We start from the raw sequence: 288,358 nt of genomic DNA on the forward strand, positions 1-288,358 counted from the left end.
CCCATTACTAAACAATCATAGGCTACTATTTTGGTGGACAACCTCCCGGCGACACCTCCTTTTCTCTCTTAACCCATCATGATAACTTTTACATTCATACTATTGATCAGGATACCTTTTACATTCATACTATAGTGATGTTTAGTGTGTTGTTAGTGTGATATGTGTTGATATTAAACATTTATTTTATTTTGGATATTCATTCTCAGTCAAATAATACTATATTATGTCTTTAATTATATATACTGAGGATACTTGTATTGTACGGATCTGCCCCTACGAGGTCACGGTGAAGGGTTCAATGCTGTGTATTGCACAGGAGCCTGTGGATCTGGGACCAAGGCACACCTGCTCCTAAGATTGGGTCCTGTGACAACCTTTATACTGAATTATCTGAGGTACCAGGAGGGATATCCTTAAAAGACCACCTATCACATGCCCATGTACTAGGGCAACACGGTACGCTGATTATATATGTGTGTTGCATGTTGTTACCATCACTGTAATGATGTAACGATGTACACTATTGTGCGCTTGTTTCCACTCTTTTATTTCTTATATATATATATATATATATATTTATATATATATATTTATATAGTAGCGCAGTCCAATACATATATTATATAAAGTAAAAACGATATTACTGAAAACTTAGGTACTTAGCCAGCCTGGTTGAAAAACTGGAAAGAGGAAGATGTAGGCATGGCCATCGACCATCAATGATTAAAAATCATCGATGGTTTATGGTCGATGTCAAATAGTTTTAACATCGATCCAATGTTTTTTGCCATCGATGTACGAGTAGCAGGCGATACCTTTTTCCCTCTGGACAGGACGGAGCTTAGCCCCGCCCCCCGGCACCCACTAAGCCCTGCACCTTTTTTGATTGGCCTGCGGGACCTGTTCTCAACAGCAGCGGTGGCCATCGAGGGTTGCAAACCATCGATGGTTCACCATAGATGGTTTGTGTACCATTGATGGTAACCACTGATGGACCCATCGATGGCAATCATCAATGGACACCCCTCCAATGGCCATCCCTAGGAAGATGGCTCCTATCCCAGGCTATTTATAAGACTAGTAGAGGCCTAGCCCTTTACTAAACAACCATAGGCTGCTATTTTGATGGACAGTCTTCCAGCTATGCCCCCTTTTCTCCCTTACCCCATACTTGCCTACTTTTGATAAGGCATTTCAGGGAGATTGTGAAAGCAACATCTATGAGTGCGGCAAATAAGTGGACATGTGCTGCTACATCTGAGACGGGTGCCATAAAATTAACTTACATCTACATGTAAACAAGCCCCAAAGCAGTTAGTCAGAGCTGAAAACACAGTGGCAAACGCAGGATTTTGAAAGGGGGGTTTCCAAACTGATTATATATATATATATATATATATATATATATTAGGGATGAGTGGGTTCGGATTTCTGAAATCCGAACCCCCCCGAGCCCCCCCGATCCGAGTCGTATCCAAGTCAGGCTCGACTTTTCCCGCCTGACTCAGGTCTGAAATCGAGGCAAAACATCATCATGCCGCCTTCCGGATCTCGCGGGTTTTGGATCCTATAAAAGGTCCCCGCGTCAGCGCCATTTCTCACACCGGCTGTGGACAGTGAAGAAGGAGGGTGGGAGTTAGGGCTGACTGGGCTGTGTTGTGCTGCTGTTGTCCATAGGGGCTGGCTGGGCTGTGTTGTACTGCTGTCATAGGGGCTGGCTAGACTGTGTTGTGCTGCTGTTATAGGGGCTGGCTAGACTGTGTTGTACTGCTGTCATAGGGGCTGGCTAGACTGTGTTGTGCTGCTGTTATAGGGGCTGGCTGGGCTGTGTTGTGCAGTCAGTTGTCCATAGGGGCTGTGTCCACTCCAAAGTCTATAGGGGCTGGCTGGACTGTGTTGTGCAGTGTCCCATAAAGGCTGTAGTCCTAGAGGGGTGCTGTAGTGTTGTCCATGGGGTGAGCTGTGCATCAGGGGTGCTCCCCCAAAGTGCACTCCAAAAAAATTTTTTTTTTCCTGTGTTTGCGATATTGTGTGTGCTGTAGCCGCACGTGCATCAACAAAGTAGCGCCAAGCGTGCGCCTGTGTCATAAATCAAGGGCAGCCTGGCTTGTCCATTAAAGGGTGCTGTAACCCCCAAAGTGCAGTCCAAAAAAAATCAAAACATTTTTTTTTTAGTGTTTGTGAATTGTGTGCGCAGTAGCTGCACGTGCATCAACAAAGTAACTCCAAGCGTGCGCCTGTGTCATAAGTAAAGGGCCAGCTGGCTTGACCATTAAAGAGTGCTGTAACCCCCAAAGTGCACTCCAAACAAAATGAAAAATTATTTTCTGTGTTTGTGAATTGTGTGCACTGTGGCTGCACGTGCATCAACAAAGGAGCAGCTCCAAGCGTGCACCTGAGTCCCATAAGTAAAGGGCCAGCTGGCTTGTCCATTAAAGGGTGCTGTAACCCCCAAAGTGCACTCCAAACAAAATAAAAAAATATATTTTTTTGTGTTTGTGAATTGTGTGCACAGTAGCCGCACGTGCATCAACAGAGTAGCGTCAAGCGTGCATCTGTGTCATAAGTAAAGTGCCAGCTGGCTTGACCATTAAAGGGTGCTGTAACCCCCAAAGTGCACTCCAAACAAAATACAAAATTATTTTCTGTGTTTGTGAATTGTGTGCACTGTGGCTGCACGTGCATCAACAAAGGAGCAGCGCCAAGCGTGCGCCTGTGTCCCATAAGTAAAGGGCCAGCTGGCTCATATCTTAAAGGGTGGTGTAACCCCCAAAGTGCATTCCAACAAAAATAAAAAAATATTTTCTGTGTTTGTGAATTGTGTGCGCTGTAGCCGCACGTCCATCAACAAAGTAGCGCCAAGCATGCGCCTGTGTCATAAGTAAAGGGCCAGTTGGCTCGTCCATTAAAGGGTGCTGTAACCCCCAAAGTGCACTCCCAAAAATATTTTCTTTTCTGTGTTTGTGAATTGTATGCACTGTACGTGCATCCTCAAAGCAGCAGCGCCAAGCGTGCGTCTGTCCGTTAAAGGGTGGTGTAACCCCCAAAGTGCACTCCAACTAAAATAAAAAATTTTCTTCTGTGTTTGTGAATTGTGTGCATGGTACGTGTATCAACAAAGGAGCAGCGCCAAGCGTGCGCCTGTGTCCCATAAGTCTGTAAAAGGGTGGTGTAACCTCCAAAGTGCACTCCACAAAATATAAACTCTTAAATATAAATTCTTTTTTTTCTGTGTTTGTGTGCGAAATGTATGCGCAGTAGCCACACGTGCATCAACACAGTAGCAGCGCCAAGCGTGCGCCTGTGTCATAAGTCAAGGGCCGGTTTGGACATCTGGTCCAGACTGAAGGACGTGCCAACAATTTCTGACATGTCTACTGTCACTGCATATGATACTGTTACCATTGACAGAATGATGGAGGATTACATTGGTGACAGCATCCAAGTAGGGATGTCAGACAGTCCGTACCTGTACTGGCATGAAAAAGAGGCAATTTGGAGGGCCCTATACAAACTGGCTCTATTTTACCTGTGTTGCCCCCTCTCCAGTGTGTACGCCGAAAGAGTGTTTAGTGCAGCCGGGAACCTTGTCAGCGAAAGCCGTATGAGGTTGCTTCCACAAAATGTGGAGCAGATGATGTTCATCAAAATGAATTATCAACTCCTCTAGGGAGACCAGCCTCCAGACCGTACAGAGGGACCTGTGGTGGTGGATTCCAGCGGGGACGAATTAATACTCTGTGAGGATGAGGATGTACACACCACTGAAGATGGTGAAGAATCGGTGGATGAGGAGGATGAGGACGACATCTTGCCTCCGTAGAGCCAGTTTGTGCAGGGACAGATTAATTGCCAGCTTGTTTTGTGGGGGCCCAAACGAAAGAATAATTTCAGCCACAGTCGTGTGGCAGACCCTGTCGCTGAAATGATTGGTTTGTTAAAGTGTTCATGTCCTGTTTATACAACATAAGGATGGGTGGGAGGGCCCAAGGACAATTCCATCTTGCACCTCTTTTTTTTCTTTGCATTATGTACTGTTTGGAGCCTAGTTTTTCAAACTGCTATCCTGTCTGCCACTGCAGTTTCACTCCTAGATGGGCCACGTGTTTGTTCCGCCCACTCGTGTCGCTTAGCATAGTCATCCAGCTACCTCGGTGCAACCTTTTGGACTAAAAACAATATTGTGATGTGTGAGGTGTTCAGAATAGACTGGAAATGAGTGGAAATTAATGTTATTGAGGTTAATAATAGCATAGGAGCAGAAAAACCCACAAATTCTGTGATTTTAGCTGTTTTTATGCTTTTTTAAAAAAAAAATACAGATCCAAAACACAAAACCCAGAACCCAAAACATGGAAGGGTGGTTTTGGCAAAACCAATCCAGATCCAAAACACGAAGAAAGATCCAGATCCAATACCAAAACACAAAACACGAAAAGTGGCCGGTGCGCACCCCTAATATATATATATAGTACTTGTGTACTTTACGGACTCATTACCTTATTAAGTGTTCAGCATCATTCCCTACAATCCAAGTGGGCCCGCGAGGGGACACCTTTCACCGAAAGTTCTCTATAATAAGGTAATGAGTCCGTAAAGTACACAAGTACCATATATATATATATATATAGATATATAGATATATATATTAGGGGTGAGCGATTTCTGAAATCCGAACCCCCCCGAGCCCCAACGATCCGAGTCAGGCTCGGCTTTTCCCGCGTGACTCGGATCTGAAATTGAGGCAAAATGTCATCATCCCGCCTTCCGGGTCTCCAAACAAAATAAAAAAAAATACTTTTTTGTGTTTGTGAATTGTGTGCGCAGTAGCCGAACGTGCATCAACAAAGTAGTGCCAAGCATGCGCCTGTGTCCCTTAAGTAAAAAGCCAGCTGGATTGACCGCTAAAGGGTGCTGTAACCCCCAAAGGGCACTCCAAACAAAATAAAAAAATATTTTCTGTTTGTGAATTGTGTGCACAGTAGCCGCACGTGCATTAACAAAGTAGTGCCAAGCATGCGCCTGTGTCCCATAAGTAAAAGGCCGGATGGCTTGTCCATTAAAGGGTGCTGTAACCCCCAAAGGGCACTCCAAACAAAACAAAAAAATATATTTTTTTGTTTGTGAATTGTGTGCGCAGTAGCCGCACGTGCATCAACAAAGTAGTGCCAAGCGTGCGCCTGTGTCATAAGTAAAGGGCCAGCTGGCTTGTCCGTTAAAGGGTGCTGTAACCCCCAAAGTACACTCCAAACAAAATAAAAAAATATTTTCTGTGTTTGTGAATTGTGTGCGCAGTAGCCGCACGTGCATCAACAAAGTAGTGCCAAGCGTGCGCCTGTGTCCCATAAATAAAGTGCCGGCTGTATTGACCGCTAAAGGGTGCTGTAACCCCCAAAGTACACTCCAAACAAAATAAAAAAATATTTTCTGTGTTTGTGAATTGTGTGCGCAGTAGCCGCACGTGCATCAACAAAGTAGTGCCAAGCGTGCGTCTGTGTCATAAGTAAAGGGCCGGCAGGCTTGTCCATTAAAGGGTGCTGTAACCCCCAAAGTACACTCCAAACAAAATAAAAAAATATTTTCTGTGTTTGTGAATTGTGTGCACTGTGGCTGCACGTGCATCAACGAAGGAGCAGCGCCAAGCGTGCGCCTGTGTCCCATAAGTAAAAGGCCGGCTGGCTTGTCCGTTAAAGGGTGCTGTAACCCCCAAAGTACACTCCAAACAAAATAAAAAAATATTTTCTGTGTTTGTGAATTGTGTGCACTGTGGCTGCACGTGCATCAACGCAGGAGCAGCGCCAAGCGTGTGCCTGTGTCCCATAAGTAAAAGGCCGGCTGGCTTGTCCGTTAAAGGGTGCTGTAACCCCCAAAGTGCACTCCAAACAAAATAAAAATATATATTTTTCTGTGTTTGTGAATTGTGTGCACTGTGACTGCACGTGCATCAACGAAGTAGTGCCAAGCATGCGCCTGTGTCCCATAAATAAAGGGCCGGCTGGATTGACCGCTAAAGGGTGCTGTAATCCCCAAAGTACACTCCAAACAAAATAAAAAAATATTTTCTGTGTTTGTGAATTGTGTGCGCAGTAGCCGCACGTGCATCAACAAAGTAGTGCCAAGCGTGCGCCTGTGTCATAAGTAAAGGGCCGGCTGGCTTGTCCGTTAAAGGGTGCTGTAACCCCAAAAGTACACTCCAAACTAAATAAAAAAATATTTTCTGTGTTTGTGAATTGTGTGCACTGTGGCTGCACGTGCATCAACGAAGGAGCAGCACCAAGCGTGCGCCTGTGTCCCATAAGTAAAAGGCCGGCTGTCTTGTCCATTAAAGGGTGCTGTAACCCCCAAAGGGCACTCCAAGCAAATTAAAAAATATATATTTTTCTGTGTTTGTGAATTGTGTGCACTGTGGCTGCACGTGCATCAACGAAGTAGTGCCAAGCATGCGCCTGTGTCCCATAAATAAAGGGTCGGCTGGATTGACTGCTAAAGGGTACTGTAACCCCCAAAGTACACTCTAAACAAAATAAAAAAATATTTTTTGTGTTTGTGAATTGTGTGCGCAGTAGCCGTACGTGCATCAACAAAGTAGTGCCAAGCGTGCTCCTGTGTCCCATAAATAAAGGACCGGCTGGATTGACCGCTAAAGTGTGCTGTAACCCCCAAAGGGCACTCCTAGCAAAATAAAAAAATATATTTTTCTGTGTTTGTGAATTGTGTGCACTGTGGCTGCACGTGCATCAATGAAGGAGCAGCGCCAAGCGTGCGCCTGTGTCCCATAAGTAAAAGGCCGGCTGGCTTGTCCGTTAAAGGGTGCTGTAACCCCCAAAGGGCACTCCAAACAAAATAAAAATATATATTTTTCTGTGTTTGTGAATTGTGTGCACTGTGGCTGCACGTGCATCAATGAAGGAGCAGCGCCAAGCGTGCGCCTGTGTCCCATAAGTAAAAGGCCGGCTGGCTTGTCCGTTAAAGGGTGCTGTAACCCCCAAAGGGCACTCCAAACAAAATAAAAAAATATATTTTTCTGTGTTTGTGAATTGTGTGCACTGTGGCTGCACGTGCATCAATGAAGGAGCAGCGCCAAGCGTGTGCTTGTTTCCCATAAGTAAAAAGTTGGCTGGCTTGTCTGTTAAAGGGTGCTGTAACCCCCAAAGGGCACTCCAAACAAAATAAAAATATATATTTTTCTGTGTTTGTGAATTGTGTGCACTGCGGCTGCACGTGCATCAACGAAGGAGCAGTGCCAAGCGTGCGCCTGTGTCCCATAAGTAAAAGGCCGGCTGGCTTGTCCGTTAAAGGGTGCTGTAACCCCCAAAGGGCACTCCAAACAAAATTAAAAAATATATTTTTTTGTGTTTGTGAATTGTGTGCGCAGTAGCCGCATGTGCATCAACAAAGTAGTGCCAAGCGTGCTCCTGTGTCCCATAAATAAAGGGCCGGCTGGATTGACCACTAAAGGGTGCTGTAACCCCCAAAGGGCACTCCAAACAAAATAAAAAAATATATATTTCTGTGTTTGTGAATTGTGTGCACTGTGGCTGCACATGCATCAACGAAGGAGCAGCGCCAGGCGTGCACCTGTGTCCCATAAGTAAAAGACCGGCTGGCTTGTCTGTTAAAGGGTGCTGTAACCCCCAAAGGGCACTCCAAACAAAATAAAAAAATATATTTTTCTGTGTTTGTGAATTGTGTGCACTGTGGCTGCACGTGCATCAATGAAGGAGCAGCGCCAAGCGTGCGCCTGTGTCCCATAAGTAAAAGGCCGGCTGGCTTGTCCGTTAAAGGGTGCTGTAACCCCCAAAGGGCACTCCAAACAAAATAAAAATATATATTTTTCTGTGTTTGTGAATTGTGTGCACTGTGGCTGCACGTGCATCAATGAAGGAGCAGCGCCAAGCGTGCGCCTGTGTCCCATAAGTAAAAGGCCGGCTGGCTTGTCCGTTAAAGGGTGCTGTAACCCCCAAAGGGCACTCCAAACAAAATAAAAAAATATATTTTTCTGTGTTTGTGAATTGTGTGCACTGTGGCTGCACGTGCATCAATGAAGGAGCAGCGCCAAGCGTGTGCTTGTTTCCCATAAGTAAAAAGTTGGCTGGCTTGTCTGTTAAAGGGTGCTGTAACCCCCAAAGGGCACTCCAAACAAAATAAAAATATATATTTTTCTGTGTTTGTGAATTGTGTGCACTGCGGCTGCACGTGCATCAACGAAGGAGCAGTGCCAAGCGTGCGCCTGTGTCCCATAAGTAAAAGGCCGGCTGGCTTGTCCGTTAAAGGGTGCTGTAACCCCCAAAGGGCACTCCAAACAAAATTAAAAAATATATTTTTTTGTGTTTGTGAATTGTGTGCGCAGTAGCCGCATGTGCATCAACAAAGTAGTGCCAAGCGTGCTCCTGTGTCCCATAAATAAAGGGCCGGCTGGATTGACCACTAAAGGGTGCTGTAACCCCCAAAGGGCACTCCAAACAAAATAAAAAAATATATATTTCTGTGTTTGTGAATTGTGTGCACTGTGGCTGCACATGCATCAACGAAGGAGCAGCGCCAGGCGTGCACCTGTGTCCCATAAGTAAAAGACCGGCTGGCTTGTCTGTTAAAGGGTGCTGTAACCCCCAAAGGGCACTCCAAACAAAATAAAAAAATATATTTTTCTGTGTTTGTGAATTGTGTGCACTGTGGCTGCACGTGCATCAATGAAGGAGCAGCGCCAAGCGTGCGCCTGTGTCCCATAAGTAAAAGGCCGGCTGGCTTGTCCATTAAAGGGTGCTGTAACCCCCAAAGGGCACTCCAAACAAAATAAAAAAATATATTTTTCTGTGTTTGTGAATTGTGTGCACTGCGGCTGCACGTGCATCAACGAAGGAGCAGCGCCAAGCGTGCGCCTGTGTCCCATAAGTAAAAGGCCAGCTGGCTTGTCCGTTAAAGGGTGCTGTAACCCCCAAAGGGCACTCCAAACAAAATAAAAAAATATATTTTTTTGTGTTTGTGAATTGTGTGCGCAGTAGCCGCACGTGCATCAACAAAGTAGTGCCAAGCGTGTGCCTGTGTCCCATAAGTAAAAGGCCAGCTGGATTGACCGCTAAAGGGTGCTGTAACCCCCAAAGTGCAGTCCAAACAAAGTAAAAAATTTTTTTCTGTGTTTGTGAATTGTGTGCACTGTGGCTGCACGTGCATCAACAAAGGAGCAGCGCCAAGCGTGCGCCTGTGTCCCATAAGTAAAGGGCCGGCTGGCTCATTTCTTAAAGGGTGGTGTAACCCACAAAGTGCACTAGTCTCCAACAAAAATAAAAAATTATTTTCTGTGTTTGTATATATCAATATAACATAAATGGAGGACCAAACTTTCTCCGATAAAAATAAAATAGGGAAAGATCAAGAACCACTTCCTCCTAGTGCTGAAGCTGCTGCCACTAGTCATGACATAGACGATAACATGCCATCAACGTCGTCTGCCAAGGCCGATGCCCAATGTCATAGTAGAGGCCACATACAATCCCAAATGACAAAGTTCAGGAAATGACCTTGAAAAAAACATTTAAATCATCTGAAGAGAAACGTAAACTTGCCAATATGCCATTTACGACACGGAGTGGCAAGGAACGGCTAAGGTCTTTCCCTATGTTCATGACTAGTGGTTCAGCTTCACATGACAATGGAAGCCCTCCTCCCGCTAAAAAAATCAAATGAGTTAAGCTGGCAAAAGCACAGCGAAGAACTGTGCTTTCTAAGAAGATATCACAAATCCCCAAGGAGAGTCCAAGTGTGGTGGTGGTTGCGATGCCTGAACTTCCCAGCACTGGACAGGAAGAGGTGGCTCTTTCCACCATTTGCATGCCCCCTGCAAGTGCTGAAAGGAGCACCCACAGTTCACTTGCTGATATGCAAATTGAAGATGTCACTGTTGAAGTACAACAGGATGAGGATACTGGTGTAGCTGGCGCTGAGGAGGAAGTTGGCGAGGAGGATTCTGATGCTGATGTGGTTTGTTTAAATCAGTCTCCGGGGGAGACAGTTGTTGTCCGTGGGATGAAAAAGCCCATCACGGTCATGCCTGGGCAGAAGACCAAACATTCCACCTCTTTGTTCTGGCAATATTTCTATCCAAATCCGGACAACAACTGTCTTGCCATATGTACCATATGTAAAGGTGAAATAAGTAGGGGTAGGGACGTTAACCACCTAGGAACAGCCTCCCTTATATGGCACCTGCTGCGCGTTCATAAAAAGTTACTGTCAAGTTCAGAAACTTTGGCTAAGACCGTAAGCAGTCCAGGGACACCTAAATCCCTTTTTCCTGTTTTATCCAAGGAATCGGTGGATGAGGAGGATGAGGACAACATCTTGCCTCCGTAGAGCCAGTTTGTGCAGGGACACATTAATTGCCAGCTTGTTTTGTGGGGGCCCAAACGAACCAATCATTTCAGCCACAGTCATGTGGCAGACCCTGGCGCTGAAATGATTGGTTTGTTAAAGTGTGCATATCCTATTTATACAACATAAGGGTGGGTTGGAGGGCCCAAGGACAATTCCATCTTGCACCTCTTTTTTTTCTTTGCAGTATGTACTGTTTGGGGCCTAATTTTTCAAACTGCCATCCTGTCTGCCACTGCAGTGTCACTCCTAGATGGGCCACGTGTTTGTGCCGCCCACTCGTGTCGCTTAGCATAGTCATCCAGCTACCTTGGTGCAATCTTTTGGCCATAAAAACAATATTGTGAGGTGTGAGGTGTTCAGAATAGACTGGAAATTAGTGGAAATGAAGGTTATTGAGGTTAATAATTGCATAGGAGCAGAAAAACCCACAAATTCTGTGATTTAAGCTGTTTTTATGCTTTTTTAAAAAAAAATACAGATCCAAAACACAAAACCCAGAACCCAAAACACGGAAGGGTGGTTTTGGCAAAACCAATCCAGATCCAAAACACGAAGAAAGATCCAGATCCAAAACCAAAACTCAAAACATGAAAAGTGGCTGGTGCACACCCCTAATATATATATATATATATATATATATATATATATATATATATATACACACACACACACATTACCAGTCAAAAGTTTGGACACACCTTCTCATTCAATGGTTTTTGTTTATTTACATTATTTTCAACATAGTAGATGAATACTGAAGACATCAAAACTATGAAAGAACACATATGGAATAATATTGTAAACAAAGAAGTGTTAAAATATGTTTTACATTTTACATTCCTCAAAGTAACTCCTTCAAGACTGTTGGAAAACCATTCCATGAGACTGCCTCATGAAGCTGATTGAGAGAATGCAAAGCTGTCATCCAAGCAAAAGGGGGCTACTTTGAGGAATCTAAATTATAAAATATATTTTGATCTGTTTAACACTTTTTTGTTTACAACATAATTCCATATGTGTTCTTTCATAGTTTTGATGTCTTCAGTATTAATCTATTATGTTGAAAATAATTTAATAAACAAAAACCATTGACTGAGAAGGTGTGTCCAAACTTTTTGACTGGTACTATATATATATATATATATATATATATATATATATACACACACACACACAGATATACAGTATATACACACACACATACAGTCAGGTCCATAAATATTGGGACATTGACAGAATTTTCAGATTTTGGCCTCTATTCACCACCACAATGGTTTCGAAATGAAACATACAAGATGTGCTTTAACTGCAAACTTTCAGATTTAATTTGAGGGTAATTACATCCAAATCGGGTGAACGGTGTAGGAATTACAACAGTTTCAATATGGGCCAAAAGTAATGGGACTACTAATGGGACTATCAACTCAAAAGCTATTTCATGGACAGGTGTGGGCTGTTCTCTCATTATTTCATTATCAATTAAGCAGGTAAAAGGTCTGGAGTTGATTCTAGGTGTGACATTTGCATTTGGAATCAGTTGCTGTCAACTCTCAATATGAGATCCAAAGAGCTGTCACTATCAGTGAAGCAAGCCATCATTAGGCTGAAAAATCAAAACAAACCCATCAGAGAGATAGCATAAACATTAGGTGTGGCCAAATCAACTGTTTGGAACATTCTTAAAAAGAAAGAACGACCCGGAGAGCTCAGCAACACCAAAAGACCCGGAAGACCATGGAAAACAACTGTGGTGGATGACAAAATAATTATTTCCCTGGTGAAGAAAAACCCCATCATAACACTTGGCCAAATCAAGAACACTCTCCAGGAGGTAGATGTATATGTGTCAAGTCAACAATCAAGAGAAGACTTCACAAGAGTGAATATAGAGGGTTCACCACAAGATGCAAACCATTGGTGAGCTACAAAAACAGGAAGACCAGATTAGAGTTTGCCAAACAACATCTAAAAAAGCCATTAGAGTTCTGGAACAACATCCTATGGACAGATGAGACAAAGATCAACTTGTACCAGAGTGATGGGAAGAGAAGAGTATGGAGAAGGAAAGGAACTGCTCATGATCCCAAACATACCACCTCATCATTGAAGCATGTTGGTGGTAGTGTCATGGCGTGGGCGTTTATGGCTGCCAATGGAACTGGTTCCCTTTTATTTATTGATGATGTGAATTATGAAGTGTTTCGGGCAATATTATATGCTCATATTCATTCAAATGCTTCAGAACTCATTGGACAGTGCTTCACAGTGCAGATGGACAATGACCCGAAGCATACTGCAAAAGCAACCAAAGAGTTTTTTAAGGCTAAAAAGTGGAATGTTATGCAAAGGCCAAGTCAATCCCCTGACCTGAATCCGAATGAGCATGCATTTCACTTGATGAAGACAAAACTGAAGGGAAAATGCCCCAAGAACAAGCAGGAACTGAAGACATTTGCAGTAGAGGCCTGGCAGAACATCACTAGGGATGAAACCCAGTGTCTGGTGATGTCTATGCGTTCCAGACTTCAGGCTGTAATTGCCTGCAAAGGATTTGCAACAAAGTATTAAAAAGTGAAAGTTAGATTTAGGATTGTTTAGATTGTCCCATTACTTTTGGCCCCTTAAAAAGTGGGAGGCACATATAGAAAGCGTTGTAATTCCTACACCGTTCACCTGATTTGGATGTAATTACCCTCAAATTAAATCTGAAAGTCTGCAGTTAAATCACATCTTGTTTGTTTAATTTCAAAGCCATTGTGGTGGTGAATAGAGGATAAAATATGAAGATTCTGTCAATGTCCCAATATTTATGGACCTGACTGTATATATATAATTATATATATATATATATATATATATATATATATAGTTCACTCTTAGACAGGCAGCACACACCTGTAACTCCATCGTGAGGAGTGCCTGGCACATAAATGAAATCAATGTATATACAAAAAAGAGCCAGCACATCCGAATTAATGAAAAAATTGAAAAAATGTATTGTATAAGGTGCACAGGCATAAAGTGCATAGTCATACAAATAGCATCATGGCAGAACTTGGGAGGCTTTTAAGCATCACAAAAAGTCAGCATAAATTCCATAGTGAGATAATACTCATCATATCCATATGTCCATAAACGAATGCATGCCATCCCAGTAGTAACCAGCCCAGCTCAACAGCCATTTCGGGGGTAACAACCACCTTCGTCAGGAGCATGACTAGAAGTGGGACTGAAGCATACTTATATACCATACCCAATTAGTCTAAATCTAACTCACCTGAACACACGTAAATGCTCACACAGCTATCTAGCATCGCGCCACCAGCGCCGGAAGTGACACAACGGCAACCCCGCCGCAACCTCAAGCCTCCCAGGCTCTGCCATGATGCTATTTGTATTACTATGCACTTCATGTCTGTGCACCTTATACAATACATTTTTTTTTTATATATATATATATATATATATATATATATATATATATATATGTTATAGTCAGTTCAGCATTGCACAGACATGCACACACACTGACAAAGACTACATACTGACACACACAAACTGACAAAGACTACACAATGTCACACACACATATACTGACACACAAACACTGACACACACAACCTGACAGACTACACAATGTCACACACACATACTGACAGACTACATACTGACACACACAAACTGACAAAGACTACATACTGATACTGTCACACACACATACTGACACACACAAACTGACAAAGACTACACACTGTCACACACACATACTGACACACACAAACTGACAAAGACTACATACTGATACTGTCACAGATACATACTGACACACACAAACTGACAAAGACTACACACTGTCACACACACATACTGACACACACAAACTGACAAAGACTACACACTGTCACACATACTGACACACACAAACTGACAAAGACTACACACACACCTCATTCACTTAAAAATGTAATGTAGGCAAATAAATACAGCATCATTTATTAAAGATTCCCACCTCCCCCGCCAACAACCCCCGTCCCCTGACCCGGCAACCACCCTGCGCTGGCAACACACCACATACACAATCCCGCCGGCACCTCCTTTCCTCTGTCGCGCATCCTCATATGTAATACACACACCTGTGGGGCTTCGGGGGAAAGCGCCATGGATACAGTCAGCGAGTCACTGGGCTGCAGCTCATCATTCAGCCTCTCACGATGCACCATCCTCGGAATAGCCTGGGAGGAGCTGCGCGCTGCAGCTGCAGCTCCTCCTTCAATCAGCCAGCCCAGCCCAGCCCCAGCCAGTGTACAAAGTTGGCTGCTGTTGTTCAGCTGCATAGGCAAACGCAGGGGGGGTTTCCGTCTACCTGGAAACCCCCCTCCCCAGCACACACCATGACCACAATAGAAATAGTAATATAATAGAATGTTACTAGTGCTGCATGCTCTTCTCAGTATCACAAATGAAATTATTAGCACCACCTATAGATCTTTTAAAATGCGTCAGCCAGTAATAAATAAATATACCTGTGCACCAACTAGTGAGATGTGGAAAACATGCACTGTTGGGTTAATTATTAACACTGTATAATAATACACTATCCAGTACATAAGTAGACCGATATGTACATATAGTATATGTCCAGGGCAGTGTTAAGTTCTTCTGCTGCTCCCTCAGACTCCCGGTCTTGCTCCAGTGCTCAGGAATAGTGCCCACATCTGAAAAAAAACATTGTGCTCAGACAGGGTGGACCTACTTCCGCATCTAATGACTTACTGTGATTGCTGGTCATGTATATGGTGGGGTTATATGACACACAATACACTATGTATGACGCATATAATGGCATACTGTGATTGCTGGTCCTGTATATAGTGGGGTTATGACACACAATACACTATGTATGACAAATATAATGACTTACTGTGATTGCTGGTCATGTATATGGTGGGGTTATATGACACACAATACACTATGTATGACGCATATAATGGCATACTGTGATTGCTGGTCCTGTATATAGTGGGGTTATGACACACAATACACTATGTATGACAAATATAATGGGTTACTGTGATTGCTGGTCCTGTATATGCTGGAATTATGCAACACAATATACTTTGTATGTAAAATATTAAAGCTGGATAAGTGCTAATTATGCCCTCTTCATGGACAGACCACACTCACTCTAAAATCAAGCATTTGGAAACCCCCCTCTAGAAATACTGTGTTTGCCACTGAGCTGCCCGTTAATAGAGCGGCGGCCAGGGGGGGGTTCTAGGTACTCAGAAACCCCCCCTGCGTGCGCAGGTGAAACACACCGATACTTTTCAGAAAATGCATGTAGCCATAGGGATCATTGGGGTAGATGTATGAAGCCCAGAAACGGTATCAACGCACGTTAAGTGCGCTGATACCGTTTCTCCCCGATGTATGATCGGGGGTCTGGGCGGTAAATGACAGGGGCGCTATGCGCCCCTGTCATTATCGGCGCTGCTATCTACAAGATAGCAGCGCCGACAGCCTGGGCTATGTACGAACGGTCAGATCGTCTGACCGTTCGGCCGGCTGTAGCTGTCGTTATCGACAGCGCTGTCCCTGCTGTGGCGTCTACCGGCTCCAAGGCTGCACGCGGGGATCTCGCGATACTTGCGAGATCCCGCGCATGCTCATTGGAGCCGGCCGGGCCTGACACACATCGCATCAGCGCTAGGCTGATGCGATGTGGTCTGTAGCGGGTAGCGCCGGAGGGGGGAGTTAACGCTCCCCCTCTCCGGCCGGTGAGATGTGTGAACATCTCACCGGTAGTGCTTCCTGCTTCGCCTCGGTAAAGAGGCAAAGCAGGAAGAGTTATAGCGGCACTTAACGTGCCACTATAATACATCTACCCCATTGTGCCTTATAACCAATGCAGGGTAATGATACTAATGATCCCATTTGAATGTGTATATCTCTGTTTTTTTTTATATATACCAGCTTCATAATGTGGTAAGGTACGATCAGGGAGATCGCTAGACTCTTCAGGGAGTCAGGGAGATTGCTACTATTTCAGGGAGTCTCCCTGACAATCAGGAAGAGTTGGCAAGTAACCATTTAAATGAAAACTAGCAATATTCCATAATAAAAACTGGGTGCTTAACTTTCCTCAAACTTATGCAAGTATTCGGATGCCTATAAAAAAGAGAAGAAAATAATCCAAGTCACTGACTAGGAATGTTGGATGAAGTTGAAATGAAAATATGATGTTTCTTATTGAGCAAATAAACACATCCATCTTGACAGTTAAGGAAAAGGTAATAAATTCAATAAAGAACTTTTTATTACATTAGATAAAAAACTATTAGGATTATATTTAGATGTTTAAGACCTTTAAAACACTTAAAATAAACAATGATTAGACACATGGTGGCAGTATTGAGTAAAATGCCTACTGCATATTTTTCATGCTGATTAATTAAATGTTCATTTAAAAGTACCTAACTAATCTGTAAATCAGACCTTCCAACATGAGAGGTTCCACCTAGTACAAAATACTCTTCTCCCTGACATTTCACTTTACTACAGTATTTATTTTACTGTTACCGCTGTCTTGTTTGCATGAATTCACTGATGAGAGAAAGGTGTTTTTAAACATCATGTAATGGACGTTTATTTCTTCATGAAAGTTCATTTAAACTATACAGTAGCAATAAATTATGAAACTGTAAACTATAATAATACATAACCAATAAGCACACATTCTACATTCAGAATAATGATATGAAAAAGTCATGAGGACCTTCTGGATCATGCTGATCATGCTGAAATAACGCAAACACATTGGATGTCTATTTCAGTGTCACAATTGCAACTAAGATGCATATAGAGGCGAAAAAGATGCTCAAAGCAAGCAGAGTCACTCACGTCAGGCATCTTGCGCTGCATGGCGTATTGAGGCTAGGTTTATTTGGACACATCTATATAGCTGCTCTGCAGTTATGTTCTGATACTGTGATTTGGGTCTACAGCACATAAATTGTATTGGTCATCATAACACAGTGGGCCTGATTCAGACCCGCTCGCGAGCGCTGAGCACTAGCAAGCGGGTCGATGTTGGCCAACTGCGCATGAGGGAGCCGGCTCTATCGTGCGCATGCGCGAGACCCGCGTAGCGACAGGCAAGCCGTCGCTATGGGTCTCGCACCAAAGGAGGCGTGCTGTCGATGGTGAGTGACAGCACGCCCCCTTTGGTGGGCGTGCCGGGGGCGTGGCAGGCTACACGGAGGTGTTCCTATGGGAACGCCTACCGTCTGGGGCCGGCCCCACTTGACCATCACGACCATCATTTTGGCCGCTCGCTATAGCTGTGGGTGGTCACCCAGAAGGCCGCTCCAAAAAGAAGCAGGGACAGCCCTGATTCAGAGCGCGCGCTCTGTCAGAGCGTTCGGCTCTGAATCAGGGCCTTAGTACACAGAAGAATGGACTATTTTAGTATATTTTTTGTGTTTGAATGTCTTACAGCATTATATGTTTTTGTTTTGTACATCTATTATGTATTGGTCCAAACCATTTCTTTAACGCATTGTGAGAAAACATGTTACAGGACTGAGAGAAAATTACCATCTGCTATCATCAATATACTGTAGTACATTACTGATCACCACTCATTTTATTGCCAGTAATCTTAGAGCGATTTTGGGATAACTTTGTTGTGCTTATACTGAATACGATATCGTTTTTGGTAGATTGGTTCTAATTTTTGAGATGCAGAGACTAGAAACAAGAAAAACACAATAGACAAATGTCAACTTATTGCTGGTTGGGTGGCCAGAGGGGGTTATTCTAGAATAATAGTGGAGTGAACAGCTAGAATATTCATGTGTCTTACTGTACCTTCTAGAATGTTCCGATAGATTTCCATATGCAAGCGTTGTTCCCTATTACTTGAGCATATCCATTATCTTGAGAACTACAGCCAATTCATAAAAACTATGTTATTTTATTAATTCAGCAACTCCAAAATGCCCTAAATTTGTTCACGTATCCTTGGCAACTAAACCTTTTTTTTGTCGGTTATTATTGCACTCTTATGATCATGTATAGAATAGTAATGCCATGCATGGGGATGTAGTCAGCATGCCGACAGTCAGGATGCCGACGGTCACAATACTGCCAGCGGCATCCTGACGGTCAGAAACCTGACAGATTGCGGAAGTAAGTGTAAGGGTGGAAGAGGGTTAGGGGAAGGGCTAAGGTTAGGCAGTAAGGGGAGGGTTAGGCTGCGGGATGGGAAGGTTAGGGTTTGGCACTAGGGGAAGAGTTAGGATTAGGCTGTGGGAGGGGAGGGTTACGGTTAGGCTGTGGGATGGGAAGGTTACGGTTAGGCTGTCGGACGGGAGGGTTACGGTTACGGTTAGGCCGTGGGATGGGAGGGTCGGGGTTATGATGCTGGAGGGGTGGGGAAGGGGAAGGGTTAGGATTAGGCTGTGGGATGGCAGGGTCAGGTTTATGATGCTGGACGGGTGGGTTAGGGTTAGGGGGAGGGTTAGGGTAAGGGTTATAATACTTACAAAAGTCTGTCTGTACTCTGCCCGTCAGCATCCTGACCACCGGGATGTAGTAGCAGATTTAGCAATGTTATGCAAGCTCATAGCTCTCAATAATCCCAAATCTCTGACCTCAAAAAGAGGGTGGCCTATCATAAGGTAGGTGTAGCTTCACAGAAGTGTGGGCATAACTAGAAGAATCAGGACATGAACTAGTACTCTCTGTGACCATGCTGTAGCCCTCCTGTACTCTTGTTTAGATTATGGTACGCAGACTACACGCAGGCCCTCATTCAGAGGCGGTCGGAGGATGCAAGCGGTCGCTCAGAAACTAGGCGGCCGCTTTCATCCTGACCGGCCGCCTCTGTTTCGGTCGTTAGGCTGTGGGTTAACACCCACAGCTCTAACGACCGCTAGGGTGATGGTCGCGATGGTCATTGACCATCGCGACCATCGGGGCTTACGACGAGACCCTAGGGTAGGGTCTCACTTGTCGTAAGCCCCTGAGAGCTTCTGGCTCTGTCAGAGCCGGAAGCTCTCCACTGACATCACTAGTGATGTCAGTGGGGCCTCCCCCAAACGGCAGGCGTTCCCATGGGAACGCCTCCGCTTGGGCTGCCCCGGCCCGCCTTCCAAACGGGGTGAGCTGTCAATCAACATCGACAGCTCGCCCCCTTTGGAAAGAGACCCGCTACGACCGGCGCTGTCGGACGTAGCGGGTCTCACGCATTCGCATGAAGGAGCCGGCTCCCTCGTACGCATGCGCACTAGACAAACATCGAGGCGGCCGTGCGGTCGTAGACCGTGCGGCCGCCTCTGAATAAAGCCCACAGTGTGTACGCAGTCCTTTTCGAAAATGATTGACAGGAAGTGCCGTTCGTGGTGATGTCAGGCGAATGCAAGCATTATAATGCCGTTATAGGGGTGTGCATAATTAAGGCGGAATCGGTATTATACCACCGGACGCCAGCCCGGCGGATGAAATACAGACGCTGGAAGACCGGCAGCTGAAGATCATTGCCTTGGGGTGAGCTTAGACATGTGAGTTATTTAACATAGGACTATCCATATGCTATCCGGATTTATTTGCTTTATTGACTGACTTTTATATACTTACTGCAATTCATTTTTACCATCAACCATATACGTATCCATATAATCTATTGGTCTATCCTAACCAGGTTACCTTTTTGGAGCTTTACATCTTGTCAGCCATTTGGGAATAGATATTCTAACACATTCTTTCTCTATTGTTATTTTTGTATCATTTTTTATAGCTTTGTGATACATGAGTTGCTATAATATATCAATTGGCAACACACATATCCTGGTGCAGAGTGTTTATATATTAATCTATTATATTTTTACATGTTGATATTATTGTTTTCATTGATATCCAGTACTGTATTAATTACATTTCTAATAAACATTTTATGCAATTTCATTTATATTATGGTTTATATGTGATACTAGCGCCATCCCACCTTCTTCCTTTCTTTGCCGGTATTTAGACGCATTAGTCCCATGCCAGGATTTCACTGTTGGGAAGCCAGCGGTCAAAATGCCGACCGCCGGCTTCCTGACTACATACCATTAAGGCAGTACGGTGGCATACGCAGCCATACCGTAAGTTGTACACAGGAAGTGGCCAAAATCCTGCAGCAGGTCAGGTCAACCACTATTGTGCGTATGTGTCCGATGGTTCTCGATGTTACCGATGTTTGCGCTATCTTGCGTACTGATCAGGCTGAGTAAAGGGAGATGGGCGGCTTAATATGGGGCTGGGGGTCTGCATCTTGTGCTGCGGTCTCCATGCGTATGCATTGATTAGCATATTCTCGCACCGGACGGGTGCGTGCATCTGCTTGCATGCGTTCATTGCTGAATCAGGCCCTGTGTGCTGTTTGCTTGCACAGATCATGACACATTGACATTAGTGAGACCCCCCCCCATCCCTGTGAATATATCTTAAAATGTACGCCTGCAGTATGGGGCAGCCATGTATAACTTCTTTGAACTTAATTGTGTATGATGGTGTTAATATATTGTTAAAGTTGATTGTGGAACATCAATTTCCTGTTAGCAATATACTGTCACTCCCTTGTTTTCCATGCTTCTGATGGCCATAATATATCCTTCTCACACTCTGTTTATATTTCTTTCATATATAATTACAACAGAAAGTATCACTTTCTTAGTTTTTGGTTTATAAAGCAATACGCTTTATAAAATCTCTTTTATGGCTCAATACAAAATTGGAATATTCTCACATATTTGATCTGGTTACTGGAAAGTGCAGAGTCATTGGCCCTCATTCAGAGCCGCACGTTAACAACAGTACGCCCGTTGCGTTTCGATGTTGACTAACCGCGCATGCGTCGGTGTTACACTGCGCATGTGCGTACGGCAGATTGCGAGCTTTTTTTCTGTCGTTCCTAAAATAGCGTACAGGAAGTGACATGTCAAATGTGATTGACAGAACAGGGCGTTTTTGGGTGTTGACGGGGGTGGAGATGAAAAAACGCAGGCGTGGCGAGGCGTTTTTGGGGCGTACATACATTAGCAGATGCGAACGTCAAATGTGTTCGGACCGTCTCATACGTCACTGAAACATCCGCTTTCCCTTCAAAATGCTCGCACAGCTTAGGGTCAGGATTACTCGACCACATTGGCGATGGCCTTCTCCTCCGTCCCGGGACTCCACGATGGTGCAGCGATTAATCGCGGCTGGTCAGTAAAGTAATTAGTGTTGGATTGAAATCCGGCTTGGTATGTGTTTGGAAAGCAGTTTATTGGGATAGCACAAAAGCGTACGCAGGTGGAAATCAGAGCTGCTAATGTCATGATTACACAATCAATTAGCGTACATTTTTGGGGTTTTATTTTGGCCACAATTTTTTGGTTATGGCCTATTGTAACAATAATGACATCATCTTTTAATTAGCTCCCCTTTTTTTTGGTTTACTGTGGAATTTGCATCGCTATGTGATTTTTTAAACGTTCCTTAAAGAGGCCTTTTTTTTTTTTTAAGAGGGTCAGTTTTTGCCTTTAGGGCCAGGATTAAATGTAACCCATTTGTACAATAATGTCACAATACAATGTCAGTTTTTTGTTTTTAATTTATTGTTTAAACACAAACAAATTGGCCTAATATTTTGTTGCCTTTTTTTGTGGCCAAGATATTTGATCCAAAAAAAAAAAAAACATAACTGCTAACATAAGCGTAAATACAAAATTTAAAAACATTTCACAAGAAAGGAGAGGGAAGTTTTGACCAGAAAGGAATATGAGCCAAGCACAGAAGGAGTGTGGGAAAAGTCGCCATTGCTGTCACCGTTTTCTCGCCCGTTTGGCTGGGTGAGGGTGGGCGCCAGACCGGGTCCGGGATGCCATCGGGCTGGCCTGTCCAGAGGCAGATGTTGTGGCCTCTGGACTAGGCACAGGGCTAGGCACATTTGGAGGATTGCCTGATGTTGTGCCAGAGGTGGAGGATCCGGATGTTCCGGCAGGAAGGGAGGTCGGCTCCACCATGTGCTGGCGAACGAGCTGCTCCAGGGCATCGGCAATGCGGATGTTGGCCATGGTATTTTCCGCCAGGGCCTGAGCAATGGTCACGTTGGCCGCAGCATTTTGCTCCAGGGCCTCAGCCACCCGTATCAGACTGGCGTCCATCCTCTGCAGAATCTCCGTATGGCAATCCGATTTAAAATTGAGTTCTGTGAGGAGGCCCACTGCCTGCGAGGGGGCACGCTCTGGACTGGCTTCTGCAGGGTCCTCAGCCGGATGTACTGGTTCCTCCCCTGCAGAGCCAGCAGAAATTCTGCGGCCAAGGCTCCCCTCTGGAGCAGACTCATCCGCCTCTGTCTCTGTTAGGAAATTGGAGAAAAGACTCACATTAGAATCTACATATTGGCACAATAGCATTTCAGAGTTGGTGACATCACAAGACTTACCTTGGCCAACATGAGGAGCCGCAAAGTCTGGCATGTCCGTATCCATGTTGGACACGCCAAACACCTCCACAGCCTGCACACACCCCTGTGCCATCTCTTCTAAGTCTGTCAACTCCAATGACACAGGGGTGGGACCCCCACCTGTCCCCCTTGCATGCCTAGCCCTGTCGGCAAGTTTTTGTTTGAGACGATATTTGAAGTCTGCCCATCTGTGGAATTAATTTGGAACCATTATCCTTTTTTTTACAATGGGGTTTGTTTATAGGATGGGAAAGTGTTTACTTACCGCCGTTTGACATCCCGGGCTAGACGGACATAATCACCCACCCTATTTACAGCAACGGCGACCTCCTCCCACATTCTCCACTTTTGGCTTTGGCTCATATTCCTGGCTGCCTGGGGCAGGATGTCAACGCACTTCTGGATCAAAACCTCCATCTCCTTGCTTGTGAAATGTGGCTGCCTTTTTTTTTTGGCAGCTTTGGCGGGTTGACTGGGGCCAGCAGTCTCATCCATGTCATCCTCCTCACCTATTTGGGTAAATATTCCGATTTAGCCACTTCACAACTTGACCAATATATTTGTGTGAAAATAATCATGGAGACAAAATGCATGAAGGCCTTACCGCCGGATTTTTGGCCATTGTTTCCCTGGTCTGAAGCCATGTTTCTGCTTCCAGAATGAAAACAACCAGAAATTCAATGTGATTTCGTGACGTATTTATACATGCGTCCTTTGTTTGCGGCCGCATCATTGATTGTGCGTCTCTATGATTCATCCTTAATTTGTGCGGGAAAATAAACACTATTTATGGCTTGGTGTGTGTGGAGTCGAGGTGGGGTTGTTGGAGTGTTGTCGGTTAAGTTGTTTGGATTTGGTTTTTTGCGGTTGGAGGATTTGGCAGAGTTGGTTTTTTGTTTGTTTTTGCTACATTTCTTTTGTTTTTCCGTTCGCATTTTTTTCTTTTTTTCCACATCCTTTCCTGATTTGGTAAGTTTTGTGCAGTCAAATTTGTGGCCAATTGGTGTCTTCTTCTGTTTTGTGGTTAGTTAATTTTTTTAACACTCATTTCATCTTTTTTAGTTTTTTTTGGTTTTCGGACCCAAAGAAGTTTTATTGGGAAATCTTATATATTCGAGTTGGGTAAGTCCATTTTTTGTCTTGCATTTGCGAATTAATTACCGCATTTTTGACTGTTGGTGTAGTGACTTGCATTTGCGAATTAATTAACGCATTTTTGACTGTTGGTGTAGTGACTTGCATTTGCGAATTAATTACCGCATTTTTGACTGTTGGTGTAGTGACTTGCATTTGCGAATTAATTAACGCATTTTTGACTGTTGGTGTAGTGACTTGCATTTGCGAATTAATTACCGCATTTTTGACTGTTGGTGTAGTGACTTGCATTTGCGAATTAATTAACGCATTTTTGACTGTTGGTGTAGTGACTTGCATTTGCGAAATAATTAACGCATTTTTGGCGGCTTATTCATCATGTAATCCAGTTTTGCTTTTCCCTTTTCCATTTTTTGGGTCCATTTGAACCCTATTTGACGTACGGTGTGCAATGTCGTTTTCATCGATGGCCAAATGTGTGTTTCCGCTATTTTCTGTGTTGGCTTGCAACAATTTGAATAAAAAAAAAAACACCCTCTAAATTTTTGCAGTCTCATTGTTGGCTTTTTTACAGTTTATACGTATCATGACAATACCCCGGCATGTAAGCAGCTATGGATGGTATCAGAAAGCTAAGTTGTTTTTTGTTACTTTTGGGGTGGGTCAAAAGCCTTACATTGTAAACCTTGATTTTCAGGTAGATCTGGGGCGAATTGTTCTGGCCCTGCTCCCGGAAGACGACCAACCTCAAACTCGTCCCAGGCGTAGGCATCGTAGGCATGCAAGGCCCCAGATATTTCGAACACGTGTCACCCTTTTTGGAATGCCCGATGATGAGGTTTTAAGACGCTACCATCTACCTCCCAAAATCATCATAGACACTCTCTCATTAATAGAAAGTGATCTTGAGCGGCAAATTGACAGTCCAACAGCAATACCACCACTGACGCAATTTATGGCGGTGTTACATTTCTGTGCCTCAGGATCGTTTCAAACAATGGTGGGAATAGTGGCGGGCATCTCCCAATCCTCCTTTTCCAGGATCCTGAGGGCAGTGATGGAGGCACTTTTCAAGCACCTCCATCATTTTATTAAAATGCCTTTGGATATGGGTGCCCTTAGTGTGGCCAAGGCCAATTTTTACCAAATAGCTGGCTTCCCACACATCATAGGGGTTGTGGATGGTACTCACATACCACTTCAGCCTCCAGCACGGCTGAAGGCAATATTTAGAAACAGGAAACACTATCACTCCCTGAATGTAATGGTGGTATGTGATGCCTCCCTCCAGATCCTGTCCCTGAATGCTAAATTACCCGGAAGTGCTCATGACTCCTTCGTCATCCGGCAATCAGGGATATGGCAGAAATTAACCAACCTACAAGCTGGTGATGCGTGGCTTCTGGGTAAGTGGAGACCTTTAGTACATAACAATGTTAAGCTTGATACACAGTGTTCCTGATGTGGTCTATTTTTGTTCACAGGAGACAGTGGATACCCTTGCATGTCCTGGCTGCTCACTCCTTATTTGGCTCCCACACCAGGGCCACAAAGTGCGTATAATTCCGCACTTACAGCCACCAGGCAAGTGGTGGAGCGCTGTATCGGCCTTTTAAAAGGCCGATTCAGATGCCTCCACCGCTCTGGTGGCGAGCTCATGTATGTGCCGGATATGGTGTCGAAAATTGTGGTCCTGTGTGGGATATTTCACAACATTGCCATAAGGAGTGGTGTCCCAATGCAGCCAGAGGATGCCTTACCTGAGGATGGCCCCCCCGAGGTTGGTCGAAGGTCAGTATGTGGGGGGGCCATACGCGATGATGTGGTGGCCAGATTTTTTAGGTAAGTTTGAACAAAACTCCAGTGTTTATACCTAATGTGTTTGTGTTTTTTGGCGAACATCTAATTTATTTTTATTTTTCTCACCATCTTCTGTTTGTTCACATAATCTTTGGCACTCCAACGCTCACTACTTCCTGCTACCCTTACCAAACCTGGATCTGGTCCTTTTGGGCATATATTCTGGAACCCATATCGCAACACCATGTTTGTGGAATCATGTTGGCATGGTCCTTCGTCAACCAGTTCTTGATTTTGTGTTTTTATTTAATTATTTCTGGGTATGTGTTGTATTTGAATTTATCACTGTGTATTTTTTTTGGGAGTGACCACTTTGTTTTCTCTGTTATGTTGTGAATAAATGTTTGAAGAGTGAAATGGTCTTCCTTTTTTGGTACGTTAACAGCAAGTGTAACCAGGTTAACACAAGTTACATTTGACTAAGGGGTAAACCAGTACTGACGCCATTTGAGCTAAACTGAAATATGTTTTCAGCTTCCCAATCCACACCAAAAGGAAGCCGGGCCCAACCTTGGGATTTGTAAGATTGGCCTAAGCAGCTTGCGCACCAAGTAGGAACCTGGAAAATGTAGAAATATGTAATTGACACTACACCCAAAAAGGGAAATGACATTGTTACTGTTATGTGTTTCTTGTGTCTGTTTGACATACAAAGACAAAACACAATCTAACTTTTAAAAAAGGGAAATCCTTGCAGGAACAGTCTACTTATGTCAGGCTAAACTATCTTGGTTTTGGTTTTTAAAAATGAGCCACAACGTATATTTGTCTTAATAAATTTAATTGTAAAATAGAACAAAAATAAAAAAACTAATGCCGAAGGAGGCCAGACAGCCGGTCGAGGGCCACCAGAATGCCGATGACATGTTGGCGCATCTGCCCCACAACATCCGCCACCTGTTGCCGACGCCTCTGTTCCTCTGTGGGTGAGAAAAGTGTGTGGGTTAATACAACAATAGGGAATCCACAGAAAAATTATAAAAAACAACCAAATCACTCCTAAACCCAAAAACAAAAATAAAAAGGGTGGGCTGGCAAAAATACAAGGCCTAGGCACAAATTCCCACAGGTATGATATGTGTATGTTTAAATCACCAGGAAGAGGTAAAGGCAAACCTTCACAATCAACAAAAGTCAAGCCACAAAAACACGAAGAAAGGCACGACACATGATTACATACAAACAGTTTGTGCTTTAAAAAACAAACAAAAAAAACATACCGGGAGACAAAACGGGAGCTCCGGGCAAACCTCCATGATCCTCCTCGGAGGATCCGTCATTCCCCAAAGAATGGGGCGGAGTTATGCTGGACTCCGGGGAGGGGGTAATTGGAAGAGGGGTGGGTGGAGGAGAGGGGGAAGTGGGACGGAGGGGAAGGAGGCCCGACATTTCCGGGAGAGGGTCTTGGAAGGATGGGGAGGAGTGGGGAATAGGGGAAAGATTTGGGGTGGAGTGTTGGCTGGGGGTTGGGGATAGTGGGCGGGGACGCCGTCTGGACGGACGGTGACGGCGGAGTCTTGGCTGTCCCCCTAAAATATGTCAAAGAAATTGCGTTTAGTTTATGGACAAATCCGGGCAACCAAACTAAAAAAAAAAACAAAACAAAACAAAAAAAAACAAATAGCAGTAGAATTAAAAAATCAGAAATAGAGGGGAAACATGCAGACGCAGATATGAGTACAAATAATAAATAGAACAGACAGGAAAACATGCAGACGCAGATATGAGTACAAATAATAAATAGAACAGACAGGAAAACATGCAGACGCAGATATGAGTACAAATAATAAATAGAACAGACAGGAAAACATGCAGACGCAGATATGAGTACAAATAATAAATAGAACAGACAGGAAAACATGCAGACGCAGATATGAGTACAAATAATAAATAGAACAGACAGGAAAACATGCAGACGCAGATATGAGTACAAATAATAAATAGAACAGACAGGAAAACATGCACACGCAGATATGAGTACAAATAATAAATAGAACAGACAGGAAAACATGCAGACGCAGATATGAGTACAAATAATAAATAGAACAGACAGGAAAACATGCAGACGCAGATATGAGTACAAATAATAAATAGAACAGACAGGAAAACATGCACACGCAGATATGAGTACAAATAATAAATAGAACAGACAGGAAAACATGCAGACGCAGATATGAGTACAAATAATAAATAGAACAGACAGGAAAACATGCAGACGCAGATATGAGTACAAATAATAAATAGAACAGACAGGAAAACATGCAGACGCAGATATGAGTACAAATAATAAATAGAAGAGACAGGAAAACATGCACACGCAGTTTGCCCCACAAACACAAACATTAAAACCACAATACATAACACTTACTTGCCAGGATCTGCATGCGAAAGCATGCCAGCAAGCGGGGCGTTCGCCGTTGCAGGTCGGACCACCTGCGCTCCAGCTGCCCGATGTTGCAGCGTGAGCCGAAGGACCGCAGGCGGGACCGTACCTCCGCATACGCGGAGCGCTTCTGCCGGTTGGTCATGGGTTGAGGCTGGCTGGTGATCCGGCGATCCATGACCTCCGTAAGCACCAGCAGCTCGCGCCTGGTGAATGCGGAGGCTCTCATGATGGCAATGGTGTTTTTCTTAAAAATCATTTTTGATAAAGTGTGTAAAAATTTTCTGATTGGCTAATGTATTTTGGAAATTAACAGGAGCAATTTTATTGGTTAGTGTATGAGTCATGTGTTCGACAGGGCCAGAAATCTCTGGAGAGTTAGGATAGGCTTGATGCAGTGACATGCGTAAGCAAATTTAAATAAAGAAATGAACCCAGGGAAATATGCGGGGATCCACAGCAATAGTACAATTGTTTAATTGTGGTTCACATGTTTTTTGAACAATAAAAGCGAATGTTTCATCCGTACGTATTCTGCGGGTAAACACAAACACGGACAAGAGTAAAGTTTCTTGCATTGTGTTGAAAAAAACAAACAATTAAGCTAATTGATACATTGATTGGCATGATACGATTGATGGAGGTAGGCAGAATAAAGGAGCAGGTAATCGACATCTGACAAGGCCACTTCCTGTTTATACTTGTGCGTGCGTTCCTTTCAAGCCATTTCGGGGATGTACGCTCGCTATTTTGTACGCTCGTTAGTTAGAGGAGGGGTCGTCAGAGTTTGGGGAGGAATTTTAGATGCGAACGAAAATACGAGCGAGCCATTGAATTTAAATATTTTTGTACGTACGCCTAACGTACGTGCGCCCGCTTGCGAGTGGGTCTGAATGAGGGCCATTGTTCCATGGGCAAATTTAAATGAGGAAATGTTGAGAATGTAGAAATTTATTGCACATTACTTAAATGTGATGTGGAAGAGACATAATATATAAATATCTACGTTTGGAAAGAGGGAAGATTTCTGTAGTAGTTCCAATCTGTGGTTGGATTTTAAAACTAGTGCTGATTAGTTTTCTATATATACAGTAAATCTGACATAAACTCTTGTCTAAGGGCCTGTGTCAGAGATGGACACAATGTCAATATTTACATAGTTGAGCGATTATCATTAAACTGCGCATGCGTCTAAGTTGCACAGCACGTGTGTAAAGGTACATTACCATAGTCGCTCGCAACGACTTTTTACTTGCAGTGTGATTGACAGTCAGGGAGCGGTTGTGGGAGGTAATGGGGAGTGGCGGCAAAGAACACAGGAGCGTAACAACTGTTTTCAGGGCATGTCACAGTTTGTGTCTGCGACTTCGTACTCAGTGGAAGTGTCTCCTGTGTTACAGTACACGCAGCCATTCTGTGTGACCATAGGACTGCGCAGTTGCTTCCTGCGTTACCTTTAAAATGAATAGCCCTGACACTTACTTTACACAAAAGTATGTGAAAATTTTAATTTTCACCAGGTTTTGCAAAAATTAAGTGATGATGAGTGGACCCCTAAGGGAGATATGTATCAAAGTAGAGTTGTGGTAAATCTTCTGAAAACTGCTGTATTCGAAGAATTACCACATTTTTTGTCAGTGTATGGGGACCAGAACCCACTATCTTGAGGCTGCTGGTCTCATAAACCAACTTAGCAGAATAGCGGTAGCGAAGATGTGCAGCAGACTGACACTGGGTAGAATTAAGGTTATGTATATATGTATATAGTCCGATTCGACAACTTGGGTCAGAGTATATAAGGTGTAAAATGTGTTGCACAGTAGTTTGGTGCTTAGTGGTGGTTAGTTCACACATGGTAAAGCTAAACCTGGTCTTAGGTTTATTGAACCAGGTAGAACAACAAGTAGCATAAGACAGAGGGATACAAAAGTTTAACAAATAGTAGTATTTATGCCCCCTGGAGCATTAGGTTATCACTGGGCGTTGTAGTGCGTGGGGCATCAGAGTGGTAAAAACACAGGTGGATAGTAGCACTATGCCTCTCTAATGTAGTGGTGGTGATATAGTGTACTTGTGATACTATGTGGTCTCAGCAGCACTGGTAGATCTGCTGGAGTCTCAGAGGTGCATCCATACACTAGGAACACCAGGGAGGAAGGTTGCGTGAACAAGGCGCACATGTGCAGTAGCGCATGTCATAGGTCAGGCCTGCTGCTGAGCTCTGACAGGTCCTAGAGACTGCCAACTCAGTTAACTACTGCACTGAGGATGGAGGCAGCGCACGAGCGCTCCTCAACCAACATGTAGCAGATATAGGAGATATCTCTAGTTTCTTTCAGTAAAGCAGTCTGCATTGGTTTCTTTGGGGACTGTGATTTCACTAAAATTAAAATATAAATATAACACTTGTGTGTTTAAAAAATATAATGACTTTAGTGTGCCACCATTACTAGGAGCACTGTAAAGCACTGTGTTGTGTGTTTAGGCACTGTTATAAAAAAGTTAAATTATAAAACTTGTGTGTTAAAAAATATAACGTAATTTGGTGCCACCCTTATACTAGGAGCACTGTGAGTCGATATGGAACAATCGATAGAAGAGCAGAAACAGCAACCCAGTACTAGTGCTGTGGGTGCTACCAGCAAACATAATAGTACTCGAACATTAACTAAAGGTGGCCCAAGGGAAATAAAGTTTAAGAAAAAGCACCTGAAATATAAACAATATGTCACAGTTTTAAAGAAAACATCACCTCTAATAACAAAGGGAGAATTTACTGCAGAAAAATTTTATATTGCCAACATTCCATACACCACATGCAAGGAAAGGCTCAGGCCATGGCCTTCATTTATGACTGGTGGTCCTGCTGCTGATCTTTTCTGCACTAGAATAACTATTGCAGAAGCTGGTGTCACGCACAAGCCCTTAAAAATCACTTTCTTACCTCTCCCGTGTCTGTCCAGATGTCCGCTCACACTGCACATTGCTCTTGGCTGGTGCTGAGGTCTGTCTGTGCTGATCCTGCCCCATCTGCTCAATGTCCTGTCATGGAGATGGCTCTTTGCAGCCCCTTGCTCACAGCATGTGTTCCCAGCATGATGGCACACAAGTTGCATGCCAGAGTTCCCTCCTAAACCACAGTATGGGTGCAGCCATGTTGGACTCTGTCACCTGTCTCCACTCAGAGCGCTGCTCCCAGACCAGCTGATCACAGTATCCAAACCCTGGGGATCATACCCTATAAATTCCATTTCCTGACTGGCCTCTGTTGCCAGTACAATGTCACTTCTGCTGAAGTTACAGTTCTGTGCTGAGCTCCCAGGTACTCTGTATCTGAATGGTTCCAGTCCGTTCCTTCCAGTTCCAAGTCTATTCATAATATTCCAGTCTGGTTTTACTACAGAGAATTGTTAATATCAACCTTTATCGGTTCCAGCCGACACCTCTAACCATTTTTTCCATCCAATACTTCCATCATTGGTCCCAAACCAATCCAGTACTGCAATTCATCATCATCGATCCGAAACCGATTCAGGGCCTGATTCAGAGCCGGACGCTGTGACAGAGCACTCGCTCTGAATCAGGGCCGTCCTTCTTGTTTTTCAGAGCGGCCTCCTGGCCGCTCACATAGCTGTGGGTGACCACCCACAGCTATAGCGAGCAGCCAGGAATATGGTCGCAATGGTCAAGACCATCATGACCATCAGGCTTGCGACGAGACCCTTGTGGTAAGGTCTCGTTGCCGCAAGCCCTAGAGTGCTTTTCGGTTCTACCATGGGAACGCCTCCGTCTGGGCAGCCACATACCCGGCCCGCCCACCAAAGGGGGCGTGCTGTCACTCAACATCAACAGCACGCCCCCTTTGGTACGAGACCCGGAGCGACGGTTTGCCCGTCGCTATCCGGGTCTCGCTCCATCGTGCGCACTGGGCCACCATCGACCCGCTTGCGAGTACTTAGAGCTCGCGAGCGGGTCTGAATCAGGCCCTCAGTACTGCAATTCATCTTCATCAGTTCCAAACTGACCCAATACTGCAATTCATCATCATCATCGGACCCAAACTGATCATGTACTGCGATTCATCATCATCGGTCCCAAACAATCTAGTTCTTCAATTCATCAACATCGATCTCAAACCGATCAAGTTCTTCAATTCATCAACATCGGTCTCAAACTGATCAAGTTCTTCAATTAATCAACATCAGTCTCAAATTGATCAAGTTCTTCAATCATCAACATTGGTCTCAAACCGATCAAGATCTTCAATTCATCAATATCGGCCTCAAACCAATCAAGTTCTTCAAACCATCCACAACGCTTAAACCAATTAAGTTCTTCAATTCATCAACATCGGTCTTAAACCATTGAAAAAACAATAATGTAAAAAAAACAGCTTTTAATAAAGCAAGCTTCAGTAGATTACTGCTTTAAATCCAGACTCCTTCTTGATTTTGAAACAATGTATCTCTATAGTAAACACACTGAATCGAGACTTACATAATCATTCTGTCTTAAATACACATCAAGGTATCTTTTCTTCAAATGGGTATCTTTTCTTCAATGAGAACCTATCCTGTGTTTCAGGATCTTTGACGGAAGACCCGGGAGGATTGCACTGTTGTGTGCTGACAAGTAGATCGTGTGTGTATTAGTTTCAACTTACATGGACCTTTCCTTGCTGCCTTTGAGGACTGCAGCTTCACGGCGCAAGTGTTGTTTGGATTGCGGTTTCTGCACAAATTTCAACACCTCTGGTAGTTCCAGGACTTTTACTTTTTTATGTATTCATTCTCTATACGGGCTTTTGTTTGTTATGGAATATTCTGTGAATAAATCACCTTTTCCCTACATTTGGATCTGGCCCTGACTGAGATAACAACAAACAAGATCAAAGAAACCTTGATAAGAATGCGGGACAAAATGCTTATGTACTGTAAGTGTTTCTGTTTTTATATCTTGTTGTTTCCTACCCATTTGAAGAAAAGATACCTTGGTGTGTATTCGAGATAGTAAGATTATGTAAGTCTCGATTCAGTGTGTTTACTACAGAGATACATTGTTTCAAAATCAAGAAGGAGTCTGAATTTAAAGCAGTAATCTACTGAAGCTTGCTTTATTAAGCGTTGTTTTTTTCATGTATGTATCAGTGGGGCAATTTAGGTTGTGCCCAGCTTACTTTTGAATTAACTAGCTGCTGAATAGAGGGCGCAGTTTTAACCATCTATTTTAGTGTGATCGGTCTCAAACCAATCCAGCTCTCAATCCAGCATCATCGGTTCCTATCTGATTCTGTCCATCTCCTCAGTATTATACATCCAGTTCCCATTCCCACCTGCTGCTCAATAAAGACTTTTACTTTACTGTCCTCGCCTTCAGGCCCATCATCCTCTAAAGTTTACATTACTCATCAAGCCACTAAGTTTTATCCATGCCTCCCAAGTCTCTTCAGCCTCCCACGCCTGTTCCGACCAACTCCTAACCTCAGGCATGACACTGATAAAGGTGAGGAGGATGTGAATGATAATGACATCTTTCTTGTGTAGAGGTGATTCCCAACAGTGTTAGCCACCTTAAGCCCATTGGTAGCTTTTTTTCTGAGGGCCCAAACAAATCAAGCACTTCTGCCACAAAGTGGAAGTCCCTGTCGCTGAAATGTTTGGTTTGTTAAACTGTGCTTGTCCTTTTTAATATACAACAAAAGTGTGGGTGGGTGAGTGTTCCCAAGAACAATTCCATCTTGCATCATTTTACTTTTCATTATGTGATGCATTTTTGGGGGGCATTGGTGACTGTCTTTTTTGCATAGACAAACATTTGGTATTTATTATTTCTCTAATATGTTACTAATTTTTAGATGTAGTAAATCAACAACTGTCCTGTGTCTACCCGCCATTTTTGAGGGGCCAACCAATCAGACTGCACCATAGTTGATATAAAGTTTGCACACTGTAATATTTGTCATTGCCATCATGAGATCCGCTAGTTTTAGCAGGTGGGAGCTCCGGGTCCTTATAGACGTGATGGACCAGCATCTGGGGCCCGTGGGCCCACATGTGCCAAATAAAATTAAAATGCGGGCCTACGCGGAGGTGAGGAGGAGGCTCTGCCGCATGGGCTTCCGCCGTACAGTCGTGCAATTGGAGAGGGGGTGGACGGATCTCTGGAGGTGGACCCCGGCCCTCCTTGATCAATTGCGGCCGTTTAACCGCCAAAGTAAGTAATGCGTTGTATATGCTTTGCGTGGTGTATGCTTTGTGTTGTGTATGCCTTTCTCTGTGTGTGTGTGTGTGTATGTATGTAACATGTATTGATTTAATGGCCTGTTTGTTTATTTAATGTTAAGGTCTGCAGCCATTATGTTTTTTAAAAAGGGCTGTTACCAATTTGATTGTACAAAATAAACTGCTGTGATTTAAAAAGTAGCTTAACTGTTATAGACATTAGGTGTGTGTGTGTGTGTGTATGTGATTTGTTTTATTCCTCGTGGTCTTTTTCAGATCTGTTTTTATTTAGATGATGCCTCAGTATTTCAATGTCAGGCTACAGTTTTCCACAGTGTCTCTGCATTAATTAAACAGATGTCTGTATGTAATCATCAGCCTTCAAATTCAAAATTCAGATCTGGACCTTGCACATGCCTTTGCTCAACTAAACCTGGGAGTTCTGGATATGATGTGTCAAAAATCATGTTGAATTCTGCACACCCTGAGTCAGGATTTAGATGTGAAATTAAAAAAAACAATGATAGACAAATATAGTCACACACCATTCAGACATGCATACTTATTAATGTCAACTTTGTTAACAAATAATTAATTTTTTAATATTTATTTTACAATATCTAATAGGATTAACGTAGAGAAAGGCCACGGCGTGGTGAAACCCCACCCACCCCTGAATCCGCCTCACCCCAACCTTCCTCCCCACCCACCCCTGAAGCCACCTCACCCCAACCTTCCTCCCCAACCACCCCTGAAGCCACCTCACCCCAACCTTCCTCCCCAACCACCCCTGAAGCCACCTCACCCCAACCTTCCTCCCCAACCACCCCTGAAGCCACCTCACCCCAACCTTCCTCCCCAACCACCCCTGAAGACACCTCACCCCAACCTTCCTCCCCAACCTCCCTTGAAGCCACCTCACCCCACCACTCCTCTGGGAGCTCAAATTGAGCAGCTTCATCCCAAGACGGGCCAGGCCCAGTAGAGAATCAACCTGTGGCTGAAGGTACATATACTATACACTATTTCAGCTATAATGTGTTACAATAAAATGGTGAGTGGTGCTCACAGGCGCCTAGCACAATGATCTGCTGCAGATGTATTATCAAAATGGTATAACCCTTTAATACCTGAGCATATGTATAATAGTGATTTATGATAAACACAAGTGCGCACGGTGCTATAAGTGGATAAAAAAACTATTATAATACTTCCCAATTCTGTATATGGGGGTTCCAGTAAACAATGATCTGCAGTTGATAGTATTCACATTTACATGTAAGACATAAATATATCAAACATAGTGTGATATTGTAAAAACAAATTTATTAAACATCAATACTCAAAATATTTGCCCCTTTGTTTCCAGTGAAAGATAATGGGGAATTACCAGAAGTCCTTAGCATATGGGCCTGTAGTGATATCGATGGTGACCTCCTCTCAAATCCTTTCAGGCGGCTTACTGTAAGTATTTTCTTTTCAATAAGTAGTCCTGTCACATGTACCAACGCGTTTCAGGAGCTTAGCTCCCTTCCTCATAGCCATTATCTTTCACTGGAAACAAAGGGGCAATAGCCCATGTATATGAATATATATATTTTATGATTTTTATTTTTGTGTCATATACACGGCCTAGGATACATCTCTTGGATGCACATGATTAAGTGCGTTGTAAGGAACATACCAATTTGAATTTTTTTTTTGAATTTTTTTAGAGTATTGATGTTTAATAAATTTGTTTTTACAATATCACACTATGTTTGATATATTTATGTCTTACATGTAAATGTGAATACTATCAACTGCAGATCATCATTTACTGGAACCCCCATATACAGAAATGGGAAGTATTATAATAGTTTTTTTTATCCACTTATAGCACCGTGCGCACTTGTGTTTATTATAAATCACTATTATACATATTTCAGCAATAATACCTGCTCTGATCACACATATGTTTGTATGGTGTAAGCATTGAAGCCAAATGTCCCAACTAATGCCATGTGATAGCAGCATTAACCACAGTAGCCTATGTGCTACACTGTGCACTATTAGCCGGCAAAGGGATACACCCAAAATATTCATGGCTATGGTGGGTGGGTAATGTTTTAAACTGTTATGATTGACTAACAAATACATCAAAAACTAAATTTATTTTATTATTTACATTTCAGTTGAACAAGAGGGGACATGGCGGGTATATAAGGTGTAAAATGTGTTGCACAGTAGTTTGGTGCTTAGTGGTGGTTAGTTCACACATGGTAAAGCTAAACCTGGTCTTAGGTTTATTGAACCAGGTAGAACAACAAGTAGCATAAGACAGAGGGATACAAAAGTTTAACAAATAGTAGTATTTATGCCCCCTGGAGCATTAGGTTATCACTGGGCGTTGTAGTGCGTGGGGCATCAGAGTGGTAAAAACACAGGTGGATAGTAGCACTATGCCTCTCTAATGTAGTGGTGGTGATATAGTGTACTTGTGATACTATGTGGTCTCAGCAGCACTGGTAGATCTGCTGGAGTCTCAGAGGTGCATCCATACACTAGGAACACCAGGGAGGAAGGTTGCGTGAACAAGGCGCACATGTGCAGTAGCGCATGTCATAGGTCAGGCCTGCTGCTGAGCTCTGACAGGTCCTAGAGACTGCCAACTCAGTTAACTACTGCACTGAGGATGGAGGCAGCGCACGAGCGCTCCTCAACCAACATGTAGCAGATATAGGAGATATCTCTAGTTTCTTTCAGTAAAGCAGTCTGCATTGGTTTCTTTGGGGACTGTGATTTCACTAAAATTAAAATATAAATATAACACTTGTGTGTTTAAAAAATATAATGACTTTAGTGTGCCACCATTACTAGGAGCACTGTAAAGCACTGTGTTGTGTGTTTAGGCACTGTTATAAAAAAGTTAAATTATAAAACTTGTGTGTTAAAAAATATAACGTAATTTGGTGCCACCCTTATACTAGGAGCACTGTGAGTCGATATGGAACAATCGATAGAAGAGCAGAAACAGCAACCCAGTACTAGTGCTGTGGGTGCTACCAGCAAACATAATAGTACTCGAACATTAACTAAAGGTGGCCCAAGGGAAATAAAGTTTAAGAAAAAGCACCTGAAATATAAACAATATGTCACAGTTTTAAAGAAAACATCACCTCTAATAACAAAGGGAGAATTTACTGCAGAAAAATTTTATATTGCCAACATTCCATACACCACATGCAAGGAAAGGCTCAGGCCATGGCCTTCATTTATGACTGGTGGTCCTGCTGCTGATCTTTTCTGCACTAGAATAACTATTGCAGAAGCTGGTGTCACGCACAAGCCCTTAAAAATCACTTTCTTACCTCTCCCGTGTCTGTCCAGATGTCCGCTCACACTGCACATTGCTCTTGGCTGGTGCTGAGGTCTGTCTGTGCTGATCCTGCCCCATCTGCTCAATGTCCTGTCATGGAGATGGCTCTTTGCAGCCCCTTGCTCACAGCATGTGTTCCCAGCATGATGGCACACAAGTTGCATGCCAGAGTTCCCTCCTAAACCACAGTATGGGTGCAGCCATGTTGGACTCTGTCACCTGTCTCCACTCAGAGCGCTGCTCCCAGACCAGCTGATCACAGTATCCAAACCCTGGGGATCATACCCTATAAATTCCATTTCCTGACTGGCCTCTGTTGCCAGTACAATGTCACTTCTGCTGAAGTTACAGTTCTGTGCTGAGCTCCCAGGTACTCTGTATCTGAATGGTTCCAGTCCGTTCCTTCCAGTTCCAAGTCTATTCATAATATTCCAGTCTGGTTTTACTACAGAGAATTGTTAATATCAACCTTTATCGGTTCCAGCCGACACCTCTAACCATTTTTTCCATCCAATACTTCCATCATTGGTCCCAAACCAATCCAGTACTGCAATTCATCATCATCGATCCGAAACCGATTCAGGGCCTGATTCAGAGCCGGACGCTGTGACAGAGCACTCGCTCTGAATCAGGGCCGTCCTTCTTGTTTTTCAGAGCGGCCTCCTGGCCGCTCACATAGCTGTGGGTGACCACCCACAGCTATAGCGAGCAGCCAGGAATATGGTCGCAATGGTCAAGACCATCATGACCATCAGGCTTGCGACGAGACCCTTGTGGTAAGGTCTCGTTGCCGCAAGCCCTAGAGTGCTTTTTGGTTCTACCATGGGAACGCCTCCGTCTGGGCAGCCACATACCCGGCCCGCCCACCAAAGGGGGCGTGCTGTCACTCAACATCAACAGCACGCCCCCTTTGGTACGAGACCCGGAGCGACGGTTTGCCCGTCGCTATCCGGGTCTCGCTCCATCGTGCGCACTGGGCCACCATCGACCCGCTTGCGAGTACTTAGAGCTCGCGAGCGGGTCTGAATCAGGCCCTCAGTACTGCAATTCATCTTCATCAGTTCCAAACTGACCCAATACTGCAATTCATCATCATCATCGGACCCAAACTGATCATGTACTGCGATTCATCATCATCGGTCCCAAACAATCTAGTTCTTCAATTCATCAACATCGATCTCAAACCGATCAAGTTCTTCAATTCATCAACATCGGTCTCAAACTGATCAAGTTCTTCAATTAATCAACATCAGTCTCAAATTGATCAAGTTCTTCAATCATCAACATTGGTCTCAAACCGATCAAGATCTTCAATTCATCAATATCGGCCTCAAACCAATCAAGTTCTTCAAACCATCCACAACGCTTAAACCAATTAAGTTCTTCAATTCATCAACATCGGTCTTAAACCATTGAAAAAACAATAATGTAAAAAAAACAGCTTTTAATAAAGCAAGCTTCAGTAGATTACTGCTTTAAATCCAGACTCCTTCTTGATTTTGAAACAATGTATCTCTATAGTAAACACACTGAATCGAGACTTACATAATCATTCTGTCTTAAATACACATCAAGGTATCTTTTCTTCAAATGGGTATCTTTTCTTCAATGAGAACCTATCCTGTGTTTCAGGATCTTTGACGGAAGACCCGGGAGGATTGCACTGTTGTGTGCTGACAAGTAGATCGTGTGTGTATTAGTTTCAACTTACATGGACCTTTCCTTGCTGCCTTTGAGGACTGCAGCTTCACGGCGCAAGTGTTGTTTGGATTGCGGTTTCTGCACAAATTTCAACACCTCTGGTAGTTCCAGGACTTTTACTTTTTTATGTATTCATTCTCTATACGGGCTTTTGTTTGTTATGGAATATTCTGTGAATAAATCACCTTTTCCCTACATTTGGATCTGGCCCTGACTGAGATAACAACAAACAAGATCAAAGAAACCTTGATAAGAATGCGGGACAAAATGCTTATGTACTGTAAGTGTTTCTGTTTTTATATCTTGTTGTTTCCTACCCATTTGAAGAAAAGATACCTTGGTGTGTATTCGAGATAGTAAGATTATGTAAGTCTCGATTCAGTGTGTTTACTACAGAGATACATTGTTTCAAAATCAAGAAGGAGTCTGAATTTAAAGCAGTAATCTACTGAAGCTTGCTTTATTAAGCGTTGTTTTTTTCATGTATGTATCAGTGGGGCAATTTAGGTTGTGCCCAGCTTACTTTTGAATTAACTAGCTGCTGAATAGAGGGCGCAGTTTTAACCATCTATTTTAGTGTGATCGGTCTCAAACCAATCCAGCTCTCAATCCAGCATCATCGGTTCCTATCTGATTCTGTCCATCTCCTCAGTATTATACATCCAGTTCCCATTCCCACCTGCTGCTCAATAAAGACTTTTACTTTACTGTCCTCGCCTTCAGGCCCATCATCCTCTAAAGTTTACATTACTCATCAAGCCACTAAGTTTTATCCATGCCTCCCAAGTCTCTTCAGCCTCCCACGCCTGTTCCGACCAACTCCTAACCTCAGGCATGACACTGATAAAGGTGAGGAGGATGTGAATGATAATGACATCTTTCTTGTGTAGAGGTGATTCCCAACAGTGTTAGCCACCTTAAGCCCATTGGTAGCTTTTTTTCTGAGGGCCCAAACAAATCAAGCACTTCTGCCACAAAGTGGAAGTCCCTGTCGCTGAAATGTTTGGTTTGTTAAACTGTGCTTGTCCTTTTTAATATACAACAAAAGTGTGGGTGGGTGAGTGTTCCCAAGAACAATTCCATCTTGCATCATTTTACTTTTCATTATGTGATGCATTTTTGGGGGGCATTGGTGACTGTCTTTTTTGCATAGACAAACATTTGGTATTTATTATTTCTCTAATATGTTACTAATTTTTAGATGTAGTAAATCAACAACTGTCCTGTGTCTACCCGCCATTTTTGAGGGGCCAACCAATCAGACTGCACCATAGTTGATATAAAGTTTGCACACTGTAATATTTGTCATTGCCATCATGAGATCCGCTAGTTTTAGCAGGTGGGAGCTCCGGGTCCTTATAGACGTGATGGACCAGCATCTGGGGCCCGTGGGCCCACATGTGCCAAATAAAATTAAAATGCGGGCCTACGCGGAGGTGAGGAGGAGGCTCTGCCGCATGGGCTTCCGCCGTACAGTCGTGCAATTGGAGAGGGGGTGGACGGATCTCTGGAGGTGGACCCCGGCCCTCCTTGATCAATTGCGGCCGTTTAACCGCCAAAGTAAGTAATGCGTTGTATATGCTTTGCGTGGTGTATGCTTTGTGTTGTGTATGCCTTTCTCTGTGTGTGTGTGTGTGTGTGTATGTATGTAACATGTATTGATTTAATGGCCTGTTTGTTTATTTAATGTTAAGGTCTGCAGCCATTATGTTTTTTAAAAAGGGCTGTTACCAATTTGATTGTACAAAATAAACTGCTGTGATTTAAAAAGTAGCTTAACTGTTATAGACATTAGGTGTGTGTGTGTGTGTGTATGTGATTTGTTTTATTCCTCGTGGTCTTTTTCAGATCTGTTTTTATTTAGATGATGCCTCAGTATTTCAATGTCAGGCTACAGTTTTCCACAGTGTCTCTGCATTAATTAAACAGATGTCTGTATGTAATCATCAGCCTTCAAATTCAAAATTCAGATCTGGACCTTGCACATGCCTTTGCTCAACTAAACCTGGGAGTTCTGGATATGATGTGTCAAAAATCATGTTGAATTCTGCACACCCTGAGTCAGGATTTAGATGTGAAATTAAAAAAAACAATGATAGACAAATATAGTCACACACCATTCAGACATGCATACTTATTAATGTCAACTTTGTTAACAAATAATTAATTTTTTAATATTTATTTTACAATATCTAATAGGATTAACGTAGAGAAAGGCCACGGCGTGGTGAAACCCCACCCACCCCTGAATCCGCCTCACCCCAACCTTCCTCCCCACCCACCCCTGAAGCCACCTCACCCCAACCTTCCTCCCCAACCACCCCTGAAGCCACCTCACCCCAACCTTCCTCCCCAACCACCCCTGAAGCCACCTCACCCCAACCTTCCTCCCCAACCACCCCTGAAGCCACCTCACCCCAACCTTCCTCCCCAACCACCCCTGAAGACACCTCACCCCAACCTTCCTCCCCAACCTCCCTTGAAGCCACCTCACCCCACCACTCCTCTGGGAGCTCAAATTGAGCAGCTTCATCCCAAGACGGGCCAGGCCCAGTAGAGAATCAACCTGTGGCTGAAGGTACATATACTATACACTATTTCAGCTATAATGTGTTACAATAAAATGGTGAGTGGTGCTCACAGGCGCCTAGCACAATGATCTGCTGCAGATGTATTATCAAAATGGTATAACCCTTTAATACCTGAGCATATGTATAATAGTGATTTATGATAAACACAAGTGCGCACGGTGCTATAAGTGGATAAAAAAACTATTATAATACTTCCCAATTCTGTATATGGGGGTTCCAGTAAACAATGATCTGCAGTTGATAGTATTCACATTTACATGTAAGACATAAATATATCAAACATAGTGTGATATTGTAAAAACAAATTTATTAAACATCAATACTCAAAATATTTGCCCCTTTGTTTCCAGTGAAAGATAATGGGGAATTACCAGAAGTCCTTAGCATATGGGCCTGTAGTGATATCGATGGTGACCTCCTCTCAAATCCTTTCAGGCGGCTTACTGTAAGTATTTTCTTTTCAATAAGTAGTCCTGTCACATGTACCAACGCGTTTCAGGAGCTTAGCTCCCTTCCTCATAGCCATTATCTTTCACTGGAAACAAAGGGGCAATAGCCCATGTATATGAATATATATATTTTATGATTTTTATTTTTGTGTCATATACACGGCCTAGGATACATCTCTTGGATGCACATGATTAAGTGCGTTGTAAGGAACATACCAATTTGAATTTTTTTTTTGAATTTTTTTAGAGTATTGATGTTTAATAAATTTGTTTTTACAATATCACACTATGTTTGATATATTTATGTCTTACATGTAAATGTGAATACTATCAACTGCAGATCATCATTTACTGGAACCCCCATATACAGAAATGGGAAGTATTATAATAGTTTTTTTTATCCACTTATAGCACCGTGCGCACTTGTGTTTATTATAAATCACTATTATACATATTTCAGCAATAATACCTGCTCTGATCACACATATGTTTGTATGGTGTAAGCATTGAAGCCAAATGTCCCAACTAATGCCATGTGATAGCAGCATTAACCACAGTAGCCTATGTGCTACACTGTGCACTATTAGCCGGCAAAGGGATACACCCAAAATATTCATGGCTATGGTGGGTGGGTAATGTTTTAAACTGTTATGATTGACTAACAAATACATCAAAAACTAAATTTATTTTATTATTTACATTTCAGTTGAACATGAGGGGACATGGCGGGATTTGCTCTGGAGAGAGCTCACAGTCATAGGCACAGCTGTGCAAAACCTTTCGGAGGCCATCAGCCGGATCGAAAGGGCCCTTTAAAAAAAATGTTACATTTAAAAAAAAAAAAGATAAAAGCATGTGTTGAGTTTTTATTATATGTTAAGATATTCCATTAGTTAAATTGAAATAAAAAAATAAAAAATAAAAATCTATCTATCTATCTATCTATCTATCTATCTATCTATCTATCTATCTATCTATCTATCTATCTGTCTGTCTGTCTGTCTGTCTGTCTGTCTGTCTGTCTGTCTGTCTGTCTGTCTGTCTGTCTATCTATCTATCTGTTCCTCTACCCTCTTGTGCTTCTCTTTACTTTATTTTCTTCTACCTCTTACTCACCACTAGGACACCTAACACTTGGTGCTTATGCTCTTTTGCTTAATTGGGTGTTATGGCCACCAATGTATCAATGTATATTATCCATGTCCTTGTCATTCATTGTATTGTATTTTACTGTAAGTCACTTTTTTGGTTATGTACCTTGTAAGGCGCTGTGGAACACTTGTGGTGCCATATAAATAAACGATAATAATAATTAAAATTTAACATATAAATATATATATATATATATATACATACATATATATGCATACATATATATATATATGTGTGTATGTATGTATGTATATATATATATAGATATATATATATATAGATATATATATATATATATATATACGGACATATATTGATATTATATACTTATACACATATATATGTATATATATATATATATGTATATATATATATATATATAGATATATATATTTATATATATATATATATAGATATTATGTACTTTTACATATAAAGTGCGTGTGTGTGTGTTTAGAAAATTAGCCATTTACTATATCAGTAAATAAAAAAAACAGTAAACACATCAAAGGTGCAGTTATATAATGATTGCAATCGCATCATAAGCATTTAAAAAAGGAACATCGAAAGATCAGATTAGAACACACGACTCTGGCAAGTAATCACCATGGCCGCGCAGGGTGACAGCTGCGTCCGTCAGACTACTGCATGTGTACTGGTCGCTCATTCTGTTACGTGGTCCAGTAGTGTGTTTTACTTGGGATGGGTGTTTACCTGTTTGCACTGTGCATTGCTAGCGATCGCTCGTTTTGCATTTAGTCGCTCATAGCATCTGCGAGCAATCGCGCCTTAGCGACCGGCTCTAAATCAGGTCCAGAGTTTTGAAAATGTGTGAGTATAGAGCTATGTTCGCACCTTTTTAGAATTCACCCTTTGTAATAGGGTTTGAGAACATGCAAACTTGCATGTTTCTCACACCCCCGCAACTCACAATGGAAAAACACGCATCCAATGTTTTGCCATTGTGAAGATACAACCCGGACTATGTAATAGAGTGCGAGTGTTTCACTCACACATTATTACTGACTTAAAACTCATAAAAATACAGACCTGCTTCAGGCTGGTGAGTATAGCCTGAGCAGGTTCGAGTTATACAGAAACATGCACAGATCCTTGAACTCTGTGCATGCTTCTGTGTTTAAAAAAATATTAAAATGTAAACAATAGTAAAAGAGAGACGTGGGGTTCTCCCCTAAAAGCACAACCATCATCTGGCCTGCCCTGGTTGTAAAAATACAGGGGAAAAAAATAGTGTTCTCCTGTATTTTCAACAACCAGCATCAGGCTCAGTGAGCCAATCCGGGTTCTCAAAATACAGGAGACAAAATAAGTAGGGGTAGGGGACTCTAGACTCTAGAAAGAGTCTGGTGCTGGTTATGGAAAATACAGGAGGTATTTTCTATAACCAGCACCAGACTCTTTCTAGAGGAGGTGTAATGCCACAGCCAGGAAACCCTTTCACCGGGTGCCTGAGGAGGTGGGGACCCCAACAATAAAGGGATTCTCCCTCTCCAGGGCACCCCAGGCCTGGGTTGATAGCTTGGGGCTATGCCTGGCACCCCTGGTCAGTGGGTGCCGGGTTGATTGTGTACAAAAAATAGATCTAGAGGTCCCAGCAAGCCTCCCCTGCATGCTGGTACTTGGAGAACCACAAGTACCAGCATGCGGGGCATTAAAGGCCCACTGGTACCTCTAGTTCACCTGCAAAAGAAATATTAAAATAAACACAGAACACACACACTGTAATAGTTTCATTTTATTAAAACATATATGCACACTCACATTCACACTCACGCATACTTACCTATAATCCCTGTAGCCATTCACATTAACTTGTCCAGAAGCATCCACGGCAACTCAAAAAAAATTCATACTCACCTACTCCTTGGTTCCAGTCCTCTTCGATCCATGTAGGCAACCATGTCTTCGGGAAAACAAAAAAATAAAAATCTAGAGTCCTTGGACAGGTACTGTCCTCTACAGACGGCACCTCATGAATGAGGGCTCAGCCATGGCATATCCCATAGAAATGCATAGGCTGAGCATTAATTGGCTGAGAGAGACAAGCATCTGCCTCTCTCAGTTAATGAGTGGTTCCCACCATTGACTTCAATGGTGGGAACCGCTAGGTAACTTCTGCACCAAAGGAGGTTTCTGTCCTTCCTGAGCTCACCTCAGGACATCTGTGCTATGGTTTGATAGATGTACCACCCCAGTCCAACTTCCCACCTGACACTGTCCCGGAGTGGATTAGAGTTAGGCACTGGAGGGGGGGTTAGGAGGGTTAAGGTTAGGCTGCAGGGGGGGTTAGGGTTCAGTTGCCGGAGGGGAGGGTTAGGGCTGCGGTAAAGGTGGGTTAGGGTTTGGATACTTACCTAATTCTGTTGGTATTCTGAGTTTCGGGATGCCGCTGTCAGTCTTCTGACCGCAGGCATCGACCGTCAGGATCCTGTTCCCAACCCCAATATTTCTGGGGCTTTCAAATACAGTCCAACAATAAATTTATCAGTCCTAAATATTGAGACATTTTTTGTACTATTGTATTGCTTATGATGCTTTTGAATACTATATGTATTGATTTTATACGAGTCTACCTTTTATGGCGAATAAAACGTTTTTTTTAAGGATTGCAGTCTAGTGCTTTTATTCACCAGCGCATTCTTTTATCAGTTTGTTCGTTTTTTTGTGGGGTTAACAAATTACCTCTTTAATAGAATTGCTGCAGGTGAATAAACTATTATAGATCTCTTGGGTAAATTGGTTCACTAGCTCTGGGTGTTTTCACCTTATCCACTAATAATGAGTCAATTTTGATTTTCATATCAGAAAGTATTGGACATGTCAGCTACGTACACTGGAGGCAGCCATTTTGTGAGCTGAATTAATTAATTTATGTCACAATTGGTGTCTGGGAGTTACCTGACTCAGGTGATGAACTGGATTCAGCGGAAACCGGCTTGACTGCAATCATGGATGACGTTAATAGCTCTATTGCATAAGAATTGTGTAGCAGTGAGAACTGCCTTTGGTAATAAATGACAGGAACTAGAAACTTGAAACATTGGAGTGGTACCAGTAGGAAACTTGAAAGAACCGGACTGGGACCGGCAGGAAGGCTCACTGAGCTGGACAGGGTACCAGTTGGTAGACTTGGTGCGGCTGGGTAGCCATATGATGAGTGGTGGTAGCACGGAAGCTACTTGGAACGGCTAGGGAGCCGTAAAATGATTGATGGTAGCACAGAAGCTACTTGGAGCGGCTGGATAGCCGTAAGGTGATTGATGGTAGCCCGGAAGCTCCTTGGAGCGGCTGGATAGCCGTAAGACGAGTGGTGGTAACACGGAAGCTACTTGGTGCGGCTAGGGAGCCATAAGGTGATTGGTGGTAGCACGGAAGCTACTTAATGCGGCTGGGAAGTCGTATGGAGAATGGGTAGATAACTGGACTCCAGGTATAATGGAGGATGACTGTAACTCCGGTTAGGAATGGAGGGTAACTGGACTCCAGGTATAAAGGAGGACAGCTGTAACTCTGGTTAGGACCAGAGGGTAACTGGACTCCAGGTATAAAGGAGGATGACTATAACTCCGGTTAGGACCTGAGGGTAACTGGACTCCAGTTATAATGGAGGATGACTGTAACTCCAGTTAGGACCGGAGGGTAACTGGATTCCAGGTATAATGGAGGACAACTGTAACTCTGGTTAGGATCAGAGGGTAACTGGACTCCAGGTATAATGGACAACTATAACTCCGGTTAGGACCGGTGGGTAATTGGACTCCAGGTATAATGGAGGATGACTCTAACTCCGGTTAGGATTGTAGGGTATCTGGACTCCAGGTATAATGGAGGACAGCTGTAACTCCAGTTAGGACTGGAGGGTAACTGAACTCCAGGTATAATGGAGGATGACTTCTGGGTATGCCAGGTATTGCTGTAAGCAGGATTTCTGGATTTGCCAGGTATTGCTGATAGCAGGATGACTGGTCTGAGAACCAGCAGGTTTTCGAGATACACCAGGGGTTGCTTCCAGCAGGAACCTGGGATACACTAGTACACAGAGAAACAGATATAGCACAATCTGTACACCACATGAAGTAACAAGATGTTCAGGCCCTGAATGCTATCAGAGGAGGATCTTTATACTCTGGGTCTAGCAGGAATTGGTGGATTGAGTCAGGTGGTCTGGCAGTAGCATTCTGAGTGGTGGAGGGCACAACATGCAGAGAGAGCAAACATATCTGCAGCACTGAGAGTCAGAACTATACCTGCAATTCCAATTCCAAGCTTAGCAGTGTTCACAGACAGAGGAGAGCCCAGATGAATAATCAATGTGGAAAGGAGATCTCAGTCCAAATGCAATCACAGAAGTGTTACAGCAAGCATGATTCAGAGCAGATCTCCCAGGCAAATTGCACATACAGATCTACAGAGCAGCTGGCAGAGACAAGCCTCAAGGCAAAAGGTAAAAACTAGCCAGGTTTGTGACAATTTACTAGAAACAAAGCCGCCATGACAAATTATTGGACTTTTATTGCAAAGCATGTAGTGGCATGAAAACACCTTGAAGTGAATATTGGTCCCCCTGCAGATGCCACTAAAGGGATCATGGCCACAGCTTCTTGTGGCACGAGTGTGACCCTTGGTATGCTGGGTGCTTTGAACCCGCTTCCCCCCTCCACCCCAATGCATTCCTGCCTAGGAGCCAGTGACAGCACAGACTCTGAATGATCTACATTTGGCCTGCTTTATATTCATGAAGCAGTGCTTCCAAATGAATTGATATTAGATTTGCCCATTTAATGTCTCCCCTATTGGAGGTCATCATGAATTTTTATTTTTAAAGAAAAAACATAGAGATCTAGTTAAAACACATGTAATAACTTATTTCTGCAGCATCTGTTGATGAAAATAATTCTAAAGTGCACAGTTATATTTCCGCTAAGGACTAAGAATACTGAGCTGATATTATGTTACTGCCGGCTGGAACTTATAGTTTTGGAATGACAGTGGAAAATATTACATATACATGTATGTTTGGTTAGTGCCTTGTAAAAATTAGATCTTGATTTCAGGTTTGCCAAACATTAGTCAGTAAGGTAGCGCCTGAGAGAGTTATAACTTGTTATTATAGTAACTCAACAAGTGAAACAGTGGTGTAGCTGTCAGAAAATCACAGTGGTGAAAAGAGGTCAAAATTGCCATCCTCTGCTGTCAGAAAGTTCCTACAGTTTTTTCCAATGTATTCACAGTTGCCAGCAGTTGCTAATTATAAAGGACAGTTCCACTCTTTAAGGATATATCATCGGGTGTTATACCAGATAATGGACAATGATTCTGATTCAGAGCTGGACGCAAAGGCGATTACGCATGCAGATCGAACGATTGTTTGCCATCACGCATGCATATAAGCCGCACTGCATATGCACAGCGATTGCATTGCAACTACAGACACACAGAGGAATCCATCGCAGAATGAGTGACAAGCTGTCAGTGTTTGGGGGCTGGTTTGAAAAACGCAGATGTCTGTCCACTTGAACGCTGTTTTATGGGTGCACATAAATTAGCCACTGCGATTACATATGCAGCTCTGTGTGTCAGAAGAGCTCCCAAGGCTGCGGCAGGTCAGACCTGCAGCAAGGGCTAGATGGCTGTTCGATGTGTGTCAGTGTGACTGATATTTACACAGGTAAGCACCATCATACAAAGATGAGAATACAGCAGTGGGCATCTTTATGCTCGGATTCTATATTGAATGAAATAGAAAAAAGTATATAAAACTCCAAAATTTCAAATGGTATGAGATAGTATGTTATAGTCAACACATGCTTTGTGCTGCATAGGTATAAAGTAACAATTCGCAATAGTACATACTAGTAGAAAATCATCACTGTGTAATTGCATAATTCAAAGTGCACAAAAATTGTGAAAAAATAAATAAATCCAAACCTCAATGATTGTGAGGGATACACAATTAAACCAAACAGTAAGTTTTGTTGCCGTAGTATAATTATTATTATTTGTTACTCATAAGTTGGTATGGCATAATCAGAAAATCATGTGGTACAGATGTCTCTGTATCACTAAAAAAATTAAAATAATTTGTTAAACGTGGTCTGGATAGATAAAGAAAAAGAGATTTGTATAGACAAGGTCAGGGTTCCTAGTACTGAATGTGTGCCATAAGCACTTTTTTAGAGAGGAAACAGTTATTCACCTATAAAAATCAGAATTGATACAGTGTACTAGATCCAGGTATAGGGAAAAGAAACAGAGAAGAACAAGGGGAAGAAGAGGGGGATACAAGAAATCCTGCCAAACACTTAAGGCACAATTGAGGAATAATGGTATATTTAATCTATCCTCTAGGGAATATACGGTTCTGAGTAAGGGCTGAAATTTGCTCCCTCCTTCAGACCTGATCTCTTTGAACTGTTTGTTGACAGTTTCACAAGGGATCTGTGCAGAAAGTGATACTTTGCAACAAAGCTTCTTAAAAAGAATAACATTGAAGGGAGTCCAATAATATTGGATAATACATAGAGATGGTCTAGATATGCTTAATGACTTATTAAGTGAGAATAATCCTGAGGGTACTTGAGCCCAACAGATCTTTGATGTTAAAAACTATAGCAAAGTAAATGAATTCTCTAGAAAATCATATATCTATCCCCTACAACACAGGAGTCCCTTTACTGAGGCCTTCTACAATACAGTACAACACTAGAGGACTCCAGAAAACTTTGTGTAGGTAGTAGGAACACTAAATATACAATAAACAGAATTTAGGCAAACAAGAGAAGCAGGCCTCATATAGTCTGATGAATGATGAGACTATTATAATCAAAAGTGCAGATAAGGGAAGGGGTACAGGAATACAGAATAGAGAGGATTATCTCTTGGAAGCATTCAGGCAATTATCAAATTCTAAATTCTATATGAGATTGATGACTAATCCTACTCAAAATATTTGCTGGATTTAAAAGAGATGCTAGATCTAGCACTCCAGAAAGAGGCAATATCTAAGAAGGAGTCTCAATTTTTATTTAATATGTATCCAATTATTCCAACATATTATCATCTCCCTAAGATCCATACATTGCTTAATTCACCACCTGGGAGCCCCATTATATCGGACATAGGGTCTATAACTACAAATCTATCAGAGTTTGTTGATTCATTCCTACAAGTCCATGTCACTTCTCTTCAATCTTACATTAGAGATACTAAACAATTTTTGAATATGATTAAAGACATCAGATGGTGTGATGATTACCATCTAGTTACCTGTGATGTTGAATCACTGTATATGAATATCCAACACCACAGTGGTATAGAAGCAGCCAGATATTATTTACTGCAAAATTCAAATTTAGAAGAGACAAGATGTGACTTTATTTTGAACTCTATGGGTTTTATTTTGTCACACAATTATTTTTTGTTTGATTCTCAGTTTTATTTACAGCTACATGGGACTGCCATGGGCACTAAGTTTGCCCCCAGTTTTGCAAACCTATATATCAGACGTTTTGCAGATCTAATGATCTGGAATAGTCCATTTGGGGCAAACTTGGTGCTCTATGGCAGGTATATAGATGACTTATTTTTTATTTGGAAGGGTGATGGGAGTTTGATTATTGATTTTGTTAGTCATCTTAATTTTAATTCATTTGGTCTGTAGTTCACGAGCACTGTGAATAACAAAGAGATTACCTTCTTGGATATTGCCCTTTCTGTTGAAGTTGGTCTTATACATACCAGAAAGAGGTGGATACATATAATTTTTTGAACTTCTCAAGTTGCCATCACAATAAGTGGAAAGTAAACATCCCTAAGGGACAATATATAAGAATTAAGATAAATTGTTCAGATAACACTATCAAAAACAATCAGATTAGTTGACAATGGCATTCTTGGATCAGGGTTATCCTAAAGGGTTACTGCATAAATGTAGAAAAGAGGTGGATCAATTGGATAGAGAGACCTTACTCAGGTCAAATAAGAACCACACAGATAGGGATATAGATAGTCCTATCCTGCCCTTTGTGACTGAATACAATATACAGTCAGGTCCATAAATATTGGGACATTGACAGAATTTTCAGATTTTGGCCTCTATTCACCACCACAATGGTTTTGAAATGAAACAAACAAGATGTGCTTTAACTGCAGACTTTCAGATTTAATTTGAGGGTAATTACATCCAAATCAGGTGAACGGTGTAGGAATTACAACAGTTTCAATATGTGCCTCCCACTTTTTAAGGGGCCAAAAGTAATGGGACTATCAACTCAAAAGCTATTTCATGGACAGGTGTGGGCTATTCCCTTGTTATTTCATTATCAATTAAGCAGGTAAAAGGTCTGGAGTTGATTTTAGGTGTGACATTAGCATTTGGAATCAGTTGCTGTCCACTCTCAATATGAGATCCAAATAGTTGTCACTATCAGTGAAGCAAGCCATCATTAGGCTGAAAAATCAAAACAAACCCATCAGAGAAATAGCAAAAACATTAGGTGTGGCCAAATCAACTGTTTGGAACATTCTTAAAAAGAAAGAATGCACCGGAGAGCTCAGCAACACCAAAAGACCCGGAAGACCACGTAAAAACAACTGTGGTGGATGACAGAAGAATTATTTCCCTGGTGAAGAAAAACCCCTTCACAACAGTTGACCAAATCAAGAACACTCTCCAGGAGGTAGGTGTATATGTGTCAAAGTCAACAATCAAGAGAAGACTTCACAAGAGTGAATATAGAGGGTTCACCACAAGATGCAAACCATTGGTGAGCCACAAAAACAGGAAGACCAGATTAGAGTTTTCCAAACAACATCTAAAAAAGCCATTACAGTTCTGGAACAACATCCTATGGGCAGATGAGACAAAGATCAACTTGTACCAGAGTGATGGGAAGAGAAGAGTATGGAGAAGGAAAGGAACTGCTCATGATCCAAAACATACCACCTCATCATTGAAGCATGGTGGTGGTAGTGTCATGGCGTGGGCATGTATGGCTGCCAATGGAACTGGTTCCCTTGTATTTATTGATGATGTGACTGCTGACAAAAGCAGCAGAATGAATTCTGAAGTGTTTCGGGCAATATTATATGCTCATATTCAGTCAAATGCTTCAGAACTCATTGGACGGCGCTTCACAGTGCAGATGGACAATGACCCGAAGCATACTGCAAAAGCAACCAAAGAGTTTTTTAAGGCTAAAAAGTGGAATGTTATGCAATGGCCAAGTCAATCCCCTGATCTGAATCCAATTGAGCATGCATTTCACTTGATGAAGACAAAACTGAAGGGAAAATGCCCCAAGAACAAGCAGGAACTGAAGACATTTGCAGTAGAGGCCTGGCAGAGCATCACCAGGGATGAAACCCAGCGTCTGGTGATGTCTATGCGTTCCAGACTTCAGGCTGTAATTGCCTGCAAAGGATTTGCAACAAAGTATTAAAAAGTGAAAGTTAGATTTAGGATTGTTTAGTTTGTCCCATTACTTTTGGCCCCTTAAAAAGTGGGAGGCACATATAGAAACCGTTGTAATTCCTACACCGTTCACCTGATTTGGATGTAATTACCCTCAAATTAAATCTGAAAGTCTGCAATTAAATCACATCTTGTTTGTTTCATTTCAAAGCCATTGGGGTGGTGAATAGAGGCCAAAATATGAAAATTCTGTCAATGTCCCAATATTTATGGACCTAACTATATGTAGTGAGAAGATTCATAAGATTATATATAATTTTTCCCTTCTCAAACACGACAAGATACTATTGCCATATTTAGAACCCCCAAGCCAAAATAGTGTTTAGAAAGACAAAAAATCTTAAGAACAAATTAGCCCCAAGTTTTTTCCAAAATAAGAATTTAAATAAAAACAGAAGTAAGAATGTAGGAATTGGAACAAGGCAGTCCAGTGGTATATGGTTATCCACATGTTTGAAAGGTTGTTTCAAATGTGGGAAGAACAAATGCATTACTTGTAACTATATCTGCCATAACAAACAGACCTTTTCTTCGTACTCAATGAATGAAGAGTTCAATATTGAGCATTTAATGACTTGCTCATCTACCTATGTAATCTATTAGATAACATGTACCTGTGGAATCCAGTACACGATTCGCACCACATGGAGTCTCAACACCCAGTTTTTGGAGCATAGGAGGAATGTTTTAAAAGGTGTTACAACACATAGCCTCTCTAGACATGTGTGGAATGAATATAGAGGTGAGGATAAGGTTTTAACCATTACTGGAATTGAACATATACCAGCTACAAAGAGAGGAGATAGGTACGGAAAACTCTGCAAACGCGAGGCATACTGGATTTTTGCTCTTATTTATTTATTAACAGTTTCTTATATAGCGCAGCATATTCCGTTGCGCTTTACAATTGGAAACATTGATAGAATAAAACAGGGTAATAACTGACAGACATAGAGGTAAGAGGGCCCTGCTTGCAAGCTTACAATCTATAGGGAAATAGGCATTGATACACAAGGATAGGTGCTATATATATTGCAATTTGGTCCGGCCAGAATGCAGAGTTCCTTGGTTGGCTGCATGATCCAGTCACACAGGAATGTCGGCAAAATGTCAGGAGTATGTGAAAGAAAGACAATATGTGAGGTTATGTGTGGACTGTAATAAGACATGGAAGCTATGTGGTCAGTTCTGGAATCTGATAAGCTTGTCTGAAGAGGTGAGTTTTCAGGGAACGCTTGAAGGATTGAAGAGTAGAGGTAAGTCTTATTGTGTGTGGTAAGGCTTTCCATAGAGTGGGTGCAGCCCGAAGAAAGTCCTGTAACTCTTGGGACCCTTTTTCCCCAGGGGCTGAATGAAACTATAGAATTAAACAGTTTTTGAAATTAAGTAGACTGTACCTCTCCCCTAGGTTAAAGATAAAGCAGACTGTCTCTCTTTTCTAGGTACAAGATAATATGAGCTGTTACAGTTATTAGTCTTGCACATGACTGTATAATACAGTCACGATGAATGGTTAGAGTTTTATACATATACACCCCGAATAAAAGTTTAGGTTATCATCACATTAGTCATTCAATCTCAAGTAGGGTATTTATGGTGGATAATAGATAAATAGATAATTAGATTGATATTACTACTATAATTAATGCTAATATTCTGTGACTTTTTACCTTAGTCATGGAATTGTCTCTGAATTTATATATAATGAGGTGAGATTATATGTAATCATATTCAGCTAAAGTAAAGGTTTTTATTAAAGGTATATTACATGTCTACATGCTGCAAGACCACCATATGGAGTAAAAGAGTTTCTAATTTAATTTAATTAAAATTACTGCGGAAGCAATAAAATAAAATAAAAATATAATCACAATAAAATTAATTTAAATGATCACTTAGATCCTAGTGGGGTTTGAACCTGAGTCTGTACAGTGAGATGGGTGTCTTACCTCTGAGCTACCCCTCAGGCATTCTTTTTCATATTGAAAAATGCAACTAACATGAGGTTGTTATTTCTAAATGTAGCTAATTAATTCTATATTTAATTATGGTATTAACTAAGATGTCTATCTAAGATGAACGGTGCCGAAATAGATATGTACCTATTGTTATTTTTATAAGTAAAACAAGAGTGTTATTAAAAATATATATTTTTTATATCGATGATTCATTCCACAGACACACATTCACACAGATGATCCAGATGTACAAATTAATGAATTAACACTGGACAACCATTGTTGGATCAAAGTTTAAAAGCATCTATAGGATCACTGGGAGACTTACCCTCTGACAAAACTGCTTTGCTATACACCAGAGAAGCGTGTAAGGGTCTCCCCTTATCTCTCATGCTGGTTACCTGCTCCATTATCAACTATGCTCTGGCTGCAAAACGGGTGCATTTTGAAATAGAGACTGCGGTATGAAGGAACACCACAAAATCCTCCTGCGGTAATCATGTCCAAAGTCAACTAACTAACAGGTTGCTGCACGCTCCCACCAGCTGGCTGGTGGTAAGATACATTCACCCTGATATTGGTTGGGAACTATGACCATGTTTACATATGGACAATGAGTTCAAACTACCAGGGCTGAAACATGCATTGTTGATCTGATGCTACAAACTGTCTAATTATGCTAAAAAAAATAAAAATATCTGATATATACTAGAGAATATGGACCTCATTCAGAGTCGGTCGTTGCGGCCGCGCGGTCGTACGCCACCGATGTTCGCTATACTGCGCATGTGTAAAGTTCGCAATGCGCGTGCGCAAACTAGCTGCTACGATCAGAAATTTCTCTTTCCTTGAACACAGCAGGTCGGTTGTTTGAGTGACAGATTGAGGCGTTTCTGGGTGGTAACAGGGGAAGGTGCTTGAAAACGGGGGAGTGGAGATCCGAACGCAGGCGTGCCTAATTATGCGAACAGCGTTTTATGGGAGTGCATACGGTTTTATGGGAGTGCATAATTAACAAAGTAGCGTCATGGCACATGTGACATGGGAGGTTTTTACACTGACATGATCGTAGAGCTTAAGAGAGGGTATGGTCAACCTTAAGCTCTACGACCATTTCCGATGGATCCCGATGGTCTCAATTAATCCTTATATGCCCGGAGATGATGTGCAATGCGTACGAGAAGGGGCTGCATTTTTTTGAATTCCGGCCGCTTCCTCCCCTTGGTCGGCCAGCTACCGGTCCGAACTTAGGGACGCAACTTGCAAGGGAATCATTAGCACATCCGGACCCTTTTCCCGTACGACTGTGCGGCCGCTTCGACCGACTCTGAATGAGGTCCTAAGAGTGAATACACGGATATCATGTTCCAGCTCAAGCATTAACATAAATTATTCTAGTGTGAAAGCTTCATTCATTTTTTATTTTTATTTTTTTATATTTTTTTTTTTGGCACCTAGATATATATCTCAGCAATAAGTATAAAGGACTTAATAGAGATTGCAAAACTATTCATCTCTTTGCCAAAAGTGTTGGAGCACAGGTTGTTTAACACTGACACATACTTGAGACACCTACTGTAGAGGTGTATCCATCATTTGGATTGTGTTTTAACCCATATGAGAGCAATTACTACTCATATTACCAGCTAAATTTTATTTTGTGTGTGTATATCTTTTATATACTGTTTATATGAATGTATTTTTATTTTTCTTGTTTTATTGTTAATTAATGTGTAATAAATTGTTGAATATTTGTATATTGTAATCTATGAGACATTTGAATCTAAACTATTGGTAACTCCAGATCATTTTACTTTTATGGGAAGGTGGGATATAAGATGAGACCACATCTTAAGATGGGCAGCACAGACGGTGTAATGGTTAGCATTACTGCCTCACAGCACTGAAGTCATGGGTTCGATTCCCACCACAGCCCTAACTGTGTAGAGTGTACATATTCTCCCTGTGCTTGCATGGGTTTCCTCTGGGTGCTCCGGTTTCCTCCCACACTCCAAAAATATACTGGTAGGTTAATTGGCTTCCAACACAAATTAACCCTAGTGTGTATGTGTGTGCACATGTGATAGGGAATATAGTGTAAGCTCCACTGGGCCAGGGACTGATGTTAATGGTAAAATATTCTCTATAAAGCACTACGGAATATGTGTGCGCTACATAAAAAAGGTACCATTATAGCACAAATCATCATTGTACCTAAACTGTATATGGTAACATATTTTTAGGCAGTTTAAAGGGTCAGACACATGGCAATATAAATGGTAGAAGAAAGAGAGGTCACCTCTGGTCTCTGTATAGCAGTTAACCAGTGAGGTCCCTGATAACAAGTATTGCAGGGTACCTCTGTCGGACCAGATGAGAGGATGACTAGTTAGAAAAAGAGAAATACCTATATAGAGTTGGGTTAGCGGTAACCGCATAGCTTCTCCAAAATGCCACAGAGGATGAGTTCCCATCAGCGCCTATGGGAAAAATCTGGACGGCCATTTTACCCTTAGTCAGCAGGGCTTGTTCACCAGAAATCTGCCTAATTTGCTAGTGTCTTAGTCAAGGCTGAAATAGCGATACTGAGCCAAACAGATTAGATGTTTCAATGAGTGGCAGTACAAACAGTCAATAACAAAGTCATGCTGAAAAAGCACAATTGAGCCTATCATGTTGTGTGTTTCAATGATTGGCAAGTTAAATAGCGAATAACAATATCATACCTATAGCCCAATAGTGTTGTTAACGTAGAAGAGCAAAAAGGAAAAAATTATACAAAATAACATAGTAGAGGGTTGGATATATCTCTATCGGTATGATCTTTGATAGATCATCCACTATACCCTCATTCTTTAAGGTTGTGGGTTAGTTCCTGGCTCTTGGTCTTATATACTACTTCATCAGAGCAATTCCTCCTGAGTCAGAGGAATTCCACTTTCAGAATGTTTTGTAGTGTAGGGGGGAAGTGTGAGCTTTAAAAGTGTAGAAGACTATTGGTAACCATTTCCTTTTTGTAGAGAGATGTTTCAATCCTATTTTCATTGCCTCTATAAATGAGAAGATCCAAGTATGATATATTGTCCTTGTTGATATCAAAGGTAAGCTTAAGATTGATATTATTGTCATTTAGGGTCTTTACAAAGTCCTTAAAATAATTCTCATCACCTTCCTATATCAAAAAACATCATCTATGAATCTAAGCCAGGTAATTAGTTTTTTTGCATGGTGTTCATTCTGATTGCAAAACACATATTCCCTCTCACACCAACCTAAAAAGAGGTTAGCATATGTGGGTGCGCAGGTACTACCCATTGCTGTGCCCTGGCATTGTACATAAAATGTATCATCAAAAGGTGAAATAATTGAAAAGTAGAGCACAGTGTAATAGCTCCAAAAGGAACTCATGAAAATTGTTAAAGTCCTCCATGGATGAAAACTATTTGATGGCCCTATTGTCTTGGTTGTGGTCGATACTGGTGTATAATGCTTCCACATCTAAGCTCACCTGGAACTGGTTGTCTTCAAGTTTGACATTATGTATCTTCCTTAAGACATCAGCAGTATATTGTATGTATGATGGTAATTCCAGTACATGTTGTCTAAGGTGTACATCCAAAAAGTTGCTAGTGTTTTCTAAGAGTCCTCCCATCCCACACACAATAGGTCTGCCAGGTGGATCAAGCATGTTTTTGTCCATTTTTGGGAATAGATAAAAGGTCGGCATTTTAGGATTATTGACTTTCAAGAAGTCATATTCTGATTGATTAATAACACCATCCTTAAGTCCCTTATCGATGATTCTGGTGTAGTAAATCACAAAGTTGTCAGTAGGGTTAAATAGGACTCTCTTGTAGCAACTACTATTGTCTAATTGCTTGTATGCCTCCTTAGTGTAAAGATCTTTAGGCCAGAAAATGATGTTCTCTCCCTTATTTGAGGGTTTGAGGACCACATCCTCCCAGTTTCTGATTTCATCCAGGGCCTTTCTCTCTTTATCATTCAAATTTCCTCTGCTGTAGGACTTTTTTTGGTTCTTGATCTGTAATTGATCTAAATCTTTTGCCACCAAGTTCATAAAGACCCGGACCTCTGGGCACATGTTATCCTGTTGGAAGAATTTGGATTTTTTCTTGCAGATAGGTCTTTGTCCTTTATTTCTGGAAGGATTCATAGTTTCCTCCTCTAAATCTTCCAATTTGGATAAAGCATCAAGGTCCTCATCAGAAAACAGGAATGGTGGCATTGTTAGTAGGTAAGTTGGTACTGTTGAAAGAAAGGGTCAGATCATTCATTGAGGTCATTAAAGTCGAGTTTACCACTTGTTTTTATTTATTTGCATGATATTTGATTAGGAGTCATTTTCTCCCAAATATTCGTAAGTTCTTTTCCCAGCTAAACCTGTTGAAATCTTTGGTAGGGGAGAAGGAAAGGCCTTTAGAGAGGACTCCGATTTGATCATCTGTAAGAATATGTGTGGAGAGGTTCACTATTTTGAGAGTGAAAGCCATGTTATTTATCTCCTTGTTGTTCTTGTTTTGTACCTCAATAGAGATGGGGATTCCCATCTTGCATAATCCTTTCCTCTTTTTGAGGCTCCACCTCATCTTCCTCTTGGAGGTCTTCTCTTGTCCCTGGGCGGCTCTCTAAAAAATTTAAGTTATCTCTTCTATAGCCATCCGGATGTAAGTTGGGTCTAGTAGAATCAGTATTATACTAAGTACTTGAGGATTCAATTTCCATTGATCTCAGGAATCTCTCGTTGTTTCCTTTTTGTTGAATCTGCTCCATTTGAAGATACGGCCTGTTGAGAAATCCTGTTTATCCCTTAGGAATTTAGATTTTTTTTTTCAACCATTATTTGTAAACAAGGTTGGTGGTCATAGGTGTATAATATATTTGTATTTTTTTTTATCACTTGTATTTATAGGTGTGAGTTTCTGCAAACAATGTTCACTGGGCCAAATGGGTCTAAACTTATTTAATTTTAATTTTTATATATATTAAAAGTTATGGTTTAATAACTATTATTTCCACATACAATTTTTGTATGTTTTTGAAGTTGTGCCCCCACAAAGTGTTCTTCCTTTCTTATGTCCTTACAGGGTTCTTAACTTAGTTTTCCTGTAAGGGATATCCCAAGTGTATCTGTGTACATTGCAGTTAACCTTGGGGAGCACCACCAACCAGTACTTTTGTGGGACCTGTGTCCATATATTTAATCAATAGTTGGTTCTTTAAATTCTGACTATCCAGATGAAAGATTTCTGATATAATCCTGTGCAGGATAACCTTTTTTCTTCTTAGCATAATTTTGCAGCTGCAATACGTACGAAATCACAGCTGCAATCACATTAGCATTCGTCTCTGAATCAGGCCCAATATTTTATTGTGCTTATATTAAAGATTGTTATTCTGTTCTTAATCTGTGTAAATTAAGTAAAGCAATTAAGTTTTAAAAAAGGAAGTAATCTAAATCTGTTTCATCACAAAAAATGCAGAGGAGCCAAAATAATGGGGATATTAATTTTATCCAATGTCACATCTGTCGTTGACTCTTGGATAAAGACTGATCACAAAAATTACCCCTTTAACTGTGAGTGCAACATATTTCAGTGACGATTTCATATTAGATCAGTGGAGAAATACACTGGGAACTTTTAGGGATGTAGTCTAGGGTGCAAGCCCTGAAACATGCTAAGTATACTTGGGATGGGAGAATGGGCCGTGTTCTAATGATGAATAAAATGAAAAGAAGATCTGGAATTCATTTGAAAGAATCTCAACTGTATCAGTGGGTGATCAAGGAAAAAACAAATGTGTGCAGAGTGTGTTTGCTTTAAAATCCCTCCATTTACATTTTAGTTGGGTTATTTTACTAATGTCCCTTTTCCACCAAAATCCTGTGTCTGTCCTGGGATTTGGAACACGGTTCCAAGCCGGGTCAGACTCAGGATTTACCCCATTCCCACTGTAGTGCCAACCCTGGAATAACCCAGGTCGGCGTCATTCACACTGCACACAGGTGGCACTTGGAGATAATGTAATCGCCCAGCACTGGAAACTCCAGCTCTCCCGTGAACGCCAGTGTGGAGCGGGCCAGTGACCAGGGAATGGGGTCCTACCGGGGGTGGGGAGGGGGGGGTTGGTGTCCTTTCGGGACGCTGTGTGATATCACAGCTGTCACCCGGGGAGATGGGCAGGGAGAGATTACAGCCTCCCTGTATGAAGCAGGGATGGGGTAAGAACCAGAATGGCTTGGACCATATGGGTTACCCATTTCCACTGAGCCTAATCAGGGTTTTTGGCAAGTGGAAAAGGGGTATTAGTGAATGGAGAAAACCAGAGCCAGATTAAGAGGGGAGGGGGGCATATGATGCAAGTTTCCCCGGGTTCCCCTCTCTGAGGGGAGCTCCCAAGTTTGATTATAGCTACAGAGCAAATTACAAAAGTGCACCGCAAGCTGTAGAAATTTAAAAGGAGATGGAGGATGGAGACTGAGAGGGGGGCAGGGTTACACAGCACTGTGCAGCCTGTCAGTGCTAGCAGCAGCAGCACTGGAGAGAAGATAGCACAAGGCAGGAGCAGTTGCAGACTGTGGGTCTCATTCAGACCCGGTCGTTAGATGAAAGCGGTCACTCTGATTGAGGGCGGATGCTGGTATCTTGAAGTGTGGCCTCCAGGTCGCTAGCTAAGCTGTGGGTTACCACCCACAGCTTAGCGAACGACCAGGGTGATGGTCACGATGGTCAGGACCATCGCGACCATAAGGGCTTGCGACCAGACCATAAGGTTGGGTCTCAGCACTCGCAAGCCCCAGGGAGCTTCCTGCTCTGATCGAGCAGGAAGCTCCCCACTGACATCATTGCTGATGTCAGTGGGGCCACCCCCAAATGGCAAGCGTTCCGTCGGGAATGCCTCCATTTGGCCGCCCACCTCCCCCGGCCTGCCTTCCAAATGGGGCGAGCTGTCAATTAACATCGACAGCTCGCCCCCTTTGGTGCGATGCCCGGAGCGACCGTCGCTAGCTGGGTCTCGCGCATGCGCACGTCGGAGCCGGCTCCAATGTGCGCATGCTCAGTAGGCAAACATCGACCCGGTTGTGAGCACTCAGCGCTTGTGACCGGGTCTGAATGAGGCCCTGTGTGCCAAGTGATTATGTAAGATTATAAGATAAGAGGGAGGAGGAGGGACACTCTCTATATGTATATGTGTATAAGTGTGCAACTGTATGTGTGTGTGACTGTATGTGTGTGTATGCTTATGACTATGTGTGTGACAGTATATAAGTATATAAGTGTGTGTGGCTGGATGTATGTATGTATGTATGTATGTGTATGTGATAGTATGTATGTACTGTATGTGTGTGACTGTATGTATGTGTGTATGACTGCACATATGTACTGTATGCGTATATGTGTGTGACTGTATGTATGTGTATAAGTGTGTGACTATGTACGTATGTGTGTGACAGTATATATGTAAATGTGTGAGACTGTATGTATGTGTATATGCGTGTCACTATGTATGTATGCATATCCCCCCAACCATCACAATTTTGGTGGGACTCTGTTTATTGAGTACGGTCCAACCTGTGGGCTGGAGGAAAGGTATGGAGGGAACACTCCATCTGCTATGCATGTGAGGCTGGGTGCAGCACGATCTGTACGCTTACGGTCTATGACCCAATCCCTGTATCCCAAATGTTGGTCTTTAGGGTCCAGGTCCCCCAAAGCCGTAATCCAGCTGTGAGAAAGACCCTTTTCTTGGTCCTTATTTTAAAAACACAGGGCCTGATTCCGATATTTGCAGATATGAGCAATTTTTTGTACTGCGCATGCATATTAGACACACTGCGCATGCGCCCAGTTAGATTACCAATGGCAGTCACCGCGTGGACTTGTACACAGTGTGCTTGACAGTCAGGGAGTATCTGGGGGAGGTCACGGAAAAGGGAGTAGCGAGGCAAACACAGGCATATTGAGACCGTGTCTCAGCCTGCAAATGCAAAGGTTCCGGCAGCTTACTTGCGACGGACATTCCATAGGGTTGTTCAGAAGATCGATGGTATGACAGATGTGTAACTATGACTAATAGTCTGTCTTTGAGCGCAAACGCAGATTTGAGACAGCACTAATGGGCAGCTCAGTACAAATTCCTGCAGATGAGACATTTGCATATTTTTGCACATCTGTTGAGTACAGAATCACAGCCACAACAGGATTTATGTGCACCTCTAAATCTAAATCTGAAAAGCAGAGACTTTCAATGTGTCTTAAACCTAAAAATCATGACCAGGTTTGAAACAATCATTTTAAATTTGAATTTATCTAGAAAATACGTTAATCTCCTGTTTCTGACTAAATCTGTAGCAATGAATAATATGATTCTCTTTCTGTAATTCTAGCTTTACAGAAAGTAGAACCTTTTGTCTTGTTTTATTGCTTCTGTCATGGACACATGTGCAATGACAACACTCCAACACATGAGAAGCTGCTATTTATAGTCATATAAGTCTGAAAACCCCTCGGCAAACAGAAGCCTCACTATTTAACGGCACCGCAGACAATGCAGTCACTGCTAAATGGCCAAGATTCTATTCATTTTCACTTTCCAACATTCCGAGGGAAAGCATATCAGCTGTCCATGCATGGTTGATGCCTGTGCTGAGGTGAAATAAGAGAATAACTGAATTAATAATTCACTAAAATTAAAAATAAATGTTTCCCAAAAAATGGTAAGAATTCCAACTATTATAATTATACAGATATTATGTATGTATTTATTTATTTTTGTTATTATTATTTTATCATCGTACATTTGTTAATTGCAAGGAGCAGCTTAGATGGGTTGATTAATCTTTACATTGTATCTTTACATTGTATATATGATTGCATTTTAAGATTATGACAACACAAACAATGTTGAATGTCTGATGGAATTCTTTTTTCATTGCAGCAAGAGGGACTGGTGAGGGAATACCACTGCGTAAGGCTCATGTCCCATACAAGGGGGAGTCAAGGCAGCTTATACTGCGATAAATCCGCCCAAGCATGCGTATGGTGGGTATGCAGTCGGGAAGCCGGCGGACCTAATCCCGACAGCCGGCTTCCCGACTGCTTAATCCCAACGAGGGTCAAATGACAGATGCCTGTCATTTTACTGACGCCGGGAGACCGGCGCCCGGCATCCCGATCAAAGTGATGCCGGGCGCCGAGCGCGGAAAGCCACAGGAGGGGTAGGGTTAGGTTTAGGGCTTCCGGAGGGGACTTAGGGTTAGGCATCCCCCTGGGAGGTTAGGGCTAGGGGGAGGGGAGGGGTTAGGTTTAGGCAGCGGGGGAGGGGGGGTTAGGTTTAGGCACTTAGAGGGGGGATTAGGGTTAGGCACTGGGGTGGAAGGTTGGCGTTAGGCACCCCTAAGGAAGGGTTACGGTTAGGGGGTAGAATTAGGTTAGTGAATACTTACCTAGGGACGATCGGGATTTTCATCCTTGTCGGGCTGCTGCTGTCGGGATTTGAACCGCCGGCCAGGGGTCCGGCGGTAAATCATACCAACAGTAATGCATCCTGAGACCATTCATGTGTGGGGTTGCTTCTCAGCCAAGGGAGTGGGATCACTCACAATTTTGCCTAAGAGCACAGCCACAAATAAAGAAAGGTACCAAAACATCCTCCAAGAGCAACTTCTCCCAATCATCCTAGAACAGTTTGGTGACGAATAATGCCTTTTGCAGCATGATGGAGCTCCTTGCCATAAGGCAAAAGTGATAACTAAGTGACTCGGGGTGCAAAACATCAAAATTTGCAGTCCATGGCCAGGAAACTCTCCAGACATTAATCCCATTGGGAACTTGTGATCAATCCTCAAGAGACGGGTGAATAAACAAAAACCCACAAAGTCTAACAAACTCCAAGCATTAATTAGGCAAAAATGGGCGGCCATCAGTCAGTATGTGGCCCAGAAGTTGATTGACAGCATGCCAGGGAGAATTGCAGAGGTCTTGAAAAAGAAGGGTCAAGACTGCAAATATTCACTTTTAGCATAAACTTAATGTCATTGTCAATAGCCTTTGACACTTATGAAATGCTTGTAATTTTAGGGGTCTATTTACTAAGCCTTTGACAGTCAGGAGCTGATTGGCTGGTACTTTATCTCCGTTCACTTTATCTCTATCCAAGGCTTAGTAAATAGACCCCATAGATAGAGTGGTATAACCTCTATAATATAAAAATGGTTTAGACATTACTTCAATTACACTTCTAAACTACATCATTTTGGAAACTTTACTTACTTACTACTCAGCTTCTCACTCACAGTATGGAGACCAGATATATTCAGCTCCATTACATTGCTGGAAGTGCTACAGCCATTGTTACAACCACACAGAAGGAAATGGCCTGTGGGCATTCTTATGTAGGTTTTATATAGATTTATAAAGTGTTCTAATAGGCCACTTATGTGTGCCCCTTACTAATATGCAATAAAATCCAAATGCTTGCTGGAAGATACAGCCAAAAAATACCTGTCCACTGCTGTGAATTGCTCTCCAATAATTCCTGTGCATTTTAGTAATTACATGGCTCTTCTGTTTATCACAAGAGCTTTTTTACTTTTCAAATGCTATTTTCTTAAATATGATTGTGCCTTAAAAGATATACATAAGTGCAATGACAGCTGTGTTACGTGGATATTTAGGGAAATGTCGACCGTATTCATGGTATAATTTCTTGTCATGAAATGAATGTGCTGTACTTTGTGTATACAAACTGGAGGCAAAGCATCATTGTATATACAAGTTTCTTTAATGACAACACCTGGTTCATGTAATGTTTAGCCCCTAAGCGAGGGGGCTGAAATATTTTTCCTAAGTAAATAAAGAACTCTATTCTTTAGGTTGGGTTACATTCCCAATAAAGTTATGATGTCATTTCTAAATATATCCCACTCAATACACCGTCAACTTGAGAACACATGGTCAGATCATACCAAATAATTAAAGGGAGGGAAAAGCATGTGTATGGTAGGAATACAAATGTCTGCGTTGCTACTGCAAGGAAATAAACAAGGTTATGAGAAACAGATGTAGGATTATAAATTCAGTACTAGAGTAAGTCAAGAAATGAGCTCTGTAGGCTCCTAAAACACCCACATGACAATCAACAGTGTAGAAACATTATTTTCACAGATTTGTCTTTTCCCAGTATACAGATACGTAAACAGGAACATAAAACTGTTATTATTGTAGACAAGGGAAAAACATACTGGAATACTGTGTTGGAACAATATCATATATAAATCAACATTAAGGTGATTCATTAAATAAACACATTTTCCATAAGTTTAAGGCTCATCACCATGTAACCCAAAATGTTCTCAGATCACAGATTATTTTTCATAGTCCCAAAAGTAGTAAAAAAAAGTGACACAAGTCTATTCCTAACTATTGTTTCACTTTGCAGACCAACACTCAAAAGTCTGTAAACATAAATGGGAAACAACTGGAACAGATGAAAGGTCTAGCTTATAAGTACCTGTCACCTATACACTTTGAAGATCATTTGCAAAGTAAAAAAAGTTACTCAACAGTGAAAAATCAGGTTAAGACTCAACTTGTGCCTTAATTTGCTCACATACAGTTACATTTTTAATGAGGCGTAAAGGTTTGCACACTAAGGTTGCCAGAAAAACAACTGTTACTGTAGAACAGGCAGTGGTCAGGTGTTGGGCATAGTCAGTGGCGGTTCTAGGTGCGGGCTAACAGGGCCGTCGCCCGGAGCGCCGACACCTAGAGGGCGCCACTGAGTCCCCCCCCACCGAAAAAAAAAACCAGAAGGGAAAGAAAAAGAAATGCACTGGTCCCATCCCCCCCCAGCCGCCGCCGCTGGGGGGCTGCATTTGCCGGGTGCCCGCTGATATTTGTTATCAGCAGGCACCCAGCTCCCTCCCTGCAGCGGCAGCCGAAAGCCGGAGCTCACTCCTGAGCTCCGGCTTCTGGCAGAGAGAGAGTACTATGGGAGGGACATCATGATGTCATGACGTCTCCCCATAGATCCGAGGAGCCGCCGTCGGACCAGAAGGCAGCGGCAGCAGAAGCAGGAGCGCGGCTAAAGGTAAGTATTGTGTTTTTTTTTGTTTTTCTTACAGTCGGAAGCACCAGCACTGGGGGGCATTACTACTGGGGGATGACTATAGGGGGCATTACTACTAGTGGGCACAACTACAGGGGGCATTATTTCTGGGGATGTTACTATAGTGGGCACTTCTATAGGGGGCATTACTAATGGGGCAGTACTACTGGGGAGCATTACTAATGGGGGCATTACTAATGGGGGAATTACTACTGGGGAGCATTACTAATGGGGGCAGTACTACTGGAGGGATTACTAATGGGGGCATTACTAATGGGGGCATTACTACTGGGGAGCATTACTAATGGGGGCAGGACTACTGGGGAGCATTACTAATGGGGGCATTACTAATGGGGGGATTACTAATGGGGGGCATTACTACTGGGGGGCAGTACTACTGGGGAGCATTACTAATGGGGGGATTACTAATGGGGGGCATTACTAATGGGGGCATTACTACTGGGGAGCATTACTACTGGGGAGCATTACTAATGGGGGCATTACTACTGGGGAGCATTACTAATGGGGGGATTACTAATGGGGGGATTACTACTAGGGAGCATTACTAATGGGGACAGTACTACTGGGGAGCATTACTAATGGGGGGGATTACTAATGGGGGCATTACTACTGGGGAGCATTACTAATGGGGGCAGTACTACTGGGGAGCATTACTAATGGGGGCATTACTAATGGGGGGATTACTAATGGGGGGCATTACTACTGGGGGAAATACAATAAGGGACATTACTACTGGCATTACTACTGTGGGCACTAGTAATGGGGGCATTACTACTGTGGGCACTACTATAGGGGACATTACTACTGTGGGCACTACTATAGGGGGCATTACTAATTGGGGAATTACTACTTTGGAGCTTTACTACTGGGGGAACTACTATAGGTGGCAATACCACTGGGGGTACTACTAATGGGGGCACTGCGTGGGGGGCACCACTGCTGTGGGCATTGTATAAGGGGCACTACTATTATGGGCATTGTATTAGGGGCACTATTACTGTGGGCCTTGTGTATAAGATACACAAATTTTGGCATTATGTAAAAGGGGCACCACTTTGTGTCATAACATAAGGGACTACTGTGTGGTGTATTTTGAATTGGGGATAATGTATTATAAAGGTAATTACTGTGTGTGGCACAATGTATTATACAGGTTATTACTGCATATAGCATAATGTGTTATACAGGGCATTACTGTGTGTCGCATAATGTGTTATAAAGGGCATTACTGCGTGTGGTATAATGTGTTATAAAGGGCATTACTGCGTGTGGTATAATGTATTATAAAGGGCATTACTGCGTGTGGCATAGTGTGTTATTACTGCGTGTGGTATAATGTGTTATGAAGGGCATTACTGCGTGTGGCATCGTGTGTTATAAAGGGCATTACTGCATGTGGCATAATGTTTTATAAAGGCCATTACTGCATGTGGCTTAATGTGTTATTACTGCGTGTGGTATAATGTGTTATAAAGGGCATTACTGCGCGTGGCATCGTGTGTTATAAGGGGCATTACTGCATGTGGCATAATGTTTTATAAAGGCCATTACTGTGTGTGGCATAATGTTATGTTATCTAAAAAAAAAGTTCTTTCTTTCTATTTTTTCGTTTTTTTTGGGGGGGGGGGGGCGCAACTGGGAACTTTCGCCCTGAGCTCCACAATGTCTAGAACCGGCCCTGGGCATAGTAGAAGCATTCCTAGTAAAATATAGAGTAAACTTGTGATATACCATAAATTTAATAAGTGCCAATGGACACTGTAATGTGGGAGGCTGCAATAGGTGGAGCCACAGAGCGCCAGAAAGGAGCAGGCTGACAAAAGAAAGGTATTTGTGGTGTAAATATGCACAGTGAAGTGAGGCAGACCAAGAGGAGTAAGAAACTACACAACTGGCACTCACCCTTGAGTAGCTGGCCCAGGTGCAACAACCTAAAAAAATCAATAATTCAACCGCAGGGAAGGCACTCTGGGACTTGTAGTATAATACACAGATCAGCACATACTTGCAATGTTTCTGCTTTAATCACAAACCATCATTATTATTATTACCAGTTATTTATATAGCGCACACATATTCCGCAGCGCTTTACAGAGAAGATCTGGACATTCACATCAGTCCCTGCCCCAGTGGAGCTTACAATCTATATTCCCTACCACATGTACACACACACACACACATACACACTAGGGTAATTTGTGTTGGGAGCCAATTAACCTACCAGTATATTTTTGGAGTGTGGGAGGAAACCGGAGTACCCGGAGGAAACCCACGCAAGCACAGGGAGAATATACAAACTCCACACAGGTAGGGCCATGGTGGGAATCAAACCCATGAACTCAGTGCTGTGAGGCAGTAACGCTAACCATTACACCGTCTGTGCTGCCCATCATCACTGATGACGGTTTGTGATTAAAGCCGAAACGTTGCAAATATGTGCTGATCTGTGTTTTGTACTGCAAGTCCCAGAGTGGCTTCCCTGCAGTTGGATTATATACTGTATATATATATATATATATATATATAAAAAATTATATATATAAATATATATATATATATATATAAAATCTCCTACGGCACTCCTGCGGCACTCCAAGCTGACCAACAAATTCACGCTTAGGCTTGGTAATATCAAAGTTGCAAAGCCTGTATTTATGGCATTTTCATCAGGACATAAACAAACATATAAATGTTCTCACCTTATATGCAAACACCCAAGTGAACAGGCTGCCACGCCGGAGCGGGACCTCCCACCCGTCTGTCGGCGCACACTAATGATGTCAGTGCGTCACAACGTGAACTACCATCACCATAGAAACATGACAACATCACAGCTCAGCGCTAGGACACCATGGAAACACAGATACATATACTGTAATAGACACATATTGCAATCGCTAGGTACTAGGTCACTGATAATATGAATAGACTGTTGTCTGCATAACAGAACCAATAAAACAGCGGATGCATAGGAAAATCACATAGATACCGTGGTCAGACAACGATCTACCTCAAACACTATACACCTACTTATGTACAGCAATATGCTTGACTACACCAATTGTGCTATACTAAGAATATATATTGGATACCTTATGTGTACTGTCTTATATTACAAAACCACTCCAAGTCCCAGCTGCTCATTTAGTCCCCTTGGTGCCATAGTACATAGCCTATGGATTCAATGGACCTAATTTTGCATGAGTTTACGGGACCTGTCGCCACCCCTAATAGAAAGGGGGATATGATCTATCATTCTGTATTTGATGGAAGACAGGGAGTGTCTGGCAATGGCAAAATGTCTTGCCACCGGCTGTTCACTATTACCCAGGTTAATGGCTGCTCTAAAGGCACTTCTATGTGCTGCCATATGCTCCTTAAATGACCTCTCTGTTTTTCCTATGTAGGATAACCCACATGGACAAAATATTTGATATATAACAAAAGAGGAATTGCATGTAAGTTTATGACGTATCAAATATTTGTGCCCTGATAAGGGATGATAAAAGCTATCCCCTGGTATAAGGTATCTGCACGTGACGCATGTGCATCTAATGCATCCCATTTTACCAATACTGGCAGTATCTGCTCTGGGAACAGAGCTTGATATGTCAGTCCTGACTAAAATGTCCCGGATGCTCCGTCCTCTTTATAGCAAGACATGATGCGTGTATCTTGGAGTTTTAATTCATTGTCACTTTGGACAATAGGCCATAACTTCTTAGAAATGTTGTTAATATGTTACTATGTTGGTTATAATTATTAACCCAAGGCAACATATTGGTGTGTTTGTGCCTTTGCTTTCTTTCAAAATTGTTGCCCGATCCATGTATATGTTTGTTTATGTCCTGATGAAAATGCCATAAATACAGGCATTGAAACGTTGATATTATCAAGCCTAAGCGTGAATTTGTTGGTCAGCTTAGAGTGCCGCATGTTGGAGATGATACAAGATCAATCATGTGCAGGCAACCAGCCAAGTAACTATTCTATAGGGAGTGCCAAACCACTTGTCTATATAAATATATATATATATATATATCAGCATGCAGTCAGCGGCACTCGGATAATAATCTCACTCAGGAGCCAACGTTTCGATGGTTACTTTATTCCATCATCATCATGCACTCACCTTAAATACCCCACCACCATGTGTAGCGTGCTCTGCTTCCTGCGCGGGAACCGGGACACCCACTGATGATGTCACGGACCTGTGCCTATTGCCAGGACAACTGCACATAATACAGTCCAAGGTGGTCATTCAGACCATGAGGCGTTAAGGTGTTCAATATATGAATCCACCTTGATTCACATTTCAGCAACATTAATGATCAATCACCACCTCGTAGATACGGTGGAATGTGATCGATGATAGTGAAGCTAAACTGTGTCCCAATTGCATAAAATGCTGGGATACTGGCTGATCACTTTGACCAGAGGCCATGGCAGCTCTTATACTAGAACGATGCCCTGCCATCCATTCTCTAAGTGTCCTGTCAGTCTTGCCTATGTAATCTTTACCACAAGGGCACATGATGAGATATACAATAAACTTAGTGGTACAAGATAAACTATGTTTAATTAGATAACTTTTCCCACTCATGGGATGACAAAAGCTGTTACTAACAGTAAGGTATCTACAGGTCAGGCAATTAATGCATCTAAAGCAACCCAATTTGCGGGACAAAAATCCTTCTGATGCATTAATACCCAGTCCTGTAACATCCACCTTCACCACCATATCACGAATATTCCTCCCACGTGAATAGCAAGACATAATACGCGTATCATTTAAATTCCAATCCATATCCGATTCTATCATAGGCCATAAGTATCTAGACACCTGTCTGATATCATTACTAACAAAATTATTGTGATTAAACCAAGGCATTACTTTTTTCGAACCATTCTTCATTTTTGATCTAGTTAACAACTGTTCCGTTGGCATTGATAGTGCTTTTAATTTAGCCTTTGCGAAGACTATGAACATGATAACCCATACTGATAAATGTACTCATCATACGGTAAATTCTGTCTCAATCTGGCCCTCATTCAGATGAGGGTAGGGGGAGTAAGGTGTGCTCCTCCTGCTAGTGGTGGTGATGGTGATGACTTGTGTATGTGAGTGGTGTTAATTGGAATGTTTCTTATGGTGGTGGTGGTGTTTTGGGAGTGGGAGGGGGAGTGTGTGATTGGGTATGGAGTGTAGTTTGCAGTAATGTGAAAAGGGAATGAGATAGGATAGAAATGAGGCCAGCCAAACACAATAATTGGGGCAAATCTTTTATTGAGTAGTCACAATGCTGCTCTGTTGAGATCCCGGGCAGGTGAGTGAGGTTCAGTGTGAGTGGTGATGAGACTGGGGAGGTAGGTGGACCCTTTCAGGGGGCTACTTCCCATGCAGTTCAATGACCTTGCACGTCACCCCTTCTGGACCTATGGTCGACAGTCTAGGAAGTGTCAGGGGGTGGGGGGAATTGCAGAGTGGGTAGGAATACCTGTGCGGAGTCCCACGTGTAGGTATGAGTCCTGGCAGTACTTACCTACCGGTAGGTTTTGTATTATAGTGGTGGAGGTCGCCGCTGCAGCCGTTGCAGAAAGGTTGGGAACAGGCTGGGGGGGGAGGAGAGGAAGGTGTGACTGGGGTGGAGAAGGTCACACCTCCTTGAAGAAGGCTACTGTGCCAAAACACGTTGGAGACCCTCACATTAAACTCAACACCAATCCAGGGTGACCCCCACTGACGCTCCCCATCCCCACCAGGGACCACCAGTGCAGTCAACTCTCAGCCCACTTGTCCGCACCGCTCACACCTCCAGTGACTGGCTCCACCCGGGACCAGCCTCCCAACCCCCCCTCCCTGGCGTGCTCAAGATCTGACTCCTGGACAGGGCTGACTCCACCGTCGATCCCCATTTCCACCAGGGACCGTCGGTGCAGTGAGCACCCCGCACACCCGGCCTTCGTCCACAGCCAACATCACTGGTGACCAGCTTTCCTCTCCCCCCCGGCCTGTTTCCAACAGAATCCCGGGCAGACCACCCCCCTCCCAGGGGTGGTCCCATGACTCCTGCCGCAACCCAGCCTCCCAGCGCTCACCCATCCACTCCTCTGGCTCTGCAACACCAGCAGCACAACCAATAGCTTACCTCAGCTGCACACACCGGTCGCTGACCTCCGCAGACCAAACAGCACAGCCGTGCACCTGCAGCATACCAGCAACATGCTGACCCAGCTCACCAACGAACCTGCAGCATCCAACCTTTCTGCAACAGCTGCAACCTCGATCTCCACCACCATAACACAAAACCTACCAGTAGGTAAGTACTGCCAAGACTCGTACCTACACGCGGGATGCCGCACAGGTATTCCTACCCACTCTGCAATTCCCCTCACCCCCTGAGACTTCCTAGACTGTCGACCATAGGTCCAGCAGGGGTGACGTGCAAGGTCATTGAACCGCACGGGAAGGAGCCCCCTGAAGGGTCCACCTACCTCCCCAGTCTCATAATCACTCACACTGAACCTCACCCACCTGCCCGGGATCTCAACAGAGCAGCATTGTGACTACTCAATAAAAGATTTTCCCCAATTATTGTGTTTGGCTGGCCTCATTTCTATCCTATCTCATTCCCTTTTCACATTACTGCAAACTACACTCCATACCCAATCACACCCCCCCTCCCACTCCCAAAACACCACCACCACCATAAGAAACATTCCAATTAATACCACTTACATACACAAGTCATCACCATCACCACCACTAGCAGGGAGAGCGCACCTTACCCCCCTACCCTCATATGAATCAGTGCGGGAACGGTACTCCAACACAAAGGTGCAGCACCCCGACACCACAACACACCACCCCCTGGTCAATAAGAGTGCAGTTCCACCACCCATCTTCACATGACCCTCATTCATGTTAATCCTAACGTCCAAAAACGTAACTGCAGCTGCGTTAATTACATAGGAAAACTTGATAGGATTGTCAATAGCATTATGTTTCTCAATGACTTCAACAAACTGTTCTCTAGATCCACTCCACACCATAAACAGATAATCTATATACCGAGCATAAAACTTAATCATGCCCGATATATAGCCATCTCAGAAAAATATCCTTCTCCACTGAAAACATGTAAGAATTTGCATACGATGGGGCCACATTGTACCCCATCGCACACCCAGATGTCTGCACAAAAAATTTACCATCATACAAAAAATTGTTTCTGCTCAAAATCATCTCTAATAAACCCTAACCAGCCCAGTATCTGGGCCTGAGTACAAGGGATTATCAGTGATTAAACTGCATACAGCCTGCACACCATCCTTAGGAATAACAGTGTACAGATTGTTAACATTGATACTGCATAGAAAACTGCCAATGGAAATATTTTCAATCTTATGCAAACGGTTCAAAAAAGAAGTTGTGTCCAATATAAAGTCAGGATTGTCATGGCCAGGGTATTTCAGCATGGCGCTAGGTGAGTGTTACCTGTGAGGTCGTTGTGGCGCGGGCTGTCTGGTGGCGGAGCTGGTGTCTGGCGGGGGGTTTTGGCTGCGCGCGTTGTTGTGTGGGCCTGTTGTCACTCTGCGCTGGTAAGGCCTGGCGGCATCTCCGTTCCATTTGGCATGGGTGCCGCCATCTTGCCTTCTGGCCATGTGATGCGGCTGGTCAATCCTGGTGAGTCACATGTCCCCTCCGGCCAGTAACAGCACGGCATGGGGTATTTAGGAAGGGTCAGTGCCTTCCTTCTTTGCCAGTGCAACGTGTATCTCAGCCAAGCTGAGAAGGAGTTCTCTGTGCCTATTCTGTTCCTGTGAATTCGCTGTCTGACAGTCTGCCTGTCAGCTCCTATTTTCCGCTGGACTACCCCGCTTCCTCCATCACCCTTGCCCATACCTGAGTGCCTGAGCCTGCTGACATCCTGCTCATTTGCCTTAGTTCACTACCTGCATACCTGGCTTATTATTTCCTGCATCACTACCTGCATACCTGCTTGATTATTTTCAGTCTCACTACCTGCACACCTGGACAGATCTAATTGTTTCTACTTGGACATTAACCCATTACTCCCACCACAGAACTCTTGTGCACATTTATATATTCCTGGACTTTTATTTACTGCCATATTTTATGTCTACTCAAGCACTTATTAAAAAACCTATTTTTTTATTCAAACCCGCTTCTGTGATCGCTCCTGCTGCCACCCCGGGTCCACAAATAACCCAGAACATAACAGTTTGCACTGGCCCCATGGAGCCGGCCACAGATCAGGAGTCAGGAGTGGATTTGTTCCGGTGCATTTCTGGTCGTTTAGAAAATCTGGAAAACATGCAGCATCAGATGGCTCAATTTCTGCAAGAGATGTCCAAGCAACAGGATAGTTTGCAAACTTCCTTTTCTACCCCTGTAGTACCAGCATCTACATCCGCATCAGCATCTGGGAATACAGGAGGCAGATCATCTCCCCGCTTACATCTTCCTTTACCAAGTAAATTTGACGGCAACCCTAAACTCTGCCGAGGATTCCTAAATCAGTGTGACATACATTTTACCCTGCAGCCTGACAACTTTCTAACTGCAAGAACTAAAGTGGCTTATATAGTCTCTCTGTTATCCGGCCAGGCCTTAGAATGGGCTTCCCCACTCTGGGAGCGGTCAGATCCGCTGCTGGATAATTACGCAGGCTTTGTGTCGTCTTTCAGGAGGATTTTCGATGAACCTGGGCGTACTGTATCAGCATCATCAAACATCATGACACTGAGACAAGGGGTCCGTCCTGTCAGTCAATATGCCATGCAATTTAAAATTTTAGCATCAGAGCTCAAATGGAATGAGGAAGCCCTCACCTCGGCCTTCTGGCATGGGTTGTCAGATCGACTAAAGGATGATCTAGTCACTCGAGAGCTTCCCACTAATCTGAACGACATGATTTCGTTGTGTATCAAAGTTGACCTATGCTTCAGGGAACGTCAGGCTGAAAAAGACAGAACTGACCGGCAAAGGTCATTTGCCCCCTCCATTTCTACCCGTCCCATTCCTTCTCCTACTGAAGAGGAGCCTATGCAGGTGAATCATACACACCTCTCCAAAGAAGAACGTCAGAGAAGAATGCAAAAGAACCTCTGTCTGTACTGCGGAGAGTCCGGTCACCTGCTGATCTCCTGCCCCCGTAAACCGGGAAATGCCAAATCCTAACTGACCCTGGAGACATCAAGTTAGGAGTTATGAGCCCGTCTCCAAAAATTAAAGATTTCACGATTACCCTAGCGTTGGATCTTAAACCCAAACCTGTCTTTGCTACTGCTCTACTTGACTCGGGAGCAGCCGGAAATTTCATAACATCTAGTTTCATAGATAAATTTCAGATTCTTTGTTCGTCTCTCAACCATACCATCTCTCTGACCTCTATAGACGGACGCCCTCTAACTAATGGGATTGTCACCAAGGAGACTCAACCAGTATTGGTCCGAATTGGGGCACTTCATTCTGTCCTTAAAATTTCTGGTGATATTAGAGGCCTCTCAAGAAATTGTTCTTGGTCTACCCTGGTTGTGTCAACATAATCCCAGGATTGATTGGAGTTCTATGCAGATTCTGTCATGGGGTATGGACTGTCAGAAATCCTGTCTTCCAAAAATTTGACCTGTAAGAAAGACAGTTCCATTAGTTTCTTCTGCCATTCCCAAGGAATATCAGATGTTCGCCGGCGTGTTCTCTGAGCAGCGAGCAAATACCTTACCTCCTCATAGGGAATGGGACTGTCCAATTGAATTGATATCTGATAAGACACCACCTCGTGGTCGTACCTATCCGCTGTCCTTGCCTGAGACTCAACCCATGACCGAGTACATCCGGGACAACCTGGCAAAAGGGTTCATTCACCCCTCTACTTCACCTGCTGGAGCTGGATTTTTCTTCGTTGGCAAGAAGGACGGTGGTCTAAGACCATGTATCGATTATCGAGGCCTTAATGACATTACTGTAAAGAATCGTTACCCTCTTCCCCTGATTACTGAGTTGTTTGATAGGGTCAAGGGCTCTGTCATTTTTTCTAAATTAGATCTGAGAGGGGTTTACAACCTCATTCGTATCCGAGCTGGCGATGAATGGAAGACCGCTTTTAATACCAGAGATGGACATTTCGAATATTTAGTAATGCCTTTTGGATTGTGCAATGCCCATGCTGTCTTTCAGAGTTTTGTTAATGAGATTTTCCGGGATCTGTTATATGTTTCGGTTGTTGTCTATCTGGATGACATACTGATTTTTTCACCTTCTGTGGCTAAACATCAAGAACATGTTAAAGAAGTTTTGACCCGTTTGAGAGAAAACCACCTTTACTGCAAACTGGAGAAGTGCGTCTTCGGTGTGCCCAGTGTGCCTTTTCTCGTCTACGTTATTTCTGGCTCCAGTTTGGAAATGGACCCCAAGAAGGTACAAGCAATTCTGGATTGGACCCGACCTCAGACACTGAAAGCCATCCAGAGATTGTTGGGCTTCGCCAATTATTATAGACGCTTCATTAAGGGATTTTCTACATTGCTGGCTCCCATTACAGCCTTGACCCGCAAAGGTGCTAATCCTTCCCAATGGTCACCTGAGTCAGAGTCTGCCTTTCATCTTCTAAAACAGGCCTTTATCACAGCACCAGTTCTTTGACAACCAGATCTGGACAGGCCTTTTTTGTTGGAAGTAGACGCATCATCTGAAGCTGTGGGAGCAGTCTTGTCTCAACGTTATGAGGACAACCGAGTCCATCCTTGTGGGTTCTTATCTAAAAAATTCTCACCTGCAAAAGTAACTACGCCATAGGTGAGCAAGAGCTACTAGCCGTTAAGTTGGCGATGAAGGAATGGAGATATTTACTAGAAGGTGCTAAGTTTCCATTTACTGTATTTATGGACCATAGAAATCTCCTATTTCTCAAAAACCTTCAATGTGTGAGTCCTCGTTTAGCCCGCTGGGCAATATTCTTTGCCAGGTTTCAGTTCACCCTGACCTTCCGGTCTGGAGCACTTAATCAGAAGGCTGATGCCCTATCAAGATCTCTCCTCTGTGATGATCAATCTGAAAATCAAAGCAATACCCCTGTCTTGGAATCAAGAGTTTTTGCCGCATTACAGCTTCAGCCTCCTACGGGAAAATCATTTGTGGCCCCTGAAGTAAGGAAGCGGCTTCTCACTTGGGCACATTCCTCTCACTTCGCAGGGCACTCAGGCACTCAGAAGACCTTGGAGTTCTTTAAAAGACACTATTGGTGGCCTTCTATGAAGGCAGATAGAATGGAGTTCATCTCTTCCTGCTCCTCCTGTGCCCAGCATAAATCATCACGACAAGCTCCAGCTGGGGAATTGCTTCCACTACCTACTCCATCACGTCCATGGACACATCTCTCCATGGATTTCGTCACAGACCTGCCAGTCTCTCAAGGCTTCAACACTATCTGGGTTGTAATAGACCAATTCTCTAAGATGGTCCACTATATATAGTTGAAGAAATTACCTTCTGCCCCTGACCTGGCACAGTTGTTTGTCCAACACATATTTCGTCTACATGGCCTTCCAGCTGAAATTGTCTCTGACCATGGTGTGCAGTTTACAGCAAAATTCGGGAGGGCTTTGTGTTCTATTCTTCAAGTGAAGTTAAACTTTTCCACGGCCTACCATCTGCAAAGCAACGGCTCCACCAAGAGAGTTAATCAAGATCTAGAGACTTTCTTAAGAATTTTTATGTCATCTTCCCAGGACAATTGGGCTGTCTTGTTGCCGTGGGCCGAGTTTGCACATAATGCTTCCTACCACTCGTCAACTAACCAAACGCCATTTCAGGTTGTTTATGGCCTTCATCCTCGTGTTCCCGAATTCCGAAGCCTGCCTGTTTTTGATGTTCCGGCCGTGGAGGACACGGTGCGGAATTTTGCTGCCATCTGGACTCAAGTACGGTCTGATTTGTTGAAGGCATCCTCTCGCTATAAGACCCAGGCCGATAAGAAGAGTAGAATAGTTCCACGCATGCAAGTAGGAAATCAGGTCTGGTTGTCTACCCGGAACCTTCATCTAAGAGTTCCTTCAATGAAATTTGCACCCCGCTTCATTGGTCCCTTCACCATTACAGAAGTCATTAATCCAGTGGCCTACCGTTTACAGTTACCCCATACCTAAAAATTCCTAATTCCTTCCATGTTTCCTTATTAAAGCCCCTGGTCCTGAATAAGTTCCATAATGCTCTACCTGCTTCTCCTCGAGTCCAGACAGAGAGAGGAGTTGAGTTTGAGGTCGCCCAGATCTTGGAATCTCGTCTATGCAGAGGTCATCTACAGTATTTGCTGGACTGGAAAGGTTACGGTCCAGAGGAACGTTGCTGGACAGATGCTCATGATGTCCACGCTCCCACGCTCATCAGGAGATTCCATTCTGCCCATCCGGAGAAGCCTGGTGAGTGTCCTGAGGCCACCCCAAAAGGGGGGGTACTGTCACGGCCAGGGTATTTCAGCATGGCGCTAGGCGAGTGTTACCTGTGAGGTCGTTGTGGCGCGGGCTGTCTGGTGGCGGAGCTGGTGTCTGGTGGGGGGCTTTGGCTGCGTGCATTGTTGTGCGGGCCTGTTGTCACTCTGCACTGGTAAGGTCTGGCAGCGTCTCCGTTCCATTTGGCATGGGTGCTGCCATCTTGCCTTCTGGCCATATGATGCGGCTGGCCAATCCTGGTGAGTCACATGTCCCCTCCGGCTAGTAACAGCACGGCATGGGGTATTTAGGAAGGGTGAGTGCCTTCCTTCTTTGCCAGTGCAATGTGTATCTCAGCCTAGCTGAGAGGGAGTTCTCTGTGCTTATCCTGTTCCTGTGAACTCGCTGTCTGCCTGTCAGCTCCTAGCTTCCACTGGACTACCCCGCTTCCTCCATCACCCTTGCCCATACCTGAGTGCCTGAGCCTGCTGACATCCTGCTCATTTGCCTTAGTTCATTACCTGCATACCTGGCTTATTATTTCCTGCATCACTACCTGCATACCTGCTTGATTATTTTCAGTCTCACTACCTGCACACCTGGACAGCTCTAATTGTTTCTACTTGGACATTAACCCATTACTCCCACCACAGAACTCTTGTGCACATTTATATATTCCTGGACTTTTATTTACTGCCATATTTTATGTCTACTCAAGCACTTATTAAAAAAACTAGTTTTTTATTCAAACCCGCTTCTGTGATCGCTCCTGCTCCCACCCCGGGTCCACAAATAACCCAGAACTTAACAAGGATGCCCTACCACACCTGGTTGAAGGACAGAATCAAGAAAAATAGATACAGGCTGAAAGAGAGCGCCTCTGGATGAGATGATAGGTCTGCCAGGCGGATTTTGTGGATTTTTGGTAATGTATATAATAATGATCTTATAGGATGATCCACAGTCAACAAGTCACATAATTTCAGTGAAATGATTTTCTCTTACACCGCCTGGCACAACCTATCACCTAGATCTTTTTTAAACACCCTAGTCAGGTCATCCGGTAGTAATCTATAGACATTCTCATCATTTAGCTGACGATCAATCTACTGGTTGTATGTTACCAGGTCTTGAATCACGATTGCTCCGCACTTATCTGCGGGGCAGATCATGATATCTGGGTATGCAGCTAAATCTTTCAAAGCTTGGAATTCACACTTAGTTAAGTTATTACAATCTTTATTACGTTTAGGGATCAAAGGCAAAACAGAATGCTTAACCTCATGTTCCAATAACCGAGAAAAAGTCTTAATAGTAGCATTACTGTTCACTGGTTCGAATACTATGTAATTTATACAATTCCTTAGGGACATCATCGCTTAATGTAGGTATTACAGGTTGTGATTTAATTCCATTAAAATGTTCATGAAGCCTTAATTGCCTATTAAGGCGATGTTTCTCCACCTCCCAATGCATACTGTCAAATCTCGTGGTGGGTACAAATGAGAGTCTACAACTCAGGACACTTGCTTCCAAATCAGTCAGGGGGTGAGCAGATAAATTAATTATTGTTTCCTCCTGGAGATCGGTGGTCTACAGTGGGCACCGGAGCATTTTTTTTCATTGATACATGAGTGCCATCCCTCATTCTGGAACATCCGATGATTCCAGTATTTTATTTAATACCTAAATTACATAAGGATATTCTAAATCCACCAGGACGGCCCATCATAGCCGCAAGAAATTCTCTGTATTACACAGTAGCAGAATTTTTAGATTTTTATCTGCAACCAGTGGTACAAGTGTTGCCTACCTTTTTAAAGGATACTACAAACTGTTTGATCAAGTTACAATCCTTATCTCCATTGCCAGAAAATGCAGTAATGTGTACCATCAATGTAATAAATCTATATACCAGCATCCCGCACACGAGGGGTTTGCAGGCAGTATGCAGAGTATTAACCAATAACAACAATTATAAAGGTCCAGACATCTCCTTGTTCTTGAAACTATTGGAGATCACTCTGACTAGAAATTATTTCATGTTCAATTCAGAGATATACAGACAAAAATCTGGCTGTGCTATGGGGTCTTGTGTGGCCCCTAGCTTTGCCAATATCTTTATGGCTGAAGTTGAGCACGATTTATTCTTCACTAATTCAGAGGTAGCAAAATCTATCATTTGGTATTGTCGATACATAGACGACATCTATCTCATTTGGACAGATAATGAAGACAAATTTGATCAATTTATGCACACCAGTAATACACTGGATCCTAACATCAAATTTACGTGGAATTACAGTCAAACTAGGATTAATTATCTAGATGTAGAAGTGTCTCTTAATGAACAAAGGGACATTAGAACAACACTGTTCTCAAAACCCACCGATCGCAATACTTTACTACACGGAACAAGTCATCATCCAGAAGCGGCCAGAAATGGATTACCGCTTTCACAATTTATTCGTGGTTTACGCATATGCAGTGACCGTACAGATGCAGAAATGCAGATTAACAAAATGATGGATAAATTTCTTATATGAGGTTATGATCCAATCAAATTAAAAAAATCTAAAACAAAAGCTCTTGGACTAACAAGATCAGAGGTCCTTATACCTCATCTACAAAAGAAGCAATTATTTAAACAAATTCCCTGGACACAAGAATATACACCCATTAGCAAGCAAATTGTACAGAAAGGCAGACATATATTGCCTATTATTACATCGGATCATCAAGTACTGAGCATTTTTTAACACGCAAACCAGGCAACTATAGGTGCTTAGGATGCGTCACTTGCAGCTATCTCGAAACCGGCAATACCTTTGCCCATCCACATTCGGGCAGGATTTTTAAAATCAAATATCCCTTAACCTGTAGCAGTAAGTTTGTAGTTTACTACATACGATGCCCATGCGGTCATTTATACATAGGGAAAACTTCCAGACAACTAAAGGAAAGAATGGCTCTACATAGGTCCAATATTCGGGCTGCATTAGAAGGTAAACCTTCCGAGCATCCTGTAGCTAGACATTTTTACAAACATAAACATAATTTGTCCACCATCCGCTACAAAATGATCGACTGGATCCCACCTAACCCAAGAGGGGGAGACTGCAATCGAGCACTTTTACAAAGAGAAGCCTGGTGGATACACAGTCTACAGACTGTTAACCCACATGGACTAAATGAGATTCTCTCATTTAGTAGTTTTCTATAATTCCACGGGGTTTTGATGGAGATAACAGTGTCTAGATGAGTCAGTATCAGTTTGACCTTCCCTTATGTTCATTTAACATGGTTTTTGCTTTCTGGGACATCATTGGTTTCTTCTGTTATAGTCTATTATTTTCTAGCATATAGTCATGCTTGCTCTATTATTATCGGTTATAATTTGCATTTACATTAATTATGTCTGACTGTTTAGGAGTTTAGTAACTCATTTTTAGACATTTGCAATTCATCTTCTTGAAGTCTATGCGTGCGCAATAATTTTGTATTACATACGGATAGCACCGCCATAATATCGTTATATATTAGCTCTATGCTGCTTTCTATTATAATCGTATTGTGATGTAGTCACATGATCTGTCTATAGTAGAACGTTCCCTTTTATTAATGTTTTTAACAGTCACTATGGTGATGGCACATGTCACAATAGCCACGCCCCCTGGAGACGCCCAGACGCCGGCACCATACATGACGTCATCGGGTCTCCGCCAGGATTCGTGGCAGCAGGAAGAAACGACACGAGGTGAGCACTATTAATAGTCATATTAGGTATGACTTTTTCATTGTACATCTGTCTTGATAAAGGGGTTTGCGCCCTGAAACGTTGACCTACACTCCAGGCTCTGGGGGATTCTTTCCAGCACATACGAGACCTAGAGTGCCATCCATTTCATGTGGACATATATATAAATATATATATATATATATATATATACTGTATATATACTACAGTGTGATATATTTGCTGATTGAGCTACCATTGATCCTGTGGACTAAGTCTATTAGTATAAAGAGAGGAAGCCATTTTGTGACAAAGTTTGATATACGAGCTGATTAAGAGTGCATCTGGGACTGAGCTACTGATACTACTGAGTGCGGAAGATAACTGCCACTGTATTCATTCTGCTTTATAATTGCAAAGTGGAAGCTATTGTTCTCTGGAAGCAAGAAATACCAGCATTAGATGCTAATTCTGTTACCTTTGCCTATTGTGGATTACAAGTATATGCATGTAATAGGACAGTGACCACCTAGCAAGAGAGTACTCCAATGAAAGAACTTTGTGTTCACGTTAAAGTAATTGACTAATCCATCTGGGGTTATGTTAGTCTGTTGAGTAATAACCTGTTTTGCTATTTCTACATATCTGTGTTGTTGAGAATGTTATTGCATGTTTAAAGTATATAGCGTGTTGAAGTAATTGAGAAACTGGATCTTTCATAGATAGTTATAGCCAAATAGGTGCTCCAGCAATTAGGATAAAGAAGCCTATTTAACTATTAGAAATAATTATTGCCTATTTACTATTGTATTGCTAACTACTGTCATATTTGTGTTGAATTGACTGGGTGATTATTATTTTCTTCATATTGGCCTCCCTGGACACACATCCTTTTCCTTCCCCCTTTAATAAATCTATTAGATTATTATTTTTATCAAGGCTGTCACGTCCAGTCATTTTACTGTGTGTATGGGGCTATCCTCTCTGTTACAGCCTGAAAAGAGTAAACTTGTGGAATTGTTGTCAGAGCAGATTCATTGGAGCTGCTGTTTCAGCTGTGAGGTACCACCTACTGATCTGTGCCAACCCATCAATGCTCATTGTTTATTGAGCCTGGCAGAAAAAATAATTTATTTGTTATGGAGCAAGGTAATTGTAAATGAGATAAAAGTGTGGAGTACATTTGCCTCAGCTCAGGGACAGTGATTTGGGGTCTCATCATATACTTTATATATTTTTTTTCCTACATAGAAATTTTATTAAACTTTTTCAAATGCAATTTGCAAGGCAGATAAGAACACAGAAAGCAAAATAAGGAGACGGGAGAGGGGGAATAAGCTCATCACTTGCAATCATTGTGCAATCTTTAAAGATAAATTAAATAACGAAGTAGTAACAAAGCAATGTAAAAAAAATTAGACAATTAAGTTTTATATTACATGTCATAGTAACGTTTAATGGAAATCTGACATTTGAGTAAGGATGCTGGATGAGAATAAGAGGAGAAGAATGGTTAGTATAGGAAAGGCAATGATGTGCACCAAGTATATGACCAATGAGTTATGCTGTATGGGAAGTACAGTATAAGGGGATGCATACGAGTGAGCAGTGAGTAGGGGATATATAAGTGAAAATTTTAGAAAATGGAGATGTTGCCCATAGCAACCATCAAATTCTACTTAACATATATCTAGCACCTTCCAAAAGATAATAGCTAGAATCTGATTGGTCGCTATGGGCAATATCTCCACTTCTAAAAATTCTCACTTTAGTAAATATATCCCCTACTCACTGCTCACTTGTACAATCTCACCACATGTTAGAGATTGCACTCTGCAGATTGCAACCTTTCCAGCATTGGTCTGAAAAGCTCTTAAAGTTGTGCAATGGGACAAAATATCAATGATAGAGCAGATTGTTAGCACCTTCTGAAGTTTTTACAAAGGTTGAGGCTTTTGAAGTCTTTTATTGGATATTTTTCCATTCCTACTGGTCAAGGACCTCCCTTATTTCCTCTTCCCAACCCAGTTTATGTTAATTTTTAGCTTTCTGTTATGTATAAGTAGGACATGGTGAGTGTAGAAGGGAGGCCTGTATCAAGGCAGTGAAATAGAGCCATAAACTCATCAGAGAACAGATGCCTCTGCCGAGTGAGACCAGCACTAAAAGCTTTTTTGTCACCATTTGAGGAGATAAAGGGGAAATCTGGAGCCTCCTTGGACTTCCAGCTTTTTGGACCCTAGTTACTTCCTCCATCTGGTATGAGACTAACTTTCACATTCTATATTTATTTTATATCTTGTCAATAAATACATTGATTTTAAGATGAATGCACTATTGTGAGACTTTATTAATCATGTTATGATTAAAGATTTATGCTTTGGCATATTTTCCTTATTTATGTGCCTACACTACCCGAGAATTTCCTAATCTGATTGAATAACAATTATAGAAAGAAAATGTGTTCTGTGATTACATTTTTTTCTCACAGCTCCAGCTCCAGGTGTTCAACCCAATTCCTACCACTTGTTTACTGACTTAGGGTTTCACACAGGCTGATATTTCCTATATTATTTTCTTTGTGTTGCTGTCTTTTGCCCTACTTTTATTTCAGTGCCGGTCGGGATCCTCACCAACTCTTTCATTCACTTGTAGACTTACATAAAAAAACTAGCTTGTTTTTTATTAAGATTTTTTAGATAGTACAAACAATCTCTGCAGTGCTTTACTGTTTCCAGAGTGGGATCGGACCATTAGTCCCTTTTCTTTCCCTTAGTTGTGCTCTGAATTCTTGTACACTAAAATATTCGAATGCTTGATTAAGCTTGAGTATAAGCACACTGTTTTTTATTGAGTACAGTACTAGTTAGAGCTGGTTTTGTTGACAGTTTGTAATTGGTGGAGGTCAGTTGGCAATCATTATCTGGTTAGCCTATTAGCTGCCCCGTTGAGGCGGGTTTAGCACTTGCATTTAAGGCTGGAGGAGGAGCCAACTGCCTCCTTCCATTTTGAGATCCAGAGTGATAAGTACTCAGTAGCTGTAGTGTGCAGTTTATTCTTCACATAAACATTTTCATATCTTTTTATTTCTTTAATTCTGTTCCTTTTCACATAGCCTTACTCTCTATCACCCTATTTCTCTCTTCTTCCTTTCCTGTCTATTTCTTTTCCTCTATCTCCTGTTATCCCAAACCCCCCACCCCCGTTTGCAGCACGATGCCCCGTCCCCGCAGAAATGCCCCCCTCCCCGCCGCCTTGCAGAGGCCGCTAGACCATTAGCGGTCGCCACGGCCTCTCCTCTTGTCCGGGGTGTGCGCCTGTCCACAGCGTGCGCGGGCCCTCTCCTCCCACCCACCGCTGTGGCCACAGCGGCCGGCACCTCTGCCGTCCCGCTCCCGCCGGCCCCTTCGCCATCCGGCCTCCGGGCTTGGTTGGCCAGGGGTGCGGGGAGCGCACCCAGCACCCCCCGGCTGTTTCCCCCGCCGGACGTTAGCGGGGCTGCCCGCCCGGCTTCCCCGGCAGCCCCGCACAGTAACATCACCCCGGCGGCCATTTTGGACCGTGCGGGGCCCCAGCTCCTGCCTGCCGCTGCGACTGCAGCTGCAGGCAGCGCCAGCATTATAAACCCGCCAGGTCCGCCGGTCGCTCTAGGAACCCCCCCCAAAATATTTTGGCCCAGGGGGTTAGGGGGATTGCAGGCAAGGCGTCCCCGGCTGCTAGCCACGCTCCCTCGCCTCCGGTGGCCATTTTAGATGAGGAGGAGGTTTTCACCTCCTGTGACTCCCCCCTCTCTGCCCTAGGGACAGGAGGACTGGGGTTTGCCACAGCGCCTAGGGCGCAGGCCTATCATAGGAGTCAAGCTAGCATGCCTGCAGATACTTTGCACCAACCCCCTTTTATCCATTTCACTAGGCCATTTGCGCAGCAAGATAGAGCAACCCCTTATGGTTCTTGGCCCAGGTTGCTAGCTCCAGTGTCGACCCCCCCACCTGCTGTGGCCTACGTAAATGCGGGGCAGCAGTTCTTGCATTATCGGCCTGGCCCCGCCCCCAATCCTCCATTTGGTTTCTCACCTTACTTTAGCCAGGGTTCATACCAGCAGTCATTTGCAAACCCGTTCATGGGTGCAAGCCAGCAATTTTATCCCAACTCGTACGCACAAGCGCCTGGGTTTTTTCCCCAGCAGTTCTTTTCTGCCCCAGGCAATTTTGCACCCATGCACCAACAGGTTCAGTTAATTCCTGGGCAGCACACACGCCAGCAGCTGGTGTGCCAACCCACCCTTCCACAATCCCCTCCCCCGCCCTTGCTATCAAACACAGCAGTCTTCCCCTACACCAGCCCCTCCCCTACCACTTTCTTCTGCACTCCCCCCTTCCCCTCCTACAAGTTCCCCATTAACTTCCCCGGCGCAGTGCCCCCCCTTCGCCTATTGCTACTTGTCCTCCATCTGCTCCAATTACTAATCCAAATGTCTCGAGCTCGCAGGTTTCATTAGTTCAGCCCTTGGCATCCGTGTCAACTTCAAGGGAGGTCGTCACTGATGTAAGCACGATGGGCGTGCCGCACATCGTTGGTCAAGCCTCCTCCTCTAGGGATACGCTCGAGGTCCCATCGGCATCTGGATCAGGTGAGATGAGTGTTACAGTGCCTTCAATTGTGCAGCTATCACATTCTGATGAGTCTTCGGACTCCTCTAGTTCTGGGGAAAGGCCGCGCAAGCTCATGAAATACTTTGTGCAACAGTTGAAGGTTAAAGGCAAGAGTCCAAAAAGAGCGGGTAGTATAGCGGCCAGCTCGGCTCCAGACACTTCGGGTGATGCGGTCCATTGCTCCAACATGGCAATATTAAGAGGAGTTAGGTCCAAAATCAGAGAGCGAATTCGTAAAGGTCATTATGTCGACATGTTCGCCATTACTCATGACGCTAAGAAGGCATTAGACACAGCAAAAAAGGGGGAAGTAGCAGCAGAGGAGGCCAGGAGAAGTTATCAGAATTGGCTGACTGGTATGTACGTGTTTGCTGCCTGTTATATCGAAACACGCCCAGCTTAATTTCTGAATGTGCTGAAGTACCTGCATTTAGTCCAGGGTATGCAGGTTGCAGCTGGGCATAATGTTTGGAGACAGTATGATGAACTTTTTAGGAAAAAACAGGATGGCCAGAAAATTTTTAGTTTTGGGTTTAAGTATGTGGAGGTGTGGCTGGAAGTTACGCAGCAAGCCGATCAGCTGTCGAGCCTACGGTGGGGCGTAAACATCCCTTTCCAGCCTGCCCCGGATTTAATATGGGAGGCAAGGGGGAGCCAGTTGCCGCTACCAGCACGTGTGCATGCTATGTGGGGGAAAATAAAGCTGCGTTGCCAATAAGAGTGGAAGTATTAGAGCGCTGGTTGAGGCGTTATCCTCTTAAGGAGGAAGCGGCCTTCCTATTACAGGGTTTTAAGGAGGGTTTCAGGTTACCGTTGGTTCGTCCAGTTATGGTTGTAGCTAAAAGAAATCTTAAGTCAGCTAGGGATTTTCCAGAGGTGGTCGAGGTCGAGCTGAGTTTGGGGCGTATGTGTGGCCCTTTTACCTCTCCACCTCTGGAAAATCTTTGCATTTCCCCATTAGGCGTGGTCCCAAAAAAGGAGCAAGGAAAGTTCCGGTTAATTTAGCACTTGTCTTAACCGGAAGGAGGGTCAGTTAATGACGCTTTAGATCCGATCGATTGCAGTGTCACATACCAGTCATTTGAGGATGCACTTGGCATTGTGCAGGATTTTGGTAAAGGGGCTCTGTTAGCAAAGATCGATGTTGAATCGGCCTTCAGGTTGCTCCCTTTGCATCCCGAATCATTTAAGTACATGGGTTTTCGGATTGGTGATTCAATTTACATAGACAAGTGTCTGCCCATGGGCTGTTGTATTTCTTGTTCCTTTGTTAGTGTTTTAGCACCTTTTTGCAGTGGTGTCTACAAGTTGGCACTGGCCATGCAGGCGTCGCTCATTATCTTGATGATTTTCTTTTAGTAGGGCCGGCCAATAGCGAAGTCTGTAGTGACCTGCTTTTTTCGATCAAGGCGCTTTTTGGTTCAATGGGGGTTCCCATTGTTTACTGACTTAGGGTTTCACACAGGCTGATATTTCCTATATTATTTTCTTTGTGTTGCTGTCTTTTGCCCTACTTTTATTTCAGTGCCGGTTGGGATCCTCACCAACTCTTTCATTCACTTGTAGACTTACATAAAAAAACTAGCTTGTTTTTTATTAAGATTTTTTAGATAGTACAAACAATCTCTGCAGTGCTTTACTGTTTCCAGAGTGGGATCGGACCATTAGTCCCTTTTCTTTCCCTTAGTTGTGCTCTGAATTCTTGTACACTAAAATATTCGAATGCTTGATTAAGCTTGAGTATAAGCACACTGTTTTTTATTGAGTACAGTACTAGTTAGAGCTGGTTTTGTTGACAGTTTGTAATTGGTGGAGGTCAGTTGGCAATCATTATCTGGTTAGCCTATTAGCTGCCCCGTTGAGGCGGGGTTTAGCACTTGCATTTAAGGCTGGAGGAGGAGCCAACTGCCTCCTTCCATTTTGAGATCCAGAGTGATAAGTACTCAGTAGCTATAGTGTGCAGTTTATTCTTCACATAAACATTTTCATATCTTTTTATTTCTTTAATTCTGTTCCTTTTCACATAGCCTTACTCTCTATCACCCTATTTCTCTCTTCTTCCTTTCCTGTCTATTTCTTTTCCTCTATCTCCTGTTATCCCAAACCCCCCACCCCCGTTTGCAGCACGATGCCCCGTCCCCGCAGAAATGCCCCCCTCCCCGCCGCCTTGCAGAGGCCGCTAGACCATTAGCGGTCGCCACGGCCTCTCCTCTTGTCCGGGGTGTGCGCCTGTCCACAGCGTGCGTGGGCCCTCTCCTCCCACCCACCGCTGTGGCCACAGCGGCCGGCACCTCTGCCGCCCCGCTCCCGCCGGCCCCTTCGCCATCCGGCGAAAAGGAGCAAGGAAAGGCCTTCAGGTTGCTCCCTTTGCATCCCGAATCATTTAAGTACATGGGTTTTCGGATTGGTGATTCAATTTACATAGACAAGTGTCTGCCCATGGGCTGTTGTATTTCTTGTTCCTTTGTTAGTGTTTTAGCACCTTTTTGCAGTGGTGTCTACAAGTTGGCACTGGCCATGCAGGCGTCGCTCATTATCTTGATGATTTTCTTTTAGTAGGGCCAGCCAATAGCGCAGTCTGTAGTGACCTGCTTTTTTCGATCAAGGCGCTTTTTGGTTCAATGGGGGTTCCCATTGCACACAAAAAAACGGAGAGCCCCGTTACTAGTTTATCTTACCTCGGTATTGAAATCGACACTGATTTGGGTTTAAGCAGGCTCCCCTGTGATAAGGTGCAGAGGATCAGCGAGTTGTTATTGTATTTTACATCAGTTCAGAACTCTGAAGCAACTGCAGTCGCTTTTAGGTTTGCTGAATTTTGCTTGTTGCGTCATTCCCATGGTAGGGTTTTTTGTCGCATGCTGGAGAGTGCCGGCGTTAAAAAAGCTTGCCAAATGGTCTGCCTTTCAGCGGACATGAAGGAAGACTTTAAGGTTTGGTTAAGATTCCTACGGGAGTTTAAAGGGGTTTGCATTTGGCTCGCTTTGTCTGTAGCCAATCACGAACTTCAATTGTTCACAGACGCATCAGGGTCATTAGGTTTTGGAGTGGTTCAAGTCATTAACAACCAGAGGTCAGTCTGCCCCCAAGTGCTCAGACTGCTTAGGCATTTAGTTTTTGTTTGTCTGTTGAGAAACATTGATTTTAGGGCCAGGCACGTTCCTGGTGTGGAGAATGGGATAGCTGATGCCTTGTCTCGGTTCCAGTGGGTGAGGTTTAGGTCGTTGGCCCCGGCTGCCAGGATTCATGGTTTCCCTTGTCCTGATTTTGTTTGGCAGATCATAAATCCGGCTTGGAAGGACTCGCTTTGAATGCACTCGCGCCATGTACATTGAGGTCTTATTCCACAGCTTGGAATGAATGGCAAGTTTTTCTAGCAAACTCTGAGCCGGGTAAGGAGCTGCAGGTCAGCATGTCTGAATTTGTGTGGCAGGGGCATGAAAGTGGACGTTCAAAAACTTCGATGTCTGGCGTCTTAGCTGGCATTTCTTATTTCTCTCGAATGTACGGTTTAAATGATCCTACGAAGTCTCTCATCATTACTAAAGCAATGAAAGGCTGGGCGAGGGAGCGGGCGGCTCCGGCCGATTCCCGTAGGCCAATAGATGTGGGTATGTTGAAGCATTTAGTGTTGGCAGTTTCAGGAGTAGCCAAAGGTGAATTTGAAGCGAATTTGTTTAGTTTGGCTTTTGTGCTCGCATTTTTTGGCGCATTACAGGTTGGGGAGTTAGTGGCTAAAAATAAAGCATCAGTCAACTCAGGGTTGCTTTTGTGTAATGTTGTAGTTAAAGAAAGTGCCATATTGTTAAAAATACACAAGTCAAAAATGGATCAGATTGGTCGGGGGCGTTGGATTTCTGTTCCCTCGCACCCTGAGCTGAGCATCTGCCCGGTCACTCTAGCTGACAAGTATGATCAGCAGCGTCCTAGAGGTGAAGCTCAATGGCTTATTCATGAAGATCTTTCCCCTCTATCTAAGTTCCAGTTTGCAAGCATTTTCGATAGATGCCTGATAGCTTTGGATTTGCCAACTGAGTAGTACGGCACCCATTCGTTTAGAATTGGGGCAGCAACTTGCGCTGCAGCATCAGGTTCTTCCACGGAGTCAATTAAGCACTTGGGTAGATGGAAGTCTTCAGCTTACAAGGGTTATATAAGGGGTGATAAAGTTCCAGAAGTAGTGGCGCCCCTGGCGAGTTTGTTATTTAGGAAACCCAATGCCTTATGCTATCTACCGCTAGGGGGGATTGGAGTTCTTTTCACCTTTGCCCTCAAAGAAAGAGGTTTGGTGTTGTTCACCTCCATCTGGGTCGCTTAAACAACTCAAGTTTCCCCTTCCATGTTTTTGTTCCGTTTTCAAGTTTTTGTTCAGCAGTTATTTAAAAATTATTAACGTTATGTTATACGTTTTTTTCCATCACAGGTTTTTTGAAGAAAGATGGCCGGGTGTGGATTGTTGGGCATTCTTTTGTTTATTGGGCTAGTAGGCATCAGGTGGCCAGTTTAACCCCTTTTAAGGTCCGTTGGATAGGGTTGAGAGGTTTTAGGTGGAGCGGCCTTTTGGACCTGCTATGGCAGTCAGAGAGCAAGTGGGGGACACCTGATTGTCTGGTCGTTCACATCGGTGGTAATGACCTGGGCACGTGTAAAGGAGTTGAATTGATCATTGCTATTAAGCGAGATTTGAAATTAGTAGCAGAACGTTGGCCGCTGGTTAAACTTTGTTGGTCTGAGATGATTCCAAGGAGATTCTGGCGAGGTACACAAGGTGGGGCAGCCCTAGACAGAGTAAGAAGGAAGCTGAATGCTGCAGTGTCTAGGTTTGTGGTTGGCTTAGGTGGGCGTGCTATCAAACACCCTCTTCTTCGTTATGAGGAGGTGCATTTATATAGGCCGGATGGAGTGCACCTCACTGAGGATGGTTTAGGGTTTTTTGTCGCTGATATCCTAGCCTCATTGGAATAGTTAGTAAGGGCTGGGTTTTTTCTTTGGTGGCGTTACGTGGCCATTCTTCTTGTCCATGTTGTTGGTGGAAAGCAATGCTCCTTAGCGGCTCAATTTAGCGCAGCAAAGCTTGGCTAGCATTTCCCCTTTGAGAAAGGCAAGTTGGTTACTAACTTAAGGGAGAACCAGGTCTTCATCCTAGGGAGGAGCCAGCACTATGCTAGTTAAGGGGAGGTGGTTCTACCCAGGATAGCTTGCGCAGGGCGTGGTGAAAACTCCACCCCATTTTTAGTAAAGCGATCAATTAATTATGATTAGACCAAGGTAGCACTGCTTTTTCGCCACCAGGACTAATTAACAATTCTAATTTCATATAATAAATTTGGCTGTGACCTATTTTACCAATTCTATACAGTTGTCTGTGTCTTATTTATTAGTTAGTAAAAGCCTAAGAGTGTTGTGTAAAATAATAAAACTATGGGTGACTTAAAATATTTGAATGCTTGATTAAGCTTGAGAAGATATAAACACACTGTTTTTTATTGAGTACAGTACTAGTTAGAGCTGGGTTTGTTGCTAGTTTGTAATTGGTGGAAGTCAGTTGCCAATCATTATCTGGTTAGTCTATTAGCTGCCCTGTAGAGGCGGGGTTTAGCACTTGCATTTAAGGCTGGAGGAGGAGTCAACTGCCTCCTTCCATTTTGAGATCCCTCCCACCCACCCGCCACATTGAGGAATTGGTTTGTACCAATATTTATTCATGGTGAGAAATTGGTTTGTACCAATAGTTATTAGTTGAGATAATTGGTGTGTACCAATGCGTTTCTCTTTGGAATTTGCTATGTTTCTTGTTCCAACAGCTGAGGCGCAGCAGGCGGAAAGCAGTGCTCCTCGGCGGCTCAATTTAGCGCAGCAAAGCTTGGCTAGCATTTCCCCTTTGAGAAAGGAGAGTCAGTTACTACCTTAAGGGAGAACCAGGTCTTCATCCTAGGGAGGGGCCAGCACTATGCTAGTTAATAAAGCGATCAATTAATTATGAGCTGTAGACCTAGTTAGCACTGCTTTTTTGCCACCAGGACTAATTAACAATTCTAATTTCATATAATAAATTTGGCTGTGACCTCTTTTACCAATTCTATACAGTTGTCTGTGTCTTATTTATTAGTTAGTTAAAGCTTAAGAGTGTTGTGTAAAATAATAAAACTATGGGTGACTTAATGTTTTCTACAGTTTTGTTCTACAAGTATCAAATTTCTTCTGTCTCTCATGTACAAATAAACATTAGTATCCATTATCCATTATCTTACTCAGAAGGGAAAGCATTATAAGTATTATCACTGGGATCACGTGTGTGGTGTTTACTGGGTTGCTCTCTGTACTGTAATGTAGTCACTGGTATGCTGTTTTTACTGTATGGCAATCACTAGGATGCTGTGTGTCTTGTATGGTGGTCAGTGGGATGATTTGTGTACTGTATGATAGTTACTAAGATGCTGTGTGAACTGTATAAAAGTCACTGGGATGCTCTTTGTACTGTATGACAGTCAATGAAATGCTGGGCCAAATGTAACAAGCCCACAATTTTCAGGAGCTGGCACTTTTCCGGCAAGGTAGTCTCTAGATTTAAAGCGGCAATCAGTTTAAGGCAAAACCTGATTGTTTCTGCTTTTAAACTATTTTCCACTTTACTTCCATTGGCTATCTTGCCGGAATCATGCTGGCACTTGCAAATTGCGGACTTTTATATTTGGCCCACTGTGTGTACTGTATTGCAGTCACTGGGAAGCTCTATGTACTGTATGCCAGTATACAAGTTTTAAAATTTTATTAGTAGGGGCATTCACAATTTAGTTGCCTTGGGGCCTCCACAAACCTTTATCCAGCCCTGGCCTGGCACTTGGTCTGCACTGATCATTATTGATATACATTTCTGTGCCTGCGGATCATTCACTTGGCAGAGACTGCTGCCTGCCTCTTACATCATCACTTACCTGACTCTTGCCAGGCTCTCTTATTACACCCAGGGGAGGTACAGAGAGCATGTATATAAAGAGAAGAATGTCTGCATAGAGAGATGTAAGATATGTGATGACTGAGACATCTGTAAAGATAATTTTGTCTACCTTTGTGGGAGTGTATAACCAAGTGCACACACAGATATGGATCCACCATCACAAACAATAATATAATTTTAGTTGCAGCATGTCCCCAGGACAAATGCAGTTGCCCCACTGCACATGTCACAGCACTGGAGACTAATGTCAGGTCAAAGGTTCAGACAAGATGACTGGAGTCTCAAGAGCTCATCAAAGAGGCAGTGTGGGGGGGAGGAGAGAGAGAGAGAGAGAGAGAGAGAGAGTTGATTGGAGAAAACAGGGAAATAGGGGAGGAAGAGAAAGCAGAAAGAAACCATGCAGAGAAACGGGTAAGGTGACAGAATGAAGGGGAAAGAGGTTAACCAAAAGAGGTTAACCAAAGCTACTTAATATTGCTAGTTCCCTACCACTACCCCCAAATAGTTGGACGTGCAGGCAACAGATTGAAAACACTGCAGCAAATTAGCAAGGAATATATTTTTGAACTACTCACTAAACTTTATGTGAAACTAAATTAGTCACATCCTACTCTGGGCACATCCTACCTGCCAGGACCAATATTATAGGCCTATCAACTACCACACTGAAATGGATAATTGGGGACCTGGGCACAGGCCTCCCTTTCTCACTGCCCCAATAGTGCAGCGGGACAGAACCACTATGGGGAATTGACTGCTGGAAAATTTGTAAGGTTTTTGGCAGGAAAATGGAGGAGTTCTCAGGCCTAATGCCTTGAAAAGGCATGGTCACGATCTAATACCTTGTTCGATTTTTGGTATGGGTCTAACACCCATAGTAACTATTTTATACACAGGACCAATATCCAAAATATTTAAGTAAGCCCAAGGAAGTACTGCCTGAGCTACCTAAATCAGGAATGGGGCTAGTCCCTGACTTAACAACTGGTGGCTATGGGCATAATGCAGACTTAACTGCTGATATCCATGGGTCTAATGCCTAAATCTCTTGTGCTCTAGGGAGGAATTAAAGAAGGGTGGTTATTGCCCAAGGAAGTCTACCTATGGTAGGTAAGCAGAATGTTACCAATCCTCTCCATTGGTTAAAGTGGATCCCCAACTTGACCAGCACTGTCTACTTGCCTTCCGCCATGTTGGTTGTGATGTCTACAATTTTCCGATGTCCTCCAGTGCCTCTGCATTTCATCTCCTCTGGTCTGTGGTTTTCTGTCTTTGCCATTGGACTAACTTTTTCCTGCTTGCAGCGGCTAATGCAAGCCACAGCAAAGGGGCATAGTCATGAAATGATGGTCTACGATTGGCCAGCCATCTTTTAGCCATGATTATCTTGTACCTAGTGGCAATTTTGGACCACCACTTTCCAATTGGCCAGACTTGAATCTGTGAAGATTCAAGTTTGACAAGCAGTAGGGATTCTCCAGATTGGATAAAGGTGGTGGCTACTGCATTGCTGGAAAAATCCATGCTTCTCCTGGCTGAATGAGTACTTCCAACCGACACTGAAGGCAGTCCTCCTTGATCAGTCCTCTCTGGATTCAGCACTGTATGTTATCCCTAGTTCCAGTGCTGACCTCAGTGTCCCACATTGGTCATTGGTTTGGAAAGGAGCACCTTTCCACACATCTGTGAGGGTTGCCTTTCCACATACCTTACATTATTTAATTGTAATACTTAATAGTTAATTTTATACTTTCATTGGGATGAGTTTTGAGCCTTCAAGTTGCACTTTGGTGGAGATGAATATTAGGTGAGGAGGTATTTTACAAGAGCAGAGCATTTGATGTGCACTGGGTGGACCACTCAAGAACACTAGAGCAAAACCAAGACACAATATGGTGAGCATTAGGTGCACTTCATAGGTGAAGGCAGCTATACAGCTATCCAATAAAAAAAATCAATATTCAGAATTAGAGATGTGCAGGTTCAGATTCCTGGCTTGGGCTTTCCCACTAACTTTGGATTCCAAAATGAGGTAAATTGTCATCTTCTCAGCTCCAGATCTCACGTGTTTTGAATTGCGGCATCTTCCCATCTTCGAATTTTGCGTTTTTTAATTGCATATAAAGTCCCTCCCTTGTGATCAGGTGCCATTTCACACAGAGGATCAGGGTGTGGACTGTGGGCTGCAGCACTGTGAGTCACTTTCAGGGACTAAAAAACACCATTAGGGGAACTGTTTTAAAGGGGCACTACTTGATTTAAAAAAAATAATGCCACTGTGTTATTAAAAAAAATGCAAATGAGCACTGTGAGGCACTGTGTTGTGTGTTCAGGACTCCAGGTACTGTGTTAAAAACAGTGTGTTGTGTGTTCAGGGCTTAAGGCATACACTGTGTTAAAAAAAGCAATTAGGAGCACTGTGTTAAAGGGTCACTGTGTTATTTAAAAAAAATAAAATATAAACTCCAAACAGTGCCACTGCCATAGAAGCACTGCAAGGCCTCTGAGCTAGTTTGTGATTAATTAAAACATTCAATAGCTCAGCATTGTATAGTTTAAAGCAGGGGTGGGGAACCTTTTTTCTGCCAGGGGCCATTTTGATATATATAACATTATTTGCGGGCCCGATGCAGGCCACGCCCTGTCCATGAGACATCACTCGGGGGCGGGGTCACAATCGCCGGTGATTACAGCAATGCCCGGAGCATCCTGAGGATGCTCTGGGGTGTGACCGTCTGAAGCATCCTAAGACACTCTGGGCAGCAAAGCTGCATAGATTCTGGCTGCAGTGTGCCATTATAGGAACCCTGCTAGCCAGATGAGGCTAGCAGAAAAAAGCTTCAAGGGCCAGACCAAATGTTTCTGAGGGCCTTATACGGCCCCCAGGTAGGAGGTTCCCCATCCCTGGTTTAAGGCAATGGGCCATACATCATCAGGGATCTGATAGGACCACCTGATTTTCAGCAAACTCTGAAAACTTTATGTTTTCATAGTTTGCCTGTGAGAACAAACGCCGCTTGTTATCGAAGCCCCGCTCCTTCCTGTGGGGATGCGAAGAGGGATCCATACAGATCTCTCTGCTGCCTTCTCACTGCCTCCTCAGAGGCTTTGCACATGCATGACCACAGGTCACATATGCGCAGAAACAGGCAATGGGACAGGTAAGTAATGCTGCTGCAGAAGTAGTAGTATTACTGATCGCGGGAACAACTGCTTATTGGAGCATCTGTCTCCACACCGAAGTAATGCAGAATTGCTCCAGTGATAAGTATATCTTGCGGTGAGGTGGATACTTACTGTAAGTATGGCCCCCAATGATGAATAGACCCCTTACAAAAGTACAAAGCTCTATGCAATTAATGTTTTGTGACATTGTAAAGGCATCCCCTGCACTGGAAAAAGATCATACTTATTTACAGGAGGACTGCTGTTTGGAGACTCGTCAGGGAGTCTGGAAAGATTCAGGCATTTCAATATTGGTAGCAACGCTTGGATAGATAAATTACATAATAACAATAGATTGTTCTGCAAAATAGCTCAATATTTAATAAAGATTAGTATATATAAATAATAAAACAAATATAGTGTATATAAAATTATTTAAGTTCAATTCATCACATAAGCTACATGGTACAAAAAACAATTTATAGAATAATGGCCCTCATTCAGAGCCGCTCGTTAGCGGCAGTACGCTCGTTCCGAGCGATGTTTGCACATCTGCGCATGCGTACGGTTTTTAGTACGCATGCGCGAACCAGTCAGTGCGGCCAAAAATCGTTTGTATGCTATATAGCGAGTGCCTGCTATTTTGAGTGACAGAATGAGGCGTATGTGGGTGGTAACAGGGGAAGGTGCTTGAAAATGGGGAGTGGAGATCCGAACGCAGGCGTGCTTAAAGGTCAAAACGGGCGTATTATGGGTGTGCATAATTAATACAGCAGCGTCATTGACCACGTCACTTGGTTATTTTATAGCCAGAACTGCTCGCAAATTTGTGGTAGCAAACACCAACCACAAGAATAGCGAGCAGTTCATACGCTGCTCGATGTACTCGATTAATCTAATAAATAGCGGACATGACGTATGGTGCGAGCGGCCAGGGGGCGTTTTTAACAAATAAACGAGCGTATGTTTTGCTCGCTCGTTCAGACTTAGAGGTGTGAACAGACTGCAATTTGCGAACGGATCATTTGAATAGCCACCCCTTGTTTTTGAACGAACGACCGCAAATAGCGAACGGCTCTGAATGAGGGCCAATGCTTTTTTGCATTCAATGGCTGGACTAATCAATACTTAAGTACTCCTTCTGTGTGAGGGCATAGTCCACATAATTGGTAGTTACCATAGATTCACCAATGGAGGGAAAGTCCCGTGCTGGTAGTAGTGGTAATGATCCACAAGGGTAAGTCCTTACCAAATGTGCGGTGTCTTTAGTGGAGCCTCATCCACAGGTGTATAGGAATTTGTCAATGTCCAAAAGGTCCAAGCTTAAATGGTGAATAGTCCAGTACTGGTTCAAGCTCTCCACAATAATAAAGTGGTTCTTGAAAGTAGGTAGGGGTGAACAGCTGATGCATTTCGTTGCTGTCCTGTGTACCTTTATCATGCTACATTTCAATATTGGTGCAGCTGGTGAGTATATCACAGCTTGAGCTGGCCATTATAAGTCAATTGCAGATTGCCACTTCAAAGACCTGCCCCTTTTAGTGGTTTACATTAGACACTGCAATCAGGAAGATAGCAGCCTGGCAGTGGAGGGGAAGTGAAAACATGTTCCTGAAGGTACAGTAGAAGACGCCTCATTGAAGGGCAGAAGAAGCACTGCTGAAAAGATAGAAGATGGTGGCTCAAGTCCAGAAGAGGATAAAGTCTTGCATGCTAAGGGGCTCTTAAGTAAAAATGCTGATGCTTGCCACCTTGCTGTTTGGGTGAAGGCTTCAGAATCAACACGCCACAAGTGCTGAGAGTATAGAGAGGACATGCTGTCTGTCAAGTTTAGGATCCTTCAGGAGTGTTGCAGACCCCTTTATGGAAGGGCTGGCATGCATGGTCACCCAATGCAATAGAGCCATCCATTGAAAAACAGCTATTCTGAGGTGATGAGTATTACTGATTTTTGTATATGTACTTGATGGACAGGTTAAGTCTGAAGTGCGTGGGTGGTAAGTCCGACCATGTATTTCTACATATACTACATGCAGTTTAGTGAGCACCCTATAGGAGAAAATAGGTAGCCGAGGTGATTGCACCAGCATGTATGTGTTTATTGTTCCAGGTCCTAATGGTCTCTTCACTTCTTAATGTCATTAGGTTTGCATTCCAGGACTCTGTGGATCCATCAGTGTCCTAAATGTGAGAACGAGTGAAGCAGGTAAGTGCTACATTTCACCATCACCCACACATCTCACATCATGTGCAAATGCACCCATTTTAAATGGTACATACAAGGATGTATCTGCCAGGATGGTAGTGTCGGTGGGTGAAAAAATTAAGGGGTAGGTGGGTGGATTGAAGATACACTGTTAGATTAGTTCACATGCTGAAAATACATATTAGGGAAAATTCCCTTTGTGGAATACTGCAACTAAAAACAAATGTGATATTGTACACTGCTGAATGGACAATTGATGGCAGCAACCAAGTCAGCTGGATTGACAACTGTAGAATTAATATTGTGCATACTTTCAAACTTCCCCAAGTTCGAGACCTGCCACTAGTCACGGCAATAGATCCTAAATCACAAAAACCTGGGCATTTGAACCCCAAAGTTTCATCACTTGGGTTGGATACAGTTATCATTTACTGAAAAATAAACATATTATTTTTACTGTGGTTTATTATTTATATATATATATATATATATATATATACTGCATATGTATATACACTGCTCAAAAAAATAAAGGGAAGACTAAAATAACACATCCTAGATCTGAATGAATGAAATATTCTTATTAAATATTTTGGGCCTGATTCAGAGCCGGACGCTCTGACCAGAGCGCTCGCTCTGAATCAGGGCCCTCCTACATGAAAATGTAGCGGCCTCTTGGACGCTCGCATAGCTGTGGGTAACCACCCACAGCTATAGCAAGCGTCCATGATGATGGTCGCGATGGTCAAGACCATCGCGACCATCGGGCTTGCGACGGAGACCCTGCGGTAGGGTCTCGTCTGCCGCAAGCCCTGGAGTGATTTTGGCTCTATCAGAGCCAAAATCACTCCCACTGACATCACTAGTGATGTCAGTGGGGCCGGCTTCAGACGGTAGGTGTTCCCATGGGAACGCCTCCGTCTGGCAGCCACGCCCCCGGCACGCCCACCAAAGGGGGTGTGCTGTCAATCAACATTGACAGCACACCCCCGTTGGTGAGAGACCCGGAGCGACGGCTACCCCGTCGCTAGCCGGGTCTCGTGCATGCGCATGACGGAGCTCCCTCCGTCGTGCGCATGCGCAGTAGGGCACCATCGACCCGCTTGCGAGCGTCCTGCGCTCGTGAGCGGGTCTGAATCAGACCCTTTGTTCTTTACATAGTTGAATGAGCTGACAACAAAATCACACAAAAATTATCATTGGAAATCAAATTTATTAACCCATGAAGGTCTGGTTTTGGAGCCACACTCAAAATTAAAGTGGAAAAACACACTACAGGCTGCTCCAACTTTGATGTAAGTCCTTAAAACAAGTCAAACTGAGGCTCAGTAGTGTGTGTGGCCTCCACGTGCCTGTATGACCTCCCTACAACACCTGGGCATGCTCCTGATGAGGTGACGGATGGACTCCTGAGGGATCTCCTCCCAGACCTGGACTAAAGCATCTGCCAACTCCTGGACAGTCTGTGGTGCAACGTGGCATTGGTGGATGGAGCAAGACATGACGTCCCAGATGTGCTCAATTGGATTCAGGTCTGGGGAACGGGTGGGCCAGTCCATAGCATCAATGCCTTCGTCTTGCAGGAATTGCTCACACACTCGAGCCACATGAGGTCTAGCATTGTCTTGCATTAGGAGGAACCCAGGGCCAACCGCACCAGCATATGGTCTCACAAGGGGTCTGAGGATCTCATCTCGGTACCTAATGGCAGTCAGGCTACCTCTAGCAAGCACATGGAGGGCTGTGGGGCCCCCCAAAGAAATGCCACCCCACACCATTACTGACCCACTGCCAAACTGGTCATGCTGGAGGATGTTGCAGGCAGCAGAATGTTCTACTTGACGTCTCCAGACTCTGTCACGTCTGTCACATGTGCTCAGTGTGAACCTGCTTTCATCTGTGAAGAGCACAGGGTGCCAGTGGTGAATTTGCCAATCTTGGTGTTCTCTGGCAAATGCCAAACATCCTACGCGGTGTTGGGCTGTAAGCACAACCCCCACCTGTGGACGTCGGGCCCTCATACCACCCTCATGGAGTCTGTTTCTGACTGTTTGAGCAGACACATGCACATTTGTGGCCTGCTGGAGGACATTTTATTTGCAGGGCTCTGGCAGTGCTCCTCCTGTTCCTCCTTGCACAAAGGCGGAGGTATTGGTCCTGCTGCTGGGTTGTTGCCCTACTACGGCCTCCTCCACATCTCCTGATGTACTGGCCTGTCTCTTGGTAGCACCTCCAAGCTCTGGACACTACGCTGACAGACACAGCAAACCTTCTTGCCACAGCTCCCATTGATGTGCCATCCTGGATGAGTTGCACAACCTGAGCCACTTGTGTGGGTTGTAGATTCCATCTCATGCTACCACTAGAGTGAAAGCACTGCCAGCATTCAAAAGTGACCAAAACATCAGCCAAAAAGCATAGGAACTGAGAAGTGGTCTGTGGGGGTGGGGGTGTCTTGCTAATTGCCTATAATTTCCACCTGTTGTCTATTCCATTTGCACAACAGCATGTGAAATTGATTGTCAATCAAAGCTGCTTCCTAAGCGGACAGTTTGATTTCACAGAAGTGTGAATGACTTGGAGTTACATTGTGTTGTTTAAGTGTTCCCTGGATTTTTTTGAGCAGTGTACATATATATATATATATATATATATATATATATATATTAGGGATGTGCAGGCTCGGATTAGTCAGGATTTTCCTGCCAAATTCAGATTTTTCCCGCCAAAATCGGGTCTCAGAAAGAGGCAAAACGTCATCTTTCATGGACAAACATCATCATTCCTGGACAAAAGTCTATGAAAGATGATGTTTGTCCATGAAAGATGACATTTTGGCTCTTTCTGAGACCCGATTTTGGCGGGAAAAATCCAAATTTGGCGGGAAAATACGAACTAATCCGATACCGCACATTCCTAATATATAGATATATGTGTGTGTTTGTGTGTGTGCGTGTGTGTGTGGTGTGTTGTTTGTGTGTAGATATGTCAGTTCTTTTTTTGTTTTTCAAAATATCATAGAATAAGTAAAGTACATTTTTGTAACTGAAAGGAAAACAGCATAAGAATTATGTGTATATGTTATATCTTGGAATTAATCCATGAGCTGTCATATAGAAAATGCTGTCTGCAAGAACACTTAATTTAGAGCTTGGTAGTTTTCAAATAGCAAATTCTCAGCATGAAAACCGAACTTTAAGTGTGTTAAACCTCTGTGTATTTATCTATACTGAAATATTTCAGAGGATCACGTAAAAGAACACAAAATATTTGGAACACGTCAATAGGCTGCTATAAGTGTATGTAGTATTTTCTAAAGTCAAATGCTATATAAAACACATATTATGATTTTGTTTGGGAGATACTAATTTTAATTATATACATGTCTTATTTAGAACATTTCAAAAATATATATGTATATAAAAATGATCAGAATTAGCAGATGTTCTTCTTTGGCTACACCCACTCTCTTGAGGAAATCCAACTAAAGAAACATATTTAAGGTAGTCAAACATTTTTTAACCATTTAGTTTACAGCTAAAAATTCCACGATATTTGCATGTAAGTTGGATATATCTATGTATATGAGGTTGGGTATGAAATACCAGCAGCGGCATCCCAATGGATGAAGATACCGACAGGGGAGGTTAGTACCCTAAACCCCCTCTCCCTCCCTAACCCTAACCCTCCCTTAGTGGTGCATAAACCTAACCTCCCTGTGGGGTGCCTATCCCTAACCACCCCCCTGTGGTGCCCACTGCCTAACCCTAAACCCACCTGCCCACACCCGAAACCTAACCCTCCCCGGGTAGTGCCTAACCCTAACTTCCCCTTGGTGGTGCCTAACCCTATGCCCCCTCTCTGTACCCTAACCCTCCCCGGGGAGATGCCTTATTTTAATCTCACCCCGGGGGTCCCTAAACCTAACCCTCCCCCCAGAAGCTAAGACCTAACAGGCACAGCTTACCTTCATTCGGGATGGCGGCTGTCGGGATTTCGGCATTAGGATCAAGATAGGCATCCAGATTTCGATGTCTATCTTTAGTCCTGGGTCAGGCTTCTGACGGCCGGCATCCCGGCTGCCGGTAATATAATTACATCCCATTTATATGTCTGATAATGTATATTTTGTTGTACACCTTGGGATCCCCTTCTTATCATTCAGAGACATTTCTCCAATTTTCAGCATTTCCACAAGCTTCTTCAATATTCAGATTTTACAAATGACACATAGAAGTTCAGAATCTGATAAGGTGATCAGCATGATAAAATTGTTGAATACAGCACTGATTAACTTACTTCTGCAAATAATTCACGCAATTATTTTTTAAAAAAGGTAATAAATCTGGGGTTAATAATGATGCAAATCAAGTACTTTTTACACAGATACAACAACAATTCTAACAGCTACACCATAAACAACTTCAGGAGTCAGCATATGCAATTATATATATAAAAAATAAATAATTAAAAAGTAAAACATTAAACTTTTCTGAATCCAGCATCAATTGCTGCTGCTATAATGAAAGAGCTTCTAACAACATTTTAATAAAATTGATAAACATGATTGAAAGTAAAGTAGGAAATCTTAAAACACCTTTTATACTATCATAATGAATCCTTGTATTTTTCTCTAATATTTTTGTGGTTAGCTAAGATGTTCTGTAATAGGTAAAACATGATGGGTACACACCTGACAGATATATCTGCAGATCGAGTGATCTGCAGATATATCTGCAGATGATCGTCGTTCATACACACTAAACGACCATCATACGCATGTTGCAGCAGCTCAGGCCAGACTCGCGGCAGGCAGGGAGCGTGGCCTAATCACGGAAGGCATGGCCATGCCCCCTTCTGGAAAAAAACACACATTTGCGACGCGGCGCTGTGTGCTGGGGAGTGGGGTGCTGTGTGCCCCTCAGCACGGCGCAGAGCCAATGGGGGGCGTGATCAGCGTGATTGCTCCTTCCTTTGGCATAGGAGATTGCTTGGACTGCTGCTTTAGCAGCCTCGGACAGTTTCCCAGTGTGCTGGGCTGCTGTGGAGATGGGGAGCTGTGCCGGACCTGGGTAAGTAGTACCCGCTCGCGGCTCCCCCCCTCTCTGCACCCCTGTGTACGGACTTGCTGATGGACAGATATATCTGCAGACATATCTGTTCATTGGCTGTGCAGCACAGTCAATGCGATATGTCTGTGAACAACGTTGTTCACAGACATATCGTCTGTACACACTGGCCGACGGAGGCATGATATACTGGCCGATCAATTGATCGGCCAATATATCGGCCAGTGTGTACCCAGCATAAGCCTCATAGAAAGTTTATTGTCTTAACTATTTTTGTAAGGCCCTTAAATTGTCATTATCTGAGAGACAATGTTACCTTAAAGTATTTTAGAGAATACATCTTAATCAAAGAGAGAATTTTAAATTAATTAGATCTTGGCTGGGATTTTTTTTATTCCAGGCTATCATGAAAAAGTGTTGTACTGCAATATTTAGCCATAAAAAAATAAAAAATGTTAATGTAATATCTAATTCAATGGCTAACAAGTGAATGTTTTTCAAATTTTAAATGTTATATGAGAACAAAGCCCCATACACACCGGTCGATAATTGTGAACGATATGAATGATAATGACATTTTTGATCGATATATCATTCAAATCGTCCAGTGTGTATGCAATAAGTGATGAACAATGCACGCTCCCACGGGTCCTTACTGATATCCCCAGTCGTCTGTGCATGCAGCTCAATCTGGGGATATCGTTAACAAAGACATGCTGCCAAATGCAGCATGGCCCCGCTCCCCCCCACCACCCTCATTTGTCATTGCCAGCATTGGCTAATGTGTATGCACTTACCGATACCCGACCCACCGGGCCCTCTGCTACCTATATCGCTCAAAACACACATCACCCAGGGGCTTAATACTTTTCATATTGTTACTGTTTATGACTCTTTTTATAAAAGTGTTTCTCATATTAATTCTGGGAGAGGGACACAAATGATGTAAAGGATATAGATTTATACAGGCAGAATACTAAAATACTTTTTCTCACCAGACTTTTTGTTTTAATTATTAAATATTTTTATCAGGCATCATTAACAAAATAATTTATTCAGAAATATGACAATATATTCAATATATTCAAAGAAAAGCCAAACTACTTATTCTGATCATGCTTCAATTATATTGAATTTTTTGGTCCAAAAAGTGAGACCTTGTTTTTCATGGATAGACATTCACAGAGAGCATCTAAGTTACCAGAATTTAAAATTCTAAGTTTAAAATAGTTTAAAACTTCTAAGGTTGCATTTAAAAGGTAAATTATTGCATTGTTGAAAATTTTTTATAAAGCATTTACTTAAGAATTAACTTATAGTATGAAATAAAGAAAGAAACATACTTATCTGGAATACCAGAATTGTTCTACCCAATTAAAAAATATTGGTTTAAGCTTAAAGAAAACTATTATAATACATTATTATAAACCCTTCTTATTTATCAAATATATTTTGGAAACTATGATCTAAGCTCTGAAAAGGTTTTTCCGTACATGATAATACCATAAACAATTATTCGGATAGTAACATATCTTAAACTTCTGATAAAAATGTATTTGAAGGAATATATAAACTTATATCAGACAAGCCAGATCTAGGCAATGTTTTCTTCAATGTTAGTCTTACAAATGAGAGCTTAATTTAGTGTGTACACCGTAAATGTTAATGTTTTATGTCACTACATGCTGATATGGTTATTTAATATTCTGATGATTATCAAATCATTATATGTCCCTTTAATGTGAGCATTTTTCTACGTAAGTTTCACTAGTAGTACAATTAATTATTTATTGCTATTAGCCATTTGCCATTTTAGTTGATTTAATGCAACATGTTGGGAATTTTAAAAATAAAGATGTAAATAATAAATGCAATGTTGTACTATTAAAAGTATTTACATGTTAATATTTTCATAATAGCTGTATGTTTTAGAATTCATGACAATTTCCTATTTTCTATATTTATAAGACATTTACAAGACTTTACGAGACATTTTCTACTTGATTACTCTACTGGGATCCTCTTGTTAATAAAATGCTATCTATTCTAAAGACAAAAAGTTAACATACTCACTCCAACTATAACCAAACAGAACTATGTTAGTCTTGGTGCTTCTTTATGTTCAAGTTATCATAAATCCTAAATTATATATGAAAAATAATATATATAAAATGGTGTGGTATATTAAAACAAATGCCACACTAGATCACATGACCATGCATTTAGCTTCTACAGTATATGGAAGCTTAAGCACTTTAATAAAACTTCCTTATAAAAGCGAAACATGTACTGTATGAAAACAGCTGGTGGAAAGGGGTGTCAGCCCCAATATAATATAAAGAAAATGACTAGGGTACCAGTGCTAGAACTAATTCGTAAATAATATTAAAAATGGTAGTAAAATGGACGGTTTCTCAATATATAAAAAAACAAATTTATTACAATTTAAACATATAGCATGTTCTAAAAGGACATGGAATATAGATATAATGGTTAAATGAATAATAAAATAGACCAATGGGTGTGGGCTGAGATCGCATAGGACAACCATATAAAGAACTGTTAAGTCTCAGAATTGTTCAATTTGTATCCTTGGTAATGGTTAAGACTCATGGAGCAGCACAATATTACCGGTTCTGGATTACCAGATGTTCATTCAGTCCTTAGCAGGATAACCGCAATGGTGTAGGCTGAAATGGGTCCTCCGGATGTTAGTAAATTGCTGCAATCACTGATATAAATCAGTCCAGAGTCAGAGTAAATATCCAAGTAAATAAGGTATGGTAAGTCCAAAATAGCAATCAAATGTAGCGCTCAACGCATTTCACTGGAAGTATTTGGAGTTCAGTTTCCTCAGGAGAATGTATAAGTGTGATTCCAAATGTTCATTTTATACCTGGTTCATGTCCACTAATCACTCACATCTGTGTACAATTTATACTCACACAAAAGAAACGTCCATTAAAACTAAAATGATCCATCTAAAAGTAGACAATCCTACTTAATCATAATACATTTAAGCTGTAACATTTAAAATAATAAATAGCCAAATGTGTTACCTTAAAAGTAAAAAGGTTCCATAAAGGAAATTGATAGAGTCCGGTCATGTGATCCCTTCCAATCACATGACTCAGTGACATCACATTCATTAGAGGCAAAATAGAAGACACAGTAAAGTCAGTCACAGAGTCACATGATCGCGATGATGTGATAGCTCCCGTTCACGTGACCCGGATGTGCCGTATTCAGTTAGAGAGACCCTCACGATTTAGATCAGCAGTCAGATCTAAACAATTCCATGATAAAGATGCTTTAGATTATGCATCTTTTTAGGGGCACGTCCAAAACAGATCAGGAATATACATGTGACACCCAAAAGAACAAGGGATTTAAGCCCAGAGGATGGAGGGGAGGGAAATGCAATAAAGAAAAACATAAGAAGGTTAGATATTTAGATCCAGAGATGTCCTCTATAAAGAATGTTTTTAATATCTCATCTAAAAAATTAGATGTCACAAATATCCCCCACAAGTGAACTTAATATTTTTGATTTATATGTTGACCTGAATAGATATGTGCGTACTCTATGCTGTAAAATATTTTTTGCATATAAATATCTCCAGAAACAGGGAGATTCATCCTTACCTATCATACTTGATAGTATGGATGATATTTTGCTTTCCACTTTAGAAGAATTATGGGAAAAAAGCAATGGGACTGAATCTAGTAGTCTTGCATTTGGAGAAATTAAAACAGATAAGATTTTTTACCTCAAAAGAGATATCAATATTTTTAAGAAGAAGTCAGAATTCTTTCCTATCTGTGCTAAGAGCAGAATATTGAATCCTTTAATAAAATTACATTGGAAGACATTAAGACCCTCTGTATAAAAAAACAAGGAAGCACTAGATACGTTTCCAACCTGTCAAGACAGGAGAAAAGGGCACTTAAAACTCTTACAAATCAATTATTATTAAAGAGGCTGATAAAGGGGGGGTCTAGTAGTTATGGACCGTACCCTTTATATCGCAGAAGCAGAGAGTCAACTCCATGACACTAGATTTTACACTATTTTATCTAGAGATCCTACCAGTTCATACACCATAGAACTTAAATCACTACTTGATTCTGCAGTTGACTCGGGGGTCATATCCAGGGAAGCATACAGATTTCTGTTTCCTTCATTTCCTACTTTCCCCATATTTTATTTTATTCCCAAAATTCACAAATCCCTCACTTCACCTCCTGGGTGCCCTATAATTTAAGGTATTCATTCTTTAACTTCTAATCTGTCTTTTTACCTTGATTCTCTTTTACAACCTCGAGTTTGCACCCTGAGGTCACATTTGAAAGACACCACCCATTTTCTCAAACAGATTCAATCACTAGATAGAAAGGCTCATATGCTTTTCTCACTCTTGATGTAACTGCTTTGTATACCAACATTCCTCATTCTAAAGGATTAGAAATTATTTATAAAAGACTTCTCAAAGATGATGACCTCTCAGTGCAACACAGACAATTTATTTTGGATTCTATCTGGTTTATTCTTTTTAGCAACTATTTTTTTTTCTCTGGCACATTTTTTCTACAGGTGATGGGAACAGCCATGGGTACCAGGTTCACAGACAGTTACACAAACCTATACATGGGCACCTTTGAGGATGAACATGTGTGGGGGGGCCCTGGGAGGCAAGCCTGGTCTTCTATGGCCATTATATAGGTGATCTTTTTATTATTTGGGATGGGGACCCTCACTCTGCTTCCTCTTTTGTTGATTATCTCAATTCCAATCTATATAATCTTACTTTCACTCACACCTACAACAGGAGTTGGTTTGATTTTCTGGATGTGACCCTTGAGACAGATGGGAAGGCTATCATTACTTCCAACTTTACCCAGTCTGTCAATACCAATGCATATTTACACTTTAAGAGTGCACACTATGCCCCATGGAAAACAAATATACCAAAAGGACAACTGATGCATCTCCGTAGAAACTGTACGGATATAGAGACTTTCTCCCAACAAACTAGATATGATAAATGCTTTTGTCAAATGGGGTTATCCAGACAAATTATTGAAAGAGTCCTATAAAGAAGTTTTGTCAATGGATAGGATATGTCTGTTGGAGAAATCTGGGAAACAGAGAGGTTGTCCCAACCAACAAGATGATATGGGGAATACTAGGGAAATGGCCTTTGTATGCAAATACAATATAGCTCCCATTAAATTAAAAATATTATTTCAAGATAATTTGTTACAAAGTATTCTCCCTACTAAACCACAAGTGACTTTTCGGAAGAATAGATCTCTCAAAACTATTTTGGCACCCAGCTACTTTAAGTGTATTAAAGTAGAAGAAACACCAAATAGTTTCAGTTGATTGACCATCATACCTTGTGGCTTCTACAGGTGCGGCAAATCATGGTGCACCATGTGTTCTCACATGTCCAGATGGATTACAGAGGTACAGATCCCTGCACTCTCTGAAACCTATAAACTGACCTTTTTTATAAATTGTGATTCCAAATTTATAATATATTTACTGAGCTGTGCATGTAATCTATATTACATAGGGAGAACAACCAGATCATTACGAACTAGATTCATGGAGCACCATAGGAACATCGTCAACCAGAATAAACTACATAGTGTCTCCAGACATTTTATGAATAAACATGATAGTAATCCAATAAGTTTATCAATTATAGGTTTGGAATCCATCCCCTCTATAGAACGTGGTGGTAACAGATTTAATAAATTATATTGCAGGGAGGTATTTTGGATGCTGAAATTTAATTCCCTTCATCCGGATGGTTTAAACTAAACAATAGAATTAAATTCAGTCATCTAACATTAAATTTGAGTATGACTATTTGAGTATAGGACCATTTCTATCATTTCAGATTCTTTATGTGGGCCACACTGAGATCTGATTTATTATATTTAGAGATTATTCTGCTCTATATTAATCTATATTTTATTATTTTTGTTTATTTATAAATGTCTGTATTGGGCTTCTCTGAGTATATTTCAATTTTTATGGTATGTAGACCTCAATATAGTATACATTTGGGGGATGATTCTTTTTGAGTTGTATAAACTATTGTTACTGTTTATAGATTTACATGTATTGATTGGGTTAATTTATTAACTAGGGATATACATATATATCAATTTTATATTTATTATTTATTAGTGCAGTATGCACATTTGTTTATGTAAATTGCTAGACTTGCCCATTATGTTACACATGACCTCATTCGTTAGGTTAATTATATTTCACTTTGCTTTTCTTATGATCCATAGGGACATTTGGGTAACGTTGTTATACATTGGTATGTGACAGCATCCATGTCATTAACTCCTGTCCATGTTTTGAAATACTTGCCTTGCTTAACTGCACTATATATTTATTAGACTAGCGATGCATGAGATTCATGTGATCTATGATCACATGATTTGTGATCACATGAATTTATGTAATTCACATCTATGTTCCTTGATCTGCTTTTAATGAATATGGCACATCCGGATCACGTGATCGGGAGCTATCACATCACCGCGATCATGTGACACTGTGACTCACTTTACTGTGTCTTCTATTTTGCAGCTAATGAATGTGATGTCACCGGGTCATGTGATTGGGAGGGATCACATGACCGGACTCTATCAATTTCCTTTATGGAACCTTTTTACTTTTAAGGTAACACATTTGGCTGTTTATTATTTTAAATGTTACAGCTTAAATGTATTATGATTAAATAGAATTGCCTTCATTTTAGATAGAACATTTTAGTTTTAATGGACTTTTTTGTGTGAGTATAAATTGTACACAGATGTGAGTGATTAATGGACATGAACCAGGTATAAAAAGACCATTTGGAAACACATTTATACATGCTCCTGAGGAAGCTGGACTCCAAATACTTCCAGTGAAATGCGTTGAGCGCTACATTTGATTGCTATTTTGGACTTACCATACCTTATTTACTTGGATATTTACTCTGACTCTGGACTAAATTATATCAGCGATTGCAGCAGTTTACTAACATCCGTAGGACCCATTTCAGCCTACACCATTGCGGTTATCCTGCTAAGGACTGAATTAACATCTGGTTTTCCAGAACCGGTAATATTGTGCTGCTCCATGAGTTGTAACCATTACCAAGGATACAAATTGAACAATTCTGAGACTTAACAGTTCTTTATATGGTTGTCCTATACGATCTCAGCCCACACCCATTTGTCTATTTTATTATTCATTTAACCATTATACCTATATTCCATGTCCTTTTAGAACATGCTATATGTTTAAATTATAATAAATTTGTTTTTTTTAATATATTGAGAAACCATCCATTTTAATACCATTTTTAATATTATTTAGTAATTAGTTCTAGCGCTGGTACCCTAGAGATTGTGATTCAGCTGCTATTATTTTTCCTGCATCTCTTGGATTGTCCTGGCAAGTATAACCTGTGCATTCTGCAGCAACACGGGACAGAGTGATCACCATCTGATGGTGTCAGTGGCCACATAGGCACATTGGGGGAGATGTATTATAGAGAGAGAGACCAGAGAGAGTGAGAGAGAGACCTGAGAGATATCATAAATGCTGTACAAAAAGTGCTGTTTTTTGTGAGTTGGACACTACAGTATGTTCTTCCACCTAGAGAGAGATAACTGTATGTTAGTTAGAGCTGGGGAATCGATATGATATCCCAGCTGCCGCATGGCCGGGAGTTCGAATCCCGGCAGCGGCAGCACGACAAAACAGCAGAGCCCAGCAGTGGAAGCCCAACAGCACTGGAAATCCCGATCGTGGTAAGGTAAGTATCAACTAATATAACCTGACCCCCCTAACCCTTCTTAGGGGTGCCTAACCCTAATCTCCCCCCCCCGTGGCTAACCCTAATCCCCCCTCTAAGTGCCTAAGCCTAGCCCCCCTTCCCCGCTGCCTAAACCTAAGTTCCCTGGGGGGGTGCCTAACCCTGTCCACCCCGGGGGTGCCTAACCCTAACCCTCCCTCTCCCTAGCCTAACCCTAACCCTCCTGGGGGGGTGCCCTAAACCTAACCCTTCACCCTACGGCTGTCCGCTCACGGTGTCCAGTCTCCCAGCATCTGGGAAATGACAGGCGTCTAGATAGAGATGCTGGTCATTTATCCCATGCCAGGATAAAGCAGTCGGGAAGCCGGCTGTTAGGATTCCAGCAGCCGGCTTCCCGATTGTATACCAGAGCTGGACAGGCTAGGATTTATTTTTGTTTTGTTTATTGTGTGCTGCTAAATAAACCTCTCTGTGGATCAGTGTGCAGGCCTCTTGGCATGTTCTTGTCAAGACAACTGCTAAAAGCGTATTTTGACTTGAGCCTTATTTATGCCTTGAACTATGACAAACTCAAAACTAAAATTTTAACTAATTTGGGTGTCACAATGTCTTCTAAAGCACAATGAGTTAATAGCTGGGAATTCCAAGTGGATAAACCTCCCCCTTGTCAAATGCATGACTTCATCCATCTAACCAAGAAGTAGCTACAACCAGAGACTCTGACAGGGCCACAGTTCATGGAAAGGGTCATTATGGACCAATATCTATGAACCCTGCCTGCCATTTTGTGCAAGTGGGTGAGTCATAGGAAACCTAAAATAGCGGATTAGCTTGTGGAAATTGTGGAGAGGTATGTGGTGGCAAAGGAACTATTGAGTGTACCCCACCAGCCCCTAGTCCACAACAGCAATCTCCAGTGACTTCTGGTTAGACTTAACTTAACTGTCCAGAGACTGTAGGCTTGGAACAAGAAGATTGGCCAGGAAGGTTCCAACCTCGTATAAGACGTGATAAAAAATGGATCAGATGTGTTAGATATGGTTTGGGCCATGTTGCAGCTAATTCTCCATTTTCTTCTAAAGCTATGCAATCTGATACTGCTTATGTAAATTGCAGAGTATCTTTATTTGCTCTGCTAGCCTGCACTGCAGACCGACAAGCTAAGCCAGATAAATACATGTTTATAATTACTGTAGAAGGCAAATGGGTAGACAATATAGTGTAATAATGTCACTGTATTATGTAGCCACCCGGAGATGTGAATATGAGAAAATATGGTGATCTATGAAGATCTTCACCTGGCATAGTATGGTCCCAACTGTAAGAATCACCCAGATGTGAATGAGGATAAGTCTTGTGTGGAGTTTCTTACATGTTATGCTTACTTGTAAGGGCAAAGGTATCTTTATTTTCAGAAACCTCAATCTGTGGTCCTTAATAGAGATGAGCGGGTTCTGATCCCTGAGACCCAAACCCACCCAAACATAAAGGATCTGAGTCAGATCCGAGTCGACTCAGGTTTTCCCGTCTGACTCGGCAAAACGTCAACATCCTGCTGTCGGATTCTCAAGGGTTTTGGATTCTATAAAGGTCCCGCGATCACCGCCATTTTTCATTCCGGCTGTGGAGAGTGAAGAGAAAGGGAGCTAGGAGCTGTGCTGCTGTGCATAGGGGCTGGCTACAGTTGTGTTGCTTAATGTCCATAGGGGCTGGCTGTTGTGTATATAAGGGCTGGCTGGCTGTTGTTGTGTCTGAGGTTGTCCTGTACATCCATAGGGACTGGCTGTCTGTTGTCCATATATAGGGGCTGGCTGGCTGTTGTCCTGTCCATATGGGTTGGCTGTAGACCATAGGGGCTGGCTGGCTGTTGTCCATAGGGGCTGGCTGTTCTGCTGTGTTGTCCAGGGGGTGCTCTGTCCATAAGTGGTGCTCTTCTCCCCCAGTGTAACAAAAAAAAAAATTTCTGTGTGTGTGTGTTAGCCACTCTTGTCAGCAACGTAGGTGTATAGGAGTGCTGTGCTGCTGTCCTTCAAGGGGCTGCTGCCTCTTTGAGAGGTGCTCTTCACCCCCACTGTGAAAAAACTAAACAATTTTTTCTGTGTGCATGTTAGCCACGCCTGTCATCAACGTAGGTGCTCAGGGGTGCTGTGCTGCTGTCTATCAAGATTCTGATGCCTCTTTCACGGGTGCTGTTCACCCCCAGTGTGAAAAAAACAAAAGTATTTTTTTTCTGTGTGTGGTTGTGTGCATTATTCCCAACTTAGCTGCGCTATAATTGCTTGGTGACACTGCTGTAGAACCGCAGTGAATGTGGAGGACAGTCACATGACCGGGGAGCAGGATCCACATACCATTCTTGTTGCTGATGACAGAGGTGTGCAGGAGATGCTGTCGTTGGCCCAAAATATTTCTGGACATTTTCGACATTCAGCAACTGCGTTTCGAAGATTGCAGCACCAGCAAGAACTGTTGAATTTGCCCTGCCATCAGCTGAAACAAGAGGTAGTAACTAGGTTGAATTCTACCCTCTATATGCTTCAGCGGATGGAGGAGCAGAAAAAGGCCACCCAAGGCTACACTACAGCCTATGACATAGGGAAAGGAGCAGGTATGCACCTTAGTCAAACGCAATGGAGAATAATTTCCATGTTGTGCAAGGTTCTCAAACTCTTTGAACTTGCCACATGTGAAGTTAGTTCAGACACTGCCAGCTTGAGTCAAGTCATTCCCCTAATCTGACTTTTGGGAAAGCAGCTGGAGAAACTGAAGGAGGAGCTGAAACGGAGTGATTCCGCTAAGTATGTGGGACTTGTAGATCAAGCCCTTCATTCACTTTCACAGGATCCAAGGGTCATCAATCTCTTGAAATCAGATCACTATATTTTGGTGACCATACTTGATCCTAGGTTTAAGTCATAACTTGTGTCTTTCTTAAATCTGAAAAGATGCAAAGAGCTGGTGGTGAAAAAATTGTCAGCTCAAGTGCAACCTGACATAGCAGCATCTCCTCCTTCAGTTAATATGGTTGCCAGGAAAAAACTAAATTTTCCTAAGAAACCCACTGCTGGTGGTGATGCAGATCAAACAGCAAAATCTAATGACATCTGGTTGGGTCTGAAAGAACTGCCTACAATGAGTGACATTTCTATAGTGACTTTGACTGATATGGTCACCATTCAGAGAATGGTGGATGACTATTTTAGGGATAGCATCCAGATAGGCATGTCAGACAGTCCGTTTCACTACTGGCAGGAAAAAGAGGCAATTTGGAGTCCCTTACACAAACTGGCTTTACTGTACTTAAGTTGCTCACAATTCAATGTGTAATCTGAAAAAGTTTTCAGTGCAGCCGGGAACCTTGTCAGTGATCCTCGTAGGTTACTTCCCCAAAATATGGAAAAGATGATGTTCATCAAACTGAATTACAAATTCCACAAGGAAGACCTTTACCAGCACTTTAGACCAAAAAATACAGAGGCGTCTGTAATGGTGGATTCCAGCAGAGACGAAATCATATTGTGTGAAGTTTGTGTATGGTATCATGGCCACCAATGTCCACTGCACATTGGCAGCTTGTTTTGTGGGGGGTCCAAACAAACCAATCATTTCAGCAACAAGTGGCAGTCCCTGTTGCTGAAGTGATTGGTTTGTTAAACTGTGAATGTCCTGTTTCATATATACAAAATAAGGGTGGGTTGGCGTGCCCAAGGACAATTCCATCTTGCACCTTTTTCCTTTCCATTATGTGCTGGTTGGGGCATTGCTGCCTGACATTTTTAAAGTTATGGTTTAGGAATGTCCAGAAATTGTAATTACCACAGACAGCATCTCCTGCATGCCCCTTTCATTTTTTTTAAAGAAAATTCTGAACCAATTGCTGCTTGTTGTGTCAACCCAATGGCACAAGTCGCACAATAGTGACATTCAGCCAAGGGTTCTCAGCCCTTAAGGTTGCTACACAGCCCAAAGGCCGCAACCTTCTTCATGGCCCAAAGGCCACCTGTCGTCACTCCTCACCAGCCCTCAAGGCTGCAATAACCGCAACTTGCCAAGAATTCCAGTCCTCAAGGCTGTTGCTGGACTAGTCCCTTCCTAATCATAACTCTGTATTCCACTACTACTCAGCCCGAAGGCTGCATCAATAATTAACTATCAACTATCAATTCTTCAGCCAGGGGCTGCACCAATTATCAATTCTTCTGCCAGGGGCTGCACCAATAATCAATTCTTCAGCCAGGGGCTGCACCAATTATCAATTCTTCAACCAGAGACAGTGCCAATTATCAATTCATCAGCCATGGGCTACACCAATTATCAATTCTTCAGCCAGGGGCTGCACCAAATTATCAAATCTTCAGGCAGGGGCTGCACTAATTATCAATTATTCAGCCAGGGGCTGCACCAATTTATCAATATCAATTCTTCTTACTTCAGCCAGTGGCTGCACCAATTATCAATATCAACTTTTCTTACTTCAACTAGTGGCTGCGCCAACTATCAAATCTTCAGCCAGGGGCTGCACCAATTTATCAAGTATCAACTCTTCTTACTTCAGCCAGTGGCTGCACCAATTATCAATTCTTCAGCCAGGGTCTGCACCAATTTCCAAGTACCAACTATCAACTATTGAATCTTACTTCAGCCAGTGATTGTATCAATTATCAACTATCAATTCTTCAATGCTCAAGGGGTACCCCAACCATCATCTTTGCACAGTCCTCAACTCTAGTTTTGAGCCAGCTAGCTGGTCCTTAACTAGATGAAAAAAAATCAACATTATGAGCTGTGAGATGGTCAAAATTGACTGGAAACGAGTGGAAATAAATGTTATTGAGGTTAATAATACTGTAGGAACAAAAAAAGACCAATTTTATGTGATTTTAGCTGTTTTTATGATTTTTTTAGAAAAACTCCAGATCCAAAATCAAAACTGAAAAACAAAACACGGAGGTGAGATTTTGCAAAACCAATCCAGATCCAAAACCAGGGGAGATCCGGATCCAAAACCAAAACACGGGGGTCAGCGCACATCTCTAGTCCTTAACGGAATTTGGGGACTTTGAAGTTGTGATAGGACAAGGTAAAAAAAAGACCGTCATCCAGTACCATGAAAAACAGCTATTTATTATAAGTAAAAACAAATAAAAAATGCAGCAGTAAGGCTGTCATCAGGAGGCACAGCATTATAAGCAGAAACAATATTCACCACGCAAAACCCAGCAGCACAGTTTAATAATGTTACTGATACATTGGCAGTAGGAGTGCTATCCAAGTCTAAAGTGTTCCTTTTTTCAAGCATGATCGGGGAGTCAGAAATTGACAAGAGCAGCATTGAGGCACAGAATTATGTACCTCCTACTGAAGTAGAAAATGTTGTTGAACAAGTTGATGGTACTGTATGCCTGATCTTAAAGTAAAAATAGAGATCTTTTCCTCAGAACTGTTACAAAATCCTACTTTGATAGAGGCTAGAGAGAATGTAAAAGTGGTTGATGGAAACCCAGTGTAGCCTAATAGAAGGTTGGCATTCCCTCACATGGCAGTAAGTCAAGATTTGTTGTATCAAGTGTCCAAGAAAGTAGAAGAATGAAACAAATGATAGTACCCAAGGCATATAGAAGAACAGTGTTAGACCTGGCTCATGGTCACATAACTGCAGGACATCTAGGGGTCAAAAAAACCTCTCAGAGAATTTTGCAGGGGTCTATAATGATGTATCTGACTACTGTACTTCCTGCCCTGAGTGTCAGTACCATGCTCCCAGGCCACATTATAGAAGTGTGCTTGTCATTTTACCCATTACTCAGGTCCTGTTTGAGAGAATATCTAAGGATTTGTTTGGGCCTTTATTAAAGACTACTGGGGGTTATCAGTATATACTAATGGTAATGGATTATGCTACCAGATATGTGGAAGCGATACCATTTCTCAATACATCAACAAAGACAATTGCTAAGGAACTCGTGCCAAAGAAACGACAGCTTTTTCTGCACTGGAAGATCCACAGACAGTATGCTGTTGCTTATCTTGATGATGTAGTCATCTATAGTCCTGATTGGCAGTCTCACTTACCCAGGGTACAAACAGTCTTGGCCTCCATCTGGGAGGCAGGAATGACTGCCAACCCAAAAAAGTCTTGCTTAGGGATGGAAAAGGTGAAGTATTGCGAATACAGAATAAACAGAGGTTTTAGCTCCAACTTAATAAAATTGATGCAATGCAAAATTGTCCACAACCCCTAAATACGTAGCATGTGAGAGCTTTCCTAGGAATAACAAGTAGAGTATTAATTTGCAGAACTGAGGACTTATACAGGACTTACACAGATGGAAAACAGAAGGACATCATTCAACCTAACATCTCTGAAACTATGGAACTACCAGCAAATCCAACCTACCTTTCACCCTCATGCAAATTCATCTGTGTGAGATGTGCGGGTTCGGTTTTACATGGTTCATTTCGCCAAAATTATCGCAAGTTTGGATTTATTTTATTGGCTATCCAAAACACGTGATAGCCAATAGCCAATAAGATGCCATTTTTGAGATCCAAACATATCCGAGTAAAACCAAACCAGCACATCTCTAATTTAAACGTATGTGATTTCATGACTTGCTTGAAATTGTTATTACTTATGTGAGAGATGTTGTTCAGTGAAGCATAGTTGTTGTTTACTGTCTGGTGTTTACTCAAACACAGTACAAATTGCTCTTCTTGCGCAGTTAACCAACTGGCTCAGATATGGGCCCGTGTATAAATCAGACTTACAATAACTTAACTTCAGTCTGACTGGGGGTGCAGCTGTTATGGTAATTACAAAATGAATATTCATATTTGGAACAGTACATCAAACATTGAACAACATCTGATACTACAGTAGGTAATTTCAACATAAAAATTTAAATTTTCTTATGTACTGACCTAAGTTTCTGAGCATGGCTAGGAATAGGAGATGCACAAAAAAACTGTTATAGCTATGGGCCTGATTCAGACCCGCTTTCGAGCGTGCAATGCTCGCAAACGGGTCGATGGTCCCCGACTGCGCATGTGCCGCCTCTGGCGTGCGCATGTACGTGACCCATACTGCGACGGCAGCTCAGTCGCAACGGTTCTCGCTACAAGACGGGGTGGCTGTCGATGTTGATTGACAGCTCGCCCCTTTTTGTAGGCGGGGAGCATAGGCAAACGCAGGGGGGGTTTCCATCTGCCTGGAAACCCCCCTCCCCAGCACATACCATGACCACAATAGAAATAGTAATACAATAGAATGTTACTAGTGCTGCGTGTTCTTCTCAGTATCACAAATGAAATGATTAGCACCACCTGTGGATCTTTTAAAATGTGTCAGCCAGTAATAAATATACCTGTGCACCAACTAGGAGATGTGGAAAACATGCACTGTTAGGGGTGCACTGCTATAAACCATCAATAGGGTTAATAATTAATACTGTATAATAATACACTATCCAGTACATAAGGAGACCGATATGTACATATATGTCCAGGGCAGTGCTAGGTTCTTCTGCTGCTCACTCAGACTCCTGGACTTGCTCCAATGCTCTGGAATGGAGCCCACATCTGAAGAAAAGCATTCTGCTCAGACAGGATGGACCTACTGCCGCATCTAATGGCTTACTGTGATTGCTGGTACTGCATATGCTGGAATTATGCAACACAATATACTTTGTATGTAACATATTAAAGCTGGATAAGTGCTAATTATGCCCTCTTCATGGACAGGCCACACTCACTCTAAAATCAAGCATTTGGAAACCCCTCTCTAGAAATCCTGCGTTTGCCACTGGGGAGGGGGGGTGGCTGCACAAACACAGGTGTTCCCTTAGGAACGCCTGGCATTTGTGGGAGGTCCTACTGACATCACTCGTGATGTCAGTAGTGGACTTCCTGGTCTATCAGAGCAGGAAGTCCACTCAGGCTTGCAAGTGCTGAGACCCTACCACAGGGTCTTCCTGCAAGCCCGATGGTCGCGATAATCGAAAAGTAGACGAAAAACCCCGCCCTGATTCAGAGTGAGCGCTCGCAAACAGCGAGCGCCTCTGAATCAGGCCCTATGTGTATAAATGCTAGGAGCTTGGGAGATACAATTCCAGAATTAATTGCAATAGTGACAAGGGATGATTTGGACATTGTGGCAATTATGGAGTCTTGATACAATGAAAAACACTCTTAGACTGGGACACTGCTATAATGGGTTACACTTTATAAGAAAGGACAGAATGGGAAAGATTGGAGGAGGGGTAGCAATGTGTGTGAAAAAGAGCATAAATGCTACTTTAATACAAAATATTGACAAAAAAACAGAGGCCCTTTGGGTGACCAAAGTAAAGGGGGAAAAGGACAGAATACGCACTGAAGTGATCTATAGACCACCAGGCCAGGGGGAGGAAGTGGAGGGGAAACTGTTGTGGGACATCACTAAAAATGACTTTAAAGGGGGAGATAATAATCATGGGAAATCTTTATCTACCTGATGTAAACTGGGAAGGGGTTCCACTAGAAGTGAGTACTTTCTACATTTCTTGCAGGGAGCATCCTTCAAACTAATAGTGAGGAAACCCACCCACATAGATGCAATATTAGACATAATGCTCACAAATGGCGTCAGAATTTCAGACATAAATGTGGGAGGAAACCTAGGATTCATTGACAATCAAGCAGTATGGTTTACTATAAAGACAGGAACCAAATCATATCTCAGGGACAGGAACCAACCTGATATCTCTATCTATTGATAACTCAACAATCAAGTCCACCCTACAAGCCCACTGCCTTGGTGTCATCCTTGACTCTGAACTGTCCTTTGTTCCCCACATTCCATCTGTATAAAAATCATGTTACATACATCTTAAAAACATATCCAAAGTTTGACCATATCTTACACAAGACACTGCTAAAACTCTAATCCAGGCACTCATTATGTCCCGCATTGACTATTGCAATAGTCTCCATACTGGTCTTCCGAAAAACATACTCTTGCCACTACAATCCATTTAGAATGTAGCTGTGAGGCTGATCTTCTCTGCCAAATGTTCATCGTCTGACGATCTGCTCTGTTAGCCCCTGATTGGTTACCGTTTTTTTACTGTGTTCAGTATAAAATACTCTTACTTACACATAAGGCTATTAACCAAACCACACCAACAGTCATCTCTTCATTTATCTCAAAATATCTCCCAAACTGACCTCTCCATTCTGCACAAGATCTGCTTCTCTCATTCACATGCATTGCCTGCTCCCAATCACAGTTACAGGGCTCTGTGGAATGCTTTCGCACGCTAACTTCAAGCATTCCCTGAAAACTCATTTCTTCAGACAAGCTTATCAGATTACAGAACCGCCTACATAACCTTCATAGCTTCCCTATATAATTACATTCCTTCTTACAGTCCACACATAACCGCACATATTTTCTCTTTCCTCACTTTTACATCTCCCTAACTCTAGGCCAACATTCCTGTGTGATGAATCATCCAGCCCACAAAGAACCTCTGCAATTCGGCTGGACCTTAGATTGCGAGAAGGGCTCTCTTATCTCAACGCCTGTCTGTTATTACCCAGTTTTGTTCTATTAATGTTGTTTCCAATTGTAAAGCCCATCGGAACATGCTGCGCTATATATACGAACCTGTTAATAAATAAATAATAAATAAACTCATGCCAAAAAATAACAAAGCAATTCATTGGCAGATTGGAGGAACTTGGACGGAGTGCAGGAGAGGTGAGAAAATTAAAAAGTGCAATACTAAAAGCAACAGACCTTTGTATCAAAAGGTTTCGGAAAACCAAAAGGAAAAGGAAGCCAGTGCGGTGTACAAAAGAGGTATCATCTTCGGCGCCACATAATGACCCAACTTTAGGTATGCAATTTCTTGAGAAAGCTGGCCTACCGGTTTTGACTGATGACAAGAGAGAGCTTCTAAGAGAACTGGTGATGGAACCAGAACCTCTTTCTTAAATCACTAAAAAAGAGTAAATCCCCTGGCCTGATGGGTTTGGAGCAGAATATTATCAATTGTGGGCTCCTCACCTAACGCCTCACTTGTTAACTTAACTCATTGATGGAGGGACGCCCTTCACCTCCTGGCTTTAATGAAGCTAGAATTGTAGTTTTTCCAAAGCCAGGAGAATACCCTACTCTTGTACAATCCTATAGGCCTATATCACTGTTGAATCCAGATTTGAAACTGTTCACCGGATTGATTGCTCAACGTCTTGTATTTTGCTATGTGTTCTTCACCTTGTCAAAACTGGGTTTGTACGGGCCGATTTTCGGTGCACAATGTTCGTACTTTAAGGTTTATGTATCAAGCAGTGAAAAGCATGGATGAGTGGACCAGTGGAGAAGTTACCCATAGCAACCAATCAGCTCCTACCTATTATTTTACAGACTGTACTTGATAAATGCTACGTCAAAGCTAATTGGATGCTATGGGCAACTTCTCCCCTGGTTCACTTCTCCATGCTTTTCACTGCTTAATACAGTACATCAACCTGTTTACATGCAGCTATGCTCCACTCGCAGTGTTTGGTTAGTCATGAGGCTATTATTGTCAGTTGTGATGCAGATAAGGCCTTTGAGTTCTCCATATCCAAGAGTTTGGCCTGGAATTTATCTAGATATTTCAAAAGCTCTATGCTCAGCCTAAGGCTTTCCTCACAATTAATGGTGTGAACAACCCATCTTTTTTGTTACATAGGGGTACCCACCAGTGGTGTCTCCTCTCTCCATGTTTGTTCAACATAGCCCTGGAACTGTTGATCTGCACTTTCATCCGTGAAGTTTCATGGAAGGGGATTAAAGTTTCCACTTTTGCGGATGATCTCTCATTATATTTTAGTGAGCCTCGGGCGGTGCTTCCATCACTATTGAGTATGTTACGTGACTTCAATTTATTGTCTGGGTTTCTGATTAATTTTACTAAAACTGAAACATTGGCCTTACATGTGGAGGCCAGAAGGTGGTGGGGAGATTACTTCCCTTGTAAGTGGGATCAAGACCACTTGAAATATCTAGCAGTGTATATTAACCTATTTATCCAGTGAAATATGTTTTTGGTATATATCTGATTGTCGTCACTAGTTCATGATTCCACCCTCCATTGTAGAGATTTGCATATGGAAGGGTACAAGCTGTCCCCATAGCTGCCCCACAACCTGAAAAAAAACCAATATAAATTCTTATGCCATAACTCTTAAACATTCCAACATAAAAAAAATAGTGGAAGTCCCTATTACTGTTTATTCTTAGAAAGTGTTTAACTGCATGTATACCAGTATTGTGATTTACACTGGTATATAAGAATTCCACATAACACATTATACAGTAAGATTAGTTTTGGCATTTACTATGCCCCTAAAAGTTCTTTTAGAACATCCAATGTATTTTTAATATATGAGGGTAGAGCAGTTAGATAGAGATGCTTGTCATTTATTAGCACTGCTATTCTTGGAGGAATGGTGTTTTTTTTAATACATTTTGGGAATCATGTAAAATGTGGCAATTTCTTGTTTCTTCACCAACAAATTTTTTTCAGTCTTTATGATAATAATTTTTGTGTGCATGCTCTTTAATGTCTGATTTCGATTTGTTAATTGTGTTTTGGATTAAAATTTCTCAATTTTTTTAAAACATTTTATATCTTCAGGGTGCCTTACTGCTTTCATGAGATATGCCATGTTGGACAAGACGGCAATGTTTGTCAGAGGGTTTGATAATTATGTCATTCCAATTTTTAATTTCTTTTAGGGTTTCTATTTCTAGTATAATAAAATTTATTTTTCTGCTGTTGTAATGGTGACTTTAATAATTCTCTAGATACCATATTGCTACATCTGTAAAGATCATGTTTTTACAGTTTACAGGCCTTTGGAGATGTTGCCCATGGCAACCAATCAGATTCTACTTAACACTTATCTAGCACCTTCTAGAAGAGAATAGCTAGAATCTGATTGGTTGCTATGGGCAACATCTCCACTGCTAAAAACTAGGGGTGTGCACCGGCCACTTTTCGTGTTTTGTGTTTTGGTTTTGGATCTGGATCTTTCTTCGTGTTTTGGATCTGGATTGGTTTTGCCAAAACCACCCTTCCGTGTTTTGGGTTCTGGGTTTTGTGTTTTGGATCTGTATTTTTTTTTTAAAAAGCATAAAAACAGCTAAAATCACAGAATTTGTTGGTTTCTCTGCTCCTATGCTATTATTAACCTCAATAACCTTAATTTCCACTCATTTCCAGTCTATTCTGAACACCTCACACCTCACAATAGTGTTTTCATGTCCAAAAGGTTGCACCGAGGTAGCTGGATGACTATGCTAAGCGACACGAGTGGGCGGCACAAACACGTGACCCATCTAGGAGTGACACTGCAGTGGCAGACAGGATGGCAGTTTGAAAAACTAGGCCCCAAACTGTACATAATGCAAAGAAAAAAAAGAAGTGCAAGATGGAATTGTCCTTGGGCCCTCCCACCCACCCTTATGTTGTATAAACAGGACATGCACACTTTAACAAATCAATCATTTCAGTGCCAGGGTCTGCCACACAACTGTGGCTGAAATGATTGGTTCGTTTGGGCCCCCACAAAACAAGCTGGCAATTAATGTGTCCCTGCACAAACTGGCTCTACGGAGGCAAGATGTCATCCTCATCCTCCTCATCCACCGATTCCTCACCCTCTTCAGTGTGTACATCCTCATCCTCACAAAGTATTAACTCGTCCCCACTTGAATCCACCACCACAGGTCCCTCTGTACCTTCTGGAGGCTGGTCTCCCTGGAAGAGCTGATAATTCATTTTGATGAACATCATCTTCTCCACATTCTGTGGAAGCAACCTCCTACGCCTTTCGCTGACAAGGTTCCCGGCTGCACTAAACACTCTTTCGGAGTACACACTGGAGGGGGGGCAACTCAGGTAAAATAGAGCCAGCTTGTACAGGGGCCTCCAAATTGCCTCTTTTTCCTGCCAGTACAGGTATGGACTGTCTGACATGCCTACTTGGATGCTGTCACCGATGTAATCCTCCACCATTCTGTCAATGGTGACAGTATCATATGCAGTGACAGTAGACATGTCAGAAATTGTTGCCAGGTCCTTCAGTCCGGACCAGATGTCCAAACTTGGTCCTGCCTGCCCTGCATCACCGCCAGCGGGTTGCTTAGGATACCTAAGTTTTTTCCTGGCAGCCCCAGTTGCGGGAGAAAATGAAGAAGGAGCCGTTGACGTGTCACGTTCCGCTTCAGCTGACAGTGTGTTCACCAGCAGGTCTTTGCACCTCTGCAGGCTTGTGTCGGCCGGAAAGAGAGACACCACATAGGCTTTAAACCTAGGATCAAGCACGGTGGCCAAAATGTAGTGGTCTGATTTCAACAGATTGACCACCCTGGAATCCTGGCAAAGCGAATGAAGGGCTTCATCCACAAGTCCCACATGCCGAGCGGAATCGCTCCGTCTTAGCTCCTCCTTCACTTTCTCCAGCTGCTTCTGCAAAAGCCTGATGAGGGGAATGACCTGACTCAAGCTGGCTGTGTCTGAACTGACTTCACGTGTGGCAAGTTCGAAGGGCTGGAGAACCTTGCACAACACGGAAATCATTCTCCACTGCGCTTGAGTCAGGTGCATACCCCCTCCTTTGCCTATGTCATAGGTGGATGTATAGGCTTGTATGGCCTTTTGCTGCTCCTCCATCCTCTGAAGCATATAGAGGGTTGAGTTCCACCGCGTCACAACCTCTTGCTTCAGGTGATGGCGGGGCAGGTTCAAGAGTGTTTGCTGGCGCTCCAGTCTTCGGCACGCAGTCGCTGAATGGCGAAAGTGGCCAGAAATTTTTCGGGCCACCCAAAGCGTCTCCTGCACGCCCCTGTCGCTTTTCAGAAAATTCTGCACCACCAAGTTTATTGTGTGAGCAAAACATGGGACGTGCTGGAATTTGCCCAGATGTAATGCCCGCACAATATTGGTGGCGTTGTCAGATATCACAAATCCCCAGGAGAGTCTAAGTGGGGTAAGCCACTGGGCGATGATTTCCCTCAGTTTCTCTAAGAGGTTGTCGGCGGTGTGCCTCTTACTGAAACCGGTGATACACAGCGTAGCCTGCCTTGCAACGAGCTGGCGTTTCTGAGATGCTGCTACTGGTGACGCTGCTGCTGTTGCTGCGTAAGGTGATACATCTACCCAGTGGGCTGTCACAGTCATATAGTCCTTAGTCTGCCCTGTTCCACTTGTCCACATGTCCGTGGTTAAGTGGACATTGTGTACAATGGCATTTTTCAGGACACTGAGGACACTTTTTCTGACGTTTCTGTACAGTCTCGGTATCGCCTGCCTAGTGAAGTGGAATCTAGACGGGATTTGGAACCGGGGACACACTACCTCCATCAATTGTCTAAATCCCACTGCACTAATGGCGGATACCGGATGCACGTCTAACACCAACATAGCAGTCAAGGCCTCAGTTATACGTTTTGCTTCAGGATGACTGCTGTCGTACTTCATCCTCCTCGCTAAGGACTGTTGGAGGGTCAATTGTTTAGTAAAAGTAGTGGTGTTCCTACTTCCTCTCTGGGATGATGAACGACTCCCAGCAGCAGCAACAGCAGCAGCGGCAGCAGTAGGCGTAGCAATGCAGGATCCTCCAGAGGAATCCCGGATAGGAGAGTCAGTCATGCCAGTGACATGGCCTGCAGGACTACTTCCGATCCTGACTAAGGAGGAAATTGACGAGGAGGGAGTTGACGGTGTGGTTTGCAGGCGCTTGGATACAACAGGACAACGGGATTTAGGTGTCCCTGGACTGCTTACGGTCTTAGCCAAAGTTTCTGAACTTGACAGTAACTTTTTATGAACGCGCTGCAGGTGCCGTATAAGGGAGGATGTTCCTAGGTGGTTGACGTCCCTACCCCTACTTATTTCACCTTTACATATGGTACATATGGCAAGACAGTTGTTGTCCGGATTTGGATAGAAATATTGCCAGACCAAAGAGGTGGAATGTTTGGTCTTCTGCCCAGGCATGACCGTGATGGGCTTTTTCATCCCACGGACAACAACTGTCTCCCCCGGAGCCTGATTTAAACAAACCACATCACCATCAGAATCCTCCTCGCCAACTTCCTCCTCAGCGCCAGCTACACCAGTATCCTCATCCTGTTGTACTTCAACAGTGACATCTTCAATTTGCATATCAGCAAGTGGACTGTGGGTGCTCCTTTCAGCACTTGCAGGGGGCGTGCAAATGGTGGAAAGAGCCACCTCTTCCCGTCCAGTGCTGGGAAGGTCAGGCATCGCAACCACCACCACACTTGGACTCTCCTTGGGGATTTGTGATATCTTCTTAGAAAGCACAGTTCTTCGCTGTGCTTTTGCCAGCTTAACTCTTTTGATTTTTTTAGTGGGAGGAGGGCTTCCATCGTCATGTGAAGCTGAACCACTAGTCATGAACATACTAGGGATCGACCTTAGCCGTTCCTTGCCACTCCGTGTCGTAAATGGCATATTGGCAAGTTTACGTTTCTCTTCAGCTGATTTAAATGTCTTTTTCAAGGTCATTTTCCTGAACTTTGCCATTTGGGATTGTATGTGCCCTCTACTATGACATTGGGCATCGGCCTTGGCAGACGACGTTGATGGCATGTTATCGTCTATGTCATGACTAGTGGCAGCAGCTTCAGCACTAGGAGGAAGTGGTTCTTGATCTTTCTCTATTTTATTTTTATCGGAGAAAGTTTGGTCCTCCATTTATGTTATATCGATTTGATATATACGTGCGGCTAAACACAGAAAATAATTTTTTTTTTGGTTTGGACTGGAGTGTACTTTGGGGGTTACAGCACCCTTTAACGGTCAAGCCAGCCGGCCCTTATGACACAGGCGCACTCTTGGCACTACTTTGTTGATGCACGTGCGGCTACTGCGCACACAATTCACAAACACAGAAAATAATTTTTTTTTTGGTTTGGACTGGAGTGTACTTTTGGGGGTTACAGCACCCTTAACGGTCAAGCCAGCCGGCCCTTTACTTATGACACAGGCGCACGCTTGGCACTACTTTGTTGATGCACGTGCGGCTACTGCGCACACAATTCACAAACACAGAAAATAATTTTTTTTTTGGTTTGGACTGGAGTGTACTCTCGGGGGTTACAGCACCCTTTAACGGTCAAGCCAGCCGGCCCTTTACTTATGACACAGGCGCACGCTTGGCACTACTTTGTTGATGCACGTGCGGCTACTGCGCACACAATTCACAAACACAGAAAATAATTTTTTTTTGGTTTGGACTGGAGTGTACTTTCGGGGGGTTACAGCACCCTTTAACGGTCAAGGCAGCCGGCCCTTTACTTATGACACAGGCGCACGCTTGGCACTACTTTGTTGATGCACGTGCGGCTACTGCGCACACAATTCACAAACACAGAAAATAATTTTTTTTTTGGTTTGGACTGGAGTGTACTTTGGGGGTTACAGCACCCTTTAACGGTCAAGCCAGCCGGCCCTTTACTTATGACACAGGCGCACGCTTGGCACTACTTTGTTGATGCACGTGCGGCTACTGCGCACACAATTCACAAACACAGAAAATAATTTTTTTTTTGGTTTGGACTGGAGTGTACTTTCGGGGGTTACAGTACCCTTAACGGTCAAGCCAGCCGGCCCTTTACTTATGACACAGGCGCACGCTTGGCACTACTTTGTTGATGCACGTGCGGCTACTGCGCACACAATTCACAAACACAGAAAATAATTTTTTTTTTGGTTTGGACTGGAGTGTACTCTCGGGGGTTACAGCACCCTTAACGGTCAAGCCAGCCGGCCCTTTACTTATGACACAGGCGCACGCTTGGCACTACTTTGTTGATGCACGTGCGGCTACTGCGCACACAATTCACAAACACAGAAAATAATTTTTTTTTGGTTTGGACTGGAGTGTACTTTCGGGGGTTACAGCACCCTTTAACGGTCAAGCCAGCCGGCCCTTTACTTATGACACAGGCGCACGCTTGGCACTACTTTGTTGATGCACGTGCGGCTACTGCGCACACAATTCACAAACACAGAAAATAATTTTTTTTTTGGTTTGGACTGGAGTGTACTTTGGGGGTTACAGCACCCTTTAACGGTCAAGCCAGCCGGCCCTTTACTTATGACACAGGCGCACGCTTGGCACTACTTTGTTGATGCACGTGCGGCTACTGCGCACACAATTCACAAACACAGAAAATAATTTTTTTTTTGGTTTGGACTGGAGTGTACTTTCGGGGGTTACAGCACCCTTAACGGTCAAGCCAGCTGGCCCTTTACTTATGACACAGGTGCACGCTTGGCACTACTTTGTTGATGCACGTGCGGCTACTGCGCACACAATTCACAAACACAGAAAATAATATTTTTTTTGGTTTGGACTGGAGTGTACTTTCGGGGGTTACAGCACCCTTAACGGTCAAGCCAGCCGGCCCTTTACTTATGACACAGGCGCACGCTTGGCACTACTTTGTTGATGCACGTGCGGCTACTGCGCACACAATTCACAAACACAGAAAATAATTTTTTTTTTGGTTTGGACTGGAGTGTACTTTCGGGGGTTACAGCACCCTTAACGGTCAAGCCAGCCGGCCCTTTACTTATGACACAGGCGCACGCTTGGCCCTACTTTGTTGATGCACGTGCGGCTACTGCGCACACAATTCACAAACACAGAAAATAATTTTTTTTTTGGTTTGGACTGGAGTGTACTTTGGGGGTTACAGCACCCTTTAACGGTCAAGCCAGCCGGCCCTTTACTTATGACACAGGCGCACGCTTGGCACTACTTTGTTGATGCACGTGCGGCTACTGCGCACACAATTCACAAACACAGAAAATAATTTTTTTTTTGGTTTGGACTGGAGTGTACTTTCGGGGGTTACAGCACCCTTAACGGTCAAGCCAGCCGGCCCTTTACTTATGACACAGGTGCACGCTTGGCACTACTTTGTTGATGCACGTGCGGCTACTGCGCACACAATTCACAAACACAGAAAATAATTTTTTTTTTGGTTTGGACTGGAGTGTACTTTCGGGGGTTACAGCACCCTTAACGGTCAAGCCAGCCGGCCCTTTACTTATGACACAGGCGCACGCTTGGCACTACTTTGTTGATGCACGTGCGGCTACTGCGCACACAATTCACAAACACAGAAAATAATTTTTTTTTTGGTTTGGACTGGAGTGTACTTTCGGGGGTTACAGCACCCTTAACGGTCAAGCCAGCCGGCCCTTTACTTATGACACAGGCGCACGCTTGGCACTACTTTGTTGATGCACGTGCGGCTACTGCGCACACAATTCACAAACACAGAAAATAATTTTTTTTTGGTTTGGACTGGAGTGTACTTTCGGGGGTTACAGCACCCTTTAACGGTCAAGCCAGCCGGCCCTTTACTTATGACACAGGCGCACGCTTGGCACTACTTTGTTGATGCACGTGCGGCTACTGCGCACACAATTCACAAACACAGAAAATATATTATTTTTTTAGCACTTGGGGGGAGCACCCCTGATGGACAGAGCACCCCCTGGACAACACTACAGCACTCCTTTAGGACTGGGACACTGCACAGGACTTTGGAGTGGACACAGCCCCTATGGAGAACTGACTGCACAACACAGTCCAGCCAGCCCCTATGGACTTTGAAGTAGTGGACACAGCCCCTATTAACAACAGCAGCACAGCACAACACAGCCAGCCCCTATGGACTTTGAAGTAGTGGACAACAGCAGCACTACACTACACTACACTACACTACACTTCACAGCCCTAACTCCCACCCTCCCTCTTCACTGTCCACAGCCGAGTGAGAAAATGGCGCCGACGCGGGTACCTTATATAGGATCCAAAACCCGCGAGACTCGGAAGGCGGGATGATGACGTTTTGCCTCGATTTCAGATCCGAGTCAGGCGGGAAAAGTCGAGCCTGACTCGGATCGGACTCGGATCGGGGGGGCTCGGGGGGGTTCGGATTTCAGAAATCCGAACCCGCTCACCCCTACTAAAAACCCACACTTTAGTAAATATACCCCAAAGATGGTAAAATTAAAAAAAGAACCAGAACACTCACAAGCTTCAGGAAAGACTATATTAACAAGTCAAAATTACCGACATATAACAGCTTAAAACAACAAAAATGAAACTGTTCCAAAGAAAAACTCATTCCTCAGAAGCAAAATAATAATTAATTTTATATATTTATATTTTCCTCCTTATGTGGCTTTTTAGTACATGCTGAAGCTCCTAGCACCATAATCTTCAGACTGAGATTTATTTGTTAACAGATATTTAAATAGCACGCACATATTGCACAGAGCTTACAGAGAATAATTAGTCATTCACATTAGTCCATGCCCCAGAGGAGCTTACAACCTATATTCCCTACCACATGTATACACAAACAGAATTCAGAATTTGCCAGAATCCAATTAACCTACCAGTACTGTATGTTTTTGGATTGTGGGAGTAAACCAGAGCCCCCAGAGGAAATCCACGGACAGAGCATACAAACTCCACACAGATAGGGCCTTGGTGGGAATCAAACCCAAACCAAGATCTCAGTGCTGCGAGGCGAGGCAGTAATGCTAGCCACTATGGCAACCATGCTGCCATGAAACTATTTTTGAAGTAGTGTAATACTGGGAGCCTCTTTCTTTTCTTTGAGTCCTATCTGATCTTGCTCCAGGTCTACTAGCACTCTATGCGAGAAAGTTTGGACCCCCTCCAGATCCAACTTTATCCATAATTAATAGTTTTAATAACCGAAAAGAAAAATCTACTTTTCAATTAAGCAAATTATTCCACAAAAGTGAAACAAAGAAATATCAAGGAGTCCAGTCCCCACAGGGAAACAAAACACAGTCATTGGCCCCGACAGGGGTAAAACACACACACATTGTCCCTGACAGGGAAAAAATACATGCACACATTGCACCTCATTCAGAGCCGGTCGCACAGAGCGTGCAGTCGGTCTGAATGAGGGGAGGACGTCTTGAATTTTCAAGACGTCCTCCTTTGCAGTGGTAAGGCTGTGGGTTAACACCCACAGCCTTACGACCGCCTAAGGTGATGGTCGCGATGGTCAAGACCATCGCGACCATCGGGGCTTACGACGAGACCCTGGGGTAGGGTCTCCCTTGTCGTAAGCCCCGGAGAGCTTTCGGCTCTGTCACTAGTGATGTCAGTGGGGCCGCCCCCAAACGGTAGGCGTTCCCATGGGAACGCCCCCGTTTGGGCTGCCACCCCCCCGGCCTGTCTTCCAAACGGGGCGAGCTGTCAATCAACATCGACAGATTGCCCCCTTTGGATCGAGACCCGCTACGACCGGGCTGTCGGTCGTAGCGGGTCTCACGCATGCGCACGACGGCACCGGCGCTGTCGTGCGCATGCTCTGTGGGGGGCCATTGACCCGGTCCGAGTGCATCGGCGCTAACGACCGGGTCTGAATGACCCCCATTGTCCTTGACCGGGAAAAAAACCAAACACATTGCCCCTGAAAGGGAGAAAAAACACACACATTTTCCCGGACAGGGAAAAAAACCACACACACACATTGGGCCCCACAGGAAAATAACACACTTTGGTCTACACGGAAAAATTAAACACATACAGATGTGTCCTGCTATGTCTTTGCTGCGTATGCAGCAAATCGCGCCATGCATGGTGCGAGGCGTTTGCCCATGAGCGTATATGCGCACTGCGTTCACACCCGCACCACCATAGGAATGCATGTTTCGATCGAAGTGTACGCCATAGTAAAGCATAGCATATGCTGCTGTGGGTAATCATATGGTGTGATGCGGGCGCACGTTTGTAGCGCGATCGGCAAAGATTATTTATTTATTATTAATTAACAGTTTCTTATATAGTGCAAAATATTCCGTTGCCCTTCACAATTGTAGACATTATTAGAACAAAACTGGGTAATAACAGACAGACATAGAGATAGGAAGGCCCTGCACGCAAGCTTACAATCTATAGGGAAATAGGCATTGATAGGTGCTATATATTGCATTTGGTCCAGCCAGATTGCAGAGAATGTTGGCCAAAGGTAAGGAAGATGAGAAAGAAAGACTATGGGGCATAATCAATTGGGTGCGAGAATAGCAAAAACCCACAACTGCGAGTTCTTTCCTGCAGGTGCGGGTTTTTTGCTATTCAAATAGGTGCAGATTTTTTTTTTACGTGCAGGGAGGTTTTATTTCTCACACCTCCAGAGCAAGTGTAATATTTCCTAAAATCGTTATTCATAGGAAAAATCAGCGGGACTTGCTCTGGCACCCTGGCGGAAACCTTTCCCCCCCCCCGAGGACTAATTAAGAAATTGGAAGTTTCCAATTAGCTTAATTAGTCAGTAATTACTCACCTTCCAAAGTGCTTTCTTCTTCATCTAGCGTTGGGTCCCGGACTACTGCAGCAGCGGTGAGTATGTCAGTGTGTTTGAGTGTGTATGAGTGAGTGTGTGTATGTGCATGAGTGTGTGTGTGTGACCCCCGGTGTATGTGTGTCCCCCCAGTGTCAATGTGGCCCCCCCATCTTCCAGCAGCCCTTGCCCCTCCCACCAGCTCCTGGAGCCTCCCAGCAGCCCGCGGCACTCCCTGCAGCCCCCTCTCCAGTGAGAAGATAGAAGGGAGGCCACCGGGTGCCGCGGAAACTATCGGAGACCACCGGGCAGGTAGGTGCAGAAGTCTTTTTTTTTTCTACGCGGTGCAGGGTTTTCAGAGCTGAAAACCCTGCAACCACTTTCCAAAAATTGGGCACGAGGGGCGTGAGGTCTTTTACTTTGCTAAACCTCGTGCCCAATTGAATATGCCCCTATGTGTGAGGTTATGTGTGGACTGTGAAAGGGGATGTAATTATATGTGGAAGTTATGAAGGTTATGTGGGCGATTCTGTAATCTGATAATCTTGTCTGAAGAGGTGAGTTTTCAGGGAACGATTGAAGGTTATGAGACTAGAGGAAAGTCTTATTGTGCATGGGAGGGCATTCCACAGAGTGGGTGCAGCCCAAAAAAAGTCCTGTGAATGGGAGCAAGTAATGCATGGGGATGAGAGATGCAGATCTTGTGCTGAGCGGAGAAGTTGGGTTAGGAGATATTTTGAGATAAGTGAAGAGATAGATCTATGTTGGTGTGGTTTGGTTAATAGCCTTATGTGTAAGTAAAAGTAGTTTGTATTGAATATGGTAGAAAACCGGTAACCAATGGAGTGATTGACGGAGCGGAGAAGCAGACAAAGAACATTTGGTGAGGAATATCTGCCTCGTAGCTGCATTCATAATGGATTGTAGTGGCGAGAGCCTGTTTTTGGGTAGACCAGTAAGGAGACTAATGCAATAGTTAATGTGGGAAATAATGAGTGCATTGATTAGAGTTTTTGCAGTATCTTGTGTAAGATATGGTCAAATTTTGGATATGTTTTTTAGATGTATGTAAAATGACTTTGAGACAGATTGAATATGGGGAACAAAGGACAATTCAGAGTCAAGGATGACACCTAGGCAGCAAGCTTGTGGGGCAGGGTGGATTGTCGAGTTATCAAGAGTGTTAGAGAGATCAGGTTGGTAACGGTTATTGGCCTGATTTAGAAATATTAAGTTTGAGGTGGAGAGATGACATCCAAGATGAAATGGCAGATATACATTCAGTGACACGGACCAATAAAGATGGTGACAAATATGGAGAGGATAGGTAGATTTGAGTATCATCCGCGTACAGATGGTACGGAAATCCAAAAGAGAGATGATTAGTTTGCCAAGAGAGGTGGTACAGATTGAGAAAAGCAGAGGACCTAAGACTGAGCCTTGTGGTACTCCAACTGATAGAGGTAGCGAAGAGGCGGCACAATAGAAAAACAAACAGTGACAGAGCGATTAGATAGGTAGGATAACCAAGAAAGGGCTGTGTCCCTAAGACCTAGGGACTGTAGTGTTTGTATGAGAAGCGAGTGGTCAACAGTGTCAAAAGCAGCAGAGAGATCTAGAAGAATTAGAAGTGAGTAATGGCCTTTAGCCTTGGCAGTGACCAGAACTCAGGCGTAGCCAACCTCGGTCCTTGAGAGCTACTAACATTTCAGATTTTCCAGACCATCTAGCTGGTGCACAGGTGTATTCATTACTCACTAACATATTTGAAAAGATCCACAGGTGGAGCTAATTATTTCACTTGCAATTCTGTGAAATGTGCCTAGAGCTGGCCCTGCTGCCAGGGGTAGAGATACTAGAGCTTCTATAACAGACGATAACAGACAAGTGGTGGTGGTGTTGTCCATAGCAACCAGATTCTAGCTATTATTTCTATATCCCAAAAAATTATAGACATTGAGCCTGACTCAGATTTGAGAATAGAGTAAGATAGAGCCAGTAACTGTGTACCTGGACAAACCATGTTGCAATGTAAGGGGTGCAAATTAGGGATGAGCGGGTTCGGTTCCCTGAGAACCGAACCCACCCGAACTTCGGGGATCCGGGGCGATCCGAGCCCAAGCTCGGATCTCCCTGTCTACCCCGGATCCCTCTCCCGAGGCAAAACCTCGAGATCTGCTGTCGGATCTCGAGGTTTTGCCTCGAGCGGCCATTTAAAAAAAAATGCCTTTGCCTTTAATGGGCAAAGTGCTGATTGGCTGACAGAGCCGTCTGTCACGGCTCTCAGCCAATCAGCATTATGGTGCTCATTTGCATGTAGCACGGACTCGTGAGATCCGTGCTACATGCATCTGTGTGATTGACAGTGACACAGAGCACAGATGGGTCAGTGAGACCCGTCTGTGCTGCTGTGTATTTCAATGACACAGATGCACGCACGGACCAGGAGATCCGTGCTACTTGCATCTGTGTCATTGACACAGAGCACTAACGGGTCCGTGAGACCCGTCTGTGCTGCTGTGGTAAATAAAAAAAAAAAAACCTGTGTAAAAAGAGAAAAAAATGGCGTCCTCCCCCCCAAAAAAAGAGCAACCAGCCCCGGGCATTAGTGACCCAGTGCTGGGTGTGCTTAAATACAGGGGACAAACGACATAGGGGTCCCCTGTACTTAAACACAACCAGCACCGGGCTAGTCAGAACCAGAGCTGGTTGCCAAAATACGGGGGACAAACGACGTAGGGGTCCCCCGTATTCTGCGCAACCAGCTCTGGGCTCTGATCCGGTCCTGGTTCTGGAAATACAGGGGAAAAAAATGAGTAGGGTTCCCCTGTATGTTCCAGAACCAGCACTGGACTTTTTCTAGCGGGGGGCTGATGCCACAGCCAGGGGAGCCCTTTCACCGGGCCCCCCAGCCGCAGCATCAGCCCTGACCGCTAGTCAGCCCAGGCCGGGGATCCCTGGAGAGCTGGGGACCCCCCCAATAAAGGGGTCACCCTCTCCAGGGCACCCCAGGCCCAGGCTGATAGCCCGGGGCTATCCCCGCCACCCCTGGTGGCGGTGGGTGGCGGGTTGATTGTGTGGTGTGGTGTAAATAAAGAATATCAAACATTGTCTTTACAAGTAGAACTGCAAGTCCCAGCAAGCCTGCCCCGCATGCTGGTACTTGGAGAACCACAAGTACCAGCATGCAGGGCATTAAGGGCCCACTAGTACCTGTAGTTCACCTGTAAAAAAATGTTTAAAAAAAACACAGGACACACACACCGTGACAGTATAAGTTTATTAAACATACATACACACACACACATGTACACATACTCACCTATGTAACCCTGTAGCATCGGTCCACTTGTCCGGTAAAGTATCCATAGGGGACCTGTGAAAAAAAACATACTCACCATCTCCTATGCGAGGTTCTGTCCTCTTCGTTCCAAAGTAGGCATCCCCGGACTTGGCAAAAAAAAAAAAACGAAAACGCGATCCACGAACTTAGTACCGTTCTATAGAACGGTACTTCCCGAATGAGAGCTTAGCGGCGGGGTATCACCATGGAAACCCCGCTGCTAAGCGTTCATTGGCTGAGAGAGGCCATCTCCCGTCTCTCTCAGCCAATGAACGGCTCCCTCCATTGTAGTCAATGCTGGGAGCCGCAAGGTTATTAAAGTTTACCCTGCGGTTCCCACCATTGACTACAATGGAGGGAGCCGTTCATTGGCTGAGAGACGGGAGATGACCTCTCTCAGCCAATGAACGCTTAGCAGCGGGGTTTCCATGGTGATACCCCGCCGCTAAGCTCTCATTCGGGAAGTACCGTTCTATAGAACGGTACTAAGTTCGTGGATCGTGTTTTCGTTTTTTTTTTTTGCCAAGTCCGGGGATGCCTACTTTGGAACGAAGAGGACAGAACCTCGCATAGGAGATGGTGAGTATGTTTTTTTTCACAGGTCCCCTAGGGATACTTTACCGGACAAGTGGACCGATGCTACAGGTTACATAGGTGAGTATGTGTACATGTGTGTGTGTGTATGTATGTTTAATAAACTTATACTGTCACGGTGTGTGTGTCCTGTGTTTTTTTAAACATTTTTTTTACAGGTGAACTACAGGTACTAGTGGGCCCTTAATGCCCTGCATGCTGGTACTTGTGGTTCTCCAAGTACCAGCATGCGGGGCAGGCTAGCTGGGACTTGCAGTTCTACTTGTAAAGACAATGTTTGATATTCTTTATTTACACCACACCACACAATCAACCCGCCACCCACCGCCACCAGGGGTGGCGGGGATAGCCCCGGGCTATCAGCCTGGGCCTGGGGTGCCCTGGAGAGGGTGACCCCTTTATTGGGGGGGTCCCCAGCTCTCCAGGGATCCCCGGCCTGGGCTGACTAGCGGTCAGGGTTGATGCTGCGGCTGGGGGGCCCGGTGAAAGGGCTCCCCTGGCTGTGGCATCAGCCCCCCGCTTGAAAAAGTCCAGTGCTGGTTCTGGAACATACAGGGGAACCCTACTCATTTTTTGTCCCCTATATTTCCAGAACCAGGACCGGATCAGAGCCCAGAGCTGGTTGCGCAGAATACAGGGGACCCCTACGTCGTTTGTCCCCCGTATTTTGGCAACCAGCGCTGGTTCTGACTAGCCCGGTGCTGGTTGTGCTTAAGTACAGGGGACCCCTACGTCGTTTGTCCCCTGTATTTAAGCACACCCAGCACTGGGTTACTAATGCCCGGGGCTGGTTGCTCTTTTTTGGGGGGGTGCACGCCATTTTTTTCTTTTTTTACACAGGTTTTTTTTTTTTTTTTTTACCACAGCAGCACAGACGGGTCTCACGGACCTGTCATTGCTCTGTGCCAATCACACAGATGCATGTAGCACGGATCTCCCGGGTTCGTGCTACATGCAAATGGGCACCATAACGCTGATTGGCTTCCTGTCTGCCACTGCAGTGCCACTCCTAGATGGGCCACGTGTTTGTGCCGCCCCCTTGTGTCGCTTAGCATAGTCATCCAGCTTCCTCGGTACAACCTTTTGGCCTAAAAACAATATTGTGAGGTGTGAGGTGTTCAGAATAGAGTGGAAATGAGTGGAAATTAATGTTATTGGGGTTATTAATAGCGTAGGAACAAAAAAAGGCCCATTTATGTGATTTTAGCGGGTTTTTTTTATTTTTTAAGAAAAAATCCAGATCCAAAACACAAAACCCAGAACCCAAAACACGGAAGGGTGGTTTTGGCAAAACCAATCCAGATCCAAAACACGAAGAAAGATCCAGATCCAAAACCAAAACACAAAACACGAAAAGTGTCCGGTGCACACCCCTAGTGCAAATACATACTTTTTTTTGCATGTGGGTTAAATACTGGCTGCTTTTGCATATAGGGCCTGATCCAGCAAGGATCATACTTGCTAATACGCACGCAATCGGGCGATTGTTGCGTACTGCACATGCGTATACATCGTGGTACGCGTGTGCAAACTACCCACTGTGATTGGGACTGCAATCGCAGAGGCTACGCAGACCCATCACACAGTGATTGACAGGAAGTGCTGTTTGTGGGTGGTGACAAGGGGGTGGTCGGGGAAACGCAGACGTGCCAGTGCATTTGCACACCGTTTTAGGGGCGTACATAATTTAAGTAGAACCAGTACTGTACTTTCTGTGGTAGCACTCCCTAATACATACGATTATTTAACACACATATAAGTTGATAATTAGGGGTTCCTTTTGTAAATCAATAAATATTAAAAGTTCCTGTGCAGGACCGTAGCTAGGGTAGTGTGGACGGTGCCATCACACAGGGCACCACAGGTCAAGGGGTTCTGTTTGGGCCTGTCAAATTTCTGTTTATTATCATTCTTGCTTGTAGCTTCCTCTTTTTCATCCCCAGCATCTCCTGGCCTCTCCACTCTATTCCCTGGCCCTTCCCCATGAAGCCATGGCCCTTTCTTGGGTGCATTATGTCCCTTTGAAAAATGAGGGGGGAGCCAATGCTCTTTCTGGCACAGGGCACCAAAAAGTCTAGTTATGGCTCTGTTCCTGTGCAATAGACCCTTTCATCCTATGCGTGCATAATTTAGCCATTGCGATAGCTTATGCAGTCTGAGGTCTCATAGCGTGCGTGGTTGTTAGCAATTTCTGAGTAAGGTCAGGGCTTGTGCAAGTGTGTGTGAGACTGTGATTATACTCAATTGTACCAATGGTTTTGCAGTCTTGCTAAACATTACGGATGTGTGCTAAGTAAAGTGGGCGTCCTTGTGTAGTGCTGTGAAGGAATTGCGATCGCAATGTATTAGCAATGTATTAGCATACTATCACAGTTGAACTGTGTGCATAATCGCTATTGCATACGCAGTTGCGATCGGTAATGAATCAGGCCCTTTGTTCATCTAACATTTTTTCATATTAAACATTTAGGTTAAAATAAGCATACCTTACATTGTGAGATGTCAAATCAGCATGTACAGTTGATGAATGACAGTTTTTTTATAAAGCGGTGACCTTTTTACCAAAGCTGAGTAATATTACAAAGGCTCTTTATGATGTAACTTGTCACATGGTCAGTATACTGAGGTGAAAAATCACTTCCTATATGCATTTTGCCATTTCTATCTATCTATTTATAATTTATTTACAATCCATCTAATGTATTTATCATTTAGGGCTAAATAAGCTTACACTACACAGTCAGTAAGCCTATTAACAAATATAGATGATAACTAACAGTTCTATAACAATTCACATGATCAACCTATTGAGGTTATAAATCACATCCTGCAGTACCCGCATTTCACCGATCTCTCTATCTCTCTATCTATCTCTCTATCTATCTATCTATCTATCTATCTATCTATCTATCTATCTATCTATCTATCTATCTATCTATCTATCTATCTATTATTTTCATATAAGATTTAGGTGAAAATAAGCATACCTTACATTGTGATATGTTTTTTCAACAGTTGATAACTGAGAGTTCACTACACAATGGTGAACATTCTACCCAAGCTGAGTGACATCACAAAGGCTGTTTATGATGTAAGCAGGTCACATGGTCAGCAAACTGAGGTGCATCACATTTTCAATGCATTTTACTATTGCTATCTATTTAAAATATATTTATTTATCTATTTATCATTTAGTTTAAATTAAGCTTACACTACAAGGTCAGTAGACATATTAACAGATATAGGAGGAATGAAATTAGCCGAGATAAGCCGCTTTTTCGTGAAAAACGGCTTACGGTGTGAATTTGTACTTATCGTGCAATCCTATTAGCAGCGACTTTTCGTGGGTGTGAATTCTGTATACCATTTGCCGCAAAAAGTTTTCACCACCTCCTTAGTACTGTAGGTGAAAAGTTGTGCAAAACCCTTATTTTTGACTAAAAATGCGGGACTTGGTTCAGAACTACTGGGACACTCCACTTAATGACTAATTAGGTAACAATAAGTTTTTAATTAGCCTAATTTGGTAAATAATGACATGTCATTTGTGGGGTAAAAAAGTACAAAGTGCTGAAAAATGGGTTGATTGATGTGGGACAGGTATATGGGGGTGCTATATGAGTGGGACAAGTGTTCTTAAGATTGCAGGCGGGTTTTAGAGGCATATTTTGAAGGATTTTTGTTATTTTAAAGTATCTATCTATCTATCTATCTATCTATCTATCTATCTATCTATCTATCTACACACACATCTATCTATCTATCTATCTATCTATCTATCTATCTATCTATCTATCTATCTATCTATCTATCTATCTATCTATCTACACACACCTCTATCTATCTATCTATCTATCTATCTATCTATCTATCTATCTATCTATCTATCTATCTATCTATCTATCGACACACACATCTATCTATCTATCTATCTATCTATCTATCTATCTATCTATCTATCTATCTATCTACAGTATCTATCTATCTATCTACACACACATCTATCTATCTATCTATCTATCTATCTATCTATCTATCTATCTATCTATCTATCTATCTATCTCATATCTATCTATCATCTATCTATTGACACACACATCTATCTATCTATCTATCTATCTATCTATCTATCTATCTATCTATCTACGGTGTCTATCTATCTACACACACATCTATCTATCTATCTACACTTCACATCTATCTATCTATCTATCTATCTATCTATCTATCTATCTATCTATCTATCTATCTATCTATCTATCTACACACACATTTATCTATCTACACATCTATCTATCTATCTATCTATCTATCTATCTATCTATCTATCTATCTATCTATCTATCTATCTATCTATCTATCTATCTATCTATCTATCTAACATTATTTTAATTTATAACATTTAAGTGAAAGTAAGCATACCTTACATTGGGCCTGATTCAGCAAGGATCACAACTGGGATTATGCACACAATCGGACAATTGTTGAGATCTGTGCATGCGTATTCATCGCAGTGCGCAAATTAGCCACTGTGATTGGGACTGCGATCGCAGTGACTACACAGACCCATCGCAAAGTGATTGACAGGAAGTGCCATTTGTGGGTGGTGATGGGTGGGGGTTGGTTGGTGAAACGCAGGTGTGCCAGTGTGTTTGAACGAAGTTACAGGGGCGTGCATAAATTATCCACTGCAATGCCGTATGCAGCTTGCGCACTCCTTGCGTGTGATGAAGTTAGCAAATCTGAGTAAGGTCAGAGCTTGTGCAAGTGTGTGTGAGGCTGCGATGGTACTCGATGTTACTGATGGGTTTGCAGTCTTGTTAAGTATTACAGATGTGAGTACAGGGAAGTGGGTTTTTTATGTTTTGCTAAGACTGCATTGCGATCACAGAGATTAGCATATCTTCGCAGTTGAACTGCCACGATTGCAGTTGCGATTCGTAGAGAATCAGGCCCATTGTGAGATGTCATATCAGCAGATACAGTTGATAACTGATAGTTCTCTACAAAATGGTCAGAGCCAGTTTAACAATGGTGCAATGGAGCTCCCGGCCTCCACATAAAATAGGCCCATCATCAGCATGATGATGACCAGCTGCCTAGCTACAGTAGTCACATAGTTTTCTCACAAAATCATGTATTTTTTCTATTTTTATTTAGGGAGACAGTCAGGAGCGTCTTTAGAGTGAACGGGACCCGTGTGCATTCCCCGTCACGGGCCCCCTCCCCTCACCCCGGCAGCTGACAGCCAACTGACGCGGGTGGCCGGCCACCACAGAATCAGTAGAGTTTGGGCACTAGAGTGAGCGCAGAGTCTACTGCGCATGCGCAGATCGCCGGGGAAACGGCGGATTTGGGAGCAGGGGCATAGGAATGGCAGTTCCAGTGGAGGGCAAGCTCCAGGCACCAAACTACAGGGGCACTACTATAAAGGGCAGAACTACAGGGGCAGTACAGTAAGGGGCAGAACTACAAGGACACTAATTTAAGGGGCACAACTAAAGTGGCACTACTTTAAGGGGCACAACTACAGGGGCACTACTTTAAGGGGCACAACTACTGGGGGCACTGCATATGGGCACCTATATAGGGGGCACTGCATATGGGCACCACTACAGGGGGCACTGCATATGGGCACAACTACAGGGGTAATGCATAATGGCATGTACTCACTGTGGCTTCAGTTGGCCTACCAAGATGGCTGGCCAGTGCGGGTGGTTGCAGTGGTGGGAAAGAAGCATCCATTAGCTGCAGCCGGGACCGGTGGGGTAGCCGTCGTTAGCAGCTGCAGTGTGGTCCGCGGTGAGGACTGTGGGATCTGGGAGATCCGTGATACCTGCATCTGTGTGTGTTAAAAATAAACACAAATGCCTTGACGGGATCAGTGAGATCTGTCTGTACTGCTGTGTTTAAAAATAATGAAAGTGTAAAATAAAAAAATAAAGAAATGGCGTGCTCCCCAAATGAACAACCAGCACCGGTCTTTGCAGACCCAGTCCAGGTGGTGCTAAATACAGGGAGCAAACGATGTAAGGGTCCTCCGTATTAAGCACAACCAGCACTGGGCTATTCAGAACCAGTCCTGGTTGCCAAAATACAGGGAGCAAACAACTCATGGGTCCCCCGTATTCAGCGCAACCAGCACTGGGCTCTGATCTGGTTCTGAAAATACAGCGGAGAAAAATGTGTAGCATCCCCCTGTATTCTCCAGAGCCAGAACCAGACTTTTTCTAGTGGGGGCTAATGCCACAGCCAGGAGAGCCCTTTCACTGGATTCCCCAGCCGAAACACCAACCATGACTGCTAGTCAGCCCAGGCCGGGGATCCCTGGGGAGCTGGGGACCCCCTATAAAAGGGTCCCCCTCTCTAGGGCACCCCAGGATGATAGCCCTGGATGATTGGTGTCGTGTTGATTGTGAATAGTGTGGTCAGTGGCGGTTCTAGGTGCAGGCTAGCAGGGCCATTGCCCAAAGCGCCGACACCTAGAGGGCACCACTGAGTCCCCCCACCGAAAAAAAAACCAGAAGGGAAAAAAACAAAAAAATGTGGCGGTCCCATCCCCCCCCAGCCGCCGCCGGGAGGCGGCATTTGCCGGGCGCCCGCTGATATTTGTTATCAGCAGGCACCCAGCTCCCTCCCTGTAGCGGCAGCCGAAAGCCGGAGCTCACTCCTGAGCTCCGGCTTCCGGCAGAGAGAGAGTACTATGGGAGGGACGTCATGATGTCATGACGTCTCCCCATAGATCCGAGGAGCCGCCGTCAGACCAGGCGGCAGCGGCAGCAGGAGCAGGAGCGCGGCTAAAGGTAAGTATTGTGGGTTTTTTGTTTTTCTTACAGTCAGAAGCACCAGCACTGGGGGGCATTACTACTGGGGGACAACTATAGGGGGCATTACTACTAGTGGGCACAACTACAGGGGGCATTATTTCTGGGGACATTACTACAGTGGGCACTACTATAGGGGGCATTACTAATGGGGGCAGTACTACTTGGGAGCATTACTAATGTGGGCAGTACTACTGGGGAGCATTACTAATGGGGGGATTACTAATGGGGGCATTACTACTGGGGAGCATTACTAATGGGGGAAGTACTACTGGGGAGCATTACTAATGGGGGCAGTACTACTGGGGAGCATTACTAATGGGGAGCATTACTAATGGAGGGATTACTAATGGGGCATTACTACTGGGGAGCATTACTAATGGGGGCAGTACTACTGGGGAGCATTGCTAATGGGGGCAGTACTACTGGGGAGCATTACTAATGGGGGCAGGACTACTGGGGAGCATTACTAAAGAGGGCATTACTAATGGAGGGATTACTAATGGGGGGCATTACTACTGAGGGAACTACAATAAGGGACATTACTACTGGCATTACTACTGTGGGCACTACTAATGGGGGCATTACTACTGTGGGCACTGCTATAGGGAGCATTACTACTGTGGGCACTACTATAGGGGGCATTACTACTGTGGGCACTACTATAGGGGACATTACTAATTGGGGAATTACTACTGTGGAGCTTTACTACTGGGGGAACTACTATAGGTGGCATTACCACTGGGGGTACTACTAATGGGGGCACTGCATGTGGAGCACCACTACTGGGGCCATTGTGTAAGGGGCACCACTGCTGTGGGCACTGTATTAGGGGCACTACTATTGTGGGCATTGTATTAGGGGCACTACTACTGTGGGCCTTGTGTATAAGATATACAAATTTTTGCATTATGTAAAAGGGGCACCACTTTGTGTCATAACATAAGGGACTACTGTGTGGTGTAATTTGAATTGGGGATAATGTATTATAAAGGTAATTACTGTGTGTGGCACAATGTATAATACAGGTTATTACTGCATATAGCATAATGAGATATACAGGGCATTACTGTGTGTCGCATAAAGGCCATTACTGCGTGTGGCATAATGTTATGTTATCTAAAAAAAGTTCTTTCTTTCTTTTTTTTTTTCTTTTGCGGGGGGGGGGGGGGGGGGGGGGCGCAACTGGGAACTTTCGCCCTGAGCTCCACAATGTCTAGAACCGGCCCTGAGTGTGGTGCATTTGTTGATAGTAAAAGTATTGTCTTATGCTGTGGAACTGCAGGACCCAGCAAGCCTCCCACGCATGTTGGTACTTAGAGAACCACAAGTGCCAGCATGGGGGGGCATTACGGGCCCGCTGGTACCTGTAGTTCCACAGCAAAAGAAAAAATAAAATAAACACAAGACACACACACTGTTGAAAGTAAAATGTTATTAAAACATACATGCACAAACACATGCACACACTATCTCACATACTTACCTATATATCCCTGAAGCCTATCATGTCCACTTGTTCAAGTAGATAATCCATAGGGTACCTGTAATAAAAAAATCCATACTCACCTCCTCCTATGCGTGGAACAGGTCCTCTTCGTTCCATGTAACATCCCCAAGCTTGGGGAAAAAAACCTGTACGCGGACCAGTGGACTTTAGTAGTGTTCTCTAAGGACAGTACTACCCGAAAGACGGCTTTGCAGTGGAATTTCACTATAGAACTCCTGGTGCGGAGTGCTCATTGGCTTAGAGAGGTGAGCCTTCCGCCACTCAGCCAGTGAGCGGTGATCGTTTTTCACCATTGACTTCAATGGTGAGAACCGCAAAAATAATGAAAAGTTACTTCCATGCCCATTTAAAAAATGGCGCCTCAGCGCCACTTTTGAAACTTAAAGATGGCCTCCGCATGCCACCTCAGCTGGCTTATATAATCCAGCGCGAGGCAATGGCATGGCAGTCCATCATCAGGGAAGACCTGCCGAAGAAAGAAGATGCCGGGGAAGTCCTGCAAGGGCGGTGCCCTCCAGGTGTAGATGCCATGGAAGTCCTGGGGGAGGCGGCAGCTATGTAAAAGTGCTTAAAGGCTGCCACCCCCCAGGTGAAGGTGCAGGAAAATAAATTGTTAAAACAAAAGGTGTACTATTTTTATTTAAATAGTTCTTTTACAGGGGTACTATAGGTAACAGTGGGCCCTTAATGCCCCGCTTGTTGGTACTTGTGGTTGTCCAAGAACCAGCATGCTGGGGTACGCTTGCTGGGACCTGTAGTTGACCTTGCAAAAGACAATATTTAAACTCTGATATGCACCACATTATACACAATCAATCCGGCACCAAGGGCCTTTAGTGCCCTGGAGAGGGGGACCACTTTATTTATTTTATCCCCAGCTCCCCATGGATCTCGGGGCCTGGGCTGACTAGCGGTCAGGGGTAATGCTATGACTAGGGGACTCGGTGAAAGGGCTCCCTAGACTGTGGCATTACCCCTTCCACTAGACACAGTAGAGTGCTGGTTCAGGTAAATACAGGAGAACCCTACCTATTGTTCCCTGTATTTCCAGAATCAGGACCGTCTCAGGGCCCAGTGCTTGTTGCGTTTAATACAGGGGACCCCTACATTATTTGTCCCCTGTATTTTGGCAACCAGGACTGGTTCTGAAAAGCCCGGTGCTGGCTGTGCTTCATACAGGGGACCCCTACGCCATTTGTGCATTGTATTTAGCACAACCAGTACTGGGTCTCCAAAGCCTAGGGGGGAAGGGGTTTTCAACATTTTTTTTCAATACCTTTATTCTTTTGTTTTAACACAGCTGCACAGATGGATCTCACTGATCCGTGCTGCATCTGTGTCTTTTACCACATATGCTTGCCGCATGGATCACACTAATCCGTGTGGGCATCTGTGTTTTGATGCATGCAGGGATACTAGGTGAGTATTTGATATAGTGAGTGTGCATGTATGTGTTAATAAACTTGTACTTTCATGGTGTGTGTACTTTCACGGTGTGTGTATAATGTCTTTTTTTAATATTCCTTTTGCAGTGGATCTACAGGTACCAGTGGGCCCATCATGCCCTGCATGCTGGTACTTGTGTTTCTCCAAGTACCAGCATGCTGGGGAGGCTTACTGGGACCTGTAGTTCCACAGCAAAAGACAATATTTTTGATATTATCAAATGCACCACACTATTCACAACTGGTTGTGCTAAATACAGGGGACCTCTATGTCGTTTGTCCCCTGTATTTTCACAACCAGGACCGGCTGTGCAAATCCTGGGGCTGGTTGTGCTTTAGGGAGGAGGGGGTAAACATAACATTTAAAAAACAAATTTCACTTGTTTTAATTTTTTTAACACAGATGCATGGACGTCTCATTGATTCGTCCATGCATCTGTGTCTTATTGATTTTTTTTCCTCAAATGTAAGCCGCAAGGATAGCACTGATCCGTGCGTGCATTTATGAATCATTTATTTTACACAGATGCCTGCATCATGGATCTCACTGATCTGTGCATGCAGTCAGCTATCTTTAGAACTTGCACGATAGTTCTTATGTCAAAATGTGCTGTTTAAGCACCATATCGTGTCCTGGAGTGCCGGGGAGTGTGGAAGGGAAATCGTTCACGATATCGCATCGTGAGCACATCGTTCCGTGTATAGGGGCCTTAAGAAGCAGTTCAGGGCTGGGACCAAACCCCAAACCATGGCTCTCCCCAAACCATGTCACTCTGTTCCCCCCTACCTGCACTACTGTTTTCCACCCATCTGCATCACTTTGTTCTTCCCCCCTATTCACACCACTGTTTCCACCCATGTGCATCACTTTGGCTCTCCCCCCCTCTGTACTGCTTAATCTTCCACCATCTACACGTCTTTCTGTCTCACCCATTCACACTGCTCTGTCTTCTCCCATCCACCCCACTCTTATCTCATCTGTGCAGCTCTATCTTCTGCTCCTCAGTTGCATAGATTGCATGTGTGTATTCCAATGAGCACACAATTCTGTGGATTAGCAGCTCCACCATTTTGCAATCTTACTCTGAGAGTGCTGAATCTGCAGTTAACCACAGGGTGTGATGGCATACCATATCTGTATTGCGTAAGGAACACGTCCATTAAGGATTCAGCCTTAATGATTGGAATTTCATTGCTTTTTTAAGTTTGAGTGGCAGAAATTCAGTAGGTTTTATGAAATTTCAGATAATGTCTAAGAAGCCTTAATGGCACATGTGAAACCATAAGTTTTTTTGTCTATGGAACATAAATATAAATAAATGTAAGAAATATACTTGGTTTTGAGAAAATCATACAGAAACTGCTTTTTCTGGTCCGAATAGCTTGATAAATAGGCTCGTATATCTCCTGTGATTGAAGATAGCAGGGATAGAACAAATCTTTTGCAATCAAATCATCAGACTGCTCACAGCAATAAAGTATTTTCTTTAAAACAATTATTAGGGTTGTGCCAGTACCAAGTACTGATACCAACACCGCTACACCCATTACTTGATTATTGTGGTGTTGGCTATTTACTGGATGAGAGAATATCAGTTATTTGGTGTTTAGTATCAGGGGCCTGCAGCCCTCGGAACCTTCAACTATGGCAGCGTTTCCCAAACTCCGCCATTACAGTCCAGGTTTTAAGATATCCATGCTTGAGTCCAGATGGTAAACTCAAATTGACTGAGGTACTAATTAAGTGTAAGCTGTGCTCAAGCAGGGAAATTCTTAAAACCTGGACTGTAAAGGTGGATTTTGGGAAACTCTGAACTACAGCCTTCAGCTCTTTCCTAATTTATAGTTACATTTGTTTTTTTTATAGATTGTAAGACTTGTTTACAATGTCTGCTGATGTGTGATTATTGCTGTTAGGTGTCTATTTCTTTAAATATATGTATTGTTTTAACTTAATGTATTACTGAGAATAAAGGTAATTTGTGACTGTTTGAAGCTCAGAAGACAGCCCAATGTGGCCCGTGAAGTTCATTCAGTTGCCGATCATTGATCCATATTTTGCATATTTATTCTATACAATTCCAGAAACTATCCAACATTGGCATTGCTTTACTTGTATGTTTGTTTCTGAGTATTTTGGTTCTTTTACATTAAACAGTAGCTGATCAATTTATTATCATCACAGATTATTTTTATAATATTACCTGTAGGTTCATGTGCTTCTTACTTTGCGACACCCACTTTCTTTTTTTTCTTTGATCAAACTACACATATACATTGTATTTCATCAGAATAAATAATTCAAAAAAATATACTGTTTCTGAAAAACACATGTAAGCAGCATAAAGAAAGCTCATTTCATTCTGCTGGAAATGGAACCCCGGGCTATCCATTTACCACTATGAAGTATATTTGTAAAGTTTCATGTCTAAAATCTTTTTAGGTTAGAGTGTTTTGCCTTATGTTAGAAATAGAAAATTTAATTATTATCTCTCTCTGTATATATACATATATATATATACATATATATATATATATATATATATATATTTCTGATCCTGATTGTCGAAAGAAATGCACTTTAAAATATATAGTTTTTTTTATTGAATATAGTTTAATTATTCTTTGTCTATTGCCAATTCCATGACCTAAAATACTGTTAACTGTCAATTTATGAGCTGTAAGCCAACAAATTAACTAACCTTACTTTCTATCGCTAATCTGTACCTCAAATGAAAATATTTATTTTGGAATGTAATGGAAAGTTTATCCCCACCTGGGACAAAGGCACCTCTAGAGGTCTACCGGCTTATAAAGGAGCAGTAAAATAAAATTGGCTACTTATATTATATGTGTCAGTCATATTTGGACAGTGCCCTACTTATGAATTTACTGCCATATAACTGCAGTCATGTTCATTTCTTAGCTGCACCAGTACAAGCCTACAGAAGCCTAAAGTCAATTGCAGCTTTTATTCCAGGAATATATTTTGGAAATGTACCTATAGTAACAGTAAAACACAGAGCTGGTGGTTACACACCTGGGTCTCTGTATATACACACATATATATATATATATATATATATATTATATATATATATATTTTATTTTTTTTTCATTTATTTTTTTTTCCCAGCGGGGTTGGGGCCCCATGGAAATCTTCCCCAGGCACCCTCCTGTCTTAAAATGCCTCTGTATATGTAAAATTTGTGTATAAAAATATGTATAAGTAATATATAAAATAAAAACATTTAATAAGATAGTTGGATAAATGAAGCTGCTTGAATCACTGAATACAGCAATGTTTAAATTCGTTGTCTGTATTGTCGGAGATATTTATGTTCATGTACAACTGCATTATCTCATCTTGTGGTTTCTCTCCATACTGGAAATACAAGGAATGAATGCAGTTAACATTTTAATTGAAATGACTAAAGCATGAACAACATAAACAGAGGATGAATTAAAAAGGTTTTTTTATTACAGTTTCAATGTGTGTTCTGGAGATATCACAAATGAACAATGTGTTACAGTCAGGAACATTTTATTACAACAGTATCATAAAACTACTTGTCACATTTTTCACAGTTCAAGTATTAAGTCATAAATACAGTAAGAAACTTTCCAACAACAATCAAATGAATTGAAAACCATAAATTTCAGGAAGCTGAATCAGGCAATAGAATTAGTTTGTGGAACTCAATGTATGCTGTCAGTGTGCTAACGTTCTGGAGTTACAGTAACTGAACCATTCAATGAATTCATTCAGTAAAAATCAATAGATAGTGATTAATTTGCATTAAACTTTAGTTCACTTTACACATTGTCCATTGTATGAAAACCTTCTTGTCCTCTGAATCTTCTATTTTGTTTCTGAATAAAATTGTGATTATAGTCAAAGATGGCTGGTCTGCTGGAAATAGATTTTTAAGTGCCACAACTGTTTCAAAGCTTTAAATTGTTTAAAGGAGAATTTTTTACCAGACACCTAAAATGTAATGTTCTTCATTCTTACCGTGGCCACATACAGCATAAAAACAAAATATGAAAACATAAAATAAAAAATAAAAATATGAAAACAAATAGCATAAAAAGCAGAGCTAAGCCATTTACTAAAAGTTGAAAGAGCAGAGAAAAGAGCTTGATCTCATAGCTAAAGTTATAAGAGGTTATTATATTACCCTCACCACCACTCTGTTTCAAGGCAATTTTTTCTTGCCACTTAAAAACCATCATACCTTTGTACCAACTAATTTATTATCCTATATATTTGCCCTCCCGGGTTTTTAGGTTCATCATCCTAACTTGCTGCTACATCTTCCTTCCTCCCCGCCTACCCCATTTGTGTCATTCCTGTTGTCTGCCCCTCCCTTAAAGAATGTAAGCTTCATCGAGCAGGGCCCTCTACCCTCTTCGCCCTACTCCCTAAATTCATTTATCTCTTACTCCCCACTATGGCAACTAACACTTGGCTGCTTATGTGAGTGTCAAGGTTGTTAATATAACAATGTTTATTATCCATGTACCTGTCCTGCTTTGTATTGTATTGTATTGTATTGTAAGTCGCTGGTTACTTCTTTGTTTATGTACTTTGTAAGGTGCTGCGGAACACTTGTGGCGCCATATAAATAAATGATAATAATAATGTTTTCTGATTTTCTTGCAGGGTTTCAATATGCATAATGGGGTCTATGCTAAGTGGGAAGCTGGTCTATGTTTTTTAGAGCTACTGGCAGGTGGTACAGTATGCATACTTGCAGGTTGCCAAGGTGATGCACGAAACCATATCACTGCTGCGCTCCCTGTCTCTCTCACTTATGAATTCAGCATCTCTACTCTATAGCCAGGTAAGATTATGTTTTTTGTTTGATATGAAAGTTTGAACGATTGTGTACAAAACTGAAGTATTGGATTTAAATATGATGGTCTCCATAGGTAGTGCCTGGTGTGTACTGTGGGCCTAATTCAGACCCACTCGTGAGCGCTGAGCCGGCTCCGTCGTGCTCATGCGCGAGACTTGGATAGCAATGGCCAAGCCGTCGTTATGGTTCTCGCTACAAAGGAGGCGTGCTGTCGATGGTGAGTGACAGCACGCCCCCTTTGGTGGGCGTGCCGGGGGCTTTGCTGCCCAGACGGAGGCGTTCCCATGGGAACGCCTACCATCTGGGGCCGGCCCCACTGACATCACAAGTGATGTCAGTGGGAGTGCTTTCGGCTCTGATAGAGCCAAAAGCGCTCCAGGGCTTGCGGCAACGAGACCCTACCACAAGGGTCTCATTGCAAGTCCGATGGTCGCGATGGTCTTGACCATCGCGACCATCTTTTTGGCCGCTCGCTATAGCTGTGGGTGGTCACCCACAGCTATGCGAGCGGCCAGGAGGCCACTCTAATCAGGGCCTGTGTTGGATGCAATCATCATTTTCAACAAAATGAATGATACCACTGGCATTCTGCTGACAGTGTCAATGAATAAGTCAATCAGCAACTCTTTGCATCCTAATTATCTCTGGCTCCGGAGAAGCTAAGGACTGAGCAGTGCAGTGAGTTGTACATGTACTGTTTTAAAATACCACCCTGCGGGTACTACTTTTTGTCATAGTATGAATTGGGGTCACTACTATATGACTGCTGTGCTCATTTTTCCATAAGGGGATCTTCCAATCCTCTTATGTTTTCAGCAAATTTGAGGGATGTGGTTGAAGGTAATATAAAGTTTTTCACTTCTCTGAAAGAGGTCACAAATTGGTTGGATGGAAGATCATCAATTTTGAACTATACACATTTGTCTTAATTTTTAATTAGACACTTTTATTTAAAAAAACAAAGTTTGTTTAATTGTATATTTTGCATTGTTAGCATGTGCACTGTATAGTCAACTGTAAAGCACAACAGATGCCGGCACTATATATAAAACTGTTAATAAATAAATGAAATAAAAATAATAAGGCTTTCATGGCTTAAGCAATGAGGGTGAGACAGGTTTAAGTGGTGGTCAACTGCTAGGTTTCACCAATAGCTAGTGTTAGCGATGTGGTTTGATAATCTTATTTAAAACTAACTTCAGGGTTGAGGCCTTATTCCCTGAAGAAAGTTGACCTCCCTCCATCCCTATTTCTTTGTGGCTGCAGTTGTTAGTTACTGTTGTGTCCGCGTTCATCTTTACCGTCACTGCGACTTTCCGCGGCACGTATGCAGCAAGTCGCACACCTGCTAATGGGAGCGCATGTCTTGTTTGCTCCAGTGATCTATGGATCGCATGGTGCGAATGCTGCAGTGGCCTGGCGTACTCTGGCCTATGCATGCGTGGGAAATAGCATGCCTCGATGCGTGCGCACATTTGCCTCATCTGCGTCAAAGATGAGCGTAAACACATCTGTATTTTGGATTAAAGTACAGCTAATCATCAGCCTTAGTGAAGTTGACATGTATTTCATGGGGATCGTTTGGGAAGTCTGGACCACCTTCACTGGGCAGCAAATCCACCTCTCTGGGTGAAATAGTTATGGAAGGTTGAATACCATAGTTTTTGTTTTAAGGGCCCCCATAGAGTAGAAACCACCCACTATGCAGTACAGTTGTTGTTTGGTTTGAATTGTCGAGCTGCGCTGATTGGGGGATGTCCATTGTATGCCAATGGTTTATTATGTATAGATAGCTGACATTTTTAGTTCCCAATGCTTGCCTCCGTGTGTTTATTTCTTAATTAATTAAGTTTATTTAGAGGTGAACACACACACACAGACTCACCTCAGCCATTAGTAGGATTAATACATTATTCTTTATTATAGATCTAAGATATTGTGAATACATAGTAGATTATCCAACCAGATCCCAATGTGCGTGGTAGAAAGTACAGATTGCGGCAAAAGGAACAGTTCGGAGGTCTTTGTATTCATTGCACAAGGCATGATCTTGGTAGAATGACTATTGTTGCACAACTTAACTCAATAATTTATGAGATAGGACAAATGAAACAACATGTGCATGGTTGAAAGCACTCAGGAGATTGGATACCTATGTGCATGATAGCAAGCACTTTGTCAATTGTACAGCCGTATAACCGTGTCCATGGTGGGAAGCACTTCATAGATTGTTCAACCGCATCCCTATGTGCATGGTGGAAAGCACTTTTGTAGATTATACAGCTGGATCCCCTTGTGAATAGTGGAATGCATTTAGAAGATTTTACAGCAGGATTCCCATGTGCGCGGAGGAAAGCACTTTGTGGGCTGTGCGTCTGGCTCCCTCTGTGCTTTGTGTACTATACAGGTGGATCCCAACTGACGTAGTGGAAAGTACAGGATGCAAATGTAGCCAGCTGACAAGGTGTGACTGCACCGCCCCTCTGTGTTTATGAAGAGGAAATTTGTTCTACACATGTAGACTGACTCCCTGAACTCTCCTGCAGACCTGGCATTTCTGACCAGTTTTGCTGGAATAGATTGTACAGTTGGATCCCCAAATGCATGGTGGAATGTGCTTATGAGATAGGACGGCCGTATCTCCATGTGCGCGGTGGAAAGCACGGTCTATGGCACAAGAGACATTGGGGATTCTTTGAATCCACTGTGCAAGTTTAGATCGATGGCATACATGGGTGCAGGGCAGCACAGAGACATGGTCCCCATTTTCATAAACCACGATAGATAAAACACAGAAGTTTGGTGTTTCATTCTCTGCATAATGGTGACAAGACAGTCTGTTTATTTGAGTTATCAGCATAAGGGCTGGGACATGATATCTATTTGCAGCTGGTTTCTGAGGGAGAGGTTGACTTGGAACTGTGATGGAACTCGGTCTTGCTTTCACTATACAGTATTGTCAGACTTCTGTACAGGACGTATTGGACTCCTGGAGGGAATTCTCTCCTCTTTTTCTCTCTGTGCCATTCATGTCCTATGTCACAGGGTCTCTTCTATATTCCCTATTCTGTGTTCTTATCTCATTCTCTACTCAAATGCCATCTGATCAGATTCATCTGAAAATATATGTTATATTGTAGCTGTAATAATTACTCATAGAACAAGACCTCTTCAACCGGTGCGGCCGAATGGCATGCCAAGACCTAAGGCACACCACACACCACACTGATACAGCACACAGAGGTGCACCCAGCAGAGAGGTCATATGGTCAAAGTAACAGACAGTGGGAGCGATTTCCTGTTCCCAACCCTTGACCTAATGAATGCAAACCAGCTTGGTCTCCAGCTATGCTATACGGGCTTCCTGCTTGTAAGGCAGAAATATGACATCATAATGCCGTGTCATGCCTCTTATAATGTGTGTGAAGAGCAGCCACGTGAATTCCTATCATCATGGCTGAACACTTTGCCTCTAATATCGGGGGGAAGTGATAGTCATAAACGGCCACAAAGATTACAATATAGCAGCACCTTACTCACCTAAAGAATGTGGATGGCATTGGCTGCACCTTTGGGAGTTATTACCCCTAAATATAGCTAATGGTCAAATATTTCAGTTATTTTGGCCGCTAGACTAATTAATTAAAAAATAATATTTACCTCACTGATTGGTATTCAGACCGATTTGTATATAGAGAAATGTGGAAGCAATTGTACATTACTTTCTCATGCTATGTTTTATTAAGTGTGTCCAAAGACCTATTTCAACTCATGATTTGGGTTCACTGATTGAATTTACGAGCAGGGTTGTTGGTGTAATGGCTATAATTGGTGTTTTTTAGCTTCATTGTTATATATTGTATTGAAATGTTTGAATATTAGTAAAATTGTTTTTTATCAGTACACCTGAGCCTGTGTTTGACTTAATAGAGAGTAGAATTTGTGTTGATCTCTGATTTTCAGTTTGCTCAGCGCAGTGATTTTTTGCCGTTTTTTCTTGCTGTTACATTGTTTTGAATTTTAGCACAACTTTGTCCTAACTTGCTGCAAGTAAGCACAGCACCAGGAGTCTAAGGGATCTATTTACTAAGGGGAGAAAATGGGGGAAAATGCTAAAGGCAGAGAAAATCCCTGTACATACCGCTTCTCAGGGAATCGGTATGATTTACCGCCAGGGTTGGAATCCCGACAGCGGCTGCCCGACATGGGTGAAAATCCCGATCGTCCCTAAGGTTAGTATAGACTAACCTAATTCCCTCCCCTAACCCTACCTTAGGGGTGCCTAACCCTAACCTTCCCCCCAGTGCCTAACCCTAATCCCCCCTCTAAGTGCCTAAACCTAACCCCCCCTTCCCTGCCACCTAAACCTAAATCCCCAGGGGGGTGCCTAACCCTAAATCCCCCCCAGGCGTGCCTAACCCTAACCCTCCCTCCCACTAGCCTAACCCTAACCTCTCAGGGGGGTGCCTAACCTTAAGTTTCCCCCGGGAGCCCTAAACCTAACCCTCCCTCTCGCGGCTGTCCGCGCCCGGCGCCCGGCATTCCTTCGATCGGGATTGCGGTCTCCCGGCGTCAGTAAAATGACAGGATGCCTGTCATTTAACCCTCGCCGGGATTAAGCAGTCGGGAAGCCGCCTGTCGGGATTAGGTCTATCGGCTTCCCGACTGCATACCCTTCTCAGTATGTACTAATAGGGATTTTCTCTGCCTGCAGCCTGCCAATGCTAAGTGCAGCCTACAATATCGCACTGCACCTGGGGCACTTAGCGCTGCCATAGACACCTATGGCAGCACTAAGTGTCCCAGGTATTACTAAGGGGAGAGGGCACTTACCATCGGGTGTCTTCTCCAGCGCTGATACCGCCTCCTGTAGCTGCCGGTATCTGCTTATCCTCACTGGAAAAGCAGGACTTGAGCTGCGTCAGTTTGGCCGCTTGTTAGTAAGGTTTGTTAAAAAAAAAAGTCACTGCTGCTGCTGGCGGCCAGAGATGGTGAGTCACACACAGGGCTGTCAGGAGAAAGGAGTCTCAGCTGTTACCGCCAAGGGGGTGACTTATCGTTCACCCTCCTCGGCAGGTCTATTTTTAGTAACAGTTGCATTAGCCAGCTCCTGCTTCACTGCGGTAGCAGGCAAAGCAGGAGTGGCATTAACTCCACGATATGTGGAGTCTTAGTAAATAGACCCCTAAGTAGTGATCTCTATCATCTACGTTTTGTAAGGATGAAGAGAAGCGGAGCCAAGCCGTTAAGTGCTAGTTCAGAAAGACACAGAGGGGCCTATTCATCATAACTAAAAAATCGATGGAGGTAATTAGGTTTAGAACTCGCATAGAGTTCTACCTAATTACCGGAGGAATTCATCATTACTCCTCTCCATAACTATCTATTCCGAAAAGCTGTCATTTTTGCAATGACAGCTTTTCAGAAAATAGATACTTTTCCCTATCTGCTCTAACTTACCGCAGCTGTGATCAGTGCTGCGACACCCGCCATTACGTTCACAAAAGCAGCGCATGCGCAGCACTGATTACAGCTGTGATAATTCTGTGTCCGTCCGACACCCACAACCCCCCACCCCTCCCTCCTCTCCCTTCTCCCATCTACCTGGCCGCCTGGTACACAGGCTGCAGCCGCGGACCCGGACCTCCCAGACCCGCGGACCCGGACCTGAAGATTTTTTATTGTGTGTTGTTTTTTTTTTAAACAACGAACACAGTCTGTGTCAGAGGAGGAGGGACCAGGGAGCCACAGAGGGAGCCAAGGCGGACCTGCTCACGCTGAATGCAGGTAAGTATAACCTGCTATATGCCACCTGAGATTGGTGTATAGTGTCACTATACAGTGTAGTGTGGAATCACCCCATTCCTAAACCCTTCCCACCTGCCTCTTCTGTCCTACTGGCCATTTCCAACCCCTCCCATAGTTGCTGTTCCACTGTAGCTTACTTTCCCAAGTCTTGAACTACCTGTATACTTGCTGTTCCAAAGATCTCTCCCTCCCTCCATCAAAATGTTTTGTCTGTTGGGAAGGACTGTGCTCCAGTGTTGTCCACTGTTGTCTCCTCTCTGTTCCTTCACTGAAGCAGCCCAGTGTCCTTTACAAAGATGGCCACCATGGTTGTCACTGCACTTGCGTAGCCGCGCCATCTTTACTGTGATGAGCATTGCACTGCTACATGGACCTGTAGCACTTAGATCCAGGTGTGGGTACCTACAAATATCTGTATTACCACTATATTACATGACCGCTTGGTCTGCCACTTATTTCTGCTGTTACCAGTTATACCGCTGTTACAACCATTACTGTCTGTACTGATACAGAAGAGTCTTTTCAGAGGTTAAAGGGGAGTTACAGTATATAAACATTACCGGAATCACTGTTGTCCTCCGATATCTCGGGCTCCATAACAATGATATAATTGGCTTTACTTAACTACAGTACTGTGACTTCACAGTAATACTGTATTTACTACGCACAATTCGCTACTTCTGCCTTTGTAGATTTTGAGGGTCTCTTCTAACAAGATCACTCTATCGCCTCTGAAGTGATCGAATTGATCATTCCCGGCCTACTTGGTCCAGGATATCGCGCCAGAGCTTTTCTATTATATTCAGCAGCGGCTGATCCCGTCACTGAATGAGGTTCTGCAGCTCCCTCCTTGTGTAAGGATGCTGCCTCGCTGCCATTTTGTACTGTATACTGTACACTATAAACAGAGCAGCACGCAGGATGCACAACACCGGATATCAATGCATTGGAGCGTACACATGCACAGGCCATATTTTACTTAGTGCAACAGTGCTGCATGTATGCGGCAGTTTGTAATCCAGAGACACCTCTTTCTAGGCTGAGACTTCTAGTTCAGTGATGGTTTTATATGGTGCCCTTGAAACCAAACAGTTCAGTTCTATGGCATGTTATCACTGTGTGAGTGCCGCACATCCCTGCATGGACTGGCACTGACTTTTCTAAAATTAGGTGTTATCTTGCTGATGCATGTATCAAGCATAATATACTGTAATAATGATGGCAAAAAACATTTATATATTGTTTATAAAAGTGTACTCAGGACACACACACAGGATTATTTAATACTTTATTACACACTCATTTACTAGTGGTGACATGACAACTATAGTGTACCTATTGACAGGTTCAGTCAGCAAATCAGCGGCGGTACTACAGACATTGTATTGTCTTTTTTTACGCATGCGCAGTGCAGTATATTAAAAGCGACATCTGGTGGACATAAAGTTGTATTACACTCTCTGGCTTTTCCAATGCTTCAGTATGTTATGATGCGACTCAATACGCCACAGCATAGTGTGACTAGCATGGTGCGCTACATGACATATGGAGCAAAGATGTAGCAGGACACATCTGTATGTTCTAATACTTACTCTACTGGATTGCTGCCCTTGTCCACAACTACAGTGCTGACAGGCGGTGCCAATCCCTCTCTTTCCACATTATATTCATACTCCTATTCCCTGCCATAGTCCCAGGCTTCCCTGCCCTGTGCCTCCCCTTTACAGTATTCCCTGCCATGTGCCCCCCTAGTGCAGCATTCTCTGCCCTGTGCCCCCCCAACCTTCCCTGCCCTGTGCCCTCCCCCAGGTCCAGCCTTCTCTGCCCTGTGGCCTCCCAGTCCAGTATTCCCTGCCATGTGCCCTCCCAGGTCCAGCATTCCCTGCCTTGTGCCCCCCACCATGTCTAGCCATCCATTTGCCCCCAATAGGTCCAACCCACTCTGTCCTGCACTTCCTCTTAATCTAGCCCTGTGGATGTGGATCTGTTTTTTTTTTTAATGTATTTTGCAGTATACAGATCAGGTTTTTTCAATGTATATTATGTGGATATGTTTTTTTCAAAGTTATTTATGTGGATCTGACTTTTTCAATATCAATATGGATCTTGCTTTTCTTCTATATGTATTGTTGTGGCTTGATGTGACTTGCCCTATATATTTAGTATGGATTCTGGTTTTCAGTGGGTGTGTGAATTTCCAGCAGTTTTCTTTCCAAACACTTTTAATAACAGCTTGTTTGCCTAGCGCAATGATATGCCTTTGGTTGCTTGGTGATGGGATTTTTGTTTATGGTCACGTGGTGTGCGCGAAGCCTGGACTATGGGATGACATCAGCACTATGCGCCAGATACGTCACCCGTGGACACGAGGGACAGGACGCCAAGCTGTGGGATGATTCCCGTGGTGATTGGTGATAGTATATTAAGGTAGGATATGTTATTTGTCTTTTATATTTCTTGAAAACAGTTTGGAATATAAACTGAAACGTTGATTGCTGCCTGTCTGGATCTCGCGAACGGGTCTCTGAATCAGGCCCACAGCCCCATGTCAAGGCACCCTATACAAATTCTGTGTACATTGATTTTACTATTCCGGATTGCTATCATCTAATTCAAGTTATTGCTGGGCTGTTACTATTCCATATTACAGACTGGAGTACCTGAAAGAAAGTACTGTATATATATTTTTTGTGGACGCAATAAGAATTGTTTTTAATGCACTATGGCTGAATTACTTTCAGATGATGCTGAGTTATTATTTAATCCAACTAATTATCCGGTGGGGGATGTCTTCACTTATTCAGAGTCAGAGGCGGATGAAATTATTTATAAGAAAGTTCTTGATGATGAAATTGAATCATTGTCTACTGAAATTCTGTACAGAGATTTACTGCATTTGAAGAAAAAAGCAGTAGATTTCAAATTACATGGTATTTCTCTTAGTGATTACTTTAAAACTAAAAAAATCCCTAGGGGCTTCAGGATAAGAAATTGCCCTACTATCAGTCACTATGATCCTGCATTTTGTAAAAAATGGATCGCGATTTTAAATAACTGTTCATATGATCTCCTCTTGCTTGTAATTGAACAATCTAAGAAAGAATTATTTAAGATTGGGGAAAAAATTTAGAAATTTGAAGCAACCCATTTACCCCTTCTTCAAGCAGATAAAGAAGTAAACTGGTTAGAAAAATTAAATAACCAAATTAGCATATATAAACGTGACATTATAAGGTTCAAAAAGGAAAAACTAAAGAAAGTGGAAATGGACTATGAAAAACACCAGGTATACCGTTGGTTATCCAGTGGACAGAATGATACTGGGAGAAGAAGACCATTCTTCAGAAGGAACCAAACTAAGGTCACTATAGATACGGATTCATCACAAGACATCTATAGTACTAGCGACACTGATGCCTCCAAATCACACTCTAGAAGACTACCATCTGGCCCTTTAGGGGTACTTACACGCACCCGAAACCCTCGGGCTCTCGACATTATACCCGACGAGGTGGTCAAAACAAAAGGAGCAAAACGTGGCACAAATGCTCCTATTCCCAGGAGGAAGTAATATTCAATTTGTCTTCTCATACCCTCACGAACAGTGAAATCAGTCTATTAAATAAAGGACTCTCATTTGTACCATCCAACACGTTTGATGACTTCAAGTGGCAAACAGAGAGGTATAATTTATATAGACGATTAAAACTAAAAGAATCCTTTAATAAAAGCACTCAAATAACGGTAAAAACAGAAGAAATTCCTGATAAGCTTAAAAAATTAAGGAGTAAATCAACATTTGATCCTCAATCGTTTAACCCCTCGACCAAAACTTTGCTTCGGATGCTTGACAAAGAGGTGGCCCAGAAAATGAAGGATAAGACACCAGCACATCCCAATTTATCCAAGCTGGAAAGACAAGCCTTGAAGAATTTGCCCAAAAATACAAGTATAACCATCCGTCCGGCCGATAAAGGAGGGAGTATTGTGCTACAAGACACAATTGATTATGTACAGGAAATCCATCGCCAATTAGGCCATACAAAGGTGTACCGGAAACTAAGTGGGGACCCCACACAGACTTTTAAAAGAGAGTTATTAGATACATTAACATTGGCAAAAGATGCAGGTTTAATAAATTAAGAACTATTCTCTATTCTACTGCCGAGTAATCTGATCACTCCAATTATGTATACGGTACCTAAGGTACATAAGGGCATTAATCCCCCTCCTGGCCATCCTATAATCTCAGTTGAAGGATCATTATTTCAACCCACCTCCATTTTAATTGATTCCATTCTACAGCCTCTTATTCAGAAATAAAATCACAATTTCTTTTGGATACAACCATGTTGTTAAATAAGTTGCGGAACATTAAAATTGATCTTACAGAAGTATGGTTAATAACTGCAGATGTATCCAGTTTATATTAGGGATGTGCAGGCTCGGATAGGTTCGAGTTTGCACGCCGAGTTCGCATTTTTCCCTCCAAAAAAACGGAACTCAGAAAGAGGCAAAACGTCATCTTACATGGACAAACATCATCATTCTTGGACTTTGTCCAGGAATGATGATGTTTGTCCAGGCAAGATGACGTTTTGCCTCTTTCTGAGTTCCATTTTTTTGGAGGGGAAAATCCGAACTCGGCGTGCAAACTCGAACCTATCCGAGCCTGCACATCCCTAGTTTATATACAGTTATTCCCCATAATGAAGGGTTACATGCAGTTAGAAATCTTTTGTCGGAAGATGGTTTACTGGATCCATGTTATGTTGAAATATATGTTCAGTTGCTTGAGCTCGTCCTTACGAGAAATTTCTTCCTCTTCGATGGTGTTTACTATCAATAGATGACCGGTTGTGCAATGGGATCATCCATGGCACCGACATATGCAAACACCTATATGTTTCAAATCGAGGAGGAAGTATTCTTCAGTAGGGATGAAATCAATTGCAATATTGTGTTTTTTGTACGCTTTATTGATGATCTCTTGATCTTATGGAAAGGCCCACAGCAGATGTTTATTGATATGATGAATTCTCATAATTTAACTAATTGTCCTGTAAAATTCACGTATGTAATGAGTCAGGAAAACATCGATTTTCTCGATGTAAGAATTGGTAAAGAGAATAACATACTCACCACCACACTCTTTTCTAAAATCACAGACAGGAATACTATGCTGCAACACCAAAGTTGCCATCCTGTAAGCTTAAAATTGGGATTACCTTACTCGCAGATGATCCGGGTACTTCGGATAAACAGCAATTATGATAATGCTATCATTCAAATATGATTCAGAAATTCAAAAATTGAGGTTATAATAGACAACATCTGGAGAATACTAAACAACGAGTTTTAAAACTGAACAGGGAGGAATTATTAGTGAAAAAGAAAAGTAATTTAAAGAAGGAGAAATTCCCATGGACATCTGAATATAACACACTATCTCCAGAAATCAATAGAACCTCAAAAAAATTATGGCCTTTAATCTCGTCAAACGCAGATTTGGCACTGGGTGGCACTGAGCTGATGTCATGTTATTCAAGGGCAAAGAATCTTCTAAATATATTGGTAAAAACCAATTACAGTTCTAAGGACACATCAGGACAGAAAATTTTTTTAACATCTAAACCTAACGGTTGTTATAAATGTGGATGTGTTACATGTAAATTCCTAATTCAAGGAACTTCATTTAACCACCCCCATGCGGGCAAGAGATTCATGATATGTTATCATTTGACTTGCAATCATAGTTATGTAATTTATCAAATTATCTGCCCTTGTGGTTTAACATATGTCGGAAAAACAAAAAGAAAATTCAAGGAAAGAATGGCGGCCCATAGGTCGTCGATTAAGTTATCCTTATTGAATAACACAAGCGATCAACCAGTGGCCCACCATTTCTTAGAATATAATCACCCTTTGCCCATTTTAATATATAGAATGATTTGTCGAAGCTGGATTATTGGCTGAGACAAGATCAGTTTAAAATTGAATCGCAGCGACACCATCTTGCGACTGGCCGCAAGACGCCATCTTGGAAATGAAATCGCAAGACGCCATTTTGTGAATGGCCGCCCAAGCGCCATTTTAGATAAACTCACACTTTAGTACATGTGGCGATATTACTATCAGCATCATGCGATTGCATCTTACACCATTTCTCATACACACATTAATACGCACAATTGCGTGGTTAACTAGTCGCATATTAGCGAATGCATAAGATCCTGTATGAAAATGCCGAATATTAGCTTCATGCACACGCATCTGCCCCAAGTTAACTAGCGTCTTTACATCAAACCCCACATACTCACACATTGCATATTCACATACAAGGTTCCATAAGCTTTTAGGTATAAGATTGAAGTATGCACATTTACTATAATTGCTATGAAATAAAGATTATTTTGTAACTGAGGTTTTATATGTGATAAGTAAGCCATGTTTGGTATTGTACTGATGCGTACTCTCTCAACAGTATTCTGGTAACATCTATGTAGAGATCGCAACAGGCATTCTTAACTTATGGACCGCAGAGACTTCAAACAACAAAATGTACATTATATGACCAACTGTTAGGATTTGCATGAGGCGGGAAACCAGAGACCACCAGTTGTTAGAGGCTGGACTGTGTCTATTTGAACCAACCTGTTAGATGCCTTGTAACATATGCCCTCTCCTTTAGGACCAATGGTATTAGCAACAAACTTCTCTATTGTGTTGTCTATTTCTGGGGGGTATAAATATGTGTGCTCTGACCCTGGGTTTCTAGTCTTCATGCTGAATGCTGATTGACAGGGGTTTCTTGCTGATGCCTACATCTGGTCCAGAAAGTGCTGCGTATGTATACTGTACTTGGGTCTGTATAATTCCTTTGCACTAAAATTGTATTTAAGATCATAGCGTGTAACTGACTGTACTTTTACTTGAATAATACTTTGTGCTTTGAAACTACAGGTTCTAGGTCTGGAGTCTTTATTTACTGTATGACTGCATACGAAAAATAGCGTCATCCTTAGAGCTTTATAGGCAGGATATCAGAAGGTATAGGCAGGGGTGTATAGAGGTTCAAAGACAGTATTGTTAGTTGGGGGCTTGTAGTGAAGTCACTTACCCACTCATACGGCACATACGGTTATCGATATCTCACCAAAGGGTGGAGTGGCCACATGCAGGGTTTACCTGCAACCACTCGGTGCTGAGAAATCGCTACCCATTTTCGTGTGAGCCAGGGATGCTGACTAGAATCCAGGGACAAGAGAGGAAAAAGTTTGTTTTCCTTTGTTGATAGAACCTAACATTTAAAGGGGTGCCGCAGTATTGAACACGCGGCTGAGTCGCAGTTTTGCGCACAGTAAAGATGCACTTTTGTGTACGCAGCTAAAGGTTGTGATACGGTTGTGTGTTAGTCGCATAATTGTGTATGCAACTGGTCGCACAATAGCGTATACATACTTCTGGTTGTGCTGCCACATGTTTAAACAAAGCCATTGAGTTTACATTATCAATTGTTGCTAAATATCTGGGTTAACGTGTATTTTTCTGGACAGGAAAAAAGTGTGTAACTGTGAGTGTTTGTTTAGGGTGTAACACGGGACCTAAATGTTAAGGGTATCGTAGGATCCTTAAGTGCTAGGCGCAGGAGTTGGCCTAGTGACTCGGTAGCAGCTTACCATTTACTTTACACAGAGCAGGTGTATGGTTTGTTATTTTTGTTAGGGTTCGGCCCCCAGCGTGATTATAGCATTCAGTAATCAATGTGTGTGATCTGTTATTTGAACACTATAATTGAACCACATAATCTTGGCTAGATTGTGATTGTGAGCTGGTGGGAGAGTGGACGAAATCAACTGAAACACAAAGGGTACTTTGCTGCCCCCTAGCAGTTGAAAAGTAGTCAAAAAGGGATTGCTGAGCGGAAGCGGCCTTTACTTCCATAGGTGAGTGGAAGCGTCTAGAAGTCCTCCATAAGGTTTGCGAATACGCCTTTTTTCCAAGACGTTAACAGGTAAGTGAAAGTATCTTGACTGTCTTTCACCAGTTTAAATCTTTATTGAAAAATGTAGGAGTTGTCTCAGAATGGGAGCCACGCAAACAATAGAGATGTTAGACAATGGTGTGTTGCTAATGGAAGCGCCGATTGGATCGGCGCGTCGTATTATGCATACTAAGTACGGTACTTATGCAATAAGGTATTGTGATGTATGGTTTAAAATGACGATGAAGAGTGTTAGACCGTTTCCCAGAATTGGTAGTTTTGATAAAGATGTATTAGATAATGTCCAGGATCACATCAGTCTGATGCACTCCCGAGAGAAAAAGGTCAAATATTATGAATGTTTAAAGTTGTGGCAGCATGAAGGGGATGCGTGGCTTAAAAATGCGCAAGCGACGCAAACTAGCGTTTCGAGCGCATTGCCAGAGAATACATCCACAACGCTGAATTGCAATATGGGCGAGCTGCAAAATGGCGCGCACGTGCAGCAAGGTAGCATTGCGGAAGGTATTGGCAGCAGTTCACGCGCAACACGCCCACCTTATGTGGATGGAGGTGCAAGTACAGTTATCAAAAATACCCATAAAACTGTAACAAGCAATTTGTACCCTCTTTTAAGCAACTATAAAGAAAATGTTCATGATGTGGATGATGAGCCTATTGTAATGGCTGCCATTTCTCATGCTGTACAAATGATAGATGCTATGCCACGACAATCACGAGTGGTTCCACCATCTCTATCGGTAACAGCAAGGGAAGTGCTAACACCCTCTGCACCTGTAGAGAAAGTTGTTAATACCATACGTAGCAGCAACAGATTAAACCCCCAGCCAGGTAATAAGGTCAAAGGTAGCAGCGCTACCGGTCTGCATCCCATTCGAACAATAACTGTTCCGAATGGAAATACAGATACGAATGTTGTAGTGCCCACAAGGGAAGTGGTAATGCATTGTCCTTGGACAAGAGCAGAACTAAATTCCATCATAAATGATTTACGCGATCCCAAAAAGGAACTAGCCAAACGTCAGAGATTTTTGAGGAATTTGGGTAGTTCTCATGAGCCAACTAATAAAGATTGGCGTGTGGTGTTAAGGGCTTGTCTACCACGCAATACCGATGTGACAAAATTTATCACGGATTGTGTATTGGATGGTGACGTTCCCTTAACAGACCAAGTAAACCAAGGTAACATTTCTCGCATTGTAACTCAATTGGGTATATATTTTCCGGTAGTAGTTAACTGGAACAAAATTTTCACCATAAACAAAAGGAGAGTCAATCTGCAGAAGAGTATTGCGACCGGACTCTGCAGGCTATCACCTAGTACACTGGGATAGAAGATATTAAAGATAGCACTCACCACAGGGGAATGATAGTCACGGTACTCATGGACGGTCTTAAGGAAAACTTAAAGACTCGGGTTCAGACCTCACAACCTTGCCGGAGGGGTGTCACAATAGATACACTCATAGAATCTGCCATAGAACATGATAAGAACATCTCAAAGAAGAGAGAGACCCAGAGCGAAAAACTAATGGCTGTCAGTATTCAAGCTCTGGAAGGAATGACGGTAATATCACAGCCAACAGACACACTTACATCTACACACACACCTACACCTGAACAGTTATATGCCCTCACTAATCCCACGCAACAGCAAACACAGCTCTATTCTACTAAACCTACACAACCACAGGTCCCACACTACTCACAAACTTCATATCCCCCACAATACCCTTATCCTCCATTTCCCTACCCCCTGCTCAAACCGCACAACAACCCGTGTCTTCATCCGATCCACGAATATGTTTTAATTGTAACCAGCCAGAACATTTAATTAAAAACTGCAGAGTAAAAAGGGTAGGACCCCAAACCAGAGAGTTCCTGGATATCCCCATAAGGGATATGCACAGAGAACAGCAAATGTCCAGCAGACACCAGCCCCAATTGTGGCCATTAATGCTTTATTGGAGAATGGTAGCCAACGCTAGGGGTCAGGACATACCTGTAGTCTACAGATAGTCAGGTTAACGGGAAGTACTAGGGAAGAACCGGTCATGATGGTTGATGTAGCTTGTACTGAATATCCTTTTCTTGTAGACACAGGGGCAACCAGGTCAGTGATAAAATCTCCCGTTAATTTACAAGTGATCAACGAGACAGTAGCAACAATGGGTGTAACAGGTAAAGTGGAACATTATCCTTTAACAAAGTCCACAGAGGTTACTATTGGGCCGTTGCATACCAGGCATTCTTTTCTTTTGGGTGCTGTGGCTCCTTCTAACCTGCTGGACAGAGACTTGTTATGTAAGATGGGATGTGTTATATATTGCACCCCTGATGGTGTATTTTTAGATATCCCAGAGAGAGTTGTGCATGAGGTGCGGGATATGTTGGACACTCCCCAAAGGATAATGTATCACTCTACTAGTTTAAATGAAAATCCGTCCCAGGTAGATCAAATGTTGTCCCAAATTCCAGACTCCCTTTGGACTAAGGATGGCAGGACACTGGATTAATGACAAATGTAAGCCCCGTAATGGTAAATTTAAAAAGCGGTAGACAAGCTCCAAAAATTCCCCAGTACCCACTAAAACAGGAGGTAGAATTAGGGGTTTTTCCAATAATTGAGCAACTATTGCAACAGGTAATTTTAGTCCGTACAGCTAGTGTAGCCAACAGTCCCATCTTTCCGGTGAAAAAGAGTGGTGGGAGGGGTTATAGGCTGGTACAAGACCTTAGAGGTGTTAATAAGGTCGTAGAGAGCCAAGTCCCCGTAGTGCCAAATCCAGCTGTCATCCTGATGCAGATCCCACCAAATGCAACCCATTTCACTGTTATTTACCTCTGTTCTGCTTTATTCTCTGTGCCTCTCCACCCTTACTGTCAGCATCTATTCACATTTACATACAGAGGTGTGCAATATACATGGACACGGTTGCCCCAAGGTTTCATAGACAGCCCCAGTGTCTTTTTCCAGGCATTGCACGACTGTTTACAATCTTTTCAACCTGCCAATGGATCTGTTCTAATTCAATATGTGGACGATTTATTGCTGTGTTCTGATTCGTTTATGTCATGTTTGAATGATACTAAACTTTCGTTGCTTCATCTCTCGCATACAGGACACAAGGTGGCTAAGGACAAACTGCAGCTGTGCCAATCCAGAGTAAAATATTTGGGACCCTGCCTAACCCAAGGGTTAAGACATCTCACAAATTATAGAACCCAGGTCATACAGAACATGACACTGCTGCGGAATCAACAGCAAATTCGTACCTTCTTGGGTATGTGTGGATACTGTAGAATGTGGATCCCAGGTTTTTCTATTTTGGCCTTGCCTTTACAGGACTTAATCTCTTCCTCAAAGCCCGATCGTGTCATACACACAGAGGAATCAGAGCAGGCTTTCCTTAATCTTAAGGATAGTCTGACAAAAGCACCTGCATTGGGAATACCTGATTATGAAAAACCTTTTGATTTGTATTGTACGGAAGCCGATGGTTGTGCTGCAGGTGTCCTCACACAAAAACATGGTGATGCCAGTAGGCCCCTAGCATACTACAGTGCCCAATTGGACACTGTGATGAGATCACTCCCCACCTGTTTGAGAAGTGTAGCAGCTACCGCTCTATTGGTGAGTAAAAGTGAGGACATAGTATTGGGCCATGATATGATTGTATACACTCCCCACGCTGTATCTGCTCTGCTGAATTCTGCTCAAACCAGACAAGTCTCTTCGGCTAGGCTTACCAAATGGGAACTAGCTCTAATCACACCTGCAAACATCACTGTTAAACGTTGCAGCATGCTGAATCCAGCAAAGTATTTACCATATGTACAACATTATGTACAAAGGGTGGAAGAAGACGAGTTGCTGGTGGGGGGGTGAGTTCAGCGGACATAATGATATACACGATTGTATGGAATATCTGAGTCAGACCTTTACTGCTAGACTTGACATACACACCACACCTTTAGAGAATGTAGATGTGACTTTTTACATGGATGGGAGTTGTCATAGACAAACAGACACAGGCGAATTATGTACAGGTTATGCTGTTGTAAATGACGCAGACATCATAGAAGCTAAACCTCTTTGTCCTCCTCACTCAGCCCAGGTGGCAGAGTTAGTAGCACTAACTAGAGCATGTGAACTGGCAGCAGGCAAATCTGCTAACATTTACACTGACTCGAGGTACGCGTTTGGGGTGGTGCACGATTTCGGGGCTCTATGGCATCTGAGAAATTTTATGACAGCAGCAGGCACAGAAGTTGCACATTCCCGACACATAAAACATCTTTTAGAAGCAATCCAACTGCCCAAAGCCGTGGCAGTAATCAAGTGTAAAGCCCATACATGTGAGGATGACCTGGTGTCACTGGGCAACAACAGAGCTGATGAAGCTGCAAAATGGGCAGCAGGGTTAAAAATGTTTTCTCCCACTGAAAAAATTAAGTCTTTCCAAACAATTGATATGCTGAAATTAATTGAGATGCAAAATTTGTGTTCAATTCAGGAAAAGTCCATTTGGAAGCAAAGGGATGTGGGCAAGAGTCCTCCGGGCTCTGGAGGGACAGACAAGGTAAGCCAGTAGCCCCCAAGGCATATTACCCCAGCCTGGCTGAGGCAGCACATGGTCTGACTCATCTGGGAAAGCAAGGTATGTGCAATTTGGAGAGAGCATACTGATGCACACCAGGTTTTTCTTCACAAGCAGAAAAGATAGCAATGTCCTGTCTGATCTGCTTGAGGAAGAACATAGGGAAAGCGATCCCTACTGAACCATCCCACATTCCACCGACTGATGGACCTTTCCAGATGATACAAATTGATTTCATCCAATTACCACCCTGCAGGAATCTTAAGTATGTATTGGTGTGCACTGACGTATTTTCTAATTGGGTTGAGGCTTACCCAGCGGCCACTAATACTGCTGCGTTTACTGCCAAGAAAATTGTTCAGGAATTTGTATGCAGGTACGGTATCCCTAAAATCATTGAGAGTGACAGGGATACTCATTTCGCAGGTGATGTTTTTCAAAATATGTGTAGGCTGATGGGTATTAATAGTCGACTTCACACCCCCTACCGACCGCAAGCCAGTGCCAAGGTAGAGAGGATGAACAGGACTATTAAAAATAAGCTAAATAAAATCATGGCAGAGACTGGACTAGGATGGCCAGAAGCATTACCTTTGGTCCTACATAGAATAAGGACCACTCCTAGACCCCCTCTAAATCTGTCCCCATTTGAAATACTGTTCAGTAGACAACCTCATTTGATTATAATTCCACAGGAAGACTTGAAGGGTAACAACGAAGTAACTGTAAAGTATCTTATATCAATGAGTAAGCAGTTAAAACAACAGCAGTAGAAACTGAAGTTGTTGTCCAATGATATGCCTGAAACTAACTGTCATGATGTTGCACCAGGAGAATATGTTATGATCAGAAATTTCTTGCGTTCAGGTTGTTTGACTGATCAGTGGGAAGGTCCGTACCAGGTGCTGCTGACAAGTACTACATCTTTGAAGGTGGCTGAGAGAGATACCTGGGTCCATTCCACTCACTGCAAAAGGTCAACCAACCGGTGGAGAAACGAGTCGGAGACAAGGCTGATAGCGTGGACCTGTCGCTCGTGAGCTTGTTCCGGGATGATTGAATAGGTCGTAGTGAGATACCTGAACTAAAAGAAATCTGCAGGTTTTGTTGTGGCAATGGATGGGCTTGCTGTGTTCATTTTCATGTTCTCTTTTAGAGTGTTCATCATCCTGGTCGGTTCGGGAATGTCCGGTTTCTGTGAAGGGGGACCGATTGTGGAGAGGGGAGTTGATGGCAGTGCTGATGGAGTGGAGTCAGAAGGAGTGCAATGCCAATCAGGGGAGTGTCTGATCAATCTTAGTACTGTTATTGTTAAGAGAGCTGTTATTCCGGATACTTGGGGACAGTGTGGAGGTTTATCGTCTAAAGATTCCTGTATTTGTGAGCTTTGTGGGTCCCTAGTTGATGAGAACTGTATCCAATGGTGCCAGCCTAAATATAACCCGTACTGGGGTGGGTATCCTTTAGAGTATTATCATAGCATGGTAGGCAAAGTGTTAAATCAAAGTGATTGCTGGGCGTGTTCACATGTGCCACAGGGACAGCATAATGTAGGGTTGGTGCCATTTCCACTGAATATCACGGAAATTTTAGAATTACAAAAAGGGAAAACGTTGGATGGAAATTCCTCTCATCCAAACCACCTAATTTCAAACTCTATCAATTCCAAGTAGATAGATCACTTTTGTGTTTAAACATAACCAACCCCAATAAACCCGGGAGTTGGGAAGTGACAGGGAATAATCAGACGATGACCTTCTCACAAAGAGCTGATAATGAGTCCATAAACCAGGATCTGCTATGCTCAATTAAATCTAGTGGGAGACATTTTAGGTACCGGTATATATTGAGTTCCACCAAAGAAATTATTGGTAAGGTGCCAGATGGTTATTGTGCTAAAATAATACAGCCAGAGACTTGCATGTACCAGATGGAAGACCCAGAAATAGGATTGTTTGCAAGGGAAATGTGCTTAATGATAATGATGCATACCATTCCTTATGTTCTCCCTGATAATGTATATTTTATATGTGGAAGAAAAGCATATAAGTGGTTCTCCCCGAGTTCTGAAGGTTTGTGTTACCTGGGAAGAGTAGTCCCAGAAGTTATGACCCTCACACATGTTGAAATGCTTGGTATACATAAAAACACACCATCACCATATCTTCACATGCAATATGAACACAGAGGCAAATGAAATATGATACCTGGTGACGTGCATAAAGCAACTCAGTTAATTAGTGAGACAACTGGCTTTCAAGTTTTAGTCGCATTGGATCCCACCAGGATCGCTCGGGGTACATTAAACTTTAGATATATTCAGGAACTTGCTAAATTGATAGATAATATCACCGATATGTATGATGACACATTCTGGTATACAGGGAGAGAATTGCAAGCGTACAAGAAAGAACTGGTGCAACACAGGCTAGTGTTAAATTATTTAACTGCTGTTACTGGAGGGTATTGAGTAACGTTGGCCACCCAATTTGGAGTAAAATGTTGCACCTATGTCACCAATAATACCAGCAACCCCAAGGAGGTGATAGACCGAAAGATGGATGAAATTCTGCAGCTAAAATGGGAATTTCGTAAGAACCATAATGCTTCAGTGGCTGAAGTAGGGGAGAAGATAGGAGGATGGGTTTCATGGCTGAACCCAGTGAAATGGTTCTCAGGTCTACGGGAATGGGTTCAGGAAGTGATCGCCAGCATAGGCAAATTCTTAATCCTTATACTGATTGTCATCATAATAATTGGCATATGTGTCCGGTGTGTTCCTATTGTGTTGAAGTGTGGAAAATGTAAAAATAGAGTAAAACAAAAGAACTAAATTATGAAGGTGGTCATTATAAATACCGAGGTAAATACAGAACTGCATTACAACCCTGAACTAGTAAATACCATCATTTAATGTATTATATTTAGACCTGTATAGACTGTATTATTGAAATGTTATTTTTAAAAATACCTCAGATAATGTAAAGTCTCAAATATCCTCTTCAAGACTGCCTTTATAGGACTGGTATATCCCCACACCTTTCACATGATCTTCCAAGATCTGCGGTGTGCGTATAATAGTAGTTTTATGTCCCCACTCAGAGACACTTTATTGATGGATTAAGAACCACCTTGTGCCATCCCATAATAAAACTAAATAGTATATAAATGTAAGCCTAAAGATTATATTTTAAAATCGGATTGTGATAGCATGTTGTTCGCTATCAAAGGGTGGACTGTCGAAGCTGGATTATTGGCTGAGACAAGATCAGTTTAAAATTGCATCGCAGAGACGCCATCTTGCGACTGGCCGCAAGACGCCATCTTGGAAATGAAATCGCAAGACGCCATTTTGCGAATGGCCGCCCAAGCGCCATTTTAGATAAACTCACACTTTTGTACATGTGGCGATATTACTATTAGCATTATGCGATTGCATCTTACACCATTTCTCATACACACATTAATACGCACAATTGCGTGGTTAACTAGTCGCATATTAGCGAATGCATAAGATCCTGTATGAAAATGCCGAATATTAGCTTCATGCACACGCATCTGCTCCAAGTTAACTAGCGTCTTTACATCAAACCTCACATACTCACACATTGCATATTCACATACAAGGTTCCATAAGCTTTAAGGTATAAGATTCAAGTATGCACATTTACTATAATTGCTATGAAATAAAGATTATTTTGTAACTAAGGTTTTATATGTGATAAGTAAGCCATGTTTGGTATTGTACTGATGCATACTCTCTCAACAGTATTCCGGTAACATCGATGTAGAGATCGCAACAGGCATTCTCAACTCATGGACTGCAGAGACTTCAAGCAACAAAATGTACATTATATGACCAACTGTTAGGATTTGCATGAGGCGGGAAACCAGAGACCACCAGTTGTTAGAGGCTGGACTGTGTCTATTTGAACCAACCTGTTAGATGCCTTATAACATATGCCCTCTCCTTTAGGACCAATGGCATTAGCAACAAACTTCTATTGTGTTGTCTATTTCTGGGGGGTATAAATATGTGTGCTCTGACCCTGGGTTTCTAGTCTTCGTGCTGAATGCTGATTGACTGGGGATTCTTGCTGATGCCTACATCTGGTCCAGAAAGTGCTGCGTATGTATACTGTACTTGGGTCTGTATAATTCCTTTGCACTAAAATTGTATTTAAGATCATAGCGTGCAACTGACTGTACTTTTACTTGAATAATACTTTGTGCTTTGGAACCACAGGTTCTAGGTCTGGAGTCTTTATTTACTGTATGACTGCGTACGAAAAATAGCGTCATCCTTAGAGGTTTATAGGCAGGATATCAGAAGCTATATGCAGGGGTGTATAGAGGTTCAAAGGCAGTATCGTTAGATTGACCACATACCACCATCTATACGGGGCGGAGATCGGGATAGGATCCTATTGCAACATGAGGCATTTTGGTTTCATAAGTTAGATGCATTATCACCCCGGGGTTTAAATGACAACATGCCATTTCTATGTTTATATGAGTCAACAGAAGTATATTTAGTCGTTTAATGGTTAGATCAGAGATCCCTTTGGATAACTATTATTGATATAAGTATATATATATATATATATATATTATATAGGCTGTGATTATATCATTCAAATGGGTATTAGTTAGTAAATAATGTAATGACGTGAAGGGTTTATATTAACGGAGATTGTATATTTGGTTCTTAAGGTTTTATTAATATAAGAGCTCCTGGTCCTCAAGGGGTTAAATTAACAACTGTATAATTAGCTTGTGTAATATCAACTTTTATACAAATGCATGTTTATTTCTTTAGTGAGATTTAACATCTGATTGTAACAAACACTTATATATCTTTTAATAACAGCTTGTTTGCCTAGCGCAATGATATGCCTTTGGTTGCTTGGTGATGGGATTTTTGTTTATGGTTATGTGGTGTGTGCGAAGCCTGGACTATGGGATGATGTCAGCGCTATGTGCCAGATACGTCACCCGTGGACACGAGGGACAGGACGCCAAGCTGCGGGATGATTCACGTGGTGATTGGTGACAGTATATTAAGGTAGGATATGTTATTTGTCTTTTATATGTCTTGAAAACAGTTTGGAATATAAACTGAAATGTTGATTGCTGCCACTCTCTCTTTCTGGATTTTGTTGAGTACCGTGAGTGCCGCACCTTGGAGGGATATGTGAATGTTGACTTGTGGGGGCACCAGGTCAGGATATTATCTATTTTAGTGAGTGCCGGACCTTTGGAGTATATATATATATATATATATATATATAAATATATATTATTCCTTACTCATATTTTTAAAACTATAATGCAAGGTGTTACAAGCAGCTAGGTTCACTTTCAAGCAGGGTGGAGATCTCCAGCTGATTGTCGTTGCCACTGCGTCTGATAAGCAAAACCTCTGACCATTGTTAATTCAGACAAATTCAATTGTGCATATCAATGTCTGGGTTATATTTCAATTGCCACAGCCATACTTGTCTATATGCGGGGCTTCCCAATTTATATGTAAAACACTCACAGTATGCTGGTGTATTGTTTTTTTAATTACTCTTCTCAGACATGTATACAGAAGCTGTTTCTTGTTACTAACTAAACCCTGCATGAATTTTGTGTTTGTCAGTGTGAGAGTGTTGTATATTATTCACTATTTAGTGTTGTGCGAATGTGTGGATACGTGCGCACACTGGGTGCGTGCGCACGCAATGTTACATTGTGGATTGTACCAACATAAATCGGGCAGCGGATGACCAAATCGTCCTATAACAGTTGAATTGCAGTCGCATGCAATTATTCGACTTCGACAGTCCACCCTTTGATAGCCAGTCAAATGCAATCACAACCTGTTTTGAATCTGCTTAGCCATGCATGAGAATATACCATTTAATGTTATTATAGTATGACACAGTTTGGTCATTTGAACCATTAGATAATGCATCTCAAGGAGGGTGAAACAAACCTTATACGCCATCTGCGGATCCTTAAGGGACCATGGGCAGGATGTGGTAACTCATCTAACCTATAAAGGAAGTTTGGGAAGGGGGATTGGGACTGCATTACCTAAGATGACTTAAAATAACATCCACGATATATTTATGCACAACCACACAAATCCAGATCACATTATTATAGGGTACATTCTAATTCAGGGTTGTAATACAGTTCTACATTTACCTCAGTATTCATATTGTCACTACTTACCACCATCATAATTTCATTCTTCCGGTTTACCTTATTTTTACATTTTCCACACTTCAACACAGTATGAACACACCAGACACATATGCCAATTACTATGATGACAACCAGTATGAGGATCAGGAGTTTACAAATGCTTACAATCATTTCCTGGACCCATTCTCCTAGACTTGAGAACCATGTCACTGGGTTCAACCATGAAACCCATTCCTCTACCTTCTCCTCTACTTCAGCCACTGAAGAATTATGGTTCTTCTGAAATTCCCATTTTAGCTGCAGAATTTCATCCATCTTGCCGTCTATCACCTCCTTGGGGTCACTGGTATCATTTGTGACGAAAGTGCAACTCTTTACTCCAAATTGGGTGGCCAAAGTTACGCAATACCCTCCAGTGACAGCTGTTAAATAATTTAACACTAGTCTATGTTGCACCAGTTCTTTCTTGTACGCTTGCGACTCCCTACCTGTATACCTGAATGTGTCATCATACATCTCGGTGATATTATCTATTAATTTAGCAAGATCTTGGATATATCTAAAATTTAGTGTACCCTGAGTGATCCTGGTGGGATCCAGTGCTACTAAAACTTGAAAGCCAGTTGTCTCACTAATTAACTGTGTGGCTTTATGCACATCACCAGGTATCATATTTCTTTTGTCTCTGTGTTCATACTGTGTGTGAAGATACAGTGATGGTGTGTTTTTATGAATACCAAGCATTTCAACATGTGATGGTCATAACCTCTGGGACTACTCTTCCCAGATAACACAAACCTTCGGAACTAGGAGAGAGCCACTTATATGCTTTCCTTCCACATATAAAATATACATCATTGGGGAGAACATAAGGAATAGTATGCATCATGATCATCAAACACATTTCCCTCACAAATAATCCTATCTCAGCAAATACATATTTCTGGTTGTATAATCTTAGCTTAGTACTCTTCTGGTGCTCTACCAACCATTTCTTTGGAGGAACTCAGTGTATATTTATACCGGAAGTGTTTTCCATGTGACCTAATTTTGCGTAACAGTTCATAATTCATAGGCTCACGGTCAGCTCTTAGTGAGAAGGTCATCGTCTGATTATTCCCAGTCACCTCCCAACTTCCTGGTTCATTGGAGTTGGTGATGTTTAAACATAAAAGTGATTTATCTACTTGATACTGGTGGAGTCTAAAATGGGGTGGTTTGGTATAAAGAAATTTTCCGTCCAGTGTCTTCCCTTTTTGCAATTCTAGAATTTCAGAGATATTTAACAGGAAGGGCACTAATCCTAAATTATGCTGTCCTTGTGGCACATGAGAGCACACCCAACAGTCGGTTGGTTAAAAATTTTGCCCACCATGGTATGATAATCCTTTAAAGGATACCCACCCCAATACTGATTACACTTGGGTTGACACCGTTGGATGCATCTCTCATCAATTACGGACCCACAGAACTCACACATACAATAATCCTCAGACGATAGACCTTCACACTGTCTCCAAGTATCCAAAATAGCAGATCTCTTAACAATTACAGTACTAAGATCGGTCAAACACTCCCCTGATTGGCATAGCACTCCTCCTTTTGACTCTAGTCCATCAATTCTGCCATCAGCTCCCATCTCCTCTATCTGTCCCCTTCACAGAAACCAGAAATCCCCGAACAAACCAGGATGATGGAAACTCTGGAAGAGAATATAAAAATGAACACAGCAAACCAGTCCATCGCCGCAGCAAGGACCTGCAAATTTCTTTAGCTCAGGTATCTCACTATAACCTTTTAATCCTCCCGGAACAAGCTCGCGATCGACAGGTCCATGTTATCAGCCTCGTCTCCGCCTTGTTTCTCCACCAGTTGGTTGACTTTTTTGCAGTGAGTGGAATGGACCCAGGTATCTCTCTCGGCCACATTCAAATATGTGGTACTCATCAGCAACACCTGATACGGACCCTCCCAATGATCAGTCAAACAACCTGAACGAAATAAATTTCTGATAATAACATATTCTCCAGGTTCAACATCATGACAGGTTGTTTCAGGCATATCATGGGACAACAATTTCAGTTTCTGCTGTTGCTGTTTTAACTGTTTACTCATTGATATAAGATACTTTACAGTTACTTCGTTGTTACCTTTTAAATCTTCCTGCGGGCTTATAATCAAATGAGGTTGTCTGCCAAACAGTATTTCAACGGGGGACAGATTTCGAGGGGGTCTAGGAGTGGTCCTTATGCTATGTAGGACCAACGGTAATGCTTCTGGCCATCCTAGTCCAGTCTCTGCCATGATTTTACTTAGTTTGTTTTAACAGTTCCGTTCATCCTCTCCACCTTGGCACTGGCTTGCGGTCAGAAGGGGGTGTGAAGTCGACTATTAATACCCATCAGCTTGCACATATTTTGAAAAATCACCTGTGAAATGAGTACCCCTATCACTCTCGATAATTTTACGGATACCGTATCTGCACACAAACTCCTGAACAATTTTCTTGGCAGTAAATGCAGCAGTATTAGTGGCAGCTAGGTATGCCTCAACCCAATTGGAAAACACATCAGTGCACACTAATACATACTTGAGTTTCCTGCAGGGTGGTAATTGGATGAAATCAATTTGTACAGATCTGCCCAGCTATTTTGTTGCTCATGGCGTGGCGTGAGTCGCGCCATGGACTTGTGGCGTGACGTGCAGGCCTCTGAGTCGCGCCATGGACTTGTGGAATACCGTGGTATTCCTCAACGAAGGATATGCTACGGCATGTAATACCGTGCTTAACCGCTGGGTGGCGAGTGCTCCACTTTTGTAATTGCATGTAATATAGTGCTTAACCGCTGGGTGGCGAGTGCTCCACTGTACTGAATGTCTATCATATTCACAGCATTTGCATGAACGCACAACCCATACTGTATTTTTAATGTCGCATAATATACATATACAGTATATACTGTAGTACTGTACCGTACTGTACGTAACATCTTATAACAGGATGCAAATCACTGCACATACTGTATTGTACATACGGTACGGTGCAGTAACTGAATAGTAGAGAAGTTGCCGGAGTTGTTGTCACGGTATAACCGATACTGTAGAATAATTAGATGCACGCACAGCTTTCACTGATATGGGATGCATTACAGTATGACAATTTTTTTTTCTATTTTTTTTAATTAAAAAACAGCAGCGGGAGGAGTGCACAAGGATGAGGCCACTCTCTGTGGTTCACTGTAGCTGTCGTGTGGGCTAGTGGTTAGGTGATCACTTTGGTAGAATTATGGTCCGGGGTTCGATCCCTGGAAAAGAATATACCGTACTGTATATTTTTTTTTTGTCACTGTCTGCTCTGGACACAATAGTGAAACTAAAAGGCTATAGTGTTGTTGTTTAAAAGGCTGCTTAAAAGTAAGACATTACAAACAGATTGTGTGTTTCAATAGTGCAAAACTTTCGTCAATGTCTGCGCTTTCGTCAATTGGATTTCATGCGCATGCCCAGTGGAGGGTTTACAATGGGATCTGTAGTGTATTTCACTGAATAGTGATTTCATACTGTGGCTATGGTGGCTGACAGGGCTCTGCATCTGCAAACTGACGGTGCCGTACAATTTAGCACCACAGAATAGTGATTTCATACAGTAACTGCAGAAACTGTTAGTGAATCTACTGCCTCTGCATCACATACTGTGCACCCAGAAACCGCAAAACACAAACATGCGACAACGCGGTCTCAGCCTTGTGCACTATGGCTACGTCCCTTGGACTGTGTCTGAGAGTGGTTTCCGTCTGTGAGAGAGCGCTCTGTGTTCAAAGCTGACTGTGCGTTTGATGCGCAAAATAGCGTTGCATCGCAAACTGATGACATTGGTGATGCTGCTCCTACCTTGCACACTAAGTACGGTAGTAGTGGGATCTGTATGAGAGAGAGCTCTCTGTATTACACGGTTGGCGCTATGGTGGCTGTCAGCCATCTGCGATGGATTAGAAATGGAGGGGGGTACAATGGGATCTGTGGCGCCAAGCCATACGCCATGTAGCGCTATGCTATCACTGAGCATGCGCAGTTGGCTGTATTACTGCAGTCGGTACAGAATTTGTACTCTACTGTAATGCTGTTGCATTTCCATCTCTGGTGGGCGCATGCCCAGTAGGAGGACACCGTGCGTCGTGCATCGTGTGAAGTACGATGTGCGTCACTGGCTAGTCAAAATGGCTTCTATGAGGGCAAGACGCTACTCGTCCGGCGAGCTCTTTGTGTTGGTTAAGTGGCGGGACCAAGCGTTCACCACTAACCAAGACAAAGAGCTCGCCTACAGAAGTGCAAGCCGTGAGATACACAGGCTATACGGCCTGTGCCGCAACGTTCGCTCACTGCAGCGCAGGTTGTCGGACCTGCTAAGGAGGGATAGGCCTCGCCTACAGCGCATCCGGAGGCGTATAAGGTGAAGTAAGTGCAATATTGCTGTATAATCACATGAATTACAGTATACTGTACAATAACGAATACAGTACAATGCACGACTCTGACATACTCGACATTACTGTACACTGCACTGTAGGGTGTTGGATAGTACAGTATCTGACGATGGCTGATAGTTGTTAACACATACTGACATGACTGGCAGACATTTGATTGACAGGCTGATTAAATCTACAGTACTGTACATGGACTAAAGGGTTACACACTATTGGTCGACATGGCTTGTTTGATTAATAAACCTACAGTAACAAAAGGCAAGTTGATTGATCCACCATTCTAATCTCTTTCGACCAAATCTATGTTAACCTACAGTACTGTACACACTATTTTTCTGTGCTGGCCCTGCCCCCTTTAAGTCTGACATTATTACTGTACGTCATGGACAGATTCAGGGGTCTCCAATCAGCTCCCAACTGTCATCTCACAGGCTGTGTTTGAAAAATGAAATTTGGGAGCTGATTGGCTGGTATCTTTTCACTTCTCACTCTGTGCCCCATTTACAAACGAACGGAAATACCAGGGGGAAATTTTGTTTGGTATCACTGTGATACAAACGAAAATTCCACTGGTACTGTATTTATTCATACCGTACGTACCCCTACGGCGAGGTCTCGCAAAGTCCTCAGCGGGGTCCTCCGCTGGGTTCGGGCTCCAGTGTCATGCGCATGTGCCATCTTGTACAGCTCGTGGGGTGGCGACAGTGCCACCCACATAGCCTACAGTATGTGTGACGTTGCACCACTTGGTCATACAGTACTTTACTGGACTGTATATTTTTTTATATACAGGACAATACAGTACCATACTGTTTTATGTTGGGCCCAATCCCAGCTTCACAGACTACAGTAGTTTTTGTACTACAGTATACTGTATTGGTTTGTATTTTAATCAATAGCTAATTCCCTAAGGCCATCTACAGTACTGTACCGTAATCCCTCTCCAATTTGGAATAGAGGTCTGAACTCTTTTCAAATTCTCCTTAATGACGACATGTATTTTTCCCCACAGGGCGAGAAGCCCCCCCTGCCCTGGCAGCGCCACCACCGCCGACACCACCACCACCACTGGCAGCATCCGGGCCCAGTGGGGTGAATTTTCAGAGTAAGTACAGTACACACTACTCTACACTGTTCTCTCTCTCTCTCTCTCTCTCTCTCTGTCTCTCATTTGTGTGTTTGTTTTTGGTGTTATGGAGACTCTGGACAAAATTTGTACAGTTTATTTGTTTAAAAATGGTTTTGAGGGAAACTGACAGTACAGTGTTCTTTTTCCACAGTCCTACCTCCACGACCACCAGCACCACCACCTTCTGCAGCCTCCTGAAATGACAGTGGTAATGATTACAACAGTTACAGTATGGACACAATAGTGTCATGCTACTGCCTTTTTGATTTTTTGTATAATATTTTTTTTCTTATACTATACACACAGACAGACTCGTCATTGATGAGGAGGCTGCAGGAAGCCCCCTGCCCTGTAAGTACAGTACACCACATTGTTTTCTACAGCACTGCAGATCTCTCCTTTTCTTCCCTTGTCAGTCTCTCTCTACCTACGGTATCTCTTTCTCTCTCTCTCTTTATCTCTCTCTCTCTTTCTCGGTGTCTCTCTTTTCTGTACTAATGTAATAGTAACATTATTTTTTTTCAACAGTATCACCAACGGAAGCATTCATTCCTGGCCCCAGTGGCCTCATCTGGCCTCGTAAGTACACTACACCACATTTTTTTCTACAGTACTGTATCTCTCTCTCTCTCTCTTTATTATTATTATTATTATTATTATTAGCATTTATTTATATGGCGCCACAAGTGTTCCGCAGCGCCTTACAAAGTACAAAAACAAATTGTATACAAGTGACTTACAGAACAATACAATACAGGACATGTATAATATATATTGCTACATTAGTGACCATATCACCCAGATAAGCAACAGAGCATAAGCAACCAAGTGTTAGGTGCCCTAGTGGTGAGTAAGAAGTAAATGACACTATAGTAAGGAGAAGCACAAGAGGGTAGATGGCCCTGCTCGTGAGAGCTTACATTCTAAAAAGGTGGGGGAAGACAAACTGGATTGACACAGATGGGGTAGATGGGGATGAATGAGCATGTAGCAAGGAGTTAGAATGATAGCTGGAAGGCTTTGATGAAGTAGTGGGTCTTGAGAGCCCGTTTGAAGGATTGCAAACAGGTGGAGAGTCTGATGCGGAGTGGGAGAGACTTCCAGAGGTGGGGAGCAGTGCGGACAAAATCTTGGAGGCGGGAGTGGGAGGAAGTAATCAGCTGGCATGAAAGGCGGCGTGCATTAGTTGAGCGAAGAGGGCGGAGAGGAGCGTGAAGGGAGATGAGATCAGAGATGTATATGGGAGAAGATTGGGTGAGGGCTTTGTGAGCGAGCGTGAGAACCTTTATCTCTCTTTCTCTCCCTCTCTTTTTCTCTCTTTCTTTTTCTCTCTCTCTCTCTCTTTATCTCTCTCTCTCTGTTTCTCTCTCTCCCTCTTTCTTTCTCTTTATCTTTCTCTCTCTTTAATTTTCCTCTCTCTCTTTTTCGCTTTCTTTCCCTGTTTTTCTCTCTTTCTTTTTCTCTCTCTCTCTTTCTCTCCCTGTCTCTGTTTCTCTCTCTCTCTCTCTCTCTCTCTTAAAGCATCTCCAACGTCTTCTCCTTACACAATAACTGTTTCTGTCCTTGTGTATTTTAGTTGAAGACATTGAACTGCCTCAGCTCTCCCCAGGGCAAGAGGAGGACCCAGACTCCCCTCCCCAGCCAAGTAAGTACTGTATACAGTTTTATACTATAGGACATTTTGTATTAATACTGTAATACAGTACAGTATATACTGTTGTAATGTTACAGTTGAGTATGTATCTCTCTCTCTGTCTCTCTCTCCTGTTTCTCTCTCTTTCTTTCTCTCCCTCCCTCTCTCTCCCCCCCTCTCCCCCCTCTCTCTCTCTCTTTTTCTCTATCTTTTTTTCTCTCTATTTCTCTCTCTCTCTCTTTCTCTCCCTCCCTCTCTTTCTTTCTTTCCCTCCCTCTCTTTCTCTCATTCTCTCTCCATTTCTCTCTTTCTCTATCCCTCTCTCCCCCTCTATCTTTCTCTTTCTCTCTCTCCCTCTCCTTTCTCTCTCTCTCTCTCTCTCTCTCTCTCTTTTTCTCTCTCTGTCTCTTTCTCTCTTTTTTTTCCTCTCTCTCTCTTTTTCTCTCTCCCTTTCTTTATCTTTCTCTCTTTCTCTATCCCTCTCTCCCCCTCTATCTTTCTCTCTCTCTCTCTCTCTCTCTCTCTCTCTCTCCCTCTCCTTTGTTTCTCTCTCTTTCTTTCTCTCCCTCCCTCTCCCCCCCTCTCTCTCTATTTTTCTCTATCTTTTTTTCTCTCTCTTTCTCTCTCTCTTTCTCTCCCTCCCTCTCTTTCTTTCTCTCCCTCTCTTTCTTTCTCTCCCTTTCTCTCTTTCTCTCTCCCTTTCTCTATCCCTCTCTCCCCCTCTATCTTTCTCTCTCTCTCTCTCTCCCTCTCCTTTGTTTCTCTCTCTCTCTCTTTTTTTCACTCTTTCTCTCTCTCTTTCTCCCTCTCTCTTTCTTTCTCTCCCTCCCTCTCTTTCTTTCTCTCCCTCCCTCTCCCTCTCTCTCTGTCTCTCTCTCTCTCTCTCCCTCTCTTTCTATCTCTCTTTCTCTCTCCCTCTGTCTTTCTCTCTCCCCCTCTCCCCCTATCTCTCTCTCTTTCTCTGTCTCCCTGTCTCCCTCTGTTTCTCTCTCTCTCTTTAAACATCTCCAACGTCTTCTCTCTTTACTGTAACATACTGTAATTTTTTTCAACAGCATCACCAACCAGTGGCCTCACAATGCCATGTAAGTACAGTACTGTATCTCTCTGCTTTATTTACCTAGTCTCTCTCTCTTTCTCTCCCTAGTCTCTCTCTCTTTCTCTCGCCCTCTCTCTCTCTCTTTCTCTCTCCCCCTCTATCTCTCTTTCCCTCCCTCTTTCTCTGTATCCCTGTTGCCCAGCACAGTGATTTCACAGCTGCCTGGCACTTACAGTAGAATACAGTACAGTAGACATACAGTACTGTATACACTGAGGGACGTTTTCAATTTTGGGGTGGTCTATTTACTGTTTTTAGCCGGTCTAGTCTTTTCACTCCAAGGGGGTCTATTTACTGTACTAAGCAGTGTTAGACAGTGAGAAGTGATAAAAAAGTTATAAGGTGTCAGTCAATCAGCTCCCAACTGTCATTTTTCAAACACAGCCTGTGAGATGACAGTTGGGAGAACATTGGTTGGCACTTTTTCACCCATTGGAGCAAAAACACGGGATTGGCTAAAAACAGTTTGGGAGATTACGTCATTTTGCCAGGCGTGAAATTATCGCTGTATTCAATTTGAAAGCTTTTCTGCCTACTGTAGGCGGGAAGTCAATGCAATGTACAGTAAGACAGTATGTAAAAAAGTTTTGCCTACTGTATGAATAGCAGGCGGAAAAATTTGGTGAATTGGGGTGCAATGTTGCGGGAAGCCTTCAACGTCCCCTAAAGGTACTGTAAACTGCGTAACTTTTTTAAAAAAAAGTCAGAACACACTAAAAATTCACTTTCATTTTGGGGGGCGGAAGAAAAAAAATTGGGTGGAAAAAGTGAAACTTGTAGGGGTAAATTTACTAAGATGGGAGTTCTATTTAAGAAGTTACTGTACTGTATGTTGCCCATAGCATCCAATCAGATTCTGCAGTACTTAGCATTTATCTACAGTAGCACCTTCTAGAAGATACTGTACAGTAATGCCTGGAATCGGATTGGTTGCTATGGGCAACATCACTTAATAGCACTACCATCTTAGTACATTTACCCCCTAATATATAAAATGTACTGAGTTTAGTAAAAAAAAAGAAAAAGTGCTAAATGGGTATACAGTAGATCTGGGCATGCGCCTGAGATACGATGATGTACAGTATTGTAGGAAACACTCAAGCCAGGTGCAAACTTGGTATTGCAGGCGGCTGTAGTGTAATGGTAAATAATCAAACCAATACATTACGCTGCCTGTACAACCCTTTTGCGGGTTCGAAGCTTGAAAGGTTACACTTTTTATTTTTTATTAACAAGGTTAGACTTTTTGGTCAAAGTACTGTGGCATAGAAATACCAGAATTTCTGGATAATGTACTGTATTAGTGAAGATTTAAAACAAAATAAAATTACCGTATACAGTATGTACTTTAAAGGTCTCGAACCAGCGGGACAAGAAAATGGTAGATGCAGTACGGCTAGGCATTAGCCCCCTAGACTACTGCATCTACTGTACTGTAGTTCCTAGAGTCAGGGAATCACTACAATGTCTACCGTATTGTACTTACAACTACAGTTATAAGTACCGTATAATACAGACAACTGGGCATGCGCAGTGCTATGAGACTCAATACGCCACAGTGTAGCGTGCAACAATGCGGTATACTGTATGGCGTACTGTATGGAGCAACAAACTACAGTACTGTAGCTGGGCACATATACAGTACAATAGATTGATTTTTGTAAGGGTTGGATAACAAGACTGAACTACAGTACTATAGTGAACATTAAAAAAATAAATTAAATTATAAAGGTCTCGAACATATGGAGAGAAGTGTAAGCAAGACGGATCACCTAAGCCCTTGCTCACAAGTCTCTCCTAGTCCTCTACAGTACTTTATGTGACATCTACAGTACCATACGATGAAGTACAGTACTCAGGCGTCTGTAGTGTAGAGGTAAGAAATCGAACTTCTACATTGCAGACATCTGTACAACCCGGGGTCGAAACCAGGAAGCTTAATAATGAAGCTTTTCATTATTATTAGACAGTCAAGGTTACACTTTTTATTTTTAATATTATTATTACACAGTCAGTGTAATAATAACACACTTTCACTGTGTGTGAATCATGACCTGGTACTGTACAGTATGATATTCCATACTGTACGCCATGGCGTACAGTACATAGCCATAGCGCTACAAGGGTATGGCTATGGCGCAGCACCACTGGCAATGCATTGCAACCCCGCCACTGGGCACGCGCCAGAGATCCTATTTGTACCGTAACCCATCAGAACTGGCTATAAGTTACCACAACGCAAACTGTGCTGACATTGACGCAATTTTGCAGTTTAAACGCCGAGTCAGTTTGTACTATAGAGACCCCTCTCTTATACACAGTCAACTATCAGTTACTAAACATATTAAATTACTAATGTTACCAAGTCTAAGACAGCATTTTCATTGACGCAAGTTTGCGCTCTGCATCTGCCCTTCAAACTGCTGTTAGTCCACTACTGTAGCACCTTATGTAGTAATGAATTTACTATTGTGTATACTGTGCGGTACTGTAAGTCCCGGACAGTGCAGAATGGCACTAGTGTGAAAATTCAACAGTACTGTTAGCAATACAGACAACTGGGCATGCGCCATAAAATAGCGCTACTTAATGTATGGCTTGGCTCCACTGGACATGGGGCACACCTTCCATTGTGATTAAAATCCGACCACTGGGCATGCGCAGACATTGACGCAATTTTGCGGTTTAAACGCGCAGTCAGTTTGATATACAGAAACCAGTCTCTTTAACAGGGCCCATTGCCACTTGATGGTCATAATAAATCACTATAATGTCCGCGTTCATGTCAGCGCTGGCATTGACGCAAGTTTGCGTTCTAAGGTACAGTACTGTATGTTTGACTCCCGAAGCACTGGGCAGACATGCGCTCCACATGTACTGTATTGAATACTGAATATTTGAAGTGAAGATTTTAAAAATAAATTAAAAAAACATACTGTATTTTCAAGGTCTCGAACCCACGGAACAAGAAGAGAGGAGAAGCAGTGAGACTAGGCATTAGACCGCTAGGCCACACGCTTCACCCATTACTAGAGTTCTGTAGTTTGTAAAGTCTAATGTCTAAGCTTCTGTCAAACAATCATCGGCCGGTGATACAGAACATACCGTACGGTACATTGGAAAGTGACACCTGGTGGGCAAAATGTTGTATTACACGTAATGAAATCAGACGCATGCGCTATGTAGTTTAGGAAAAGTGACACCTGGTGGGCAAAATGTTGTATTACACTTAATGAAATCAGACGCATGCGCTATGTAGTTTAGGAAAAGTGACATCTGGTGGGCAAAATGTTGTATTACACGTAATGACTTTTTTCACTAATAAACTTTCTTTGTGGCGCGACTCATTGACAGCTCGCCCCCTTTGGAAAGAGACCTGCTACGACTGGCGCTGTCGGTTGTAGCGGGTCTCACGAATGCACACGAAGGAGCCGGCTCCCTCGTGCACATGCGCACTGGACAAACATCAAGGTGGCCATGCGGTTGTAGACCGTACGGCTGCCTCTGAATTAAGCCCTATGTCCTGTAATGGCAAGGCCAAAATAGGAAAACCTGGGATCCATGTGTCATGTTCAGTATGGCCTGGATTCTGTCGTTTGTGAGATGTCATAACCCTTGAGTTAGGCAGCGTCCCAAATATTTAACCCTGGACTGGCATGGTTGTAGTTTGTCCTTGGCAACCTTGTGTCCTGTTTGCAAGAGATGAAGCAACAAAAGTTTAGTATCATTTAAACATGACATAAACGAATCAGAACATAACAACAAATTGTCCACATATTGTATTAGAACAGATCCATTGGCAGGTTGAAAAGATTGTAAAGAGTCATGTAAGGCCTGGGAAAAGATACTCGCGCTGTCTATGAAACCTTGGGGCAATGGTGTCCATGTGTATTGTACACCCCTGTATGTAAAGGCGAATAGGTACCGACAGTCAGGATGAAGAGGCACAGAGAAGAAAGCAGAACAGAGGTCAATGACAGTGAAATGGGTTGCATTTGGTGGGATCTGCATGATAATGACAGCTGGATTTGGCACTACAGGAAATGCCACCTTATTAAACCCTCTAAGGTCTTGTACCAGCCTATAACCCCTCCCACCACTCTCCTTTACCGGAAAGATGGCACTGTTGGCTACACTAGTTGTATGAACTAAAATTTCCTGCTGTAACAATTGCTCAATTATTGGAAAAACCCCTAATTCTACCTCCTGTTTTAATGGGTACTGGGGAATTTTTGGAGCTTGCCTACCGCTTTTTAAATTTACCATTACGGGACTTACGTTTGCCATTAATCCAGTGTCCTGTCCATCCTTGGTCGAAAGTGAGTCTGGAATTTGAGACAACATTTGATCTACCTGAGATGGATTCTCATTTAAACTGGTAGAGTGATACGTTATCCTTTGGGGAGTGTCCAGCATATCCCTCACGTCATGCGCAACTCTCTATGGGATATCTAAAAATACACCATCAGAGGTACAATATATGACACATCCCATCTTACATAACAAATCCCTTCACAGTAGGTTAGTAGGAGCCGCTGCTGCCAGGAGAAAAGAATGTCTGGTATGCAATGGCCCAATAGTGACCTCTGTGGATTTTGTTAAAGGATAATGTTGCACTTTACCCGTTACGCACATTGCTGGTACTGTCTCATTGGTTACCTATAAATTAACGGGAGATTTTATCAGTGACCTGGTCACCCCTGTGTCTACAAGAAAAGTATATTTAGTAACAGCTACATCAACCATCATTACCGGTTCTACCCTAGTACTTCCTGTTAACCTGACTATCTGTAGACTACAGGTATGACCTGACCCCTAGCATTGACTTCCACTCTTCAATAAAGCATTAACGGCCACAATTTGAGCTGGTGCCTGTTGGACATTTGCTGATCTCTGTGTATATCCCTTATGGGGATATCCAGGTACTCCCTGGTTAGGGGGTCCTACCCTCTTCGCTGTACAGTTCCTACTCACATGTCCTGGTTGGTTGCAATTAAAGCACTTTTGTGAGTGGGGTGGATGAAAGGATTGCTGTGTGGGTTGAGCAGGAGGGAAAGGTGGTGGGTATGGGTAAGGATATTGAGGGAGATATGGTGGTTGTGGATAGTATGGAAATTGTGGTTGTGTGTGATAATTGGGGTAGGGCTGTGTTTGCGGTGGTGTAGGATTAGTGAGGACATGTAGCTGTGCAGGTGCAGGTGTGGGTGCAGGTGTGTCTGTTGGCTGTGATGTTACAGTCATTCCTTCTAGAGCTTGGATACTAACAGCCATTAATTTCTCGCTCTGGGTCTCTCTCTTTTTAGAGATGTTCTTATCATGTTTAATAGCGGATTCTATGAGGGTATCTACAGTGACTCCCCTCCAGCCAGGCTGTGAGGTCTGAACTCGGGTCTTTAGGTTCTCTTTTAGACCATCCATAAGTACAGTGACAATCATTCCCCTGTGGTGAGTGCTATCTTTAATATCTTCTAACCCAGTGTACTGGGCGATAGCCTGCAGAGCTCGTTTACAATAATCCTCTGCAGATTCACTCTTTTTTTGTTTATTGGTGAAAATTTTGCTCCAGTTACCGTAACTACTACTGGAAAATATACACCCAATTGAGTTATAATGTGGGAAATGTTACCTTGGTTAACTTCGTCTGTTAAGGGAACATCTCCATCCAATACACAATCCGTGATAAATTTTGTCACATCGGTATTGCATGGAATACAAGCCCTTAGCACCACTCGCCAATCTTTGTTGGTTGGCTCGTGAGAACTACCCAAATTTTTCAAAAATCATAGACATTTGGCTAATTCCTTTTTAGGATTGGGGAAATCATTCATTATGGAGTTTAGCTCCGTTCTTGTCCAAGGACAATGCATTGCTACCTCCCTGGTGGGCACTACACCGTTCGCATCCACATTCCCATTCGGAACAGTTATTGTCCAGATAGGACGCAGACCGGCCGCACTGCTACTTTTGACCTTATTACCTGGCTAAGAGGTTAGTCTATTACTGCTACAGGTAGGGTTAACAACTTCCTCTACGGGCGCAGTGGATGTTAACACTTCCTGTACTATTACTGATGGAAATGGCGGCACCATTTGTACTTGTCATGGTGGAGCATCTAACATGTGTTCAGCATGAGAAATGGCAGACATAACAATAGGCTCATCATCCGTATCATAAACATTTTCCTTATGATTACTTAAGAGAGGGTACAAATTACTTGTTAAATTTTTATGGGTTTTTTCAACAACTGTACTTGCACCCCCATCCGCATAGGGTGGCAGTGGGGCACGTGAACCACTGGCAATACCCTCCACAATGCTACCTTGCTGCACATGCACGCTATCACGTGGCACGCACGCACCACAGTTTAGCGTTGCGGGTGTACTTTCCGGTATCATGTTCGCGATGCTAGTTTGCGTCGCTTGCACACCTTTAAGCCACGCATCTCCCTCATGCTGCCATAATTTTAAACATTCGTTATATTTAACCTTTTTCACTTGATAACGCACCAGACTGATGTGATCTCGGACATTGTTCAATACATCCTTATCAAAGCTACCAATTCTGGGAAACGGTCTAACACTCTTCATCGTCATCTTAAACCATATATCACAGTACCTAATTGCATAAGCACCATACTTAGTATGCATAATACGGCATGCCGACCCAAGCGCCGCTTCCATTAGCAGCACATCATTGTCTAACATCTCTACTGTTTGCGTGGCTCCCATCCTGGGACAACCTTTACGTTCTTCAATAAAGATTTAAACTGGTGAAAGACACTCAAGACACTTTAACTTACCTGTGGATGTCTTTTAAACAGGGCGTATCCACAAATCCTATGGAAGACCTCTAGACGCCTCCACTCACCTATGGAAGAAGCTGCTTGCACGCAGAAATTCCTTTTTGACTGCCTTTCAAATGGTAGGGGGTAATACTTACCCTTTGTTTTCCAGTTGATTTCGTCCACCCTCTCATCACTTCACAATCACAGTTTAGCCAAAACTATGCGGTTCAATTACAGTGCTCAAATAAGCCTAACCGATTACTGAATACTGTAATCACACTGAGAGCCGAACCCTAACAAAAATAACAACCCATACACCTGCTTTGTGTATAGTAAACGGTAAGCTGCTACCGAGTCACTAGGCCGCTCCTTACGACTAGCACTTAAGGGTCCTACAATACCCTTAACATTTAGGAACCGTGTTACACCCTAAACCAACAAATGCTCACTGTTACACACTTTTTTCCTGTGCAGAAAAATAAACGTTCTCCCAGAGTATGGCAACACTGATCGAGATACTTACAACAATGTTAACTATCAATAACACAATGCAATTTCAACAGCTTTGTTCAAAACACGTGGCAGCACTACCGGAAATACGTGTACGCTATTGTGCGACTGGTCGCATACACAATAATGCGACTTCCCCTTTTAAACATACAATTCTATCAACGTGGGAAAACAAACTTTTTCCTTCCTTGTCCCTGGATTCTAATCAGCACTCCTTTTACACAATAACCGCCAGTGCGCTCTCAGCAACAAAATGGTAACAGGCGACGGCTAAATGTGTTTCCTGTTATGGCACCTCCATCCTTTTGCTGAGAGACAACTGACCGAGTGTTACCGTGTATCAGATAGCGTGATTACACTGCGAGCCCCCAACTGTTATATCCTGATTAAACCTTGGTAGAATCCTGCCTATAAACCTCTAGACAATCCTGCCTATAAACCTCAAGACAATCCTGCCTATAAACCTCTAAACATAGATGGCACTAAGTAGCGCTATGACCAGTCGCACACCCCAATTAATGCTCTCAGACTTTGGCACTTGTGGTCCAATGCACAAAATGTATTATTCAAGAAAAGTACAGATAGTTACACGCTGTGATCTAATATAATAAGCACAAATAAATCATACAGACCCAAGGTACAGTTGTTATATACGCACGCGCTCTGGGCCCAGATACCGGCATCAACATTAGAAACCTCCGTCAACAGCACAGCAAGAAGACTCAAGACTGGGGTCAGAGAGCGAACATATATACTCTTTCAGGAACAGGCAATACAATGGACATGAGCTGGTATTGTTTCATTGGTACTTCTTTGGTCTTCTGTTACGACATAGTTCATTGGTCTGTTTGTACTTGAGAAGTTCAGCCTCCAAGTGGCTCTTTGTGTATTTTTTCCTGCCGCATAACTAAGCAATGAACACTTCATGCATTGTACATTCTATCACATAATTCCCTATAGTTCATAACTTGCAGATGCTTGTAGCGATTTCTCCACCGATAGTACCGGAGATCTACAAATACACAGCGGATCAGAATGGCACCAAACATGATCTACTTATTATGTACTAAACCATAAATATCATATAGCATGCACTTCACATCATTGCAAATATAGATAACACTTTGGGTAATAACCTTTATTACTGTGGAACCTTTTTATGTAATTTGTGTATGTGTAAGTGTAAGAGAATATTGCATAAAGTTGCTAATATGCGTGGTGCATTTATTTGTAGAGTGAAACAGCGCAACTGTGCGTAATGTACAGTGTTTATGCATGTGAGTCTATGTGTGTGTGTGTTTTATGCATGTAAGTCTATTTATGATGGATTTAATATATATATATATATATATATATATATAAAAAAAAATATATATATATATATAATATATATATATATATATATATATATATTTATCCCTTACTAACATATTTTTAAAACTATAATGCAAGGTGTTACAAGCAGCTAGGTTCACTTTCAAGCAGGATGGGGACCCCCAGCTGATTGTCGTTGCCACTGCGTCTGGTAAGCAAAACCTCTGACCATTGTTAATTCAGACAAATTCAATTGTGCATATCAATGTCCGGGTTATATTTCAATTGCCACAGCAATACTTGTCTATATGCGGGGCTTCCCAATTTATATGTAAAACACTCACAGTATGCTGGTGTATTGTTTTTTTAATTACTTTTCTCAGACATGTATACAGAAGCTGTTTCTTGTTACTAACTAAACCCTGCATGAATATTGTGTTTGTCAGTGTGAGAGTGTTGTATATTATTCACTATTTAGTGTTGTGCAAATGTGTGGATACGTGCGCACACTGGGTGCGTGCGCACGCAATGTTACATCGTGGATTGTACTAACATAAATTGGGCAGCGGATGATAACAGTTGAATTGCAGTCGCATGCAATTATTCGACTTCGACACATGCATGCTAGCAAGCCCACACTTCATAGGCTCTTTTTTTCTGGGACTGTCCCTTCTTATATGACCTGGCTCTCTGCACTCATAGCAAATGACCCTGGCATCTCCAATGGCTTTTCCTTGAGGAGGGGTGACAGTCGAGGTCACAGTCCAAATTGGGTACCATCTTAACGGGTTGCTCATTGCCTGTTTTTTTTCTGGTATTTTTGTTATATTTCCTGTGGTCTCCTATCGCTCCAACACTACTTAATTCCTCTAGATTTTGAGGATAGGCGTGTATGTCCCAGCACTGCCTATTCCGCCCTATGGTTCTTATACACTGGTCAACATCTACCGTCTCTACAATCTGAGTGGCAGTGTGATTTTCTGGCTGGAGCCAACTCCGCCCCTGTCTGGCAAGTTCTGCAACCTGCTTCTGAATAGCGACCCCTGGTAATAGGGCCCATTCATGGAAGTGCTGCGCTTTCCCAAAGGAGTAAGACCTGACCTGGCCAGAATAGCACTTTTGACTAGGTCATATTTCTCTGCATCAGCAGACAAATCAGCATAGGCTTTCTGAGCCTCACCAGTGAGATAGGTGGCAAGTCTATCAGCTCAAGTATCTGCTGGTCTTTTGAAACACTGTGCCACCCTCGCAAATATCAGCAAATATCAGCAAATACCTCTGGGTCATCTGAGGCAGACATTTTCTTCAGATGCCCTGCACCTGTTGTGCCCATTGACTGAGTCACTAACTGTAACATTTGTTGCCATCTCTTCCTGGATGTCCCAGTGATTTCAATTGATGGCACAACTATCTCTTCTAGCCCCAAAGTGCGCTGTCTTGGAGTTATCCTGGACTCCTCCCTCTCCTTCAAACCACATATCCAGAATCTCTCGCAGTCCTGTCATTTTTATCTTAAAAATATTTCCAAAATTAGACCCTTTCTCACCCAGGATACCACTAAATCCCTCATACACTCATTGGTCATCACCAGATTGGACTACTGTAACCTCCTCCTATCTTTCCTCCCCAACTCCCTTCTATACCCTCTCCAGTCTATCCTCAATGCTGCTGCTTGGCTCATCTTCCTCTCAAAATGCTCTGCATCTGCCTCCCCTCTCCTACAAGCTCTCCACTGGCTCCCCTTCCCCCTCACCCATTCCTCTCCCACTTACATCTCGGACCTCATCTCCATTCACTCTCCTGTCCGCCCTCTTCATAAATGCTCGCCGCCTCTCATGCCAATTGATTACTTCCTCCCCATTCCCGCTGCCAAGATTTTGCCCGTACTGCTCCCCACCTTTGGAACTCTCTGCCTCTTCGCATCAGACTCTCCAACTCTCTACAATCCTTCAAACAGGCTCTCAAGACCCACTATTTCATCAAAGCCTTCCAGCTCTCATTTTAACTTGCTGCTACATGCTCCTTCCTCCCTGTCTACCCCAGCTGTGTGACACCTGTTTGTCTGCCCCTCCCCTTTAGAATGTAAGCCCTTTAAATTGTGCGGACGAAGGGCTCGGGAACAGATACAGAGAATTTATACTCATCATGGGGCAAAGGTATCCGACCCTGTCGAGATAGCTAACGCTTTTGCTACCTATTACGCACAACTATATAATCTTAAAGACGACCCCAATATTACCCTACCAACTGCTGCTCTTATTGAGCAGTTTTTGAGTAGGCTCTCCCTCCCGGTGTTGTCCTCTGAGGCCTGTCTGTCCCTTAGCTCTCCTTGGACTCTGGATGAAATAGATGTAGCAATTGGCAATATGCAATTGGATAAGGCTCCGGGCCCAGACGGCTATCCTGCAAATTTCTACAAATCTTTTAAAACTGATCTGGCTCCAATTTTGTTGTCGGTGTTTAGTGAAGCAACTGAATCTAAGCAATTCCCTAAAGAAATGTTGGAGGCACGAATAGTTGCCATACCGAAACTCGATAAAGACCCTTATGTTGTAGCCAACTACCGCCCTATTGCATTATTGAACACCGATGTCAAGTTGTTTGCTAAATTGGTTGCTAATCGTTTATCTCGTTTATTGCCAACTCTCATTAAACCGGATCAGGTTGGATTTGTGATGGACAGACAGGCCCCAGACAATACACATAGAGTTATTAATATAATAGAGCATTATGATTTCCTTTCAGAGCCCTTGCTGATTTTGTCGCTTGATGCCAAGAAGGCATTTGACCGCTTACATTGGGGATATTTGATGGAGGTTTTACACCGTTTCGGTTTCCAGGGGAGAATTTTAGACTCCAACTCGGCTCTATATACCTGCCCTTCCGCGAAAGTGTTTGTCAATGGCTGCCTATCTGACAGATTTGACATATCAAACGGCACACGTCAGGGATGTCCCCTTTCGCCACTCATCTTTGCGCTTGCCATTGAGCCTCTGGCTGAGACGATTAGATCCCTAAATAGCATACACGGCCCTTTTCTTGGGGGCTCCTCCCATAAGATAAGTTTATTTGCAGACGATATTTTATTATGTTTACTTCATCCAGAAGAATCTCTTCCAGCACTACATGCTGTTTTAGATCAATATACAGCAGTGTCGTATTACAAACTAAACACCACTAAGACAGAGGCCCTTCCCTTTAACATTTCGAATGCACTTTTGGAAAAGTTGAAGGAGACCTACAGATATATATGGAAATCTAAGTCACTTAAATACCTGGGAGTGCATTTAGCTAGAGATCATGATCTCATTGAATGTAATTTTGGGCCATTATTGAAAGCCTATGAAACGTTAACTAAGGAATGGATGCTACATGAGGTATCCTGGCTGGGACGGATTGCGGCTGCAAAAATGGTGCTCCTCCCGAAACTTATGTACTTATTTCGTACTATCCCTAGACCCCTATCTAAATCTATATGTAATACATTTTATCAAATAATTACTAAATATATCTGGAAAGGTAATAGACCCAAAATAGCAAGAAGCACTCTCACCCTCTCCAAAGCGGCTGGAGGAGTAGCCTTCCCAGACTTGGAACGCTATCATTCAGCTTGTATTCTTAGTCAGGCCAGAGATTGGTTCATAATTGACTGCCCCAAACCGTGGGTACTTATTGAAAGGGAATTTATGCTTCCCTTCCCTCTTTCTGATTTATTCTGGTTGCCCCCCTCTGAAATTTCCTTCAGACCGGGATTTTGTAAAGCAGTTCGGACTACAATAATGTGCTGGCATGCATATGTTTCCTTAGATGAAGAAATTTCCTTGCCTTCTCCTAATCTGTCTCTCCAATCGATAGCTAATTTGATTCCAGATTTGTATTTAGGTTCATGGGTTGGGGCGGGCCTTTCTTCCCTGAGTGACGTATTTACAGAAAATGGTCTTGCCCCATTTGTGTTTCTTCAAACTCAATTTGGACTAATGAAGCAGGACTTTTATAAATACTTACAGTTGAGACATTGGTTGCAAAGCCACCTCCCTTCTCCAATTAAGAAACCTGCCTTCCCAGCGTTGCTGTTGCTTCGTTTCCAATCTCCTAATCAAAAAGGAGGTATCTCTATTATTTTTTGTTCTGGTTTTACAGTATCCAAATGTATTAATCATTCAGAAATGTATTACAAGCTACTTCAGAGAGCATATTTTACACCTGAGAGGCAACATAAAATCTGGCCCTCTGCCTCCCAATATTGTTGGCGAAACTGTGGCTTGGTTGGAGACATTCTCCATGTTTTCTGGTCATGTCCCCTGCTTCGACCCCTATGGAATGCGGTGTTTTCCATGATAAGTAATATAGTTGGAACAACCGATCCTGCGGAGCTCATAACCGCTTTATTTCATTTTTATCCTTGGACATTATCCTGTGGTGAGAGATACATCATGGGACATATTTTAATAGCTACGAAGGCTGCAATTGCTCAGGGGTGGAAGACATCACAATGATAGAAAACAAGGTTCATAAGCACTTTGTTTTTGAAACATTGGATAGCAAATACTCCTCCTCTGCTAACTCCATCCATATGAAATGGTTTCAATGGGGAGAATATAGGGAAAAACAAGGTCATTCCACTATTTATAGGGTTCCTGTTGATTTAGGTGTTCTCTGCTCACCTCATTCAGATTCGGGGTAGTTCTACTAATCATTCCTTTAGTATCCTGTTTCTAATTACTTTTATGTGTATTAAAAGTTCTCTTTTTTGTCTATGAATCAAATGTTTGTAAGCTGACCAATGATATTTTGTTTTGTTTTGTGCTATGCGATATGTCTGGCTTCCTCCTTTTCCCCTTTTTTTCATTCTGTATCCTCATTTATTTTTCTATACTAAATTTTCAATAAAAACTATTATGGAAAAAAAAAGAATGTAAGCCCTTGCAAGCCAGGCCCTCTGCCCTCTTGTGCTTCTCCATTCTCTACTTATATCTACTTCTTACTCCCCACTAGGGCACCTAACACTTGGTTGCTTTGCTCTGAATTTTCTCTGGGTGTTATGGTCATGAATGTAGCAATGTATATTATTCACGTCCTGTATTGTATTGTACTGAAAGTCACTGGTCAGCCTATTTGTTTATGTACTTTGTAAGGCACTGCGGAACACTTGTGGTACCATATAAAGGATAATAATAATAATTTGTTCCTCTGTCTTTTGCTGAGAGGCCAACAAATTTACTATAGTGCAAAAAACTTACATTTTTATAGTGGGAGGTGTATGTAAAAGTGTAGGTGCTTTTAGATGACAAGCCAGTTTACACAAATAAATATCTCTCTTTCTTTCAGCAAGGCAATTGTAATTCACATTAAACACAGAAAAATAAAACACTATTTTTTTTCTCTTCTAGCACTGCAGTGCTTAACTAGACCTCAGTAATATGTGTGTCTTGCTCTTGTTCAGTCAACAGGTGAACTTAATTAGACAGCATACTAACTGGTGAAGATACTAATCAGCATTTATTATATCTGAAGCTACTTAGTAAAAACAAAGCAAAGTAATTTTTTTTTTTCTCAGTACACACAAACAGCTTTTGCACGATGGACAGCAAGTCACAGTGTCCTTAATATAACTGCATTTTTTCTGGTTTTCCAACCATACTCACGTATACCAAATGTTCTGCAATGTCAGTTCCTTTGCCACGCTGGAAGTGGCTGGTGTATGCACTGCGACAAAGCAGTGCAGAGGTCCACCACATGTAACACGGGGTATCGAAATGAGGATTCCGGACAGGCAGGTATTTTTGGTAAAGCAGTGGCTTTTTAATAGCAGCAAACACTGCGCCATAGCATATATGAGTTTAGGCATGCACACATATAGACACATAACATAACATAAACAAATAAACATAAAAGTCTCAGCACTCCTTGTGCTAATCAGTCAGCAGTGACTTGCAGCCACAATTTGGGCATGCTCTCCCAGCATAGCCCTTGGACCCTGGCACTACAACACTGTGTCCCTACTTCCTGGCTGCTACTCAGCATCTGGGCAATGAGCATCAGGTGTGTGAGAATTTAAAACCCTTCCTGTGCTCCAGTGATTATTCCAGCTGGGTCTGTGTAAATGTGAAACATGGAATTTCACACCTCCACTGCTTTTGCAGAATGCACAGGTTTCACTCCAGCCTCCCTTGGAGGGAGCTGATTCCACTAGAATGTGGATAATTCAAGTGAGAGACAATCCCTCTCACCACAATATATATATATATATATATATGTATATACACACATATACATATATATATATAATGCTCACACAATACACTGTGATGGACACTGGGGGGACATAGGCGGTGTTGAAGCTGGAAGGAAGGTGTGGGGGTGCCACCAGCTGCTGCTCCTACAGTAGTCACATAGACAACTGCGGTGGGAGGAGGGGGTGGGGGTACCACCGACTGCCTGGGCCAGGGACACAGCAGCAGCCATGGCTACCAGGAGTTGCTGCTTCTATATGAGTCACAGGCAGCTGTGGCGGGAGGTGATGCAGTGCCGAATGCCCAGAGGAAACAGCAGTGCCTACTGATGTTCCCACCGGGCAGCCAGCAATACATCACCTCCTCCCTGCATGGCTACCTGTGACTAATGCTTACTACTACTGCTCAGCAGCTGTGCCAGGACCAGGAATAGGGTCATGAAGGCTGCCCAATCACTACTGGCTTCAGTGATCAGGACACAGCAGCTGCTGCTTCTTTTGAAGTTATGGCTGCCTGCAGCCGTGCCGGGAGGGGGGTGCTGCCGGGTGCCCAATCACTGTGGCCAGCAGTGATCGGGACACACTGGAGGGGCAGCCACCGATGTTTGATGACTAGCAGGTCCCTCAGATATAGGCAGCTGTCAGAAGAATAGTGTCCTGTAGCCACCTAGTGGGCATTTCTGACTGCTCGCATCAGATGCAACCATGTCATGGAAAGCCCAGTCTGATGTGGTGCCACCACACCAGGCAAGTGGTTAAAGAGATAATTGGATGTTTAGCTCTGTGGAACTCTACATGACTGATCCCCATGGCAAGACCTCAAGGGGGATGTGCAGTCATTAAGTCTGTCCTCCTGAGGTGCCTGCTCCTTTCTTCTGAGAATGTGTTCTAACTTCACTGTGCTTGCACTTACATGATAGTGACTGTTACTGAATTTAATTGACATTATAAAATCTATATATGTATAATTTATGGTGTGTATTTCTCCCAGACTTGAAACTGGGTACTGGGATTATCATTGTTAGGCTATGAGCACATTTTAAGGTGAAACTACAATGGATGCATTGGGTGCTACTGCTATGGGGCCTGCCTCTTTCCATGCAACTAGTTAAGCCATAGGCATTATTGGGAACTCTCCCAATGAGTCGTCAGCTATAGGGCAACTGAAAACATGTTTGTTTTCTGTTTTACATATTTCTTTAATAAATTGCCATATTGCTGACTGGTACTGACTTTTTTTGATTCCTTCCTCCTTGCTTCAGCCTGCTACCTGCTCTCCTGTTCCAGTCCAGTGCCAGCCTGTGTTATTCCTGCAGCAACCTGAAGTATCCATTTATTAACATCGACTATAATAGTGCTTCCAAGTGCTAAGTCTTCAGTCTGCTACCACTTGTGACTTTAAGCAAGTCCTCTGTTAACAACTCACCGGTTCATTGTACGTTCAATTTGACTGATCCTGTGTTAGATACTTCAGCCTGTATTGCTGCTCTGAAAGTTTAACATCATCTACACTACTCTTCTCAGCTCCAAGATTGCCTCTGGGACTCATCAAACCAACTGTGTGACCACCGATGGTGGTTGTTGTCCTGACAGTCCTTTCACTGCTTTCACTGAGTGTTGGGGTTCCTGCTCAGTTTCCAGTGGAGTGAGCAACTCTGGATGCTGGGGACTGGGCAGTAGATCTGTATGCCTCTCTGGGGGTATAGGCTCCAGGCACCCAGCTCTGTTAGTTGGGTTGTACCACTTTCATGGAGATTCCAGCCAGGCTATTATTTATCTGAGTTTCCCCCTGCCTAGTGCCTGAATTGCTTTCAAGTGGTTCCAGGTATTGGTTGGGGGTTTCCAGTAGTTGCCAACATCCCTGATGACCTTGGATCATATTCCATGTCGGCATCTATCCCTGATTCATGAGTAAGCGTCTGATACGCTCACCTTGTTTACTATTTTCCTTGTCAGTCCAGTCCACGGGTCCTGACTGGATCTCCCTCAAGCCTGTGACACTACAGATTATATATATATATATATATATATATATTAAACAAGATGCAGCAATAGAAAATTAGAAAAATATTTAAAAGTGCACCGTTTAGGGTTTATTTGTCCTACAACCTCACATTATGATTTCACTGTTCTACTTTAATTTAAACTAGGGGTGAGCGGGTTCGGATTTCTGAAATCCGAACCCCCCCGAGCCCCCCCGATCCGAGTCCGATCCGAGTCAGGCTCGACTTTTCCCGCCTGACTCGGATCTGACATCGAGGCAAAACGTCATCATCCCGCCTTCCGAGTCTCGCGGGTTTTGGATCCTATATAAGGTACCCGCGTCGGCGCCATTTTCTCACTCGGCTGTGGACAGTGAAGAGGGAGGGTGGGAGTTAGTGCTGTGTAGTGTAGTGTAGTGTAGTGCTGCTGTTGTCCACTACTTCAAAGTCCATAGGGGCTGGCTGTGTTGTGCTGTGCTGCTGTTGTTAATAGGGGCTGTGTCCACTACTTCAAAGTCCATAGGGGCTGGCTGGACTGTGTTGTGCAGTCAGTTCCAAAGTCCTGTGCAGTGTCCCAGTCCTAAAGGGGTGCTGTAGTGTTGTCCAGGGGGTGCTCTGTCCATCAGGGGTGCTCCCCCCAAGTGCTAAAAAAATAATATATTTTCTGTGTTTGTGAATTGTGTGCGCAGTAGCCGCACGTGCATCAACAAAGTAGTGCCAAGCGTGCGCCTGTGTCATAAGTAAAGGGCCGGCTGGCTTGACCGTTAAGGGTGCTGTAACCCCCGAAAGTACACTCCAGTCCAAACCAAAAAAAAAATTATTTTCTGTGTTTGTGAATTGTGTGCGCAGTAGCCGCACGTGCATCAACAAAGTAGTGCCAAGCGTGCGCCTGTGTCATAAGTAAAGGGCCGGCTGGCTTGACCGTTAAGGGTGCTGTAACCCCCGAAAGTACACTCCAGTCCAAACCTAAAAAAAAATTATTTTCTGTTTGTGAATTGTGTGCGCAGTAGCCGCACGTGCATCAACAAAGTAGTGCCAAGCGTGCGCCTGTGTCATAAGTAAAGGGCCGGCTGGCTTGACCGTTAAGGGTGCTGTAACCCCCGAAAGTACACTCCAGTCCAAACCTAAAAAAAAATTATTTTCTGTGTTTGTGAATTGTGTGCGCAGTAGCCGCACGTGCATCAACAAAGTAGTGCCAAGCGTGCGCCTGTGTCATAAGTAAAGGGCCGGCTGGCTTGACCGTTAAAGGGTGCTGTAACCCCCGAAAGTACACTCCAGTCCAAACCAAAAAAAAATTATTTTCTGTGGTTGCGAATTGTGTGCGCAGTAGCCGCACGTGCATCAACAAAGTAGTGCCAAGCGTGCGCCTGTGTCATAAGTAAAGGGCCGGCTGGCTTGACCGTTAAGGGTGCTGTAACCCCCGAAAGTACACTCCAGTCCAAACCTAAAAAAAAATTATTTTCTGTGTTTGTGAATTGTGTGCGCAGTAGCCGCACGTGCATCAACAAAGTAGTGCCAAGAGTGCGCCTGTGTCATAAGTAAAGGGCCGGCTGGCTTGACCGTTAAAGGGTGCTGTAACCCCCGAAAGTACACTCCAGTCCAAACCAAAAAAAAATTATTTTCTGTGTTTGTGAATTGTGTGCGCAGTAGCCGCACGTGCATCAACAAAGTAGTGCCAAGCGTGCGCCTGTGTCATAAGTAAAGGGCCGGCTGGCTTGACCGTTAAAGGGTGCTGTAACCCCTGAAAGTACACTCCAGTCCAAACCAAAAAAAAATTATTTTCTGTGTTTGTGAATTGTGTGCGCAGTAGCCGCACGTGCATCAACAAAGTAGTGCCAAGCGTGCGCCTGTGTCATAAGTAAAGGGCCGGCTGGCTTGACCGTTAAGGGTGCTGTAACTCCCGAAAGTACACTCCAGTCCAAACCAAAAAAAAAATTATTTTCTGTGTTTGTGAATTGTGTGCGCAGTAGCCGCACGTGCATCAACAAAGTAGTGCCAAGCGTGCGCCTGTGTCATAAGTAAAGGGCCGGCTGGCTTGACCGTTAAGGGTGCTGTAACCCCCGAAAGTACACTCCAGTCCAAACCAAAAAAAAAAATATTTTCTGTGTTTGTGAATTGTGTGCGCAGTAGCCGCACGTGCATCAACAAAGTAGTGCCAAGCGTGCGCCTGTGTCATAAGTAAAGGGCCGGCTGGCTTGACCGTTAAGGGTGCTGTAACCCCCGAAAGTACACTCCAGTCCAAACCTAAAAAAAAATTATTTTCTGTGTTTGTGAATTGTGTGCGCAGTAGCCGCACGTGCATCAACAAAGTAGTGCCAAGCGTGCGCCTGTGTCATAAGTAAAGGGCCGGCTGGCTTGACCGTTAAAGGGTGCTGTAACCCCCGAAAGTACACTCCAGTCCAAACCAAAAAAAAATTATTTTCTGTGTTTGTGAATTGTGTGCGCAGTAGCCGCACGTGCATCAACAAAGTAGTGCCAAGCGTGCGCCTGTGTCATAAGTAAAGGGCCGGCTGGCTTGACCGTTAAAGGGTGCTGTAACCCCCAAAGTACACTCCAGTCCAAACCAAAAAAAAATTATTTTCTGTGTTTGTGAATTGTGTGCGCAGTAGCCGCACGTGCATCAACAAAGTAGTGCCAAGCGTGCGCCTGTGTCATAAGTAAAGGGCCGGCTGGCTTGACCGTTAAGGGTGCTGTAACTCCCGAAAGTACACTCCAGTCCAAACCAAAAAAAAAATTATTTTCTGTGTTTGTGAATTGTGTGCGCAGTAGCCGCACGTGCATCAACAAAGTAGTGCCAAGCGTGCGCCTGTGTCATAAGTAAAGGGCCGGCTGGCTTGACCGTTAAGGGTGCTGTAACCCCCGAAAGTACACTCCAGTCCAAACCTAAAAAAAAATTATTTTCTGTGTTTGTGAATTGTGTGCGCAGTAGCCGCACGTGCATCAACAAAGTAGTGCCAAGCGTGCGCCTGTGTCATAAGTAAAGGGCCGGCTGGCTTGACCGTTAAGGGTGCTGTAACCCCCGAAAGTACACTCCAGTCCAAACCTAAAAAAAAATTATTTTCTGTGTTTGTGAATTGTGTGCGCAGTAGCCGCACGTGCATCAACAAAGTAGTGCCAAGCGTGCGCCTGTGTCATAAGTAAAGGGCCGGCTGGCTTGACCGTTAAAGGGTGCTGTAACCCCCGAAAGTACACTCCAGTCCAAACCAAAAAAAAATTATTTTCTGTGTTTGTGAATTGTGTGCGCAGTAGCCGCACGTGCATCAACAAAGTAGTGCCAAGCGTGCGCCTGTGTCATAAGTAAAGGGCCGGCTGGCTTGACCGTTAAAGGGTGCTGTAACCCCCAAAGTACACTCCAGTCCAAACCAAAAAAAAATTATTTTCTGTGTTTGTGAATTGTGTGCGCAGTAGCCGCACGTGCATCAACAAAGTAGTGCCAAGAGTGCGCCTGTGTCATAAGTAAAGGGCCGGCTGGCTTGACCGTTAAAGGGTGCTGTAACCCACAAAGTACACTCCAGTCCGAACCAAAAAAAAAATTATTTTCTGTGTTTAGCCGCACGTATATATCAAATCGATATAACATAAATGGAGGACCAAACTTTCTCCGATAAAAATAAAATAGAGAAAGATCAAGAACCACTTCCTCCTAGTGCTGAAGCTGCTGCCACTAGTCATGACATAGACGATAACATGCCATCAACGTCGTCTGCCAAGGCCGATGCCCAATGTCATAGTAGAGGGCACATACAATCCCAAATGGCAAAGTTCAGGAAAATGACCTTGAAAAAGACATTTAAATCAGCTGAAGAGAAACGTAAACTTGCCAATATGCCACTTACGACACGGAGTGGCAAGGAACGACTAAGGTCGATCCCTAGTATGTTCATGACTAGTGGTTCAGCTTCACATGACGATGGAAGTCCTCCTCCCACTAAAAAAATCAAAAGAGTTAAGCTGGCAAAAGCACAGCGAAGAACTGTGCTTTCTAAGAAGATATCACAAATCCCCAAGGAGAGTCCAAGTGTGGTGGTGGTTGCGATGCCTGACCTTCCTAGCACTGGACGGGAAGAGGTGGCTCTTTCCACCATTTGCACGCCCCCTGCAAGTGCTGAAAGGAGCACCCACAGTCCACTTGCTGATATGCAAATTGAAGATGTCACTGTTGAAGTACAACAGGATGAGGATACTGGTGTAGCTGGCGCTGAGGAGGAAGTTGGCGAGGAGGATTCTGATGGTGATGTGGTTTGTTTAAATCAGGCTCTGGGGGAGACAGTTGTTGTCCGTGGGATGAAAAAGCCCATCACGGTCATGCCTGGGCAGAAGACCAAACATTCCACCTCTTTGGTCTGGCAATATTTCTATCCAAATCCGGACAACAACTGTCTTGCCATATGTACCATATGTAAAGGTGAAATAAGTAGGGGTAGGGACGTCAACCACCTAGGAACATCCTCCCTTATACGGCACCTGCAGCGCGTTCATAAAAAGTTACTGTCAAGTTCAGAAACTTTGGCTAAGACCGTAAGCAGTCCAGGGACACCTAAATCCCGTTGTCCTGTTGTATCCAAGCGCCTGCAAACCACACCGTCAACTCCCTCCTCGTCAATTTCCTCCTTAGTCAGGATCGGAAGTAGTCCTGCAGGCCATGTCACTGGCATGACTGACTCTCCTATCCGGGATTCCTCTGGAGGATCCTGCATTGCTACGCCTACTGCTGCCGCTGCTGCTGTTGCTGCTGCTGGGAGTCGTTCATCATCCCAGAGAGGAAGTAGGAACACCACTACTTTTTCTAAACAATTGACCCTCCAACAGTCCTTAGCGAGGAGGATGAAGTACGACAGCAGTCATCCTGAAGCTAAACGTATAACTGAGGCCTTGACTGCTATGTTGGTGTTAGACGTGCGTCCGGTATCCGCCATTAGTGCAGTGGGATTTAGACAATTGATGGAGGTAGTGTGTCCCCGGTTCCAAATCCCGTCTAGATTCCACTTCACTAGGCAGGCGATACCGAGACTGTACAGAAACGTCAGAAAAAGTGTCCTCAGTGTCCTGAAAAATGCCGTTGTACACAATGTCCACTTAACCACGGACATGTGGACAAGTGGAACAAGGCAGACTAAGGACTATATGACTGTGACAGCCCACTGGGTAGATGTATCACCTTACGCAGCAACAGCAGCAGCGTCACCAGTAGCAGCATCTCAGAAACGCCAGCTCGTTACAAGGCAGGCTATGCTGTGTATCACCGGTTTCAGTAAGAGGCACACCGCCGACAACCTCTTAGAGAAACTGAGGGAAATCATCGCCCAGTGGCTTACCCCACTTAGACTCTCCTGGGGATTTGTGATATCTGACAACGCCACCAATATTGTGCGGGCATTACATCTGGGAAAATTCCAGCACGTCCCATGTTTTGCTCACACAATAAACTTGGTGGTGTAGAATTTTCTGAAAAGCGACAGGGGCGTGCAGGAGACGCTTTGGGTGGCCCGAAAAATTTCTGGGCACTTTCGCCATTCAGCGACTGCGTGCCGAAGACTGGAGCGCCAGCAAACACTCTTGAACCTGCCCCGCCATCACCTGAAGCAAGAGGTTGTGACGCGGTGGAACTCAACCCTCTATATGCTTCAGAGGATGGAGGAGCAGCAAAAGGCCATACAAGCCTATACATCCACCTATGACATAGGCAAAGGAGGGGGTATGCACCTGACTCAAGCGCAGTGGAGAATGATTTCCGTGTTGTGCAAGGTTCTCCAGCCCTTCGAACTTGCCAAACGTGAAGTCAGTTCAGACACAGCCAGCTTGAGTCAGGTCATTCCCCTCATCAGGCTTTTGCAGAAGCAGCTGGAGAAAGTGAAGGAGGAGCTAAGACGGAGCGATTCCGCTCGGCATGTGGGACTTGTGGATGAAGCCCTTCATTCGCTTTGCCAGGATTCCAGGGTGGTCAATCTGTTGAAATCAGACCACTACATTTTAGCCACCGTGCTTGATCCTAGGTTTAAAGCCTATGTGGTGTCTCTCTTTCCGGCCGACACAAGCCTGCAGAGGTGCAAAGACCTGCTGGTGAACACACTGTCAGCTGAAGCGGAACGTGACACGTCAACGGCTCCTTCTTCATTTTCTCCCGCAACTGGGGCTGCCAGGAAAAAACTTAGGTATCCTAAGCAACCCGCTGGCGGTGATGCAGGGCAGGCAGGACCAAGTTTGGACATCTGGTCCGGACTGAAGGACCTGGCAACAATTTCTGACATGTCTACTGTCACTGCATATGATACTGTCACCATTGACAGAATGGTGGAGGATTACATCGGTGACAGCATCCAAGTAGGCATGTCAGACAGTCCATACCTGTACTGGCAGGAAAAAGAGGCAATTTGGAGGCCCCTGTACAAACTGGCTCTATTTTACCTGAGTTGCCCCCCCTCCAGTGTGTACTCCGAAAGAGTGTTTAGTGCAGCCGGGAACCTTGTCAGCGAAAGGCGTAGAAGGTTGCTTCCACAGAATGTGGAGAAGATGATGTTCATCAAAATGAATTATCAGCTCTTCCAGGGAGACCAGCCTCCAGAAGGTACAGAGGGACCTGTGGTGGTGGATTCAAGTGGGGACGAGTTAATACTTTGTGATGATGAGGATGTACACACTGAAGAGGGTGAGGAATCGGTGGATGAGGAGGATGAGGATGACATCTTGCCTCCGTAGAGCCAGTTTGCGCAGGGACACATTAAATGCCAGCTTGTTTTGTGGGGGCCCAAACGAACCAATCATTTCAGCCACAGTTGTGTGGCAGACCCTGGCACTGAAATGATTGATTTGTTAAAGTGTGCATGTCCTGTTTATACAACATAAGGGTGGGTGGGAGGGCCCAAGGACAATTCCATCTTGCACTTCTTTTTTTTCTTTGCATTATGTACAGTTTGGGGCCTAGTTTTTCTAACTGCCATCCTGTCTGCCACTGCAGTGTCACTCCTAGATGGGTCACGTGTTTGTGCCGCCCACTCGTGTCGCTTAGCATAGTCATCCAGCTACCTCGGTGCAACCTTTTGGACATAAAAACACTATTGTGAGGTGTGAGGTGTTCAGAATAGACTGGAAATGAGTGGAAATTAAGGTTATTGAGGTTAATAATAGCATAGGAGCAGAAAAACCTACAAATTCTGTGATTTTAGCTGTTTTTATGCTTTTTTTAAAAAAAATACAGATCCAAAACACAAAACCCAGAACCCAAAACACGGAAGGGTGGTTTTGGCAAAACCAATCCAGATCCAAAACACGAAGAAAGATCCAGATCCAAAACCAAAACACAAAACACGAAAAGTGGCCGGTGCACACCCCTAATTTAAACTCACAAATAGAAGTAATTTATTCATCTATTATTTATTTGAATTTGTCATTGTGTTGTTTTGAATCAGTTTCAAAATGCTGTATAACATAAACCAGACCCAGCAACATTTATTGAAGTACACAGTTCCCAAGAGCTCTTAGTATAGGGCATATCTAAGAGATGTTAATATGAGGAAAGTGTAATTATGTGCCAGGCTAAACTGGTGCCAAGGTTACTGTGGCTTTATAAACTCAAGTGAATTAAGTAAGTGAAGCAAGAGCACAATTAAATTACACAAAAATAAAACTTTCCTTTCAAATGGAAACAATACCATCTTTTATCTCATATTAATATCTCAGTATATTAACTAGAGCAACTGAGTATTAAAGCAAACTTTGAATAGCGATAATAATAAGAAAAAAATGTACACTATATTGCTCAGTTCAAAGATCTGTAAATCTTGGAAAGAAATATATTGGTCGCATTCTTCTGAATCTACTTATAAGCACTCTTTAAAGCTGATGCATAGGTCACAATGATTTAAGGATGCCAATCTAAATTTAGTTAAATATCATCTATTCATTTTCTGAAATTACAGATAAATATCCTCAAGTACAGTGAAAAAATGTTGACATTTTAAATAAAAAAAAATATTTTCTTCAATGTCACTTATTTAATTTAATAGCATGGCTTGTTTGTAAATCAATAGACACATGATCATACCCTATATAAATATATATTCACTATGATTAGTATAAATAACATGCATCAATGCTTCTAAAAAATTTAATATATTATGTTTTGCATAATTCCCTGTAAGCAAAGTAAGTTCAATGTTCCGCAAGGTCCTTGAAGTCAACAGAAAACAAACGAAACCTGTCAAGATCAAAATGTGTTCTCTATATTCAAATGAGAACAGTAAAACGGGAATGGGGCACATTAATCAAACAAATTGTGGTGTGAGTAAGGCCACAACAATGCATACATTGAATGCTTCCAACAGGAAACATCGTCCTTCACTAAAAAGGTTGTTTTTTTTTTTTTCTCAACTTGAGGTAAAAATGTCTCAATCAGAACCAGCCAAGTATTGGAAGGAGCCAGCATGTGTTTCTCATTTTGTGCCTTCAGGGAAAATCTGCCAAGAAAGCGGCTGTCTTGCCAATCTTTCTTATGCACTTTACAACTAGTAAATATTATCTTACTTTGAACTATTTCCATATTTGTCACATAAAAAATCCTGCCAATAGCTGCTCTATGACATAAATCAGAATTTTATTTATTTTATACCTTCTACGTTTTGTTTGGTTTCCTGTTTTTTATCCAAATTTCTTCTTCTCTTATGAGCCAATTGGTCAACAAATTACTTTCAGCGACAAAACCGCTTTAATATTACATGACAATTTGTAGACAGTTCAATTTATTAATGTAGCAGTGATTTAAATAGCTATTTTAATTCACAAGCCTACAGCTGCACTACCATTGCTCGCTGCCAGTTCTAGGTTATATGGTGCATGCTGCTTTACAATCCTGACACAGACTATTACTACCATGCATTTCTGCCTGGGCTCCCAAACATCAGAATGTTGTCATGCAGGACTCTAAGCCAGAAGTTCTAACCCAAAAAGTTATTTCATGTTCCATCATAGTTCTACTATTATCTAATGTATCATTATCTTAAAGCAGAAGGTTTTCAGATGTGATTAGTGTAAATGGAACGTGCTTTCATATTGTTATCTTCATTTACTGGACCATTATACTGTATATTACATATGACTAAGTTATTTGTACCAAGTGGGTATACATTTTGACACCAGACTGGAATAAAGATTTTAAATACAGCATTTAGGGGCCTATTTTTCAATGAATATTTGTGGGATATCCCCTGAACATAACCGTTTTTGGGGGTGTGGAACTCCAAATATTACGTTTTCCTTTAATTTTAATACAGGGTTCTGAAGCAGATATCGGATCGCTGACAGCTCCTGAAGGAGAAGTGAATGGATTGCATTAGTGGTCACTTTTCCTTTGACACATTTCAGGGACGGGCTCCATTTGTTTCTTCATACATTTTGGCGAACCTTGATTTTTTTATTGCCACGATAAGCGCCAATAAGAAATTTTAATTATCGGGTCCAGCAATTAATAATTAGGCTCCTTAATATGGACAGTTTACAACTTGTGGCACCATCTAAATAAAGGATAATAATAATAATGATTGGTCAAATATGCCATTATATTTAGGGATGCATTACAAATATGGGATACGTTCAGTATCTCACATTCAATCTGTCTCAAAATTATGTTACATACATCTAAAAAACATAACCAAAATTCGACCTTATCTTACCCAAGACACTGCAAAAACTCGAATCAATTCACAAGATCTTCTGCAAGGTTGATATTCCTCGCCAAATGTTCATTGTCTGCTGATCCACTCTGTCAGTCCCTCCATTGGTTACCGGTCTTCTACCGTATTCAATATAAAACACACTGACACATAAAGCTATTAAGCAAACCACGCCAACATACATCTCTTCATTTATCTCACAATATCTTCCAACCCAACATCTAGCCTTTACACAAAATCTGCGTCTCTCATCCATATGCATTACTTGTTCCCATGCCCGGTTACAGGACTTTTTTTCGGGCTGTATCCACACTCTGTGGAATACCCTCCCACGCACAATAAGACTTTACACTAGTCTCCAAACATTCAAGCGTTCCCTGAAAACTCACCTCTTCAGGCAAGCTTATCAAATTCCAGAACCGCCCTCATAACCTTCATAGCTTCCCTATCTTACTCCCTTCTTACAGTATAAGCATATTATCACATATTTTCTCTCCCTTCAATTTCACATTTAGCTAACCCTAGGCCAACTTTCCTGTGTGACTGGATCATATAGCTCACCAATAATATCTGCAATCTGGCTGGACCAATTTGCAATATGTAGCACCTAGCCTTGTGTATCAACACCTATTTTCCTATAGATTGTAAGCTTGTGAGCAGGGCCCTCTTACCTTTATGTCTGTCTGTTAGTACCCAGTGTTGTTCTATTAATGTTGTTCTCATTTGTAAAGCTCAACGGAATATACTGAGCTATATAAGAAACTGTTAATAAAATAAATAACAAATACATTTCCTGACACAGAGGATGCCAGCGCCTAGAATACCTGTGCCAAAATCCTGACACCTGTCAGAATCCCGGGCTGGCATCCTGAAGGTAAGTAGTGGGGGTTGTGGGGAGTGTTAGGGGTTATGGTTAGACAATAGGGGGAGGGTTAGGCATTAAGGGGGGAGGGTTAGGTTTAGGGTGTGGGGAGGGGAGGATAGGTTCAGGCACTGGGGAGGAAGGGTTAGGGTAGGGAGACGGGAAGGGTTAATACCTACTGGCAGGTGTCAGTATCCTAACCCTGTCGGGATGCCGACATCGGGATTTTGACTGCCGGTATCCCAAGCGCCGGCATCCCGTACCCATCCCTACAAATATATAGGCTGATATGTACTATAATAAATTCAGTGTCATTTTGTGCAAAGAGTATACCTGTTGGTAATTAAAAGTTATTTAACAAATGAGGGGAGAGTATTATAAAGATGGGTCTTGTTGACTTCAGAAATGTTATGTAATGTGACAATTGCAATTGCTTTTATAATATTCCCTCTATGACAGTCTTATATAGTGTTGTCATCCTGGTGACTTCCATTAGCACACTTTCTGTAGATGGTAGTAGCATTGTAATGCTGTCCAGAGTCGGCCTGCGGCTGCAGAACAGATCCAGCATCCCTCTGTACGCACACGCTGTAGGTGGGAAAGGGGCATGACCAAGTTTCACAGGGAGTGGCCAATCCTCTCTGGGGCATGGTCACTCCTAACAAGGGTGTCATGGGACATGGCACTGCAGCATGCCCCCCACCTCTCTGCATGCCAGCTGAGCAGAGCGCAGAGCGGTGGAGCTGCTCGTCCAGGCTTTCAGGCTGGATCAGTCCTTCTGGCCCTGAGACTCTCACAATGCCAGTTCTTCAGCTGCCTGCTGCTCTTCTATCTTACTGCTTTTGTCTTATCTTTACTATTTTGTCATTTGTATTCTTACTGATACTGCTCATTTCCCCCTGCAGAGGTTTTTCTCTCTCTCTTTTCTCCCACCTTCCCATCTCGCTCCCCCTTTTCCCCCATCTCTCTCTATCCTGCTCTTATTGTATCTATCTCATTCTCCCTATTCCCTCTTTCCTCTCCCACATATTTCTGCCTCCTTTCCCTGCATCTCTCTTTCTCTTTCCCACATCTCTCTCCCCCCTTCCTCTCTGTTTGCCACGTTGTTCCCCTGTCTTTCTATCCCGTTTTCTCCCTGCTCTTTCCTCTATCTCTTCCCTTCTTCCACTCTCTCCATGGAAGCTACGCTGCCTCCAAATTTGCATAGCAGCTTTTATGTATACTCATTTTCAGCATGCACCAAGATACAGTATGCAAACGGGCATACATTCAACTAACCATCAGTAGCTATGTTACCGGAATTAGTATACGTTTCTTAAAACAAGATTGTGTGTCGGGTCCAAAAATGTTTCCATAAATGTCAAATAGTAATTTATTCAATAATGTCACTGTTTCACTCAGCAATTATAACTTTAAACCTTTACAAAAAATAATTTTAAGTTTCAACATATTACACATAACTGACACATTTTGTGGCGATGCCAAAGCACTTAGCCCTTTGGCATAGCCACTGAATGAACAGAGCAAAATTTTATGAACATTTTTATTTAAAAAACAAAAAGTATAAAGTACCTGAAACCTAATGCTTACAAAGAGCACCTAAAATTGCTTTAAAATAACAAGAAAAACACTGGGGTTCTACATTTAGCATAAAATATTGAATGCGGTTATGTTTGTTTGTTTTCTGGCATAGCACGAGGTATTTTCGAAATAACTCTCTTCCTCGGGTTAAGCAGCCCTGGCTAACAACTTATATTTGAGAATACAGATGTACAAACCAAAAAGCAACAGGAAGAGTTAGAAACCTGAAAGCAAAATGGACAAATAAACAGAAATAAATAGTAACAGTGTTAATGACAGCAATGAACAAACAGTACTGAAGTGGCACCAGAGGACGTAAATCGGTTTTAACTCACTCACTGCCAAAACCAAATGATAACAACTTTTGTTGCGCAAACTATAGCTACATAAAAAACACATGTAAGTTAATAATGTGCATAATGTAAAGTCCCCATTGTCCTGAGCATATTTTGCCACACTTTGGTCTGGTCAATATCAATACTGGTTTAAGACATACCTACATTGGGATATATAAATCTCTGGATCTGAGACACCAAGGGTTACACTTGGCATACTGTGGGAGAAATGAGGCACAGTCACACAGATGGTTAAGTCATCCTTCATTTATTCACAACTTATTTCAACCATCATGGCTCTAGACATTTTATGAACTTACATAATATGTTTCCTATTGATAAAGACAAACAAAAAAATATTTAAGATACTTAATGGAGGGGATCTGGATAAACTTGTGACAAAAAGGGAAGTGTTTTGGATTATTAAATTGTCACCCATGTTTTAATTATCATTTTTTTAGACTAGAGATATCCCCCATTTATTTTTGTTCTCCTTGTTTCTTTACTTTTGTTCTTATTTTTAGTGGACCTTTGATAGAATAGAGACTCGGGTCCCTATATAGTACTATGGAATAGTTCTAGATTTCTGTTTTTCTACATATCTATGTTACTTCATTATTATAAAGGAATATTCAATCATTTTAATTTTTTATATTTGTAGTGCTTGACCAGGGATGGACTGGCCCACAGGTATACAGGGGAAATCCCTGGTGGGTCCCACTGCCTGATAGCCCCACCATATCCTCTAGGGGTCAGTATTTTGGTGGAGCAGGATCATGGATGAACTTGGGTGCTTGGTTTGTTTCTATGGAAACTATAGCAAGATAGTCCTTCTGGCAATCAAAGTGGGTTGTCCTGGCACACCACTGTCCCCTCTTTTATAAAAGTGCCATGTTCTTTGAATGTCCTCTCTAATGGTTAGTCAAGTTCCCATGTCGAGGCTGACCACACCTCTTAAGCTTGGCCCCATACCACTGCATTCCCTGGTGGGCCCTTCTGACACTGTGCTTGACATTTATGTTTGTGTATTTATACTTGGCATAGATATGTATTTTATTTTATGCCATACTCTAATACCTTTGGACACATATTGTTACACGGGTTGGGTATGAAATAGGTGCCGGGTGGAATAACGACAGTGGAATCCCGACAGGAGCTGAATCCCACAGGTAAGTCACCTAACCCTACCCTTCTTCCCCCCCTAACCCTAACCCTCCCTTAGGGGTGCCTAACCCTAAAACTCACGGTGTGGTGCCTAACCCTGTTCCCCCGGGGGTGCCTAAACCTACCCCCCCTCCCTGCACCCTAGACCTAACCCTCCTGGGGGGTGCTTAACCCTAACCTCCCCCCCAGTGGTGCCTAACCCTAACCCCCCCTTCCCTAAGCCTAACCCTCCCTGGGGGTGCCTAACCCTAAGTCTCCCCAGGGGTGCCTTAACCTAACCCTCCCCCGTGCGGCTAAGAACTAAGTGTCCCCTCTTACCTACGTTCGGAAAGCTGTCCTGTCGGGATTCTGTTGTCGGGCTAAAGATAGGCATCTAGATTTAGACACCTGTCTTTAGTCTCATGTCGGGATTTAGACAGCGGGATTCCGACAGACGGCTCCTCGTCCATCGGTATATTAACTGTGTCCCTGAAGCACATATATAATAATTACCTTTTCATAGTCAAGAGTCAGTTTGGTAGAAGATTATATATTGATCATAATTATTTTTTTGATTGTTATTATTTTTTATCCCACTATTTCTTTAGTTTTTTTTTTTTTTAAAGCATTTAACATGTAGTACATTCCTATTTTTAAACTACAAAATGCACACTATTTTTGTTGTTTTAACAATTATTTTTTAAAGTTTATTCATTCTTTTAGCACAAATGTCTATTTCTGAGAAGTGCCAGTTGTACTGTGAGACTAGTTGGTTTGACAGTGGACCTGCTGTTCTGCACTGTATGTTCACACTGTAACGATTAAAAATGAACTTTGTTTGAATAAAAATGATTTCTGGAGGTGCCAAGAACCAGCATGAGCAAAGCCGTTCTGCTTGCTGTATTTTGTTATTTATTCACAGTTGAAGCCGTGCAACAGTCTTTGCACCTGAGGTCTGATTCCAGCTGGCTATCGTCACAAGCTGATATTAAAAGCACTTCTACAAGTCTTACTATAGCAATACAGGATCTGGTGGACACCCTATGCAATGTACTAAATGAACATTTAAAACCACATTTTTGAACAATTTTGTGTTTTCATAAATTAATAGACATGTAGAAAATGGAACTGTAGGCTCAAAATAATTCTATTTTTCATGTACCACTCAGCGGCAGTCTTGTTAATTTCTATTAATATCCTAAAAACAGTAATTTCTTGAATGACTATCTGCACAGTTGTCAATGAATACTCACTATGGGCTCTATTTACTACAATCCGCATATTGAATGCAGATTGTAGTGTGATATTATCGACTGAATTCGCATTGCGAATTCAGGCAATATCACAGGGATTTACTTCAACTCCCTTGGGACAGAGCTTGCGAATCCCCTCCACACACTTATCCACGGTATTTTCGCAAAAGTACCGTGACAAAGTGCCCGCGCATGTGCTGACCAGCCACTGCTGCTACCCCCTACCCCCGCAACCCTCCTTCTCCCTTAATTACACTTACCTGCATGATCCGGGCATCTGTTGATGTCCTCCATGCCTCCGATCAGGTGATCTCCCATACTGCACTGAGACCCGATCACCTGATGACCAGGCTGCAGTGCACTATGGGAGACCAGCTGACTGGAGGTGAGACATCACCGGAGGCCCGATCACCGGTCCCTGGAGTCAGGTAAGTAAAAAAAATTTAAATTTTTTTTCTCTTTTTTTTACAGTAATCAGCTTGCGGTCTGTTTAGACCACACAGCTGATTACTGGGACCGACTCCTGGCTCTGCTCTCACTGTTAGAGCAGTGTAGGGGGCCGGTAACTGGGGGAGACCGTGGATAACGCCACCTCCAGGTGGCATTATTATCACAGGGCTTTCCCCAGTATTTTTTTAGAATTTATTTTTAGTAACTTTGGTCGGATCACATTTCCCATTACAATTATGGGAAATGCGATCTGCTTACTAAAAATAAGTGATACTTAGGGGTTGGAGTAGATTTTACAAATTCTACTCCAATTGCCCTGTAATAACTATAGGTGATACTAAAATAATGTGAAAAGGGTGTGAATATACCCTTTTTCACTTTATTTTAGTAAAAATAATGTTAATAAATAGAGCCCAAAAAGAGCTATAGTAGTAGATGCATGGGCAGAGATGGGTATCCCTGTCACTTCACCCCACTGCCATCCACATCTCCCTCCCTGCACACCTCCTACAGGTTCCCTTTCTAGCTCAGGTTCCCGTACCATCACTAAACTCTATTCATATCGGTCCCCCAAATTAATCTTACCTCCACGTTACAGCAACCCAGATAATCTTATTCACATCTCCCCCACAAACGCTATCTCTCTATCCTGTGCCCTCTGGAATGCCAGGTCAGTCTGTAATAAACTGGTCCCCCCTCATGACCTTTTCATCTCCCTCCCTCCATCTCCTAGCCATTACTGAAACCTGGATTTCACCCTCTGATACCACTACTCCTGCTGCTCTATCCTCTGGGGGCCTCACCTTCTCCCACACCCCCAGCCTGGGGGTCGCCATGGGGGTGGTGTTGGGGTCCTTCTATCCGCCAATTCTCCTACCAGCTAATACCCTCTGAACCATCCCTTACATTCCTCACATTTGAGGTTCATGCACCTCTTCCAACCAGTAAACCTCAGAGTAGCTGTCATTTACCGTCCCCCTGGCTCTCCCTCCAAATTCCTTGATAACTTTGCTTCCTGGCTCCCTCACTTTCTCTCCTCAGATCTTCCCTCCATTATCCTAGGTGATTTTAATATTCCTATTGACATTCCCACAGAATCCTCTGCCGCTAAACTCCTTACCCTCACCTCTTCCTTTGGTCTCGCCCAATGGACCTCATCACCCTCCCATGTGAGTGGGCACTCACTTGACCTGGTCTTTACTCACTGTTGTGATATCTGACTACTTCAATTCCCCATTCCCCCTCTATGACCATCACCTTCTCTCTTTCAACTTATCCATCTCTCCTTCCCCTCCTTTACCTCCTAAGGCTACCATTACTAAGCGTAACATTGTGGCTATTGACACTGTTGCTTTTTCCTCTGCTGGACTTGCTTCTTTCACCTATCCCTTCTCTCTCTTGTCCTGAACAAGCCACTTCCTTGTAAAATGCTTTCCCTTACTTCTGCTCTTGACTCTGTTGCTCCGGCAATAACTACTCACCCTCGCAAATCCACACCACAACCCTGGCATTCCAAATGCACCAGATACCTTCAGAAGTGTTCAAGAATTGCTGAGTGCCAGTGGAGGAAATCGCACTCTATGGCAGACTTCCTCCATTTCAAATGTATTCTCTCATCCTACAGTGCTGCACTGTCCCTCTCCAAACAATCATATTTCAAGAACCTCATCTCCTCCCAGTCCACAAACCTCCAGCATCTCTTTGCCACTTTCAACTCCCTCCTCAGCCCTTGTCCTCCTTGCCTCCCCTCCTCGCACTCTGCCCTTGACTTTGCCACCTACTTTACATCTAAAATTAACTCCATACGTGAGGACATCTTATCCCATCAGACCCTCAGCACTCCTGCCCCTCCCTTCCCTGACCACCCCTCCCCTTCAGTCTCACCAACTGTGACATCCTTCTCCCCTGTTTCTGGAGAGGAAGTCATGGCCCTCATCCGGTCCTCCCCTCCTTCCACCTCCCCCCTTGACCCTATCCCTTCCCGTCTCCTCTGTTACCTATCTCTCTTTGCCTGTTCCCATCTTTCCCACCTCCTCAATCTCTCACTATCATCTGGCACTGTATGATAGTGAGAGATTCAAACATGCCCTTGTCTCCCCCATTCTTAAAAAACCTACCCTGGATCCAAACTCTTTGAGCGTATTGTTTACAACCACCTTACCACCTTTCTTTCTTCCCACTCCATCCTTGACTCATTTCAATCTGGCTTCCATTCTCTCCACTCCACTGAAACTGCCCTCACGAAAGTCAGCAATGACCTCCTTGTTGCCAAATCCAAGGGCCACTAATCTCTGCTCATTCTCCATGACCTCTCTGCTGCATTTGACACTGTAGACCACCCTATCCTCCTGCAAATCCTTCACTCTCTTGGTTTCCATGGCATTGCCCTCTCCTGGCTGTCCTCCTACCTCTCTGATCGTTCCTTCTCTGTCTCCTCTCAGGACTCCTCTTCACCCCCACTTCCACTAACAGTAGGAGTTCCCCAAGGTTCTGTTCTTGGACCTCTCCTTTTCTCACTATATACGTCCTCTCTAGGTGAACTCATTAACTCTTTTGACCTCCAATCTCATCTCTATGCTGATGATACTCAAATTTACCTTTCCACCCCTTACCTCTCCCCCTTGCTTCTTACCCGTATCTCCAACTGTCTCTCTGCTATCTCTTCATGGATGTCCCAGCGCTTTCTTAAACTTAACATGTCTAAGACTGAGCTGATCATCTTCCCACCCTCTTCCATTACCTCACTTTGCACAATTTCTTTATCTATTGATGGCACAACTATCTCCTCTATACCCAAAGTGCGCTGTATTGGAGTTATTCTAGACTCCTCCCTCTCCTTTAAACCACACATTCAGCACCTCTCGCAGTCCTGCTGCTTCCACCTAAAAAATATTTCTAGGATTAGACCCCTTCTCACCCAGGAAGCCACTAAAACCCTCATCCATTCACTGGTCATCTCCAGATTGGACTACTGTAACCTTCTCCTAGCTGGCCTCCCAGTCTCCTACCTCTCTCCACTACAATCGGTCCTCAATGCTGCTGCCCTACACTGGCTCCCCTTCCCCTTCAGATGCCAATTCAAGGTCCTTACACTCACCTACAAAGCCCTCACTAAATCCTCCCCCACATACATTTCTGACCTTCTCTCCCTTCACACTCCCGCCCGTCCACTTCGCTCAACAAATGCATGCCGCTTCTCTTGCCAACTGATTACTTCCTCCCACTCCCGACTCCAAGATTTTGACCATGCTGCTTCCTACCTTTGGAACTCTCTCCCTCTCCCTATCAGACTCTCCACCTCACTACATATCTTCAAATGGGCTCTCAAGACCCACTACTTCATCAAGGCATTCCAGCTCTCATTCTAACCCACATAATACTCTCTCCTCCCTATCTTCACCTTCTGTGTCACGCCTGTCTGTCTGCCCCTCTCCTTTAGAATGTAAGCTCTCACGAGCAGGGACCTCTACCCTCTTGTGCTTCTCCTTACACTTTCTTCTACTCCTTACTCCTCATAAGGGCACCTAACACATCTCTGCCAACTCCCTGCTGCTTATTGTGAGTGTTTTAATCACTATTGCAGCAATGTATATAATGTCCTTCACTGTACTGTTAGTTACTTGTTTGTTTTTTGTTTTTTTTGTTCACTTATTAGTTTTATGTACTATGTAAGGCGCTGCGGAACACTTGTGGCGCCATATAAATAAAGGATAATAATAATATTAATAATAATAATAATGAATAGCTGGTGATACAGGAGAGAACTATTAGAATTATTATTACATTTTCTCTATAAAGTGTTGACATACTGTATTATGTAACACTGTATATCAGATAGAACAGTGAGTTAGAATTATTGAGGAGTTAGCCTATCCAGCTGAGATGAGGGGGTTTAGGTGGTATCACACCAAGTTAACGTTAAGAGAAATTTAATAGTCTGTAATCCTAACTGTAAAAAATGTAATGTTGGAAATTGATAGCATTAGTGGCCTGGAAGACCCAATCTCGTCACTGTAGTTGTGGCATCTGTAAACCTTAAAAATAACCAAACTAAGGAGGGAGGGTATAAAATATTTTTTTGGTTTAGTGAGATCAGGTAGAATCCTTCCCAATTCTGAACGTAATCCCAATGCAAGGGGCCCGACTCCAGGATTTGATGAATGGCAATCTCCAGGTCCGACAATGGCAGCTGGAGTCACGCAGAAGCCTTTTGTGAGTTGAAAAGATGTTGCTGCGGAATTGGCTGCAGGCGATAAAGCTTGGTTCACACTTCACACTGATTGAACGCAGCATGAACACTAGACAATGATCAGGATCCAGCCACTATTGGTCTGGGATCTGTCAGTTTCTTGACAAATGGTTCACTGGAGGATGAGGTCCCTACCTCAATCAGATACCCCGGATGGGGATCATCAAAAGGCTGACAAGAAGGCTGGGGGTAGTCCTTGCATTTTCAAGGCCACTCTGCTTAATGACTTGTTGAAGTTGGTACTTCTGCACTTAGAGTCATAGCGGGTCACTTCCATGCCCTTTGCCAGTCAGTGACACTCCCTGCCCACGTCCATCTAAGCATCCCAGAAGCCCAACACATGTGCTACTGGGGAAGCAATGGTGCCTCCTCTGCAGCCTTGTGTCCTGGGCGCTCACCTTTTGTTACTGTCTGTAATGATTGAGCACAAATAGGCGACGATGTACATTATTTGAATTTTGATAACTTTACCTGGGAGCTCATTTCAAACATGTGCAGTTAAGAAGAATTCCAGGCCACATGTTTTATTAATAACATTCAACTAGAATAATGTCTAAATTCTTATGGGATATACTTTAAAATTTAAACAGCATTAACACCTCTGTTTGATATCAAAATGTATTAGAGACTGCAAACTATATATAGAGTGCATTAATTAACTGGAATATTTACACTACTAATAACCACTTTGTTCATTTTAACTCATCTGTAGCATGTTGCCACACTATGCAGAAGGCGCCTCTCTAACAGATTAGACACAATCTGCTTTGCATTATACACAGCTGATTGATGCTTACCAACCATTAAATTTTTTAATGTGTAGTTATTGCTTGGTGGCAAGAATTCATCAGCATCTGTGTACCTTAGGGCATGAATGACGGTAACTATCTCATTGAGATAAGCATAACTTTGTTTTACCGTTTGCCACAACTATATCACAATATAATGCAAGGAGGGATAATGACAACTGACAAAGAAAGAAATACTGTTTGGGATAAATACCTGGGTATTTGTACACTTACAGTTACATTTTCTAAGATTCTTTTTTAGTCAATTTGGTGTTTTTCTATGATTTGGTGTTTTTCTGTCTTTTTCTGTGATTATAGTCAATTTGGTATTTTTCTGTGATTTGCAAATCACACCCAAATCGACAGCAAATCACAGGTGAAACACAACTTCAAACTACAATACACGTCAATACAACATCACACCAAACATCATATGTTTAACTCTGGTCCTCATTCTGAGCAGTACATACTAATCTAATGTTATAAGACTGGCACATGTGCAGGATCAGTACTGAGCAAGCGCTGGTATTCTACTGCGAGATCGCCCACAGTTCCCCAAAGCTGTTGCCCGTTTGGGGTTGGGGAGTGGGCAGGGCCGGCAACAATTCAAAAAAATGGGGGCATGTTGTTCCCCATTTTGTGGGAGTCCTGAGGTCAGGGTCTACCTATTCCAATGCAGATTTCCTGGCCTTAGCTATGGTTCCGAGATGGCACCTGAGTAACCTGAGGGTTACTCAGATAGTTGATGGTCCCAAAAGTGGTGCAACGGCTGTGCCCGGGGATGCAGCTGCAGATCACAGAAGCATGGTGTCTATTTACACCAGACGCCTCCTGCTTCATTAGTATATGTTCGCCAACAGCGTACAACTCTGAGTCAGGCCCATTGACAAGAAAAGAAATCATAGATTTACTAACAATCATTTTAGTCAAATCATAGGAAGTCCCACCCCTGCCACCTGTTCATGGCTGCAAGGCGACAGCTGCCCTAAGGCATGACTCATTGTCGGTCAAAGGACGTGCAGCATGCCTCGTCCTGCCTCCTCTGGTGACACTGAGATCGAAGCCAGAGACGCGGCTTCAACGTCTGGCCTGGTGCTTTGGCTTGCATAGGATGCAGAGAGCCACACCGGCAACCCCCAGCTGTCTCCTTTCTCCCCCACTGTGCAGTCCAGGCCATTTTCAGCATCAGAGGCCAGGCTCGCCCACCCAGCTCTGGTGGCCATTTTAATTAATGCAGCATTTCGGCATTTTCTCTGACATGGCTTTAAGAGATAGGGGGCTCACTCCTGGCACCACCACTACTAGTTGCATTAAATGAGCAGGCCACTGGTATTTTCCACACATGTGCCACAGGAGCATTGGTCACCATGGGAGGCCCCCTCTTTTTATTCCAGTTTTTCCTCAGCATTAGTGAGGCCTGCTCTGACCACACTCACAGTGCAGGCTGTTGGTGGGAGCCCTTCTCATGCTTCATGGACCCCTATTTTTTGGCCACTGGTATTATTAGCCCCTCCGTTTCCCATTTCCTCCCCCCCGTAATTTTTCCCTTGTCATATGGGCCTACATAACAGGGTGGTTTTCAACAACCCCTTGCGATTTTGCCTGCCTCAACACTTTCTTTGAGTTGCCCTTTGGTTGCACTGGCTCCCCTTTGTTATTTTTCAGCTTTTGTTTCGGCATCCTGATTCCTTTGAGTATATGGGTTTTTGGTTTGATAGCCTTTCTTATGTAGACACTTTTACCAATGGGCTGTTCAATTTCATGTGTCTTCTTTGAGAGGTTTATTTATTTTTTGCAGTGGTAAGTGCATGGCATGGGTCATGTTGGCATCGCCCACTACTTGGATGATTTTTTTCTGGTAGGGCCCGCTTATAGTCAAATCTATAATGAAGTCCTTTTCTCAGTGTAGGTGCTTTTTTCAGTTATGGATGTCCCCATTGAGAAGGGTAAGACAGAGGAACCATCATTCCACCTGTTTTATTTAGGTATCAAGACAGATACCTACTTGGCTTTATGTTGGTTACCCGCTGACATGGTTTTGTGGTTGTATGAGCAACTTCAAGCTTTTGTGGAGGTAAAAAAAGTTTAGCTGAAGCTGGTGCAGTCTCTACTGGGGCCTCTCAATTTTGCTTGTCAAGTTATTCATATGAGAACAGTTTGTTGTAGATGGTTTGAACAGCAGCTCTGCTATTTTGATGTCATCCACTCAGATGGTGTCACCCAGTGTAGCCCGCGAGCCCCGGTTTTGGAATTTATCTGTCTGATTACATTTCAATACCACTATCAGGGATCTTTTTATGTCTTATCCACACAAATTACACCTTGATTGTTTTTTTCAAAAGAGTTTGAATTTTCACAGGCTAGCATTAGTTTGTCTATTCCTATTGATGCTGCAAATTAAATCTACTCAAAATGGGCATTTTTTTTATTGAAATTGGTAGAAACTGAACTTAAAACAAATGTGGTTATTTTGAGAGCAGCATCACACATTGCTCTTATATAACATTAATAGCATAAGTGTTGTATCCTGGGTGTTGTAGTTCACACAGATAAGTTAGGTGTAGATAGTTCTGCAGCTATGGCTGATCTCCCTTCTCATTTGGCAATGATTCCACAAGTTTTATTCACCTCAAGCTGTAGCAGAGAGGCTAGCCCTATACACACAGTAAAATTACCTATACACACAGTAAAATTACATAACATGACGGCCTTGGTAAATAGAATAAACAAGTAGTATTAAAGGGAGTAGGAGGATGTAGATCATTGTATGAAAATTATGATCACCATACATATAAATGGAATATAGCAATTTCCATACAGTGGTCAGCAATACAGTAGTAAATAGGCAATGGGCAATAACTCTTTCCAATAGTAAAACAGGCTTCTTTATCTTTGTTGCTGCAGCACCTCTTTGGCTATAACTAGGAAAAAGGCAATTTCTTAGTTCTCTCAATATACTATACTTTAAACACACATTAACATTTACAAAACACAAATATAACGTAAAAGCAAGACAGCAGATTTAGCAAAAACCTTAAAACTTCAGTATTTTACTCTAACGTGCACAGGAGTACTCTTTTGCTGGATGATCACTGATCTATAACATGCATGTATTTGTAACCCGCAAATTGGTATTAGTATTAGTAATAGCAAAAAGCTTAGTATCTAATGCTGTTCTTTCCAGATTCCAGAGAGCAATAGCTTTGATTTTCAAATGACAAGTCACAACAAACACAATTCCATTTGCAATATATCTCAATTGTCTTCAGCACTGCACAGTAGCAATAACTGTTTTTTAACTCAGCTCAGTATTCATACAAAATAGCTGCCACTCTATACACTGACAAACTCAGGCACTCTTTATCTAGCTGAAACAAGATGAATATCACATTGTTTACTCAAACTCAATCACTTGCACAAGTCTGGTTTACACAGTACTTGAAAGATAGTAGATTTCAGTATCTCTGAGTAATTCTCAGTATCTGTCAATAATTCTCAGCATACCATCATAAAGTTGTGCCTCAGGTGGTGGTGGTTGTGATTGCCATCATTGGATTCCTATGGTACTACCAGAAATGTAGGTCACTGAGGACACTCCGAGCAGCTCTACAGGTCCTACGGCTCCTTGCATAGCATTGTGGGAGACAACATAACATCTCTCACCACACAGTGCAGGAGGCAGAGACTAAGGAGGATGGGTTGCAGTGATGAGTGATCATGTCATATTCTGCCCCCTGGGCATCCCACACTGTGTGATGGCACCAGCCGCACTGCCCTCCTTATGGCCCTGAGTCTTAGTATCTTTCATACACTCTCACTAAAACCCTGTGACAGTTATGAATAGCTCCCAAACAGCAGGGATGTCTCCCTTTTAAAGTTTCTTTACTCACTCACAACCTCCATGGATCTCAGGTGCATCTCTTAGTGTGAAACAATGTCTCAGCTGATGCTTCTGCAGCCGCCACTCAGCGCACCACCAGCTGGTACTCAATCGCTTCTGTCACCTTACCACTTCAGTGATAATGCTTTGACCAGTCTCTTCTCCCTCTCAGCAGACCTGTGGCTGGTCACCCTGCTCTGCACTCTATTCCTTGGCATCTCCTAGTCTTAACTGCACATGTGCCACCAGAAACACACTGTACTGTAGCTGACTTGTCTCATTTTGGTGCATAGTGGTTCCACCTGGTGGCAGCCAAAATCCATTTGCTACTGTTAGAACCAGTGGTATCACATACAGACACTACGTCAACAATCAGGTTAGGCTGCAGTTAGGGTTAGTATTAATCTGTGGTTAGGGTTAGGCTGCGGTTAGGGTTAGGTTGCGATTGTTTTAGGGAAAGGTTAAGGCTCAAATCCTCTGGAAATGCTATGTAGATATACCAACTGTTGACATTCTCTATGTCAACATTCTGGCATGCTCGACAATATGTATTTTGATATTGTTAATGTTGACATTTGACAAGCCAACATAACATTCATGTCAACATTGTGAATGTCAACATTCCGACCATATAGACATTGTGGGCCTCATTCAGAGGCAGTCGGAGGATGCAAGCGGTCGCTCAGAAACTGGGCGGCCACTTGCATCCTAACCGCCCGCCTCTGTTGCGGTTGTTAGGCTGTGGGTTAACACCCACAGCTCTAACAACCGCTCGGGTGAGACCATCGTGACCATCGGGGCTTACGACGAGACCCTAGGGTAGGGTCTCACTTGTCGTAAGCCCCGGAGAGCTTCTGGCTCTGTCTGAGCCGGAAGCTCTCCACTGACATCACTAGTGATGTCAGTGGGGCCACCCCCAACGGTAGGCGTTCCCATGGGAATGCCCCCGTTTGGGCTGCCACCCCCCCGGCCCGCCTTCCAAACGGGGCGAGCTGTCAATCAACATCGACAGCTCGCCCCCTTTGGATCGAGACCCTCTACGACCGGCGCTGTCGGTCGTAGCGAGTCTCAAGCATGCGCACGACGGCGCCGGCACCGTCATGCGCATGCTCTGTGGGGGGCCATCGACCCGGTCCGAGCGCATCGGCGCTAACAACCGGGTCTGTATGACCCCCTGTGTCCTTTGTGCTATCGCAATTAACTAAAATAATCTTATTGTTGTGAGGAAATTAGTATTAATTGAGGCCAGTTCTTTCTTTTCCTCCATTATTGACCCTTTCTTTGAAACTAGTCTAATTATTTTTATTGACACACTCTTTCATTGTTCGCTTGTCCGTTTACAAAATCGCTGTAACTCTACTCTCAACTTTTCAAAATACCGCAGATGGCATAATTTTTATGTTCACTGCCTAAACACCCTACAGATATCACCTAAGCATACGAGATACTGAAACAACAAAAGTTACTTGCATTATCACATAGAGGTTATGTATTTAACTATTTTACTGAAGCCCCCACCAAAGCCTGCAATATGTTTCATTTTATATCACATGTTTTAGATTTGTAGCTTTTTTATTTACTTTGTACTGTCAGCTGGTTTCTAAATTATAATATAGGATTTTATTTTTTTCCATCAGGTGTATACTAAGTTATCATATGTCTATTTTGTATGTCCCGTGCCTTCAGTTCATTCATTAAACAAATAGATTTGACACAATATTATTATTTTTTTAAATTCTAATATAAAATACCCATTTTTTTCTCAACCAGTCTAATACATTGGTTCCACAGGGAGCTAATGTGTTTGAACACCTGGAAGTTCATTATGTGATTAGTCCCATGTGTATGTATGGGTTTATTAGCATTAACCAGTAAGCATAAAAGGTTCATTTTATTAGTTTTCACATAGTGAATTTATAACTTCACTTGCTTTAAAAAGTATAGAAACCTTTCAGTCTAGACCAAAAAATGTTGCAATATATCTCATGATACTTAAGCTCTGGAGTGAATCATTTATAATGAATCTTGAACTGTTTTCTTGATATATACTGTATAAACAGAATATTTAAGTACACAACAACATATATAAACTTTCATTGATTAAAGTAAGTAAAAAGGGTACTTGTTAATTATACAGGCTCCACTTGAAACATAGACTATACCAGGGGTAGCCAACCCTGGTCCTCGTGAGCTACCAACAGTGCATATTTTCCAGGTCTCCTCACAGAGGGCCTGATTCAGACCCGCTCGCGAGCGCTGAGCTCCAGGTCTCGCACCAAAGGGGGTGTGCTGTCGATGTTGATTGACAGCACGCCCCCTTTGGTGGGCGTGCCAGGGGCGTGGCTGCCAGACGGAGGCGTTCCCATGGGAACGCCTACTGTCTGGGTCCGGCCCCACTGACATCACTAGTGTCAGTGGGAGTGATTTTGGCTCTGATAGAGCCAAAATCACTACAGGGCATGCGGTCACCGAGACCCTACCACAGGGTCTCGTCGCAAGCCCGATGGTCGCGATAGTCTTGACCATCGCGACCATCATCATGGACGCTCACATAAGCTGTGGCTGGTAACCCACAGCATTGCGAGCATCCAAGAGGCCGCTCCAAGTTTAGGTAGGAGGGCCCTGATTCAGAGTGAGCACTCTGGTCAGAGCGTCCGGGTCTGAATCAGGCCCAGAATCACAAGTGAAATAATTAGCTTCACCTGTGGATCTTTTCAAATGTGTTAGTGACTAATGAATACACCTGTGCACCAGCTGGGTGATCTGGAAAACGTGAACTGTTGGTAGCTCTCGAGGACAGAGGTTGGCTACCCCTGGACTATACACACCAGGGATTTGGTTATCAAAAACAAGTGCTGCTGGCCAAATGGTTCCTGTTCAATTCGGGCGAGTAACAAAATATGGACTTTGCCTACCTATGATTTTAGGGTGAAAGTGAATCGCTAACCTTTATTCCTCAGTGAGGTCATCTGATGTCTTTTTAATAAATAAGTAATAATGTGAATCAGTTGTAAATGCAGCAATATTTTAAAGAACTACGTAAAACACATAATAAAATCATTTTAATAAAGGCTCATCATTCAAACATATTACACATTTCTCACATGTGACAAAAACTAAATGCAATCAGTGTAATTGATGAATAGACCTTTATATTAATGTATCCTCATAGACTTAGCCTTTTTGCGCCATATGTCGTGAGACGTATGGCGTGAATTAGACGCTCCACCATGGCCTGTGATTCCTGGACTTTTGTACTTATGGCCTGATTCAGCAAAGAATGGAGACGCTTATGCGCACACAGTTGGTCAATTGTTGCGTTCTGTGCATGCATATTCATAGCAGTGCACGTGTGCAAACTAGCAATTGCAATGGAAACTGCGTTTGCAGAGGCTACGCAGACCCAGAGCAGAGTGATTGACAGGAAGTGCCGTTTGTGGGTGGTGACGGGGGGTGGTCGGGCGAATGCAGTCATGCCGGTGTGTTTCAAGGCCATTACATGGGCGTGCATAAATTAGCCACTGCAATACCTGACGCCTTCTGAGGTCCCATAGCGTGCGCAGAAGTAAGCAATTCTTAAGTGAGGTCTGGGCTTCCTTAACTGTGCGTATGGGTCCGATGTTACTCTATGTTACCGATTGTTTCGGTATGTTGCCCTAGTAAACGGATGTGAGTAAGGGGAAATGGCCGTCCCTATGTAAGGCTACGTACGCAATGTGAATGCACACATTTAAATAGCACCGCTGATATTAGCAAATACATTTATGTTGATTTTATTTTAATAACCTGTATTGTTTCAAAATGCTTCGTTTATACTGCAAACTATAACACTGTGCAGAACTGGCATAGTGGTTAAGATGGCATGATAAGCATGTACTGTACACATAGAATTACATGTTTATAATGTGCACATGTTGATTGTTGATATCTGGCAGTACACAGTGTTGTTGTTTATATATAAGTGTACATTGAATTTTTTTTTAGTTCTTTACTACAGAATGGGGGGATTTTTTCTAATTTGTATGCAGGACTTTTTGCAATGCATTGTAACTTCTGGACAGGGTTACTCAGGGAACATCAATTGGAAAGTCACTTACTGGTGTGTAGCAATATCTCCAGCCAGGTCTCCTCAATATACCTGCAGCAGGTAGTTAGTGAGATTCATTCTACCAGAGGCCAACTTAGGAGAACAGCAGATGACTCGTTACACTTACATATATAATACGACCAGGTTTCTAAATGGAACAAGCCAACAGGGCACGCTTATTACTGGGATGTAGATATTTCATAGCAATATCTGCAAGTGAATAAAGCAGTAACAGGTTAACAGTTTCAGTGAAAGTATATGGTAAAACATAACTGCATTGTGCAATGCAATTAAACAGCTAGCATTTTCCACACAGTCCATCGTCAAAGACATAAGAACACAATAGAACCCCTGGGACTGCCAATGGAGTTGCTATAAATACCTGCTCCACGTGTCACAGGTAAGGAGTGTGAATGGTGGGGGTGACAACATTATTGCAAAATTGGCATTGACATTGTAGAAATTAAAATAGATCATTGCTACAGTTCTTTTCTTATTGTATTTATTCATGCATGTTTTCAGTATGACAAACAGCAACACACTGTACTTTCCATTCTGCTATAAAAGTAGGCGATTAATTATCCCCAGTGACTGCTAAGTGTATGCTTTCATTTCATTTTTTTTTCTCTCCCTGGAAAAAGACATTCGTACTGCTTTATAAAGTGTACGTTTGTTACATAGACCAATATGCTAATACTATGGCATAAAGCGATAACCCTTAGTCCATGGTGTATTGATATTTATATTGGGACACTGACAGATGGTCATGACTGAAAAACACATTAAAAATTTGGCTCCTTGATCTGTTCTCTAATCCAAATATCTCCAAAGCCCTAGAGCTACGTATAACACATTGTGAAGTTGTGTATTGTTATTTATTTTAATATTAATTTGCATTATAAACATGACATCACTATTATTTCTGACATTTCCATTGAAAAGGTGGTCTACTTGGCATCTGTACTTGTTCAGGACAGTGTTCTCTACAGTACTGCTATAGCTCAGACTTGCAGTATTTTACTTCTAATGGAAAAACAATGTTGTAAACAGCCAGCGTACATTTGCCAGAGTTCCCATACATTTGCAGAACTTGAGATATTTGAAATAATAGCTATTTCTAGCCAAATCTATTTTATTTATTTTATTTTACATTTACAGTGGGTTTTTTTTACTCCTGTGTCTTTACATTTTCTTCCAAGTTTCAGAAGTTCTCTCAAGGCTTTGAGAAAATAGTACATATCTGTTTGTTTTAGTGTCCCTTCATCTTAATTAAAAATAAATGATACAAGTTGGAATTTATGTCATTCATTTCATACATAGGTGTTTTCCTGAACCAGGTTCACAGGTACAATACATCAGTACGCAGTGCTGTTGGAGTACCCTGTCGCTTTCATTATTTAACTCAACAGTGTAAAAGCTAATGAAATGTCTAAGGTGGAGGAGTTCAAACTCTCCTACTTTGATACAATAAAACAGTGACGACCTGAGTAGATTGCTATTATTAAGTGAACCAGTTTAAAACAATTAGATAATTCAGTGAGAAGTGTTAAGCTGGGTACACACTAAACAATCCGTCTTATGATATATTATTCCAACCCGGTTCGGAACAATGCACTGTGCACATTGTATAGTTTGTACGCCCGATCAGGAGTGCATGGCAGCCATTCATCGCATCATACAATCTTCTGTGCTGTACAGCAGATGGGACGATGCAATGAACGACGCCATTCTGCTAAATGCAGCATGCAATGATATGTTACACGGTCGTACACAGGGTCGTGCAGTGTGTTTTGTATGACTAGCGCGATATATCATTATGTCATGCTGTACTGTCACTGGGTACACACATCGTATAGGGAAGGATAAGGATAAATAGCTGTCCTACCTTTGTTTCTTGGTGGAGTTCCTATCTAGGTAACAGCAACTCTAACTTAACTCTCTAGCAAGGACGATGTGAAATATTTGCATATGTATTTTTCAAGTAGAGTAAACCAAATCTGAACTGAAGCTTGACCTCCTGAAGCTTGTGTGCTTGAATATATAGGTAGGGGTGTATCTATAATGGGTGCAGGGGGTGTGCGGTGCACATGGGCCCCTGGGTCCAAGGAGGCCCACACCGCACACCCATTTATTCATTACTTGTCTCTTCAGAGTGCCGCGTCGGAGGTAGCAGCGCTGTGCAAATCACTGGAAGAATGGCGCAGTGGCCATTTTCCCGGCGTTTTGTGCATGCACAATATGATCTGGCATAGCACTAGAGTCTACTGCGCTCCAGGCGCTACTGCACTCAGGGGGCCCCGGACAGAGACTGCAAATAGGCCCTGTCCTCTCTTAATATGCCCCTGTATATAGGCCTACTATTACAACTTTCAATAGGGGAATAAATTATATATTCACATAGTTTAATACTTTAATAATGTGTACTATTTCCCATTTAGGCTATTGCAAGTCAAGTTTCCATAAAGGGGTCATTTCAAATAGCCGAGAGCATATGCTGCACTTATGGAATCCCCAGATGCCGGATTTGCAATTTTTTTTGAAGCAGTACCATAGTGCTATGTACAAAAATCTATGATTAAAGGGTGAGATGCGGGCAAGGAGGGGGAGAGAAGAGGAGCAGTTGTCAGTATTTCCTTGCCGTTGCGATGGCACTTTGCCCCGTTAATTGAATTGACCCCAAAGTGTCTAATGGCGACAAGAAAAGTGTTTTAGTATAGGAAATGCACAGTGTGTTGACCAAAATACGGCACAATGAATACTAGCTGTAGACTGCAGGCTATAAGGATATTTGAGTGTTCCAAGTAAAAATACAGTATGTTGATAAAAACAACACAGCCCAGGCTGAATGTTTTACTACAGGACACATAACTTTAAAATTACTTCTAAGTCCATTACACATAATAAATCCATGTAGGGGTACAATATTCATTAGAATTCAATAAAATATTTATACAAAGCATGCAAATTCACTATAACAGTCTGTTGCATAGACAGAAATCACCTTCACCACCATAATTTTGGTGAGAGGTTTGTGTTGAAGCAACTGAAATATTTCCACTGAGCTCCAGTCAAAAATAAGTATAAAGAATGTTGGTATACTAAAAGCTATAGGAACCTCTGCATCAGTAGTGCACTCTAATAGGTAATAACTACTGATAAATAGGTTTTCCAGCATTGCTTATATCTTCTGGCTATACAACATACAGTAGCAGTTCAGGAGGAAAGGAAAATGAATCCACACTCAAAATACTGTACACTAAAGTGGCAAATGTCATGGAATAGATGCCTAGGGGGTAAATTTACTAAGGGTCGAGTTTGTGTGAGTTTGTGTGAGTTTAGGCATTTTTTTCATCTTGCAAATTTACTGAAGACAAACTCGAGTGAGTTTGAAGTGAGTTCTGTTTTTTCACTGTTAAAACTCATGTGAACTCGAAAAAACTCAACATCGGTCAAAATAGGAAGTACTTTAGATGAAAAATATGCAACTCGCAAATTTACTAAGATTCGAGTTTCCAATCTCGTGTGAGATTGTGGAAAACTCACAGTGAAATAGAAGTTTTAAACACTCACCTCCTGAGCTGCGAGTTTTACTGAAACATACACGAATCATTGTGATTTATGTATGTTTTTTTTTTAACTTGTTTAAGTAGGATTAATTATTAAAAAAAAATTACGTGAGGTCCCCCCCCAAAAGACTAACCAGCCCCGGACTTGCCAGCCTGTCCTGGTACCTAATATTACGGGTACAAAACTAGTAGGGTTCCATCGTAAATTATGTACCAACATCAGGCTGCAGGGCCAGTCCTGGTTTTAATTATAGAGCTAAAAAATTTGCTTAGGGGTACCCCTAAAATGAAAAGCAGCACTGGACCCTTTCTAGCAGGGGGCTGATGCTACAGCCAGGGGTGCCCTTTAACCGGGCCCCCCAGCCGCAGCATCAGCCCTGACCACTAGTCACTGTCATGCCAGGCTCTGCTCAGCCCACCCACCCACCCCGCTGCTGCTGCTGCGCTTTCTCCCTACCCCTACCGCTGGAGGCCTGGACGAGGTGAAGAGGGCGTCCGTGGTGCGGAGGAGACGGTAAGTGAATGCCACTCATGTCTCATCCCCCCATCACATCATGGGCTCAGGCAGGCTGCTGGCTGCTGGCACTGGCAGGCAGGCTGTGTGTGTGTGTGTGTGTGTGTGACTAATGTGCTGGCGTGCCGCACCCCACCACATACATACAGCCTGCCTATCAGTGCCAGCGGCCAGCCCATGAATAAAAAATACAGTGCCGGAGTCTGAATGGATACTGCGCGCATGCGCGCGGCTTCCATTCAGTGATGGGAGAGGGCTGGGGGAAGCTCAGCTAGTGAGGCTCCCCCCAGCCTGACGTTATTTGGAGGCGTGCCATGCAGGCACGCCTCCAAATAATGTCACATAGGGGCATGGCTTATGTTAGCATTACATGAGCCACGCCCCCATTTTCGGCCGCGTGACTTAAGGATGGCCTCTTAAGCGCCGACACAGGGTGCTCCAACCCCTGGAGCTGGACCTGACTACAGGTACAAGTGGCCCCTTAATGCCCACATGCTGGTGGTTCTCCAAGTACCAGCATGCGGGGGAGGCTTGCTGGGACCTGCAGTTCTACTGTAAAGACAATGTTGTTAATTACATTTTTAATACTACACCTACACTATCAACCCGCCACCCACCGCCCAGGGGTGTCGGGGATAGCCCCGGGCTGTCAGCATAGGCCAGGGGTGCCCTGGAGAGGGGGACCCCTTTATTGGAGGGGTCCCCAACTACCCAGGGATCCCTGGCCTGGGCTGACTAGCAATCAGGGCTGATGCTGCAGCTTGGGGGCCCGGTGAAAGGGCACCCCTGGCTGTGGCATCAGCCCCCCGCTAGAAAGAGTCCAGTGCTGGTTTTAATTTTAGGGGTACCCCTACACAAATTTTTTACCCCTATAATTAAATCCAGGACTGGCCCTGCAGCCTGGTGCTGGTACCTAATTTACGGTGGAACCCTACTCGTTTTGTTTCCCATAATTTTAGGTACCAGGACAGGCTGGCAAGTCCGAGGCTGGTTAGTCTTTTGGGGGGGGACCTCACGTCATTTTAAAAAAATATATATTTAACACGTTTTTTACAGGTCTTAACACGCAAGCAGCTTACACATATTTCACTGATATGTGCAGGCTGCTTGCTCGGGTGAGTTTGGAAGAGAGAAAACACTGCAATCTTGGGTGAGTAATCTCATCTAAACTCTCCTTAAACTCACCTCTAAACTCTCCTCTAAACTCGCAATTTGGAAGAAAAAACTCAATCTGCTTCACCATCGAAAAACTCACTTTCAGCTAAACTCACTTCTTAGTAAATTTGCGAGTTTGATAAGGGAAACTCACCCGAGTTTTAGTGAAGCAAAGTGAGTTTAAAAACTAAAAAACTCGACCAAACCCGAATCTTAGTAAATTTACCCCCTAGTATCTTGTAGGACCCCCTCTAGCCACACTAAGTGCAGCAACTCGGCATCAAGTTCCACAAGTGGACAGAAAACCTCTGGAGAGATGTTGACCCATGCCATCAGGATAGCTTTCCACAGCTCTCTCATATTTGTAGGTGTAGGATTTTGGGTGGTAATGGACCAATCCACCATGCCGCATAAATGCTTTATTGGGTTCATGTTGGGAGAATGTGGTGGGCACACCATTCATTGGAAGAATACTCCTCGAACCAATTGTGGACAACGTGAAAATGATGACACAGTGCATTATCCTAGTGCAATATTCCATCTTTGTGTGGGTACATGAAGTCCATGAAGGGCTGCAAATGGTCATCAAGCAATGCCGGGCAATGACATGTTCAGGCAGACCAGAGGACCCAATCCATGCCACGTGAACACACCTCTCACCATTAAGGAAACACCACTAACCTGCATGGTGCCTTTTTGACAACTGGGGTCAGTGACGTCATGAGGTCTGTGACACACCCGAACCCTACCATCAGCCCGAAACAACTGGAACCATGACTCATCAGACCACGCCACATGTTGCTAGTCCTCCAGGGTCCAATTAGCAACGTCATGAGCCCAGGTGAGGTGCTATGTCCGGTATTGTAGTGTTAACAGGGGTACTCTGGTGGGTCTTCTGCTCCCATATCACATGAAAGCTAAAGAACGCTGCACTGACCTGCTGGATATGTGCCTGGTACCTCCTGCATTGAATGTGGATGTGATTTGAGCTAGTATGACTTCTCTGTTACCAAGGGCAATTCTGGCCAGACACAAATTGGTCATGATCATTAAGCACCTGGAGTTGGCTACTAAGCTGTCCACGGTGGATGGTAATGCCTATCATGAGGTATTCCCAGTACACACATGGGAATTGGTATGAAATACCGACAGTCGGGATCCCAACAGGGTTAACATACCAACACTTGTTGGTTGGTATGCTAACCCTCCCCCTCTCCCTACCCTAACCCTCCCTTTTTGGTGCCTAACCCTAACCTTCCACCTCATGCCTGAACCTAACCTCCCTCCACCCACCCTAAACCTAACACTCCCCCCTCAGTCCCTAACCCTAACCCTCCCCCTAGTGCCTAACCCCTAAACCTAAACCTCCCCCTCACCCCACTATTTACATTCTGGCACCAGTAATGTAAGCATCAGCATCCCGACCACCGGGATGCCGAACTCATACCCACACATGACACCATAGATCGAGGAATGTTGAATGTCTGCACAACTTTGGAAATGGAATGTCCCATCTGGCATCCACTATTATGCCCCAGTCAAACTCCGATAATTCACATTGCCTTGCCATGAGCAGATTAGTCGGTGTTCAGAGAGGTCCGATTACAGCTAAAGCAGGTCTGGGCATTTACAAGACATCACAGTATGGTGACGTCACCTACCATTACCTTTACATACTGCTATCCTATGACTTTTGGTCTCACTCATACATGAAAAACTATTGTATGTTTTAGTAATGCATTTTTAACCTATTATGTGCACTTTACTTGCACTTGTACTTTACCACTACCGAGCACTGCCTTGGTAACGCGTGGCAGCACACAAGTTTGACAGTAGAAAGCAGATAACAGCGGTGTGAGCTACACCAGTTGCTTTAATTTACTTTAAATTCAAGGTTTCATATTATGCAACGGTATTATACAGTCAGGTGCTTAAATATTGGGACATTGACAGAATTTTCATATTTTGGCCTTTATTCACCACCACAATGGCTTGGAAATGAAACAAACAAGATGTGCTTTAACTGCAGACTTTCAGATTTAATTTGAGGTTAATTACATCCAAATCAGGTGAACGGTGTAGGAATTACAATGGTTTCTATATGTGCCTCCCACTTTTTAAGGGGCGAAAAGTAATGGGACTATCAACTCAAAAGCTATTTCATGGACAGGTGTGGGCTATTCCCTCGTTATTTCATTATCAATTAAGCAGGTAAAAGGTCTGGAGTTGATTCTAGATGTGACATTTGCATTTGGAATCAGCTGCTGTCGACTCTCAATATGAGATGCAAAGAGCTGTCACTATCAGTGAAGCAAGCCATCATTAGGCTGAAAAATCAAAACAAACCCATCAGAGAGATAGCAAAAACATTAGGTGTGGCCAAATCAACTGTTTGGAACATTCTTAAAAAGAAAGAACACACCAGAGAGCTCAGCAACACCAAAAGATCCAGAAGACCATGGAAAACAACTGTGGTGGATGACAGAAGAATTATTTCCCTGGTGAAGAAAAACCCCTTCACAACAGTTGGCCAAATCAAGAACACTCTCCAGGAGGTAGGTGTATATATGTCAAAGTTGACAATCAAGAGAAGACTTCACAAGAGTGAATATAGAGGGTTCACCACAAGATGTAAACCATTGGTGAGCCACAAAAACAGGAAGACCAGACTAGAGTTTGCCAAACAACATCTAAAAAAGCCATTACAGTTCTGGAACAACATCCTATGGACAGATGAGACAAAGATCAACTTGTACCAGAGTGATGGGAAGAGAAGAGTATGGAGAAGGAAAGGAACTGCTCATGATCCAAAACATACCACCTCATCAGTGAAGCATGGTGGTGGTAGTGTCGTGGCGTGGGCATGGATGGCTGCCAATGGAACTGGTTCCCTTGTATTTATTGATGATGTGACTGCTGACAAAAGCAGCAGAATGAATTCTGAAGTGTTTCGGGCAATATTATATGCTCATATTCAGTCAAATGCTTCAGAACTCATTGGACGGCGCTTCACAGTGCAGATGGACAATGAACCGAAGCATACTGCAAAAGCAACCAAAGAGTTTTTTAAGGCTAAAAACTGGAATGTTATGCAATGGCCAAGTCAATACCCTGACCTGAATCCGATTGAGCATGCATTTCACTTGATGAAGACAAAACTGAAGGGAAAATGCCCCAAGAAGAAGCAGGAACTGAAGACATTTGCAGTAGAGGCCTAGCAGAGCATCACCAGGGATGAAACCCAGCGTCTGGTGATTTCTATGCGTTCCAGACTTCAGGCTGTAATTGCCTGCAAAGGATTTGCAACAAAGTATTAAAAAGTGAAAGTTAGATTTAGGATTGTTTAGTTTGTCCCATTACTTTTGGCCCCTTAAAAAGTGGGAGGCACATATAGAAACCGTTGTAATTCCTACACCGTTCACCTGATTTGGATGTAATTACCCTCAAATTAAATCTGAAAGTCTGCAGTTAAAGCACATCTTGTTTGTTTCATTTCAAAGCCATTGTGGTGATGAATAGAGGCCAAAATCTGAAAATTCTGTCACTGTCCCAATATTTATGCACCTGACTGTATATTTTATATTATGTATATTACTGATTTCTCTTTGTTTATCTGTCAAACATTGGATATATACTGTATTTGTTGTTATTACTATATGCTTTGTAATTATATATTTGAAAATCCAAATAAAAACATTTCTAAAACAAAAATAATCATGGTTTCATTTAAATGGACATAGGCAATCACAGCTTAAAAGAGGCAAAAACAGATAAAGGAGAGAGAATGTTACCGCAGTTTCTCACAATGCATTTCTTTATTTATTAGAGCAGAGGTGTGGAACCTTTTTTCTGCCAAGGGCCATTTTGATATATATAATATTATTCGCAGACCCGGTGCAGGCCACACCCCCTCTGAGAGATATTACACAGGGGCAGGGCCACAATCGCTGGTGATTACAGCAATGCCCGGAGCATCCTGAGGATGCTCCGAGGAGCTGCAAGGGCAGTGGTGTGACCGTCTGAAGCATCCTAAGGACGCTCCAGGCGGTACTGCTGCATAGATTCTGGCTGCAGGGTGCCATTCTAGGCATCCTGCTAGCCAGATCAGGCTTGCAGAAAAAGCTCCAAGGGCCAGACCAAATGATTCCGAGGCCTTATACGGCCTCCAGTCCTGAGGTTTCCCCTCCCTGCTGTAGACAAATAATTTTTCTTTGAGTTGGTAATGTCTTTCCTTGAAATAGCATTGAGTTGAAACCTTTCCGGGAATTGCATATCAGTTCTGTCTATTGAAACATTGTGTTTAAATAAAATCAGTTGTGTGTATAATGCTTTATTTCATGGCACAAACATTTGAAATGTGATTTCCCTAGAGATTCCTTCCCTGGAAAATGTCAGCCAATTTTTGTTTTATCAAATTGCAAAACTATTTCCAAATAGAATTAATATGACATGAGTCAGTGATCTGTGTTGTTAAACTGATAACGTCACATAAATATCTTGACCAATTGTTTCCGGTAATTAGTTTGAAGGGAGAAATTACACACTAACAAAAGTGGGGGTGTTTTTAAGTTTGTTTTTTTTAACAAAGAAAATTCTCAGGTTGCATCACTATTGCACAATTCTCATGCAAAGAACAAAATTCCTTTTGTAATTCAAATAAATAGGTTTAGCTAAAGTTTTCAGGAAATCAAAGAGTTGTTTACTACCTCAGGGGTCTAGTTACTAAGCAGTGTTATGAGACATAGTGAAAAGTGATACGTCTGTGATAAGGTGCCAGCCAATCAGCTCCCAACTGTCATCTCACAGGCTGTGTTTGAAAAATGACAGTTGGGAGCTGATTGGCTGGCACCTTATCACAGACGTATCACTTTTCACTATGTCTCATAACACTGCTTAGTAACTAGACCCCTAGATCTCATACCGAGATGCACAAATGCAGGGGTGTATTTACCACAAAGGCTCATTCTTTATCTATATTACACATATATCCTGAAACTGCTTATCTAAAGAAACATTCTGAGAGCCAAAAGATAAACATTTTTAACAGACATGATCAATGAGCGCCTTTTACTACCAATTTGATGCAGAGAAAGCGTGTCAAGGGCAGTGTGGTGAAACACAATTAAAAATATTCAGAGTAATTTAATATATTGGAAGCATGGCTCTCCAAACTCCATCAAAATCCTTTACCTAGGAAATATTTGTGCTACTTGGCTTTACCAACCATCTGTTTTTAACTTAGGATAGATGGACATGAACACAGGACACCAAATAATTTATTTAAGGTATATTTTACAATATCTAGGGCAGCATTAACACTCTGATGTAAATATGATTGGCCTTGCTGGCATTGCATATCCTATCTTTAAAATTAAAGTAGGGTTTACAAACCATTTCATCTGGATTATTGGCTTCTTATTTTGATGCACTGAAAGTTTGTGTTGAATTTTTTAGAGATTAATATAAAACTTGACAAAAGCACTCCAACAAGTCAAATGAACACTTTATGATGTACTGTAATAGATAATCTGGTAAATATAGAGTTTAGGTTAAACTACTGTAGGGAATGGAAATCAGGATTTCTTGTGCTTAGTAAATATTACTGAAGAGGTTTAATATCTGACAGGAAGCTACTTGGGTATGAAGTTGGTGTTGCGAATGGACCTCTATCTACAGTATCTAGCAATAGATAGTTGTGTGGTGATGAAGAACAGGGAACCAGTCACTAAAGACAACTTTGAAATATTTTACTGCTGATCTTGCTGGATGAGTGTGTTAGATGAAAGATTAAAGTCTCCACGGTACCTTAAAGCACTTTACAGCTGCAAAAGTCAGCAGTTGTCAGTGCAGGAAAGTCTTTGAACTGTGAGCAGCTTATCTATTTATATATGGGGATAGATAGAGACTCTTGTCTTCACTAAATCTAGGAATGCTAAAGGTATAGTTAGTTATGGTATGACGTTAGCAAGAAGTAACACATTTAAACAGGTAGTACTCCAGCCTGATGACTCGCAGGCAACTGGTCACTTTCAGGTATTCTGGGAGATGACTCCTATCCTCTATCATTTTCATAGTTGGTGAAATTCATATTAACTGTATGCAAGGAATGTGATGTGACTTTGCTGTGCCATAGTTGTGAGTTGGCATATCTCTAAACTACTTAAGATGTTATGGAAAACAAAGGTTACATACACGCTTCACCAGGCAAGTACTCTTTTTTTTTTCACAAGAATTTTTATTGAAATTTAATACAAATAAATGGGGGACAGAAAAAAAGAATGGGAAGGAAGGGAAGTCAGGCATCTTGCGTATTCAGAGTCACAAACTCACAGAAATATTACACAACTAAAGCATATGTGAAAAAAATGGACAGAGACAAGGGGGTACATCTACTAAAGTGTGATGTCAATTTCCCCCTTTACTATCCAATATTTGATATTGATACCACAAAGAAATACCCCCTTTATGATTAGAGGATCGCAAACGGAATAGTAGTGAAATAGGAAAGGACGGTTTCCTAAGTGGCGGGGGGAGGCAACTCTGCAACCAATGTTGCAGGTGTAGATACTTATAAAAATCTGGCTCCATAAGACCATAGTGCATTTGGAGGCACACCAGGCAAGTATTCTTAAATCTCTTATCCTCAGTAGCCGTCTCTGTCTACAAGCTGTACCTGCTCTACTGAGTGCCTATAAAAGCTCTCATCTGAATTAAAGGGGTAGATGTATGAAACTTTCTAAACAGAGCAAATGGAAAAGTTACCCATAGAAGTACATTCTGCAAAATGATAGGTAGGAACTGGTCTTTTGCTACGTGCAATTTTTTTTAGAAGGTTTGATACATCTTCCCCTTTGAACATGAAGCTTATATCAGTTACACTTTGGGTTGCCACTCGTCCAGGATTGCTCTGGACAATCCGTAATTAAGAACATATGTTCAGAGTCCAGAGCATTAGCAATTTAAGATGGGTGTTGTCTGGAAATCACAGCGTCAGCCAGCCCGCCCACCCCTCAGTCTCTACCCTGGGCTGCCTCCCCCCTGGTGTGTCCTGCCTCCCTCCTTACTCTGTACTGCCTTCCACCAGATTGTCCCATCTCCCCCTGGTCCATCCCGCCTCTCTCCTGCACTGTCTGCAAGAGAAAGAAAGAGACAATGAAAAGTGCTTTCCAGGCATCAGAGGCCTGCAAGACAGATAATACAGATCGCTCTGGATAGCCATGCCCTCAATTTTATCCTTCACATTGAGGGCATGGCTATACAATGTTATCCTTCACGTTGAGGGCATGGTTATCCATTGCTATCCTTCACATTGAGGGCATGGCTATCCAATGCTATCCTTCACAGTGAGGGCATGGCTATCAAATGTTATCCTTCACAGTGAGGACATTGCTATCCCATGTTATCCTTCACAGTGAGGGCATGGCTATCCAATGTTATCCTTCACAGTGAGGGCATGGCTATCAAATGTTATCCTTCACAGTGAGGGCATGGCTATCCCATGTTATCCTTCACAGTGAGAGCATGGCTATCCAATGTTATCCTTCACATTAAGGGCATGGCTATACAATGTTATCCTTCACGTTGAGGGCATGGCTATCCATTGCTATCCTTCACAGTGAGGGCATTGCTATCCCATGTTATCCTTCACAGTGAGGGCATGGCTATCCAATGTTATCCTTCACAGTGAGGGCATGGCTATCAAATGTTATCCTTCATAGTGGGAGCATGGCTATCCAATGTTACCCTTCACATTAATGGCATGGCTATCCAATGTTATCCTTCACATTGAAGGCATGGGTAGCCAATGTTATCCTTCACACTGAGGGCATGGGTAGCCAATGTTATCCTTCACATTGAGGGCATTTTTACCAAACCAGAATCTACTGCTCTGCCAGAGAGGAGGGGGCCCACACTTAGTGTGCACACGGGCCCCTCCTCTGCCCCTGCCAACACTATCCAATATATACATTCTAAAATACAGTTCATGTTCGTGAGAAAAGGGTTATAGTCTGATGGTTCAAGCTTGCTTAGTGAGCTTGGTAAAATTCCTTCTCTGAGGAGCATCCAGTGGATTTATCACTAACTTTTAGCCAAAACAGTATAGTATATGGTAATAAAATAGCATTAACTTACATTTACTGTATATACAAAGACAAGTGAATGCAATATAATACAAACAGGGCAGATTAGTGGCCACATGGACCTGGGGCTGAAAACAATCAAGGGCATATTTTCAGAAGCTGAAGAGCTGTGACCAGGGGTGTTTCTAGTGATTAGGGGGCCCATGTGCAGCCTCTGCAAAGGGCACCTCCTCTCTGTTCGGCAGCCGGCTGCTCTCTGAGCTGTGCGCGGCCAGCCCCTGAGTTCTAGACTCTGGGCGCTAGAGTGTGCCCAGAGTCTATACCGCATGCACAGGTCACCAGGAAAATGGATGCGGTGGCCATTTTACTGGTACTGCTCATGCGCAAACAACGGGAAAATGCGGCCATTTTCCAGACGTTTTTACAGCGCTGGACCCCCGCGCCAACATGGGACTCTGAAGAGGTAAGTATATTATGGGTGCAGGGTGTGCGGTGCAGAACACCCATTATAGATACACCCCTGGCTGTGACGAATGTTATGTAGATGTGTTCAGTGCCATGTGGGTGTGACCAATGCTATGTGGGCATTTACACTCCCTACACTATCATCCTCAATGTCTCCCTAATTTGTAAAAGTAGAAAAATTGCACCCATTTGTGAGAAAAACAGAAATACAATTTTAGGACTTATGAATAATGGATGAACATGTGGCCAGTTTGGCATAATGCTGTCATGATATTGGTCGTATTTTTATGTGGAAATCATGGGCTGTAGTCACACATGCCCCATTGTTAATCTGGGCATATACATAATTCACATATTTACAGTAGTATAGTCACAGCAAGTAGAAAGGCTCAGGGGATGCTCATAATGGCCAAGATTCGTAATCAGATGCAAGTGCAAAAGCAGGAACATCTTGCAAATATAAACAGACTCCGTATGCGCCATAAGGAGCATGCATTACACTAGGGATGGGAATCGAATGATGTTTCATTGAAACTATCAATAGTTGGCTTCCGATGGCTAGCCCTTCAATAGTGATGTTTCCTCACCAGTTTTATTTACGATGTTCTACCGATGTATTGGGGGTTTGCATGCTATGCCGAATTGCTGATATTCACGCAAACAGCTGATGTTTATTCATCTACACATATCTCTGACTTGCACTGCACATGCATAGAGACACAATACAGATTCCTATATTGGGCGTTACTGTGCGGCGACTGGGAGGTAACAGGGGGGTAGCAAATCTGCCGTTGCATCATACGGGAGTGTTGTGTAAAGGAGTGTTGTAGAAAGTGACTACATAAGGAAATTCACAGCTGCTGACATAGGATCCCATACTCAGATAAAGTAACTGCACCTACCTTAGGCTGGTGCAGTGCTACCGATGCTACACTGATGGAACACCTAAAGATGCACCGGACAGTTAGGTCAGACACCTAACAAATTGAGATAATGTGGACAATATATATGACTGCATGTAATATGTGGCTGCATGCAGGGGTGGAAAAGGAGGGGGGTCCTCCAGAGACATCAGTGTACCGGGCCCCAAGATTTCTGTTGCTGGTGCTGGCTGCAAGTAGTGTGTGGCTGCATGTATTGTGTGGCTGAATGGCAACGTGTACATAAATAACACTATTAGTGATAGCTGACAAATGTATAGTATGAACAAGGGGCCTGATTCAGAGACAGATACTAATGCAATTTTCTCGCAGATTTGGTTCACTTGAAACATACCTATTATTATGAACTATTATTATTTACAGTTGTACGCTGTGCCAATGTTTTTGCAAATGGAGTCATTTATTGCCACTGCACATGTGTCTGAGTCGCACTGCGCATGCTGTCAATGTACATTACCGTAGTCGGACCCTTCAAGTCTGCATTCACAGTTTGATTGACAGTCAGCGGCACTCTGAGACAAATAAGTGCAAATACCCTCACCTGAGGGGTTTTCTTGTGGATCCACAATAAAACCCCTCTGTCTGGTGAGGGCATTTGCACTTATTTGTCTCCGAGTGCCGCCTGTTCTATCTCCTGTATCTATTGGGGGTGCTGTCCCCCAGGGAGGGCACCAGAGCAAGGTTGGGCTGACTGGCTGGATTTTTTAAAGTGGAGTACCGGAGCATTTGGACTATATACACTGGTGGCCAAAATTGCGGACACATTTTGAAATTTGAATGTTTATCAACTTCAAATGCTTATAAAATCTGTTACACTTCACGCAGTGCAATGATTCATATATCAAATGAAAGAAAATTTTATGCTGAATTCAACACAATAAAGAGAGGTCAAATATTTGCATTACAAGGGAAGTTATGCTGTGAAAACAACACATAGGGTGAAAATCCCTGTGTACTTATGATGTTACTGTCCTATCAGTATTTCGTTGGGTATCCTTTATTTTTCAAGACCGCAGCACAGCGACGTGATCCAGGACTGGACTTAAGTGAAAATGGTCTTTTGTATGCAGCAATTGCGAGAGAAATTGGTGGGAATGTGACAACATCAGGAGTAGGAAAGTTTTGTTTACGCTATCAGGAAACACAATCTATACAAAACAAAGAAGGAAAAGGACGGAAAAAGTGGACAATATCTGTTGATGATAGGAGAATAAAACTAATTTGCGTCAGGGACAGATGGATGTCATCTGTGGCCATCAGCAGTAAACTGAGTGCAACTGGTGTTTTTGTCAGTGCAAGAATGGAACGGAGAAGACTAACGGAGGTTGGCCTAAAAGGTAGGATTCCCCGAAAAAAGCCATTGCTGAATAAAAAGCAACAGCAGAAACTAATACAGTGGGCCAAAGAACACATTGCATGGACAGAAGGTCAGTGGAAACAAGTGATATGGAGTGACGAAACTAAGATATCGATATTTGGTAGTGATGGGAGAAAATGTGTGAGACGTCGCATCGGGGAAGAGGTACATTTTATTCAAGCGTCAACAAAGAAGTGTTATTATCTGGGCATGTATGACAGCAGATGCTGTCGGCTGCCTTTATGTCATAGATGGCACACTGAACAGCAGAAAGTACATTGACACCATCCTACAACCAAAACTTATACCTTCTATCAGGGATCTTTTTCCAGATAATGCCCCATTTTTTTTCCAGCAGGATTCAGCTCCCTGCCACACTGCACGGACATGCTAAAAGGGGTTCATGGAGAATGACATACAGGTGCTGGGATGGCCAGGGAACAGCCCAGACCAAAACCCCATAGAACATTTGTGGTTCTGTTCGAAAAAACTGGTACATCCGAGGCGTCCATCCAATAAAAGACAATTAATTGAGGCTATAATTGTCTCATGGCACCACATAAAAAAGAAGAAAGAGCTCCAAACATTGGTTGGCTCAATGACACATCGCTGTGCTGCTGTCTTGAAAAATAAAGGATACCTAACAAAATACTGATAGGACAGTAACATCATAAGTACACATGGATTTTCACCCTAAGTGTTGATTTCACTGCATAACTTCCCTTGTAATGCAAATATTTGACCTCTGTTTATTGTGTTGAATTCAGCATTCAATTTCCTTTCATTTGATATATGAATCATTGCACTGCATGAAGTGTAACAGATTTTATAAGCATTCGAAGTTGAAAAACATTCACATTTCAAAAAGTGTCCGCAATTTTGCCCACCACTGTATATATGTGGCGTAGCTTCATCCCAGATGCCCGGAGGCAAGATAAATGTTGGTCCCCCCCACCCCCCAAATTAAAATGTACCACCACCCCAGCACCTGTGCCAGCACCAGGTGCCTCCGCCCCCTATGCAGTTCCTTTTATACAATGCCCCCAGTAGTGGTCCCCCTATGCAGTGCCCGCCTATGTAGTGCCCCCCAGTAATGGTCCTCCTATGGAGTACCTCCAGTAGTGGTCCCCCTATGCAGTGCCCCCAGTAGTAAAGCCCCTGTAGTGCCCCCAATAGTAAGGCCCCTGTAGTGCCCCCAATAGTAAGGCCCCGGTAGTGCCCCCATATGATGCCCCCAGTAGTAATGCTGCTGTAGTGTCCCCATATGATGACCCCCAGTAGTAATGCCCCCTGTAGTGCCCCCATATGATGCCCCCAGTAGTAAGGCCCCTGTAATGCCCCTTGTATTGCTCCCAGTAGTAAGACCCCCGTAATAAGCCCCCTGTAGTAAGCCCCCTGTAGTGCCTCCAGTAGTAAGCCCCCTGTAGTGCTTCCAGTAGTAAGCCCCCAGTAGTAAGCCCCTTTAGTAAGCCTCCTGTAGTGCCCCCAGTAGTAAGCACCCTGTAATGCCCTCTGTAGTGCCCCCAGTAGTAAGCCCCCTGTAATGCCCACTGTAGTAAGCCCCCTGTAATGTGCCCCCAGTAGTAATCCCCCTGTAATGCCCCCAGTAGTAAGCCCCCTGTAGTGCCCCCCCCCCGCGTGCACACACATACAAATACAAAAAAAAATACTTACCTTAAACCCCGCTCCAGTGCCTGCTGCCGTCCGTCCTCGGCGCCCGCTCCTTGGAACTTTGTGAGTGACGTCGTGATGTCACTCTAATAGTGCATTGCGGGACCCGGAAGCCGGAGCTCAGGAGTGAGCTCCGTCCTCCGGCTACGGCCGGGAGGAGAGAAGAAGTCAGGTACCCGCTGGTAACACACTCAGCGGGTGCCCGGCATATGGAGGATGCAGGGGGTGCGACCGCACCCCCTGCACTCTCCGTAGTTACGCCACTGGTGGTGGAGCGGCGATCAGCGGCGCTCCTTCTCCATGCAGCTCCGCAGCAGTGCCCGAAGCGGCTGGGAGACAATGGAGCCAGGTGCCCCCTTCAGGACAGGTGCCCGGCGGCAAATGACTCCATTGTCTCTGGGAGTTCCGCCACTGTATATATAGAATCATGCAGAGTCCGCACTCACTTAAATAGTTCAACTTGCTGGGGTGCTTCCATCAATATTCAGTACAGGAAAAAATCCAAGTACCCAAAACATAAACATAATAAAGGGGTGCACTCACCAGTCTGTCAGCATTTTTAAAATGTATTCTTTATTCCAAAATCATAAAACAGAATGAGAATTCCGACGTTTCGGTCCTAGCTTGGACCTTTGTCAAGGCCTTGACAAAGGTCCAAGCTAGGACCGAAACGTTGGAATTCTCATCCTGTTTTATGTTGTTGGAATAAAGAATACATTTTAAAAAAGCCGAAAGACTGGTGAGTGCACCCCTTTATTATGTGTATATATATATATATATATATATATATATATATAGATATTTAGAGAAGAAGGTACTCAAAAGAGACTTTAAAATAAAACATCTTATGGAAAATACATTTTTGGCCCAGGACATTACATTATAAGTTATTAAAGGCTCAATAATTTAGTTCCTGCTTATTCATGCTGAAAAATAGCACTGGGTGGAAGTATGAAGAAGAACATCATTCACAGGAGTATGTAGTCAGGAAGCCGGTGGTCAAAATGCCGACAGCCGACTTCCCGACTGTCATATCCTGACAAGGCACTAATGATAGGCATCGAAATCCCGATGCCTATCATCATCCCTACGTTGGGATCCCGACGCCCGGCATACTGAATGAAGGTAAGTCAGGCGGCGGGTGCGGACAGCCACGGGGGCAGAGGGTTATGTTAGGGGCTCCTGGGAATGACTTAGGGTTAGGTACCCCCTGGGAGGGTTAGGGCCAGGCTACAGGAAGGGGGGGGTTAGGGTCAGGCACCCCCCCCTGGGAGGGTTAGGGTGCAGGGAAGGGGTTTAGGTTTAGGCACATACAGGGGGAGGTTAGGGTTAGGCACGGGGGGGAGGTTAGGGGTAGGCATCCCTAAAGGAGGGTTAGGCTTAGGGGGGGAGAGGGTTAGAAATAGTAGAAATACTTACCCTGTCTGGATCTTCTAGTGCCGATCTTCCGGCATCGGGATTTTAACTGCCGGACTCATACCGATTCCATTCACAGGAGGCAGCAGGGTATTTTGTTGCATGCTACCTATAAGAATAATCAGAATTTCAACCTACAAAGTACTGTATACACAAAGCATGGCCCTGATTCAGAGATTTTCGCAAAGAAAATATTTATTTAGATCGAGTGATTGTTTGCAATTGCGCATGCGTGAAAGCCACACTGCACACACGCAGGAACCACTCTCAAAGGTAGGTACTCTCTAGGGCAGCACAGATGGTGTAATGGTTAGCATTACTGCCTCACAACACTGAGGTCGTTGGTTCGATACCCACTACGGCCCTAACTGTGTGGAGTTTGTATATTCTCCCTGTGCTTGCGTGGGTTTCCTCCGGGTGCTCCGGTTTCCTCCCACACTCCAAAAATATACTGGTAGGTTAATTGGCTCCTAACAAAATTCCCCCTAGTGTGTATGTGTGTGAGCATGTGGTAGGGAATATAGATTGTAAGCTCCACTGGGGCAGGGACTGGATGAATATTCTCTGTATAGTGCTGCGGAATATGTGTGCGCTATATAAATAACTGGTAATAAATAAAAATAAATAAAAGGTAGTCAGCGTTTGGGGGGTTAGAAAAACATAGACGTGTTGAACCATTTAAACACTGTTTCATGGCATTTCATAAATTATCCATTGCAATCACCTTGAAAGCATGAGAGATCTCTGTGTCTAGAAGAGCTGCAGTGTTTGCGGCTGGTCAGACTTATCTTACATGCTGTGTGACTGCCCTATGTGCATCAGTGTTGCCAATGTTTTTATACGTCATCAGACAGATATGAGAAGGCAGCAGTGGGCGTCCCTATGCACTGCTGGGCTTTGGAAGGCATTAGCATATTTTAGCTACTGTGATCCGTGAGAGAATGCAGCTGTGATTGCATTAGCAAAAATCTCTGAATTAGGCCCAATATTTTTACCCTTATTTTATCCCCCCCTCTACCTGCCCCCTGGTTACCATCCCTTCTCGCCTCCTTTGTTCCCTCTCCCCCACTGCCTGCTCCCACCTTGCTCACCTCTTTAATCTATCCCTTTCCACTGGCATCTTCCCCTCCCCCTTCAAACTCGCTCTTGTCTCACCCATTCTAAAAATAAACAACCTTGACCCTCCTCACTCTCTAATTACCACCTCATTTCTCTTCTCTCTTTTGTTACTTGAGCTGCATATCTACAACCGTCTCACCTGCTACTTCTCTGACAACTCTATCCTTGATCCTCTCCAATATGGCTTCCGCCCCTTCCACTCCACTGAAACTGCCATCGATGGCCAAAACTGAACTCATGGTCTTCCCTCCACCTAGAGTCTCCTCTCCTCCTGACCTCTCTATCATTGTCAACAACACCACTATCTCCTCTGGTCCCCAACTCCACTGCCTGGGAGTCATTCTTAACTTTTCCCTCTCCTTCACCCCCCAAATTCAATCTCTTGCCCTATCCTGTCTTTTACAGCTCCGCAAAATCATTCAAATCAGATCCTTCCTCTCCCAGGATGCCACCAAAACCATTGTCTACTGCAACCTTCTCCTCACTGGACTCCCCTTCTCCCATCTTGCTTCTCTCCAGTCTGTACTTAACGCAGCAGCTAGACTTATCTTCCTCTGTCATTTGCGCCCACACTGACAGCTACAAGTTTCTGCTGACGCTGAACTTTTCCATTGCACACATTGCATCAGTGTCTGTGTGGAGACTTATAGTGCTATTTGTACTGTACTGTTTTACCCTGTATTGTCTTATTGTTTTGCTCTCTGTAAGGCGCTGTGGAACTTTGTGGTGCCCCATAAATAAAATGTAATAATAATAATACCCTGTTAATAACCAATGATAACACTGAATAACAGCAACAGTACTGCTCTCAGTCATGAGCATCAAATCGTGAAAACACCAACAATTACTGGGCTTCTGAATTCTCTCATTGAATTGTTCCCTAATATTTTGCAGTGGAAAGAAACCATCATGTACACCATGGGTCTTTTATTCCCTGTCCTCAAATTGCGCAGCCCTGGAAAACATTTTGGAACTTTCCACTTATTTACCATTTTAGCCCACAAATGTTACTTTATATAAAAATTCTGCTAAGCTCTTAAATGATCTAACACTACAGACAGATAACTTTTCTGGGATTGGTTTCTAAAGATGTAAACACCCTTTTAATGATTACTTTATAAGCTGTCCAATTTATTGCCATAAAAAGCACCTTTGTATGTTTTATGTCTCAAATGAGTTGACTACATACAGTATTTTGCAAGCTGTGTATGGAATATATAGCTTGTCTTTTTACATTCAATATATGTCTTTTCTCATAATAATAAACCTTAAATGGTCTAATAATGGTGTGGACAATATAAGCTAGTACACTTTATTCTGCAATGGACTTGAAGCTCACTATGAGCGCACAAAGGTATAGGCAATGTAGAGTCGTAAACATATTAATCTCATCTACACTTACAACCAAAGAGGAGGAACTGGGTAGTAACAAGGTGTTCTCATGTAGGCATAGAGTGAGGGTGTATTCACACAACTGTAGGCTATGCAGAGTTAGAATTAAGCATAAATATGCCTGTTTGAACTAGTAATAATAATAATATTTATACATTTGCATTTAAAAAAATAACCAATTTACTAGAGGTGTGCCCCCCGCAGACCACCTCACAGCTCACAATATTATTTTCACCCATATTGGCCAAAGGCTGCAACGAGCTGACTGGCTAAAATATGCGACAGAGCAGCGGTACAAACATATGGCAGTTTAAAAAGAATATAGTTCATCTAGGAAATACATATATATACTAGGGGTGAGCGGGTTCGGATTTCTGAAATCCGAACCCCCCCGAGCCCCCCCGATCCGAGTCCGATCCGAGTCAGGCTCGACTTTTCCCGCCTGACTCGGATCTGACATCGAGGCAAAACGTCATCATCCCGCCTTCCGAGTCTCGCGGGTTTTGGATCCTATATAAGGTACCCGCGTCGGCGCCATTTTCTCACTCGGCTGTGGACAGTGAAGAGGGAGGGTGGGAGTTAGTGCTGTGTAGTGTAGTGTAGTGTAGTGCTGCTGTTGTCCACTACTTCAAAGTCCATAGGGGCTGGCTGTGTTGTGCTGTGCTGCTGTTGTTAATAGGGGCTGTGTCCACTACTTCAAAGTCCATAGGGGCTGGCTGGACTGTGTTGTGCAGTCAGTTCTCCATAGGGGCTGTGTCCACTCCAAAGTCCTGTGCAGTGTCCCAGTCCTAAAGGGGTGCTGTAGTGTTGTCCAGGGGGTGCTCTGTCCATCAGGGGTGCTCCCCCCAAGTGCTAAAAAAATAATATATTTTCTGTGTTTGTGAATTGTGTGCGCAGTAGCCGCACGTGCATCAACAAAGTAGTGCCAAGCGTGCGCCTGTGTCATAAGTAAAGGGCCGGCTGGCTTGACCGTTAAGGGTGCTGTAACCCCCGAAAGTACACTCCAGTCCAAACCAAAAAAAAAATTATTTTCTGTGTTTGTGAATTGTGTGCGCAGTAGCCGCACGTGCATCAACAAAGTAGTGCCAAGCGTGCGCCTGTGTCATAAGTAAAGGGCCGGCTGGCTTGACCGTTAAGGGTGCTGTAACCCCCGAAAGTACACTCCAGTCCAAACCAAAAAAAAAATTATTTTCTGTGTTTGTGAATTGTGTGCGCAGTAGCCGCACGTGCATCAACAAAGTAGTGCCAAGCGTGCGCCTGTGTCATAAGTAAAGGGCCGGCTGGCTTGACCGTTAAGGGTGCTGTAACCCCCGAAAGTACACTCCAGTCCAAACCTAAAAAAAAATTATTTTCTGTGTTTGTGAATTGTGTGCGCAGTAGCCGCACGTGCATCAACAAAGTAGTGCCAAGCGTGCGCCTGTGTCATAAGTAAAGGGCCGGCTGGCTTGACCGTTAAAGGGTGCTGTAACCCCCGAAAGTACACTCCAGTCCAAACCAAAAAAAAATTATTTTCTGTGTTTGTGAATTGTGTGCGCAGTAGCCGCACGTGCATCAACAAAGTAGTGCCAAGCGTGCGCCTGTGTCATAAGTAAAGGGCCGGCTGGCTTGACCGTTAAGGGTGCTGTAACCCCCGAAAGTACACTCCAGTCCAAACCTAAAAAAAAATTATTTTCTGTGTTTGTGAATTGTGTGCGCAGTAGCCGCACGTGCATCAACAAAGTAGTGCCAAGAGTGCCCCTGTGTCATAAGTAAAGGGCCGGCTGGCTTGACCGTTAAAGGGTGCTGTAACCCCCGAAAGTACACTCCAGTCCAAACCGAAAAAAAATTATTTTCTGTGTTTGTGAATTGTGTGCGCAGTAGCCGCACGTGCATCAACAAAGTAGTGCCAAGCGTGCGCCTGTGTCATAAGTAAAGGGCCGGCTGGCTTGACCGTTAAAGGGTGCTGTAACCCCTGAAAGTACACTCCAGTCCAAACCAAAAAAAAATTATTTTCTGTGTTTGTGAATTGTGTGCGCAGTAGCCGCACGTGCATCAACAAAGTAGTGCCAAGCGTGCGCCTGTGTCATAAGTAAAGGGCCGGCTGGCTTGACCGTTAAAGGGTGCTGTAACCCCCAAAGTACACTCCAGTCCAAACCAAAAAAAAATTATTTTCTGTGTTTGTGAATTGTGTGCGCAGTAGCCGCACGTGCATCAACAAAGTAGTGCCAAGAGTGCGCCTGTGTCATAAGTAAAGGGCCGGCTGGCTTGACCGTTAAAGGGTGCTGTAACCCACAAAGTACACTCCAGTCCGAACCAAAAAAAAATTTATTTTCTGTGTTTAGCCGCACGTATATATCAAATCGATATAACATAAATGGAGGACCAAACTTTCTCCGATAAAAATAAAATAGAGAAAGATCAAGAACCACTTCCTCCTAGTGCTGAAGCTGCTGCCACTAGTCATGACATAGACGATAACATGCCATCAACGTCGTCTGCCAAGGCCGATGCCCAATGTCATAGTAGAGGGCACATACAATCCCAAATGGCAAAGTTCAGGAAAATGACCTTGAAAAAGACATTTAAATCAGCTGAAGAGAAACGTAAACTTGCCAATATGCCATTTACGACACGGAGTGGCAAGGAACGGCTAAGGTCGATCCCTAGTATGTTCATGACTAGTGGTTCAGCTTCACATGACGATGGAAGCACTCCTCCCACTAAAAAAATCAAAAGAGTTAAGCTGGCAAAAGCACAGCGAAGAACTGTGCTTTCTAAGAAGATATCACAAATCCCCAAAGAGAGTCCAAGTGTGGTGGTGGTTGCGATGCCTGACCTTCCCAGCACTGGACGGGAAGAGGTGGCTCTTTCCACCATTTGCACGCCCCCTGCAAGTGCTGAAAGGAGCACCCACAGTCCACTTGCTGATATGCAAATTGAAGATGTCACTGTTGAAGTACAACAGGATGAGGATACTGGTGTAGCTGGCGCTGAGGAGGAAGTTGGCGAGGAGGATTCTGATGGTGATGTGGTTTGTTTAAATCAGGCTCCGGGGGAGACAGTTGTTGTCCGTGGGATGAAAAAGCCCATCACGGTCATGCCTGGGCAGAAGACCAAACATTCCACCTCTTTGGTCTGGCAATATTTCTATCCAAATCCGGACAACAACTGTCTTGCCATATGTACCATATGTAAAGGTGAAATAAGTAGGGGTAGGGACGTCAACCACCTAGGAACATCCTCCCTTATACGGCACCTGCAGCGCGTTCATAAAAAGTTACTGTCAAGTTCAGAAACTTTGGCTCAGACCGTAAGCAGTCCAGGGACACCTAAATCCCGTTGTCCTGTTGTATCCAAGCGCCTGCAAACCACACCGTCAACTCCCTCCTCGTCAATTTCCTCCTTAGTCAGGATCGGAAGTAGTCCTGCAGGCCATATCACTGGCATGACTGACTCTCCTATCCGGGATTCCTCCGGAGGATCCTGCATTGCTACGCCTACTGCTGCCGCTGCTGCTGTTGCTGCTGCTGCTGGGAGTCGTTCATCATCCCAGAGAGGAAGTAGGAACACCACTACTTTTACTAAACAATTGACCCTCCAACAGTCCTTAGCGAGGAGGATGAAGTACGACAGCAGTCATCCTGAAGCAAAACGTATAACTGAGGCCTTGACTGCTATGTTGGTGTTAGACGTGCGTCCGGTATCCGCCATTAGTGCAGTGGGATTTAGACAATTGATGGAGGTAGTGTGTCCCCGGTTCCAAATCCCGTCTAGATTCCACTTCACTAGGCAGGCGATACCGAGACTGTACAGAAACGTCAGAAAAAGTGTCCTCAGTGTCCTGAAAAATGCCGTTGTACACAATGTCCACTTAACCACGGACATGTGGACAAGTGGAACAGGGCAGACTAAGGACTATATGACTGTGACAGCCCACTGGGTAGATGTATCACCTTACGCAGCAACAGCAGCAGCGTCACCAGTAGCAGCATCTCAGAAACGCCAGCTCGTTACAAGGCAGGCTACGCTGTGTATCACCGGTTTCAGTAAGAGGCACACCGCCGACAACCTCTTAGAGAAACTGAGGGAAATCATCGCCCAGTGGCTTACCCCACTTAGACTCTCCTGGGGATTTGTGATATCTGACAACGCCACCAATATTGTGCGGGCATTACATCTGGGCAAATTCCAGCACGTCCCATGTTTTGCTCACACAATAAACTTGGTGGTGCAGAATTTTCTGAAAAGCGACAGGGGCGTGCAGGAGACGCTTTGGGTGGCCCGAAAAATTTCTGGCCACTTTCGCCATTCAGCGACTGCGTGCCGAAGACTGGAGCGCCAGCAAACACTCTTGAACCTGCCCCGCCATCACCTGAAGCAAGAGGTTGTGATGCGGTGGAACTCAACCCTCTATATGCTTCAGAGGATGGAGGAGCAGCAAAAGGCCATACAAGCCTATACATCCACCTATGACATAGGCAAAGGAGGGGGTATGCACCTGACTCAAGCGCAGTGGAGAATGATTTCCGTGTTGTGCAAGGTTCTTCAGCCCTTCGAACTTGCCACACGTGAAGTCAGTTCAGACACTGCCAGCTTGAGTCAGGTCATTCCCCTCATCAGGCTTTTGCAGAAGCAGCTGGAGAAAGTGAAGGAGGAGCTAAGACGGAGCGATTCCGCTCGGCATGTGGGACTTGTGGATGAAGCCCTTCATTCGCTTTGCCAGGATTCCAGGGTGGTCAATCTGTTGAAATCAGACCACTACATTTTGGCCACCGTGCTCGATCCTAGGTTTAAAGCCTATGTGGTGTCTCTCTTTCCGGCCGACACAAGCCTGCAGAGGTGCAAAGACCTGCTGGTGAACACACTGTCAGCTGAAGCGGAACGTGACACGTCAACGGCTCCTTCTTCATTTTCTCCCGCAACTGGGGCTGCCAGGAAAAAACTTAGGTATCCTAAGCAACCCGCTGGCGGTGATGCAGGGCAGGCAGGACCAAGTTTGGACATCTGGTCCGGACTGAAGGACCTGGCAACAATTTCTGACATGTCTACTGTCACTGCATATGATACTGTCACCATTGACAGAATGGTGGAGGATTACATCGGTGACAGCATCCAAGTAGGCATGTCAGACAGTCCATACCTGTACTGGCAGGAAAAAGAGGCAATTTGGAGGCCCCTGTACAAACTGGCTCTATTTTACCTGAGTTGCCCCCCCTCCAGTGTGTACTCCGAAAGAGTGTTTAGTGCAGCCGGGAACCTTGTCAGCGAAAGGCGTAGGAGGTTGCTTCCACAGAATGTGGAGAAGATGATGTTCATCAAAATGAATTATCAGCTCTTCCAGGGAGACCAGCCTCCAGAAGGTACAGAGGGACCTGTGGTGGTGGATTCAAGTGGGGACGAGTTAATACTTTGTGAGGATGAGGATGTACACACTGAAGAGGGTGAGGAATCGGTGGATGAGGAGGATGAGGATGACATCTTGCCTCCATAGAGCCAGTTTGTGCAGGGACACATTAATTGCCAGCTTGTTTTGTGGGGGCCCAAACGAACCAATCATTTCAGCCACAGTTGTGTGGCAGACCCTGGCGCTGAAATGATTGATTTGTTAAAGTGTGCATGTCCTGTTTATACAACATAAGGGTGGGTGGGAGGGCCCAAGGACAATTCCATCTTGCACCTCTTTTTTTCTTTGCATTATGTACAGTTTGGGGCCTAGTTTTTCTAACTGCCATCCTGCCTGCCACTGCAGTGTCACTCCTAGATGGGTCACGTGTTTGTGCCGCCCACTCGTGTCGCTTAGCATAGTCATCCAGCTACCTCGGTGCAACCTTTTGGACATAAAAACACTATTGTGAGGTGTGAGGTGTTCAGAATAGACTGGAAATGAGTGGAAATTAAGGTTATTGAGGTTAATAATAGCATAGGAGCAGAAAAACCTACAAATTCTGTGATTTTAGCTGTTTTTATGCTTTTTTTCAAAAAAATACAGATCCAAAACACAAAACCCAGAACCCAAAACACGGAAGGGTGGTTTTGGCAAAACCAATCCAGATCCAAAACACGAAGAAAGATCCAGATCCAAAACCAAAACACAAAACACGAAAAGTGGCCGGTGCACACCCCTAATATATACACACACACAAATACTTCAACGGGTGCACTCATTGCAGAAATAAAGACTTGTGTAGAAAAAGGTAGGTTACCAACATTTTAATGCCAGATGCATTTTCGTCAGGGTGATGAAAATACATTTGCATTAAAACGTTGGTAACCTACCTTTTGCTACACAAGTCTTATTTCTGCAATGAGTGCCACCGTTTAAATATTTTTATGTATGTCTGCTGTTCAATGATTGGCTGAAGGCAATTGCATTCATATTGGTGTGTTATTGAGGAGTGCTACCTTCTCTAGGAATATATTCAACATTCAATTTAAAAATGTATTGATTTCTACAATTGATTCTGGATGAATGGGACATTACGCTGATAAAGGTCTGATTCAGAGTTAGGTATTGCCAGTTAAGAGAAAGCAATTAAGTATGTCTTTGGAGACTTTTGATGATTTACCTATGTAATTAGGTCCAGTGAACCTAGACACACAACAATTGACTAGTCAAACTCTGCAACATCATTGATTAATAGTGTTGGATATTATTCATTCTCCAAAGTTTCATCTTGTCCTTTCTGTAATGAGGAGTGTCTTCAGGCTGTCAATTGTGTATCCAAGCTGGAAAAAGTTCTAAAGATTCTCATTGGCTAGAATAAATTTTTCATGAAATTTCCTGCACCAGGAATGGCCTACAGTATAGCAATGTTTTACGACAAGTTCTCAAACTCGGTCATACAGTTCACGTTTTCCAGTTCACCCAGCCGGAACACAGGTGTATTCATTACTCACTGACACATTTTAAAAGACCCACAGGTGAAGCTAAGTATTTCACTTATGATTCTGTGAGCAGACCTTGAAAACATGACCTGTTTGGGGTCCTGAGGACCAAGTTTGAGAACCTGTGTTTTAAGGTAAGATACTTTGTTTGATCCTTTGTAGCTTCAATTACATTTCCCTAAAATTTAGGTTTATAGTGTTTATCTACTTAAGGGGTGCGACCTGTGTAGTTCTATGTACACATCAAAAGAAAAAAGCAAAGCGAACTATTCAAAAGAGTGCACCCTTATCTTTGCTTTTTCTCATGATTCCCCGTTAATATAAAACTATACAGTTGTTTTTTGACAAAAGACAAGCAGAGACTCTGCCACCACATAGGATTTATTATTGTCCAATAAATATTCTTTCTGGTGCTCAAATTCCATTTGCTCAGATATACTGTATTCTCATTCAGAACCTGAGTTACAGACTTTAAAAGAGCATATTGATGATAATTTGGCAATAGGTTTTATTGGTCTATCTACATTGCCAGCTGGTGCTCCGATCTTCTTTGTGGGCAAAAAACATGGAGGTTTAAAGACATATATTGATTACAGAACACTGAATGCAGTTACTATAAGGAACAAATATCCATTGCATTGCTTTTTGAATCATTTGAACTGAGAGCATCACGTGATCTGTATTCGGCATATGGAGATTAGAAAATGGCTTTCAGAACCAGGTAGGTTCACTTTCATTGTCTTCTGATGCCTTTTTAGTTGTGAAGTGCACCTGCAAATTTTCAGCATTTTGTTAAAGATGTTTTTAGAGACATTTTCAATAAGTTTGTTGTAATTTATCTGAATGACAACTTATGAACTATGGCCCTCATTCAGAGCCGGACGTTAACAACAGTACGCTCGTTGCGTTCCGATGTTGACTAACCGCGCATGCGTCGGTGTTACACTGCGCATGTGCGTACGGCAGATTGCAAGCTTTTTTTCTCTCGTTCCTAAAATAGCGTACAGGAAGTGACATGTCAAATGTGATTGACAGAACAGGGTGTTTTTGGGTGTTCACGGGGGTGGAGATGGAAAAACGCAGGCGTGGCGAGGCGTTTTTGGGGCGTACATACATTAGCAGATGCGAACGTCAAATGTGTTCGGACCGTCTCATACGTCACTGGAACATCCTCTTTCCCTTCAAAATGCTCGCACAGCTTAGGGTCTGGATTACTCGACCACATTGGCGATGGCCTTCTCCTCCGTCCCGGGACTCCACGATGTTGCAGCGATTAATCGCGGGTGGTCACAAAAGCAATTAGTGTTGTATTGAAAACCGGCTTGGTATGTGTTTGGAAAGCAGTTTATTGGGATAGCACAAAACCGTACGCAGGTGGAAATCATATCTGCTAATGACAGGATTACACAATCAATTTGCGTACATTTTTTGGGTTTTATTTTGGCCTCAATTTGTTGTTTATGGCCTATTGTGACAATAATGTCATCATGTTTTAATTAGCTCCCCTTTTTTTTTTTACTGTGGAATTTGCATCGTTAGGTGAATTTTTAAACGTTCCTTCAAGAGGCCTTTTTTTTAAAAAAAATGAAATTGGTTTTTTGGTCAGTTTTTGCCTTTAGGGCCAGGATTAAATGTAACCCGTTTGTACAATAATGTCACAATACAATGTCAGATTTTTATCATAAATTTATTGTTTAAATACAAACCAATTGGCATAATATTTTGTTGCCTTTTTTTCTGGCAAAGATACTTTTTCACAAAAATAAATAATCAATAACTGCTAACATAAACGTACAAAAATAAATTAAAAACATTTCACAAGAAAGGAGAGGGAAGTTTTGACCAGAAAGGAATATGAGCCAAGCACAGAAGGAGTGTGGGAAAAGTCGCCATTGCTGTCACCGTTTTTTCGCCCGTTTGGATGGGGGAGGGTGGGCGCCAGACCGGGTCCGGGATGCCATCGGGCTGGCCTGTCCAGAGGCAGATGTTGTGGCCTCTGGACTAGGCACAGGGCTAGGCACATTTGGAGGATTGGCTGATGTTGTGCCAGAGGTGGAGGATCCTGATGTTCCGGCAGGAAGGGAGGTCGGCTCCACCATGTGCTGGCGAACGAGCTGCTCCAGGGCATCGGCGATGCGGATGTTGGCCCTGGTATTTTCCGCCAGGGCCTGACCAATGGTCACGTTGGCCGCAGCATTTTGCTCCAGGGCCTCAGCCACCCGTATCAGACTGGCGTCCATCCTCTGCAGAATCTCCGTATGGAAATCCGATTTTAAATTGAGTTCTGTGAGGAGGCCCACTGCCTGCGAGGGGGCACGCCCTGGACTGGCTTCTGCAGGGTCCTCAGCCGGATGTACTGGTTCCTCCCCTGCAGAGCCAGCAGAAATTCTGCGGCCAAGGCTCCCCTCTGGAGCAGACTCATCCGCCTGTGTCTCTGTTGGAAAAATGAGAAAAGTCACATTAGAATCTACATATTGGCACAATAGCATTTCAGAGTTGGTGACATCACAAGGCTTACCTGGGCCAACATGAGGAGCCGCAAAGTCTGGCATGTCCGTATCCATGTTGGACACGCCAAACACCTCCACAGGCTGCACACACCCCTGTGCCAGCTTTTCTAAGTCTGTCAACTCCAATGACACAGGGGTGGGACCCCCACCTGTCCCCCTTGCATGCCTAGCCCTGTCGGCAAGTTTTTGCTTGAGACGATATTTGAAGTCGCCCCATCTGTGGAATGAAATTGGAACCATTATCCTTTTGTTTAAAATGGGGCTTGTTTATAGGGTGGGAAAGTGTTTACTTACCGCCTTTTTACATCCCGGGCTAAACGGACATAATCACCCACCCTATTGACAGCAACGGTGACCTCCTCCCACATTCTCCCCTTCTGGCTTTGGCTCATATTCCTGTCTGCCTGGGGCAGGATGTCAACACACTTCTGGATCAAAACCTCCATCTCATTTCTTGTGAAATGTGGCTGCCTTTTTTTTTTGGCAGCTTTGGCGGGTTGACTGGGGCCAGCAGTCTCTTCCATGTCATCGTCCTCACCTATTTGGGTAAATATGCTGATTTAGCCACTTCACAACTTGCACAATATTATGTTTGAAAATAATCATTGAGACAAAATGCATGAAGGCCTTACCGCCGGAATTTTGCCCATTGTTTCCCTGGTTTGAAGCCATGTCTCTGCTTCCAGCATGAAATCATCCAGAAATTCTATGTGATTTCGTGACGTATTTATACATGCGTCCTTAGTTTGCGGCCGCATCATTGATTGTGCGTTCCTATGATTCATCCTTAATTTGTCCGGGAAAATAAACACTATTTATGGCTTGGTGTGTGTGGATTCGAGGTTGCGTTGTTGGATTATTGGCGGTTAAGTTGTTTGGAGTTTGTGGTTTACGGTTGGAGGATTTGGCGGATTTTGGCATTTTTTGGGTTTGCTACAGTTTATTTTTTTATCCGTTCGCATTTTTGTTGTTTTTTTTGGACCTCGTTTCCTGATTTGGTAAGTTTGGTGAAGTCTAACTTGTGGCCAATTGGTGTCTACTTCTTGTTTTTAGTTTAATATTTTCAGCTTAACACTAATTTCATCTCTTTTTTAGGCTTGCGGACCCAAAGACCTTTTTGAGGGAAATCTTTTATATTAGCTCTTGGTAAGTCCATTATTTTTCTTGCATTTGCGAACTAATTAGCGCATTTTTCACTGTTGGTCTAGTGACTTGCATTTGCGAACTAATTTGCGCATTTTGGGATGCTTATTCATCATGTAAACCAGTTTTTGTTTTCCCTTTTCCATTTTTGGCTTACATTTGACCCCTATTTGACGTACGGTGTGCAATGTCGTTTTGATCGATGGCCAAATGTGTGTTTCGCCTATTTTATGTTTTGGCTTGCACCAATTTGACAAACATAAATTCACCCTGTAAATTTTTGATGTATAATTTTTGGCTTGTTTACAGTTTTGACGTATCATGACAATACCCCGGCATGTAAGCAGCTATGGATGGTATCATAAAGCTAAGTTGTTTTATGTTACTTTTGGGGTGGCTCAAAAGCCTTACATTGTAAACTTTGAATTTCAGGTAGATCTGGGTCGAATTGTTCTGGCCCTGCTCCCGGAAGCCGACCAACCTCAATCTCGTCCCAGGCGTAGGCATCGTAGGCATGCAAGGCCCCAGATATTTCGAACACGTGTCACCCTTTTTGGAATGCCCGATGATGAGGTTTTAAGATGCTACCATCTACCTCCCAAAATCATCATAGACACTCTCTCATTAATAGAAAGTGATCTTGAGCGGCAAATTGACAGTCCAACAGCAATACCACCACTGACGCAATTTATGGTGGTGTTACATTTCTGTGCCTCAGGATCGTTTCAAACAACGGTGGGAATAGTGGCGGGCATCTCCCAATCCTCCTTTTCCCGGATCCTGAGGGCAGTGATGGAGGCACTTTTCAAGCACCTCCATCATTTTATTAAAATGCCTTTGGATATGGGTGCCCTTAGTGTGGCCAAGGCCAATTTTTACCAAATAGCTGGCTTCCCACACATCATAGGGGTTGTGGATGGTACTCACATACCACTTCAGCCTCCAGCACGGCTGGAGGCAATATTTAGAAACAGGAAACACTATCACTCCCTCAATGTAATGGTGGTATGTGATGCCTCCCTCCAGATCCTGTCCCTGAATGCTAAATTACCAGGAAGTGCACATGACTCCTTCGTCATCCGGCAATCAGGGATATGGCAGAAATTAACCAACCTACAAGCTGGTGATGCGTGGCTTCTGGGTAAGTGGAGACCTTTAGTACATAACAATGTTAAGCTTGATACACAGTGTTCCTGATGTTGTCTCTTATTTTTCACAGGAGACAGTGGATACCCTTGCATGTCCTGGTTGCTCACTCCTTATTTGGCTCCCACACCAGGCCCACAAAGTGAGTATAATTCCGCACTTACAGCCACCAGGCAAGTGGTGGAGCGCTGTATCGGCCTTTTAAAGGCCGATTCAGATGCCTCCACCGCTCTGGTGGTGAGCTCATGTATTTGCCGGATATGGTGTCGAAAATTGTGGTCCTGTGTGGGATATTTCACAACATCACCATAAGGAGTGGTGTCCCAATGCAGCCAGAGGATGCCTTACCTGAGGATGGCCCCCCCGAGGTTGGTCAGAGGTCAGTATGTGGGGGGGCCATACGCGATGATGTGGTGGCCAGATTTTTTAGGTAAGTTTTACCAAAACTACAGTGTTTATACCTAATGTGTTTGTGTTTGTTTGCGAACATCTAATTTATTTTTATTTTTTTCACCATCTTCTGTTTGTTCACATAATCTTTGGCACTCCAACGCTCACTACTTCCTGCTACCCTTACCAAACCTGGATCTGGTGATTTTGGGCATATATTCTGGAACCCATATCGCAACGCCATGTTTGTGGAATCATGTTGGCATGGTCCTTCGTCAACCAGTTCTTGATTGTTTTTTTTATTTAAATATTTTATTTGTATGTGTTGTATTTGAGATTATCACTGTCTTTTTTTTTTGGGAGTGACCACTTTGATTTCTCATTTATGTTGTGAATAAATGTTTGGAGAGTGAAATGGTCTTCCTTTTTTTGGACGTTAACAGCAAGTGTAACCAGGTTAACACACCTTACATTTGACTAAGGGGTAATCCAGTACTGACACCAGTTGATGTAAACTGAAATATGTTTTCAGTTTCCCAACCCACACCAAAAGGAAGCCTGTCCAAACCTTTGGATTTGGAAGATTGGCCTAAGCAGCTTGCACACCAACTAGGAACCTGTAAAATGTAGAAATATCTAATTGACACTACACCCAAAAAGGGAAATGACATTGTTACTGTTATGTGTTTCTTGTGGCTGTTTAACATACAAATACAAAACACAATATAACTTTAAAAAAAGGGAAATCCTTGCAGGAACAGTCTACTTATGTCAGGGAAAACTATTTTTGTTTTGGAAAAAAAGAATGAGCCAGAACGTATATTAGAACAAAAAAATTTATTTAGAAAACGAAAATAAACAAAAAAAACTACTGGCAAAGGATGCCAGACAGCCGGTCAAGGCCCACAAGAACGCCAATGACATGTTGGCGCATCTGGGCAACACATTCGTCCACCTCTTGCCGACGCCTCTGTTCCTCTGTGGGTGAGAAAAGTGTGTGGATTAATAAAACAATAGGGAATCCACATTAAAAAAACAAAAACACAACAAAATCACTCCTAAACCTAAAAAAAAGAAACCAAAACAAAAAGGGGGTGCTGCCAAAAATACAAGGCCTATGTACAAATTTCCACAGGTGTGATATGTGTATGTTGAAATCAGCAGGAAGAGGTAAAGGCAAACTGCTAAATCACCAAAAGTAAACCAAAAAAGCACGAATAAAGGCACGACACATGATTACATACAAACAGTTTGTGCTTAAAAAAAATGCGAAATAAAAACATACCGGGAGCCAAAACGGGAGCTCCGGAAGTCCCTCCATGTTCTTCCTCGGAGGAACCTTCATTCCCCAAAGAACGGGGAGGGGTAATGACGGACTCCGGGGAGGGGGTAATTGGAAGAGGGGTGGGTGGAGGAGAGGGGGAAGTGGGACGGAGGGGAAGGAGGCCCGACAGTTCCGGGAGAGGGTCTTGGAAGGCTGGGGAGGAGTGGAGTATAGGGGAAATATTTGGGGTGGAGTGTTGGCTGGGGGTTGGGGATAGTGGGCGGGAACGCCGTCTGGCCGGACGGTGACGGCGTAGTCTTGGCTGTCCACCTAAAATATGTCAAACAAATTGAGGTTAGTTTCTGGCCAAATCCGGGGCCCAAAAAAAAAACAAAAACCCACCAACAAAAAACAGGCAAATAGGAGTAGAATGAAAAAAACAGAAATAGAGGGAAAACATGGCCATGTAGATATGAGGACAAATAATAAATAGGACAGACAGGAAAACATGCACACGCAGATATGAGGACAAATAATAAATAGGACAGACAGGAAAACATGCACACGCAGATATGAGGACAAATAATAAATAGGACAGACAGGAAAACATGCACACGCAGATATGAGGACAAATAATAAATAGGACAGACAGGAAAACATGCACACGCAGATATGAGGACAAATAATAAATAGGACAGACAGGAAAACATGCACACGCAGTTTGCCCCACAAACACAAACATAAAAACCACAATACATAACACTTACTTTCCTGTATCTGCATGTGAAAGCATGCCAGCAAGCGGGGCGTTCGCCGTTGCAGGTCTGACCACCTGCGCTCCAGCTGCCCGATGTTGCGGCGTGAACTGAAGGACCGCAGGCGGGACCGTGCCTCCGCATACGCGGAGCGCTTCTGCCGGTTGGTGATGGGTGGAGGCTGGCTGGTGATACGGCGATCCATCACCTCCGTAAGCACCAGCAGCTCGCGCCTGGTGAATGCGGAGGCTCTCATGATGGCAATGGTGTTTTTCATACAAATCATTTTTGATAAAGTGTGCAAAAAATTTCTGATTGGCTAATGTATTTTGGAAATTAACAGGAGCAATTTTATTGGCTAGTGTATGAGTCATGTGTTCAACAGGGCCAGAAATCTCTGGAGAGTTATGATAGGCTTGATGCAGTGACATGCGTAAGCAAATTTAAATAAAGAAATGAACCCCGGAAAATATGCGGGGATCCACAGCAATAGAACAATTGTTTAATTGTGGTTCACATGTTTTTGGAACAATAAAAGTGAATGTTCCATCCGTACGTATTCTGCGGGTAAACACAAACACGGACAAGAGTAAAGTTTCTTGCATTGTGTTGAAAAAAAAAAAACAATTAAGCTAATTGATACATTGATTGGCATGATACGATTGATGGAGGTAGGCAGAATAAAGGAGCAGGTAATCGACATCTGACAAGGCCACTTCCGGTTTATACTTGTGCGTGCGTTCCCTTCAAGCCATTTCGGGGATGTACGCTCGCTATTTCGCACGCTCGTTCGTTAGAGGAGGGGTCGCCTGAGTTTAGGGAGGAATTTTAGATGCGAACGAAAATACGAGCGAGCCATTGAATTTAAATAATTTTGTACGTACGCCTAACGTACGTGCGCCCGCTTGCGAGTGGGTCTGAATGAGGGCCAATGGGCCTTACTCAGAGCTGGACGCAATGGCGATTACGCATGCAGATCGAGCAATTGTTTGCCATCATGCATGCGTATAAGTCGCAGTGCGTGTGCACACGATCGCAATGCAACTGCGGATGCACGGAGGGATCCATCGCAGAGTGAGTGACAGGATGTCAGTATCTGGGGGTGGTGACGGGAGATGGTCTGAAAAACTCAGACGTGTCTGTCCATTTGAATGCCGTTTCATGGGAGTGCATAAATTAGCCACTGTGATTACATTCGCAGCTCTGCATGTCAGAGGATCTCCAAAGGCTGAGGCAGGTCAGACTTTCCGCAAGGGCAAGATGGGTGCTCTGTCTGTCGATGATTTACTCAGGTAAGTGCCATCATACGCATATGAGAAGACGGGCGTCCTTATGCTGGGGTAAGCTTTGCAACCATTAGCATATTTTTGCAGCTGTGATGCGTACGAAATCGCATCGGCAATCACATTAGCGTCCCATCTCTGAATCAGGCCCTATATGCTGACGTTGAGAAATGTACATTTGAGACCGATGACACTGAATTTCTGGGTCATGTTATTTCTAGGGGTGAGCGGGTTCGGATTTCTGAAATCCGAACCCCCCCGAGCCCCACCGATCCGAGGCCGATCTGAGTCAGGCTCGACTTTTCCCGCCTGACTCGGATCTGAAATCGAGGCAAAACGTCATCATCCCGCCTTCCGGGTCTCGCGGGTTTTGGATCCTATATAAGGTACCCACGTCGGCGCCATTTTCTCACTCGGCTGTGGACAGTGAAGAGGGAGGGTGGGAGTTAGGGCTGGCTGGGCTGTGTAGTGTAGTGTAGTGCAGAGTAGTGTTGTGCTGTGCTGTGCTGCTGTTGTCCATAGGGGCTGTGTCCACTACTTCAAAGTCCATAGGGGCTGGCTGTGTTGTGCTGTGCTGCTGTTGTCAATAGGGGCTGTGTCCACTACTTCAAAGTCCATAGGGGCTGGCTGGACTGTGTTGTGCAGTCAGTTGTCCATAGGGGCTGTGTCCACTCCAAAGTCCTGTGCAGTGTCCCAGTCCTAAGGGGTGCTGTAGTGTTGTCCAGGGGGTGCTCTGTCCGTCAGGGGTGCTCCCCCCAAGTGCATCAGCAAAGTAGTGCCAAGCGTGCGCCTGTGTCATAAGTAAAGGGCCGGCTGGCTTGACCGTTAAAGGGTGCTGTAACCCCCAAATACACTCCAGTCCAAACCAAATAAAAAAATATTTTCTGTGCTTGTGATTTGTGTGCGCAGTAGCCGCACGTGCATCAACAAAGTAGTGCCAAGCGTGCACCTGTGTCATAAGTAAAGGGCCGGCTGGCTTGACCGTTAAAGGGTGCTGTAACCCCCAAAGTACACTCCAAACCAAAAAAAAAATATTTTCAGTGTTTGTGAATTGGGTGCACTGTGGCTGCATGTGCATCAACAAAGGAGCAGCGCCAAGCGTGCGCCTGTGCCCCATAAGTAAAGAGCCGGCTGGCTCATTTCTTAAAGGGTGGTGTAACCCACAAAGTGAACTACTCTCCAACAAAAATAAAAAAATATTTTCTGTGTTTGTGTGCGCTTTAGCCGCACGTATATATCAATATAACATAAATGGAGGACCAAGCTTTCTCTGATAAAAATAAACTAGGGAAAGATCAAGAACCACTTCCTCCTAGTGCTGTTGCTGCTGCTGGGAGTTGTTCATCATCCCAGAGAGGAAGTGGGAACACCACTACTTTTACTAAACAATTGACCCTCCAACAGTCCCTAGCGATGAGGATGAAGTACGACAGCAGTCATCCTGAAGCAAAACGTATAACTGAGGCCTTGACTGCTATGTTGCTGTTAGACGTGGGTCCGGAATCCGCCATTAGTGCAGTGGGATTTAGACAATTGATGGAGGTAGTTGTCCCCGGCTCCAAATCCCGTCTAGATTCCACCTGCATCCTCAAAGCAGCAGCGACAAGCGTGCGTCTATCTGTTAAAGGGTGGTGTAACCCTCAAAGTGCGCTCCACAAACAATAAAAATATTCTTTTTTTTTCTCTTTGTGAATTGTGTGGGCTGTAGCCGCACTTGCATTCTCAAAGCAGCAGCGACAAGCGTGCATCTGTCTGTCAAAGGGTGGTGTAACCCTCAAAGTGCGCTCCACAAACAATAAAAATATTCTTTTTTTTTCTCTTTGTGAATTGTGTGGGCTGTAGCCGCACTTGAATCCTCAAAGCAGCAGCGACAAGCGTGCGTCTGTCTGTTAAAGGGTGGTGTAACCCTCAAAGTGCTCCAAAAAATAAAAAACTATTTTTTTTTATGTTTTTGTGACTTGTGTGCGATGAAGCCGCACGTGCATCAACACAGTAGCAGCGCCAAGCGTGCGCCTGTGTCATAAGTCAAGGGCCGGTTTGGACATCTGGTCTGGACTGAAGGACGTGCCAACAATTTCTGACAAGTCTACTGTCACTGCATATGATACTGTCCTCAAAGCAGCAGTGACAAGCATGCATCTGTCTGTTAAAGGGTGGTGTAACCCTCAAAGTGCGCTCCACAAACAATAAAAATATTCTTCTTTTTTTTTCTGTCTTTGTGAAATGTGTGGGCTGTAGCCGCACCTGCATCCTTAAAACAGCAGCGACAAGCGTGCGTCTGTCTGTTAAAGGATTACATCGGTGACAACATTCAAGTAGGCATGTCAGACAGTCCGTACCTGTACTGGCAGGAAAAAGAAGCAATTTGGAGGTCCCTGTACAAACTGGCTCTATTTTACCTGAGTTGCCCCCCCTCCAGTGTGTACTCCGAAAGAGTGTTTAGTGCAGCCGGGAACCTTGTCAGCGAAAGGCGTAGGAGGTTGCTTCCACAAAATGTGGAGAAGATGATGTTCATAAAATGAATTATCAACTCTTCCAGGGAGACCAGCCTCCTGAACGTACAGAGGGACCTGTGGTTGTGGATTCCAGCGGGGACGAATTAATACTCTGTGAGGATGAGGATGTACACAACACTGAAGAGGGTGAGGAATCGGTATATGAGGAGTATGAGGACGACATCTTGCCTCCGTAGAGCCAGTTTGTGCAGGGACAGATTAATTGCCAGCTTTTTTTGTGGGGGCCCAAACGAACCAATCATTTCAGCCACAGTCATGTGGCAGACCCTGGCGCTGAAATGATTGGTTTGTTAAAGTGTGCATGTCCTATTTATACAACATGTGGGTGGGAGGGCCCAAGGACAATTCCATCTTGCACCTCTTTTTTTTCTTTGCAGTATGTACTGTTTGGGGCCTAGTTTTTCAAACTGCCATCCTGTCTGCCACTGCAGTGTCACTCCTAGATGGGCCACGTGTTTGTGCCGCCCACTCGTGTCGCTTAGCATAGTCATCCAGCTACCTCGGTGCAACCTTTTGGACATAAAAACACTATTGTGAGGTGTGAGGTGTTCAGAATAGACTGGAAATGAGTGGAAATTAAAGTTATTGAGGTTAATAATAGCATAGGAGCAGAAAAACCCACACATTCTGTGATTTTAGCTGTTTTTATGCTTTTTTTTAAAAAAAATACAGATCCAAAACACAAAACCCAGAACCCAAAACACGGAAGGGTGGTTTTGGCAAAACCAATCCAGATCCAAAACACGAAGAAAGATCCAGATCCAAAACCAAAACACAAAACACGAAAAGTGGCCGGTGCACACCCCTAGTTAATTCTGCAAAAGGTCTTGAGATGTATATAGAGAAGTTGAGGGCAATCCAAGACTGTCCAGAGTCCAAAGATGTTAAATCTGTTCAGCGATTATTGGACTTCTCAAATTATTATAGACATTTTATAAAACATTAACTAACAATAGTCCAACCTTTAATTATGCTAACTGAAAAAAACTGTTCACCTGTATAGTCAGAAAATTATCATAAAGCTTTAACTACATAAAGCTTTCAATCATCTCTAGAGGGTCTTCTTGTCTGCTCCAATTTTGTAGCATACTGAAACTGAATTGCCATTTGTTCTGGAGGTTGATGCTTCTGGGGACATTTTGTTTTAAAATTAGGGGTTAAAGAAATATTGCCTCCTTGTGCTTTCTTTTCCAAATGGCTTACTGGAGCTGAGCAAATTTTTTTTAATTGTCTTGGCTTAAAAAGAGTCCATCCAGACAATTCTTCGAAACCTGGAGTCTATTAAATCAGTCAAACTCCTAAAATCCCGGTAAGTCAGATGGGCTTCATTTATTACTCAATGTAATTATATGGTTACTTATAGGCCAGGTTCAAAGAATACAAAGGCAGGTGCTTTGTCACTACACTATGATGAACATGGAGACCAATCACAGAGTTTACTGCCTATTATACTGGAGAATAAAAGCATGACCTTTCATTACAAAATATTTGGAAACTTATTTACACAGCTACACACCAGGAGCTGTATTAAGGAAATATTTATTACTAAGTGAATTTATGGAAGACGGATGATTAGTTATTAAGCCTCATCTGCATATTCCACCTAATGTTTTACAAAAATGGTTATGCAGCAACTGCACAAATTCACCTACCGGCTACCAACAGACATCTTGTACCCGATTCAGAGGTGATGCAATGCCGATGTCTTCATGGTTGAGCAATTATTGGTTGTCTGCACAAGCGTATGAGTCGCACTGCGTATGCATTAAGTTACGTTACCTTCGGCGGTCGCAGTAAGGATTTGGACGCACTGTGAATGACAGTCAGGGAGCATTTGTGGAAGGTAACAGGGGAGTGGTGGCTCAAACACAGGCGTGTTGTGACCATTTCGGGGGGCATATCGCAGGCTGTGATTGCTATTCCATATGCAGAAAAATGGCTCCGGCGCCTCAGTTCCCATGACCATTCAGCACAACCACAGTGTTGCTCAGATGGTCGATTATCGACCAATGTGCATCCGATGGTTGCGTCTCTGTATACAAGCAGCAGAGTTGAGAAGCAGTCGCTGGGCCTCTCAATACAAAGCTAGGCAGCTGCGACATTTGCCATTAGCCTCCACCTCTGAATCAAGCCCCTTGGTAGGAACAAGACTCATGGTTATATGACTGCACAGGTTACTTATGAACCCAACTGTAAATGAGCCATACACCCTAAGGGGCATATTCAATTAGATGCGAAAAGTCTCGTACTTTTCGCATGCTGGACTTTTTGCTGACATCGCTGGTTTTCCATGCGAAAATGTATCGCGCTCGTCCCCACTTATCTCCGTATTCAAATACAAATCGGCAAAAACGGGATCCGACGAAACTCAAACAGGTGAAAAGTGCTGTCAGATTTGGGGAAATCAGCCAGCCACTCCCCAAAGATGCACTGAAATTGGGGATCACTATAGATACCCCCGAATAGGCCTGCTGAAGGTATTTGGGGTACTTAAATGCTCTCAATAGCTGCTAATTAGCATCTTTGCATAAGTGGTGAAGAATAGCATTTTTGAGGTTTTTTGCAGAAAATAAGTTGTCCCAGCAAATTTGGGGTACACGAAAATGGGTGCTAGTATATTTTAAAGTTGCTAAAGTGCAGTTTTAAAAAAGGTAGAAAATCCACCTGCCGCAACCACCTGCAAACTTAAAAACACCTGGGGCATACTTGGGGGTCCACCTGGAGTCTATTTCGCTAGTTTTTAAATTTGTCCCCCAACTTTGTACTTTTTCGCCCCCAAAATGAAAGTACTTTTTTGGGGTGATCTAAAGTATTTTTTTAAACTTTTTTTGATGCAGTTTACCTTTGGAGGGACTGTCCCAAGGGTGCAGGGGAGTTTTCCAAAGTCTGTACCCCAAAACCCCAATTCTAAAAATTTTTTCGACACCTATTCATAGGCGAAACTTTTTCGCAGGTTCCATTGCATTGAGTTTCTGCACCAGCAAAAAGTGTCCGGAAATGAATATGGAGGAAACTTTTCGCATGGCGAAATGACGTCACTCGTGAAACTTTCTAGCTGAAAACGGCTTTTCGCCGTTAATTGAATACGGCCCAAAGTGTTAATAGCGAGGCCTCACATATTAGTCAGTCAGTGAGCTATTAACAATGAGTTTGGGGTTTGTATTATATTGACCTTGAGCCAGGTAACTCAGTTCATGCCAGTTCGATAAACAGATTGTTCTGTACTTGTGTACAGTACTATTAGCACAGACATATTTCAACCTAGCATAAGGTTCTGATTCCGCTTTCTTCTTCTAAACTCATAGGAATGTGCTGCTTTCCAATTCCAACCCATTTACAGTAAATTATAGCCTAAGGCTGATACCTTAGATTATGAATCTGAAGAAAAGATTTGTTTCACTGGAGCTTCCTTATTCTCATTATGTTTATCCCTTACTATCTTATTGCTTGGTAAGTGTGAGTCACTGAAAACTGCTGTCTCAGCTTCTAACATCTTCCTGGCATCTGTAACTCTCTCAATGCTAGCGGAGGTTGTTGTGCCAGATATGGTAGTGGATGCTGAGAGCTGGGGGTGCACCCATTTGCCTCTAATGTGGTTTACCTCAGAATAAACATACAGGAGCTGGTCCCATCCTGGCACCCTCTGTGTTATGTACAGGATATGTATATACCTGGCCCTGACTGAGGGCCTGATTCAGAGCCGCTTGTAAGCGGCAGCTCGTTTGCTCTGAGCAATGTTCGCACAACTGCGCATGCGTATGGGTTGTAATGCGCATGCGCAAACCAGTCATTGCGGTCGGAAATCGTGCACTCGCAAAACAGCGAGGGGCTGCTAATGTGATTGACAGAATGTACCGTTTGTGGGTGGTAACAGGGGAAGGTGCTTGAAAACGGGGGAGTGGAGATCCGAACGCAGGCGTGCCAAACGGTCAAAAGGAATGGGAGTGCATAATTAGTAAAGGAGCGTCATCGACCACGTCACTTGGTTGTCTTTTAGCCTGAACTGCTCGCATTGATAGCGGTAAGAAAAACCTACCACAAGCACTGCGAGCAGTTCAGATGCCTTTCGATGTACCCGATTAATCTAATACCGGAGATGACGTGTGCTGCGAACGGCAAAGGGGCATCTTTACAAAATAGCGAGCGCATTTTTCGTTCGCTCGCTCAGACATAGAGGCGTCAACAAACCGCAAAGAGCAAGCGCTCAATTTTAATAGCCGGCCCCTTTTTTGGAACGACTGTCCGCAAATAGCGTCCGGCTCTGAATCAGGCCCTGAGTTCATTGTCTAAATCAGGGGTGGGGAACCTTCTTTCTGCCGAGGGCCATTTTGATATATATAACATTATTCGCAAGCCATGTACAGGCCACGCCCCCTCAGTGTGATGTCACATGGGGCGGGGCCACAATCGTCTGTGATTAAAGCAATGCCCGAAACATCCTGAGGATACTCCGGGGAGCTGTAAGGGCAGCTGTGTGACCATCTGAAGCATCCTAAAGACGCTCCAGGTGGCACTGCTGCATTCTGGCTGCAGGGTGCTATTCTAGTCATCCTGCTAGCCAGATGAGGCTAGCAGAAAAGAGCTCTGAGGGCCTGACCAAATGATTCCGCGGGCCTTATTCGGCCCCTGGGCCTGAGGTTCCAAATACCTGGTCTAAATATTACCAGCCACGGTGATATTTTCTGAATAGTGTGGTAATGGAAAAATCTGGGCTTTGTTTTGGATAAGATCTGAAATCTCTTAGGCCTTTCAGGTCCAAATATACATTTAGTGCACCCTAGTGCACTATTGACATTTAAAAAAAAATTTAAATGTAGATTTATGATGATTACATGTTTATAATGTTTCACAGTTACCTATGAGGATTTGGAACGATAGATTTATTGCTCACATTTTAAAAGGTTTGAAGAATATGTGAAATTGTAATGACCAGTACCAGTTATTGTGGTGGAACTGTATTGGTAATCTTCAGTGATTCTTTGGTTTCGTAAAGAAAAAAAACACATAGTAAACCTAGATATTATAGTCAGATCTGGACAGCAACTCTGGGCTGCTGCATGAATATAGGGCCTCATTCAGAGCCGCTCGCTAGCGGCAGTACGCTCGTTCCGAGCGATATTCGCACATCTGCGCATGCGTGCGGTTTTTAGTACGCATGCGCGAACCAGTCAGTGTGGCCGAAAATCGTTTGTACGCTATATAGCGAGTGCCTGCTTTTTTGAGTGACAGAATGAGGCGTATGTGGGTGGTAACAGGGGAAGGTGCTTGAAAACGGGGGAGTGGAATTCGAACGCAGGCGTGCTTAAAGGTCAAAACGGGCGTTTTAAGGGAGTGCATAATTAATACAGCAGCGTCATTGACCACGTCACTTGGTTTTTTTTAACTCAGAACTGCTCGCAAAATAGCGGTTGAAAACACCAACCACAAGAATAGCGAGCAGTTCAGACGCTGTACGATGTACTCGATTATTCTAATAAATAGCGGACATGACGTATGGTGCGTGCGTCCAGGGGGCGTTTTTATCAAATAAACGAGCGTATGTTTTGCTCGCTCGTTCAGACTTAGAGGTGTGAACAGACTACAATTTGCGAACGGATCATTTGAATAGCCACCCCTTGTTTTTGAACGAACGACCGCAAATAGCGAACGGCTCTGAATCAGGCCCATAGTTTCTGCTTGTGCTCTTGCCTTCTCAGGATTGACTGATGTCACAGTGAAGCAACCATCCTAGCTGCCATTGTGCTTAAAAGTGAGACAGTCTCTGGAAGTATGCAGATTACAGGGAGAACAGGAACAAGTAATAATATTCTAAAATATGGGAGGTTTGTTGCTTTTGAGGGAGGGGGCACTAGTGGCCACTGTAATTTCTTAAAACACCCCTGCAGTCAGTGCTAGGTGATTGATCTGTGTAACTGTCCTGCCTTCTATCTTCACTGTGTATCAATCTGATTAACCTTCTGCCCTAATTCGGTAAGCTGCCTATTTGGATATGCCTTCTGCCCTTGCTCTGCAAGCTTCACTCTGCCCATTTAGATCTGCTCTATGCCCTTGCTCTGCAGGCTTCCATCTGCCGGCCTTTTGCCCTCAAACTGCAAGTTTCCGTCTCCCTGTTTGGATTTGCTTCTGTCTTTGCTATGCAAGCTTCCATCTGCCCATTTGGATCTGCTGGATTTGGATTTGCCTACTGCCAATGCTCCACATTCTTCCATTTGCCCTCTTGGGTCTGCCTTATGTCCTCACTCTAAATATTTCCATCTGCATATTTGAATTTTCTCTGTAATAAAGCTCTCCTTATTCCTGTTGCCTACGTGTTGTAATTCTGTGCATTATGTTGGACTCTGATACCAATGCCGCTACACACTTTTGCTGATGAACTAGGTGCTGATTACTGATTTTATTGCCATCAGTTCTATACCAGCCTGGAAACTACAAGACAGATGGAGAAACAATGAAAAAATGACATTTGTTATTGTTGCTCACATACATATCAGACAGCATCTGGAGTAACATATCTCCACTCCAAGTGAGCTTATGGATGTAACAAAGTTCTTGTTTACGTTACCTTTCAGTCTTTCATCCCCCAATTAGAGGTGAAAAGATTGGAGAAGTGGAAGTTGACCATAGCAACCAATCAACTTTGAGGTAGGGGTGAGCGAGTTCGGATTACTGAAATCCGAACCCCCCCCCCCCCCCGAGCCTCCCCGATCCAAGGCCGATCCGAGTCAGGCTTGACTTTTGCCGCCTGATTCAGATCTGAAATCGAGGAAAAACGTCATCATCCCGAATTCCGGGTCTCACGAGTTTTGGATTCTATATAAGGTACCCACGTCGGTGCCATTTTCTCACTCGGCTGTGGACAGTGAGGAGGGAGGGTGGGAGTTAGGGCTGGCTTGGCTGTATAGTGTAGTGTAGTATAGTGCAGTGTTGTGTTGTGTTGTGTTGTGTTGTGCTGCGCTGTGCTGCTGTTGTCCATAGGGGCTGTGTCCACTCCTCCAAAGTCCATAGGGACTGGCTGTGTTGTGCTGTGCTGCTGTTGTCCATAGGGGCTGTGTCCACTCCTCCAAAGTCCATAGGGGCTGGCTGTGTTGTGCTGTGCTGCTGTTGTCCATAAGGGCTGTGTCCACTCCTCCAAAGACCATAGGGCTGGCTGGACTGTGTTGTGCAGTCAGTTTTCCATAGGGGCTGTGTCCACTCCAAAGTCCTATGCAGTGTCCCAGTCCTAAAGGGTTGCTGTAGTGTTGTCCAGGGGGTGCTCTGTCCATCAGGGGTGCTTCCCCCAAGTGCAAAAAAAGATATATTTTTTCTCTGTTTGTGAATTGTGTGCGCAGTAGCAGCACGTGCATCAACAAAGTAGCAACAAGCGTGCGCTTGTGTCATAAGTAAAGGGCCGGCTGGCTCATCCGTTAAAGGGTGCTGTGACCCCCAAAGTGCACTCCAAATAATGTATTTTTTTTTTCTGTGTTTGTGAATTGTGTGCGCAGTAGCCGCACGTGCATCAACAAAGTAGCACCAAGCATGCGCCTGTGTCATAAGTAAAGGGCCGGCTGGCTTGACCATTAAAAGGTGCTGTAACCCTCAAAGTGCACTCCAAACAAAATAAAAAATTATTTTCTGTGTTTGTGAATTGTGTGAACTGTGGGCCTGATTCAGAGCTGAACACTCTGACCAGAGAGCTCGCTCTGAATCAGGGCCCTCCTACCTTTTTTTGGAGCGTCCTCATGGATGCTCGCATAGCTGTGGGTTACCACCCACAGCTATAGCGAGCGTCCATGATGATGGTCGCGATGGTCTTGACCATCACGACCATCGGGCTTGTGACGGAGACCCTGCGGTAGGGTCTCGCTGCCGCAAGCCCTGGAGTGATTTTGGCTCTATCAGAGCCAAAATCACTCCCACTGACATCACTAGTGATGTCAGTAGGGCCGGCTTGAGACGGTACGCATTCCCATGGGAACGCCTCCATCTGGCAGGCATGCCCCAGGCACGCCCACTAAAGGGGGTGTGCTGTCAATCAACATCGACAGCACGCCCCCTTTGGTGCGAGACCCGGAGCGATGGTGAGCCCGTCGCTCGCTGGGTCTCGCGCAAGCACACGATGGAGTTCCCTCCATTGTGCGCATGCGCAGTGGGGAACATCGACCCACTTGCGAGCGTCCTGCTGCTCGCGAGCTGGTCTGAATGACCCCCTGTGGCCTCACGTGCATCAACAAAGTAGCGCCAAGTGTGCGCCTGTGTCATAAGTAAAGGGCCGACTGGCTCATCTGTTAAAGGGTGGTGTAACCCCCAAAGTGCACTCCAAACAAAATAAAAAATAATTTTCTGTGTTTGTGAATTCTGTGCACTGTGGCTGCACGTGCATCAACAAAGGAGCAGCGCCAAGCGTGCGCCTGTGTCCCATAAGTAAAGGGCCGGCTGGCTTGTCCGTTAAAGGGTGCTGTAACCCCCAAAGTGCACTCCAAAAAAAATATATGTATATTTTTTGTGTTTGTGAATTATGTGCGCAGTAGCCGCACGTGCATCAACAAAGTAGTGCCAAGCGTGTGCCTGTGTCATAAGTAAAGGGCCGGCTGGCTCGTCTGTTAAAGGGTGGTGTAACTCCCAAAGTGCACTCCAAACAAAATAAAAAAATATTTTCTGTGTTTGTGAATTGTGTGCACTTTACGTGCATCCTCAAAGCAGCAGCGCCAAGTGTGCGTCTGTCAGTTAAAGGGTGGTGTAACCCCCAAAATGCACTCCAACAAAATAAAACATTTTCTTCTGTGTTTATGAATTGTCTGCACTGTACATGCATCCTCAAAGCAGCAGCGCCAAGCGTGCATCTGTGTGTTAAAGGGTGGTGTAACCCTCAAAGTGCGCTCCACAAAAAATAAAAAATTCTTCTTTTTTTTCTGTCTTTGTGAAATGTGTGCACTGTAGCTGCACGTGCATCAACAAATGAGCAGTGCCAAGCATGCGCCTGTGTCTCATAAGTAAAGAGCCAGCTGGCTCATTTCTTAAAGGGTGGTGTAACCAACAAAGTGCACTAGTCTCCAACAAAAATAAAAAATTATTTTCTGTGTTTGTGTGCGCCTTAGCCGCACGTATATATCAATATAACATAAATGGAGGACCAAGCTTTCTCAGATAAAAATAAACTAGGGAAAGATCAAGAACCACTTCCTCCTAGTGCTGAAGTTGCTGCCACTAGTCATGACATAGACGATAACATGCCATCAACGTCGTCTGCCAAGGCCGATGCCCAATGTCATAGTAGAGGATACATACAATCCCAAATGACAAAGTTCAGGAAAATTACCTTAAAAAAAACATTTAAATCATCTGAGGAGAAACGTAAACTTGCCAATATGCCATTTACGACACGGAGTGGCAAGGAACAGCTAAGGTCTTTCCCTATGTTCATGACTAGTGGTTCAGCTTCACATGACGATGTAAGCCCTCCTCCCGCTAAAAAAATCAAACGAGTTAAGCTGGCAAAAGCACATCGAAGAACTGTGCGTTCTAAGAAGATATCACAAATCCCCAAGGAGAGTCCAAGTGTGGTGGCGGTTGCGATGCCTGACCTTCCCAGCACTGGACGGGAAGAGGTGGCTCTTTGCACCATTTGCACACCCCCTGCAAGTGCTGAAAGGAGTACCCACAGTCCACTTGCTGATAGGCAAATTGAAGATGTCACTGTTGAAGTACAACAGGATGAGGATACTGGTGTAGCTGGCGCTGAGGAGGAAGATGGCAAGGAGGATTCTGATGGTGATGTGGTTTGTTTAAATCAGGCTCCGGGGGAGACAGTTGTTGTCTGTGGGATGAAAAAGCCCATCACGGTCATGCCTCGGCAGAAGACCAAACATTTCACCTATTTGGTCTGGCAATATTTATATCCAAATCCGGACAACAACTGTCTTGCCATATGTACCATATGTAAAGGTGAAATAAATAGAGGTAGGGACGTTAACCACCTAGGAACATCCTCCCTTATACGGCACCTGCAGCGCGTTCATAAAAAGTTACTGTCAAGTTCAGAAACTTTGGCTAAGACCGTAAGCAGTCCAGGGACACCTCAATCCCATTGTCCTGTTGTATCCAAGCGCCTGCAATCCACACCGTCAACTCCCTCCTCGTCAATTTCCTCCTTAGTCAGGATCGGAAGTAGTCCTGCAGGCCATGTCACTGGCATGACTGACTCTCCTATCCGGGATTCCTCCGGAGGATCCTGCATTGCTACGCCTAATGCTGCCGCTGCTGCTGTTGCTGCTGGGAGTCGTTCATCATCCCAGAGAGGAAGTAGGAATACCACTACTTTTACTAAACAATTGACCCTCCAACAGTCCTTAGCGAGGAGGATGAAGTACGACAGCAGTCATCCTGAAGCAAAACGTATAACTGAGGCCTTGACTGCTATGTTGGTGTTAGACGTGCATCCGGTATCCGCCATTAGTGCAGTGGGATTTAAAAAATTGATGGAGGTAGTTTGTCCCCGGTACCAAATCCCGTCTAGATTCCACTTCACTAGGCAGGCGATACCAAAACTGTACAGAAACGTCAGAAAACAGTGACCTCAGTGTCCTGAAAAATGCGGTTGTACCCAATGTCCACTTAACCACGGACATGTGGACAAGTGGAACAGAGCAGACTAAGGACTATATGACTGTGACAGCCCACTGGGTAGATGTATCACCTTATGCAGCAACACCAGCAGCGTCACCAGTAGCAGCATCTCAGAAATGCCAGCTCGTTCCAAGGCAGGCTACGCTGTGTATCACCGGTTTCAGTAAGAGGCACACCGCCGACAACCTCTTAGAGAAACTGAGGGAAATCATCGCCCAGTGGCTTACCCCACTTAGACTCTCCTGGGGATTTGTGATATCTGACAATGCCACCAATATTGTGCGGGCCTTACATCTGGGCAAATTCCAGCACGTCCCATGTTTTGCTCACACAATAAACTTGGTCGTGCAGAATTTTCTGAAAAGCGACAGGGGCGTGCAGGAGACGCTTTGGGTGGGCCAAAAAAATTCTGGCCACTTTCGCCATTCAGGGACTGCGTGCCGAAGACTGGAGCGCCAGCAAACACTCTTGAACCTGCCCCGCCATCACCTGAAGCAAGAGGTTGTGACGCGATGGAACTCAACCCTCTATATGCTTCAGAGGATGGAGGAGCAGCAAAAGGCCATTCAAGCCTATACATCCACCTATGACATAGGCAAAGGAGGGGGTATGCACCTGACTCAAGCGCAGTGGAGAATGATTTCCATGTTGTGCAAGGTTCTCCAGCCCTTCGAACTTGCCACACGTGAAGTCAGTTGAGACACTGCCAGCTTGAGTCAGGTCATTCCCCTCATCGGGCTTTTGCAGAAGCAGCTGGAGAAATTGAAGGAGGAGCTAAGATGGAGCGATTCCGCTCGGCATGTGAGACTTGTGGATGAAGCCCTTCATTCGCTTTGCCAGGATTCCAGGGTGGTCAATCTGTTGAAATCAGACCACTACATTTTAGCCACCGTGCTCGATCCTAGGTTTAAAGCCTATGTGGTGTCTCTCTTTCCGGCTGACACAAGCCTGCAGAGGTGCAAAGACCTGCTGGTGAAAACACTGTCAGTTGAAGCGGAATGTGACACGTCAACAGCTCCTTCTTCATTTTCTCCTGCAACTGGGATCAGCCATGAAAAAACTTACGTATCCTAAACAACCCGTTGGCAGTGATGCAGGGCAGGCAGGACCAAGTTTGGACATCTGGTCCGGACTGAAGGACCTGGCAACAATTTCTGACATGTCTACTGTCTGACATGTCTACTGCGCTGAAATGATTGGTTTGTTAAAGTGTGTATGTCCTGTTTATACAATATAAGGGTGGGTGGGAGGGCCCAATGACAATTCCATCTTGCACCTCTTTTTTTTCTTTGCATTATGTACTGTTTGGGGCCTAGTTTTTCAAACTGCCATCCTGTCTGCCACTGCAGTGTCACTCCTAGATGGGCCACATGTTTGTGCCGCCCACTCGTGTCGCTTAGTATAGTCTTCCAGCTACCTCGGTGCAACCTTTTGGACATAAAAACACTATTGTTATTTTAAAAAATAACGCCATCTCAATGTTAGTAATACCTGTGATTTTTTGAATAGTTTCATCATATCATCTCTGTGCCTTCTCTCCTGTAAGCTGTACATGTTCCTCACTTGAAGTGTTTCCTGATAAGTTTGCTTATGCAGCCCATGCTCCTACTGTGCCTTGTAGTAGCCCTTGCCTGGTGCTTGTTCAAATAACATATTAACAGGGAGATTTTGATGAATAAGACCTGTATATGCCCAGGCTTTGCAGCATATTACATCTTATTTCCAAATTACATTTTGAACAGCTCTTAGAAAAAAAAAACCTATAAAATGAATATACTAAATATTAGCTGTAGTCAAAACTCCTGTTTTGTTTTTAGTACTTTCATAAGAAAACCTTTCATCATCATATGCCATAAAAGGTGCACAGTCCAACCAAGTAAGTGGTAATAAGCTTGTATTAAATAAAAATATATATACATATATAGCTCAGAAGTGAAATGTGTGCTATAATTGTACTAGAAAACCCAGTGCTGCAATTCAGATTGACGCCATGCATCATAAAGTTTTTATTTTCCATAAATGTTCAGAATATTTCAAATCAAATAGTAGGGCTAGTGACAGACTTCTGACTCATACAAAAATGGTTCATTGGAATTTATTTTCAGTGCCAGGTCTCAAAGGGCCTGCATAAATATATATTAAATAGAAGTCTATCCAGTTATTAGCATTGTGCATGTTTCACGTTACAGTTCAAACACTTGTGCTGTACGTTGTAAATATATCACATTTATAAAAGGCATTATTTGCACTGCCTGTGAATGTGTGCACAGGCTACAATAAATCATTTTGATTATACATTGAGTGACAACATTTATTTATTTATGACACATATTATACAATAATACAATGAGTTATTTCTGTGCAAAATAACTATTATAAGTAGGGGTGTGCACCGGCCACTTTTCGTGTTTTGTGTTTTGGTTTTGGATCTGGATCTTTCTTCGTGTTTTGGATCTGGATTGGTTTTGCCAAAACCACCCTTCCGTGTTTTGGGTTCTGGGTTTTGTGTTTTGGATCTGTATTTTTTTGAAAAAAAGCATAAAAACAGCTAAAATCACAGAATTTGTAGGTTTTTCTGCTCCTATGCTATTATTAACCTCAATAACCTTAATTTCCACTCATTTCCAGTCTATTCTGAATACCTCACACCTCACAATAGTGTTTTTATGTCCAAAAGGTTGCACCGAGGTAGCTGGATGACTATGCTAAGCGACACGAGTGGGCGGCACAAACACGTGACCCATCTAGGCGTGAAACTGCAGTGGCAGACAGGATGGCATTGAAAAACTAGGCCCCAAACTGTACATAATGCAAAGAAAAAAAAGAGGTGCAAGATGGAATTGTCCTTGGGCCCTCCCACCCACCCTTATGTTGTATAAACAGGACATGCACACTTTAACAAACCAATCATTTCAGCGCCAGGGTCTGCCACACAACTGTGGCTGAAATGATTGGTTCGTTTGGGCCCCCACAAAACAAGCTGGCAATTAATCTGTCCCTGCACAAACTGGCTCTACGGAGGCAAGAAGTCGTCCTCATCCTCCTCATCCACAGATTCCTCACCCTCTTCAGTGTTATGTACATCCTCATCCTCACAGAGTATTAATTCGTCCCTGCTGGAACCACAGGTCCCTCTGTACGTTCTGGAGGCTGGTCTCCCTGGAAGAGTTGATCATTCATTTTATGAACATCATCTTCTCCACATTTTGTGGAAGCAACCTCCTACGCCTTTCGCTAACAAGGTTCCCGGCTGCACTAAACACTCTTTCGGAGTACACACTGGAGGGGGGGCAACTCAGGTAAAATAGAGCCAGTTTGTACAGGGACCTCCAAATTGCTTCTTTTTCCTGCCAGTACAGGTACGGACTGTCTGACATGCCTACTTGGATGCTGTCACTGATGTAATCCTTTAACAGACAGACGCACGCTTGTCGCTGCTGCTTTGAGGATTCAAGTGCGGCTACAGCCCACACAATTCACAAAGACAGAAAAAAAAAGAACAATATTTTAATTGTTTGTGTAGCACACTTTGAGGGTGTCACCACCCTTTAACAGACAGACGCACGCTTGTCGCTGCTGCTTTAAGGATGCAGGTGCGGCTACAGCCCACACATTTCACAAAGACAGAAAAAAGAAGAATATTTTTATTGTTTGTGTAGCACACTTTGAGGGTGTCACCACCCTTTAACGGACAGACGCACGCTTGTCGCTGCTGCTTTGAGGATGCAAGTGCGGCTACATCGCACACAAGTCACAAACACATAAAAAAAATAGTTTTTTATTTTTTGGAGCACTTTGAGAGTTACAACACCCTTTAACAGACAGACGCACGCTTGTCGCTGCTGCTTTGAGGATGCAAGTGCGGCTACAGCCCACACAATTCACAAAGACAGAAAAAAAAAGAACAATATTTTAATTGTTTGTGTAGCACACTTTGAGGGTGTCACCACCCTTTAACAGACAGACGCACGCTTGTCGCTGCTGCTTTAAGGATGCAGGTGCGGCTACAGCCCACACAATTCACAAAGACAGAAAAAAGAAGAATATTTTTATTGTTTGTGTAGCACACTTTGAGGGTGTTACCACCCTTTAACAGACAGACGCACGCTTGTCGCTGCTGCTTTGAGGATGCAAGTGCGGCTACATCGCACACAAGTCACAAACACATAAAAAAAATAGTTTTTTATTTTTTGGAGCACTTTGAGAGTTACAACACCCTTTAACAGACAGACGCACGCTTGTCGCTGCTGCTTTGAGGATGCAAGTGCGGCTACAGCCCACACAATTCACAAAGACAGAAAAAAAAAGAACAATATTTTAATTGTTTGTGTAGCACACTTTGAGGGTGTCACCACCCTTTAACAGACAGACGCACGCTTGTCGCTGCTGCTTTAAGGATGCAGGTGCGGCTACAGCCCACACATTTCACAAAGACAGAAAAAAAAAGAACAATATTTTAATTGTTTGTGTAGCACACTTTGAGGGTGTCACCACCCTTTAACAGACAGACGCACGCTTGTCGCTGCTGCTTTGAGGATGCAGGTGGAATCTAGACGGGATTTGGAACCGAGGACACACTACCTCCATCACTTGTCTAAATCCCACTGCACTAATGTCGGATACCGGACGAACGTCTAACACCAACATAGCAGTCAAGGCCTCAGTTATACGTTTTGCTTCAGGATGACTGCTGTCGTACTTCATCCTCATCGCTAGGGACTGTTGGAGGGTCAATTGTTTAGTAAAAGTAGTGATGTTCCTACTTCCACTCTGGGATGATGAACAACTCCCAGCAGCAGCAACAGCACTAGTAGGAAGTGGTTCTTGATCTTTCCCTATTTTATTTTTATCAGAGAAAGTTTGGTCCTCCATTTATGTTATATTGATATATATACGTGCGGCTAAAGCGCACACAAACACAGAAAATATTTTTTTATTTTTGCTGGAGAGTAGTGCACTTTGTGGGTTACACCACCCTTTAAGAAATGAGCCAGCTGGCTCTTTACTTATGGGACACAGGCGCACGCTTGGCGCTGCTCCTTTGTTGATGCACGTGCAGCCACAGTGCACACAAGTCACAAACACAGAAAATATATATTTTTTTGGTTTGGAGTGTACTTTGGGGGTTACAGAACCCTTTAACGGTCAAGCCAGCTGGCCCTTTACTTATGACACAGGCGCACGCTTGGCACTACTTTGTTGATGCACGTGCGGCTACTGCGCACACAATTCACAAACAGAAAATAATTTTTTTTTTGGTTTGGACTGGAGTGTACTTTCGGGGGTTACAGCACCCTTTAACGGTCAAGCCAGCTGGCCCTTTACTTATGACACAGGCGCACGCTTGGCACTACTTTGTTGATGCACGTGCGGCTACTGCGCACACAATTCACAAACACAGAAAATAATTTTTTTTCGGTTTGGACTGGAGTGTACTTTGGGGGTTACAGCACCCCTTAACGGTCAAGCCAGCCGGCCCTTTACTTATGACACAGGCGCACGCTTGGCACTACTTTGTTGATGCACGTGCGGCTACTGCGCACACAATTCACAAACACAGAAAATAATTTTTTTTTTGGTTTGGACTGGAGTGTACTTTCGGGGGTTACAGCACACTTTAACGGTCAAGCCAGCCGGCCCTTTACTTATGACACAGGCGCACGCTTGGCACTACTTTGTTGATGCACATGCGGCTACTGCGCACACAATTCACAAACACAGAAAATAATTTTTTTTTTGGTTTGGACTGGAGTGTACTTTGGGGGTTACAGCACCCTTTAACGGTCAAGCCAGCCGGCCCTTTACTTATGACACAGGCGCACGCTTGGCACTACTTTGTTGATGCACGTGCGGCTACTGAAAACACAATTCACAAACACAGAAAAAAATTTTTTTTTTGGTTTGGACTGGAGTGTACTTTCGGGGGTTACAGCACCCTTAACGGTCAAGCCAGCCGGCCCTTTACTTATGACACAGGCGCACGCTTGGCACTACTTTGTTGATGCACGTGCGGCTACTGCGCACACAATTCACAAACACAGAAAATAAATTTTTTTTTGGTTTGGACTGGAGTGTACTTTGGGGGTTACAGCACCCTTTAACGGTCAAGCCAGCTGGCCCTTTACTTATGACACAGGCGCATGCTTGGCACTATTTTGTTGATGCACATGCGGCTACTGCGCACACAATTCACAAACACAGAAAATCATTTTTTTTTTGGTTTGGACTGGAGTGTACTTTGGGGGTTACAGCACCCTTTAACGGTCAAGCCAGCCGGCCCTTTACTTATGACACAGGCGCACGCTTGGCACTACTTTGTTGATGCACGTGCGGCTACTGCGCACACAATTCACAAACACAGAAAATAATTTTTTTTTTGGTTTGGACTGGAGTGTACTTTCGGGGGTTACAGCACCCTTAACGGTCAAGCCAGCCGGCCCTTTACTTATGACACAGGCGCACGCTTGGCACTACTTTGTTGATGCACGTGCGGCTACTGCGCACACAATTCACAAACACAGAAAATAATTTTTTTGTTGGTTTGGACTGGAGTGTACTTTCGGGGGTTACAGCACCCTTAACGGTCAAGCCAGCCGGCCCTTTACTTATGACACAGGTGCACGCTTGGCACTACTTTGTTGATGCACGTGCGGCTACTGCGCACACAATTCACAAACACAGAAAATAATTTTTTTTTGGTTTGGACTGGAGTGTACTTTCGGGGGTTACAGCACCCTTTAACGGTCAAGCCAGCCGGCCCTTTACTTATGACACAGGCGCACGCTTGGCACTACTTTGTT

Source organism: Taudactylus pleione, unplaced genomic scaffold (assembly GCF_031769625.1).
Source record: "Taudactylus pleione unplaced genomic scaffold, aTauple2 ptg000114l, whole genome shotgun sequence".
NCBI lineage: Eukaryota > Metazoa > Chordata > Amphibia > Anura > Myobatrachidae > Taudactylus > Taudactylus pleione.